Here is a 229,149-nt window from a genome sequence, read left to right as displayed (position 1 = left end):
TCTCCATACAATAAAACTATACCCCTTTGTAGTATCTCATTGTTTGTCTAAGATTGTTAAAACATCATTAGTTAAAGTTAATAAACCTTTGTTGATTATAGTAGATATAACTTATTAATTCTAGATTAAATCAATATTTATTCTAACCATGATTTTATCTCATCTCTTGCTTAAATTGGAACATATAAATAGGAATATATACCAAACCAATTTAGAGATAAACTATTTTAGTTTTATCATTTGTTTTCTCTGTATTTTGTTCAATATACTTCAATATAATCATGATGATTTCTTAAATTTACCTTAGTCTTGTACATATATATTTCTTCTCTAATTGCAAAACCACCATAAGTTATCATTTCCCATCAAATCAAAATTAAACCAAAAGAATTCTGCTAACATTACTGTTTGATCTTCATATGTCCAGTGCTATGATCTGATTCCCACATTCTTTTTACTGTATACTAGCATTGTCCACCCTTTCCATACCTAAAGTCAAAATTATTAAGGATTTATCATAGCTTTTGGAATTTTATATTTGATTTGTTCAAGTTCTATGTTATAGAATATTCCCTTTAAATATCCCTCATCTTTAGTTTCATCAGGTTTACTGTAGCATTCATAATCTTTAGTATTTTTTTTTCCTATTCTGCCTTTTTCCTATTTTAATGCTTTTATTAACTTTCCAAGATTGAGACTATTTACCAAAATATGCCCTATAAAATGGATATTTAAACCAGAATTTGTCAATTTGTTAAATTGAACACCCCTATAATATCATGTTGACTTTTGATTATTATTACCTTTCGTAATTCAGAGCATAATAAGCAATTGTTCATACCAATTTCTCTTAGCTTTGAAAATTACCCATTTGTACTATTCATTATATTTTTTGTTGTTTCCCATAAAATGTCCAAAATATATTTTTTTCCTTCCGTTGACGTCCTTTTCTTCTTTTGATGTCCTTGTCTACTTGTTGTTTTGGTTTCTTTAGTATTCAATCTAGATTTTGTTCCTCCTGAGATTATTGTAGAATAAATTCTCACTGGTGTCCTCGCTGAAGTGTTACTGATCCTTGCTGATAGGTGAAAAGTTTATTGAAGAAAAGTTTGATTATTGACTACAGTTGTGTGAATTTACCATATGTTGCTGATAATTGTCAAACTGGTTATTAGCTTTATTTTTCAATTTCCATGGCTAATTTCTTAAAGTTTTCCTTGTGTGTCCTTTACACATTACCAGCAACTTTGTCCCTGTGTATTGCTTGTAAACTCTACTGCTTTGCACTCATTGCTTGTTGCTCCTGAAAGTCTCTCCTCCTTTACATCTTTTTCTTAACTTTGTTGTTGTTGCTTGATATGCCCTGAGTGGTCATTGCTTAGTTCTTTATCTGTTTGTAGAGTTGAATTGCTTGTCATTTTTCTGTTGTTGTCTTCTGTCTCGTGTCTTTTATTATTTTCTTTTCCTCAGCTCTCCTCTTCATTTTTGTGTTTAAGTTCTCCTCTGCTCCTCAGCTCTCCTCTTCTGTATCGTGTTTTTTGGTTCTCCTTTTCTCCTCAGCTCTCTTCTTCAGTATCGTGTTTTTGTTGTCATCCTCTCCGACTGGTATATTAGGAATGCTGTGCAATGGCTCAGATGACATCAGATGTGCTCCTTCCCCCTGGCCTGCTGTTAGGGCTGCTCTCCTTGGTCCTTGTTTTATGTCACTCTCTCCTTAAGACCCTCAGATCCACTATATCCCATGGCACAATATAGCATTTTATCTCCATCTCCTCATCAGGCTCCTTTTCTTTTTCCTGCACACAAATAGCTTATGCATACAGTTAGTTTTATCACATAAGATCTCATTTTTATTTGCAATTGTTCCAAAAGCTCCATCTGCAGTCGTTCCAGAGGCTGTCCTTTTTTGGGGATGAATTTTTGTTATATAGTATTGCGCAGACATTGGTATTGGCATTGGTCGACCAATAAGCATTCCATGCAGTGTTAGTTTGCATTCTGTCCCTCATTATTGCAAGAGACAAAGCATCCAGTCAGTTCAGTTTCATGCTTTCACATATTTTGCTGAGTTTGACGTTGAAGGGATGGTTTACTCTTTATGATTAAGGATGGTAAACACTATGGTAATTTTAGTTTTTCCTTTATTCATTACTGTTGCAGTATTTGCTTTATAGTTTTTAATGAATGCTGATCCATTATCTAAAATGATTCCTAATAGTGTTTCAAATTTGGGGATTATTTCTATCATTTTTATCCTTATTTTTTGGCACTAGCTTTACCTGTTGAACAGAAATGTAACCAGTATTGCACTTAAATGAGACAATTTCTCAAATATAGAGAATAATACAATTTTTTCCTTTTTTTTTTTTTAATCTTTAATTTTAATTTGTTATTTTATATCTCTGTTTTTAATTTGAAATTAAAACCACCCATCTGGAAAGGTAACATTTTACTGTATTATAGAATGATTTATCCCCAATGTGTACATTAGATGTCTTGAATGTCTTTCTTTGTCCCCCTTTGGGTACCACAAAATGTTCATAACATCCTGCTTGTTCTTCTTCTCTTCTATCTTCTAATTAAGGCTTTTATATTAACACTAAGCAAAACTTCTGTGTGGCTTTCTGAGGCTTCTTTAGCCTCCCAATCTGCTGTGTTGTTCCCTGTGATAAAATATCATTCATTTTTATATAAGTTTAATATTTTATGATTGCCATTTACTTTGATAATGTTCAATGCAGAAATTAAACCCCACTTATTCAGTACATTGATTATGTATACCCTCATTCTTTTGAAAGCCTTTTGTTCCCATACCGAATTGGATATTGTTTAGTTTCCCAAAAAACAAACAAATATTTCTTCTGTTTGAAAACTCAAATATATAAAGCAAATATCAATTACAGTATTTGTCATCTGGGAAAACATTTGTTAGCAATGTGGATCTGGATATCAACTGTTTAGTCTTACAATGTCATTAATTGGATACTTCAATTAGTACTTTGTTCTCTACATCTTTTAACAATTAATACATCTTCTTAATCTTGCATGTTGTTATCATCCGCATTTGTTTTTCCTATTTTTATTTCTTATTTTTCATTTATCTCTTTTTACCTCATCTTTTTTTCACCCCTGTGTGTAAACAATGCCTTTTGTCTTTTTACTCTACACTCTTTACTCTCATATTCTTCCTGATAATAATTTAAATTTCTTTAATTTAGTATCTTTCCTCATTTTTAAGCTTTACTCCCAAACCTGTTTAATTTTCCTATTCTATAACTACTGATCATTTCATTTACATTTTACCTATAATTTCCACAGTGCCCTTGAGTACTGGAAATCAACCTTCCAAAGTATGCATGATAAATATAGAGTAACATTTAACACACTTTCTTTTGTTCCATTATCAACTTCCTTTAACATTCTATCTTATATATCTCCTTTATTCATGAATAATGCCAATGCTTTTTTCTTCAAATCCATCCTTCTTTTCTTTCTTTTGATTTAATATAGGTTTATTTACAATATCCATTTCTTTACACATTGCAACATCAAATGTTCCCTTCATGACAATTTCTTAGACACATTCTTTATCAGATTTCTGCCCAATAGATATTTCCACAAGAATAACAACTATGACTTTACTCTACACCTGTTACTTCTCCATTCACTCTTTTCTATCATATTTAGCAATTTTTTTTTTTTAACTTTTTAACATTAGAAAATTAACAAATAAAAACACTTTTATACCATTTAACTTTCAAGCTAAGTAAACATCAAGCTTACCATGTTCTCTCCAATATTACTTTTTCTACACTGCAAATGTTTTTCAAGCAGTTCCTTCTTAATTAATGTTTCTCCCTTCAATTCAATTTGTTTTATTTGTCAGGTAATACTATTTTTTTCCCTTTACAATAGTCTTAAACACAAATATTTTTTCATTGGATTAAGATATAAAATATAGATGTAAAAACCTCCTTTCAACCTATATATACCATTTACCTATAATTTTAATCTCTTATTACTTTATTATATAAATAATATATTATTATTATTATTTTACTTATATTTACCGGTATTTCACTTCACTGCTAGCTCTTTCATCCACAGCACTCAGTCAGGCCTGCACTCACTATTTATAACATACACCCAGTCATTCACACTTTAAACATGACACCACTTGTTTTTCACTATTGAGGATCCTTTCCACTTTTACTCACACAAACTTTTTATCATGCATTAGGGCGGTATCTACAGAATAATATTTTATCCGTTCAGACCTTTATTATATAAATATATATATAAAGAGCTGTTTTCATAAAAATTAATTCTGCCCTTGCAGACCCCTATCCACTTTATAACACTTTTGTTTCATGCTCTGTTTATTTATTTTTTATCCATACACTCTAAAATATGCAGCATTTATGTTAAATCAACATATACATTTTTTGTTACCCTAACCTAACAAAGTAACACATTAATGGCTTGAAAAACCAAAGTACTTTTTCCTTTTGCTATCATTATTTTACAGTGTATCCGCTTATTTCATAAGCATTTTTAATAGTCTGTTCCAGTCTACCTGTATCCGTCAAGGCCCTCTTACAGAATAAACACAGATTATTTAATTTTATCCTTTTTTTCCATAAGCATTTTTAATAGTCTGTTCCAGTCTATCTGTATCCGTCAAGGCCCTCTTACAGAATAAACACAGATTATTTAATTTTATCTTATTTTTTTCCCATACACTGTAAATAAAAATGCAGTATTGGTGTCAAATCAACATCTGCTTAGATACTTAACCTAACAAATTGAAACATGGATTTGCTTCCAAAACCAAGTTACTTTTTCTTTATACAATTATTTACAGTGTATCCGCTTATTACATCTAATCAATAGCCCTCTTGCAATAAGCATTTTTTTTTAATAATCTGTTACAGTCTATTTGTATCCGTCAAGGCCCTCTTACAAATAAACACAGATTATTTTATTTTTAGCCTATTTTTTTTTCATACACTGTAAATGATATATTGTATTGATGTCGAATCAACATCTACTTAGTTACTTAAACTAACAAAGTGAAACATGTATTAGCTTCCAAAACCAAATCACTTTCATTTTTATACAATATGCATTTACAGTGTATCCGCTTATTACATCTATCAAAGCCCTCTTGCAATAAGCATTTTTATAATCTGTTACAGTTCATTTGTATCCATCAAGGCCCTTTTACAAATAAACACAGATTAATTTTATTTCTGTTTAATGCTATCTTCGAAGCCCACTTAGCTATTAAACTATTATCTGTTCCAGGTTAATGCTGTCCAATCAAAGGCCCTCTCAGCAAAACCACAGATTATCCACCTGAGCTCAGGAATTTTTTCCTCTTTATTATTTCAAACAAATCACACCATGCATCAAAATCCTTGGAAATGGAACCCTTTTTACCTTATATTAATCTTAGTTCTTATATTGGAAGAGCATTGTGAAAGTTTTTCCACCATAAACCAACCCAGATGAGCAACACAACAGTAAACCAGTAAATAAGCAAAAACTGCTTACCTGGCCCTGTGTATGCCGCTCATCCAAATTTAGCCCACAGCGGTCATCCCCCTCCATGATCTTTTCCAATCCCATCCTCGTCGCCAAATGTTGTGGATTTTTGTAGTGATTATGAAAAATAATTTTCAGCAGAGGGTTCCATTGCCAAAAGATGACTTTATTGCATACAACAATAAGGCCGAGTTGGTGGCCAAGCAACTAAAGAGTCTTTTTCAGAATGCAACCTAATATACAGTTCTCTAAAAGTTGAAACCCCTCCCATGTAGTTGTTTTTAGCATGTTTTTATGTTTGACAGGTGTGGTGACTTCATTCCTTCCAAATGTCAGCCTATGCATTTTTAGCTCTGCTCTCAGTTACCATATTTTAAACCCTGCATACATTGCAGTCTTTACGACTGCTAGTCTTCAGCTTACAAGCTTGAGACATACATACTTGCAAAACACATTTGAATCTGAATACCATGTTCACCAAAGATACAGATCTGAATTAAAAAATCTTCTTCAGCTTCTTCACAGGAATTAAACTTTATCGCGAACGTACAAAACGGTATTAAACGAGCCAGTTCTGAAACGAAAGTTGTACATACCAAACACTTTGATGAAGATCGCCTTGCAAACGGGTACCTTCTCCGGATGATGTATTAACATGACATTAATCCTCATTTTGAGTAATGAATGAACATAAACAAACATCTGTTCAGACTCGCAGTGCCGCCATTGGATTGCGTCGAACGCTCATCGAGTTTTGATTGGTCGAGAGGATAAATCGCGTTTAGGCTAAAAATAGACTCGGTTTTGGGATGAATTTATTATATACGCTTTTTAAACCAGGTAAACAATCATCTAACTTAATTTCAGGTACTTTTAGACATAATGAGGATTTTTTGTTAAATGTTCATCAAAAGACCCATATAAACCATAAAACTTATAAAAACCAATTATTGTTTTTATATTATAAATCTTCTGCAATTTATCCTTTATATAATACAAGTTTATAATACAAGGGTTATGGTCAATCAGTTCTTTATTGTTTTTAGCTAAGCATGGGGAATTTGTAGAATAAATCCAAAGCTCTGTATATTCTGTATGTTTTGGGAATGTAGGGCTTGAATCATCAAAGTTGTTAAATTTTATTAACAAGCATTCAACAATAAAATCTTCACTATGTTTCATATAACTCCCCTTAAATGATGTTTTATTAACGTAGTTCGGGAGGAGCACGTCAAATAAACCACTTAAGTACTTCCAGCTGTCTATAATCAGTAATCAACAGATACTCTAGTACCACCAGATGTCCTCAATCAGTAATCATCATATCTACCCAATCAGGACAAAGGCAAGCCATATATAAGTCACAGTTTGACTCTGCAAAGATCCTCTGCAGTTTTCAGAAGCTCTAGACCATGGGTCTCCAAATTTTTTGTTAGCAAGGGCTACCACAATGGATAAAATAATCTGGAGGGCAACTTTTTGATATAGTCTACTCAAAAATGTTTGTTTTACTTGTTAATATGTTTTAGTATTGTTTCAAATGTTAACATGCATAAACCAATCCAAGCTAATATAGAAAATATGTAATAAATAAATATTACAATTGTCTATTAATAGAATATGCTTAGACCCTTGCTCTAGAGTAGATGTTACAGTCTCCAGCACGGCTAGATCATGCTATGGATCATCAGCAACAGCCATTGGCAACGCATGGCAACCTCGCAGCGTGAGCATGGCTCCGCTAGCGGCTCAGACCCAGGATCCTTCTCATTCTAATCATGTTCCGACTGGAAACTGTAGAGCGAGGCTGCCTTCGCTACCGGCACAGGCCCGGACACCCTATTTGCTTCCTCAGCTTCCTTCTTCCATTATTCGCCATTCCAAAGCGTGAGCATGTCTCCGCTAGTGGAACAGGCTTCTCCTTCTAATCCTGTCCTCCAACCGTGACCTGACCGAAAACTGTAGCGTGAGGCTGCCTCCGCTACCGGTACAGGCCCGGACCCCCTATATTCTTCTCTTCCTCAGCTTCCTCCTTCCATTATTCGCCATTCCTAAGCGTGAGCATGTCTCCGCTAGTGGAACAGGCTTCTCCTTCTAATCCTGTCCTCTGGCTGTGGCCTAACCGAACACTGTAGCGTGAGGCTGCCTCCGCTACCGGTACAGGCCCAGACGCCCTATATTCTTCCCTTCCTCAGCTTCCTTCCATTATTCGCCATTCCTAAGCGTGAGCATGTCTCCGCTAGTGGAACAGGTTTCTCCTTCTAATCCTGTCCTCTGGCTGTGGCCTGACCGAACACTGTAGCGTGAGGTTGCCTCCGCTACCGGTACAGGCCCGAATGCCATATATTCTTCTCTTCCTCAGCTCCCTTCTTCTATTCTCCTGCCCCCCAAGCGAGAGCCTACCTCTGCTTGGTGGAATTTGTATAAAGTGTGTAGTACGTTTTCACCAGCAGGTGGTGCCATATCGAGGCTTTTCTAGTGCTTAGAAACAGTGAATCATTGTTGAAGAAATTAGATTCGAAGCTTCGCTTTACCATCAGTATTCATTGCCCGGCCTCGAGCACAGTTTAAACCCGGCTACGTTGAAAGCCTCCCGTCCCAAAATACTATTTGTGACGACTAATGATGTCTGTTTAGTTTGTGAACGAATCATTATCTTGAACTGGTTCTTTAAGGCAAACAAGTTAAAACCGTTCCCCAATTCGGACTGAATCATTTTAAACATTTGTGTCTCCAAACAGCAACGATCCAGAAGTTACTCACTTTCAGACCTGCTCAACAGCCACCCCGACTCGAAATAAGACAATATTCCCGTGCATAATCTGTATTCACCATACATCTTGGGCATGCATGTAACGAATAGTAAGTGTTCAACATCAGTACGCTTCCATGCTGATACCATTTTACATAAACTGAGGAGATGACTGACGGGCAAAATGTAAGTTTATTTAACATTAACATAAAATGTATAAAAAATCACACAATATCAGCCAGTGGTCTGTTATATTAAACAGGGTTTTCATTAAAACATGTAACAAGGTGTTAACCCTAATGGCACAGGTACACCTCGAAGACGTCTATTTGATGTCTGCGTTTACATCTGCAAGACGTATTTAGATTTTTTGCTCATTTGCAACGCGTCTCTGAGACGTTTCCTAAAAGATGTCATATCGACATGTTGAAGATGCCTGCAAGACGTTTTTTAATTTAGAATGCATATAAAGCAGCTCATTCTTAAACCTTTGTAAGATGTTTTACACACCAGATGTGTTCCAGATCTCCAGATCTTTAACAGACATCTTGCAAACGTACCTATCTGGGAAACGTCATACGTACACGCATTCAACTTACTGTCGTATAAAGATTATATTTTAGTTACTTAAACACGGCTTTTGATAAACGCTATCCAAGATTTTCTCTTCACTATTATAACATTGATCAAGTTGTAACCCTGATCAAAAACATCAGTCGTGGTGCTCGGCTGGCAAAGTAGGTATCACCTGTGCATTTAAAAGTGATGCTCAGTCATCTGGATTTATGGGATAGAGAATTTTTACTTGCCTGCAAAGATACCAGAGATTTTTTTATATGCTTCTAGAAGCATTTGATGGGTTCTCCTTAACAACTTTGCAATTCCTACGTCGTTCACCTTTTAGATGATTTATTAAACATCTCGATCCCAGACTGCATTGGCTTGATGCTTAACCTGCAGCCACAACTTCATCCATCCATGATTTGCAGCAGAACCGGACATGATAGCTTTTAAAAACAATATACAATTATCAACCTTGCGTGTGTGTATATATTGAGGTCGCGCACTTGCTCGTCCATGCATGCTTTGAATCTGTCATTCAGCGCCTGGAAGATCGTTTTCAAGTTTCATCTATCTTAATAACTTTTTAACACCAATCAAGTTCCAAACTTTATCTCTTAATAACCCCTTTTAACATTAAGCAAGTCCTGCATTTTATTTTCAAAACAAAAATTACGCAGTGGAGTCGCCGGTGTTGGATGTATGCTGCTGGTGTTTATAAGAGTGCCACCAGACCTAGTAGTGGTGCCCGTGTGTGCGCTGGCGGAGTGGATTTGACGCTGGTGATTTTGCTGTGTTCAGATTCAAACAATTTTGAGATCGTTACGAATACAAATACAAACTCCGCTGCTCACCCCTAGTCCACATGCACTGACCATAAAACATAATACAATATACCACACAATACAAACTATACAAGTACACAAAACATTTATTTATAAATATCATTATTATCATTATTATTAACCAACATCAATTCAAAAGTCTGATCGACGTAGGTACGAGGATTTCTTAAAGCAACTAAATTTACACACAGCCAGCTATATTGTATACTCAATAAATTTCCTGCTGCAACAATTATGTTTTCCCTGCTCCCGCAGAAGTTTAGTTTTTCAACCGCCGCAGTGATGTTTCCTATGCTCTAACGGAGGGTCAGTTTTTTTCCACTGCTGCGGTAGTGATGCTTGCTCTAACCGCTTCCACATCAAAAAAGCGCACCAAACTCTTATCAGCAAACCAACTCTAACCCGTTCGATTGTCGGAGGGGCTTAGCCATACGATCGCAGGGAGTATTGAACTCTCTTAGGATGGTGCTAGAGCCCTCCCAATTGGTAATAACTTAACGTATTCAAGTCTACATCCACAGGGGGTTACCCGTCCAATCCCAGCGAGTATTGAACTCCCGTCAGACGGCGCAAAAGCCCTCCCAATCTAAAATAACCAAACATTCACCTTGTTGTCAGCAAGGAATTACCATCTAATCGCAGCATGTATCGAACTCCCGTCGGACGCCGCAAATCCCTCCAAATCTAAAATAACCAAATGTACATCTCATCGACAGCGGGGGCTTACCCATCCGATCACAGTGAGTACTGAAGTCCCGTCAAATGCCATAAAAGTCCTCCAAATCTAAAATAACCAAACATCCATCTTGTCATCAGCGAGGGCTTACCCGTCCGATCGCAGTGAGTATTGAACTCCCGTCGGACGCCGCAAAGCCCTCCAAATCTAAAATAACCAAATGTATCAAAAAATAACAAAAGGACACCAAGGCACTCTTCTTAATTATAAAACCGCTTTAATAAAGGTGCTAGTTCATAATGGAACCTAAAAATACCACCAACATGTTTCGGCCTACATCTAGGCCTTCAAATGTACTAAATGTACACCTTATAGTCAGCAGGGGCTTAACCGCCTGATCACATTGAGTACTGAAGTCCTGCCAGACGCCGCAAAGTCCACCAAATCAAAAATAATCAAACATCCACCTCGTCATCAGCGATGGCTTACCCGTCCGATCGCAGCGAGTATTGAACTCCCGTCAGACGGGTTCCGATCGCAGCGAGTATTGAACTCCCGTCGGATGCCGCAAAGCCCTCCCAAATAAATTGTCCACCTCATCGCCAATGGAGGGCTTACCCATCCGATCGCAGTGAGTATTGAACTCCCGTCAGATGGGTTCCGATCACAGTGAGTATTGAACTCCCGTCGGATGCCGCAAAGCCTTTCTAATACAAATTGTCCACGTCATCGACAAACGGGGTCTCACCCGTCCGATCGCAGCGAGTATTGAACTCCCGTCGGACGGGTTCTGATCGCAGCGAGTATTGAACTCCCGTCGGATGCCGCAAAGCCCTCCTGATATAAATTGCCTACCTTATCATCAGTGAGGGCTTACTCGTCCGATTGCAGCGAGTATTAAACTACCGTCGGACGGGTTCCGATCACAGTGAGTATTGAACTCCCGTCGGATGCTGCAAGACCCTCCCAATATAATTCATTCACCCCATCATCAGTGAGGGCTTACTCGTCCGATCGCAGTGAGTATTGAACTCCCGTCGGACGAGTTCTGATCGCAGCGAGTATTGAACTCCCGTCGGATGCCGCAAAGCCCTCCTGATGTAAATTGCCTACCTTATCATCAGTGAGGGCTTACTCGTCCGATCGCAGCGAGTATTGAACTCCCGTCGGACGGGTTCCGCTCACAGTGAGTATTGAACTCCCGTCGGATGCTGCAAGACCCTCCCAATATAATTCATTCACCCCATCATCAGTGAGGGCTTACTCGTCCGATCGCAGCGAGTATTGAACTCCCGTCGGATGTCTCTGATTTCAGCGAGTATTGAACTCCCATCGGAGGCCGTAAAAAGCCCTCCAAATATAAACCGTCCACATAATTTTCAACCGAGGCTTTCCTGTACAATCACAGTGAGTATTGAACTTCCGTCAGACGGTTCCAATCGCATCGAGTATTGAACTCCCATCGGATGCATAGCAAACACAGCCAACATCAGCCTCATCATTTCTATTTTTGGGGGGTACAGTTCCCGGCTGCTGTCCGAATAAGTTAATTTTGCTTTTTGGGGGGATACTCTGCGTTCGGGCCCATTTCCGAGCTCAGAGCCCTCTCCCCGGACAGCACGCCAAATACGTTTACTAATTTAATCTAACCAACTTATTTGTAAGTGTGAACTCGTGAAATGATGTTTTATTAACGTAGTTCGGGAGGAGCACGTCAAATAAACCACTTAAGTACTTCCAGCTGTCTATAATCAGTAATCAACAGATACTCTAGTACCACCAGATGTCCTCAATCAGTAATCATCATATCTACCCAATCAGGACAAAGGCAAGCCATATATAAGTCACAGTTTGACTCTGCAAAGATCCTCTGCAGTTTTCAGAATCCCTCCACCACCCCATCACCTCTCACTCACCAGGTTAATTCCTAAACTGGGGGGGGGATACTCTGCGTTCGGGCCCATTTCCGAGCTCAGAGCCCTCTCCCCGGACAGCACGCCAAATACGTTTACTAATTTAATCTAACCAACTTATTTGTAAGTGTGAACTCGTGAAATGGTCCTTGTGACTCATATTTCCCATCTTTACGTTTTAACCACATGTACCCACGTTGCTCTAAAGTATTTTCTTTTTCTGTGATTTTTAAAAGTTCTAAAATAACCTTATTTTCTTTGTAAGGAAGATAATAATAATAATCAGGTTTGTCATTTTTTACATTATGTAATATATCAATAATGGCCTGTTCTCCATTATGTATGACTCTGTAGTAAAGTTTTTCTCCCACGTGTTTAAGAATCCATGCGCCATTTATCTTCACATCTGACTGACGTTTTGAAAGAGAGCTATAAAAAATGAAAACAAATAATGTTAAAAGTGTGTTGCTTAGAGTGTTTTTTAAAATATTCATTTGTAAATTAAAATTAAGAATATGGCATTGTTTTTTTAATGTTCATGTACTTTCAAAGTGTATCATGAACTCACCCATTTCGTTGAACTATTTCAAAGGTCTGACCATCAGGTCTGTTTGAAGAGTGCACTTCTTGTAAAGAACTGGTCTCATTCTGGTTCTGTTGTAAATGTTCAGATCTGTAATAAAAATAAATGATTATTTTTAGTTTTTTATTACACTCTCAGAAAAAGTTATAAAAGCTGTCACTGGTACATCTGCCAACTTCCTCAGTCAAGATCCTAATTGTGATGTGTTCAACAGAAATCTGTGTTTAGTCATATCTGCAAAGCCACACATAATTCTTAGAAATCTCTCAAAAATACACAATTTGCTGTCTGCATCAGATGCAAAGAATCTTATCCACACTTTATGAATGCAAGAATAATCTATGGTTCCCTTTCAGTCGGTCACTACGACGTCACGTCGTGACCGACGAATTGGGAACCGCTCCGCGGTGGAAAATCTACTTCGAGAAGCTATTAAAAAGGCCAATGAAATTGGCATGCAGATTATTTGCACCTGCTGCGCTGCCCAGCCGCGCGGGTATATAATGAGAGGCAGGTGCAGTAATCAAATCAGCTTTTCGCTTCGAAGCCGGCAGCATTCTGCTCTTGAGAAGCAATCCTTTCTGGGACCTCTGTGTGTGTCGAAGTTGGTAGGACAGACAGCACCTCAGCGGAGACTCGCATTTGTTCCACCTCTTTAATTTCTATTTTTTGATTTTATTTGAGTGTGTCGTTGCCTCTCCCCTGCGTGCTTCATCAACTCACGCATTACATCTAAAGAGTGAATTCCCTAAAAGAGCAACACGAGCTTGAACTTGTGCCTTTGTAAAGGCAGCCGTTCTCTCGTGTCACAGGTCGGGTGGCGTCCTTTTCAGGATGACATTCCGACCGTGTGCTTCGTCCGGATGCGGGCTGTACATGAATCCTCGTGACGGCCACGATCGTTGCCTCTCATGCTTGGGGCTTGAGCATGCGGAGGCAGCGTTTCGCGACAGTACATGTCAGGTTTGTCTGAACATGACTGTGGTGGATCTGCGCAGTCGGGTGGCGTACCTCCGGGACCGCCGCCCCCCTTCCAAGCCATCCGGCGCTAAGAAGGCGGCCGTGATGCTCGCGAAGGACGACTTGCGCATCACGGTGCTGAATAAGTCCACCGACAGTGGCAGTGAAGTTCAGCACCCTGATCCACAGCCGGAGGTGCCAATGGAAACCGGGAGCGCGTGTGCTACGTTGCCCTCGGGGACCGCTGGCACCACACGGGATTCTGTTTCGTCCGCAGCATCGGAGAGGGGGCCGTCTCTCTCGGACGTTGAGTCTGACCCTCTGCCTCCTTCGGGACGGTTAGGGGGCGCTGCGCTCGACCCCGAGATGACGGCCATGCTCGCTCGGGCGGCGGGTACGGTCGGAGTGGAGTGGCGTCAACCATCTCCACCCGAGCCATCCCGCCTAGATGATTGGTACTTCGGGTCTGCTAGAACAGAGCAGACCCAGCCACCAGTGCCTTTCTTCCCCGAGGTTCATGAGGAACTGACACGGTCGTGGAAAAATCCTTTTTCCTCCCGGAAGCGGCCGTATCAGCCCTCACCCCTCACCACCCTCGACGGCGGGGCCGCTAGAGGGTACACCGATCTCCCCCCGGTTGAGCGTCCCGTCGCGATGCAACTGTGTCCGGCCGGGTCCTCTTCCCATTGGCGAGATCGGCCGACCCTCCCCTCGCGGGCATGTAGGTACTCCTCTGCACTAACAGGATGTGCCTACCGTGCTTGTGGGGAAGCGGCCTCTGCCATCCATGCCATGGCATTACTTCAGGTACACCAGGCTAAGGCACTGCGTGACCTGGACGAGGGTGGTCACGATTCGGCCGCATTTAAAGAGCTCCGTGCAGCTACTGGCTTGGCGCTCAGAGCCACTAAGGTCACCGCACGGGCGGTTGGACGTGCAATGTCCACTTTGGTGGTCCAGGACCGCCATCTCTGGCTGTGCCTGGCCGAGATGCGGGAGCAGGACCGTATTAAGCTCCTAGATGCTCCGGTGTCCCAGGCCGGCCTGTTCGGCGAGAGGGTGGAAAACTTTGCACAGGCGGTTTCCACCGCTCAGAAACAGACTGAGGCCATTGCGAAGATCCTGCCGCGTCGGAAACGTCCATCTGCCCCTTCGACGTCGGCACCTCAGTCTGCCTCTCGCCGAGGGCGTCCTGCGGCGGCCGCCCCCGTTCCTCATCGGGGCACTTCTTCTAGGAAGCGAGGAACCGGCCGCCAGCAGCCCGCCCCGCCCGCTCAGCAGCCTGCCAAGAGAGGTGGAAAACGTAAGGCTAAACGACCCTGAGACGGGCGACCTGGAGATGGGGGGATCGCTCTACGGGAGATGGTGAAGGCACCACTCCCCCCACCGGAGGAGGGCCGGGTGGGGAATCCTTGGTTTCAGTTTTTTTCTGTTCCGCCGGCTTTTCAGCCGGCACCCACAAAACCACAAAAAGAGCGAATTCCTCTTCCTTCTCCAGGTCTTCAGAGGAGCGTGAGAGCTACGGACGGGCACAAAGCCCTATGTCCTCCTCCTCCTCTTTCGCCACCGGGTGTGTCACGACGGGTGAGTCTTCTACATCGAGATCTCCCCAGCTCTGCCCCCCATCAGGGGAAAAAGGTGAGTGGCACACCTCACAACACCTCCGTTGCTGTTATCACAGAGAGCGCAGCAACCGTTACATCCGCTCCCCTCGCCGCGGGTACTCCGATCGTGCCGTTAATTCCCCTCGCTCGGTATCTGGGGGCGTGGGAAGCGCTTCCCAGCCCGTCGAGATGGCTTTTACGCACGATTCGTCTCGGCTACGCGATTCAATTCGCCCGGCGCCCTCCCAAATTTGCGGGCATTCGGTTTACTACGGTGAAAAACGCCGACGCGCATGTTCTCCATGCCGAGATCGCTGTTCTTTTGGCGAAAGATGCGATCGAACCGATCCCTCCAGCCGAGATGAAATCTGGGTATTACAGCCCTTATTTCATTGTACCCAAGAAAAGCGGCGGGTTGCGACCGATCCTGGACCTGCGTTTACTGAATCGAGCGCTTCACAAATTGCCATTCAAAATGCTGACGCACAAGAGCATATTTCAATGCATTCGTCCAAACGATTGGTTCGCAGCCATCGATCTGAAGGACGCGTACTTTCATGTCTCGATACTTCCTCGACACAGGCCGTTTCTCCGCTTCGCGTTCGAGGGGCGGGCATATCAGTACAAAGTCTTACCGTTCGGGCTTTCTCTCTCTCCCCGTGTATTCACGAAAGTAGTCGAGGGGGCATTAAAACCCCTGAGAGAGAACGGTGTGCGCATTCTAGCGTATCTCGACGATTGGTTAATAATAGCCCAGTCCCGTCAGATGCTTTGCGATCACACGGACCGTGTGTTAAAACACCTCGCCAGTCTCGGTCTTCAGGTCAACTGGGAAAAGAGCAAACTTTGCCCCACGCAGAGGATCTCTTTTCTCGGTATGGAACTGGATTCGGTCAATTTAACCGCACGTCTAACAGAAGCGCGTGTGCAATCCATTCTGACTTGTCTAAATTCATTCAATGGCAAGAGCGCGGTCCCTCTGAAACAATTTCAGAAGCTCCTGGGTCATATGGCGGCAGCAGCGGCCGTGACACCGCTCGGGCTGCTCCATATGAGACCGCTTCAGCGTTGGCTTCACGACCGAATCCCGAGGAAAGCGTGGCTCACCGGCGCGCACCGCGTAACGATCACACCGACGTGCCGTCTCCATTTCACTCCGTGGTTAGACCCGTCATTCCTCAGAGCAGGGGTATCATTAAAACAGGTCTCCAGGCATGCCATTGTGTACACGGATGCCTCCAACACGGGGTGGGGAGCCACGTACGACGGGCATGCAGTTTCGGGTGTCTGGACGACATTCCAGAGACGCTGGCATATAAATTGCCTCGAGTTGTTGGCTGTGCATCTCGCTCTCATTCGTTTCAGCAACGAGCTCCGAGACAAGGATGTATTAATTCGCACCGACAACATTGCGACTGTTGCGTATATCAATCGCCAAGGCGGTTTGCGCTCTCGTCACCTGTCGCATCTCGCCCGTCATCTCCTCCTTTGGAGTCAGAAGAATCTGAGGTCTCTTCGTGCCATTCACATCCCAGGGTCGCTCAATACAGCGGCAGATGCGCTCTCACGAGCGGCGCGTCCTGGTGAATGGCGGCTCCACCCCCAGACGGTTCAGCTAATTTGGAAACGTTTCGGCAAAGCACAGGTAGATCTGTTTGCCTCCCCAGAAACGACACATTGTCGCCTGTTCTATTCACTGAACGAGGGAACTCTCGGGGTGGATGCACTGGCACACAGCTGGCCGCGGGGTTTACGCAAATACGCCTTTCCCCCCAGTGAGCTTCATTGCGCAAACACTGTGCAAAGTCAGGGAGGATGAGGAGCGCATTCTCTTAGTCGCGCCGTATTGGGCAACCAGGAATTGGTTTCCAGAACTCGCGCTCCTCGCGACAGCCCCTCCCTGGAAGATTCCCCTGAAGAAGGACCTTCTTTCTCAAGAAGGGGGCACATTATGGCACCCGCGTCCCAATCTATGGAACCTTCATGTGTGGTCGTTGGACGGGACGCGGAGGTTCTAAATGATTTACCGCAAGCGGTATCTAACACTATTTTTGCGGCGCGAGCGCAGTCTACTAGACAGGCTTATAAGCTTAAATGGAACCTGTTCGTTGTTTGGTGTGCTTCACAGTCAGAGGACCCCCGAGAATGCTCTATTAGAGTCGTGCTTTCGTATCTTCAGCATCGTCTGGAGAAGAGGCTGTCACCTTCTACCATTAAAGTAGATATCGCGGCAATATCCGCGCACCACTCACCGATAAACGGTAAATCTGTGGGTCAGCACGATCTAGTTATTAAATTCTTAAGAGGTGCACGAAGGCTGAATCCTTCTCGTCCGCCCTCTATTCCTCCGTGGGACTTGTCCATGGTGCTGAAAACACTCCAGCTTGCCCCATTCAAGCCTCTGCATTCTGTGAGTATCAAATTTCTCACAATGAAAACTTTAACTCTTCTTGCACTGGCTTCGGTTAAACGGATAGGGGATCTTCATGCATTCTTGGTCAACGATTCGTGCCTTCAGTTCGGGCCCGCTAATATCAGTGTAACATTGAGACCCAGGCCCGGCTACGTGCCCAAATTTCCCACCACTCCTTTTAAGGATCAAGTGGTGAACTTACAAGCTCTGCCCCAGGAGGAAGCAGACCCAGCCATGGCTTTGTTATGCCCTGTGCGCGCTTTGCGTGTATATGTGGACCGAACTCAAAGCTTTAGAACCTCAGAGCAGCTCTTTGTCTGTTACGGTGGTCAGCAGAAAGGGAAGGCTGTCACTAAGCAGAGCATGTCTCATTGGATTGTAGACACTATCGCCCTCGCGTATGAAAAGCAGGGTGTCCCTTGCCCCTTTAATTTGAGAGCCCACTCTACTAGAAGTGTGGCATCATCTTGGGCATTTGCTCGTGGTTCCTCGCTAGCAGACATTTGTAGAGCGGCTGGCTAGGCGACACCTAACACGTTCACCAGATTTTACAGTGTTCGTATTGAGCCGGTATCCTCTCGTGTTCTCTCCTCAAACCGGTAGAAACACTCAGAGTCGGCTCCTGTGTCGGCTTGCAGCCTCCGTTTTGGTGCTGAACGACTGCGCCAATATGGAAGGCCATAAGGTCAAAACGTCACAAAATAAGGTTTTGCCTTTCCTCCATCGCCTTTTCAGTCGATGTTGCGGAGCATCGGCTGTCAGCCTCTCATTAGCTGTATTCCTGAAAACCTGTGTTTGGCTAGGCCCCCGTATAGCGCCCCCGTGAGGTGTCCTATGCGCGTATTTCCGTGGAGCTAATCTGCCACGTTGTCCCTTGCAGAGCCCGCTCTGCTCTCTCTCTAGTATAAATATAGTTATGAGAGTCACGTCATAGACCTATGGGCTATTTTTCGCCACCCATTAGTACAATCTCCTCTGGGTTGGCTCCGCAGCGTCTCCTAGTTCCGCCCAGGCTGGATTCGCTTCCCAGTTTGCCTAGTTCACTATGGTGGGTTTAGGAACAAGTAGTGACCGGCCTTCTGCTGTAAGCCCAGGTTCCGCCTCTCGTAAAGTGAAGACGGAAGGTTTTACGCAGGCACTGGAAGGGTCAGCTCCAGTGGCGCTTTGGTAGGGATTCCCAATTCGTCGGTCACGACGTGACGTCGTAGTGACCGACTGAAAGGGAACGTCTCGGTTACGTATGTAACCCTCGTTCCCTGAAGGAAGGGAACGGAGACGTCACATCCCGTCGCCACAGTTGCTGTTCCACTGCTGAGTCGGCCGGCCCCTTTATTTTGCCGGCTTCTCAGCGAAAAAAGCTGATTTGATTACTGCACCTGCCTCTCATTATATACGCGCGCGGCTGGGCAGCGCAGCAGGTGCAAATAATCTGCATGCCAATTTCATTGGCCTTTTTAATAGCTTCTCGAAGTAGATTTGCCACCGCGGAGCGGTTCCCAATTCGTCGGTCACGACGTGACGTCTCCGTTCCCTTCCTTCAGGGAACGAGGGTTACATACGTAACCGAGACGTTACTCGTTACTCGAGGGATGTCATGCAAGTCAGGTTAACAAACTTTCAGCTGGTTCAAAATGCTGCTACGCAAGAGTATGTTCATGGTAAACTATGCACTTTAAAAAAAGGATGTGTTTTTTTACACATTGTTTTGTGTTATGCTATTTAATACTTTTTGAGCAGTTTATTTGGCAGTTACCTGTACAGGATTTATCCTAGTCCCTGACTAAAATGCAGGTTTGACCTGCTTTCATTTAAACAAACAAAAAAACATTTTGCACTGACACATCTTAACATATTACAATGTCATTGTTTTGTCTGAAGAAGCACACCAGTAATGTTTTTTGTAAGGTAGGTTTGTAAAAACGACAAATGTCCTAATATATCTTAGGCCTAGTCCTGGATTAACCTAATTATTATTAACAGATATAAAAAACACTGATTTCAATAAACATAATTCTTTTTTAAAATTCTGACCTCAAAATATATTGCTATTCCTATCTTTGTTGGGACATTTGGTCCTCACAATGTGATTACCAGGTACACACACACACACACACACACACACACACACACACACACACACACACACACACAAAATACATTTTCTCTGTCATGTAGCTCAGGGTATAACTTGATGTGATGTTTATTTGCCGTTTAGCCATTATGCTAACAATCATTTTCATGACAATGTCTTCTTTGTTCTCTAACTGATCATAACACTCAATCTAAGCAATACATTGATTACATAACCCACATATAATCACAACACTTCATAACATGTGCCTTTGTCATCTTTTATGATACTATTTGCCTTTTTAGAATGTTTTTACTTGTGTAGTATCACCAACGTTTACATTGGTTGAGCGGGAAAAGATCTCAGGGGTTGCCAGATTTAGCTAAAAATGGCCATTCAAAGCGAGCCAAGAAAACCGTGAGAACAACGGAAATACTTGCCAACACTGAAAGTCCCTGGCAGATCAGAAGCCAGGATACATGCACACCATGCTACATAAAAAACAACTTGCTACTTTAGGACCTTTTTTATAAATGTAGCGAAGTTAAAAATATGATATTTGTTTTTCAAATGTAGTGAAGTAAAAGTCACAAGTACTCAAAAAAAATAATAATAATCAAGTAAAGTATATACTCAAAAGTGTACTTAAGTACAGTACTCAAGTAAATTTACTTTGTTACTGTCCACCTTCGATGTACAGATTAGACTGTGATATATGTCAAATAAATTAGTGTAAATACAGTAGTATAATATAGATATTAAAAAGGCCACAGTGTAAATCAATCATCTACTTACGGTGGTGAATATTTGTGAGTTGAAGATGGCGGACCTTTCTCCATTTCAGACTAAAATAGAAAATTTAGAACCAATCATTAATCTGACTTAAAACCTCAATTAAAAAATTCAAAATCAAACTAAATTGACAAAAATAACTCATCATGTCTGGGCATTTGGTTATATGGCCACCACAGATAAATCTTAAGAGAGCTGTAAGGTGGTAGCAGATGAATTCTTCTACGCAACAATTCCGCTTTGGACATGAGCAATGGCAGAGACGGAAAAGAGTGCAAAAAAGTGTCCTGTCGTTTATATACAGTAGTATACGTCACAGTGTTCCTGAAGTTTCTGAGAGGTTCACATCACGTGAGATTAGACCAATAAGAATGCTTGAATAAGGCGTGTTTAGTTACGTGGACGTCATGGATGACGTATACATTGAAGTACATCACGACGATATATCTATAATTTTTGTCTTTCAGTCTTTTTGTTGTGGTGTTAGATGTAACCCATGACGATTTACAATGCAAATGTGTTTCAACAGACACGGACATTGAACAAAGACGTGAATGAAAGGATAATACGACAAAGGATAATACATTCACAAAACATACTGTACTGCAGTAATATGGATTTATAATGACATGAAGGTAAGTAGATGATTGTGAGTACAATTCATTTTTCAGTTGAACTGTTCTTTTAAGAGTCCAGTTCATATTCTTGTGTGTTTTACTGTAGGTGCCTGCTTGAATGTGTATTGAGTAACCAATCAACAGACACAGCCCAGTCTCACGAAATTTCGTTATATAGTCACGTATTTTTTTGATTCTTTTTTCGTGCTATTATCACGAAATTTCGTGTTTTTTCGTAGTCGTATAACGAATTCCTGTTTTCGTGTGATTATCACGTATTGGTTACTCGACTGTTTTGTCCTATTTTCTTACCATTGTCGCTTCGGTTTAGGGTTAGATTTACATAAAATGACATCCCTAACCAAACCCAACTCTAACCCTAACGCCAGGCGACATATAAAAAAATAAATCAGGAAAAATAGTATAGATCAATATATTAAGTGACATTCTAATGCAAGCACCAAATCTAACCCTAAACCGAAGCGACAATGGTTTAAAAATAGGAAAAAACAGTCGAGTAACCAATACGTGATAATCACACGAAAACAGGAATTCGTTATACGACTACGAAAAAACACGAAATTTCGTGATAATAGCACGAAAAAAGAATCAAAAAAATACGTGACTATATCACGAAACTTTGTGAGACTGGGTAGACAGACAACAGTAGTTTAAAAGTTGGTATCTTGTTGGGTTCTTATTCATTCTAGACCAATAAAATAGATTCAGACTGTGAATTCTAAGAATGCTGCTCATTTCATATATTTTATATGCAAGAGGCTTACATGCTTTAATTTTTATTTTTCAAAAACTATATTAAAGTCGTAATCCTGTAAGTTTTTTTGCCTTGACATTGTGCAGTAAGATAAAATACATTTTCTCAACAGACACGCACACTTTTAAACTGATGACAATATGATGATAGACATATTTTAATTAAACAAATTATCAGGTTGTGAAACTTTCACCATCCTGTCTTTGTGTTCCCCGGTCTGAGTCTCTTATTTTGAAGTTCTGCATTGTCACACATGTTTGTAGTTCTTTGTAGTTTATTTGTCCTTATCTGATTGTTCCCCATGTGTTTCTTGTTACATCGTTTGTGCCTGTGTATAAATAATGTTTCAGTTGTCCTTTGTCAGTCATTTTTGGTTTAATGTGTTAATTCTTGTATTCTGTGCTGTGGCTCCACCCGAGGATTTGATGTTTGTTTTGACTGCCATGTTTTGTGGTGCCTCTGCCTGCCTTCCTTTCATCCCACGTTACAGAAACTTTGTGTAAGAAGGTAATTTTCTCTGTAGTTGATGCACCTCTGGTCTCATTTAGTCAAAGAAAACAGTAGTAAAAAATACACTATATTAACGTGTGAAAAAAATTCATAACGTCCCTTTGAATATCTCTATGAGCTGCTATAGATGCAATGGCAGAAGTAGAATAATAATAAGAAAACCTGGGGCCGGATTCACGAAAACGTTCTTAAGACAAAAATGGGGAAAGTTCTTAAGATAAATTATAAGAAGTTTGTAAGAATGTTCCTAAGTGCAATTCTCGAACATTTCTTAAGAAGTTCTCACATTTTTTCTTAAGAATATCTTAAATTTGTGTCTTAAGTATAAAATGACAAGCTTTGGAATTAATGATTCCCTGCTAATGATGTAATAAACCTTTTGACTAACGTTACCTTGCGATCATTAACGCGATACAACTAGTGATACATTAAGACTATAGATGATGTTATTCGGTGTTGTAACAGAGGCCAGCTGGTATTAAGGCGGTGTGGTGAGTAAATATCATTTCCTAACGTCGCAATCGGTCCATCATGCGGGTCGAGCGCCCTGGGCGTGCGTGCTTCACTCTCCGTGCTCACCGCTTCGTCTCCCGCGCTCACACGTCAAGCGACGGACGCGGAGGGTGCAGCGAGCCCGGTTTCAGATCCCTCGACTCACATGACAAAGCGATTACCGGTTCGCCTCCGCTTAGAGCGACTTTTAGCTGTTAAGTAATTTCACAACGAATGTAGGCTATAACTGAGGAAGTTAAATGTTTGCTAATATTATCACTAATACTTATTTGTGTTTCATGACATATTAAGCCATTAAACTTCATTATTGTAACATGGGTTCCCTGTGTTCATTTGTGTTTTGGTTTATGTCTCTGTGCAACCTGTGTTTAACTTGTGTTCATTTGTGATTTGGGTTTATATTATGTCTCTGTGTACCTGTGTTTTACCTGTGTTCATGTATACCCTTGTTCCTAGTTGTATCTCCCTGTGTTAATTAGTGTCTCCGCCCCCTTGTTTGTAACCATGGTTATTCATTATGTTCATGCCTCTCCCCTTGTGTGTTGTCCTGGTTACTCATTGTTCCTGCTTTGTCATTGGTTATTGTCATGCATATATACTCTGCCTGTTCAGTCCTTGTTTGTGGTTTGTCGTAAGATGTCGCTAGTCTCTTGTGTTCCCTGGTTTTGTTTTTGCCTTGTTTTCACCTTTTATTTACAATAAACTGCACTTGGATCCGCACCTTTTGCCTCATCTTGTCGCAACCGTGACAGAACAAACCACCAACTAGGATCCAGCAGCAATTCATCATTCCCCGTGTTTTTTCAAGTCCCCTGGATTATTCATAGTATTAGCATGCAGCGTGTTGGCAGCATTTACATTCAGGCTTGTCCTCCCTCCACGGAGCAGGAGTTATGGGACAAAGCAGTGGAGTTAGACGCCCTCTGTCAGCGGGGGCAACCTGTGAATAGTCTCGCCCATGTATTTTTAACTTTGGCGACTGGTTTGGGCTACACTGAAGCGGAGCTGAACTACGCGTTTAACAACTGTCTGGATGACCCTTTGCCGCTTTGGCAAATGGCTGGGCTCGAACAGATGGAGTTTGTCGAGTTCGTCCATTACGTGGACAAGTGTAGCGGGAGATATGCTCGAGGCACACCAGAGACACTTGAATGCAGGACCGCTGCTCCCGTGCATAGGACTACTGAGACTTCCGTGCCGGTGAACACTACCCCTTCACGTTGCTCACGACACCGGCGACGGAGGAAGAAATCCCTGCCCGAGCAAGCCACTGTAAGTACGGACGCTAATTCCCCGAGTTTTGTTTCCCCTGGGTCAGCGCCCGTGCTTAAAATGGCCGCCACTTCATCCTACTCCATACCTCAGTTCGCTACTGTTAATCCATCCCCAGTTTTCGAGTTTGCCACATCCATACCAGCTCCGATTTATCAGAAAGCCACCATCATCACCGTTCCAGTTGTTAAGGGTGCAGTAATAACACCTACATACATTCTCAGAATGGCTCCCATACCCGAATCCATCGAGTCCTCCGAGATGAGTGAATCTCCTGAGCCGAGTGAATCTCCTGAGCCGAGTGAATCTCCTGAGCCGAGTGAATCTCCTGAGCCGAGTGAATCTCCTGAGCCGAGTGAATCTCCTGAGCCGAGTGAATCTCCTGAGCCGAGTGAATCTCCTGAGTCCTCCGAGCCGAGTGAATCTCCTGAGTCCTCCGAGCCGAGTGAATCTCCTGAGTCCTCCGAGCCGAGTGAATCTCCTGAGTCCTCCGAGCCGAGTGAATCTCCTGAGTCCTCCGAGCCGAGTGAATCTCCTGAGTCCTCCGAGCCGAGTGAATCTCCTGAGTCCTCCGAGCCGAGTGAATCTCCTGAGTCCTCCGAGCCGAGTGAATCTCCTGAGTCCTCCGAGCCGAGTGAATCTCCTGAGTCCTCCGAGCCGAGTGAATCTCCTGAGTCCTCCGAGCCGAGTGAATCTCCTGAGTCCTCCGAGCCGAGTGAATCTCCTGAGTCCTCCGAGCCGAGTGAATCTCCTGAGTCCTCCGAGCCGAGTGAATCTCCTGAGTCCTCCGAGCCGAGTGAATCTCCTGAGTCCTCCGAGCCGAGTGAATCTCCTGAGTCCTCCGAGCCGAGTGAATCTCCTGAGTCCTCCGAGTCTTCTGATTCCCCTGAGCCGACTGAGTCTTCTGATTCCCCTGAGCCGACTGAGTCTTCTGATTCCCCTGAGCCGACTGAGTCTTCTGATTCCCCTGAGCCGACTGAGTCTTCTGATTCCCCTGAGCCGACTGAGTCTTCTGATTCCCCTGAGCCGACTGAGTCTTCTGATTCCCCTGAGCCGACTGAGTCTTCTGATTCCCCTGAGCCGACTGAGTCATCTGTGCCCACTGAGTCATCTGTGCCCACTGAGTCATCTGTGCCACATTGGTCAGCTAGTGTGGCCACCCCAAAGCTCCAGAGACTTTCTATTGTCACCAGTACTATGGCCAGTACAGAACTCTCTGCCTGTTTCACGATGGCTGTCCCCAAACTCATTGCCCTGTCTAACCAGGCCCAGAGGGTCTCTCTCTGTTGTTTTCTTCTACCCAGGATCCTGAGACCACCAGCACCACCCTGGTATCCAGTTCCTCTCTGGCCTCTGGCTCCGCCCTGGGTTCCTGCTCTGCCGGCTCCGCCCTGGGTTCCTGCTCTGCCGGCTCCGCCCTGGGTTCCTGCTCTGCCGGCTCCGCCCTGGGTTCCTGCTCTGCCGGCTCCGCCCTGGGTTCCTGCTCTGCCGGCTCCGCCCTGGGTTCCTGCTCTGCCGGCTCCGCCCTGGGTTCCTGCTCTGCCGGCTCCGCCCTGGGTTCTTGCTCCGCCCGCGGCTCCACCCTGGCCCCAGTCTCCGCCCTGGCCGCCTGCTCCGCCTGCGGCTCCTCCTTGGTCCCTGTCTCCGCCTGCGGCTCCTCCTTGGTCCCTGTCTCCGCCTGCGGCTCCTCCTTGGTCCCTGTCTCCGCCTGCGGCTCCTCCTTGGTCCCTGTCTCCGCCTGCGGCTCCGCCTTGGTCCCTGTCTCCGCCTGCGGCTCCGCCTTGGTCCCTGTCTCCGCCTGCGGCTCCGCCTTGGTCCCTGTCTCCGCCTGCGGCTCCGCCTTGGTCCCTGTCTCCGCCTGCGGCTCCGCCTTGGTCCCTGTCTCCGCCTGCGGCTCCGCCTTGGTCCCTGTCTCCGCCTGCTGCGCCGCCTTGGTCCCGGTCCCCGCCTGCGGCGCCGTCTTGGTTCCTGTCTCCGCCTGCGGCTCCGCCCTGGCCCTTGGACTTTTGTGGCCTTGGCCCACCATCCCTCCCCCGGGTCCACCTCCATGCCACCGCCCTCCTAGACTGTTGTACTTTGGGGTTTTCTGGGGGGCGTCTGGAAGCCGCCCCTTTGAGGGGGGGCTATGTAACATGGGTTCCCTGTGTTCATTTGTGTTTTGGTTTATGTCTCTGTGCAACCTGTGTTTAACTTGTGTTCATTTGTGTTTTGGGTTTATATTATGTCTCTGTGTACCTGTGTTTTACCTGTGTTCATGTATACCCTTGTTCCTAGTTGTATCTCCCTGTGTTAATTAGTGTCTCCGCCCCCTTGTTTGTAACCATGGTTATTCATTATGTTCATGCCTCTCCCCTTGTGTGTTGTCCTGGTTACTCATTGTTCCTGCTTTGTCATTGGTTATTGTCATGCATATATACTCTGCCTGTTCAGTCCTTGTTTGTGGTTTGTCGTAAGATGTCGCTAGTCTCTTGTGTTCCCTGGTTTTGTTTTTGCCTTGTTTTCACCTTTTATTTACAATAAACTGCACTTGGATCCGCACCTTTTGCCTCATCTTGTCTCAACCGTGACAATTATATGAGTGTGGAATTCCTCTTTAAACTAATCTATGTGAAGTAAACTGATTAAATTGCCATTTCAGACTACAAAATACAACTTGTCACATTTAAAACAATCACATTAACTCATAAAACATCTTACATTTTGAGATTTAAGACTACTGTAAGGTTATCCTAACTTTAAGATGTTATTTAAGACAGTTTATTTTTCGAGAATTGGAAATCTTCTTAAGTTTATTCTTAAGAACATACTTAAGGAAAAAAATAAGAACTTTCTTAAGAAGCTTTTTTGAGAATACAAAATATTCTTAACTTTTTTCTTAAGCTTGAATTTAAGATAAAAATGGCAGTTAAGAAAATTTTTCTTCTTAAGAATGTTTCGTGAATCCGGCCCCAGGGCTTCACTCCTTATAATAAATCAAATGAAAACGAGAAAACATATGTGAACTAAATACTGTAATTTATTTACCAAAAAATATTAAGTTAATGAAAAAGCTTTTTTAATCAACATTTGTTTGCATTAATAGAAATATTACATGTTCAAACATTTTCAGCAAGGTGTCAACATCGGTGCGTGTGGGATTTGGTCAAGGTTAGAAGAGGTGCAGAGACTTGTCTTGGTTTTTGTAAGGTGGCTCATCCACTCCAAAGAGTCTAATCTCAACCGGACCAGTCTAGGGAAAGTGGCATCACTACAGTATACATACTCCAACCCGGAGCTCTGGATGACTGTGAAAGTGTGTTCACTGCTGAGGACCTAATACTCTTCCTTTAGAACAAGCAACAAGGAGACCTAAACAATAGAGCCAAAACTGTACTGTTACAGACCACAAAGTAAGCAAAACCTGCACTCACCTAGAGAATAAACAGCCAATTTAGAAAAGGTGGCAACACCAACGGATGTTGAAGGGCATCCAGACCATCAACTACCAACCAAAACAATCTCCTTATGACACTGATGTTTCCCTTCCAGATGTGCTGCTGAACAACTTGCAGGCACATTTTGAAGCAAAGAATGATGCATCAATGTGAAAGATCATCCCTCATCCCAACAACCAGGTATTTGGTTTTACCATGTCTCAGGGCCATAACCACAATAGACATTAAGGGCTGCATATCCCCCCAATAATCAGAAACTGCCAAATTGTCCTTACCATATTTAATTTTTTAATATACATAGATGTATCTCTGAATATGTTGGTTCCCCTCAATGTTCACGGTATGGTTACGGCCTTGCCATGGCTGATTTAAGGAAGACTCTTAAGTACACCCTTTCCTGGCAAAGTGCTCGGATGATGTAAACACTAGCAGTTAGATGTTCTCAATGACACCTTTAAAGGAATAGTTTAGCCCCTATTTTACTCACCCTCAAGCTATTCACGGTGTAAAATACTTTTTACTTTTTCAACTAAACACAAAATTACATTTGTTCGGGATAAATTTGTCATTTAACAAGATTACACATCTTAAATTTCTTTGCATGTGTGGATTGCATGTGTTGTTATTGTTTCAAAACTGCATTCCAGAAAATGCATCATTCTATTATAAAATGACATTTAGGGCTATGATTTTATAAATCTTATTAAAGCCACTACGTTTTTTTTTTAGTTCGTTTTTTATGTTTTTTTTATTGATAGAAATGTTGTAGTATGTTTCATTTGTTCCCGTTCTTCGGACAAAAATAGTTTTTATTTCGTACAGTATATCCAAAAACAGTGTATCCATAAAGAGACCTGTGTTTCATTCTCACATTGGGAACATCTGTTTACACCTTTAGTTACCTGGCTTTTCTGGTAGCTTTCTGTAAATTTATTTGTTCTTGATAATGATTTATAAAACTTAAAATGAGAGATATTTACCCTCAGATCTGACAAAAAATCAGAGAGTCAAAGCCTCAAGTTTAACCTTGATTTATGTCATGGTTAGTAAGATGTTATTGGCAGGTACATAAATGTATTTTATAATGAATTAGATTTCCTAAAAAGTATAAGTAGGATTTATATTGGGCCACTTTGCTGTGGTGTGTTGCGAGTAGGGTGTGGTGGGCCATTTTGTTTGAAAAAGTCCAAGGACACTATTTAGACACAGTTCCCCCTAATTAAAATTGTTAAAGGCGGGGTGCATGATTTTTAAAAAACACTTTGGAAAAGGGAGTCTAGCCGAGTACCAAAACACACTTGTAGCCAATCAGCAGTCAGAGATCATGCAACCTGCCTTTAAACAAATATAAAAACTCAAGCTAACAGTTCTTTAAAAAATAATACAAGTGTTTCAAGCTCACAGTTGCTGCAAATAGGGCTACACTGTGCCAGTTTTGTAAAAGATAAACAACACCATAAGTTGATGAATCAGTCAATTCTTGATATTTACCAAAACAATTCAGACCAACCTGTAGTTATTATGTTGGCTTTGAAAAAGCCAACATACTGTTATTGCTTTTAAACTTATTATGTTGGCTTTGAAAAAGCCAACATACTGTTATTGCTTTTAAACTTATTAGTGGTGCTTGCATTTATGCAAGGCATCACTATTACTATTGCTCATACTTATTATTATTCTTATGTCTGGACACTTTTTCGGCGCGTAACTCGTCCCGCACGGTTTGTTGTAGTCCCACGAAAGAGGGCTCAAATCGACCGGATTATTGAGGAGAGGTGTGCTATGACTTTTATAAGCGATCGGGTGCAGGATTTTCGAAAGGGGGGCGAAAAACCACCCGAAAAATCCCATTGACTTAACATTGCGCCCAACTTTGACGGGTCATAGCTCCGCTTAAGGATGTTGTTGAAACATGTGGGTTACATTATCTGAAGAGGGTGGTAGGCTCTGTAAGCACATACATCACAATGGGGTGTAAGTTGTACCCCTGGGGTGTAAGAGGCACCCGAAAATTCCCATTGACTTATAATGGGGCAGGAAACATGTCCATATAAGGGAATACAAACATTTCCAGATGGGATATCTTTGCTTTACAGTGTCGTAGAGATTAGTGGGTGGGCTCATTTTACTCGGGCATCCAATCAGTCTCTCAGGATCATCCCAGAGCTATTAAGCCACGCCCCTAGCAACAATTTTGGGCACCCTAGCAACATCTCCCATAGACTGCCATTATAAAATACCCAGATGGATATCTTTGCAGCACAGTGTCATAGAGACATGGGGGTGGGCTCATTTTACCCAGACATCCAATCAGTGTCTCAGGATCCTTATTAAGGTATTAAGCCACGCCCCTAGCAACCACTTTTGAGCACCCTAGCAACATAACATTTAAACAGTTATATCTCGGCATTAAAACATCGTAGAGACACGGGGGTTGGACCGTTTTACTTGTGACTCGGAGTGTAATCACTGGCCACATCATTGGCCACTCCCAAGCCACGCCCCTAGCAACCAAATATGAGCACCCTAGCAACCAAATAAACAAAGCCTTATATCTCCGCATCAGAACATTGTAGAGACACGGGGGTTGGACCATTTTACTTGTGACTCAGAGTGTAATAACTGGCTACATTATTGGCCACTCCCAAGCCACGCCCCTAACAACCAAATATGAGCACCCTAGCAACATAATAAACAAAGCCTTTTATCTCTGGAAATGAACATCATAGAGACATGGGGGTTGGGTCTTTGGGTCATGTTAGCTTAATGCTAGCTTAATGCTAAGTCATAGTAGTTTCATGCTAGCTTAATGCTAATTTCATAATAAATCTTGCTAACTTCACGTTAAATCATGCTAGCTTCATGCTATCTTCATGCTAACTTCATGTTAACTTCTTGCTAATCATGCTAACATCATGCTAGCTTCATGCTAATCATGCTAACATCATGCTAATCATGTTAACATCATGCTAGCATCATGCTAATCATGCTAGCATCATGCTAATCATGCTAACATCATGCTAACTTCATGTTAACATCATGCTAACTTCATGCTAGCTTCATGCTAATCATGCTAGCTTCATGCTAACTTCATGCTAATCATGCTAACATCATGCTAGTCATGCTAGCTTCTTGCTAACTTCATGCTAATCATGTAAGCTTCATGCTAGCTTCATGCTAGCTTCATGCTAACATCATGTTAATCATGCTACCATCATGCTAACATCATGCTAGCTTCATTCTAATCATGCTAGCATCATGCTAATCATGTTAACATCATGCTAGCTTCATGCTAATCATGCTAACTTCATGTTAACTTCATGCTAATCATGCTAGCTTCGTGTTAGCTTCATGCTAATCATGCTAGCTTCATGCTAGCTTCATGCTAACTTCATGCAAATCATGCTAACATCATGCTAGCTTCATGTTAACATCATGCTATCTTCATGCTAACTTCATGCTAATCATGTTAGCTTCATGCTAGCTTTATGCTAATCATGCTAACATCATGCTAACTTCATGCTAATCATATTAACATCATGTTAGCTTTATGCTAATTATGTTAGCTTTAATGCTAGCTTCATGCTAATGATGTTAGCTTTATGCTAGCTTCATGCTAATCATGCTATCTTCATGTTAATCATGTTAACATCATACTACCTTCACGTTAATTATGTTAACATCATGCTAGCTTCATGTTAATCATGCTACCTTCAATAAACAAAGCCTTATATCTCCACATCAGAACATCGTAGAGACACGGGGGTTGGACCGTTTGACTCGTGACTCGGATTGTAATCACAAGTGGATGCCAATTTTCTCCCTAGCAACCAAATACAGTACCCTAGCAACCGAATAAACAAAGCCTAATATCTCCGCATCAGAACATCGTAGAGACACAGGGGTTGGATTGTTTTACTTTTGGCTCGGAGTATAATCATACATTGCCCCCAGAATTTTGCCACGGCAAGCACCACTTCACATTTTCTTCAGGAAATGTACCTATCTAGTTATTATGTTGGCTTTGAAAAAGCCAATATATTGTTATTGCTATTAAACTTATTATGTTGGCTTTGAAAAAGCCAATATATTGTTATTGCTTTTAAACTTATATTTATGTTGGCTTTGAAAAAGCCAATATATTGTTATTGCTTTTAAACTTATATTTTATTATTATTCTTCTTAGCACCCCAAAATTTCTGACACTAACTCGTCCTAGAGCTTTCAAGCTACATGCACCAAATTTTCCATGGACCTTAAGACTGGTCTGACTTAGTGTGCTATATCTTTTCTAACTGATGGGACCTTCCGAATTCCTAAACGGGGCGCTCAAACACCCCAAAACTCCCATTTACTTAACATGGAGACAAACTTTGACGGGTCCTAGCTGCGAGTGAGAAACTTGTAGAAACTTGTGGCTTACCACATTTAAGGAGGATGACAGCCTCTGTAAGAACATACATCAAAATGGGGTGTATGCTGTACCCCTGGGGTGTAAGAGGCCCCCAAAATTTCCCATTGACTTATAATGGGGCAGGAAACATGCCCATATAAGGGAATAAAAGCGTCCCAGATGGAATATCTTCACTTTAGAGTGTCGTAGAGACATGGGGGTGGGTTCATTTTACTCAGTCATCCAATTAGACTCTTAGGATCGCCCCAGACCTATTAAGCCACGCCCCTAGCAACAATTTTGGGTACCCTAGCAACATCTCCCATAGACTACCATTATAAAAAGCCCAGATGGATATCTTTACACCAGAGTGTCATAGAGACATAGGGGTGGGCTCATTTTACTCAGGCATCCAATCAGTCTTAATAGGATTCTTATTGAGGTATTAAGCCACGCCCCTAGCAACCAAATATGAGCACCCTAGCAACATAATAAACAAAGCCTTATATCTCTGGGTCTGAACATCATAGAGACATGGGGGTTGGGTCTTTGGGCCATGTTAGCTTCATGCTAGCTTCATGCTAAGTCATACTAGCTTCATGCTAGTTTCATGCTAGCTTTATGCTAATTTCATAATATATCTTGCTAACTTCATGCTAAATCATGCTAGCTTCATGTTAAATCTTGTTAGCTTCACGCTAAATAGTGCTAGCTTCATGCTAATCATGCTAGCATCATGCTAGCTTCATGTTAAATCATGCTAGCTTCATGCTAATCATGCTAGCATCATGCTAGCTTCATGTTAAATCATGCTAGCTTCATGCTAATCATGCTAACCTCATGCTTACTTCATGCTAATCTTGCTAGTTTCATGCTAGCTTCATGCTAATCTTGCTAACATCATGCTAGCTTCATGCTAATCATGCTAACATCATGCTAGCTTCATGCTAATCATGCTAACATCATGCTAATCATGCTAGCATCATGCTAGCTTCATGGTAATCATGCTAACATCATGTTAGCTTCATGCTAATCATGCTAGCATCATGCTAGCTTCATGTTAATCATGTTAACATCATGCTAGCTTCATGCTTATCATGTTAGCACCATGCTAGTTTCATGCTAATCATGCTAGCATCATGTTAGCCTCATGCTAATCATGCTAGCTTCATGCTAATCATGCTAGCATCATGTTAGCTTCATGCTAATCATGCTAGCATCATGCTAGCTTCATGCTAATCATGCTAGCTTCATGTTAATCATGCTAGCATTATGCTAGCTTCATGCTAATCATGCTAGCATCATGCTAGCTTGATGTTAATCATGTTACCATCATGCTAGCTTGATGCTAATCATCATGCTAGCTTCATGCTAATCATGCTAGCATCATGCTAACTTCATGCTAATTATGCTAGCATCATGCTAGCTTCATGCTAATCATGCTAGCATCATGCTAGCTTCATGCTAATCATGCTAGTATCATGATAGCTTCATGCTAATCATGCTAGCATCATGTTAGCTTCATGCTAATCATGCTAGCATCATGCCAGCTTCATGTTTATCATGTTAGCATCATGCTAAATCATGCTACCTTCATACTTAAACATACTAACAGCCAGATAGCCTACTAAACTAAACTTCTGTCAAACCGTTTTAAACGTTCAAGCTACGCTTTTTCAAGCCAACATAAAGTTTGTCTTCAAACTTTAATATCTAGTTTATTATTATTCTTCTTAGCACCCCAAAATTTCTGACACTAACTCGTCCTAGAGCTTTCAAGCTACATGCACCAAATTTTCCATGGACCTTAAGACTGGTCTGACTTAGTGTGCTATATCTTTTCTAACTGATGGGACCTTCCGAATTCCTAAACGGGGCGCTCAAACACCCCAAAACTCCCATTTACTTAACATGGAGACAAACTTTGACGGGTCCTAGCTGCGAGTGAGAAACTTGTAGAAACTTGTGGCTTACCACATTTAAGGAGGATGACAGCCTCTGTAAGAACATACATCAAAATGGGGTGTATGCTGTACCCCTGGGGTGTAAGAGGCCCCCAAAATTTCCCATTGACTTATAATGGGGCAGGAAACATGCCCATATAAGGGAATAAAAGCGTCCCAGATGGAATATCTTCACTTTAGAGTGTCGTAGAGACATGGGGGTGGGTTCATTTTACTCAGTCATCCAATTAGACTCTTAGGATCGCCCCAGACCTATTAAGCCACGCCCCTAGCAACAATTTTGGGTACCCTAGCAACATCTCCCATAGACTACCATTATAAAAAGCCCAGATGGATATCTTTACACCAGAGTGTCATAGAGACATAGGGGTGGGCTCATTTTACTCAGGCATCCAATCAGTCTTAATAGGATTCTTATTGAGGTATTAAGCCACGCCCCTAGCAACCAAATATGAGCACCCTAGCAACATAATAAACAAAGCCTTATATCTCTGGGTCTGAACATCATAGAGACATGGGGGTTGGGTCTTTGGGCCATGTTAGCTTCATGCTAGCTTCATGCTAAGTCATACTAGCTTCATGCTAGTTTCATGCTAGCTTTATGCTAATTTCATAATATATCTTGCTAACTTCATGCTAAATCATGCTAGCTTCATGTTAAATCTTGTTAGCTTCACGCTAAATAGTGCTAGCTTCATGCTAATCATGCTAGCATCATGCTAGCTTCATGTTAAATCATGCTAGCTTCATGCTAATCATGCTAGCATCATGCTAGCTTCATGTTAAATCATGCTAGCTTCATGCTAATTATGCTAACCTCATGCTTACTTCATGCTAATCTTGCTAGTTTCATGCTAGCTTCATGCTAATCTTGCTAACATCATGCTAGCTTCATGCTAATCATGCTAACATCATGCTAGCTTCATGCTAATCATGCTAACATCATGCTAATCATGCTAGCATCATGCTAGCTTCATGGTAATCATGCTAACATCATGTTAGCTTCATGCTAATCATGCTAGCATCATGCTAGCTTCATGTTAATCATGTTAACATCATGCTAGCTTCATGCTTATCATGTTAGCACCATGCTAGTTTCATGCTAATCATGCTAGCATCATGTTAGCCTCATGCTAATCATGCTAGCTTCATGCTAATCATGCTAGCATCATGTTAGCTTCATGCTAATCATGCTAGCATCATGCTAGCTTCATGCTAATCATGCTAGCTTCATGTTAATCATGCTAGCATTATGCTAGCTTCATGCTAATCATGCTAGCATCATGCTAGCTTGATGTTAATCATGTTACCATCATGCTAGCTTGATGCTAATCATCATGCTAGCTTCATGATAATCATGCTAGCATCATGCTAACTTCATGCTAATTATGCTAGCATCATGCTAGCTTCATGCTAATCATGCTAGCATCATGCTAGCTTCATGCTAATAATGCTAGCATCATGCTAGCTTCATGCTAATCATGCTAGCATCATGCTAGCTTCATGCTAATCATGCTAGTATCATGATAGCTTCATGCTAATCATGCTAGCATCATGTTAGCTTCATGCTAATCATGCTAGCATCATGTTAGCTTCATGCTAGTCATGCTAGCATCATGCTAGCTTCATGCTAATCATGCTAGCATCATGCCAGCTTCATGTTTATCATGTTAGCATCATGCTAAATCATGCTACCTTCATACTTAAACATACTAACAGCCAGATAGCCTACTAAACTAAACTTCTGTCAAACCGTTTTAAACGTTCAAGCTACGCTTTTTCAAGCCAACATAAAGTTTGTCTTCAAACTTTAATATCTAGTTATTATTATTCTTTCTTATCCCCCCAAAATTATAAACACTAACTCGTCCTAGGGCTTTCAAGCTACATGCACCAAATTTTCCACAGACCTTCAGACTGGTCTGACTTAGTGTGCTATATCTTTTCTAACTGATGGGACCTTCCGAATTCCTAAACGGGGGGCTCAAACACCCCAAAATTCCCATTGACTTAACATGGAGACAAACTTTGACGGGTCATAGCTGCGAGTGAGAAACTTGTAGAAACTTGTGGCTTACCACATTTAAGGAGGCTGACAGGCTGTGTAAAAACATACCTCACAATGGGGTGTAAGCTGTACCCCTGGGGTGTAAGAGGCCCCCAAAATTTCCCATTGACTTATAATGGGGCAGGAAACATGCCCATAAAAGGGAATAAAAACGTCCCAGATGGAATATCTTCACTTTAGAGTGTCGTAGAGACATGGGGGTGGGTTCATTTTACTCAGTCATCCAATTAGTCTCTTAGGATCGCCCCAGAGCTATTAAGCCACACCCCTAGCAACAATTTTGGGTACCCTAGCAACATCTCCCATAGACTACCATTATAAAAAGCCCAGATGGATATCTTTACACCAGAGTGTCATAGAGACATAGGGGTGGGCTCATTTTACTCAGGCATCCAATCAGTCTTAATAGGATTCTTATTGAGGCATTAAGCCACGCCCCTAGCAACCAAATATGAGCACCCTAGCAACATAATAAACAAAGCCTTATATCTCTGGATCTGAACATCATAGAGGCATGGGGGTTGGGTCTTTGGGTCATGTTAGCTTCATGCTAGCTTCATGCTAAGTCATACTAGCTTCATGCTAGTTTCATGCTAGCTTTATGCTAATTTCATAATAAATCTTGCTAACTTCATGTTAAATCATGCTAACTTCATGTTAAATCTTGTTAGCTGCACGCTAAATAGTGCTAGCGTTATGCTAATCATGTTAGCATCATGCTAATCATGCTAGCTTCACGTTAAATCATGCTAGCTTCATGCTAATCATGCTAACCTCATGCTTACTTCATGCTAATCATGCTAGCCTCATGCTACCTTCATGCTAATCATGCTAACATCATGCTAGCTTCATGTTAATCATGCTAGAATAATGCTAGCTTCATGCTAATCATGCTAGAATCATGCTAGCTTCATGCTAATCATGCTAGAATCATGCTAGTTTCATGCTAGCTTCATGCTAATCATGCTAACATCATGCTAGCTTCATGCTAATCATGCTAGCAACATGCTAGCTTTATGCTAATCATGCTAGCTTTATGCTAATCGTGTTAGCATCATGCTAATCATGCTAGCAACATGCTAGCTTCATGCTAATCATGCTACCATCATGCTAGCTTCATGTTAGCTTCATGCTAATCATGCTAGCTTCATGCTAGCTTCATGCTAATCATGCTAACATCATGCTAACTTCATGCTAGCTTCATGCTTATCATGTTAGCATCATGCTAGCTTCATGCTAATCATGCTAGCATCATGTTAGCTTCATGCTAATCATGCTACCTTCATGCTAATCATGCTAACATCATGTCAGCTTCATGCTAATCATGCTAGCATCATGCTAGCTTCATGCTAATCATGCTAGCATCATGCTAGCTTCATGCTAATCATGCTAGCAACATGCTAGCTTTATGCTAGCATTATGCTAGCTTCATGCTAATCATGCTAGCATCATGCTAGCTTCATGTTAATCATGCCAGCATCATGCTAGCTTCATGCTAATCATGTTAACATCATGCTAGCTTCATGCTAATCATGTTAACATCATGCTAGCTTCATGCTAATCATGCGAACAACATGCTAGCTTTATGCTAATCATGTTAGCATCATGCTAATCATGCTAGCAGCATGCTAGCTTCGTGCTAATCATGCTACCATCATGCTAACTTCATGCTAGCTTCATGGTAATCATGCTAGCATCATGCTAGCTTCATGTTTATCATGCTAGCTTCATGCTAATCATGCTAGCATCATGTTAGCTTCATGCTAATCATGCTAGCATCATGTTAGCTTCATGCTTTTCATGCTAGCATCATGCTAATCATGCTAGCATCATGCTAGCTTCATGCTAATCATGCTAGCATCATGTTAGCTTCATGTTAGCATCATGCTAACTTCGTGCTAATCATGCTAGCATCATGTTAGCTTCATGCTAATCATGCTAACATCATGTTAGCTTCATGTTAATCATGCTAGCATCATGCTAGCTTCATGCTAATCATGCTAGCATCATGCTAATCATGCTAGCTTCATGCTAATCATGCTAGCTTCATGCTAATCATGCAAGCATCATGCTAGCTTCATGCTAATCATGCAAGCATCATGCTAGCTTCATGCTAATCATGCAAGCATCATGCTAGCTTCATGCTAATCATGCTAACATCATGCTAGCTTCATGCTAATCATGTTAGCATCATGCTAGCTTCATGCTAATCATGCTAGAATCATGCTAACTTCATGCTAATCATGCTAGCATCATGCTAGCTTCATGCTAATCATGCTAACTTCATGCTAATCATGCTAGCATCATGCTAGCTTCATGTTAATCATGCTAGCATCATGCTAATCATCCTAGCTTCATGTTTATCATGTTGGCATTATGATAAATCATGCTAAATCATCCTACCTTCATACCTAAACATACCAACAGCCAGATAGCCTACTAAACTAAACTTCTGTCAAACCGTTTTAAACGTTCAGGCTACGCTTTTTCAAGCCAACATAAAGTTTGTCTTCAAACTTTAATATCTAGTTATGTTGGCTTTGAAAAAGCCAATATATTGTTATTGCTATTAAACTTATTATTATTATGTTGGCTTTGAAAAAGCCAATATATTGTTATAGCTTTTAAACTTATATCTTATTATTCTACCCCCTCAAAATTTCTGACACTAACTCGTCCTAGAGCTTTCAAGCTACATGTACCAAATTTTCCCCAGACCTTCAGACTGGTCTGACTTAGTGTGCTATATCTTTTCTAACTGATGGGACCTTCCGAATTCCTAAACGGGGGTCTCGAACACCCCAAAATTTCCATTGACTTAACATTGAGACAAACTTTGACGGGTCATAGCTGTGAGTGAGAAACTTGTAGAAACTTGTGGCTTACCACATTTAAGGTGGCTGACAGGCTCTGTAAGAACATACATCACAATGGGGTGTAAGCTATACCCCTGGGGTGTAAGAGGCCCCCAAAATTTCCCATTGACTTATAATGGGGCAGGAAACATGCCCATATAAGGGAATAAAAGCGTCCCAGATGGAATATCTTTACTTTGGAGTGTCGTAGAGACATGGGGGTGGGCTCATTTTACTCAGTCATCCAATCAGTCTCTTAGGACTGCCCCAAAGCTATTTAGCCACGCCCCTAGCAACAATTTTGGGTACCCTAGCAACATCTCCCATAGACTACCATTATAAAAATCCCAGATGGATATCTTTACACCAGAGTGTCATAGAGACATAGGGGTGGGCTCATTTTACTCAGGCATCCAATCAGTCTTAATAGGATTCTTATTGAGGAATTAAGCCACGCCCCTAGCAACCAAATAGGAGCACCCTAGCAACATAATAAACAAAGCCTTATATCTCTTGGTCTGAACATCATAGAGACATGGGGGTTGGGTCTTTGGGTCATGTTAGCTTCATGCTAGCTCCATGCTAAGTCATACTAGCTTCATGCTAGTTTCATGCTAGCTTTATGCTAATTTCATAATAAATCTTGCTAACTTCATGCTAAATCATGTTAGCTTCATGTTAAATCTTGTTAGCTGCACGCCAAATAGTGCTAGTGTCATGCTAATCATGTTAGCATCATGCTAATCATGCTAGCTTCACGTTAAATCATGCTAGCTTCATGCTAATCATGCTAACCTTATGCTTACTTCATGCTAATCATGGTAGCCTCATGCTAGCTTCATGCTAATCATGCTAGCATCATGCTAGCTTCATGCTAATCATGCTAGAATCATGCTAGCTCCATGCTAATCATGCTAGAATCATGCTAGTTTCATGCTAACATCATGCTAGCTTCATGCTAATCATATTAACATCATGTTAGCTTCATGCTAATCATGCTAGCATTATGCTAGCTTCATGCTAATCATGCTAGCATCATGCTAGCTTCATGCTAATCATGCTAGCATCATGCTAGCTTCATGCTAATCATGCTAGCATCATGCTAGCTTCATGCTAATCATGCTAATATCATGCTAGCTTCATGCTAATCATGCTAACCTTATGCTTACTTCATGCTAATCATGGTAGCCTCATGCTAGCTTCATGCTAATCATGCTAGCATCATGCTAGCTTCATGCTAATCATGCTAAAATCATGCTAGTTTCATGTTAATCATGCTAGAATCATGCTAGCTCCATGCTAATCAAGCTAGAATCATGCTAGTTTCATGTTAACATCATGCTAGCTTCATGCTAATCATATTAACATCATGCTAGCTTCATGCTAATCATGCTAGCATTATGCTAGCTTCATGCTAATCATGCTTGCATCATGCTAGCTTCATGCTAATCATGCTAGCATCATGCTAGCTTCATGCTAATCATGCTAGCATCATGCTAGCTTCATGCTAACATCATGCTAGCTTCATGCTAATCATGCTAACATCATGCTTGCTTCATGCTAATCATGCTAGCATCATGCTAGCTTCATGCTAATCATGCTAGCATCATGCTAGCTTCATGCTAACATAATGCTAGCTTCATGCTAATCATGCTAGCATCATGCTAGCTTCATGCTAACATCATGCTAATCATGCTAACATCATGCTAGCTTCATGCTAATCATGCTAACATCATGCTAGCTTCATGCTAATCATGCTAACATCATCCTAGCTTCATGCTAATCATGCTAGCATCATGCTAGCTTCATGCTAATCATGTTAGCATCATGCTAGCTTCATGCCAATAATGCTAGCATCATGTTAGCTTCATGCTAATCATGCTAGCATCATGCTAGCTTCATGCTAATCATGCTAGCATCATGCTAGCTTCATGCTAATCATGCTAGCATCATGCTAGCTTCATGCTAATCATGCTAACATCAGGCTAACTTCATGCTAATCATGCTACTTTCATACTTAAACATTCTAACAGCCAGATAGCCTACTAAACTAAACTTCTGTCAAACCGTTTTAAACGTTCAAGCTACGCTTTTTCAAGCCAACATAAAGTTTGTCTTCAAACTTTAATATCTAGTTAGTGGTGCTTGCATTTATGCAAGGCATCACTATTACTATTCCAAAAATTATTATTATTATTAGTGGTGCTTGCATTTATGCAAGGCATCACTATTACTATTCCTCAGGGATATTATTATGTTGGCTTGACAAAGCCAACATACTGATATTGTATTTAAACTTATTAGTGGTGCTTGCATTTATGCAAAGCATCACTATTACTATTGCTCAGGGATATTATTATTATATCTTTATTCTTATGTCTGCACAAAATTTCGGCGCGTAACTCGTCCCGCACGGTTTGCCGTAGAGCCATAAAAGAGGGATCAACTTGACCGGATTATTGAGGGGACGCGGGCTATATCTTTTTTAAGCAATCGGGTGCAGGGTTTTCGAAATGGGGGCGAAAAACGACCCGAAAAATCCCATTGACTTAACATTGCGCCAAACTTTGACGGGTCATAGCTCCGCTCGAGGATTTTGTAGAAACGTGTGGGTTACATTATTTGAAGAGGCTGGTAGACTTTGTAAGAACATACATGACATTGAGGTATACCTTGTACCCCTGGGGTGTAAGAGGAGCCCGAAATTTCCCATTGACTTATAACGGGGCAGGAAACACGCCCATATAAGGGAATAAAACCGTTCCAGATGGGATATCTTTGCTTTACAGCGTCGTAGAGATAAGTGGGTGGGCTCATTTTACTTGGGCATCCAATCAGTCTCTCAGGATCATCCCAGAGCTATTAAGCCACGCCCCTAGCAACAATTTTGGGCACCCTAGCAACATCTCCCATAGACTGCCATTATAAAATACCCAGATGGATATCTTTGCAGCACAGTGACATAGAGACATGGGGGTGGGCTCATTTTACTCAGGCATCCAATCAGTCTCTCAGGATCCTTACATAGGTATTAAGCCACGCCCCTAGCAACCCATTTTGAGCACCCTAGCAACATAAAATTCAAACAGTTATATCTCGGCATCAGAACATCGTAAAGACACGGGGGTTGGACCGTTTGACTCGTGACTCGGAGTGTAATCATTATGGGATGCCAATTTTTCCCCTAGCAACCAAATACAGTACCCTAGCAACAGAGTAAACAAAGCCTTATATCTCCGCATCAGAACATCGTAGAGACGCGGGGGTTGGACCGTTTGACTCGTGACTCAGAGTGTAATCATTATGGGATGCCAATTTTTTCCCTAGCAACCAAATACAGTACCCTAGCAACAGAGTAAACAAAGCCTTATATCTCCGCTTCAGAACGTCGTAGAGACACAGGGGTTGGGCCGTATGACTAATGACTCGGAGTGTAATCATTATGGGATGCCAATTTTTTCCCTAGCAACCAAATACAGTACCCTAGCAACAGAGTAAACAAAGCCTTATATCTCCGCATCAGAACGTCGTAGAGACACAGGGGTTGGACCGTTTGACTCGTGACTCAGAGTGTAATCATTATGGGATGCCAATTTTTTCCCTAGCAACCAAATACAGTACCCTAGCAACAGAGTAAACAAAGCCTTATATCTCCGCATCAGAACATCGTAGAGACACGGGGGTTGGACCGTTTGACTCGTGACTCAGAGTGTAATCATTATGGGATGCCAATTTTTTCCCTAGCAACCAAATACAGTACCCTAGCAACAGAGTAAACAAAGCCTTATATCTCCGCTTCAGAACGTCGTAGAGACACAGGGGTTGGGCCGTATGACTAATGACTCGGAGTGTAATCATTATGGGATGCCAATTTTTTCCCTAGCAACCAAATACAGTACCCTAGCAACAGAGTAAACAAAGCCTTATATCTCCGCATCAGAACGTTGTAGAGACACGGGGGTTGGACCGTATGACTAATGACTCGGAGTGTAATCATTATGGGATGCCAATTTTTTCCCTAGCAACCAAATACAGTACCCTAGCAACAGAGTAAACAAAGCCTTATATCTCCGCATCAGAACGTCGTAGAGACACGGGGGTTGGACCGTATGACTAATGACTCGGCGTGTAATCATTATGGGATGCCAATTTTTTCCCTAGCAACCAAATACAGTACCCTAGCAACAGAGTATACAAAGCCTTATATCTCCGCATCAGAACATCGTAGAGACACGGGGGTTGGACCGTTTGACTCGTGACTCGGAGTGTAATCATTATGGGATGCCAATTTTTTCCCTAGCAACCAAATACAGTACCCTAGCAACAGAGTATACAAAGCCTTATATCTCCGCATCCGAACATCGTAAAGACACGGGGGTTGGACCGTTTGACTCGTGACTCGGCGTGTAATCATTATGGGATGCCAATTTTTCCCCTAGCAACCAAATACAATACCCTAGCAACAGAGAAAACAAAGCCTTATATCTTTGCATCAGAACATCATAGAGACACGGGGGTTGGACTGTTTGACTCGTGACTCGGAGTGTAATCACTAGTGGATGCCATTTTTTTCCCTAGCAACCAAATACAGTACCCTAGCAACAGAGTAAACAAAGCCTTATATCTCCGCATCAGAACATCGTAGAGACACGGGGGTTGGACCGTTTGACTCGTGACTCAAAGGGTAATCACTAGTGGATGCCATTTTTTTCCCTAGCAACCAAATACAGTACCCTAGCAACAGAGTAAACAAAGCCTTATATCTCCGCATCAGAACATCGTAGAGACACGGGGGTTGGACCGTTTGCCTCGTGACTCGGAGGGTAATCACTAGTGGATGGCAATTTTTTCCCTAGCAACCAAATACAGTACCCTAGCAACCGGATAAACACAGCCTTATATCTCCGCATCAGAACATCGTAGAGACACGGGGGTTTGATTGTTTTACTTGTGGTATGGAGTATAAACATATACTGTACCCCAAAATTTGCCACGGCAAGCACCACTTCACATTTTCTTCAGGAAATGTACCTATCTAGTTATTATTATTCTTCTTCTTCTTCTTCTGAGACTAAAATTTCTGCGGCTAACTCGTCCGACAGCTTTCAAGCTACATCCACGAAATTTTCCACGGACATTCTGACTGGTCTAAAGAAGTGTGCTATATCTTTTTGACGGGATCCGACTTACAGAATTCCTAAAACGGGACATAAAACTTCCGAAAAGTCCCATTTACTTAACATTGCGACAAACTTTGACAGGTCATAGCTCCGAGTGAGAAATTTGTAGAAACTTGTGGTTTACCATATTTAAGGAGGCTGACAGGCACTGTGAGAACATACCTCACATTGGGGTGTAAGTTTCACCCCTGGGGTGTAGGAGGCCCCCAAAATTCCCCATTGACTTATAACGGGGCAGGAAGCACGCCCATATAAGGGAATAAAAACGTTCCAGATGGAATATCTTCGCTTTACAGTGTTATAGAGACATGGGGGTGGGCTCATTTTACTCAGGCATCCAATCAGTCTCTCTGGATCATCCCATAGCAATTAAGCCACGCCCCTAGCAACCATTTTTGGGCACCCTAGCAACATCTCCCATAGACTGCCATTATAAAATGCCCAGATGGATATCTTTGCAGCACAGTGTCACAGAGACATGGGGGTGGGCTCATTTTACTCAGGCATCCAATCAGTCTCTAAGGATTCTTATTGAGCAATAAGCCACGCCCCTAGCAACCAAATATGAGCACCCTAGCAACATAATAAACAAAGCCTTATATCTCTGGATCCGAACATCATAGAGACATGGGGGTTGGGTCTTTTGGTCATGTTAGCTTCATGCTAGCTTCAAGCTAAGTCATACTAGCTTCATGCTAGTTTCATGCTAGCTCTATGCTAATTTCATAATAAATCTTGCTAACTTCATGCTTATTCATGTTAGCATCATGCTAACTTCATGCTAATTCATGTTAGCTTCATGCTAGCTTCATGCTAATTCATGTTAGCATTATGCTAGCTTCATGCTAATTCATGTTAGCATCATGCTAGCTTCATGCTAATTCATGTTAGCATCATGCTAGCTTCATGCTAACTTCACGCTAATTCATGTTAGCATCATGCTAGCTTCATGCTAATTCATGTTAGCATCATGCTAGCTTCATGCTAATTCATGTTAGCATCATGCTAGCTTTATGTTAATTCATGTTAGCATCATGCTAGCTTCATGCTAATTCATGTTAGCATCATGCTAGCTTCATGCTAATTCATGTTAGCATCATGCTAGCTTCATGTTAATTCATGTAAGCATCATGCTAGCTTCATGCTAATTCATGTTAGCATCATGCTAGCTTCATGCTAATTCATGTTAGCATCATGCTAGCTTCATGCTTATTCATGTTAGCATCATGCTAACTTCATGTTAATTCATGTTATCATCATGCTAGCTTCATGCTAATTCATGTTAGCATCATGCTAGCTTCATGCTAATTCATGTTAGCTTCATGCTAATTCATGTTAGCATCATGCTAACTTCATGTTAATTCATGTTAGCATCATGCTAGCTTCATGCTAATTCATGTTAGCATCATGCTAGCTTCATGCTAATTCATGTTAGCTTCATGCTAATTCATGTTAGCATCATGCTAGCTTCATGCTAATTCATGTTAGCATCATGCTAGCTTCATGTTAATTCATGTTATCATCATGCTAGCTTCATGCTAATTCATGTTAGCATCATGCTAGCTTCATGCTAATTCATGTTAGCATCATGCTAGCTTCATGTTAATTCATGTTAGCATCATGCTAGCTTCATGCTAATTCATGTTAGCATCATGCTAGCTTCATGCTAATTCATGTTAGCATCATGCTAGCTTCATGCTTATTCATGTTAGCATCATGCTAACTTCATGCTAATCATGCTAACTTGATGCTAGCTTCATGCTAATCATGTTAGCTTCATGCTAGCTTCATGCTAATTCATGTTAGCATCATGCTAGCTTCGTGTTATTTCATGTTAGCATCATGCTACCTTCATGCTAATTCATGTTAGCATCATGCTAGCTTCATGCTAATTCATGTTAGCATCATGCTAGCTTCATGCTAATTCATGTTAGCATCATGCTACCTTCATGCTAATTCATGTTAGCATCATGCTAGCTTCATGCTAATTCATGTTAGCATCATGCTAGCTTCATGCTAATTCATGTTAGCATCATGCTAGCTTCATGCTAATTCATGTTAGCATCATGCTAGCTTCATGCTAATTCATGTTAGCATCATGCTAGCTTCATGCTAATTCATGTTAGCTTAATGCTAGCTTCATGCTAATTCATGTTAGCATCATGTTAGCTTCATGCTAATTCATGTTAGCATCATGCTAGCTTCATGCTAATTCATGTTAGCATCATGCTAGCTTCATGCTAATTCATGTTAGCATCATGCTAGCTTCATGCTAATTCATGTTAGTATCATGCTAGCTTCATGCTAACTTCATGCTAATTCATGTTATCATCATGCTAGCTACATGCTAATTCATGTTAGCATCATGTTAGCTTCATGCTAATCATGCTAACTTGATGCTAGCTTCATGCTAATCATGTTAGCATCATGCTAGCTTCATGCTAATTCATGTTAGCATCATGTTAGCTTCATGCTAATCATGCTAACTTGATGTTAGCTTCATGCTAATCATGTTAGCTTCATGCTAGCTTCATGCTAATTCATGTTAGCATCATGCTAGCTTCATGCTAATTCATGTTAGCATCATGCTAGCTTCATGCTAACTTCATGCTAATTCATGTTAGCATCATGCTAGCTTCATGCTAATCATGCTAGCTTGATGCTAGCTTCATGCTAATCATGCTAGCTTCAGGCTAATCATGCTAACTTTATGTTAAATCAGGCTAGCTTCATACTTAAACATACTAACAGCCAGATAGCCTACTAAACTAAACTTCTGTCAAACCGTTTTTAACGTTCAGGCCAGGCTTTGTCAAGCCAACATAAAGTTTGTCAACAAACTTTTCTATCTAGTTCTTATTATTATTATATTTTATTCTTATGTCTGCACGTTTTTTTGGCACGTAACTCGTCCCGCACGGTTTGCCGTAGTCCCATGAAAGATGGCTCAAATCGACCGGTTTATTGAGGAGAGGTGTGCTATGACTTTTATAAGGGATCGGGTGCAGGATTTCCGAAAAGGGGGCGAAAAACCACCCGAAAAATCCCATTGACTTAACATTGCGCCCAACTTTGTTGGGTCATAGCTCCGCTCGAGAATTTTGTAGAACCATGTGGGTTACAACATTTGAAGAGGGTGGTAGGCTCTGTAAGAACATACATCACATTGGGGTGTAAGTTGTACCCCTGGGGTGTAAGAGGTGCCCAAAAGTGCCCCATTGACTTATAATGGGCCAGGAAACACGCCCATATAAGGGAATAAAACCGTTCCAGATGGGATATCTTTGCTTTACAGTGTCGTAGAGATACGTGGGTGGGCTCATTTTACTTGGGCATCCAATCAGTCTCTCAGGATCCTCCCAGAGTTATTAAGCCACGCCCCTAGCAACAATTTTGGGCACCCTAGCAACATCTCCCATAGACTGCCATTATAAAATGCCAGGATGGATATCTTTGCAGCACAGTGTCATAGAGACTTGGGGGTGGGCTCATTTTACCCAGACATCCAATCAGTCTCTCAGGATCCTTATTGAGGTATTAAGCCACGCCCCTAGCAACCACTTTTGAGCACCCTAGCAACATAACATTGAAACAGTTATATCTCGGCATCAGAACATCGTAGAGACACGGGGGTTGGACCGTTTTACTTGTGACTCGGAATGTAATCACTGGCCACATCATTGGCCACTCCCAAGCCACGCCCCTAGCAACCAAATATGAGCACCCTAGCAACCCAATAAACAAAGCCTTATATCTTCGCATCAGAACATCGTAGAGACACGGGGGTTGGACCATTTTACTTGTGACTCAGAGTGTAATAACTGGCCACATTATTGGCCACTCCCAAGCCACGCCCCTAACAACCAAATAAGAGCACCCTAGCAACATAATTAACAAAGCCTTATATCTCTGGATCCGAACATCATAGAGACATGGGGGTTGGGTCTTTGGGTCATGTTAGCTTCATGCTAGCTTAATGCGAAGTCATACTAGCTTCATGCTAGTTTCATGCTAGCTTAATGCTAATTTCATAATAAATCTTGCTAACTTCACGTTAAATCATGCTAGCTTCATGCTAACTTCATGTTAACTTCTTGCTAATCATGCTAACATCATGCTAGCTTCATGCTAATCATGCTAACATCATGCTATCTTTATGCTAATCATTCTAACATCATGCTAACTTCATGCTAATCATGCTAACATCATGCTAGCTTGATGCTAATCATGCTAGCCTCATGCTAATCATGTTAGATTCATGCTAGCTTCATGCTAATCATGCTAGCTTCATGCTAGCTTCATGTTAGCTTAATGCTAACATCATGTTAATCATGCTAACATCATGCTAACATCATGCTAGCTTCATGCTAATCATGCTAACTTCATGCTAATCATGTTAGCTTCATGCTTATCATGCTAGCTTCATGCTAGCTTCATGCTAACTTCATGCTAATCATGCTAACATCATGCTAACCATGCTAACATCATGCTAATCATGCTAGCTTCGTGCTAATCATGCTAACTTCCTGCTAGCTTCATGCTAATCATGCTAGCTTAATGCTAGCTTCATGCTAACTTCATGGTAATCATGCTAGCTTCATGCTAATCATGTTAACATCATGCTAGCTTCATGCTAACTTCATGCTAATCATGCTAACATCATGCCAACTTCCTGATAATCATGCTAACATCATGCTAACTTCATGCTAATCAAGTTAGCTTCATGCTAGCTTCATGCTAATCATGCTAGCCTCATGCTAGCTTCATGCTAACTTCATGCTAATCATGCTAACATCATGCTAACATCATGCTAGCTTCATGCTAATCATGCTAACTTTATGCTAATCATGTTAGCTTCATGCTAGCTTCATTCTAATCATGTTAACATCATGCTAGCTTCATGCTAACTTCATGCTAATCATGCTAACATCATGCTAATCATGCTAGCTTCATGCTAATCATGCTAGCTTCATGCTAATCATGCTAGCTTAATGCTAGCTTCATGCTAACTTCATGCTAATCATGTTAGCTTCATGCTAGCTTCATGCTACTCATGTTAACATCATGCTAGCTTCATGCTAACTTCATGCTAACTTCATGCTAATCATGCTATCATCATGCCAACTTCCTGATAATCATGTTAACATCATGCTAACTTCATGCTAATCATATTAACATCATGTTAGCTTCATGCTAATGATGTTCGCTTTATGCTAGCTTCATGCTAATCATGTTAACATCATACTACCTTCACGTTAATTATGCTAACATCATGCTAATCATACTACCTTCAATAAACAAAGCCTTATATCTCCACATCAGAACATCGTAGAGACACGGGGGTTGGACCGTTTGACTCGTGACTCGGAGTATAATCATACATTGCCCCCAGAATTTTGCCACGGCAAGCACCACTTCACATTTTCTTCAGGAAATGTACCTATCTAGTTATATTTTATTCTTACATCTGCACGTTTTTTCGGCACCTAACTCGTCCCGCACGGTTTGTCGTAGACCCATGAAAGAGGGCTCAAATCGACCGGCTTAGTGAGGAGAGGTGTGCTATGACTTTTATAAGCGATCGTGTGCAGGATTTCCGAAAGGGGGGCGAAAAACCACCCGAAAAATCCCATTGACTTAACATTGCGCCAAACTTTGACGAGTCATAGCTCCGCTCGAGGATTTTGTAGAAACATGTGTGTTACAACATTTGGAGAGGGTGGTAGACTCTGTAAGAACATACATCACATTGGGGTGTAAGTTGTACCCCTGGGGTGTAAGAGGTGCCCAAAAGTGCCCCAATGAAAAGTCAATGGGGGGAAATCCCATAGACTTAACATTGCAAAAACTTTGACGGGTCATAGGTACGAGTGAGGATTCCTTAGAAACATGTGGGTTACATTATTTGAAGAGGGTGCTAGACTCTGTAAGAACATGGATCACAGTGGGGTGTAAGTTGTACCCCTGGGGTGTAAGAGGCACCCGAAATTTGGGGCAGGAAACATGCCCATATAAGGGAATAAAAAAGTTCCAGATGGGATATCTTTGCTTTACAATGTCGTAGAGACAAGGGGGTGGGCTCATTTTACTCAGACATCCAATCAGTCTATCAGGATATTCCCAAAGCTTTTAAGCCACGCCCCTAGCAACCACTTTTGAGCACCCTAGCAACATAAAATTCAAACAGTTATATCTCTGCATCAGAACATCATAGAGACACGGGGGTTGGACCGTTTGACTAGTGACTCAGAGTGTAATCATTATGGGATGCCATTTTTTTCCCTAGCAACCAAATACAGTACCCTAGCAACAGAGTAAACAAAGCCTTATATCTCCGCATCAGAACATCGTAGAGGCACAGGGGTTGGACCGTTTGACTAGTGACTCGGCGTGTAATCATTATGGGATGCCAATTTTTTCCCTAGCAACCAAATACAGTACCCTAGCAACAGAGTAAACAAAGCCTTATATCTCCGCATCAGAACATCGTAGAGACACGGGGGTTTGACCGTTTGACTCGTGACTCGGAGTGTAATCATTATGGGATGCCAATTTTTTCCCTAGCAACCAAATACAGTACCCTAGCAACAGAGTAAACACAGCCTTATATCTCCACATCAGAACATCGTAGAGACACGGGGGTTTGACCGTTTGACTCGTGACTCGGAGTGTAATCATTATGGGATGCCAAATTTTTCCCTAGCAACCAAATACAGTACCCTAGCAACAGAGTAAACAAAGCCTTATATCTCCGCATCAGAACATCGTAGAGACACGGGGGTTGGACCGTTTGACTCGTGACTCAGAGTGTAATCATTATGGGATGTCATTTTTTTCCCTAGCAACCAAATACAGTACCCTAGCAACAGAGTAAACAAAGCCTTATATCTCCGCATCAGAACATCGTAGAGACACAGGGTTTGGACCGTTTGACTCCTGACTCGGCGGGTAATCACTAGTGGATGCCAATTTTTTCCCTAGCAACCAAATACAGTACCCTAGCAACAGAGTAAACAAAGCCTTATATCTCCGCATCAGAACATCGTAGAGACACGGGGGTTGGACCGTTTGACTCATGACTCAGAGTGTAATCACTATGGGATGCCAATTTTTTCCCTAGCAACCAAATACAGTACCCTAGCAACAGAGTAAACAAAGCCTTATATCTCCGCATCAGAACATCGTAGAGACACGGGGGTTGGACCGTTTGACTCGTGACTCAGAGCGTAATCACTATGGGATGCCAATTTTTTCCCTAGCAACCAAATACAGTACCCTAGCAACAGAGTAAACAAAGCCTTATATCTCCGCATCAGAACATCGTAGAGACACGGGGGTTGGACCGTTTGACTCGTGACTCAGAGTGTAATCACTATGGGATGCCAATTTTTTCCCTAGCAACCAAATACAGTACCCTAGCAACAGAGTAAACAAAGCCTTATATCTCCACATCAGAACATCGTAGAGACACGGGGGTTGGACCGTTTGACTCGTGACTCAGAGCGTAATCACTATGGGATGCCAATTTTTTCCCTAGCAACCAAATACAGTACCCTAGCAACAGAGTAAACAAAGCCTTATATCTCCGCATCAGAACATCGTAGAGACACGGGGGTTGGACCGTTTGACTCGTGACTCAGAGTGTAATCACTATGGGATGCCAATTTTTTCCCTAGCAACCAAATACAGTACCCTAGCAACAGAGTAAACAAAGCCTTATATCTCAGCATCAGAACATCGTAGAGACACGAGGGTTGGACCGTTTGACTCGTGACTCAGAGTGTAATCACTATGGGATGCCATTTTTTCCCTAGCAACCAAATACAGTACCCTAGCAACAGAGTAAACAAAGCCTAATATCTTCGCATCAGAACATCGTAGAGACACGGGAGTTGGATCGTTTTACTTTTGGCTTGGAGTATAATCATATATGTTCCCCAGAATTTTGCCACGGCAAGCACCACTCACATTTTCTTCAGGAAATGTACCTATCTAGTTAGTGGTGCTTGCATTTATGCAAGGCATCACTATTACTATTGCTCATACTTATTATTATTCTTATGTCTGGACACTTTTTCGGCGCGTAACTCGTCCCGCACGGTTTGTTGTAGTCCCACGAAAGAGGGCTCAAATCGACCGGATTATTGAGGAGAGGTGTGCTATGACTTTTATAAGCGATCGGGTGCAGGATTTTCGAAAGGGGGGCGAAAAACCACCCGAAAAATCCCATTGACTTAACATTGCGCCCAACTTTGACGGGTCATAGCTCCGCTTAAGGATGTTGTTGAAACATGTGGGTTACATTATCTGAAGAGGGTGGTAGGCTCTGTAAGCACATACATCACAATGGGGTGTAAGTTGTACCCCTGGGGTGTAAGAGGCACCCGAAAATTCCCATTGACTTATAATGGGGCAGGAAACATGTCCATATAAGGGAATACAAACATTTCCAGATGGGATATCTTTGCTTTACAGTGTCGTAGAGATTAGTGGGTGGGCTCATTTTACTCGGGCATCCAATCAGTCTCTCAGGATCATCCCAGAGCTATTAAGCCACGCCCCTAGCAACAATTTTGGGCACCCTAGCAACATCTCCCATAGACTGCCATTATAAAATACCCAGATGGATATCTTTGCAGCACAGTGTCATAGAGACATGGGGGTGGGCTCATTTTACCCAGACATCCAATCAGTGTCTCAGGATCCTTATTAAGGTATTAAGCCACGCCCCTAGCAACCACTTTTGAGCACCCTAGCAACATAACATTTAAACAGTTATATCTCGGCATTAAAACATCGTAGAGACACGGGGGTTGGACCGTTTTACTTGTGACTCGGAGTGTAATCACTGGCCACATCATTGGCCACTCCCAAGCCACGCCCCTAGCAACCAAATATGAGCACCCTAGCAACCAAATAAACAAAGCCTTATATCTCCGCATCAGAACATTGTAGAGACACGGGGGTTGGACCATTTTACTTGTGACTCAGAGTGTAATAACTGGCTACATTATTGGCCACTCCCAAGCCACGCCCCTAACAACCAAATATGAGCACCCTAGCAACATAATAAACAAAGCCTTTTATCTCTGGAAATGAACATCATAGAGACATGGGGGTTGGGTCTTTGGGTCATGTTAGCTTAATGCTAGCTTAATGCTAAGTCATAGTAGTTTCATGCTAGCTTAATGCTAATTTCATAATAAATCTTGCTAACTTCACGTTAAATCATGCTAGCTTCATGCTATCTTCATGCTAACTTCATGTTAACTTCTTGCTAATCATGCTAACATCATGCTAGCTTCATGCTAATCATGCTAACATCATGCTAATCATGTTAACATCATGCTAACATCATGCTAATCATGCTAGCATCATGCTAATCATGCTAACATCATGCTAACTTCATGTTAACATCATGCTAACTTCATGCTAGCTTCATGCTAATCATGCTAGCTTCATGCTAACTTCATGCTAATCATGCTAACATCATGCTAGTCATGCTAGCTTCTTGCTAACTTCATGCTAATCATGTAAGCTTCATGCTAGCTTCATGCTAGCTTCATGCTAACATCATGTTAATCATGCTACCATCATGCTAACATCATGCTAGCTTCATTCTAATCATGCTAGCATCATGCTAATCATGTTAACATCATGCTAGCTTCATGCTAATCATGCTAACTTCATGTTAACTTCATGCTAATCATGCTAGCTTCGTGTTAGCTTCATGCTAATCATGCTAGCTTCATGCTAGCTTCATGCTAACTTCATGCAAATCATGCTAACATCATGCTAGCTTCATGTTAACATCATGCTATCTTCATGCTAACTTCATGCTAATCATGTTAGCTTCATGCTAGCTTTATGCTAATCATGCTAACATCATGCTAACTTCATGCTAATCATATTAACATCATGTTAGCTTTATGCTAATTATGTTAGCTTTAATGCTAGCTTCATGCTAATGATGTTAGCTTTATGCTAGCTTCATGCTAATCATGCTATCTTCATGTTAATCATGTTAACATCATACTACCTTCACGTTAATTATGTTAACATCATGCTAGCTTCATGTTAATCATGCTACCTTCAATAAACAAAGCCTTATATCTCCACATCAGAACATCGTAGAGACACGGGGGTTGGACCGTTTGACTCGTGACTCGGATTGTAATCACAAGTGGATGCCAATTTTCTCCCTAGCAACCAAATACAGTACCCTAGCAACCGAATAAACAAAGCCTAATATCTCCGCATCAGAACATCGTAGAGACACAGGGGTTGGATTGTTTTACTTTTGGCTCGGAGTATAATCATACATTGCCCCCAGAATTTTGCCACGGCAAGCACCACTTCACATTTTCTTCAGGAAATGTACCTATCTAGTTATGTTGGCTTTGAAAAAGCCAACATACTGTTATTGTATTTAAGCTTATTATTATTATTCTTCTGGTCCACACTTTTTCTGACTGTAACTCCTCCTAGAGCTTTCAAGCTACACCCACCAAACTTTACAAAACTTTTAAGACTGGTCCGTAGATTTATGCTATGACTTTTCTAACTGATGGGACCTACCGAATTCCTACACGGGGCGCTCAAACACCCCAAAATTTCCATTGACTTAACATTACGACCAACTTTGACGGGTCATAGCTGCGAACGAGAAATTTGTAGAAACTTGTGGGTTATCACAGTTGAAGAGGCTGGTAGGCTGTGTAAGAACATACATCACATTGGGGTGTAAGCTGTACCCCTGGGGTGTAAGAGGCACCCAAATTTCCCCATTGACTTATAATGGGGCAGGAAACATGCCCATATAAGGGAATAAAAGCGTCCCAGATGAAATATCTTCATTTTAGAATGTCGTAGAGACATGGGGGTGGGCTCATTTTACTCAGGCACCCAATCAGTCTCTCAAGATCGTCCCATAGCTATTAAGCCACGCCCCTAGCAACCATTTTTGGGCACCCTAGCAACATATCCCATAGACTGCCATTATAAATTGCCCAGATGGATATCTTTGCAGCACAGTGTCACAGAGACTTGGGGGTGGGCTCATTTTACTCGGACATCCAATCAGTCTCTGAGGATTCTTATTGGGGTATTAAGCCACGCCCCTAGCAACCAAATATGAGCACCCTAGCAACATAATAAACAAAGCCTTATATCTCTGGATCCGAACATCATAGAGACATGGGGGTTGGGTCTTTTGGTCATGTTAGCCTTATGCTAGCTTCATGCTAAGTCATACTAGCTTCATGCTAGTTTCATGCTAGCTTTATGCTAATTTAATAATAAAACATGCTAGCTTCATGCTTATTCATGTTAACATCATGCTAGCTTCATGTTAATTCATGTTAGCATCATGCTAGCTTCATGCTAATTCATGTTAGCATCATGCTAGCTTCATGCTAATTCATGTTAGCATCATGCTAGCTTCATGCTAATTCATGTTAGCATCATGCTAGCTTCATGCTAATTCATGTTAGCATCATGCTAGCTTCATGCTAATTCATGTTAGCATCATGCTAGCTTCATGCTAATTCATGTTAGCATCATTCTAGCTTCATGCTAACTCATGTTAGCATCATGCTAGCTTCATGCTAATTCATGTTAGCATCATGCTAGCTTCGTGCTAATTCATGTTAGCATCATGCTAATTCATGTTAGCATCATGCTAATTCATGTTAACATCATGATAGCTTCATGCTTATTCATGTTAACATCATGCTAGCTTCATGCTTATTCATGTTAGCATCATGCTAACTTCATGCTAATTCATGTTAGCATCATGCTAGCTTCATGGTAATTCATGTTAGCATCATGCTAGCTTCATGCTAATTCATGTTAGCATCATGCTAGCTTCATGCTAATTCATGTTAGCATCATGCTAGCTTCATGCTAATTCATATTAGCATCATGCTAGCTTCATGCTAATTCATATTAGCATCATGCTAGCTTCATGCTAATTCATGTTAGCATCATGCTAGCTTCATGTTAATTCATGTTATCGTCATGCTAGCTTCATGCTAATTCATGTTAGCATCATGCTAGCTTCATGCTAATTCATGTTAGCATCATGCTAGCTTTATGCTAATTCATGTTAGCATCATGCTAGCTTAATGCTAATTCATGTTAGCATCTTGCTAGCTTCATGCTAATTCATGTTAGCATCTTGCTAGCTTCATGTTAATTCAGGTTAGCATTATGCTAGCTTAATGCTAATTCATGCCAGCTTCATGCTAAATCGTGTTAACATGCTAACTTTTTGTTAAATCATGTTTACGGAAAGTTAGACTACTAAACTAAACTTGTTTTAAGTTTCTCTTAAACTGTTTTAAACGTTTAGGCCAGGCTTTTTCAAGCCAACATAAAGTTTGTCTTCAAACTTTTCTATCTAGTTATTATTATTATTCCGCTTTCTTCTGAGACTAAATTTCTGACACTAACTGGTCCTAGAGCTTTCATGCTACATGCACCAAATTTTCCACGGACCTTCAGACTGGTCTGACTTAGTGTGCTATATCTTTTCTAACTGATGGGACCTTCCGAATTCCTAAACGGGGGGCTCGAACACCCCAAAATTTCCATTGACTTAACATTGACACAAACTTTGACGGGTCATAGCTGTGAGTGAGAAACTTGTAGAAACTTGTGGCTTACCACATTTAAGGTGGCTGACAGGCTCTGTAAGAACATACATCACAATGGGGTGTAAGCTATACCCCTGGGGTGTAAGAGGCCCCCAAAATTTCCCATTGACTTATAATGGGGAAGGAAACATGCCCATATAAGGGAATAAAAGCGTCCCAGATGGAATATCTTTACTTTGGAGTGTCGTAGAGACATGGGGGTGGGCTCATTTTACTCAGTCATCCAATCAGTCTCTTAGGATTGCCCCAAAGCTATTTAGCCACGCCCCTAGCAACAATTTTGGGTACCCTAGCAACATCTCCCATAGACTACCATTATAAAAAGCCCAGATGGATATCTTTACACCAGAGTGTCATAGAGACATAGGGGTGGGCTCATTTTACTCAGGCATCCAATCAGTCTTAATAGGATTCTTATTGAGGAATTAAGCCACGCCCCTAGCAACCAAATATGAGCACCCTAGCAACATAATAAACAAAGCCTTATATCTCTTGGTCTGAACATCATAGAGACATGGGGGTTGGGTCTTTGGGTCATGTTAGCTTCATGCTAGCTCCATGCTAAGTCATACAAGCTTCATGCTAGTTTCATGCTAGCTTTATGCTAATTTCATAATAAATCTTGCTAACTTCATGCTAAATCATGTTAGCTTCATGTTAAATCTTGTTAGCTGCACGCCAAATAGGGGTAGCGTCATGCTAATCATGTTAGCATCATGCTAATCATGCTAGCTTCACGTTAAATCATGCTAGCTTCATGTTAATCATGCTAGCATCATGCTAGCTTCATGCTAATCATGCTAACATCATGCTAGCTTCATGCTAATCATGCTAACATCATGTTAGCTTCATGTTAATCATGCTAGCATCATGCTAGCTTCATGCTAACATCATGCTAGCTTCATGCTAATCATGCTAGCATCATGCTAGCTTCATGCTAATCATGCTAATCATGCTAATCATGCTAGCTTCATGTTAATCATGCTAGCATCATGCTAGCATCATGCTAGCTTCATGCTAATCATGCTAGCATCATGGTAGCTTCATGCTAATCATGTTAGCATCATGCTAGCTTCATGCTAATCATGCTAGCATCATGCTAGCTTCATGCTAACATCATGCTAATCATGTTACCATCATGCTAGCTTCATGCTAATCATGTTAGCATCATGCTAGCTTCATGCTAATCATGCTAGCATCATGCTAGCTTCATGCTAATCATGCTAGCATCATGCTAGCTTCATGCTAATCATGCTAGCATCATGTTAGCTTCATGCTAATCATGCTAGCATCATGCTAGCTTCATGCTAATCTTGTTAGCATCATGTTAGCTTCATGCTAATCATGCTAGCACCATGCTAGCTTCATGCTAATCATGCTAGCACCATGCTAGCTTCATGCTAATCATGCTAATCATGCTAGCTTCATGCTAATCATGCTAGCATCATGCTAGCTTTATGCTAATCATGCTAACATCATGCTAGCTTCATGTTAATCATGCTAACATCATGTTAGCTTCATGTTAATCATGCTAGCATCATGCTAGCTTCATGCTAACATCATGCTAGCTTCATGCTAATCATGCTAGCATCATGCTAGCTTCATGCTAATCATGCTAACATCATGCTAATCATGCTAACATCATGTTAGCTTCATGCTAATCATGCTAGCATCATGCTAGCTTCATGCTAATCATGCTAGCATCATGGTAGCTTCATGCTAATCATGTTAGCATCATGCTAGCTTCATGCTAATCATGCTAGCATCATGCTAGCTTCATGCTAACATCATGCTAATCATGTTACCATCATGCTAGCTTCATGCTAATCATGCTAACATCATGCTAGCTTCATGCTAATCATGCTAGCATCATGCTAGCTTCATGCTAATCATGCTAGCATCATGCTAGCTTCATGCTAATCATGCTATCATCATGCTAGCTTCATGCTAATCATGCTATCATCATGCTAGCTTCATGCTAATCATGCTACCTTCATACTTAAACATTCTAACAGTCAGATAGCCTACTAAACTAAACTTCTGTCAAACCGTTTTAAACGTTCAAGCTACGCTTTTTCAAGCCAACATAAAGTTTGTCTTCAAACTTTAATATCTAGTTATATCTAGTAATAAATCTTGCTAACTTCATGCTAAATCATGTTAGCTTCATGTTAAATCTTGTTAGCTGCACGCCAAATAGTGGTAGCGTCATGCTAATCATGTTAGCATCATGCTAATCATGCTAGCTTCACGTTAAATCATGCTAGCTTCATGCTAATCATGCTAACCTTATGCTTACTTCATGCTAATCATGGTAGCCTCATGCTAGCTTCAGGCTAATCATGCTAGCATCATGCTAGCTTCATGCTAATCATGTTAGCTTCATGCTAATCATGCTAGAATCATGCTAGCTTCATGCTAATCATGCTAGAATCATGCTAGTTTCATGCTAACATCATGCTAGCTTCATGCTAATCATATTAACATCATGCTAGCTTCATGCTAATCATGCTAGCATCATGCTAGCTTCATGCTAATCATGCTAGCATCATGCTAGCTTCATGCTAATCATGCTAGCATCATGCTAGCTTCATGCTAATCATGCTAGCATCATGCTAGCTTCATGCTAATCATGCTAGCATCATGCTAATCATGCTAGCACCATGCTAGCTTCATGCTAATCATGCTAATCATGCTAGCTTCATGTTAATCATGCTAGCATCATGCTAGCTTCATGCTAATCATGCTAACATCATGCTAGCTTCATGCTAATCATGCTAACATCATGTTAGCTTCATGTTAATCATGCTAGCATCATGCTAGCTTCATGCTAACATCATGCTAGCTTCATGCTAATCATGCTAGCATCATGCTAGCTTCATGCTAATCATGCTAATCATGCTAATCATGCTAGCTTCATGTTAATCATGCTAGCATCATGCTAGCATCATGCTAGCTTCATGCTAATCATGCTAGCATCATGGTAGCTTCATGCTAATCATGTTAGCATCATGCTAGCTTCATGCTAATCATGCTAGCATCATGCTAGCTTCATGCTAACATCATGCTAATCATGTTACCATCATGCTAGCTTCATGCTAATCATGTTAGCATCATGCTAGCTTCATGCTAATCATGCTAGCATCATGCTAGCTTCATGCTAATCATGCTAGCATCATGTTAGCTTCATGCTAATCATGCTAGCATCATGCTAGCTTCATGCTAATCTTGTTAGCATCATGTTAGCTTCATGCTAATCATGCTAGCACCATGCTAGCTTCATGCTAATCATGCTAGCACCATGCTAGCTTCATGCTAATCATGCTAATCATGCTAGCTTCATGCTAATCATGCTAGCATCATGCTAGCTTTATGCTAATCATGCTAACATCATGCTAGCTTCATGTTAATCATGCTAACATCATGTTAGCTTCATGTTAATCATGCTAGCATCATGCTAGCTTCATGCTAACATCATGCTAGCTTCATGCTAATCATGCTAGCATCATGCTAGCTTCATGCTAATCATGCTAACATCATGCTAATCATGCTAACATCATGTTAGCTTCATGCTAATCATGCTAGCATCATGCTAGCTTCATGCTAATCATGCTAGCATCATGGTAGCTTCATGCTAATCATGTTAGCATCATGCTAGCTTCATGCTAATCATGCTAGCATCATGCTAGCTTCATGCTAACATCATGCTAATCATGTTACCATCATGCTAGCTTCATGCTAATCATGCTAACATCATGCTAGCTTCATGCTAATCATGCTAGCATCATGCTAGCTTCATGCTTATCATGCTAGCATCATGCTAGCATCATGCTAGCTTCATGCTAATCATGCTATCATCATGCTAGCTTCATGCTAATCATGCTATCATCATGCTAGCTTCATGCTAATCATGCTACCTTCATACTTAAACATTCTAACAGTCAGATAGCCTACTAAACTAAACTTCTGTCAAACCGTTTTAAACGTTCAAGCTACGCTTTTTCAAGCCAACATAAAGTTTGTCTTCAAACTTTAATATCTAGTTATGTTGGCTTTGAAAAAGCCAATATATTGTTATTGCTATTAAACTTATATCTTATTCTTTTTCTGTTCCAAAATTTCTGACACTAACTCGTCCTAGAGCTTTCAAGCAATATGCACCAAATTTTCCACGGACCTTCAGACTGGTCTGACTTAGTGTGCTATATCTTTTCTAACTGATGGGACCTTCCGAATTCCTAAACGGGGCGCTCAAAGACCCCAAAATTCCCATTGACTTAACATGGAGACAAACTTTGACGGGTCATAGCTGTGAGTGAGAAACTTTTAGAACCTTGTGGCTTACCATATTTAAGGAGGCTGACAGGCTGTGTAAGAACATACATCACAATGGGGTGTAAGCTGTACCCCTGGGGTGTAAGAGGCCCCCAAAATTTCCCATTGACTTATAATGGGGCAGGAAACATGCCCATATAAGGGAATAAAAACGTCCCAGATGGAATATCTTCACTTTAGAGTGTCGTAGAGACATGGGGGTGGGCTCATTTTACTCAGTCATCCAATTAGTCTCTTAGGATCGCCCCAGAGCTATTAAGCCACACCCCTAGCAACAATTTTGGGTACCCTAGCAACATCTCCCATAGACTACCATTATAAAAAGCCCAGATGGATATCTTTGCAGCACAGTGTCACAGAGACATAGGGGTGGGCTCATTTTACTCAGGCATCCAATCAGTCTTAATAGGATTCTTATTGAGGTGTTAAGCCACGCCCCTAGCAACCAAATATGAGCACCCTAGCAACATAATAAACAAAGCCTTATATCTTTGGATCTGAATATCATAGAGACATGGGGGTTGGGTCTTTGGGTCATGTTAGCTTCATGCTAGCTCCATGCTAAGTCATACTAGCTTCATGCTAGTTTCATGCTAGCTTTATGCTAATTTCATAATGTAGCTTGGTAACTTCATGCTAAATCATGCTAGCTTCATGTTAAATCTTGTTAGCTTCACGCTAAATAGTGCTAGCTTCATGCTAATCATGCTAGCACCAATCTAATCATGCTAACTTCACGTTAAATCATGTTAGCTTCATGCTAATCATGTTAACATCATGTTAGCTTCATGCTAATCATGCTAGCCTCATGCTAGCTTCATGCTAATCATGCTAACATCATGCTAGCTTCATGCTAATCATGCTAACATCATGCTAGCTTCATGCTAATCATGCTAACATCATGCTAGCTTCATGTTAATCATGTTGGCTTCATGCTAATCATGTTAACATCATGCTAGCTTCATGCTAATCATGCTGACATCATGCTAGCTTCATGCTAATCATGCTAGCATCATGCTAGCTTCATGCTAATCATGCTAGCATCATGCTAATCATGCTAGCATCATGCTAATCATGCTAGCATCATGCTAGCATCATGCTAATCATGCTAGTATCATGCTAATCATGCTAGCTTCATGCTAGCTTCATGCTAGCTTCATGCTAGCTTCATGCTAATCATGCTAGTATCATGCTAGCTTCATGCTAGCTTCATGCTAATCATGCTAACATCATGCTAGCTTCATGCTAATCATGCTAGCTTCATGCTAATCATGCTAGCATCATGCTAGCTTCATGCTAATCATGCTAGCATCATGCTATCTTCATGCTAATCATGCTAGCTTCATGCTAGTTTCATGCTAATCATGCTAGCATCATGCTAATCATGCTAGCTTCATGCTAGCTTCAAGCTAATCATGCTAGTATCATGCTAGCTTCATGCTAATCATGCTAGCTTAATGGTAATCATGCTAGCATCATGCTAGCTTAATGCTAATTATGTAAGCATCATGCTAGCTTCATGCTAATCATGCTAGCTTCATGGTAATCATGCTAACATCATGCTAGCTTCATGCTAATCTTGCTAGCATCATGCTAGCTTCATGCTAATCATGTAAGCATCATGCTAACTTCATGCTAATCATGCTAGCATCATGCTAGCTTCATGCTAATCATGCTAGCATCATGTTAGCTTCATGCTAATCATGCTATCATCATGCTAGCTTCATGCTAATCATGCTAACTTCATGCTAATCATGCTAACTTCATGCTAGCTTCATACTAATCATGCTAACAACATGCTAATCATGCTAGCATCATGCTAGCATCATGCTAATCATGCTAACATCATGCTAGCTTCATGCTAATCATGCTAACATCATGCTAGCTTCATGCTAATCATGCTATCATCATGCTAGCTTCATGCTAATCATGCTAACTTCATGCTAGCTTCATGCTAATCATGCTAACTTCATGCTAGCTTCATACTAATCATGCTAGCTTTATGCTAATCATGTTAGCATCATGCTAGCTTCTTGCTAATCATGCTAACATCATGCTAGCTTCATGTTAATCATGCTAGCTTCATGCTAATCATGCTAACTTCATGCTAGCTTCATTAATCATGTTAGCTTTATGCTAATCATGCTAGCTTCATGCTAATCATGCTAGCTTCATGCTAATCATGTTAGCATCATGCTAGCATCATGCTAATCATGTTAGCATCATGTTAGCTTCATGCTAATCATGTTAGCTTCATGCTAATCATGCTAGCATCATGCTAGCTTCATGCTAATCATGCTAGCATCATGCTAGCTTCATGCTAATCATGCTAGCTCGATGCTAATCATGCTAGCATCATGTTAATCATGCTATAATCATGCTAGCTTTATGTTAATCATGTTAGCATCATGCTAATCATGCTAGCTTCATGCTAATCATGCTAACATCATGTTAACTGCATGCTAATCATGATAGCTTCAGGTTAGCTTCATGTTAATAATGTTATCTTCAAACTTGTTATCTTAATGCTAATCATGCTAGCATCATGCTAGCTTCATGCTAATGATGCTAGCTTCATGCTAATCATGCTATCTTTATGCTAATCATGCTAGCATCATGCTAGTTTCATGTTAATCATGCTAGCATCATACTAAAACATGCAAACAGCTAGACTAAACTAAACTTCTCAAGTAAACGTTTATCCTGTGAAATTGTTAAAAATGTTCAGACTCGCTTTTTCAAACCAACATAAAGTTTGTCTTCAAACTTTAATATCTAGTTATTATTATTCTTCTTAGCACCCCAAAATTTCTGACACTAACTCGTCCTAGAGCTTTCAAGCTACATGCACCAAATTTTCCACGGACCTTAAGACTGGTCTGACTTAGTGTGCTATATCTTTTCTAACTGATGGGACCTTCCGAATTCCTAAACGGGGGGCTCAAACACCCCAAAACTCCCATTTACTTAACATGGAGACAAACTTTGACGGGTCATAGCTGCGAGTGAGAAACTTGTAGAAACTTGTGGCTTACCACATTTAAGGAGGCTGACAGGCTCTGTAAGAACATACATCAAAATGGGGTGTAAGCTGTACCCCTGGGGTGTAAGAGGCCCCCAAAATTTCCCATTGACTTATAATGGGACAGGAAACATGCCCATATAAGGGAATAAAAGCGTCCCAGATGGAATATCTTCACTTTTGAGTGTCGTAGAGACATGGGGGTGGGTTTATTTTACTCAGTCATCCAATTAGTCTCTTAGGCTCGCCCCAGAGCTATTAAGCCACGCCCCTAGCAACAATTTTGGGTACCCTAGCAACATCTCCCATAGACTACCATTATAAAAAGCCCAGATGGATATCTTTACACCAGAGTGTCATAGAGACATAGGGGTGGGCTCATTTTACTCAGGCATCCAATCAGTTCTTATTGAGGTATTAAGCCACGCCCCTAGCAACCAAATATGAGCACCCTAGCAACATAATAAACAAAGCCTTATATCTCTGGATCTGAACATCATAGAGACATGGGGGTTGGGTCTTTGGGTCATGTTAGCTTCATGCTAGCTTCATGCTAAGTCATACTAGCTTCATGCTAGCTTCATGCTAGCTTTATGCTAATTTCATAATGTATCTTGCTAACTTTATGCTAAATCATGCTAGCTTCATGTTAATTCTTATTAGCTTCACGCTAAATAGTGCTAGCATCATGCTAATCATGTTAGCGTCATGCTAATCATGCTAGCTTCACGTTAAATCATGCTAGCTTTATGCTAATCATGCTAACCTCATGTTTACTTCATGTTAATCATGCTAGCCTTATGCTAGCTTCATGCTAATCATGCTAGCATCATGCTAGCTTCATGCTAATCATGTTAACATCATGGTAGCTTCATGCTAATCATGCTAGAATCATGCTAGCTTCATGCTAATCATGCTAGAATCATGCTAGCTTCATGCTAGAATCATGCTAGCTTCATGCTAATCATGTTAGCATCATGCTAGCTTCATGCTAATCATGCTAGCATCATGCTAGCTTCATGCTAATCATGTTAACATCATGCTAGCTTCATGCTAATCATGCTAACATCATGCTAGCTTCATGCTAATCATGCTAGCATCATGCTAACGTCATGCTAATCATGCTATCATCATGCTAGCTTCATGCTAATCATGCTATCATCATGCTAGCTTCATGCTAATCATGCTAGCATCATGCTAGCTTCATGCTAATCATGCTAACATTATGTTAGCTTCATGCTAATCATGCTAGCATCATGCTAGCTTCATGCTAATCATGTTAGCATCATGGTAGCTTCATGCTAATCATGTTAGCATCATGCTAGCTTCATGCTAATCATGCTAGCATCATGGTAGCTTCATGCTAATCATGCTAGCATCATGCTAGCTTCATGCTAATCATGCTAGCATCATGGTAGCTTCATGCTAATCATGTTAGCATCATGCTAGCTTCATGCTAATCATGCTAGCATCATGCTAGCTTCATGCTAACATCATGCTAATCATGCTACCATCATGCTAGCTTCATGCTAATCATGCTAACATCATGCTAGCTTCATGCTAATCATGCTAGCATCAGGCTAGCTTCATGCTAATCATGCTAGCATCATGCTAGCTTCATGCTAATCATGCTATCATCATGCTAGCTTCATGCTAATCATGCTATCATCATGCTAGCTTCATGCTAACATCAGGCTAACTTCATGCTAATCATGCTACCTTCATACTTAAACATTCTAACAGTCAGATAGCCTACTAAACTAAACTTCTGTCAAACCATTTTAAACGTTCAAGCTACGCTTTTTCAAGCCAACATAAAGTTTGTCTTCAAACTTTAATATCTAGTTATTATGTTGGCTTTGAAAAAGCCAATATATTGTTATTGCTTTTAAACTTATTATTATTCTTCTTAGCACCCCAAAATTTCTGACACTAACTCGTCCTAGAGCTTTCAAGCTACATGCACCAAATTTTCCATGGACCTTAAGACTGGTCTGACTTAGTGTGCTATATCTTTTCTAACTGATGGGACCTTCCGAATTCCTAAACGGGGCGCTCAAACACCCCAAAACTCCCATTTACTTAACATGGAGACAAACTTTGACGGGTCCTAGCTGCGAGTGAGAAACTTGTAGAAACTTGTGGCTTACCACATTTAAGGAGGATGACAGCCTCTGTAAGAACATACATCAAAATGGGGTGTATGCTGTACCCCTGGGGTGTAAGAGGCCCCCAAAATTTCCCATTGACTTATAATGGGGCAGGAAACATGCCCATATAAGGGAATAAAAGCGTCCCAGATGGAATATCTTCACTTTAGAGTGTCGTAGAGACATGGGGGTGGGTTCATTTTACTCAGTCATCCAATTAGACTCTTAGGATCGCCCCAGACCTATTAAGCCACGCCCCTAGCAACAATTTTGGGTACCCTAGCAACATCTCCCATAGACTACCATTATAAAAAGCCCAGATGGATATCTTTACACCAGAGTGTCATAGAGACATAGGGGTGGGCTCATTTTACTCAGGCATCCAATCAGTCTTAATAGGATTCTTATTGAGGTATTAAGCCACGCCCCTAGCAACCAAATATGAGCACCCTAGCAACATAATAAACAAAGCCTTATATCTCTGGGTCTGAACATCATAGAGACATGGGGGTTGGGTCTTTGGGCCATGTTAGCTTCATGCTAGCTTCATGCTAAGTCATACTAGCTTCATGCTAGTTTCATGCTAGCTTTATGCTAATTTCATAATATATCTTGCTAACTTCATGCTAAATCATGCTAGCTTCATGTTAAATCTTGTTAGCTTCACGCTAAATAGTGCTAGCTTCATGCTAATCATGCTAGCATCATGCTAGCTTCATGTTAAATCATGCTAGCTTCATGCTAATCATGCTAGCATCATGCTAGCTTCATGTTAAATCATGCTAGCTTCATGCTAATCATGCTAACCTCATGCTTACTTCATGCTAATCTTGCTAGTTTCATGCTAGCTTCATGCTAATCTTGCTAACATCATGCTAGCTTCATGCTAATCATGCTAACATCATGCTAGCTTCATGCTAATCATGCTAACATCATGCTAATCATGCTAGCATCATGCTAGCTTCATGGTAATCATGCTAACATCATGTTAGCTTCATGCTAATCATGCTAGCATCATGCTAGCTTCATGTTAATCATGTTAACATCATGCTAGCTTCATGCTTATCATGTTAGCACCATGCTAGTTTCATGCTAATCATGCTAGCATCATGTTAGCCTCATGCTAATCATGCTAGCTTCATGCTAATCATGCTAGCATCATATTAGCTTCATGCTAATCATGCTAGCATCATGCTAGCTTCATGCTAATCATGCTAGTTTCATGTTAATCATGCTAGCATTATGCTAGCTTCATGCTAATCATGCTAGCATCATGCTAGCTTGATGTTAATCATGTTACCATCATGCTAGCTTGATGCTAATCATCATGCTAGCTTCATGCTAATCATGCTAGCATCATGCTAACTTCATGCTAATTATGCTAGCATCATGCTAGCTTCATGCTAATCATGCTAGCATCATGCTAGCTTCATGCTAATAATGCTAGCATCATGCTAGCTTCATGCTAATCATGCTAGCATCATGCTAGCTTCATGCTAATCATGCTAGTATCATGATAGCTTCATGCTAATCATGCTAGCATCATGTTAGCTTCATGCTAATCATGCTAGCATCATGTTAGCTTCATGCTAGTCATGCTAGCATCATGTTAGCTTCATGCTAGTCATGCTAGCATCATGTTAGCTTCATGCTAGTCATGCTAGCATCATGCTAAATCATGCTACCTTCATACTTAAACATACTAACAGCCAGATAGCCTACTAAACTAAACTTCTGTCAAACCGTTTTAAACGTTCAAGCTACGCTTTTTCAAGCCAACATAAAGTTTGTCTTCAAACTTTAATATCTAGTTATGTTGGCTTTGAAAAAGCCAATATATTGTTATTGCTATTAAACTTATATTTTATTATTATTATTCTACCCCAAATTTCTGACACTAACTCGTCCTAGGGCTTTCAAGCTACATGCACCAAATTTTCCACAGACCTTCAGACTGGTCTGACTTAGTGTGCTATATCTTTTCTAACTGATGGGACCTTCCGAATTCCTAAACGGGGGGCTCGAACACCCCAAAATTTCCATTGACTTAACATTGAGACAAACTTTGACGGGTCATAGCTGTGAGTGAGAAACTTGTAGAAACTTGTGGCTTACCACATTTAAGGTGGCTGACAGGCTCTGTAAGAACATACATCACAATGGGGTGTAAGCTGTACCCCTGGGGTGTAAGAGGCCCCCAAAATTTCCCATTGACTTATAATGGGGCAGGAAACATGCCCATATAAGGGAATAAAAGCGTCCCAGATGGAATATCTTCACTTTAGAGTGTCATAGAGACATGGAGGTGGGTTTATTTTACTCAGTCATCCAATTAGTCTCTTAGGCTCGCCCCAGAGCTATTAAGCCACGCCCCTAGCAACAATTTTGGGTACCCTAGCAACATCTCCCATAGACTACCATTATAAAAAGCCCAGATGGATATCTTTACACCAGAGTGTCATAGAGACATAGGGGTGGGCTCATTTTAATCAGGCATCCAATCAGTCTTAATAGGATTCTTATTAAGGTATTAAGCCACGCCCCTAGCAACCAAATATGAGCACCCTAGCAACATAATAAACAAAGCCTTATATCTCTGGATCTGAACATCATAGAGACATGGGGGTTGGGTCTTTGGGTCATGTTAGCTTCATGCTAGCTTCATGCTAAGTCATACTAGCTTCATGCTAGTTTCATGCTAGCTTTATGCTAATTTCATAATATATCTTGCTAACTTTATGCTAAATCATGCTAGCTTCATGTTAATTCTTATTAGCTTCACGCTAAATAGTGCTAGCTTCATGCTAATCATGTTAGCATCATGCTAATCATGCTAGCTTCACGCTAAATCATGCCAGCTTCATGCTAATCATGCTAACCTCATGTTTACTTCATGTTAATCATGCTAGCCTTATGCTAGCTTCATGCTAATCATGCTAGCATCATGCTAGCTTCATGCTAATCATGCTAGAATCATGCTAACTTCATGCTGATCATGCTAGAATCATGCTAGCTTCATGCTAATCATGTTAGCATCATGCTAGCTTCATGCTAATCATGCTATCATCATGCTAGCTTAATGCTAATCATGCTAGCATCATGCTAGCTTCATGCTAATCATGCTAACATCATGCTAGCTTCATGCTAATCATGCTAACATCATGCTAGCTTCATGCTAATCATGTTAGCATCATGCTAGCTTCATGCTAATCATGCTAGCTTCATGCTAATCATGTTAGCATCATGCTAGCTTCATGCTAATCATGCTAACATCATGCTAGCTTCATGGTAATCATGCTAACATCATGCTAACTTCATGCTAATCATGTTAGCATCATACTAGCTTCATGCTAATCATGTTAACATCATGTTAGCTTCATGCTAATCACGCTAGCATCATGCTAGTTTCATGATAATCATGTTAGCTTCATGCTAATCATGCTAGCATCATGCTAATCATGCTAACATCATGTTAGCTTCATGCTAATCATGCTAGCATCATGTTAGCTTTATGCTAGCTTCATGCTAGTCATGTTAGCTTCATGTTTACTTCATGCTAATCATGCTAGCATCATGCTAGCTTCATGCTAATCATGCTAACATCATGCTAGCTTCATGCTAATCATGCTAACATCATGCTAGCTTCATGCTAATCATGTTAGCATCATGCTAGCTTCATGCTAATCATGCTAGCTTCATGCTAATCATGCTAGCTTCATGCTAGCTTCATGCTAACATCATGCTAGCTTCATGGTAATCATGCTAACATCATGCTAGCTTCATGCTAATCATGTTAGCATCATACTAGCTTCATGCTAATCATGTTAATATCATGTTAGCTTCATGCTAATCACGCTAGCATCATGCTAGTTTCATGATAATCATGCTAGCTTCATGCTAATCATGCTAGCATCATGCTAATCATGCTAACATCATGTTAGCTTCATGCTAATCATGCTAGCATCATGTTAGCTTTATGCTAATCATGCTAGCTTCATGCTAAATCATGCTAGCTTCATGCTAGTCATGTTAGCATCATGTTTACTTCATGCTAATCATGCTAGCATCATGCTAGCTTCATGCTAATCAAGATAGCATCATGCTAACGTCATGGTAATCATGCTAGCATCATGCTACAGTCATGCTAATCATGCTAGCTTCATGCTAATCATACTAGCATCATGCTAGCTTCATGCTAATCATGCTAGCATCATGCTAGCTTCATGCTAATCATGTTAGCTTCATGCTAATCATGCTACCATCGTACTAGCTTCATGCTAATCATGCTAGCTTCATCCTAATCATGCTAACCTCATTCCAATCGTGTTGTCTTCATGATAAATCAAGCTGTATTCATTCTTATTCATGTAAACAACCAGCTAGACTAAATTGAACATCTTAACGTTACGTTTATCCTGTGAAACTAATCAGGCCACGCTTTTTCAAGCCAACATAAAGTTTGTCTTCAAACTTTAATATCTAGTTATTATTATTCTTTTTCTGTTCCAAAATTTCTGACACTAACTCGTCCTAGAGCTTTCAAGCTACATGCACCAAATTTTCCACAGACCTTCAGACTGGTCTGACTTAGTGTGCTATATCTTTTCTAACTGATGGGACCTTCCGAATTCCTAAACGGGGGGCTCGAACACCCCAAAATTCCCATTGACTTAACATGGAGACAAACTTTGATGGGTCATAGCTGTGAGTAAGAAACTTTTAGAAACTTGTGGCCTACTACATTTAAGGAGGCTGACAGGCTCTGTAAGAACATACATCACAATGGGGTGTAAGCTGTACCCCTGGGGTGTAAGAGGCCCCCAAAATTTCCCATTGACTTATAATGGGGCAGGAAACATGCCCATATAAGGGAATAAAAACTTCCCAGATGGAATATCTTCACTTTAGAGTGTCGTAGAGACATGGGGGTGGGCTCATTTTACTCAGTCATCCAATTAGTCTCTTAGGATCACCCCAGAGCTATTAAGCCACGCCCCTAGCAACAATTTTGGGTACCCTAGCAACATGTCCCATAGACTACCATTATAAAAAGCCCAAATGGATATCTTTACACCAGAGTGTCATAGAGACATAGGGGTGGGCTCATTTTACTCAGGCATCCAATCAGTCTTAATAGAATTCTTATTGAGGTATTAAGCCACGCCCCTAGCAACCAAATATGAGCACCCTAGCAACATAACAAACAAAGCCTTATATCTCTGGATCTGAACATCATAGAGACATGGGGGTTGGGTCTTTGGGTCATGTTAGCTTCATGCTAGCTTCATGCTAAGTCATACTAGCTTCATGCTAGTTTCAAGCTAGCTTTATGCTAATTTCATAATATATCTTGCTAACTTCATGCTAAATCATGTTACCTTCATGTTAAATCTTGTTAGCTTCACGTTAAATGGTGCTAGCTTCATGCTAATCATGTTAGCATCATGCTAATCATGCTAGCTTTACGTTAAATCATGCTAATCATTTTAACATCATGCTAGCTTCATGCTAATCATGCTAGCATTATGCTAGCTTCATGCTAATCATGCTAGCATCATGCTAGCTTCATGCTAATCATGTTAGCATCATGCTAGCTTCATGCTAATCATGTTAGCATCATATTAGCTTCATGCTAATCATGCTAGCATCATGCTAGCTTCATGCTAATCATTCTAGCATCATGCTAGCTTCATGCTAATCATGCTAGTTTCATGCTAATCATGCTAACGTCATGCTAGCTTCATGCTAGTCATGCTAGCATCATGCTAGCTTCATGCTAATCATGTTAGCATCATGCTAGCTTCATGCTAATCATGCTAGCTTCATGCTAATCATGCTAGCTTCATGCTAATCATGCTAACATCATGCTAATCATGTTAGCATCATGCTAGCTTCATGCTAATCATGCTAGCTTCATGCTAGCTTCATGCTAATCATGCTAACATCATGCTAGTTTCATGCTAATCATGCTAGCATCATGTTAGCTTCATGCTAATCATGTTAGCATCATGCTAACATAATGCTAGCTTCATGCTAATCATGTTAGCATCATGCTAGCTTCATGCTAATCATGTTAGCATCATGCTAGCTTCATGCTAATCATGCTAGCTTCATGCTAATCATGCTAGCTTCATGCTAATCATGCTAACATCATGCTAATCATGTTAGCATCATGCTAGCTTCATGCTAATCATGCTAGCTTCATGCTAGCTTCATGCTAATCATGCTAACATCATGCTAGTTTCATGCTAATCATGCTAGCATCATGCTAGCTTCATGCTAATCATGTTAGCATCATGCTAACATAATGCTAGCTTCATGCTAATCATGTTAGCATCATGCTAGCTTCATGCTAATCATGTTAGCATCATGTTAGCTTCATGCTAATCATGTTAGCATCATGCTAGCTTCATGCTAATCATGTTAGCATCATGTTAGCTTCATGCTAATCATGTTAGCATCATGCTAGCTTCATGCTAATCATGTTAGCATCATGTTAGCTTCATGCTAATCATGCTAGCATCATGCTAGCTTCATGGTAATCATTCTAGCATCATGCTAGCTTCATGTTAATCATGCTAGTTTCATGCTAACGTCATGCTAGCTACATGCTAGTCATGCTAACTTCATGTTAGCTTCATGCTAGTCATGCTAGCATCATGCTAGCTTCATGCTAATCATGTTACCATCATGCTAGCTTCATGTTAATCATGCTAGCTTCATGCTAATCATGCTAATCATGTTAACATCATGCTAGCTTCGTGGTAATCATGCTAGCTTCATGCTAATCATGCTAGCTTCATGCTAGCTTCATGCTAATCATGCTAGCTTCATGCTAGCATCATGCTAGCTTCATGCTAATCATGCTAGCTTCATGCTAATCATGCTAGCATCATGCTAGCTTCATGCTAATCATGCTAGCATCATGCTAGCTTCATGCTAATCATGCTAGCATCATGCTAGCTTCATGCTAATCATGCTAGCATCATGTTAGCTTCATGCTAGCATCATGCTAATCATGCTAGCATCATGCCAGCTTCATGCTTATCATGTTAGCATCATGCTAAATCATGCTACCTTCATACTTAAACATTCTAACAGCCAGATAGCCTACTAAACTAAACTTCTGTCAAACCGTTTTAAACGTTCAAGCTACGCTTTTTCAAGCCAACATAAAGTTTGTCTTCAAACTTTAATATCTAGTTATTATTCTTTCTTCTCCTCCCAAAATTTCTGACACTAACTCGTCCTAGAGCTTTCAAGCTACATGCACCAAATTTTCCACAGACCTTCAGACTGGTCTGACTTAGTGTGCTATATCTTTTCTAACTGATGGGACCTTCCGAATTCCTAAACGGGGCGCTCGAACACCCCAAAATTCCCATTGACTTAACATGGAGACAAACTTTGACGGGTCATAGCTGCGAGTGAGAAACTGGTAGAAACTTGTGGCTTACCACATTTAAGGAGGCTGACAGGCTCTGTAAGAACATACATTAAAATGGGGTGTAAGCTGTACCCCTGGGGTGTAAGAGGCCCCCAAAATTTCCCATTGACTTATAATGGGGCAGGAAACATGCCCATATAAGGGAATAAAAGCGTCCCAGATGGAATATCTTCACTTTAGAGTGTCGTAGAGATATGGGGGTGGGCTCATTTTACTCAGTCATCCAATTAGTCTTTTAGGCTCGCCCCAGAGCCTTATATCTTTGGATCTGAACATCATAGAGACATGGGGGTTGGGTCTTTGGGTCATGTTAGCTTCATGCTAGCTCCATGCTAAGTCATACTAGCTTCATGCTAGTTTCATGCTAGCTTTATGCTAATTTCATATTGTAGCTTGCTAAGTTCATGCTAAATCATGCTAGCTTCATGTTAAATCTTGTTAGCTTCACGTTAAATAGTGCTAGCTTCATGCTAGCATCATGCTAATCATGCTAACTTCACGTTAAATCATGTTAGCTTCATGCTAATCATGCTAACTTCATGTTTACTTCATGCTAATCATGCTAGCCTCATGCTAGCTTCATGGTAATCATGCTAGCATCATGCTAGCTTCATGCTAATCATGCTAACAACATGGTAGCTTCATGCTAATCATGATAGAATCATGCTAGCTTCATGCTAATCATGTTAAAATCATGCTAGCTTCATGCTAATCATGCTAGAATCATGCTAGCTTCATGTTAATCATGCTAAAATCATGCTAGCTTCATGCTAATCATGCTAGCTTCATGCTAATCATGCTAGCATCATGCTAGCTTCATGCTAATCATGCTAGCATCGTGCTTGCTTCATGCTAATCATGCTAGCATCATGCTAGCTTCATGCTAATCATCATGCTAGCTTCATGCTAATTATGCTAGCATCATCCTAACTTCATGCTAATCATGCTAGCATCATGCTAGCTTCATGCTAATCATGCTAGCATCATGCTAGCTTCATGCTAATCATGCTAGCATCATGCTAGCTTCCTGCTAATCATGCTAGCATCATGCTAGCTTCATGCTAATCATGCTATCATCATGCTAGCTTCATGCTAATTATGCTAGCATCATGTTTGCTTCATGCTAATCATGTTAACATCATGCTAGCTTCATGCTAATCATGCTAGCTTCATGCTAATCATGCTAGCATCATGCTAGCCTCCTGCTAATCATGGTAGCATCATGCTAGCTTCATGCTAGCTTCATGCTAATCATGCTAGCATCATGCTATCTTCATGCTAATCATGCTAACATCATGCTATCTTCATGCTAATCATGCTAGCTTCATGCTAGCATCATGCTAATCATGCTATCATTATGCTAGCTTCATGCTAATCATGCTAGCATCATGCTAGCTTTATGCTAATCATGCTAACATCATGCTAGCTTCATGCTAATCATGCTAACATCATGTTAGCTTCATGCTAATCATGCTAGTTTCATGCTAGCTTCATGCTAATCATGCTAACATCATGCTAGCTTCATGCTAATCATGCTAGAATAATGCTAGTTTCATGCTAGCTTCATGCTAATCTTGTTAACATCATGCTAGCTACATGCTAATCATGCTAGCATCATGCTAATCATGCTAGAATCATGTTAGCTTCATGTTAATCATGTTAGAATCATGCTAGCTTCATGCTAATCATGCTAGAATCATGCTAGTGTTATGCTAGCTTCATGCTAATCATGCTAACATCATGCTAGCTTCATGCTAATCATGTTAACATCATGCTAGCTTCATGCTAATCATGCTAACATCATGTTAGCTTCATGCTAATCATGCTATCATCATGCTAGCTTCATGCTAATCATGCTTTCATCATGCTAGCTTCATGGTAATCATGCTATCATCATGCTAACTTCATGCTAATCATGCTATCATCATGCTAGCTTCATTCTAATCATGCTAACATCATGCTAGCTTTATGCTAATCATGCTAACATCATGCTAGCTTCATGCTAATCATGCTAACATCATGTTAGCTTCATGCTAATCATGCTAGTTTCATGCTAGCTTCATGCTAATCATGCTAACATCATGCTAGCTTCATGCTAATCATGCTAGAATAATGCTAGTTTCATGCTAGCTACATGCTTATCATGCTAGCTTCATGTTAATCATGCTAGCATCATGCTAGCTTCATGCTAACCATGCTAGCATCATATTAGCTTCATGCTAATCATGCTAGCATCATGCAAATCATGTTAGCATCATGCTAGCTTCATGCTAATCATGCTAGCTTCATGTTAATCATGCTAGCATCATGCTAACTTCATGCTAATCATGCTAGCATCATGCTAACTTCATGTTAACCATGCTAGCATCATGCTAGCTTCATGCTAATCATGCTAGCTTCATGTTAATCATGCTAGCATCATGCTAGCTCATGCTAATCATGCTAGCATCATGCTAGCTTCATGCTAATCATGCTAGCTTCATGCTATCATCATGCTAATCATGCTAGCATCATGCTAGCTTCATGCTAATCATGCTAGCATCATGCTAGCATCATGTTAATCATGCTAACATCATTCTAGCTTCATGCTAATCATGCTAGCATCATGCCAGCTTCATGCTTATCATGTTAGCATCAAGCTAAATCATGCTACCTTCATACTTAAACATTCTAACAGCCAGATAGCCTACTAAACTAAACTTCTGTCAAACCGTTTTAAACGTTCAAGCTACGCTTTTTCAAGCCAACATAAAGTTTGTCTTCAAACTTTAATATCTAGTTTTTTATTATTATTCCTCAAGATTAGCTACTATCTTTGAAGATGCCTGTATAACTGGACTCCTAGTGCCGCCTGAGGATGATGAGAAAAGTACATTACATTCACTTTACACTGAAAAAGCGTGCAGGATCATATGTTGATGAATTTCTTGTTGAAGTTGGTTATCTTACCAACAGGAGTATTTTGAATGCCCAACAAAGTAATTGTCCTGACTTTGTTTGTGTTCTTAGGAGAACACAAAAGATATTCAGCAGACTGAACTTATTTCACACAGCAAAAGTCAGTAGATACTGCAGTTGTCAATCTACAAATAGGACAAAAAGTCTCTGCTAAATGCCATCTTAAGTCAGTTGCTTGTTAATGTTAAAAATTATGAACCTACATAGTAGGCAAAAATCAGTATGGAAGTCAAGTAGCAGTGTTCGAATTGAAGGGGGTCTGGGGGGTCCCGGACCTGTTATAAGCCTCGAAGGACCCCCCCAAAAACCACAAAAATATAAAATAGGGGGATCCCCTGGTTTTTATTAAAATTAAAATGCAACATGAATTTAAAATTCCCATGTTGCGCTGTCACAAAGCGATATGCTACTGTCCTTTATTTGTCCCAATTTCGCAATAAACTAATTCAAATGATTTCTGTTTGAAATAAATATAAACTTGCAAGTGCGCCTCCTGCTGTTTTCTGGAGGAATTGACAGACAAGTTAATGTTTCTCTCTGCGTGTGGATTATTTTCACCTCAGTGACGGTAAGAATATTTAGTAATCTTTTGGGTTAGGTTTTTTTAATTCTTCTCAAACTATTATTTCATAACAGTCGTGAGGCTACACACTCAAATTGACAGCTGGTCCACCAAGTCAAAAGAAACACAAAATATTTTATTGGGAGAGCAGAAGAAATCACGCATAAATGATAATAAATTAGCCTAATTAGCCTAAAAATGCATTGTCTGGTTCTCAGTACTCAATGCAACTCTAACATTATTAGTCAATATTTATGCTTTCAGTTTTATCCAGATCGATTCAGATGCTGAGTCACATATAAAAGCTTTTAGATTAGAGTGGAGTGGTCAGGATGAACCAATCACAGTCAAGTTTGATGAATATTAAAGATATCATTTAGCAGAAGGTTTTGGCTTGAATTTTCATTTGTAAAATGAAAAATCTTTGTCAATCTGTCTGTAATTCTTTGTAAAATGAAAATACAGGAAAAACGGATGATTAGTGTATGGAATGAAATGTATACTGTAGTTTCAGTTTCTCCAATCGGATGGCATTGGTCAGTCCACTTCTGCAGACTGCAGTCGACCCAGCCCAGAAGATCTTGTTTCTACAACAACAGAGATCACTTCAGAGGAGACTTACAGGACACAAAAGAATATATGAAAATCGGAAAAAGACAAAAGATTTTTTAATGAAAACTGAATTGAATGGATTACTGGATTATTGCACATTAATTATTAATATTGAGGCTTATGAGATTTAAAATGACAAAGATGAAGATTCTTCTGTGTTTCTTCATGTCGGTACATGTGATCGTCTCTAACTCAAATGGTATGTATATTACAAATAAACACATAATGGATTCATTACTTGTTGTCCCTCAAATTGAAGATTTTTGTGTATTTAAAATTTTGCACCTGAAAAACATTGTTTGTTTCTTGCCACTTAACTTTACATGCTGCTAAATGCTGTAAAACTATGACTGGCTAGTGTTTTGTATTATTTTGATTAAAATATATTGATATATTGTATATTTCAATTTTTTTATTAATACAATTACAAGATTAATAGGGCATTAATTTGCGTTATAGTGTTATCTGCTAAAATACAAAAAAAAAAACATAATTTAATTATGCTGCCATCAGTCCTAATATTATTGCATGACATCACGTGTGGGCGAACCCTATTATGCTACAATGAAGATTATATGATGACACTGGGAATGGTTGTAGCTAGGAAATCTCTTGGTAAATTAGTTATTCACATAAATGTTACAAGGAATAGAAATATTACATTTGTGCAGCTTGTTAACAGCTTTCAAAAGCAGTTTTTATAAACAATTGATTTGTGGGGCCTCTAATAACATTTATATCAGCAAAAACTCCCCATTGGAGGTTTGTCTGACATTCCTAAAGTGTTAAACTTTTTTTATTGTTGTACTGGGATCGCCCATGAAAAATTTGTATCTGTTAATGCTGTGAGGAAAACAAACGAATGAATGCATGTACAAATCTATGAATGTATATTTGGGTCAGGAGAAATCAACGCATTTATCCATTTTGGTTAATTTTGGAAACTGGTTAATAATCATTTATTTGCATATATATTGTTGCATGTATTGGATGTGATTATCCTGACATCAAGTCATTGTGCACATCTACTTTAGTCGCTGTTGAAAGTCATCAGAGCACTAAAGGCTCTGACAAATAGTTTGCGTTCTGTCAAATGACAGGATCAGTTGTATTGTGGTTGTTGTATTGTGTGCAAACACCTAGTCGCATCCTTTATTGACCCAGAACTGCAGCTAAACAGCTCTATGATGCATGCACATTTGGTGATAAATCCTTAGCCTATGAAATCTGAAGCAATTCAATGTGTAAACTCATTGCTCCATTAGTAAATTAAATTCCCTTCAGTCTGACTAGCAGTAGCGGAGCGGGAGAGTCGGGACAATTCCCGTTGAGCCGGTAGTGTTTTGAGGCTGCGAGGGCCGGTCTGATAATAAAACATTGCGAGTTATATAGCAACCCCCTCTGGTGGCCTGATGTGCGACCGCTTTCCACTGGTCAAACTGTAAAGTCTCTTTGCTCAACACAGTATATAAAAGTGCTCAACCTGTTCAGCAAGTCCAGCCATGTTTAGGATCATTGAACAGACCCTCCCCAAAAGGCAAAGCCTGTCGGCCTTTGATGTAAAAAGCTGCGCCGCCGAATGCCTGTTTATTGCAGTAAATATGCGGTCGGATTGATCCATCAAGATGATAGACTATTTGATAGTTAAGGGGGTTTAAAATCTCTAGCCTGGTGGTCAGTAATGGATCAAATCAGCACATTTGCAAAGGTTTATCTCCATATGGCTATATCATAATATAAATAAAAATTAGAAGGGTAACTTTGCAGTATCACATTATCCTCACAACATTATTATTTCTCAAAACTTAAACAAAAATTGTTTTCAAAGGAACTTTATTCTTACAGTTATTCAAAGATTCACACATTATTCCACATATGATTTGAATATTAGACAAGAGTATATAGCGGCAATAACCATCTCATATGGCAAAAAATATCTAGATATAACTTAACATAACAGCATAATGAAATGAATAAACAGACAAGGAAGCAGGATTGACATGTAAATTGTATTATTATTACTAGAAAAACAGCAATATTACTGAAATAAACTTTGAGGTAAATGCGCCAAACACATTAAAATAAATAAGCAATAACAGTGGAAAAAAACATTATTATCTCTCAAAACTCTCAAAAGGAAAAATTCTTACAGTTATTCATAGATGCACACATTATTCCATATTACTCCCATTTATGAGCACGTTTATCTCTGGCCTGGCTCTGTTAGTTGGCATTTTTTACCAATGAGGGCCGGTGGTATACGAAATTTCCCGGTAGATTTTTTGGTCCCACTCCGCCCCTGCTGACTAGTAAAGAAAAGTGTTCTAAATTCCTTAAAAAATCAAAGTCAATCGCTTACTCTTTCTGTATTAACTATGCACAAATGGGTCAAAACATAACATTTTAGCCATTGAATGCCCTGTGTTTTGTATGCCCTTGTTTATCTCAATTTATACCAGGTCAGCTCCAAAAGCTCTACCATTTATTAAGAAGAAATGGAAGATGTAAGTCTGAAAACGTTTTTTAGATCAGTTGTAACATATCCTTATCATCTGCCCTCACTCACCAGACATCATCACCCATAATCCTTTGCACCCCGTCATCTACCATCTTTGATTATTGTCTTCACTTGTTCACCATTACCCGGACACTATAGGCTTGTTCGACTCCATGGCTGCGTCTGACAACTAAGGCAGCTGACTTGTTGCCTCGCTGCCTCATGAGGCAATGACTTTGGAGGCATGATGGCAGCTACAGGAAAGGCATTCGGACACACTTCATAGGCAGCAAAATGGAATCCTGTTTTAAATTAAAACAGAGAGCACCATTGTGACAACTAATCCAATATTTGAACACTACAATACAATTTCTCACTAGAAATGCAATTGAAATGTGTAAAAAGTGAAAATGTAACTTTATTTACACTAAATTTGTGTTCCAGGCGCTTCCTTGGCTCCCATTTAATTTAAGCTTAGGCAGCTGACTTGTTGCCACGCTGCCTTATGAGGCTAGGTGTATGTCGTCATGTGACGCTGTGCAGACTGATCGGCAGCTGGCTTGAAGCAGTGTTTGCCGGTTAGAAATTTTGTCCGAATTGAGCATGTGATTGTGACATATGGCATTAAAGTATAGTGAGAGCATTCGAGAACAACCTGCTGGTCCAGTCGGTGAATCCTTTTCTGAACAGCTGCACGGAGTTCTGATGACGACACAGCTCTTCGTGATTGGCCGCCTCACTAATGACAACAATCACGTGCGTCTCATGTTTAATCCAACCTTCAGTTCCACTAATAAACATTATAAATTCATGTTTTTCCTTAATATAGTTTTTAACCCTTCATAGGCAGCGTAATGGAATTCAGTTTGAAATATAAACAGAGAGTGCCTTTGTGATAACTCATCTGTATTTGAAAACTACAATACTTCTTTTTCACTTTATTATGAATAAAATATTACTTTATTTACAATACATTTATTTCTTGGCCGGCATTTTATTTTTTCGAACTCAACCAGGCTCGACCAATCACATTCCCAGTGCACGCCCATGCATACTGTAGAAATGTGGGACAGAACAATGATGGTATCTCAGGAGACAGGAAGTAACAAACATTGGATTTGGATGTGCCATGATGCCTTCATGCCTTGGAATGCTGCCTCAGAAGGCAGGATTTTAGAGCTTTTGGATGCAACCTAGACTGTATATACTAACCATTGTCTTCATTCATTTACTTATCATCTGTGGAATAAAGTTATATGTTTAGTGCTACCTGTCATCCTCCTTGTTCATCCTACACATACTGCGACATCAATGATATACACAACCAGTTTACAAAGTGACTATGTACAGAGAACATAATATAATCTAAAATTTAATATATCTGTTTTATGAATATTTTTTGTTTAGGATTAACACTAAAAGGTTCCTCGGGTCCTCTGGTTGTTCCTCTGGGAGGTTCAGTGGTTCTGCCCTGTTCTGTTGATTCACTCTTACCACTGAAAGATCTGGAGGTGGATTGGAAAAGAACGGACACACAGACTCTCATTCATCTGTATGAAGGTGGAGATATTAGACCAGAGGCTCAACATCCAGATTATCATGATAGAGCTCATTTCTTCACTGAAGACATTAAACATGGAAACTTCTCACTCCTGTTGAACAATCTGAAAGCTGAAGATGAGGGACAATACACATGTAAAGTTTACTCTGGACAAGAGTCTGGAGAAACTGTGGTGGAAATTAAACATGTTGGTGAGTTTGATAACATACATTTCTGGTTCTTGTTTAATAGATTTTAGAAATAGAATGTAATATTGAATTTATTTGCTCGGAAATTTTTAATTTCAGAGCGTTTTATAGTGTCAGGATCAAGTCCCTCCATATCTGCATATGTGGGTGAGGACGTAACACTGAGCTGCTCTGTGAACTCTCATATCAAAGAGATTGAAGAGGTTTCATGGAAGAAAATAAATAAAGATGAATACATCCCAGTTCTTCTCTATCAAAACAATGAAACTTTATCAGAATCATCAGATGAACAATACAGAGACAGAGTTGAGTTCTTTACTGATGAAATCCACAGAGGAAACTTCTCTCTCAGACTGAAGAGAGTCAGAACTGAAGATAAAGGAGTTTACATCTGTCAAGTGTTTGCTGGACAACTTTCAGCAAACAAAACTGTTATACTGGAGAGACTGGGTGAGTCAATGGATATATAATTAACAATACAATACAATATCATGCAAGTATTAGCCATGGCAGACACTACGGGAGCTCTCAAGCACTTAGAGAAAGAAGGAAAGCAGCATGGTCACATTTCCTGCACAGTTTTAGACACGAAATCTGAAGCGCCCCTTGTTTGGCTTATTTATCAACTAATTGTATTACAACTCTTAATATCCATCAATCAGCGAGGCCCTCGAATTTCAAGAGCGGTGTTAAAGCGGTGTTAAAAACTCTGACAAAATTCTCATACAGAAGAAATAAGCATGTAAATACGCTTTCCATTGGGGTGAAATCAAGTCTGATATCCCCTCAGTGTCACATGTGCCACTATACAATGCGCACACATACAGGGTTCTCCGGCCCAGCACGTTAGTACAGAGAGGACTGTATGAACGAATCTGTGCCAAAAACAGTGAGGAGATCAAACATCACAAAGGGTTAGACAGCCTCAACATTAAACCGCATCGACAAGTACAAACACTGCTGCATACACACACATAAATTACACATCACTGTTATTATTGTTTCTATTCTGTAATAACACTTTCATATTATATCTCTATTAGACTTTATTTTTAATTCAACTGTGGCACTCACAAGTTGTCAAATGCTTTGCTGGATTGTGCCATAAATGAAACGCTATTGGTTAAATAAACAGCATCAATGTAATCTCAAAAAAAGGTCATACATGTTTAAAAGAAAATGCTAATGAGGAAAGGATGATAGAAGTTTATTAATTCACAAAGGTGTTTCTCATATAGTGCACTACAATATGTGTCAGTCTCATGGCCGAAGCCATGAGGGGGCCATTCATGTTGAATAGGATTTTAATGATAAAATGTGCTATTTAAAAATCACATTTGCTTTGTGTATTGTCTTTCTAAAGTGCATTTTATAGGCTAATTACAGTTTTTGCCTATTGCTTACACACTTTTTGCAAAATTTGGCTCATTATGTCAAAACTCTACACACAAGCCACACAGACATAGCACTTGGAGATTAACAACTCACATCCATGCCAAAATGAAACACTGCAATCAAAACTTAGTACTCCTTTCTAAAGATGAAATTCTTGTAACAAAACCATACACACAAGCACCATTTGAATTTCTCTTTCATATCACCAGCAACACACTGATCCGCTTTATATATAACACTGCAGTCTTTGTGGTTTTATTTTTATCGTAATTTTCTTAGACTCAGTCTTTAGTAAAACTCAAAAGTAGATTTATTTAAAGATATATTTATTTGTTTAAATTTATTCAGTAATCAAACAAGAGTTTAAAAAAAAAACATTCTTAGAGGAATAAAGAAAAATAGAACCACAAGTCATCACATTTAGCCACAAAACCAAAGTAAAAAACAAAACAAATACTGGATAAACTGCTATTGTGGGGAAAAACACACTTGTTATGTGTTTGTGTGCGCATGTATGTGTGTGGTGGGGGCCTGAGGGGTCTTATGGATCCCTCCTTCTGTTCGGATCTGGCCACAAGACCTCGTCGACATCACAGGCGATGTCCTCGCGGGCTAGGCATCGGGGAAAATATCGTCTTGTGTGCCTAATCCACCCTTGGATGGATCCCACCTCAATGTCACCACATGCTTCTTCCATTGCTTGCAGAAGAGGCATGCGGGCGTGTGGTTGCCGATCCTAGACTTTCCACTGCCATGCTGAAAAGAATTCCTCGATTGCATTTAGAAAGGGGCTGTAAGGAGGCAGGTATAAAAGTGTGAAATTGTTATGGTTGGTGAACCAATCTTGGACCAGAGCAGCCCGGTGGAAACTAACATTATCCCAGATAACAACAAACCTGGGCTGCTGTGGTCTGTCCTGCACAACTGCATGTAGTGCATCTAGAAATGCAATGATCTGTCCTGTATTGTAGGGACCTAGAGTGGCATGATGATGCAGGACTCCTTGGACACTAATTGCAGCACACAAGGTGATATTTCCCCAGAACTGTCTGTAACAGAAAATATTTACAGTTTTTTCCAATTGCTAACACACAATTTTGCAAACTAGTCTGGTTTTATCAAAAAACTTAACACAATTTACAAAACCACACACCCAAATAGCAAAATACCACATATATCCTGCAAAATGAAGCACTCCAACCTAAACTACATATAACATTATCAAAATCAAACTTTGACACAAATTGGAACACACTATATTCATATTACCAGATTTTTGTCTAACCAACTACACACAGTTGGGCATAATGAAAAGTGCACGTTTCTTTAGTATGCTTTGCCATAATACTAAAATATGTATTAGATTGTTCACATGCACAGAAATATTTGCAGATACACACACATGCTGTTGAATTTTTTTTATTTTTCACCAAACAAGTCACAACGCCTCGTCCACATCACAGGCAATATATTCCCTTGACAGACATCGAGGGAAGAAGCACCTTGAGCGCCTTATTCATCCCTAAATTGCACCAACATCAATCTCATCATATGTCTCTTCCATAGCCTGCAAAAGAGGCATGCGCACAAAGGGCTGCTGGACATATACCTTCCATATAACTCTTCTATGGGGTTCAAAAATGGCAAGTATGGTGGGAGGTATTGCACGATAAATGTTTGGTAGTCAGCAAACCAGTTTTGGACTGGAGCTACACGATGAAAGCTCACGTTGTGCCATACTACAACATACCGGTTTCTTTGGTCTACATCATTCATACACTCTGATGGTATGAGAATGTTGTGGAGTCTTTCTAGAAATGTGAGAGAATATGGGCTGTGTTGTATCAAGGTTGGCATGACGGGGGAGGACATCATCCATATTGGAGATGGCAGCACACATTGTGATGTTCCCACCACGTTAGCCAGGAACATCTATAATGGCTCTGTGGCCAATGACGTACCTGTGGTCTTTTCTAGTGCTTACATCCTGATTGAAGTGTTAACAATTAACCATTCAGGTGTTTGGGAAGATGGCACATATATTGGCCATTTAGCTTGTGTAGTGTCATTTTGAATGGTAGTGTTTTGAAAAGGCAAACATGTGACTTTATGTCAGATTGTTGTGTCTTGTGCAGAGAACCGTGTTCAGTGCATTTAAAAAGTGCCATTGTGAATTGCAAAATGTGTGTAAAGCAGAAAATGTGTTTAGACTTTTGGAGACTTGAGAAGAGGTGTTGCTCTCTGTGTGTCAGTTTAAATAGTTGTGCTGTTCATGTCATTTTAGTGTGTTAGCAATTGGAAAAAACTGTAATACTGTAATATGATACAGAATCATGTGACACATACAGTAGGTACAGGAGTAGAAACTTGAAGATATACCTGTTCTCCAGTCGGAATGTTCTTAGTATTGACGCTACTGTGTAGCGACTGAGGTTAGGGTAGACTCTTTTCCCAGCCTCCCTCATAGATAGGCCATGATTTATGACATGGTCCACCAGAGTAGCCCTGATGTCATCCGGTACACGTTTCTGCACTGGTCCTCGTCTTTGTCCTCTTCCATGTCCACGTCCACGTCCAACTCCTCTCTCTCTTTGTCCTCCTCTTACTCTTACTCGCATTGCCTCCATGCTTGCAAAGTTCTCAGAATGTCTTACCTGAGGTCTATTTGTAGTGCTAAGACTCAGACCGATTGGTGTTCTGTTTTCTGTACAAGTGTATTCAGGTGTGTATGTAAGTGCCTATAATTGCCAGATGACTTTTGTATTTTGAACAGAGTGTTTTCCCAATGATAACAGGTGATTTAGTTTTTGAAAAATGTGTCTAATGTAAGAAAACGTGTGTAGTGTTTCGCAATAAGTGTGCTACAGAATTGCAAACAAAGTGCAAAGTTGACAATGTGTTTAAGCTATGGTTACACTGTGTTTAAGCATATGCTACAAGAAGTTTAGGTATTGAGGCTTTGGTCTAAGCATTCGGATTTAGTGTGTAAGCAATAGGCAAAAACTGTATTTAACAACAAAAAAACAAGTGTGCATGCATTCCATCATCACGTTACTAAGCACACGCCCACTGTGTTTGTGTTGACGCATGCCGATGATGAGCCCGCGTTTAGCCAATCACAAGTGATAGCAACTGCAGCCAGCCAGCTCTCAGTCTCAGCGGGAAATCAAGATGTCGAAGTGGGAAAGTATATAAAAGTTACAGAAAGGAGTGGGAGAGTGACCCGGGTCTGCCCTGTAGCAGTGGATATGTGGAAAATAGTACCATGGACATTCGAAAATGGATTAAAAAGAAACTACAGCAACTGTCACTACTACCTCATGGGCGGAAATCCCGGGGGGGTCGGGGGGGACAGGACCCCCCCCCTATCTGAGGGTTGTCCCCCCTAAAATATCATTAGAATATGTGTATTGAAAATAATTTAATGATTTATAATACTTAAAATAGTTGTGTAAGAAGTGAAACAATACAAATGCAAACGGAGCAACAACAAAAAAACTTTTTAAACATTTTGATTCCCCCTCCCTTGCCTCACAGTGGTTTGGTCCACTGCCCACGCCCCATTTACCTCACCACCACACATTCCGGTGGTAGAGAAGTGTACCGAGCCGACGCGTTAATCAGCTATACAACGTTTCCCATCACTTATCAGTTTATCCTCATATGTTTTAAAACTGGACTATTTTGACATATAAACATAAACATATTTCGTTTTCTGAGAACAGAAGCAGATAAACGATCAAGAAAACATTTTTATGCATTCATGCAGAAGTGAGGCAGAGCTGAAAGTAACAAATTACATTTACTCACCTTGCTGTAACTGAGTTTTTTGTGTACTTTTACTTTGAGTAGTTTTTAAAATCTGTACTTTACTTTTACTTAAGTATGTTTAAAGTATTGTAGGTTACTTCGCTACATGTTAAATCATATCCGTTACTGAGTAAAAATAAATAAAAAAGTAGGGTGATAAAGACGCGCCACGGTCGGATGATTGATTGATGGGCGGGGGAACGCGCAAAAAGAACCATGGAGAGGGACGAGACAGGCGCGGGCTAATGCAGACCCTCAATTCAATTCTTACGAAAGAAACCCCTGGCCATTGACGCAAAGCGATTGTTTCATTCAGGTAGGGTTCGTGCTCTTGAGTACGGAGTTTGAGAATTGCCGACCGGGTTTTAACGGCTAATTTGCACGATGCGTTTTTAATACATGCGCATTATCTTCCGAGGTCTAGCAGCTTCGCGTCAAGTCAAACATGAATGCGCAGATCATTAGACATTGCAGAGAGAGAGAGAGAGAGAGAGCGCGAGAGAGATAGATTGAAAGACATCAGGTACACAGGTCTGGGAGCTAATAAACGTGTAAAGGATGTATAGTGTATAGCCATGGCACTCATCTCATTATATGCTCATTTATGTATATAGTTTAATAACAATGTATGTTACCAGCAATACATCAATTACAACCTTCATATAATGATTGTATTTACTAGCTGCTGACCTCATATTATTTTTGCTTCAAAAGTGCATAACTCACCTGTAAAAATCATTAAATAATTCCATAAATGTTTCTTAGTTATAAAAAAAGCTTTTTATTTTATTAACATTTGTTATTGCACTTTAATTGTAGAGATGTTTACAATTAAAAACATAGTTTGAGATGTATATATCCTTCCTTTGTGAACTATACTAGAAACCTCTCCCCGCTGTAAAAAAGTAACTCTTAAAATTAAAATGACTTTTTACGTGAGTAGATTTTTAGACCAGTAACTTTACTTTTACTTAAGTAAAATATTATTAAAGTAACTTTACTTTTACTTAAGTAACATATTATTAAAGTAACTTTACTATTACTTAAGTAGAAAATTTTATTAGCCTACTCTTTTCACCTCTGCATTCATATGTATTAAAATTAAATTTGCGTCCGTTCATAGAGAAAGAGAAACGTTTTCTATCTGTACCCATTTCCTTGCAAGTACAATTTTGCCTGTATTATTGGTGTCCCCTTCAAAAATTGTTCTTGAAAAATTTTATGTTTATTGTCCCCCCCAACATTTAGATGAGATTTTCGCCCCTGTCTGGGTCTTAACTTCAAATGAGCAGTGTTGTGCTAATTTGTAACTTTAGGTATGCGTTTTTTTTGTTGTTGTATATAGTAAGAGTGTTCAGAGCTCTGTACATTGCTCACTATAGCTGTAGTTTTTGTGGTTGTATTACAGAGATGTTTGTTTATAACACGTTAAAACTTAAGGGACGTACCAAAGCTATTTTCTAGCTGGGGGAATTATATGCATTCATGTGATCGCACCCTCTGGTATTTCAGACGCCCCCTCATAAGCGCTCGGCCGGCGCCTGCACTGCTCAGTATTACACAACTGAATCTAATGATGCTACAGCAGATTTCATGTTTTGCACTATTGAGTTCACTGTGTGAATACTGATATATTGACATTCAGTGTGTGTGTGCGTGCGTGCGTGCGTGTGTGTGTTTGTATATAAATTAATATATTCTTGTGATACTTGTTGTAAGGAAATAATCATAACATCCTGTGTCTAGTAATTGTGTCCTGAACTGTGTGTATGTCACAGGTTTCTCTGGTTTACACATATTGGTGTTGATTCTGTGCATTGCTGCATGTGGATCTGCTCTTCTGTTCTGGACTCTCATCTACTGTATATCAAACAACACAGGTATGTTTACAAGAAATCTATTCCTCAGTTCAGAGAGTTATGAGTCTTTTTTTTGCACATGACACAGAGACAATAAATAAAGTTAAAATAGAAGAAATCTGCACTTCTGATAAACAATAAATGTTTGTTAATAATTACATACAAAACAGATTTAATTTAAATTAAATTTAAAGTCTTTTTCAGGGTTTTTTGTGGAAAGTTCTTATAATTCTTTTCTGGGAAGTTCAGTGGTTCTGCCCTGTATCATTGATTCACATTTGTTCCCAAACAATCTGAAGGTGAAATGGAGCAAAAAAAAAAAACCTTAATCAATACCTTATTATCATTTAGTCATTCATAATATGTAATATAAAATTTGTGGTCCTAGACAGTAAAGTCAGTTTTTAACAGCCATGTAAGGGATAATGTATAGGCAGCAGGTTGTTATTGCAGAAATAAGCTCCAACAGTATCTCCAACAGTATCTCCGGCATGCGGCATTTGAATGCTATTTTCTTTTTACTTTTTTTAAAGCGTGTTGATATCAGTTCAAGTCACGAGTTCGCCTACAAATAGTATGAGAGGAGCACAGGTTTCACTCTCAACCAAACTAACAAACTAGCCAATCAGAAGTAGAATGAGGCGGGTCTTGGAGTGTGGTTGAGATCCAGCTGCAACCCATCAAAGATGCCAAGCGGAGAGCAAGTAAACGTAGCCTGCAGGATGAAGAGTAAGGTGCCATTCACACCAAACGCATTTAAACAATTGGAAATGCAAGGCGCACCACACTGCCTTTTCTTTTTGGTCACTTTAAAAAAAGAGCAGTGCGGCGTGGCTTTCTATATTGCTAGGCAACCAATGAGGCAGCTGTCCTGTCAATCAAATATTGAAGCATGAGCGCTCTTTTTCATCCGTAGAAACATTAATCTTTATTGAAAATGGGTCATATTCGTAGTCGAAATGTAACATAAATTTAGAAGTTGGTGCCTGTTTGACAGTGTTGGGGTAGTTACTCAAAAAATGTAATTAGTTACTAGTTACTAGTTACTTCTGTAAATTGTAATGAGATTACTTTACTAGTTACTGCACTTGAAAAGTAACTTCACTACTTATTACTTTACTTTACTTTTTCTTAACCGTGTACACATACATGGACAAACATCATAGCCTTATTATCTTTTAACCTTTCTGCATAGTTTATTGTATTAATATGGTACCATATAAAATAATAATATCCCCATCTGCACAAAGAAATATGCCTCACCGTAAAATCCAGAAACAACAGGATAAAGGTGGCTACGGGGTCATTTTAAAATGGTGTCAACACAAAAGTTTCAAAACACAGGCTTTGGGAAACATGAGATCAAAACTCTTCTCCTGAGAACCAAATCAGCTTGACAAAAACTGGCAAAAACATAAAACAAGTGATCAATGAAAAATATAAAAATAAAGGTCACTTTATCCTGTAAAAATAAATTTTAATGTAAAATGCACTTAAGCCCATAAAAAGGAAACAGAAAATGAAATTAATTAATTAAACAGAAAATTCACTTCATCCCAAAAACCCTCACCCCATTTTCCCCTTAGCTTGCTCTCCTTTAACTCCTGGAGATGTGGCTTCCAGAGGCGGTAACATACCAAGTCACAAACTCTTGAACCTATTAAAGAATTATTGTTTGTTGCAATCATCACAATGCACAAAACAGAAAGTACAACAAAAGTGCAACAGTGAAAACAGAAAGTGCAACAAAAAGTTTATCTAATAAACTTTATCCCATTTAGTTCATTTTTCTTTCTATTCTTCGAAATAACGATTGTATCGCATAAGTAAAAGTCTTTCAAATTTTTTATCCGACAGCCTGTTCCTCCTTGGGGTCAGAACAATACTGCCCAGGCTGAAAAGCCTTTCGACCGGTGCACTTGACGGTATTGGAGTGTTGTACTGCTTTGCAATTTCCTTAATCCTGGGGAACCTGGAGAGAACCTCCCAGTCAGATCCAGGCATTTTTAAGTATTCCATTACTTCAGTCTCTGCAGTGTAGGAAAACTCCTCTTCGAATTCAAAAAAGTCATTGTGACTGGAGGTGGCAGGGCTCTGAACTGCTGGTCTTATCAGTGGCTCTTCAGGAATCCGGGCACGACACTCAGATATTAGCATGGTTTTAACAGCATCTCTTCTCTTCTCATCTTTGAGCCAGCGGACCTTAAATTTGGGCATTGTGGCAGCAGCCATCAGAGCATCCTTGCTGTCCAAGACAGATGCAAATCTGTCTTTGATTGCCTGTGATATGAAATAGTAGGCTACATTAGACAAACATATATAGTTCAATTAACAGCTTTTACAACCTCATAAATTTGGGCTACAGTACATCAGCTATATTAAACTGCAGGCCTATAGCCTACAATCCAATCTATTATTTAAAGGGATAGTTCACCCAAAAATGAAAATTCTGTCATTACTTACCCTCATGTTGTTACAAATCTGAATACATTTCTTTGTTCTGATGAACACAAAGGAAGATATTTTAAGAAATGTTTGTAACCAAACCGTTTGTGGACCCCAGTTACTTCTATATTTTTTTCCTACTATGGAAGTGAATGGGGTCCATGAACGGTTTGGTTACAAACATTTCTTGAAATATCTTCATTTGTGTTCAACAAAACAAAGAAGTTTATGCAGGTTTGTATCAACATGAGGGTGAGTAAGTGATGACAGAATTTTCATTTTTGGGTGAACTATCCCTTAATAAGTTGGCACAGATAAAAATTATTTTGTGATAAAGTAAATACTATAGAAAAAACAATGTAATTTATGAATGAAAAAGTTAGTTCAGGCAAGAATAAAAATATTCTTCATTCAATGTTATATTGTTTGAGTGAAATGTATTGAAAAGGAAACCTCAACTAAATAAATATTTAACCTTTTCCTAGCCAAGTTAAAAACTTAGTTAAGCAGAGTTTACTTAATTCCATATGTGAAATTTAAAACATGTGTGCAAAAACCTGCCAAAGAAAAATTAAGTGAATTTTTTATTTTATTTATGTAGGACCTATTCATTTTATTATTCAACATGTGTTTACCTGTACAATAGCACCAGGCATGCAAGCAGTCATCTGGGAAAGGCCATCTTTCAACGCAAGCAACTTTGACATGAGAATCTCTAAGGTTGGCAGGAGGGTGCCGTAGTAGCAATCATCTTCTCCTTGTAGTATATCTAATGCAGCAGCAAGAGGACTCAAAACTGCACAATATTCCTTCAGGAACTGATACTCTCGCTCATTGATGCTCTTTACACTCAGTCTAGAAAAAATTGTGTTTAAATCTCTGATTGGGATTTCTGTGATGAGAGACAAGGCGTCATGAGTTGAGTTCCAGCGTGTAGCAGTGGGTATGATGAGCTTTCTTTTTAGGACATCCTCGACCTGGTCTGAAGCCACAGTAGAGCGACTAGTTTTTGTCCAGAGAGCTGCACATTTGGCAAGGGCACTTCTGTAAACTGTTTTACAGTCATTACTGGTCAGCCATTTCTCCAGGTCATTTGTTGCGATCAAGTTTAGTGTATGTGATGCACAGCGCAGATGAGGCGGGAGTGAAAATGTCTCATGTGATTCTGTGGAGAGTGCTTCGGCAACATCAGTGAAAGTGACCTCCTCCTCCCCCTCCTTATCAGATGGCTCGTCGGAGTCAGACGCATCATCGGGATGGGATTCAAACATTCTAAAGGCTTTTACAAAATTGCTGCCATTATCAGTAACACATGCTGTTACTTTATGTGATAGTCCAAAGCATGAATGAACCTGTTCTATTTCGCTAGCTATGACATCGTAAGTGTGTCTTCCTCTCACTCTCTTGCAGGCAAGAGCAGCCTTACCGCGTTTAAAACTAACGCTGTCTATCCAGTGCACCGTCATTCCTAAATAACTTTTGTTGTTGGCGGACCAAATGTCCGCGGTGGTACACACATGATCCAGGGACTCGAACGTTCTTTTAAGCTTCGATTCCATGTCGGAATAACACTTATCAATGTACTGTGAAAATGTTTTCCTGTCGGACGTTGGCTTGCGAGTCGCGGGTATTTTATCTAGTATTTTTCTAAACCTGGGCGATTCAATGGTCGACAGGGGAAGCATGTCTTCTACAATGAACCCTGCAACTAGCCTGTTCATTTCGTTTTGTGTTACCTGCTGCCGCTGCGCTCCAATACTTGAGAAAAGCTTAGCTTGTTTAGGCGGGGTCGGCTGATGAGTGACTTCTTCAACTGACCGATGAGCAGGATCTTTCGCAACAAGTTTTGTATTTCCATGCTGGGCTGACAAATGCTTAGACAGGTTGCTCATCGAGTTGGCAGCAGTTGAAAGACACTTGTCGCCTGGGCATAGTGTGCACTTTACACGAATATTTTTGTCCTTTCGAGCAATAAACTTAAAGTAATGTGAATATCGCCAGGAGCCGAAACCCCCTGTCTCCGTCTCCGTCTCCATTTTCCCGCTCTCCTTTCACACCAGCAGCTACGTCAAATGGATCTCTATGGCAACGGCGCACATACAGGCACACGCATTCACGCACCACTTAAACAGACAGAGCTTTACACACAGACGAACATGGCTTGGGTAACGCAGGAACGCGCGTTTCTATAGTCTAGTAAAGTAGTGTAGTTACTAATATTATTAGTTTAATGCGTTACTTTACTTCGTTACCCAAAAAAGTAATGTAGTTACTGTAATCCGTTACTTTGTAACTCGTTACCCCCAACACTGCTGTTTGACCAAGAAAAGACAGAACATGACATTAGGGCGCATTTGTATGAAAAACAACAACTCCCACAATGTACCACAACGCACAGCTCGGCAAGCCACTCCCATTAATCAGAGCACCTCTCAGCTGTATGCTATTGTATACATAAATGCCACGTTAGTATAAGAAAGAAAATAGAAACACTCACTTTATAGTCAGACGTCCGTTTATCCCTGCAGGCTTTGGCTGTCGCTTCCAGTTTAGGTTTCTAAAATATGTAAGCCGAAACACGCGAAATAAACACGCGCAAAGTACCTCTCTTGCCCGGGACCATTCACCAAACAAACGTCCCAATCTACCAGTGCACAATAGGTATTCTCGGGTGGCTCCGCCTCATGGTTTAATGCCTGCTGTATGTGGTTGCCTGCATTATTTTTTAAGAGCTGCAATAAAACTTCCTGGTTTCTCTTTAGTGTCTAAATTAATTCATTTAACAAATTTTATAATGGGGGCATCCAAGTTATTTGAAATATTTGAACTTTTTTAAAGTAACGCAATAGTTACTTTGCCTGGTAATTAGTTACTTTTATAATGATGTAGCGCAGTTACTAACTCAGTTACTTTTTTTGAGAAGTAACTAGTAACTATAACTAATTACTTTTTTAAAGTAACGTTGCCAACACTGTTGGTAAGCGATCTAATGTTAAGAAGGCCGAATTTTAACATTTGAGTTTCATCTGTTAATGTATTGTTTTCTAATTTTATATTAATAAGATTTGTACGAGACGAGGTAAACGGTGCTCTGTATTTGTTTGTTCGAGGAACAGACACAGTCAAAATGTGTTGATAGTCTGGAAAAAAATAAACTCTATGTGCTGGGATATATGTGATCTTGACATGTCATGGCAGCTTACAGATGGACGGTTAAGCCGATCTGTCTGTTTCCTGACCTGGGCCCTGGATAGTCAGACAATATCACAAGTAAAACTATTGGTCAGATTTCGAGAGAATATAGCACTTCCTTTCCAGGACGGATGGAGGCCATCTCTCTTTAGCAGGTCAGGTCTCCCCCAGAAATGCTTCCAATTGTCTATAAACCCTACGTTATGCTGTGGGCACACCTCTTTAATAGTATCTTTAATGATCTCCGACTGGCGGACTCTGGTGTCATTCGTGCTGGCGTGAATAACAATCTTAGAAAACTTACGCTTAGCATTAGCCAGCACTTTAAGTTTAGATCTAATGTCAGACACTCTGGCTCCCGGTATACATTCGACTATGGTGGCTAGTGCCTCAATGTCCACGTTCCTTAGTATAGAATCATCAATAACCAGGGCACTTTTAACAGACTTCTCAGCTGGTATGCTGCTGAGGGGGGAGAATCTGTTAGATAGAATCACAGGAGCATGGGGGGGGCCGGATACGACTATGCCGCCTGACAGTCACCCAGTTAGTCAGCCGCCTTGACTCTGATGTAGGAACTCAGAGTCAAAGCTTGGACTATCGACGGCGAGGTACTCATGTGGAATACCTCGTGGACTGGGAGGACTATGGCCCCAAAGAACACTCGTGGGTTTCCTGTGAGGACATCTTAGATCCCACTAGTTTCACTCCAACCACTCCGATTGTCCTGCTCCCAGACCCAGAGGGAGACCTCGCCGCCGTGCACCTCCTTCCCAACCGGCGTCAAGAGTCGCCTCGGGAGGAGGGGGTACTGTCAGGATCCCATTACCAGAACCATCCACATCTTCATTCACTCCTCCCACTCGTTCTCAATCCCCCGAATACTAATCACCATCACCTGTGTCCCATCACCATTTCCCTTTAAATAACTCACCTTCACTCTCAGTCCTCGTCTGGTCTCATCACATGAACACTAGACTCACCCACTTCCCTTACCTGGCAATCTGCATACTCTTCATCCAAGACCCGTCAATCCGATCGTCCTTATATCCTGCAACAGAGACATTATTATCACTCAGCTAAGTGCTCATAGAAACTGCCTATATCTATACTTACCTGTTTGCTCTCCATCTCTGTGTGTGTGTGTGTGTGTGTGTGTGTGTGTGTGTGTGTGTGTGTGTGTGTGTGTGTGTGTTTCAATAAAGATCATTTCTACTTACCTTCAGTCTCCTTCTCGATTCCTAGTGTGACAATTCTCGTTAAAAAATGAGTTTATTGTTGTTAAATAACAACTATATTCTCGTTAAATAACGACTTTATTCTCGTTAAATAACGACTTTATTCTCGTTAAATAACAACTTTATTTTCGAAATTATATTTATTCTGAATTTATTCTTGTTAAATAATGGCTTTATTCTCGCATTTTAATGACTTTAATCTTGAGATGGTTTAATTTTTTATTTTATCTTGGCCCTAATCCTCCTTCGTAGATTATAGTTTGCTAAAATTGCAATTTTTTTCATACTAAAAAAGACAGCCTAAAGTATAGGTTAACTAGGTGATCCAACTCCGACATGTGATCTCAGCATACAGAACGTAACTTGATTAAAAGTGTAATTTTTTCCGATTTAATGTTTCTCTTGTTAAATTTATTTTATTATTTTAATTTAAATTACTTTATTCTTAAAATTTTACGACTTTACTCTCGTTAAATAATGACTTTATGCTTAAAATGTTACGACTTTATTCTCGTTAAATAATGACTTTATGCTCAAAATTTTACGACTTTATTCTCTTTAAATAATGACTTTATTTTCAAAATTTTACGACTTTATTCTCTTTAAATAATGACTTTATTCTCAAAATTTACTGAATGATAGTCTTTTTATTGTTTTTTTATGATAATCGTAAGTTTCTGCATGATTAACTTCATATGAATTTTTACGAATTAGCCAACTCGTAAAATATGTACGAATTCTAGTGAGATCAGGCTAGTATATACTGTACATAAAGCATTGTTTATATGTAGAGTCACAGAATAGAAAATATAATTAAAACAATTACACTAACACATTAAAATGGTAGAAGTCAATCAACATAGAGTACACTCATAAAAATAAAGGTGCTTCATGAAACCATTTTGTGGCTGAATGGTTCCCTAAAACACCTTTAACATCTGAAGAACCTTTCTGTTTCACAAAATGTTTTTTTTTTTGTAGTGAAATTGTTTCTTCAGATTATAAAAATCTATGAGAGAAACAGTTCTTTAAATAACCAAAAATGGTTCTTCTATGGCATCCATTTGAAGAACCAAGCACCTTTATTTTGAAGAGTGTATTTAACAACCATGCACATACCATTTAAGGTTTCTTTGAGATATACAGTAGGTATAATTGGCTTAGTAATGTATACAGTACCTGCAAAAACTGATTCTGCGTTTTGCTTTTGCTGTCGTAAATGTAATGTTGGTACGAGCCGTGGTGATGCGTTTGTGAACACTGGCTATCGTAACTGGAAGAATGCCAGTGAAACAGACCGAGGATTTCACAAACACGAAACGTCTAAAGAACACCTTTCTTCATACACAATGTGGAAGGAGAGAGAGAGACGTGTAAGCAGTGGAAAAGAGATCTCGACTCTTCTAAACGCAGACCAGCTGCAAAAGAACATGTACTATGTGTCATCCATAATAGACGTTATTGGCTTTCTCGTGGAAAATCAGCTACCTTTACGGGGGAAATTGGATGCCTTTGACAACATGTCTGATGGAGGCAGCGGCCTTTTTCTTTCATTGCTGGACTACACAATTAAAAAGGATCCCCTTTTGGCTGACGCAGTGAAAACACTTCCTCGAAATGCTACATATACGTGTCATGATGTTCAAAATGAGATCATCAGTTTACTAAGCGATGTAGTAACTGAAGCTATCGTGAAAGAAGTGGGTGACTCATATTACACAGTAAAAGTAGATGGTACCCGCGACCCCACTGGCTGCGAAAATATATCAATTGTCATTCGGTTTGTAAATGAGAACGAGTCTTTCGAAGTATCGGAGCGCCTGTTAACCTTAGCCACTGCTGAAATGGGTGATGCCCGGACACTGACAGACACCATTTTAGCAGAGCTAAACAAAGCTGGTCTTAACCCATCAAAGATCCTTAGCCAAGTATATGATGGTGCATCACTAATGTCAGGAAAGTTTGGCGGGGTACAGAAGCTGTTACAAGAAAAGCTTAATAAGAATATCCCTTATGTTCACTGCCTTAATCATCAGCTACATTTTGTAGTCCATGCGATGTCAGCCGAGGAAGCTGTGATGGATTTTTTTAAAGTTTGTAACGCCTTGTACAAATATTGTAAGAAGCCCACAATAGCTGTGCATTACAAGGGTGAGCGCCTGAAACGGCTTCTTGAAAAAAGGTGGACAGGCCATTTTGCTACCGTGTCCGTCCTTCTCAACAATTTCAAAGATATCACATCTCTTCTGACTGAAATTGACTCTGTAAGAGCCCATGGTACGGAGCTGCGAATGGAAGCTGTTGGCCTGCTAAGAGAGATAACTGCACCAAGCTTTTTGTTCATCGCAAATCTTGTGCACGAAGTCCTCGCATTGTTGGATCCACCAAATAAGCTTCTGCAGAGGGAGGAAACTGATCTTTGGACAGGTCTGGACATTGTGGCAAGTGCAAAAGCATGTGTGCAGAAACTTCGTTGTGATGAGGGATTTACAAAAGTGTGGGAGAAAGCCACGGCTGATGAACTGCCGAAATCCACAACCCCAAAGCGAAGACGCACCGGAAAAAAAGAATATGGACGATTATTTTGTAGAAGAAACGACGGGTCAAAGAGAAAATGACATGGAAACAGAACTCAAGAGACTGTACTACAGCACTGTAGATTCAGTGGTTGGAGAGATGGATCAGAGATTTGGTGAACGGAAGTCACACTTGTACCGCGCACATAATGCGCTTGACCCAAAGAGCGATTTATTTCTGGATCCAAAGACCGTGAAACACATAATGGACCTGACACAATCACCAATTGTTGATGCAGAGTTTGAAGTGGCAAAACACTTTTTGAGGTCGCAAAAAGAATCGAAAACAGAGGGGGACAACTGGACCACAAAATTCGTTCTCTCGAAGTACCACACAGTTCTGCAAACTATGCCTAGTGTACTGACTGCGTTTAAACATGCTCTGACTTTCGGCGCTTCTACAGCAACCTGTGAGAATTCTTTCTCCTCTCTGCGCAATGTTTTTTCGGACCACAGACGCTCAATGCTTCACAAACGGAAGGCCCAGTTAGTTCAGCTGGCCTTCGAGATGGATCTTACTCGAAAATGCACCACCGAATGGAAGGACACCGTTTTAAGAAGGTTTAATAATCACACGCGCCGCCTTCAGCTTTTTTAAAAAGTAAGTTATGCGGTTATTTTTTATTTTAGATTACATAAGCTTTGTTTTAGTGTAACAACATACGCTTTGGTTTGAATATAACAACGAGATGATTTTAAAAGCTTGCCATGTTTCTATAGAATAGAAAAAGGTTTTGGCTCACCTGTACCACTTTTCATTTAAAAATGGACCTTGATTGAAACTTTTTATAATCATAAGCTGTGTAGTGTTGGCTAATAAAACGTTAACTGCATATAGGTTATTTTTTATTTTAGATTACATATACGCTTTGTTTCAGTGTAACAACATAAGCATTGGTTTGAGTATAACAACGAGTTGATTTTAAAAGCTTGCCATGTTTCTATAGAATAGAAAAAGGTTTTGGCTCACCTGTACCACTTTTCATTTAAAAATGGACCTTGATTGAAACTTTCATAATCATAAGCTGTGTAGTGTTGGCTAATAAAACGTTAACTGCATATACTTGTCAATCTGTGTTTTTTGCGACGTGATTGTGGTAACACTGATTAGTTTGTGATCTTATTCACCTTATACGCGAAATGAGCTGACAGTCTGTATCAATTGTATGAGTGTGCGTTTGGACTGTATTTGTTGTTTTATGCCTTATTTTTTTAAGTTATTGTTGTTGATTGCATGCCCCCTTGTTGAAAGCCGCATGCCCCCCTGTTAGTTATGGTCTGGCGCCGGCCCTGCCGACATGTCAAACAACCAATCACAGTTTGTTTCATCTAGCGTCACGTTTCGGACTCCCCACAATAACGAGCCGGCTGGCAACAAGTCAGTTATTGAAATAACCAGCCGCAACCAAATAGTATCTAAATAAACAACATTACTCACCATAGGACAACGTTGAGCACTTCATCAACAGCCACACCAATGAGACGATCCTGTTAAACGTCTGTTTGAAGCGTATCTCTCCACTTTTTAACACATACAAGCAATTCAGGAGAACCAAACTTTTAAACTCCACTAACTGCCTTAAAGAAAACGGAGGGGTTACTTGACTGTAACCTTGTTCCCTGAAAAAGCGGAACGAGATGCTGCGCTGCTAAGCGCTATGGGGAAACGTCTTTATCGTTGACCAGCTGAATATAGTGTGCAAACACGTCAATGAAATTGACCCGGAGGTATATAGCCTCGGTTGATGACGACATCACAGCGCACCCAATGCGAGGCTATAAAATAGATGAGTAACAGCTGTGTCATCAGATCTTTTGTTTGAAGACCAGTCCTGGTACATCTACTGTACGGCAAGACAGCGCAGCATCTCGTTCCGCTTTTTCAGGGAACAAGGTTACAGTCAAGTAACCCCTCCGTTCCCTATCAAAAGCTTTACTCGATGCTGCGCTGCTAAGCGCTATGGGGAACGACAATACCCACGCTGCCGTGCTTGGAGATGTCTGGACCCCTTACGGATGTGTAAGTGTGTGCACAAGGACCGCAAAGAAATCTCAGACATAAACAACCAAGCTAAAAATAGTGGATGTGTGCGGAAAGGATGCTCCTGCCGCCTCACAAACATCTATAAGAAGGCACCCCTTCCTAATAAATAGCAGTGGGGAATACCCCTTTATGGAAAAATGGTTTAGACAGCAGCTTGAGATGTTGACTCGAGGATATGAGACCCTGGAGTGACATGAGCATCCAAGCTATAAAATCTTATGAATGTATGCGGAGAGGACCAGCCCGCCGCATCACAAACGCTCTGTAAGGAGGCACCCCTTACTAAAAGTAGCAGTGGGGGATACCCCTTTTATGGACAAATGGCATAGACATCAGCTTGAGATGTTGACTCGAGGACAGGAGATCCTGGAGTGACATGAGCATCCAAGCTATAAAATCTTATGAATGTATGCGGAGAGGACCAGCCCGCCGCATCACAAACGCTCTGTAAGGAGGCACCCCTTACTAAAAGTAGCAGTGGGGGATACCCCTTTTATGGACAAATGGCATAGACATCAGCTTGAGATGTTGACTCGAGGACAGGAGATCCTGGAGTGACATGAGCATCCAAGCTATAAAATCTTATGAATGTATGCGGAGAGGACCAGCCTGCCGCATCACAAACACTCTGCAAGGAGGCCCCTTTTACTAAAGCAGTAGAAGAGGCTACTCCCCTGGTGGAGTGAGCTCTCAGACCTGCTGGCGAGACTTGACAGCGCGCCTCAAAGGCAAGAGCAATGGCATCCCTAACCCAATGTGATATGGACTGCCTGGTGGCTGCAGCACCTCTGTTGCGGCCCCAAAACAGACAAACAACTGCTCTGACTTAAGCCACTGGCTAGTGCGGTGGACATAAGTCTGAAGAGCACGGACTGGACACAATCTGTGGTTATAACTCCTGCTCCGGCGTGGTGAACGGCGGAGGGCAGAAAGTCTCAAGAATGACCGGATGTGCAGTCGAAAAGGGAACCTTACGCAGGTAATCAAGATAAGGATGTAAAATCAACTTCACCATTCCTGGGGCAAAATCTAGACAGGATGGCGAGATCGCCAGAGCCTGCATATCCCCAATTCTTTTTAAAGAAGTTAACGCCATTAGAACAACCATCTTTAGTGTCAGAAGTCTACCAGACGCTGACTCTAGAGGTTCAAAAGGATGTCTGAACCAGACCCTCAAGGACTATAGCTAGGTCCCACGAAGGAATCTTAGTTCTTGCTGTAGGCCTCAATCGTTGGATGCCTCCCGAGCGGCGCCCCGTCCACCAAAGCGTGGCAAGCCGAAAAAGCGGCCACATAAAACCTGAGAGTGGATGGGCATAAGCTGCTGACAGCTTTTCCTGCAGAAAACTCAGAACTGTAGCAAACTGGCAGTTAACAGGATCTGCATTATGTGTCATGCACCATGCTTCAAAGACACCCTATTTAAAGGCATAATTCTTTCTAGTGGAAGGAGCCCTAGCACTCAAAATAGTGTCAGTAACATCAGGCGACAAACCTGTGTCCCTCAGTTGGTACCCTTAGGAGCCAAACATGGAGATTCCACAGGTCGGGCCTGAGATGCATTATCATGAGACAGAACGCCCCTCCTCTCCGGACTTGCCCATGGCGAGCCGTTGAGGAGAGATATTATCCCTATAAAAACCATACTCTGTTCAGCCAACGCGGTGCTATCAGAAAGAGGCAAGAGCCTTGCTGGCGAACTCTGGCTAGAACCTGCGGGAGCAGCTCCACTGGAGGAAACGCATAAAGGCGTTTGTCCGGCCATGTGTGCGCCATTGCGTCCAGACCCAGGGGGGCTGGGGAACTCAGAGAGAAGTAAAGGCGACATTGCGCTATCTGAAAAGAGGCCAAGAGGTCCACTTTCTCTCTGTAAAATCAGGTCCATATCTGAGACACTATGTCTGGGTGGGGTTTCCAATCCCCAGTCGATAATGTCTGCCTGGACAGTAAATCTGCTCCTACATATAGGTTTTCTGGAATGTACACTGTTCTGAGTGACAGGAACTTGTCCTGAGCCCAGAGAAAAATCTGCCTCGCTATCTTGTTCAGATTGCGCGAGCGCCGACCTCCCTGGTGACTTAAGTATGAGACTGTCGCTGTGTTGTCCATCCGCACTAGGACATGACAGCTTCTCATTTGGCGGAGAAAATATTTCAGGGCCAGAAATACAGCCGTCAGCTCTAGGCAAGTGATGTGCCAACCGAGCTGATGACCCTCCCATTCCCCTTGAGCTGGACGACCATCTAAGGTCGCACCCCAGCCCGTCAGGGAGGCGTCTGTCATTAGCAGTTTGCGATGACAAGTCGCTCATAGCGTGGGACCCAAGGCAACAAACCGGGGTCTTATCCACATAGTTAGTGTATGAAGCCCGTGGCGCATCACTTTAATCAGCCTTTGAGGGTTGGCCCTTGGATGAAACCCTCCGGCTCTGAAACGGCGTCATATGCAACAGCCCCAAAGGAATCACCGTGGATGCTGATGCCATAAACCCTAATATCCTCTGATATTATTTCACAGTAAGATCCTGGCCTAGCCTGACTCTGCTCAGGGTATGCTGAATGGCCTCGATTCGTGCGGGAGACAAATGTGCCCGCATCGTAATCGAATCCCAGACTATCCCTAAATAAGTCATTCTCTGGGCATGAGAAAGAACGCTTTTCTTGGCGTTGAGTCTCAACCCTAGAAAAAGTAGATGTGCAATGTTTTTGTGTTGGAGCGCCACCTATCGCGATTTTGCTAGTATTAGCCAATCATCCATGTAATTTAAAATGCGGATGCCCCGGAGTCTCAATGGAGCCAGTGCTGCATCCATACATTTTGTGTGTGTGCGGGGTGATAAAGCTAGGCAGACTGTAAGAACCAAGAAGTATCTGCTGTAAAAGCCTGACCTTCTCTCTGGAAGGGGAACATGTTCTATGGCCCCTTTCATCAGTAGAGTTTGTATTTCTTGCAACAGTACATGCGTTCGTTCCGGTCTCACGGAAGTGAATATCACGCCATCGAAGTGCGGAGGACGACGAATAAATTGGATTATGTATCCTAAGTGTACTGTGCTTATTACCCAAGCAGAAACGGCTGGCAGTAGTTTCCACGCTGCCAGACTCTCTGATAATGGTATTAATTTTATTATTTCCTCTTAGGGGAATGCTAAAAACCCTGCACGGGGGGCCTTTAACATTGAAGACAGAGGGCCTTTAACATTATGCTGGAAACCTCCCCCCCCCCCCCCCGCAAGCCCAGAGGCGGCGGAGGTGGAGAGGCTTCGTAAAGGCAACGGGACGGAGCGATCTGATGTAACATGATATGCCCCGCCCGCCGGCGAGCCCTACTGTAAAGAGTGGAATATTCCCTCATGCTTTTAACTTCAGTGAATTTCGTGACAACGGAGTCAACCGTGTCACCAAATAAACCCAATGGGGAAACAGGGGCATTTAAAAGAAAAGTTTTATCCTTCTCATTTATGCCTGACAGATTTAGCCATAAATGCCTCTCTGTGTTAACCAGAGCAGACATAGTACGGCCGATAGCGCGAGCCGTTTATTTAATGACACGAAGAGACAGATCTGTAGTCATACGCAACTCGTCAAATGTCTCGTCTATCGTCTCGCCTGCACTCAAATCCTTTAACAGATCAGCCTGGTATGCCTGTAATATTGCCATAGTATGCAGCGCAGCACCAGCCTGACCTGCGGCTTGATAAGCTTTGCCCACGAGAGCTGAAGTTATTTACACGGTTTCGTGGGCAGGGTAGGCTTCTTTAATGAGGATGCCGAGCAGGCGAGAGATAATTCGCGTGCGTCTCTTCCACCTGTGGCATTTCGGTATATCCGCGCGTCTTCGTACCCACAATAGTCATAAATTGACGCTGTGGGCATGAAGCACGCAATGAGTATGGTCTTTCCTATGATTTATTTAATTCACCATGGAGATCCTCAAAGAAAGAGAGAGGCTCATGTTTCGTCCTCTCCCTTTGTCACTATAGAAACCTATCCGCTAGTTTGCTTTGTTTGGGGTTCTCTGGCTCGCGAGGCCAAACAATTTGCAACCTGGCGCGTGTTACCACCTCGAGAAGCTCCTCGACCGACTTTCATCGCGCGAGAAACGCTCGGAGGCTGGTTTATGAAACTCCGCAGAACCGAGAGAGATATCATCAACGTCATTATTATAATTACCCCCACATAACCCGAAGAAACACCGGAGTGCGCTTCGGAATCACGCGAAGAAATATAACTTAATTTAAGGTTGCGGTCAGAAATAATCACGGCGAGCACGAATCATTTATATTGTGAATGATTCACAATGCTCGCACTCATCAGACTGTACAAAGCCATGACCGCATGCTCCTCCCCCAAACACACAAAACAGTTAAGTGTGTGTGTCGTCCTTCGCCATAAAGCGAAAACAAACACGACTTAGACTGCTCGTGACTCTTCTTACTCATATTTTCCTTTAACTTAAACTCCTTTAAAATCGGAAAGAGAGAAAGTCTGCACTCTATCTTGTTGGAATCTAACTCCTAACAAAGATCTCAAGTGAAGTTCAAAAGGTAAGAGAGAGATTTGCATTCCAGTGTAGCACACACTCATTCAGAGTTGGTCTGAAAATAAAAAGACCTGATGACACAGCTGTTACTCATCTATTTTATAGCCTCGCATTGGGTGCGCTGTGATGTCGTCATCAACCGAGGCTATATACCTCCGGGTCAATTTCATTGACGTGTTTGCACACTATATTCAGCTGGTCAACGATAAAGACGTTTCCCCATAGCGCTTAGCAGCGCAGCATCGAGTAAAGCTTTTGATAGGGAACTCTTGGACGTCTTTTAGAGAGTCGATGCCGCGAACTTTGCATATTTTTGAGAATCCAATGTTTAGCTGATCATGATAACTGGTCATTATTATCCACGTGCCCTTACAAAAGGAAAATATATTTACCAATATATTACTTGAAATATATTGTAATATATTGCAATATATTATTTTACTTTCCATTTTCCAATATATTATACATTGGCAATACATGGAATAATATATTGATGGTACATATATTCTATATATGTGTAATATATTGCAGTATATTGCAAAATATACAAATTATTGCCACTTTCAATATATTGTACATTGATAAAATATATGTGTTTATATATTTAAAAATATATGCAATATTATATTTATAAATATCTGCAATATTGTATTTTGATTTATATGCGAAAATGTATTAACAATATATGTAGAGATATAGTTTCACGTATATGTTTACTATATGGTAGAATATATTTCAAATATATGTAAAATTATATGGAAATATACATTAAATATATGTAGATATGTGTTCGATATATTGTGGAATACATTTTAAATATATGTAAAATAAGATGGGAAATATATGTGCATATATGGGAATATGTATTAAAAATATATGTACAGATATAGTGTCACATGTATGTTTACTATATGGTAGAATATATTTCAAATATATGTACAACTATATGGAAATATATATGTAGATATGTGTTCGATATCTTGTGGAATACATTTTACATATATGTAAAATTAGATGGAAATATATGTACATATTTATTGTAAATGTATGCACAATATGTGTACATATATGAGAACATGCACATACAATGTATGAATATATTTGGGATATATACAGTATATGTACATGAAACATCTAAAATATATAAATACTTAAATATGCAACCTGCAATATACAAACATTTACACCACATATTAACACAGACTGATGGGTAATCTATCAAAAGCCACCTTTATTTTCTTTTAATCAGGCACAGATACTAAACCCAATTTGAGGTACAGAGCTCTATAGGCCCATTAAAACCACAAGAGGTTTTGCATATGGTCAGTCAAAGGAAATGTGATTGGCTTTACATTACATTACATAAATGTGTTGCATTGCATTTACATAAATTACATTTTAAAAGAGTGCCATTAAACAAAAAAATATACAAAATATAAATTAAAGCAACTTAAATTACCAATGTACATTTCAAAATTTCAGCAGTGCCATTATACAATATAAAGACAATATCAATAAAGACAATATCAATAAACAAAATGCACAGACAATAATGAACAAATAAATAATAAACAAACTTTCAAGAAGTTTTGGGAACCGTGAAAAAGCAAAAAAAAAAAAAAAAAAAATTGCCAAAAGAACAGTCCATTATCCTGGTTAGGAGACCACCTTGGATCTTCACTGATGTAAACCACTTAAATACCAGTGCTTTTGCTCTTCACCTGGTGTCTTAATGCCATTAGCTCGCAGATTCTACTGTTGATAGATTTTCTGACATCAGCTTCCTTGGCCTTATAGGAAACTGTTTTAAAACAGCATCTGTGGAGCAGAACAACAAGTTATTCACAAAAATCTCTCAGAGATGCAATAAAAACTGAAAAGCACCAGCTCTGAAAACTTATATAGCTTTTAAAACTTGAAGTTTCCTTGGAGCCTGCTGACATCAGCCTTCTTTTTCTTCTTCTTGAGTTTTACTGGCAGTTGGCAAACAACTTTTAGTGGCATTACCGCCACCTACTGATTAGGAGTGTGGGTCAGGATCATAGGTCAGGACCTATCTATCAGCCTCCTTGTTGCTGGTGTCTGTTACGCATCCTATATATATATATATATATATATATATATATATATATATATATATATATAGTGCCCTTTTTGTTCTTGATTGCAATATATTTTGTATCATATATAAATTTATGTTTCATGCATATATTGCTATATATTAAAGCATATAAAGACAAACTATTACATGTAAAAAATACAGTGCCCTTTCTGTTCTTGATTGCAATATATTTTGTCTCATAAATACATGTATGGTTTATGCATATATTGCAATATATCAAAGCATATAAAGACAAACTATTACATGTAAAACATATAGTGCCCTTTTTGTTCTTGAATGCAATATATTTTGTCTCATACATGTATGGTCTATGCATATATTGCAATATATCAAAGCATATAAAGACAAACTATTACATGTAAAAAATATAGTGCCTTTTTGTTCTTGAATGCAATATATTTTGTCTCATATATACATGTATGGTCTATGCATATATTGCAATATATCAAAGCATATAAAGACAAACTATTACATGTAAAAAATATAGTGCCCTTTTTGTTTTTGATTGCAATATATTTTGTATCATATATACATCTATGTTTCATGCATATATTTCAATATATTGGAAAATATAAATATTAAATCCCATATATGGGAATATGTTGCCTAATATATTACATGATATTTTCCAATATACTGCAATATATTTTTGTTTCGTAAGGGTGAACACGACTGATTCTCTTCCTCAATGGAACGTCAGAGCTTTGTTTTCCAGGGACCGAAACTAATCGCGACACTCGCGTCTCCTGGAAATCCGTTTTTTTCCAACCAATCAAAGACGACTTTAACATTCTCACAGGGTTTCCAGAAAAGTGTACGAAAAACATCAGACGTTCAGCCAACAGTTTGTGGGCGTGACGTCTGAGGCTGAGACTATAGTCTTCCTAACAATGATGCATCCAGATTTGCTGTTCTGTTGTTGTGCTAGCTAGTCCAAAACTGAATCAATTGAAATTGTTATTTATTTATATAAAAATATAAAAAATGAAATACAACATTAATAATAAATTATTTTGTGTTTTCTTGTTAGCCACAGTTTTTCGCCTTCAAATGTTTCTGGTCTTCTGTCCAAATCTCATCATGTTCTTTGCTTTTATCTTCTGGGGTCTTTCTGAAGGTCAGTGTTTGTAATCATTATATCACTCAATTTATTTATTTAACATTTAACATTGCTAAAATGTATCATGGAGATGGGGCCAGTTAAAATGTAAAATGTCCACACTAAACCTAAAGCTACAAATTTAATAGAATCAACTCATCATAACATTGGATTATTTCTAATTAAGTCTGAATCTTTATTTCCAATGTGTTTGTCTCATTTGGCATTTATGATTATTTTTTGTCCTGCATCCACCAAGGTTATTATAGTTTGCATTTTTCATAGTTTTTATTTTTATTTCGTTTTGACTTTTTGTTTTCAAATTCAGTTTAGTTTTAATGAGTTTTTGAAGTGGGTTTGCTAGTTTAGTTTAGTTTAGTTTTTATTTTTTGAAAATGCTTAGTTTTAGTTTAGTTTTTATTAGTTTTAGTTAGTTTTAGTCTTTTTCATAATTTGGGTTATTTGTCAAGGGCAAGATTCAAAAAGGTCAGAAAAATAATTGTGTAATAATAACTCAACAAAAGATCATACCTTTTTAGAAAATATTAATTCAAAAATAAAACCAGTACATAAAATGTACATATGGGCACAAATATGTAAACAGTCTCAACACTCCGCAGGAAGTGCAAAATGTGCTGTGTGCCAGTAAAAAATCTAAAGAGCCAACAGACATACATGAAGACATACATGAACCGCATGTATTCAACCCATTTTTGAGCCACAACAAGACATTTCTGTCAGATTGTCAGAGAGCGCAGTCTGAGACCAGACCATGACAAATAACCAGAGGTGAAAAGAAGTAACTAAATAAATAAATACTCAAGTAGCGAGTTAGTTACTCTTGAGAAAAAAAATACACACATACATGCACACACAGTATACAGTGCACAATATAAGTATCAGGACAGTAAAGACAAAAGTTTGCTGTGGAGACCAGAAATGGGTAAGATGAATATCAGTGTGTCAGAAGTACAGAAGTCACATTTGATCAACCTTTGATTATGTTTCAACATATACATGCTTTAACAACAAAGAAAAACAGCCTTTAATGCTGACTTGTATGTTTTATCCAAACGCAAAACTCAAAAGAAATGGATCAAACTGATACTACACACGTGTGAACAATTAATGCATTAGGACACAGTTCACTTGAACACTTCTGAGTTAATGGTCTCAACGTGGCCACATTAGATAGTATTAAAATACAAACGTGTTGCATCATTGAGTTGGAATATTGTGCATGTTAAAACAGGTGACATGTCTGTACTTTTGTCTATTCATCTTTTAATGTTTAGACATTTCTTGACTCCACAGCAAACTGAGGATTTTTGCCTGTATTGTCTGAAAACTTAATGTTGATGTATACAGCTTATAGGGAATGTTAATGTACGTCACCGCAGTGTTGCATTATGGGACGTGGGCGCCATGTTTAGAGGCACCGCCGACCGCTATGCCATTTAATTGTGCGTGTGTTAATCTAAAACTAGGTAAAATTGAAGAAAAACGGAAGAAATCGAGAAGTTGAAAGAAAAAGAGAAGGGACCTTATCGGGAGAAACTAAATGCTACTGCCAAAAAAACTTTATTTGGACAAATAAACAACATAGATCCATATGATTTAGCAGCCCAAGACTGGATTACGGATCCAGACGCACTACCTCTGCTTACAAATCTGATCAATTACCTTGTTTTGCAGGATTTATTTACACTTTGAAGAGATTTATAGCTGCAATCTTATAGTAAGATGACACTTCTTCTTTTGAAGTCTTATGACGGTTGGCAAACCAGCTATTTACTGACAATGTCTTAATGATTCTATAAAACAATTCTCCGTTGTATTCTGTGCGATGAATCCACACGTTCATAAGATGGCACTTCTGTTTTGGCCAAGTTATTAAAACAAACAAAATGTTAAATATTTAGCTAACGTTATGTTATTAGTAGTTATATAGTCACAAGCAGTGGGTTTGAGCAGTTGCATTTAATAAAAAATATTTGTTACAATCGTCAAAATTGTCTAAGTATTTATTTTTATAACTCATGTGTTTAGGGTGATCAGAAATGAATGAATAAATCTATCAATAACTTGCATTTACAAGTTAGTTTGACAGTGTTAGCATAAAAACAAGACAATTTAAGTGGTTCTGCTTTTATTATTCACAAATTACTGAATGACTGAAAATGCAGCGAACACACTCTCGCTGATGCAGTGATTTTTTTGAAAAGTAGACGTTTTTCTCCTGATTGCAGCAGGCAAACCACGCGATCCGGCGTCTTTTCGTCAGCTCCTGCACCGGCTTCCCTTGTTTTTTCCACGAATAAAAGCTGAAAAAACGTATTCCGTTGTCCAGTTTCCTCCCTGAACGATCGCGTGACCTGCTTGATCGAGCAGTACTGACCAAACATATCGAAGTTTATTAAAATCTCGACAGAAAATACAAAAACAACCTCCAACACATGAAATCTAATACAGCGGGATAGGACGCGATCCTGCAAATATGGCGGATTACCCATAATGCAACACCGCGTGACGTCAACTCCACATTCCCTATAGCTGAACTATCAGACAAGTAAACCGACAGAGTTTTGCATTCAGTTATGCATATTAAAGTTCACTCAGAGAATCTCCTAAGGTGGTCTGAGGACATACTTACATGAAATACAAACTGATTTTAGAAAATAACTCATGTTTTCTTATGTTGTGAATCTCATGTCACGTGTGTGTGTTGTGAGAAGCACTTACAGTTTAGTAGACAGCGAATCAGACATCAATCAGATGGGCTTTCTTCATTCAGTCACGCGCGTTTAAATGTTTCTGACGACGAACAGGTCGCGCGTATATAATGGCGGGTACACGTGTGAAGTTTTGCTTTTAGTTAAAAGATTAGTAAATTCATATTCATGTAATCCAAAACTCTTTATGTTCTGCATGTTTCTAGACACAAGCAAAACCGCATCAGACGATTCAGTTTTTGCAGCGATCTAAACAATTCATTTAAACTGATTCGCGAACCAATTCAAAACGTTTGGCCCGTTTGCTTTGTAAAGAATCGACTCAAAAGACTCATTTATTTGCAACACCTTGTAAGGAATTAACCTAAATGAGTCATTAATTCGCGAATGTGTGTGTGTGTGTGACACCGCGTGAGTGAGAGACGCATGGATAGGAATTTGAAGCTGAACGTTATTTGCTCTATAAAAGACAAATACGAAAACTAAGGACATTTAATCTATATTTTTATTTTATTTTAGTTAGTTTTGCCAGACACACATTACAGTTTTAGTTAGTTATTGTTTTTTGTAATGCCTCGTTTTTATTTTTATTTCAGTTAACGACAATGTTTTTTCCCACCTAGTTTTCGTTTTTACGTTCGTTTTCGTTAACAATTATAACCTTGGCATCCACATGGTATTTGATGTGTACACCTACTTCCAGGGTGCGATTTGTGAAAAAAACAGAGGGGGGGATGTTTTCATAGGCGTCAATTTCGGTGACATATTTCGTCATGAGTCACTTTGTACCCACCACTTTTGACTTCCTTCCATAACTTTGGTTCGACTGTTTTCAGTGGTTATTAGGAGCAATACGAGAGAGAAATTTGGTATTCATTGTCCGACCTAACAAAAATCCATTATATTATTATTATTATAATTTTTATCTTTCTAATTAAAATATTTCTAATAGGCTGTTCAGAAATGCGCTCTCCGCTCACGAGCTCGATCTGATCGGAACAAACCCGAACCTCACTAGCTACGTTTACATGGACACATTTTGCCTCCATCGGATTAAAATCCTTCCAATTAATAAATCCTATCATAGCGTTTACATGAACACTTAATAATGTGATCGGATTGATGTGAGTGTTTATATGACACAAGATTTACATCAGTTTTGATAATTTGACATGCGTACATTGCACAAATACAGTTTCACGCTGTTTCAAGATTTGCTTTGTGCCTCACTGATTATAAAGCAGCAGCAAAAACACCCATTCACGTGTGCCCAAAAAGCGTATTTTACTTCACGCGGTGCTGCAGGGGCCGTTCGCAAGAGCGAGTCCAAACACACGCGTTTGTGGATCAGAGAATAAATCATGGACTGACCGGACAACGCTGTCTTGTATCACTTTATGGAGAATTGGACGGATAATAGGAACAAGATTAACAAGACAATCACTTCTTGTGACTTCCTTCAACAAAACAAACTCAAATATTTGCGTCACATGTCATTACGGTAATTCTACGTCATTGCACGTGTGCATATGCTCCACACTCCCGTCCTGTAGGTGGCGGAAATGCACCTTTCAGTGGGTTTGCCAACCGCCATTAAAAAAAGAAAACATGGCACATGCGCAGAGCATCCCAGTTTCAGTTATCCATCCGATCAAGTGTATACATGTCATTTTGAGCGGATTACAAACGGTATAAACCACCCCTAACAAGCGGATTAGATTTTTAATCAGATTGGCACTTTTTAGTCCGATTGAGGTGTTTACATGGAGCATTTTTATTCAGATTGATCATTTAAACGGATTACAAATGTCCATGTAAACGCAGCTACTGTCTGCTGAACTTGCGCAGAAACATCAAAATATAACCAGCTTTTTAAAATGGTTTTAAAACTAAACAGCAGAAATTATGAGCTTATTTATAAATCTTGACAAAATTAGAATATAGTAAAAGTAGTTTTTTTCAGGACATCGTCTTTCAAAACATAACCTGCGCGAAAGAGAAAAAAAAAGAATGTGTCTCTGTCCACAGCACATTTCAAAACATTTTAATTCATAAAAATAAATCATAAGAACATGAACTTCATCACTGCATTTGCAGGAAGTGTTAAAAAATTTTTTTCTTTTTAACTCATGAAGCAACCTCACGAGTCACGCAATATTTTTACTCTAATAGCTTATCTTTCCGCACACATATGAACTGTGATCATGCACAACGACTAAACACGCAAGAATTAAATCCCCCTCCCAGTACCATGGATAATGCCTTTGCCACTCTTGCCATTCATAAATAAGTGTTTTGACATAAATATTTGTATCAGAAGGCTAGCGATGACAGTGGGTGGTCCATTTCGGATTTTATTGTTCTATCGCACTGAGGGGCTGGACACACCAAAACTTTTAAACGCAGCTTAAAACGCCTTGAGGACGCCAAATGCCAGCTGTTTTTCAGTCGAGTGCTTTGTTAGCTGTGCTACTTCAGCTGTGAGCTTTTTTTTACTGTCTATGGCTGTGAGCCGGTTTGTTGCTGAGGTAATGTCCTGCCCCTCTTCCGCTGTAATTGGACGGAACTGACATTAACGAGTGGAGCTTTTTCCTCAAAGTTGAATATTTTTGAACTCTCGGCGTTCATCGCTGGATGCGAAAAAACCCTGTGTTGATAGGTTATTACTCGTGAGGTGTAATCGGGTATTTAACCAATCAGATAGCACCGTGGGCGGGACATTGAGCAAGTCTGCAGAGTGGTGAATACAGAGATGCTGGGCGGCTGCTATATCAGAGACATCCAAAGTAGCGCATTTTAAAATAAAATTGACTTTAATCAAACCACGGATCCGTGATAAGTTTTGTGATCCGTCTCGCCACTAGTGTAGTAGCACTGATCACTTTGAGGGGGGGATAAATTTATCCCACCGGGGATAAAAATCATTAAGCAGAGGCAGGGATACCTTGACCAGAAAGGGGGAAATCCCACGCATAATCCCCCCCCCCCCCCCCGGCAAATCGCACACTGCCTACTTCATAAGATGCTTGTCAGATGATTCTTCTGTTTATACATGAGTAAATGATCATAACTAATGTGTTTGTTGTTTCAGGATCTGTGAATGAGACAATCTTTTGCTGTGGTCTTTATATTCTCAGACCTCTCATGTTGCTCTTTGCTGCTCCATATATAAATGACTTTACAGGTATGATTCACTTTTAATGATTGACAGTTCAATACAAAAGAGCACAATATTAATCATAACCTTTAGATTTTTTGATCTCATATAAATTCTGTGACATTGGTTATTTCATGAAATTTCCATCACAAAGTTTTGAGTGATTAAGTGACACTTGTGCTTCTGTGCTTTATTCTGTGCATATATGTATGATGTCATAATCTTTTGTTTTTTTATAGGCAACAATAATTGGTGGTTAAAGTATATGAGTTATAGAGCAGAATATATTGTTTTTTCAACTGTTCTTTATTCAGGTAAATAAATGTCACTCACCATACATTATAATTAACTGTGAAACATAGGGGGCGGTTTCCCGGACAGGGATTAGACTAGTCCTAGACTAAAATAAATATAAGAGCTGTCCAAACTGAAAACAACTTGCACTGACATATCTTAAAATACATCAGTGCCCTTTGATTGGCCTCAAAATGCAAACAGGTAATGTTTTTAGTAAGGCATGTTTGTTAAAACTAGTTATATTTCCTAATTAAACTAAGGTCTAGTCCTGGTTTAAGATAATCCCTTTCTGGGAAACCTCCCCATAAACTGATAAGTAAAACATAATTTAAATGATATTCTGTTTGTTCTGCAGCATCTAAAACAACATCTTAAATAAATAAATGTCATGATTTATGTTTGTTTGTCAGAATAGACATACTACACAGCAAAATCAGCAGTGTTAAATCAACACTGTTGGTGTTTATATGAGTAACACCAGACCTGGTCCCCATATATACACCAGCAGTGTTGATTTAACACTGGTGATTTTGCTGTGTATATACATTACAGGACAGATCACATTTTGCAATCACTCTTACAAAATCAGAGCCGGCGCCAGACCATAACTAACAGGGGGGCACTCGGCTTCCAACGGGGGGCACGCAATAGCAACAATAACTTGCAAAAACAAGACATTAAAACAACAAATACAGCAAGCACACACTCATACAACTAGTACAGACTGTCAGCTCATTTCCCGTAGGCTATAAACTGCAAAAGACCACAAACTATGCGCAAAACTATTGAACTTCGACCGTGGCGTGAACGCAAGCTGAGCTCCGCTGCGCTCGCGCTTGGCTCGACGCAACAACAAACCGCCCTCGCGCGGCGCAAGTCATTGAAATGAATGGGTTTCATAGCGCAGCGCACACCGCGTTCTAGCTTTAAAAAAGCCGCTTTACCATAATCACGTCGTAATGCTGTTAACGGTCTATAGCCACACTTCACATTTAAGCTTACGTAATTTAAAACAACGCTAACTTACCTTTAGCTGAAGACGGCGTGTGAGAACATTAAACTTCCTTAAAACAGTGTCCTGTAGATTTGTAAATTCCACCTCGACCTCTAATCTCTGAGTTTGAGCCAGTCTGTGTTTGCATGAAGATGAAGCAGGCGGTCCTGGTTCATTCTAAATGTTCTAATATCCATATTTTACACGATCCATAAAATGCCGCGAAAAAACACGTTGCTAGTATCAAGTCACAAATATGCTAAAGACGTAAGACGGGTGAGACGCGGCAATACATCCAATCAGAGAAACTGGTCTATTTTAATTAAAGAAAACATATCAACTATATTTTCCTCATTTGAGTCATGAAACATTCAATGTTTAATTTATTTTATTATTCTTGATATAAAAAACTTTGTAGGGGGGCACAACAACCTGTTCGGGGGGCACTGCCCGCGAATGCCCCCCCTTGACGCCGGCCCTGTACAAAATTCACCATGATTTACTGTAACTGATAATAAAAAAAAACTTCAGTAATGTTAAATGAACATTTTTAAAAATTAAATGAACACCTGAATGACTTCTCTGTGGTCATGAAAGATATCACATAAACAACACAAAGGTCACAGCAGGATCAGAATCAGACAGAAACAATCCTGCCACTGTCACTGTAATTACTGGACTATAATGCTGTAAATAAAACACACTGTATCTTATTATTGTAAATGAAAAATGTGCAGTAATTCACGTGATATGTATTAATGTTTTGTCTATACTTTATGTTTGGTAGATAATGTTGTTTTATCTCTTTCACAGTTCTTTTTTATTCATCCTGGGGAAAAGGTTTGAGTTTTGCTGGATTTAAAGGTGTTTTGATGATAATCCTTTTTGGAATAGTTCTTCTGTTTTGCATCTCCTTTATTATTTACTGTGAGTGTTTCTCTTTAAATCTCTTTAATCTCTTTCAATCTCTACATGAACATGCTGTAAAATAGTGTTTTAATCAGATTATCAGATTTTTGTTTCAGACAAATAATGTGCAAAAAGAATTCAGTCAATTAACATTTTCCAAAAGTTTCCATTAGGCAAGGCAAGCTTATTATGAAAACATATACAGTATTTATTGATTTATGCCATGGATCTTCAACCATGGGTCTGCCGCCCACAGGGGGTCTGTGGCAGAACTGCAGGGGGTCTGCCAAATGATATTTAATCACAAAAATGTTTTGATAAAAAAGTAAAACATAGGTACAAAACATTACAACCAATGTTCTCTTAAAGTTGCGCATGTGTGTGGCCGCCTAGGCTTACTGAAGTACAATTTTAGCCTATAGACAAAATGAAATATCTTAAGATGAGGCAAGCGCCCACTCAGAAAGCAGCTGTAGCGACAGATAAAACGAATGTAATTTTAGAATCGGTGCGATCTGTGTTCTCATCTATATTTCTAAACTCGGGCTGCTGTTTAAAGCTGTTCAGATTTGTTAATGCTGTAATGTGTCTGCATTATAAACGTTGACAAAACTATCGCTTTCATTTAAAATCAATGAAATGCGTGCCCTGGTACTGATGGTACAAGATTCGTAGTCAGATTTAAATCCGAACTAATAGCGCTTGTCAAACATGTTGCCCTAAAGATACTGCAGACTTATTGCATGTTGTTCTCCTGCAGAAAATAAACGTAAAATAAACTTGTGACAGTAATGATCCACGACCACGTGAAAAGCCAAGAACCTAAGAATTATAAAGTAGCAGTGTGTGTTCTTCACCCACAACAACACACAGAGGAGAAAAAAGGTGCATTTGCAAAGCACTCTACTTAATAAAATGACCTGCTTTAAATCTGTTACGTCTGCCCTGATGTCTTCTGCACAACCTTTATCTCCACCAGAATAGAGAGTCTTTGTGCCATTTACCATGATCAGTCATCTTTATATACTGAAAGCTCAGGTTCATTTAAATGTGTTATTGTCCATCTTACAGTAAAAGGAAAAATGTATTACACTGCAAATACCTTAAAATAATAATAAATCTACTTTAACAATAAAATAATACACAGACAATTATGCATGTACAACAACAGCATGCATAATAGTGGTAATGTACTGTCTTAATATAATATTGCTGTGTGACAATAGTTTTATTTCCAGTCCTTGATTCTGATTGTTCAATAGTTGTGCTTTACTCCGCTTTGCGTTTTGCCAAATTCGATAAAGCAGCTTATCGTACATTACTGCTTACTTAAATATCTCTGTTTTACACATTTAGCATTAGGGGGTCCCTGCTCCATGCCTCTCTCTTCTAAGGGGTCCTTCCCCTTTAAAAACATTGAAGTGAAATCACTTTGCAGTGAAATCATAGCTCATTAATTTAAATTCATTTGATTACCTTTATTCCCTTCCTTTGACCATTAATATTAGTTACCAGTAGTTAATTCATTCATATAGAAAAGAATCACTCAGTTTGTATTAAAGATTTGTGGAGTGTCATCTTTGTTTAGACATTGTTTTAAAAAGCTTCAATGTCTATTTATAACAGGGCTCTCAAGTCTCACGCATTCACCGTGAGACTCACGCATTTCAGTAAGTTCACACGCTCACACGCCACACCTTGTATTTCTCACGCTGAAAAAATAAGAAAACTTTTCCCACTCTATACAATTAATGAACGAGGCACAGGAGAGAAGTTCTCTGCCGAGTTCATATCTGTCGAGCCGCGGACACGGTCACACTAGACATCCTGATATAATTGTCACCTACCAGCCAATCAGAAATCAGAATTTGTTGTTTCTGGGTAAATTTCGTGATCCTGCTGCAAGCACATTCGTTACTAGGCAACATAGATTCTCACGTCACACAGACGAAGTGGCAGTTGGAAGAGAAGAATCCGATGAAAGCGGTAGGTAACGCATTCTTTTTTATAGCAATTTGATTTTACGATTCTTGGATGACATCACAAAAATGTGATCAAAGATAATAAAAACTGTTGTTGGGAAATATAGCCGAGGTAAATTATTATTGATTAAAAAAATCGAACTGCTTTGCAATCAGAATTAGCTTTAACTTTAGGAAAGTACTAAACACTAGAGGCTACATGAAACAATCCCAGGTGAAAAATATTATAGGAAATACTATAGTGTTTTTGAACCATACTAATAGTATAGTAAATTTTAGTATATTATAGTATTTACAACACTTTGTTAATGATTGCTACAGCATACTCTGTATTAACTATAGTAGTGAACTGATAAACTGTAATAAATACTCTAACGTTAGTATTCTTTAGTTTATACTACAGTAATCTGTAGTGTATATTCTAGTATATTATACCCTATAGTTGTAGACAATGTAGTACAGTATTGGATAAAGTAATACGTTTATATTACTATAGTTGTTATGTTATCACAGCAACTATAGAATTACCACAACAAATTAATTCAAGTACATTACTATAGTATGGGTCAAAAACACTATATTATTTACTATAAATTACTATAGTATTTTTTTCACCTGGGAATGGAAAGGACAAGATATTTCATTTTCATTTATTTCATTATTTTCAAATTATACTTTATTCATACTCTTTTTAGCTATTCAGCTATACTCTGGCTTTTATTTTAGTAATGTTTATATCCTGCCAATGTATACATTAATCATTGCATTTATCTGTTTAAAAGATGTCACACAAACACACCTTGTATTGTAAGTATGCTCAGGGCAAGTTCTGCAATGTTGCTGTTCAGTTGGCTCATTTGGGGCAATTTTTTATATATTTGTATTTTTGAAATAAAACAATGTATTTAATTTCTATGACTTTGTCTTTAATTAGATTTCCCAACTGTTATAATTTCTATTTGTGCTAATCAATTATAAACAATATATTAAATTTAACTGCTACCAAAAACCTGAGAGAATTGGTTGGGGCCGAGGGGTCGCTGCTGCAAATATTTAAGTGGCTCCTCCCCTAACAGATGAAATCTCACTCCAAACTTTTGATAAAACTTGAGAGCCCTGATTTATAAAGTGATTGTTTCCCTGATTATCTGATATTTAACAAATGTCATGATCATTTTAATCATATTCATATTTCATTGAGTCATTTTGTATTACACTTACTAGGAAATAATAAAATTTTAGGGGTCTAGTAAGACATTTTATTAATGTCTCTAACTGATGATTTTATAATAATCATGTCTGTATTAATTACCTTCAAAAACATCAATTTGGGGAATTAGTTGAATGCTGTTTTGAAGAGGTTTGATGCATACTTTGTCACATGAGTCAATCAGTTTTTAACACTTTCATCTTTAAGTCTGCCATGAATCACTTTAAAGACATTACTTAAAAACTGATTTAAACTCTTTATGTTTTTATTGATTGTTGTGTTTTCTGATACAGCGTTGGCTGAGATCTCTGGGAAAGTAAGTGAAAGGATAACTTACATATTCCGTGTTCTGTCTGCTGTAATCCGTGATGTTCTGCCTTCATTACAATTCATCCTCCTGTTCTACATGTTTAGATCAGCCGAAGGAGGTGAGATCAACTTTATAAACTATATGGATTCATTAATGGTGTGTGATTGCAGCATTTATGTTTAAAATCAAATCAAATAAAACCAGAAAACTTGTTACGTGGATACAGCTGTTTATTATTATGTATGTTAATTGCTTCTGATGAAACTCCTCAGGTATAACTTGATATAAATATAAAGTTTTATACAGCTTTATAACACGTCTCTCTGGAATGCTTGATTCTGATTAGTCAGTTGAGACATTTGCAGGTTCGTTCTTTTCAAATAATAACCGCTCCAAAGTAATAACGCATAGCCGGTACTACTTGTGTGTTTTAAATCCCTCTGCGCCAACAAAGATTACTGTTTGGCGCCATCTTGTGACAAACACTGGACAACCACAATTAAGAATGGACAATTTTGACATTAATTTTAACATGTACGGAAAAAAACAAAACATTTAAACAGTGGATAGAAGAATGAACAATAAGACACAGAGAGCTTACTGAGACTGAACTTGACAAAATAGAGCATGACAGCTATGAAGCCAACACACAAAAAAAAAACAGAATGGGCATTAAAACTTCTCAAAGACTGGCTAAAAGAGAAAAAAATGGAGACAAACCTATTGAGTCTGATACAAGACTGTCGGGGCTTATTTCCCGATAACTACCGGCTGCCTCTACATTATCCCTTACATAATGACTGATGATAAATATACCTGATGTCTTGAGGTCTTTCATAAGAAAAACAGCATACACTATGCAGTGACACTGATGTATTGTTTCATCTGATGCATTGTCCATGCATCTCTTAATAAAGTCTTCTGTTTTTAGGTTTCATCTTTGTTTCAGTTTTACCTGTGATAACAGCAGTGACCAGATACAACTGGAATGTTACATGTGGGCAAAATATGGGATGTAAGTTTTGAATTATCATCTGATCCCTGTACAAATGCTGAAATAAATTATTACTAAATGTAATCCATTAATCTTTATGCTTCTGTCACTATTGGTCATTTTCATCACTTTCTTATCTTAATGGTTTTGAGTGTTGCGTTCAATTAGAGTTGAAATATTTCCAGTTCTTTAGTAATTTTAGTATGATCATCTGTGTTCAGTTGTGGAAATTTATTTCACTAACACTTTATTGAGCTCTTGCAGTTGACGTCACGCAGCCTAAACTCTGCCCTTTTGGCAGGCAATCGTAGAGCACTTGAGCACTGTAACATTGGTGTTGATAGTGGTTAAACTATAATTTTAAACCAGACTGTTTATACCTTACAAACCTTACTATTTTAACATGTTGTATAAGGGTTTTATGTTTAATAGTAACCCTGAAATGACATGTAAGAGTTTAAAATGTGGAAAGTAACTGGGCTGATACACGTTTAAAGACATTATAGGGATCTGTGTTTCATCTATTAAGTTTTGGATGTACATACGGTATGTGTATCTTTTGAATTAAAGTGCGCAGTGAACTCTGTTGCCATGATACTCCTGCTGGCGCCATTCATTTCATATTCACTTCTGGCTGTCCCTGCCTGCCAGTATGGTGGCGCAAACAGAATGGGTCACGGGATGTCCGTACCTTTATAACATGGTCCTACATGATCACACTTAGAAAGAGACAAGTTAATGCTCATACAGTTGTTTGTGTTAGTTCATTATGCATTAACTAATGTTAACAGTTACAACTTGATTTTAAAAATGTATTCGTAAATGTTAAAATTAAGATTTTAAATGGTTTATTCTTCATTGTTAGTTAATGTAGTTAACCAATGTTTTCAAATGGACCTATGTTGTAAATTGTCTGCAATGTTTTTTGGTAAATGATGATCTTGATTTTAAAGAGTATTTTGTCTTTGTAAGTCAAACTATTTCTGTTAAAAATCTTCTTCAGGTTCACCTTTGGTCAGGAGATCAGTATGGTCTACAATGATGTTATTGCTGACTGCAGTAATGATGTATTTCTACATCATGGCACTGGAAAATGAAAAAGGTATATTCAGAAAATCTTTTGGAATAATTTTAAAACACACCAAATATAAAAAAGAAATGTCCCTTTTTACTTTAAAGATAACTTTTGCCGAATCCATAAACTTTAAAGATCCTTATTTGAAAGGTTTAAACGTTTTTCATGCTTGTTTAATGACACATAAAGCCTCTGGAACGGTCCTTAAGACACCAAAAGCGCATAGATAGTGAGGAACTGACTCTGAAAAGATGCTTGGGGTTTTTGCTTACCTGTGTCAACATGTCATAGTCCTTCTGAAGGGAGACATGAGGAAACCAGATGTAACCAGAGCAAAAAACTGGAATCTCATCTGGTGCCATCAATGAATGGAAATTCACTGCAAAACTTAACATGAGATAACGGTTACTTTCCTCCCTCACATTTTGTTCAGGGATTTAACATTCTATCTCTGTTCTCTTTGTGTCTCTTGTGAATCGTGTCCAGTTGATGTCTTTAATTATTAAATATTTAAATGGTTATACAAATATTTATACTTCGTTTGCTGAAAATGAAAGCAGCAGTTTCTTTACTGCTAAGTTAAGTTGATAATGTATGTTTACATCTGCATCAAGGCTTTGAACCGGTTCACGGAACGAAAACGAAAACCAGAAACTTTTGATGTTTTGCAAGGAACAGAAACGAAATCAAAAACTTTCAAAAAAATATGTTCCGGAACAGAAACGTTTATTTAAAATAATGGTAACCGGTTAATACCGTTATTTTTTCGTTCTTTGACAAGATTTCTGTGCAATTTAACCACTAAAAGACGCTAAAGTGAGCAATTTTCTGTACGCACATGCACTTGAATGTGTCTGATCCAACTCCGCCCTTCAAAGATCACAACTCTTGATGTATAAACTTTAGAGAGAGTTGCGCTACTGTGACTCATACTGTGGTCCATTAAAATACATTTGGCAAATAAAGCACTGAAAAACAACGTAATTTTCACTTTATGTGGAGCGACTGTTTATGCTTCATCTTCTTCTCGAAGTGCCGTTTAGCATTTGTACTCCGTCTATGTGTATGCGCGTGTTTAAGTGCACTCAACAAATGTAGGCATGTAAGAATTACAGTTATGCCACTTACATAATGTAGTCTTTTTTTAATGTTTGATGACAAGATAGAGACTTAAGGAAAATTATGTAGACTAATAATTTAAGTTTAATGTCCTAATGATCAGCCTTATTTGTATGTCCCACAGCTGACATGGAATGTTATTAACAGGTTCGGGAACTTTATTTTTTTGGTCTAACCGGTTCAGGATTGTCAATTTTCGGGTTGAACCGAAAATGCTTAGGTTACTCACGTAACCCCGGTTCCCTGAAATAACGGGAATGAAGCATTGCGTCAGTTAGCTGACGCTATGGGGGAAACTCCTGTTTACTCCGTGACTGAAGCCTATTGGTTAACGTCTGTACAAAGTACAGACCAATGAAGTTTGAACCCGCGCGCGGGATGCACACGTCCTTATATAAGCGCGGTTCAAGCGTCAGAAGCTTATTATTATTCGACTGAAGCGCGCAGCCGAATAACACTCGATGCGTAGACGTTTGTAGCACGGCAAGAGACGCAATGCTTCGTTCCCGTTATTAGAGGGGACCGGGGTTACGTGAGTAACCTAAGCGTTCCCTTTCAATACGGTTCACTTCGCATTGCGTCAGTTAGCTGACGCTATGGGGGAACGTAATCCCATCACGCCGTGCATACACAACGTACAGAAGTGCCTTACCGGAGAGACAGTGCGTGTGGCCCTATACCCGGCATATTCACAGCTTTAAAGCAAATGTGTAAGCACCATATAAAATGTTGACGCACACACGGTGGGGTTTTAAACGCACCGGGGGCACATAACATAGCACAAGACGGCGAGGTACCGAGCGCGCCGCGGGTGTGCGAGATAAGTAAATTCAGAGTCACGTTGGTGAGCTCGCTGAGCGCACCGTGGTGTACACATAAAACGCATGAGCGTGCATGATTGAGCCGAGAGAACCTGCGCTCGTAGGGCAGGGACGTCTAAGCTGTACAATCTGAAAACGTAGACGGCGAAGACCAGCCGGCCGCATAGCAGATATCAAATATAGATACCCCTGTAGACCAAGTCCATGAAAAAGCCAAACTCTCACAGAGTGGGCTCTATATAGGACATAGCTCATAGAGGGGCGTGAGCCAGTGCGATGGTTTCAACGATCCATCTAAATAACCACTGTTAGCAACAGAAATACGTAGTGAGTGATCTGCGAAGCTCACGAACGGCCGATCTGACTATAATATGTGGCAGAACGGTTCGTAACGTGGGATTATACAGATACCACAATAGTGTGAACCCAGGTGCGCCCTCGAGCGCATCGGGATGCATATAGGTAGTATAATAGTGCACAGATCGGTGAGCTTTCCAAGCGCGCCGTAAATGTGTATTGACTATAAATTGCACGGGCACAGGTGAACACTTGAATACATCGTGAATCAGGGCCGGGTCTACAGGGGGGCTGGGAGGGGCATTGCCCCCTCAGATTTTTCTTCTGCCCCCCCAAAAATGTCCAGCCAACCATAAAATAACGGAGTCTCTTTAAACATAAAACATCTTCTAACAGCAAACACTAGTGATTACAACTTCCGCCCACTATTGTCTGATTAGCTTATAGAAGCCATGGTAGTCTTTTCAGCAGTATTTAACTCACAGAAAAAGTACTACTGTTCTCTATGACGGTAACTAAAAAAAACGCATCTTTAAAAAATATATCAGAAACAATGCAATTTAGTATTACATAAACGTAATAACACAACACATATTAAATTAAAACTTTTTTATAGTAAAACATGCCCAAAACAGCCCCTTATCCTTTCTTAGACTCACCTCATTATGTATTCATTCAAATACAACAGCCAATGGCAAGTCTCCAGCAGCATTTAATGTTTTTGTTTTAGACGTAGTTCTGTTTATTAAAATTAGACTATGCAGTTTGGTTGTGGCATACTATATAGTAGATATAAATTATATAAGATGGTTATACAGTAAATATACAGTATTGTAACAGCTGAGCATCGCGTGCAGTTTTAAAATCAAATTTTAGCGGTTTTGTCATTTTCATTCATCAGTTCATTCAGCTCGCGTTTGAGAAAAACTTTTGAGGTTGCTGCAGCAGCATGTATGATAGGGTCAGGAATTAATGAACATATAGCTTATCACATATCACATTGAAAATGCATTATTTTAAATGAAGAAAATGTTTGAGAAGTGGAAATAAAGTGCCTAACAAGTGTTTATTTAGGATAAAGGCATATGTTGGGTAGGTATAAGAATGGCTTTAATTTATCTATAAGTGAAATAATAGATTAAATGCAGTGTACACATTAATAAAATATAGCTATATGTACAGCTTTGCATTCATATCACCTGCTTGCCTGATTTCATTAACTGTGACTAAATGTGTCAAACTAGTGTAATCATTATAACATTATAAATCATTATAAATCTAATCAGATCTACTTTTAAAGAGTAACTAAACCCTAAACCAACTTTTTTTAGTTAAAGATCTGTAAGAATGATGACTTAATTAGTGCTGTTTATTCATTTTAGTAAGTTTTTTGACATTTGTATATAAAATGTTTCAATACTACAATATATGGTGTAAAAACGTCTGAGTGCTGCCCTCTTCAGGTTGAACGGTGGCCACTGCAGTTGAATTTTCCTATTGGATGTTGGGTCCAAAAAGTAACTCGTGACGTAAGCAGATTCAAGCTCACCACGCCTTTGTTACGATCTCACTACACACTTAAGTTCGTCCCCTCTATCTCAGTTGGGATCTGCCCACTTTTCTTGCATTTTTCAAATATTGCCAGTGGGTGGAGTCAGGCTCTTACCAGGGGCTTAGTTACTCTTTAAAATTTGAACGTGCAAAGGACATATAAATGGCCCTTTATTATAAGACATATGCAAAATAATATTGGATTGAAACATCCATAATTTAGTGTATGATTCATTTTAGTCGAGAAATGGCTGCCCACCCAAAAATCTTGACTGCCCCCCCAGTCCAGCAAGCCTAGTACCAGGCCTGTTGTGAATGCATATAGATGAATCAGAGTGTTATAATGCACAGGCCGGCAAGATTCTCGAGCGCGCCGTCATGTGTTCTGATAATAAGTTGTGCGCACACCGGTGAACCCTTCAGTGCACCGTGAATGCGTATAGATAAATCAGTGCACATAACGCGCCGTGAATGTGTACAGATATGATTGATCAACGTAACGGTGGGCACCCAACGCACCGTGAACGTACACAGATGAACAACAATGTATGTGTCACAAAACATAACACAGCCGTGTATACAGGTGAGCTTTTCCAAGCGCATCTTAGTGTATACCAAAATGTTATAGCATGCATATGTGAGCTTCTCTAAACGCACGGTGGATGCATATAATTAAAAACCATATCGTGCATACAGGTGAGGTAATGGGCGCACCTTTAATGCAACAAACCTCAGTAGTGCGCGAAGCAGGGATGTCGAAGCTGTAAACTGACAACGTGGACGGTGGGGACCAGCCGGCCGTGTCACAAATGTCAAATGAGAAACCTCTAAGACCTAGCCTGACGTTGTCATACTCCATTCTAGTAAGAATTTGAGTCTGATACCGCTCCATTAAGCTATAATTATGAGGCATGTCTCAACCGAAAAATGCCTCTGCACTCAATTGGATAGACCTACGACCAATCAGAGCAACGGAGTGTGTGACGTATGTTGAAATTACGTCTTTGCAGCCTGACCGAACTGCTAGTTATTTCGCTACAATGACACTAACATTGTGATTATACTGAGTTAGCGAATGTACATCAACACCTACTATGTTTACAACATTTAGTTTATATCACAACATGAAGTATTTACTAAGTCATAGAGTAAGACTATCTCTTACCATTTGTACGTTAGGTGAACTTCATCCACGACGATACCCATTACGTTGGCTTGAAAATATTGGAGCCTAGCATGTCCCTCCACTTATTCAGCAACCACGATTCCTGGCTTCCGAAAAGAAGCTGGCAACGACCGCTAATTATATCCATCTCGTCGTGCACGCTGAGTTGCATCGCCGTGATAACGTTAGCCATTTCAGTTGCGACCAACTTTTGCCGAATAGGAAGGACGGCAAAAACATCAACAAATGCCCTGCTCGCGTTTCTCTGTTCCTCTTTTAAAATCAATGCTCTGTCGATATCTTTTAGAACAGACTCAATGTCAGAATCCACACATCTGAACTCTACAGCGGCAGCCATTCAACACACGCGCTCTTTGGTGACGTGGTTCATTACGTTACTGTTGATTATCTGTCCATCATCGTATAAAGCCCGCCCTGACAATTTGATTGGTTCGACCAGCATTTGTCCAAGCATAGTAGCTCCTCAACGCAGAAACCCCAGACCGATATTCCCGTTTTCAAAATCTTGTGGGCGGGGCTAAGATCGGCTGGCACCCAGGCTATCTAAGACCATGCCCAAGGAGCTAATCCATACATGGAGTAGACTAACCACGAGGGAACATAATTGTCACGGGAGGTGATAACGTCAACGATCCATAAACAACCTGTATTGACAGGTGCTCTAGTGAGTGATCTGTGACGCAGATGAACAGCTGATCGTCTGATATACGTCAGACGTATCTGTCATACAGGACCTTGGACAGTTCCAGAGCGCTGTGCCTCGGGCACCGTCCGCATCTGAGAAATGACAGGCTTATGAATAAAGTGAATGGCCAGCCATAAAAGCATGGTTTGCAGTTACCGCAGCCGTCTGCATCTGATAGATGACAGGCTTGTGAATTAAACGCGGCCACATAGATACAGGTAGGGGAGAGAGCCGCCGTGCACGAGCCTCTGTAGTGAGGAGAAAAGTGTTCCACCCACGATTCGCGGGGGGGGGTAGACTTTTCAATGTCACTAGACAGAATAGATCAGACTTTGCATAAGGACACCTCGCGAAAGGGGTCCTAGCAGCTCGTGTCAACGTGTCATAAGGAACGTAATGTAGGTCGTGTCCCATGGATGCAATCTCCACACGCCCATCGTAATGGGTTAATATTTCCGCATCTTGGTAGTTTAAGCACGAGATGCGTATCACTTTGATTGAACATAGCTTATAAAGCGATGCAATGAGTTTATAAAGGAGATGACTTGTCAGCTTGTACAGGGGGCGAGATCTCAGTCTGGTTCGGTAAATAATGAAACCACCGTAGTTTGCCCGACCGCATTATCACAATAACACGGTTGACAGTGCTGCAGTGCTAAATCATCCCCTTAATGGACCGTATGTACAGTACAAGGTGAACTTAAGCATAAGCTTCCCGGCCGTTAGCTCGGGGCGGGACCTTTGCTTAGTCAAACTGAAGTGGACTTATGAACAGAATGCCACGATATTCAGCTTTCTGAGGCTCGTTAGAGGGGTACGTGAGCCCGTCTTAAACGAGATGCCGCGCGTCTGACTGTGCGCGCGCTTTGAGCTTTGAAACTTATTGTGGCGGGTAGCAAGCTCACTTGAGGTTGATATTACCCTTAATATTTTTGAGTATTGGAGCGGAGGTGTGAGCGTCTTCGGATCCGCTAATATAAATCAGCAATATGGCCGAAAAACGTAATAAACCGCTTGGCTGTAAGCCTTTGAGTGGCCGGCCGTAGAGGGCGCGATTCAAACGCTTGGAGCCATGCAAAAGTCTGAGGCACTAGGAAGAGAGAATAACAGCCGTAAGACCGTGCTCGTTTGCGCCGTCAGCATCGTAGCGGAGAAACTGAGGTGGGCTGCGAGCGAATTTGGCAGAAAGGTGTTATAGACACCGTACAGTCGTGGGGTGTCAATACACAGTATATGGCCAAACCAGGGTTTTTTCGGCAAGAGTCGCTAGAATTATGGACAGCGGGCCGTGTGTGCGTATTACTGATTGCTTGTCAGTAAGGCGAAAAAGTGATTAGAGACACTGTGGGTGTCAATACACAGTATAGTAAGCACGGAAATTACTCTTTTAGAGGAATTCAATACTGTTCGCCACTATAGTGAGGTCGCATAACCGACAGTATTACACAGGGGCATGAAGCTCTGTAATCGTTTAACGCTAGACAGCTGCATTTAGAGGCAGCGAGCCGTAAGACAGTGTGCTAACTAAGCCGTTAAGAGACCTCACCAATGCGGGGAAAGGAGCGAGGGACTCCGCGAGCGTGGAGCACGAGTGGCTGTGCTATGACAGGGAACAGGGGCAGACCGCTCGTGTTTGCTTGTCGTATGCATCTATCTAGTTCTACGGTTCCCCGCTTGTTCATCTCAACAAGAGAGGAACGGCAGAGGGGAGCAGCAACACAGACAAAACAGCCATGCGTCGTATGAACGGTATCACCCGATGCACTCGGGGGATTAATATATTTGCCAGAGATCTCGCCACTGAATGTGAGAGGAGCGAAGGGACTTTGTGAGTGTAAGCATGAACGGTTGCGATGTGACAGAACACAGGGGGGGTTAGTCCGTGTGTGCTTGTCTATGCATCCATCTAGTCTCATGGCTCGCCGTGTGTTCATCCCGACGAGAGAGGAACAGCAGGGGGAGCACGAAACATGGATAAGACAACCGAAGCATATAAGCGCGGTCCCGACGTGGGAGGTGCCAGACCGGTGACGCGCTCGGGAAATTTATAGCAGGGAGGCTTACTCAAGCCGCTGTGCTGGACGCTATTACAACAGCGCCTGCTCTTTCAGCTTATAGCTTTATATTAAAAATATTGATCTTACCGGGCGGCCGCAGGGGTGACCTCGTCAGGCATGTGTCCGCTGCACTGGGCTCGTACCACGGCAAGCGAAGGCTATCTTCGGTTCTCGGCCGGAAAGCGGCAGGGGAAGACGGTAGACCTGGACTCTGCTATCTTCGGTTCTCAGCCGGAAAACGGCAGGGGAAGACGCTAGGCCTGGACTCCGCTGCAGGGCTTTTGTCGACGGCGAGGTAAGGCTTCTTCTTCTTCGGAGCAGCGAGAGGTTCGCGCTGAAGGAGAAAATAATAAGCTCCTGGCGCTTGAACCGCGCTTATATAAGGACGTGTGCATCCCGCGCGCGGGTTCAAATGTCATTGGTCTGTACTTTGTACAGACGTTAACCAATAGGCTTCAGTCTGACGCAATGCGAAGTGAAACGTATTGAAAGGGAACTGGAAACATTAAAATACTGTTTCTGTTCGGAACGAACCAATTGTGAAAAAAATCTGGTTCAAAGCCCTGATCTGCATATCTTGTGAAGAATGAATTTATACAAAGTTGATAATAAGGATGATACGTTGTTGTTTTCTTTATACAGATTGTGTTGGATGGGTCTGCATGATTGGATTTCTTCAAGTATTATGGATAGTTTGGAATTGTTTGGGGTCACATGGAGATTATAGTACAGTATTATTCATCTGCTCCAGTTTATTGTTTTCAAACCCTTTTGTTTATTTCTCCTGTGATTCTGATCTCTAGTTTCTGTGTGTGTTTGAATAAGTTATGTTGATGTTTGAGAGATATTTACTGAATTAACTTTATGATGCTCAGTTTAAAAGTATTCATCTTCTCTTTCTTTCTTTTTTGTCTTAACTGTATTTCTATACTATAATGCAATTAAATTAAATACATGAACATAAGACAAATAATTACAACAAAACTTATTTAACTAAACATAAATTAATTCTACCTACAATCAACATTCTGAAGAATAAAATAAATATCAAATCATAAAGATTTTTATTTTAAATTTGGAGATATTGTGTACACTGTAAAAAAATGCTAATTTTTTTGTTTAATCAAATCAGATTTACTAGTTATTTCAATTTACAAGTATTTATCTTGACTAGATATGAGTTGTTATGACTTAAAAAAATAGTTAAAACAAGTCAACTTTATTTATAAAGTTATAACAACTTAACTCTAGTCAAGATAAATAAAAGTGGAAATTACTTGTAAATCTGAGTTGATTAAACAAATCAATTTAAGGCAGCAAAGATTTTTTTACAGTGTGTTTCGACCAATATTGACTTTGTATAGGTTTGTCTGTATATTGACATGTCTCATTTATTCTAAAAATAATAAATGTATTCATTTTCAGATTTCATTCGTATCACTGCTGTGTATGTGTTTGGATCAGTTGTTGTTGTTTTAATCAGCGCTCTTTCATTGATGACTGAACTGATACTGAAAACAGGTGAGTAAACAACCCTTGAACATCATGCAGCTTTGATTTATTTAAATTAGTGAAAATATTTAGCTGGTAAATATAAATATAAATATGAACTGCAAAATCAATTTACTCTTTACTGTGTGACTGGCTACTAGTACTGTTATAGAAATCACCTGATGTCTTGATCTTAGTCATTCTGGTCAGATTATTCTTAATTTCACTATTTTTAAAACTTTTTAGAGCAGTTATAATACACAAAACATGAATTCATAATCAGTTCCTAATTCATTAATAACTTATAATATCATACACATCTGTTTATGCTGTTATTTTTTAACAAATAACTGTTAAGTCATTAAAGAAACCAGTAATAATGTTTAAATAAAACTGTCTCCAGTCTAATGTTGTGACTTTTATTTTAAGTTAATAGTGAAGGTTTAATGGGAGATATGAGAATCGTTGTGTTTTCCTCTGAAATCATCTTAAAGGCATCTGTGCTGATGTTAATAATATTGGCACCATGTAAGTACAAACTGAACTTTAATAAACATTGTGTGTGTGTGTGTGTGCGTGCGTGCGTGCGTGCGTGCGTGCGTGTGCGTGCTATTTATTTATTGTAGCCTTTGGGCCTTTAGAAATACATCTGGACATCCTTTAAACTATAATAATACATATTTCTTATTTCTGAAATTTGAATGATTCCACGTTTATGAATATAAATACATAAATAAATATTTTAATAAATCCAAGAATGAGCAATACAGACTGATTTGATATTTGGTTTGTCTGTTGAAATCAGGTTTGTCTATTAATAATCCTCTGATGATCTTTTCCTCCACAGGGATCAAAAAGGATCTGCAGTATTGTCAGGTGGGTGAACTATATCATTTTAATCTCATTAATTTGTTATGTGCAGCTGACCTGAAATATCAAAAGACTTCTCACTTGATATTAAAGGTGCACTAAGGATTTATTATTTATGTTGGACAATATATCAGTGTCGTTAGGTTTCACGCTGACACTTATTATAAATTCAGCATCATGCTAAAGTAAATGCTTTTGGTTACTGATATCAGTGTAGAAACAGGTTTACTTTATTAACAGGTGAATAAATAATTTGACAACCCAAAGTCTTCATTAAGTGGGTGTTACTGAGATAAAGTGAATACAGTTTAGTTGGTCATGTGATCTAAAAATGGCAGCCATCATGAAGGTGAAACACACTTACTATATGTAAAAAAACAGGTTTTATTAGGTCCATTGATATGACTAAAGTCTGTCATGTGTGAGTTCGTGATTAAAACATTACTGTCAAAATACTGTTCATTTATTAAAGTTTTACACATTTAAGGAGAATGAAAAATATGGATAAGTGCGCCTTTAAATAACTGTCCAAAGTTATTAAGATGTTGTGTAAACATTGTTTAAAATTCATGGTTTGCATTAATGCAGATTGGAGCAAGATGTAAACAAAAGCAAGACAACAGATCAGACCAACATTCTGCAGTGAGTATATAAAGATTTATAAATTACCAGCATTATAAATGTTTCGCTTATTTGACAGAAGCAGTTCAGTAATAAGGTCTTCAGGTATTAAATATCTTTATACCTGTTAGCATTGATATTCATCTGAATGATAATGTAACTTCTCAGCTGTGACCTGTCTTTAATGGTGCTCAGTTATATGCATAAATGCCACGTGACTATTTTCTATAAACTGAAGAAAAATTAAGTAATGACTGATTGGCAAACAGCATCGCAAGAACACATCTTCACTTAAACATGTGATGTTAAAAACAGCAGAAAGATAATTATAACTTCATAGAGCAATCCATTCAAAAAGTCACTGGAATTAATTTTAAAGTCAAAGTTAGTTTTACTGTCAGCAAATTGCATGTTACTTATTAAAAAATAAGATGACAAAGAACTTTATCAAAAAACTTTGTCATGGCCCGCTAGCAATTTTGGGCCCTATGGAAGAATATGAGGTTGGCACCCCCTGCTGCTCCCATTCCATACCAAACATGTAAGCCAACCTAGCTATCAAAAATATTTTATCTGCAATTCGATAATACTGACCTATTACTTTTGCTATTGCTTTTGACCACTATAGGTATTAGTAACTGTACCATAGCTGTAGTTAGCAAATGATTTATTGTGCGAATGTAAATGTATTCGAAAAATACAGTCTACAGTATCAAATATTCAGAGAAAACGTGACATTTCTAAACAAAGATTAAACATACAGTATATTAAACACAAACATGTGTGCAATATGCAAACACTGTTACACTGACTTTTAACAAACAATTAGCCACAACTCAAATTAGAAAAAATTGTCTTTTGTTTAACCTGCAAGTGATTTAAATGCTAAAACCCAAACGTTTTTGCTGACTAAGTCCTCAAACAAATCCTTAAAATCTAGTCTCAAAGCCAACTGCCTTTCAATGGACAGTATGGTGAGGTTGTTCAGTCTTTCATAAAACATGGTTGATCTTGGGTAACTTTATAAATTTAAGCTGGCTGACAGTAAATAAGATTCTCTTCACCAGCAACAGTAGCTGGGTTTCCATTGAAACGTGAAGTGAATCTTTTCAAAATCTGCAAAAAAAAAAAAAAAAAAACGCGAATTAGGTGCATTTCTATCAAGTTGTTCGAGGGAATGAAGGTGGTATTGGTAAACTAGTAAACAAGGAAAATATGGAGACAGAACTGCATTCAGGTACAATTTGGCAAATTTACTAGCAGTGCAGTGACGATAATTCACGTAGGTTTAATGTTTGCTGCATCAGAATGTATTCAACAAATGCATTTCCAAAATTGTTGTGAATTAAGGGATTTTTATTTGAAATTTGTCGTTTACATCACTTATTAGGGGTCAAGCCTGAATTTGACGTAGAACGCGAAAAAACGGATTTGAGGCTGTATCTTCGCCAAAGTTAAACGTATTCACATGGCACTTGGTAGTTTTGATGGCAGTCATGACCTGAGGATTCCGGCCCAGTTTCATCACAGCGCCACCTAGTGTTCACGAGATTTGAAAAATGGCTATTTTTGCTTATAACTACTGCAAACTTGAGTCTAAAATTAAAATTAAAAGCACTATTGTTAGATTCCTTGAGGCATGCCGAGTCAAACGATACCAAAAGGTTTTCGGTTGGCCATTTTGGGGGTCGGCCATTTTGAATTTTAACTTTTTTTGTAGGAAAGTTATGAAATTTGGCACACTCAAAGAGGACATTCCAAATAGTCCCCACACCAAATTTAGAGTGTCTATGTCAAACCCGATAGCGCCACCAACAGTCCAAATTTTCACTTACATTTTTGGTTATAACTGCTGACCTGTACGTCATAGAAACGCAATTCTTGTTTCTTCTGATTCCTTGGCTCATGCCGATTCGATTGCACCATATGACGTCATTTCCGTTATGTTAATTATTTCGATATTTTGAATTGTTTGTAAAACCTACTTTTTCGAACTCGTCCTAGAGCTTTTGTCCAATTTGCGTAAAGAATGGGTGTGTAGCATCTAGAGACACTCATGGCAAAAAGTTATGGAATTTGTTTCGATTGTTAATCCGTTTCCGTATACCGCGTCATAAAATTTTACGTAGAGCGCGAACAAACGGATTTGAGGCTGTATCTTCGCCAAAGTAGTTTTGATGGCAGTCATGACATGAGGGTGCATGCACAGTTTCGTCAAAGCGCCACCTAGTGTTCACGAGATTTGAAAAAATTGCTATTTTTGCTTATATCTAATGCTAACTTGATTTTAAAATTATGGATTTGAGGCTATATCTTCGCAAAAGTTTTGCACATTAATGTGCGTATTGCCAGTGGTTCAGTGGTTAGTATAGGTTGTCTACAAATCAGAAGGTTGGTGGTTCAAACCCCAGCTCCACCTGACCAAGTGTTGAGGTGTCCATGAGTGAGACATCTAACCCCAACTTTTATATGTTATAAAAGTCATGAACTGAGGGTGCATGGAACGGGTAGTCACGAGATTTGAAAAGTAACTATTTTTGCTTATAACTACTGCAAAATTTAGTCTAAAATCATGAAATTGCTATTGTTAGATTCTTTGAGGCATGCATTGAGGCAAACTCCTCCTACAGCGTTCGGTTCATTGGCTTGGATTTGGTACACACAATCTAGCCTCTAGACAATAAAACTGCTCCCGATGAGCTGCATGGCTGACACTGTATGAATAGGTGAATGTATCACAACTTGTAAATGTCATTAACTGAGGGTGTATGGAATGTTTTGTTAGAGCGCCACCTATTTCATCAGCAACATTTTTTGACTGCCCTTGTAAACTTTTCAGTGCCCCCTAGTGGTTAAGACTTTTGAGGTTTTATCTCAAGATCACTTTATTGTGTGTACACCATATTTGGTGGGTGTCATCACAATCATGACACGAGGCACCATCTATTGTTTCGATGCAGTGCCCCCTAGTGGTCAAGTCATTTGAGGCTATATCTCAACATTGCTTAATCATATGTATATCAAATTTGGTGGGTGTCATCACAATCATGACCCGAGGCACCATCTATTGTTTCGGTGCAGCGCCACCTAGTGGTCTCAAGATTTAAAAAATTGCTATTAATGCCTTAATCTACTGAAAACTTAGATCTAAAATCATGGCAGTCATTACTGATACTTCATTCTGTGCCCTTTTTGGCTTGACCCCGGCATCGCTGCTTTGCAGCTATATTTTCTTATGTGATACTTCAAAAGGCACATGAAATCATAGTGATGAAACCCAGCTAATATAGAGTGCAAAAAATCCTCAGGACTGTGCACACCTCTTTAAAAAATACCCTGTTGCATTTTAAAAATTGCATTTAGGAGAGCAAGAGCAAACAATGTGAGGGGAAAGAGGCTGAAAATATTGTATTGAGATCCTTGATTTCCCTCTCAAACTGAGGTGTGAGGTCCAGTATACTACCTTATGAGTAGGGCCAGATGGAATAAGTGGACTTCTTTAATATTTCTTTGGGAAATTTCTAGCAAAACCTGCCGAATCTTGCAGAGACATTTTAACTTGTGGGAGCTGCAAAAATTCAAAATTAAATTAAAATATTTATTTAAGGTTTACAAAACAAATCCAGTTAGTCTCTGAATACACCAAACCAATCAGTAATCTGAATTAAACTAAATCAGCATGAAACAACAGATAATGTGCATGTCAAGTGTTACATTTTAAAGAAAAATGGAAAGACTTGGAAAGCGCTAATAAATTCTCATGATTCATTTAGTGTGTATTGAGATAATTTCATCATTCATACAAAACATCATTCATACAAAACTAAAAATAGCTCACAAAGACTAAGTAATACATGATTCCCAGTAACAAGGGAACAAAATAAAACAACAACGATAATGCAACAGCAATCTCAAGTTCACAGAATAGAGACAGTAATACAAGTACACAGAATCAAATAAAGTCATGTTATATGAAATATAAATATATAATGAAGCATCAGTGAACAATGATCAACGCTAGAGAATTGTAGGCCATTTGCATTTATAATGGTAGATGCACAGGGTCAAAATAGGACCATTTAAACCAAACTATGATCCTTTTTATGATGTCTTTGCTGATGAGCTGAATGTGTGTTAGATAAAGGGGAACATCAAAAATATGCTAAAATATAACTAAGATACAGTGTGGATATATTGAATATATTGTGGACAGGGACGTGCACAGACATTTTGAGGGGCAGGGGCTCAAGTGAAATAAAGGGCACTTCTCATAATTATGTATTTTTTTCCTTTTTAAACAAAAAAGTATATATATTAACGCAATTCTGACTTCCTTAAAATTTATTTAAAAAGTTAATTAATTTTATCTTCCTCAAACTCACGCAATTGTTTCATTTTGAAAACATTAAATTACAGATTCATTACAAATTTGTTAAAATGCTAAAAACAAAATTGTGACTGCCGAGTAGTGCTACATGCCAATAAATGCTATATGCTAGCATTGAAGTTCTATTAGTTTGCAATTAGTTGTTAATCAAAATCTGTATTTTTGTCTGATAAGGGCTCAAAATATAAGGTCTGTTTACTAATGTGAGCTTCTGGCATGAGCCTCAGAGCAGAGCTCAGCATTATTATTCATCATGAGCCTTTCAAATAGGGCAAAAATAGACCATTTCATTCAAATGACAAATTCTAGGCTTGTAAATAAACATGTAAAAACGTTTCTGTATAATTTTTGCACTTAATAAAGTGCCTTCTTTGTCAAAGAACAATTTAACATATTATGGCAACACCTCCTATGGCACCTTTAATCTTAGGTTTCATATTTATTAGGGTTACACATGTCAGAAACAACAAATATAGATTAGGCCTATTTTATATTTTACTTGTTGGTGATATTTTATTTGTTGGTCAGTAAAAATTCAGAAGTAAAGTACTGAAACATCAGATTTCTCCCCAATCTACTACATCACTCCAGTTAAACACATTATAGGCTACTTATTTAACAGCCATTACAAAAAACGCAAACAAAAAAGCTTACTACTGTAGTTAGCAATTATTTTATTGTTTGTCCTTTCTTATTTTATGAGCAGTCTGTTTAAACTACATACACTACACTGTTGCAAGTTTGCAACTCTTCAGGTTAATATGGGATTGTCGTGGAAAACAATGCCCCTGAATCGTTATGTGTAACAACGTGTCCCATATTTTGTGCATAAAACTGTAAATATAAGAATGCTTTCTTCCTCACACACTTACCGGTAGCTGCCTGCAATCATGCACATCGCGTCTCGTTCAGGCTGAGATTTGGCGCTTCTTACAAGCGCGAATGCAGCATACACAAGTAAAGACAAGACCAATCATAAAGCGAAGTACGTTAGAGAGGCGGGACTTAGGAAAGGTAAAGCCAATCATATTAGCGATGTGAGTTTTGGAGGCGGGACTCATCGTTAACCGTTTGTGTACCACAAATAGCGCTATTTTTCTTTTTATAAGAGTTTAAATCTCATTTAAATGATTCCTGAATAAATTCATGGTAAATTAAATAAGTAACAAGTAAAAAACACAAGAAACAGACAGACATCAGTTGTTATATGAATAAAGATCATATTATTTAAAAAAAAAAAAAAAAAGCACCCCAGAAAAAAGGGCACTTTTTCTCCAGGAATAAAAAGGGCAGGTGCTCAAGCCCCCTTTGATGTCTATGTGTGCACGTGCCTGATTGTGGATATATTGTTGAAAACATATAAAACATATCTTGTTTCAAACTCAGACTGCAGCAGCAGGTTCAGATGAAACTCAAGCTAGTGGATCAAACCAGAACACAGCAGAATCTCATAAAACGCAATCTCTACTAAAGACTGAAGGTCAAGATGCTGGAGGAGCTGGAAGTACAGCAAAAACTCAGCTTGATTGAGTGAAATCACAAACATGAGAGAAGATCATTGAGATTCATCATGAAGACTGTCAACATCAAACATTGCTTGTCAAGTGCTTTTCAGCGGTCTTAATGGATGTACAGAATGACTTTTGCATTCAAGTCAGAGATGTGGATTCGGACTGCAATTAATTACCACACGACTTTGGTGTTTGTAAAAAAAAACAATTGGTACTTGTAATTAGGCCAGGAATTTTTACGTGGGTGGTCAGAGAAAGACAAGGACATTCTGGATTCGGATACCTTACGTCCCCATGAGAAACACTGACCATCCTAAGAGGAAGTGATTACCATCTTTCATCTGAAAGATGATGGATATGTATTGCGGATTGCTTAAGGTTGAGTAAATCATGGGGTAATATTGATGTATCAAAGATTGTATGTAATGCAAATGGCTTTATCTTTTTGTTTACTGATTTTTTTTTTTCTTTTTGTGAATTGAAAATGTGTAAATATGATTAAGAGTTCTTTCATTCATTTTGTAGTAACACATTTGCTTTGTAAAAATAAGTTTGATTTTTAAGATTCAGCCTAGTTGTAACTAAAATATAAACAAAATAAATCTGCAGAAATTATTCATGCTCTAGTAGAGTAGTATGTCAGTAAAGGATTGTAACTTCAGTGGCCGGTTGCATAAACATAGCCGTGACGTTAAGACTGCGTCTTAAGAATGATTCTGACCAATTAGCAATTAGTTAGGGCTAATCGATCTTATTATTTAGATTTAAATTAGACCAATCTACATACTTAAAACAATTATGATCAGTCTTGAAGAACAAAATTCACGACTAACTTTTAAGACTAGTCTTAAAGTTTTATGCAACCGGCCACAGTAATTCTGCAATTGCTGGTCTGAAACTTTATAACAGAATATTTTAGGTCATTAATTTGTGCATCTGAAACAAATATTCTGCAATCCTCTTGTCTGCATCTTAATACAGCTTATCGTGTACCATGATAGTGTGCAAATAGTATTAAAAATATATGTGACCTTGCCTGTGAAAACCTAGCTAAAGTAATTTTTGTGGTTTACTGTTTTCTTCATAAAACCTACATAATATAAAGAACATTTTGAAAATGTAATGAAAAATAACCTTGATATGTTTAATATTGACTGAGTAAGATCATGACGAATATTGAAATAAAAGTAAAACTGCCAGAATCATATTGTACTGTTGGTATGATGTTCTTTTTCTGAAATATATATATTTGTAGTTGGTCAATGAGTCCCAATGATAAATGCAAAAGTAAAATGTACTGTATTACCCACTGGATAGGAAATGATTTAACTTGTTTGACTCTGTGGACCCTTTAATTTTGAATGGTCTGTCATGGACCCAGTGCACATATGAGATACTGTTTGAAAGCTTAGACTCTCTACTTTCTGCAGATATGCATCACTTTCTTACTATTTTACTGTATGTTATTTACACTTAATTTACACTATCACCCCCCCACACAATTTTTTTATGTTATTTAATATTAACATATTTCATATTTTTCAAGTATGACAAACATTGGGCAAGTCTTATATCAAATGAAAGCAAATGAAAGGATTGACAACACATACAACCATGTTTAGCACTTTCAACAGTGTTTTATGTAATTTCAAAGGTTTCCTGTAAAATGATACCAAACTTTTGTATGTACACCTCTGCATGTGGGTATGGGAAGCTTTTGAAATTGGGTTGGCCAAATCCAGGCAAAAATCCCCAAAATAGCCTCAAATGAATCATTTAATGCTTAATATTTAAAAAAAAAAAAATATTTTACATCAACTCAAATAGTTTGAAATATGTAAGGAGTAATTGTTGACAGGCTGTTGAATTATTAAAATATAATGTACACCCAAAGGGGTAATGCGTCATTTTCAAATAATACAACACTTTAAAAATGTCTGGGTTATTTTTGACCCATAATGGGTAAATATTGGACAGAACTCACCTCTAAGTTACAGTAACATTGACCCAATGCTGGGATTTTTCTAACTCAGCTGTTGGGTTATTATTATACCCCATGGTTGCATAACAACAACCCAACATTGGGACTTTTTTAACCCAGCGGTGTGTTCTGTCCAATATTTACCCATTATGGGTCAAAAATAACCCAGACATTTTTTAGAGTGAAAGGAAGAGAGACAATTATTCTGCTTATATTTTTATTGTCTTCTACATAAATATGGATCTACATAATGAAATGAAATGATCCTTTGCTAATCAATTATAAATTAAAAAATGTTGCACAATTGCTTAACAATAACAACTTTGAAGATTATTTAACACATCTCAATTCAGAGGTCTGCTCTGTTAGGTCTGATCTGATGATGGCTCACTGTACAGATCTCCCCCTACTGGACAAATGAGGAACAACAGGGGAGTAAAATTGCCTTGGCCGTTATCTGCCTGGGCCCCTCGTCGTATATCTGCCTCCTCCAGGTCTGTTAAAACTTGAAAAGATAACAGTCTGACCCAACCCAGCCCTTACAACAAATCGAAAGTCAACGTAATTTAGCTAAATGTTCACCGTCCATCAACATTTTATGAACATGATCGTCCGTCAACACAAAAATACTAGTAGACCTGATCATTTAGTTTAATTATAATTTAATTATATACAGTATAAAGATGCATCTGCTTTATCTTCTTTCAATGTCAGTATTGTTGAGGATCGCTGATGGTGAGTGAACTCATCTGTTTACTAAGAAAAAATTTATATGACACACGCACACCAGTATGGTTGGATGAATCCTGGTTTTCGGGATTTTCTCAAAAAAGATCTGTAGTTCAATGGTGTTCCTCTGTTCTGTTTGTGTGCAGACTTCAGACTTATATGATGTATACGCTAAAGTTAAGATGTGCAATCTTACTAAATTTATAAAACAAGTTAAAACTCACCTACCACCTCCTGAATTAAGTAATATTACGAATCTCCATAATACAATATGCTTGCATTAAAAATGTAAATGAGTGACTATTTTACTATATTCCCACAATTAAGAATGTGGCAGACTAAAGATATGTTTTTTATATATATATATATATAACTTAAACTAACACTTTATTTTGATGTTCCACTTTGAAATTCTGTTTAAATAAAAAGATTTGACAAATGCAAAAATGCATAAATGCTCACCTAAAAACTGCCTTTACAATCAAAGTAGAAACCAATTTTCATTCAGATAATTGATGAATGTGACTTTTATTTAAAGTGAAACATAAACAGAAAGTAAACTTTCTGTAAAAACCTAGCTTGAGCATTCTGTGATATCTTTATTTAATAAATAGTTTGATGTTTAGGGTTTACACTGAAGGGTTCTTCAGGTCCTCTGGTTGTTCCTCTGGGAGGTTCAGTGGTTCTGCCCTGTTCTGTTGATTCACTCTTACCACTGGAGGATCTGGAGGTGGAATGGAGAAGATCAGACTCACAGACTCTCATTCATCTGTATCAAGATGAGGATATCAGACCAGAGTCTCAACATCAGGATTATCATGACAGAGCTCATTTCTTCACTGAAGACATTAAACATGGAAACTTCTCCCTCCTGTTGAACAATCTGACAGCTGAAGATGAGGGACAATACACATGTAAAGTTTACATTGGACACGAGTCTGGAGAAACTGTGGTGGAAATTAAACATGTTGGTGAGTAAAAATCATGCAAATTCAGATTAAACATTAAACACTGTTTTATGTTGTGTAATTATTCTTTTCTGTTCAATTCTTTCAGAGCGTTTGATAGTATCAGGTTCAAGCCGCTCTATATCTGCATCTGTGGGTGATGACGTCACTCTGAGCTGCTCTGTGAACTCTCACATCAAACCTGAAGAGATTGAAGAGGTTTCATGGAAGAAAACAGATAAAGGCGAACCCATCACAGTTCTTCTTTATCAATACAATGAAACTTTATCAGACGCATCAGATGAGCGATACAGAGACAGAGTTGAGTTCTTCACTGATGAAATCCACAGAGGAAACTTTTCTCTCAGACTGAAGAGAGTCAGAACTGAAGATAAAGGAGTTTACATCTGTCAAGTGTTTACTGGACGACTTTCAGCAAACATAACTGTAGTACTTGAGAGACTGGGTGAGTCAATGAAGAAATTATAAAAACACACTGTGCAACATTTTGAATTTTTCCTACGATATCTAGAGGTTGCTCAAAGCCTTTAAATATTTCCAAAATCACATATTTTTGCAAAAACGCACAACACACATAAAACTTGCTTTTTGGAGGGTAACTTTGTTCCAGTTATTTCAGTCTCTTCTGATCTGAGTAACCATATAGCGGTTACAGACTTGCTTCGTGTTGCTTCAGCCATTGTCTAGTGTATGTTGTGTTATTGTGCTTCATTCACATTAAAGCTTTCTTGAAGACATATCACAACTAAAACAGGAGTTTTAATTGCATGGAGCATGGTCAAATAAGTCCATTGCTGCCATAAGTATATATTATTAAAGCAATAAGCCCCAAGAAGCAGTGGGTTACCACTTCGCGTCGTGCCTAACAACGCCCCTTAGTTGTTATAAAATGCACTGTAACCCCACTGCTTCGCGGGGCTTATTGCTTTTATAAAATGGTTACTTCATATGCCGTTCAAAACACGCTGTTTTAGTGTTGAGTGAATGCGTCAGTGTTTAAGTTGGGTAAGATCGCCACCTAGTGGTTAGTGGAAATATGAATTTGAGGTAGAAACTACTCAGGGAGCGTTTTCTCTTTATTGATTAGATGACTCAATAATATTTATTGACATTTATCTGGATATCGCCATAATTGTGCAATTGTAGACAAATTAAAAATATGATTAAGACTGTGGTGTTTATTTTCATAAATCAGTACGCAGCAACAGTGGCGCAGTGATACTTATGTAATGCGGTCTGAACCGTGGGTTTACCGGGGTATTTTATCACGGCTTATACCACGGGTCTGTTGAATGCTGTATTCTGGCTGAGAAATGTTTCGTGGGTATGCATTAATTTCTGATAACCGCACACCTAACTTGTCAAATGTCTTAAAAATAGGCACCAGAGCAATGTTTGTGGTAACCGTGGTATAAGAGGAATAATTGACTCTGGTCCTTTTAATTATTTAAAAATAATGCACACCCGCGGTGTAACGGCACTCCGCTTCGCGTCATGCCGCATTGCACCTTGGGTGTGCATTATTTTCTTATAATTCAATGGCCTGTCGTCAATTATTCCTTACTTAGAATGCGTTTCAACCAATCAGAATGAAGAACCAGAACTGCCCGTTTTATAATAATCAATTATACATGCTAGCACAAAGTTTCACATAATACACAAATGTGTTAAACTTCAAAGGTCTTGAGCAACCTCTAAATATTAATTAATATTGAAAAAAATGTTTTTTTATTCAAACATATTGGTGGGGTGAGAGCATGAACTTTTAATATGTGAAAAATAAGGACCACCCTAATGTTGATTGTGTTCCTTTAAGGTTTTAAACAGATCTTTCTCATAAACAACAGTACAGTAGGTGTCAGCATTACTCAACTGAATCTAAAGGTGCTACAGTACAGCAGATTGAATGTGTTTCACAGCTTTATGTGTTTACATGCACAAAATTTTGTCAATCCGACTGATTTTTTTATCCGATTTCAGGTCACGACAATACAGTTTACATGCACCCTAAACATTGCAATCTGATTCAAATGTTAGTTTACATGTACATTCTCTATAATCTGAACCGAACGTCTGCCCAAGCGCACAGCCAGGGTTGCCAGATTCACTTATCGAAACCAGTCCAGTGGACATTTAAAACTAGTCCAAAAGCATCCCAAATGACTATATATATAGCCCAAATACCAATAACAAATAAACAAAAAAATTCTTAGTATGAAGCCCAAATCTGAACGCCCAAAAAATTGAGGACTTGGCAACGCAGTGCACATTATCTCTCGTCGAGTTCCCGCTTGGATAAATGTATAAAAAGTTGAAGAAAGTTGTTCTTAAGAAGTGATTCAGATATAGGCAAAGAAAACAAATTTTTCTAAAGGCACAGTGCTATTTTACTGCTTTATATGTAATGTTATGAAAGTACACATGAACGCTGCAAAATGTACAGCGCGTGACCCCATTACCTTTATTAATTATTAATAATGTGTGTTGCTATTGCCGTGCTGTTGCATGTTTCTGTGATGATAATCATGTGATAAGAGGTAAATATAAGGCGTAAACTTAAGTCACCATGAAACCAAAGTAGCGATTGGCTTCTGAAATTGAACAAGATTTAGGGCTGGACTTGAATTCGCCCATCAAGAACTGATTGAATCGTGTAAAATTGAGTCATGTTGCTAACTGCTAATCGCTGCGACCGCCCACCTGCCATACTATTTGACTGGAAGCAAAGAGAAATTGTTTTGAGGAGGGGAGGAGATTTGCGGTTTTTATTAAAGATTATGAGGGCACATTAATTTTCACAAAATTATGAAGCTTACAGATCACGTAATTTGTAAAAAATTAAACAGAATTCTACCAAAAATAACAGTTTTTCATTTAAATTTCATTTCGACTTTAAGCAGAATTGTTCTGCATTTGTGCACAATGTATTTTTGCATCCAAATATGAAAATACTATGATTCACTACGATTGATGATTCCGATTTTGTATTCACTTTGTAAGCAGCAATGTACTGACTTTGTTTCTGCGATTTATCGCTGCTAATATCTCGCCAATAATCATTACATATCGTGTGTTTGTGTGTTACAGGTTTATCAGATTTACACATATTGGTGTTGATTCTGTGTATTACTGCATGTGGATCTGCTCTTCTGTTCTGCTCTCTCATATACTGCAGACCGAACACGGGTAAGTTTACAGAAATAAATTCTTTAATTCAGAGAGTAATGAATCATTTGTTCTTCACATAAATAAAAACTAATTGAAATTATCTCCTGATTTTAAATCTGCACTCCTGATAAAGAGTATACCGTATTTGCTCAATGATTATGTACAAGTAAGCTTTATTTTAAATTCATTTTATTTTTAACTAAATGTCAATTTTTTTTAGGGTTCATTGTAGAAGGTTATAACTGTGTTCATTTTGGAGATGCAGTGGTTCTGCCCTGTTTCATTGATCCATGTTTAATAAAAGAAGATCTGAAGGTGAAATGGAGTAAATCAGGCTTGGAGAGTCCAGTGTGTGTGTATGAAGATGGAGATATCAGACCAGAGGCTCAACATCAGAATTATCATGATAGAGCTAATTTCTTGACTGAGAAAATGAAACATGGAGACTTCTCCCTCCTGTTGAAAAATCTGACAGCTGAAGATGAGGGACAATACACATGTAAAGTTTACTCTGGACAGAGATCTGTTTTTTTAGTCAGTGTGAGATTGAAACACAAAGGTATGTAAAATAAATTGGGTATATAATTGAGTACTTTAGTGTTATATAATAATATTAAATCTGTGTCCAGACACTAAAGTGAGGTTGATTTCATATAGTTATAAATGTAACAGTCATTTATGGATGTGCGGCAATGGGTGGGGTTTTATTAACAATTTAAATCCTCCCTAACCTAAAAAATGCACTTTTAAATGTGTTTCTATCAGAAAATAAATTACGAGTTGCAGTTCCCCTGACGCAGAAAAGCACCTAGACCCGACGGACTCCGTGTCCTACTCAATAGAAAATGGGCTCGTGGCCCCTCGCTGTTACGCCATGCCAAATTTCGAGGCCCTGCGAACATCAACCCCTAGGATATAGGCCTTTCCGTCTGCCGCTTAATAAGTTACAAATGGACCTTCGCGAGACAAAGGAGGCACCTGTATCCGTGGAACTCTGGGTCCCGACACGGTTTTCAGGCCCCTGTGACCTTTGACCCCCGAAATATTCATGTGATAATATGACAGATCAAGTCATTTGTAAATTTACCACAAAATTCCACCAAAAATAACAGTTTTTCATTTAAATTTCATTTCGACATTAAGCAGAATTGTTCTGCGTGCCAAACTTTGGGGGGTTTTTTGGTCAGGGGGATAAAATAGGCTGTCTGCAGGAGCGAAGAAGACTGCGGTGAGGCTAGGGGGTCAGGGGGATGAAGTGATGCTCCCTGGACGAGATGAAGAAAACTAAGCAATCAGGGGGATAAACAATGATTTTCCCATAATCTGTGCCTGCATTCACACACATACCGCAAAGATCATGGTAAGACACATGACGTATTTAAAATCCTGCACTTGGTAGGTTTTTTTCCACAGCGTCTGAAGTTTGCTAATTATCTGTGATTTCTCTCTCAAGAAACCACACACGTGCATGTTTGTTTATGCCAAGATCATAGGAGCGCGTGATGCGCTGTTCTGTCACGCTGGTGAATGATCTCAGCTTCAGCACTGATAGTGACGAACTCCCTGATCTCTGCTTTAGTCCAGTTTACAGACATTTCTCATCGTGAATGATGATCTGTGTTCAAATCTTTGTGTCAAAGAAATGAACATAACTTCTGTTTGCGATGACATGTGTCTCCTTACACCATTGTTTCTGTGTCTTGTTCACACCGAATTTTATGGAAATCTTCAATGACCAAAGTGTTGTGTGAATGGGGTTCATGTTGAAGAGACACTGTTTATTTCACTCTAAACCCTTTTAGTTTTGCCCTCCTAACACGGATAAATGTTGATGTAGTTTTTAGCTGCTTTGTCACTGTAGTTTTGTTGATAAACATTTAGCTACACTGTACATTTCATTCTGGATCTGTCGCCACTACAAACTTTTCAAAAACATCTGCTGTGGACATAATTAAGTATTAAACAACTTTACTTTGATTTTGTTTTTACAGTCTTTTTTGGTTCGTGGTTCAGTGTGGAACATTCTAGTGATCTGGTTGTTCCTCTGGGAGGTTCAGTGGTTCTGCCCTGTTCTGTTGATTTACTCTTACCACTGGAGGATCTGGAGGTGGAATGGAGAAGATCAGATTTAAAGAATCCATTGTGTGTGTATCAAGATGAAGATATTAGACCAGAGGCTCAACATCAGGATTATCATGATAGAGCTCATTTCTTCACTGAAAACATTAAACATGGAAACTTCTCCCTACTGTTGAACAATCTGACAGCTGAAGATGAGGGACAATACACATGTAAAGTTTACATACAGAAATATGAGTTTTCACTAGGCAGAAAGTTGGTACCGAGACTTCTAGGTAAGCAACGGATACATTTTGAAAACTACTTTTGCTACAATTTTCTTTTTTTTGCTTTTCCAAACATCTTACTTTTGTCTATGTAGTGTTTTTATCTCTGAAAAACTTTTACAGTCATGTATAAAACATAAATTATAAACGTAAAAGCGTAAATTAAACAAAAACGAACTCTTCACGTGGCTATAGCATAAACATTCATAAACGTGCGGAATTATTTTCAAAATTAAACCAGTTCAGCGAAAGTCCCACCCTAGAGCTAATCTCATTGGTTAAACCCATACGGCCAAAATACATATTTTCAAATATAATTTTAAATATATTCAACTTTTCAAAAATTGCCAAATATATTTAACATTATACATTCACATGGCACAAAAGTGTTAACGCTTGATGGAAGTCTTGTCTGAAGCATGGCGAACAGCCAATCACAGTGGCTGCAACATATGCTCAGATCTTTCATGAACATAATTGGCTGGCTCTGCCTAGGTTATTTGCAGAAGGCGATCTGATTGGCTGACGCACGCTTTGCCACTTGAAAAGTTAAGAAATGTTCAACTTGCCGCGAGCAACGACAGTGATGTGGCGCCGACAGATCGACAATTTAATTCGGCAATGCATGACGTCACCCATTAAAAGTGAATTTGATCCACTTCGAATGTTGATTAGTGTATATTTTAACTTGATAACCTGCGCGAGGACGTGGATGTACTGAAGAGCTATTTATTTACATAATTTAAATTACTGTTAGTTTAAATGTACTTACATTAAACAACTATACATCATTAAAAAGTGTTTTGATTTAAGATTTAGTTTTTGACCTTTATTTTAATCTGAGAATCCTAGTAACAGTAATTTCTTCATTTTTGTCAGACGTTATGAAAATGAAAAACGGTACATACCTTTAATTTGAAATATAACCCTCAGCCGCACTCATTGATAAAAATACTCCTCCGTGATCGTCATGAAAGCACTCGATAAAACAACATCCATCGGGGCTTTTAATTCAAAGTATGCATATTTGGAGAAATATTACTTCAATTTTATATGTTTACTTCAAATTTCTGCAGGGGGGGTAATATTTCACCCATTTTTATTCCAAAAATGGCGATATGAGCAAGTTTGAGTCTGCAGTCATTCCCACTCAGTTTGTTTCATTCATACGTGAAGCCGGAGGGCGCTAAAGTCTCAATATGAAACTTTCTGAGAAATAATCAGACGTCAGAGCTCAGCAGCAGCTGTCAGTCAGACGTGAACTTGAACAGTGACCTGCAACGAGCGATCGCTGTTTTTATAATAACATGCAAATAAAGATGTTTTGATGTTTTAAAACCATGAAGACAATAAACACGATTAAGATTATATATGGTTTGTCTGTATTTTTAACGCTATGTCTATTATTTTTATAACAGTACTGTATATTATAATGCTATGCTAAGCTAACAGCATAAATAACATAAAATTGTTTATTTTCGGTCTTATTTTATGATCCAAAGCCACATCAGATCACGCATGATTGTTTAAGCACTCGACTTTTGATGTTATAAAGTGAGTTTTATTATAAATGCTTTTATTTGTCGTGTTTTGATGGTATGCTAAGCTAACGTACTAGCTGTTCTGTAAACATCTGCTGTCTGGAGATATGAGATATATGTTTCTAGGAATAATTTCGACTGGTAAAGCTTCTTTAAGGTAAGTTTCTTTTTGTAATAAAGGAATTTAATAAAAAGAAAGTGAATTGAGACAAAAGGAGGAAATAAAACACTAAATAGAATGTATGAGTAATTATTAATAATAATAATAAAATAAACATTAAGACAGCCATATCCAGGATTAAAAGTTGTTAATGACTCATTCGGATGCTTATTTAATGAGTCTGTTTAAAACCCGGAGCAATAGGACAATAAACTGAAAGGATGTTTTGAGATATAAATAAACAAACATTAGCTTAGCATTTTTGCTGTTTTCTCTAAATAAATTTACATGACATGGGTCTAAAAAACATTTCATAAAATACAGAGTTTTAGAGGTATCATCTTCAGATTTCAAACAGAACATGGTCAGACCTGTGGCTTTATCTGCAGAGCATTTCTAGATTGCTCCAAGGCCATTTTTATTTAGTTTTTCATAACAATATTTCATAAATGTTTGGTGGAGTTAATAAACAAGTATAATTTAAGCTCTCTATAACAACTTTTTTCATTATGACAGTAACTAATGTTCACCTCTTAATAAACTTCCAAGTGTTTGCTTTCAAATGAGACCAAACTTATGCTTTTAGTGCAAAGACTTCATAAACTGTATCTATTTTAGTTTAGCTATGACATTTTTTGTGGGGGGGGTTCAGAAAACAAAAAAAGGTTAACAGGTTAAATTATGTGTACAAAAACGTTTGATTAACCAATATATTTTTAGCCATTTTTTTTGTATGTTTCCTCTTTCTACAAAATGTATTTAGTATATATTTATATCATATTTTTGGCCAGACAAATTAATTTTTTGTCGTATAGGAATTAGGGGTTAAACACAGGTGTTTATGGGTCGCGTGCGAGAAGGGAGCTTTGATGTAATCTTGTAAACTACATGGCAAAGCGTGAAGCCTCGTTTCTATAGGAATGAACGGAAAACACTTTGCTCGCATCACGTCAGTGCACACGACGGGTCGTTGCACACCAGAGAGAGACGAGGCTTAATGCCACGGACGGCCCAATTTAATCTCTACCACTATGGCACCCTCAGATATATCATTTACTACCTGTCTTTCATGATAAGTGTCATCTACACAAACAGTTGAACCGAATAACAAATATTATGTTGTTTGCATTCCTTAAAAGGGTCTAAAAGGTCATTCGCTGTGTCGCTGCATAAATAGTTAATGGGAAACACTTATAAGGATTTTTTGCACCAGTGGTAATTGGATTCAGAAATGAAATTAGAGACTTGAAATGAAACTGAAATAGAGATTTATTTGAAATTTTGATGACTACATAATGTTTTTAGATTGTTTACGACTCTTCAGTTTCAGGTTTCTGTCTTCAGATGCTTTTGGTCTTCTGTCCAAATCTCATCATGTTCTTTGCTTTTATCTTCTGGGGTGTTTCTGAAGGTCAGTGTTTATCATCATTGTATCACTCAATATATTTACTACACATCCCTCTGCAATGAGTCAAACAATGACTTAAAATCTCAATCCCAAAATGTCCACAAGTAGCAAAGCAGTTATTGAAAGATTGTCATTATTACAGGTCGTGTAGTGGTTATACCCCTAATTTATGCCCCCATTTTTTTAAAGTAGAAGTGTGTATACTTCATGCTATCAAATAAAGAATGAGTATACTCCGTATACCTGTGTATGCCCTTCTCTACACCACTGATTATTTCTCTGTGTTTGTGTTTTAGGTTCTGTGAATGAGATGATCAGCTGCTGTGCTCTTTATTTTCTCAGACCTTTCACTTTACTATGGGCGGCTCCATATATAAATGATTTTAAAGGTATGAAGTGACGCTATGGTAGCGCCTCTGCGGGATAGCATCACAGAGATGCTTACTTATGTTTCAATTCTCTCGCAGCACAAGAAGATCCTGAGGTTTGCTTTTTGGGGAAAGCATACAAAATATCGTGTCCTAGTCTTTTACTCCCCACATTCAATAAATGTATTAGATGCAGTATTGGCTCTGGGTTCCCACGAGTCCTTGAAATCCTTGAAAGAAAAAATTCAAGGCCCTGGGAAGTTTTTGAAAATATACATACATAGATAGAGGTCATTGAAAATGCTTGAATCTACTTTATGCAATAAGTTTTTTTGGGGGAAAAAATCCATATTATTTCCTGTGTAGTGTAGGATAATATCATAAAAATTCTAGACTTTTTAATCACACATGCTAAACTGTTCGCTTTAAATGCTTATATCTTCTGTATGCGAATGCTGATTCATACCAAAATGCTTTTTTGCATAGTTGTGTTTGACGCATGAAAACGTCTCGGGTTACGTATGTAACTGTTGTTCCCTGAAAAGGGAACGAGATGCTGCGTCTCCCTTGCCATACTTTCTGCGTCCCTGTAAAGCAGTTTTGGCAATATTTCAGATAGCGATATACTTCCTGGCTCCGGCATCACCCTGTCTTTGTCGTTAAGTCTCACCATTGGTTGAATTTGATATACACATTCAGACGCACTTACCCCTGGAGGCGTCCCCAAAGTGTCACCGCAGTGACGCAGCGCGAGTTCCCTCGAAAGGGAACTGTAACAATGTATCTTAAAAGGTAACACAATGTAATCTTGCTCTCACTTGAACTGTGTCCCCACATTAAGTCCTTGAATTTGAGGGTATTGGACCTGAAAGTCCTTGAAAGGTCCTTGAATTTGAAGTTAACTAAGGTGTGGGAAAAAAATACACGTTTACAAAATACACGCAAGACACTCCCTTAACATGAGATTATGCGATGATCTGGCAAATGTGAGCGTCTTTTGTCATAAACCCTTTAGGCGCATCTGCAGCAGGCACTTTTTTTTGACAAGACACGTGATGCACATAGGTCACTTGACGTGCAGAACACATATTTTGAAATTACGAACCACACACATGACGGGCTACATACATGTTGTGACAAACTTCGCATCGAGCGCCTTCGAAAAAAAAATTAGTCACCGGCCACCACTGCTTACAACACAAGCAGCGGACTCAGACATAATATTAGTTTGCGTTCATTTAAACCCGCTATTTCTTCCTCTCATATTTAATTATATCATTTTTGTTTTACAGACAAAATTAAAACGCTGATTTTGAAGTGCAGTTATGTTGCTGAATATTGTCTTTTGGCAGCTGTTTCTTATTCAGGTAAACAAATGCGACACAATCATTATTCTGTACATTATCATTATTATGAGTTTTTACAAATCATGCTTGTCAAAATTATAGTGAAATATTTTGAAAATTATAATGGATTATTAAACTGTATTCATTTTTAGCTGTGGTTGTGTGTTGGTTTGAAGTTGCTGATTTTGTTTTCTCTTTCCTTCAGTTCTTCTGACAAGTACTTGGGAGAGAATTCTGAATTATGCAGATTTTGACAAAGTTGTGATAATAATCCTGTATGTAATATTGTTTCTGTCCTGCTCCTGCAAATTTAGTAATAGTAAGTATTTCTGTATGATTATCTTTCCATACGTCTTCATATATCACTGAGTTAAAAATATTCAATAATGTCAATATCTGTATTTGTCTTATAGTTTCAGCATCACAGATTGGAAATGGAAAAGGACGAATAAATGATATATTGGAGATTGTGGCTGATCTGACTTTTGAAATACTACCTACATTAAAATGCGTCATTCTGTTTTATACATTTGCATCGAGTGGAGGAGGTGAGTTTACATTTATCACTGATCTGAAGTTGTTTTTAATCTAAAGTGTGTGCTTTATAAATAAACTTTGACTTTGACAGAGAGCAAAACTCAAAACATGAGAACACAGACAGGTGTTACAACAACTTATTGCAGTGCATATTTAGATATTTTAAATCATTTAAAATGTTTATGATAATGTCAAAGGCATATGAGATGAAATATTAGAAAGAGCTGACAGAAGTGAGCAGAAACAGAAAGTGCCCAGTTTGGGAGTGGTCCTATTTTTTTTTTTGCTAATAAATAAATACACGTCTGTGTGGAATGAATGTGTTGATATATTGCATTACTATTCAACATTATTATTAAAATAATTTCTTCTGTTTTTAGGACTCGTCGCTATTGCTGTTTTACTAGTTTTACTACTGATGGCAAACGAAAGAACGTTTTATAAATGCGGCAGGATGGGCTGTAAGTATACAGTACACAGTAAAGTGAAACCTCAGTTTCGAAACGCAAAGAGAAACTACGGTAGTTTCCACAGGACAAACATGTCGTCATCTGACACAACGTAGGGACAAAATGTGCTCTGTGTAGAGCAGTTTGTCCACTTAGAGCTACTGTACAAACATGACAACAACTTCCATGTAGGGAGACACGCGGTGTACGGAGAAAAAAGCAGTTCGTGATAATGTAATAAACACAATATGTTTCATTATGTAAGGTCTTTATACACCACTGATCATATAGTTATGTATATTATATTACATTTCTGTCAAGAGATCCTTCTTAAAGTTAAACAATGCACCTTTAATATGAAAAGTTTTATTAATGAAAACATTCTCACACTTTTTCAGGGTCATGGCCCGTTATAAGAACAGTTTGGCTCCTGGTCATAATCATTTTGAATATAGTGATGATCGGTCTTTACATCTTTACACTGGAAAATGAAACAGGTATTTAAATGTTTTTAATATCATTAAAGAGATACTCCAGCCAAATATCATATATACGCTATGATTTACTCACTCTTAAGCTTTTTGCTTGTTGTTTTGCACTCTGCCTCCGCATTTGTCACTACGTCCCTACGCATTGTACCGATGATGGCAATTAACGCTCACTACAATGAAACACAGTCCTGAAAGCAGAAGAGGTCAAGATGACGGTGTTACTGGAAACTAAATAAATAAATAAGATATTTGGCTGTAGTGTCCCTTTAAGTAGGCGTATATTACAGACTGAGTTACGCTAAAGTTCATGAACTTAACATTTATGTACAGGAATATACAGTACTATGCAGAAGTTTTAGACACTTGTGAAAAAATACCATTAAATAAAATTGTCTAAATGAATGCAAAGTGATGTAATACGAAGTGATATAAACATGATACTCAGACTTATAATATAAATATCTGTTGTTTTCTCTCTCTCTCTCTCTCTCTCTCTCTCTCTCTCTCTCTCTCTCTCTCCCTCTCCTCCTTCTCCTGTCTGCTGTATAAATGTCATTTCATAAAAGCATAAATATTTTCTTTTTTTAATTCATAGATCCTATTGGATGGGTTTGTGTTATGCTGTTTCTGCAGATACTCTGGACAGTTGTGAGATTTACAGATCAGTCTTATTACACTTTTAAATTGGGTACATTATTGATACATTTTCTTTAAATATTTGTGCCCCATTCTGGCAAATCGTTTCACAAAGAGTACATTTTCATAATTGAGTTCAAATTCTCTTTCAAAAAACCTTCAAAACGATAGATGGTGGTTGGAATCAATAAAATAACAGTGCTGCACTTGTTTGAAGTTGATAGAGTAAACAAAGTCAATTTTTAGAGAAATGAAGTTAAACATATTTTAAGGATTCAAAACAAAATCACGGCCAACATACCTTAAATAGACTGAGGAAGAAGTAGTGGATGATGAGGAAGAGTATAAGGAAAAAGGAGTGGATGAGGAAGAAGAGTATAAGGAAGAGGTGGTAGATGAGGAGGAAGAGTATGAAGAAGAAGGAGTGGATGAGGAGGAAGAGTATGAGTAAGAAGTAGTGGATGAGGAGGAAGAGTATGAGGAAGAGGTGGTAGATGAGGAGGAAGAGTATGAGGAAGAAGGAGTGGATGAGGAGGAAGAGTATGAGGAAGAAGGAGTGAATGAGGAGGAAGAGTATGAGGAAGAAGGAGTGGATGAGGAGGAAAAGTATGAGGAAGAAGTAGTGGATGAGGAGGAAGAGTATGAGGAAGAAGTAGTGGATGAGGAGGAAGAGTATGAGGAAGAGGTGGTAGATGAGGAGGAAGAGTATGAGGAAGAAGGAGTGGATGAGGAGGAAGAGTATGAGGAAGAAGGAGTGAATGAGGAGGAAGAGTATGAGGAAGAAGGAGTGGATGAGGAGGAAAAGTATGAGGAAGAAGTAGTGGATGAGGAGGAAGAGTATGAGGAAGAAGGAGTAGTTGAAGAGGAAGAGTATGAGGAAGAGGAGTTGATTAGGAGGAAGAGTATAAGGAAAAGGAGTGGATAATGAGGAAGAATATGAGGAAGAAGAGTGGAGGAGGAGGAAGAGTATAAGGGAAAAGGAGTGGATGAGGAGGAAGAGTAAGAGGAAGAAGGAGTGGATGATAAGGAAGACTATGAGCAAGAAGGAGGGGATGATGAGGAAGAGTATGAGGAAGAAGGAGTGGATGATGAGGAAGAGTATGAGGAAGGAGTGGATGAGGAGGAAGAGTATGAGGAAGAGGTGGTGGATGAGGAGGAAGAGTATGAGGAAGAGGTGGTAGATGAGGAACAGTATGAGGAAGAAGTAGTGGATGAGGAGGAAGAGTATGAGGAAGAAGTAGTGGATGAGGAGGAAGAGTTTGAGGAAGAAGGAGTGGATGATAAGGAAAACTATCAGGAAGAAGTGGTGAATGAGGAGGAAAAGTATGAGGAAGAATTAGTGGATGAGGAGGAACAGAATAAGGAAGAAGTATTGGATGATGAGGAAGAGTATGAGGAAGAGGTTGTGGATGAGTAGGAAGAGTATGAGGAAGAGGAGTGGATCAGGAGGAAGAGTATAAGGAAAAGGAGTGGATAATGAGGAAGAGTATGAGGAAGAAGGAGTGGATGAGGAGGAAGATTATAAGGGAAAAGGAGTGGATGAGGAGGAAGAGTAAGAGGAAGAAGGAGTGGATGATAAGGAAGACTATGAGGAAGAAGGAGGGGATGATGAGGAAGAGTATGAGGAAGAAGGAGTGGATGATGAGGAAGAGTATGAGGAAGAAGGAGTGGATGAGGAGGAAGAGTATAAGGAAGAAGGAGTGGATCAGGAGGAAAAGTATAAGGAAGAGGTGGTAGATGAGGAGGAAGAGTATGAGGAAGAAGGAGTAGATGAAGAGGAAGAGTATGAGGAAGAAGTAGTGGATGAGGAGGAAGAGTTTGAGGAAGAAGGAGTGGATAAGGAGGAAGAGTATGAGGAAGAGGTGGTAGATGAGGAGGAAGAGTATGAGGAAGAAGGAGTGGATGAGGAGGAAGAGTATGAGGAAGAGGTGGTGGATGAGGAGGAAGAGTATGAGGAAGAGGTGGTAGATGAGGAACAGTATGAGGAAGAAGATGTGGATGAGGAGGAAGAGTATGAGGAAGAATTAGTGGATGAGGAGGAACAGAATAAGGAAGAAGTATTGGATGATGAGGAAGAGTATGAGGAAGAGGAGTGGATCAGGAGGAAGAGTATAAGGAAAAGGAGTGGATAATGAGGAAGAGTATGAGGAAGAAGGAGTGGATGAGGAGGAAGATTATAAGGGAAAAGGAGTGAATAAGGAGGAAGAGTATGAGGAAGAGGTGGTGGATGAGGAGGAAGGGTATGAGGAAGAAGGAGTGGATGAGGAGGAAAAGTATAAGGAAGGAGTGAATGAGGAGGAAGAGTATGAGGAAGAAGGAGTGGATGAGGAGGAAGAGTATAAGGAAGAGGTGGTAGGTGAGGAGGAAGAGTATGAGGAAGAAGGAGTGAATGAGGGGGAAGAGTATAAGGAAGGAGTGAATGAGGAGGAAGAGTATAAGGAAGAAGGAGTTGATGAGGAGGAAGAGTATAAGGAAGAGGTGGTAGGTGAGGAGGAAGAGTATTAGGAAGAAGGAGTGAATGAGGGGGAAGAGTATGAGGAAGAAGGAGTTGATGAGGAGGAAGAGTATAAGGAAGAGGTGGTAGGTGAGGAGGAAGAGTATGAGGAAGAAGGAGTAGATAGATGATGAGGAAGAGTATGCAAAAGATGTGGTGAATGAGAAGGAAGAGTAAGACCCCCAAATCCTTAAAGAAATGATATGGCTTCACACCTTGGGCCCTAAAATGTATTTTTATGCCTCCAATGTCAATTTGTGCAGTAATTGATGCAGTAATCTTAATATATTTGTTTGTTTACACGTTGTCTTTTATTCCAGATTTTCATCGTTTTGTCGCTCTGTATGTGTTTGGATCAGTTGGTGTCGTTTTAATCAGCGCTGCTGCTCTGATGACTGAACTAATACTGAAAACAGGTGAGAAAACACACTCTTTATTAATATCGTCCTCATCTTCAATAATGAAAGCGTGTTTGTAATTATTCTCTGATAAAACCCAAATGCAAAATGGCTGGATAAATGACGTCACTGGGTAGGCCAAATGAAAATTAATCTACCCAGATCAAGATAACTTCACCTACTGTTACATCATCGCATCATTTGCTCCACCCACTGGTGTGCAGTCTGAGGAGCGAGTGCATCTGGAGCCCGTTTCTGAAAAGAGGTTTAGTAAATACTGTGTATATTTATAATCCTAAAATGAGTTTTTCATCTGTTTTCTGTTTCTTATCAGTGAGTGGTGAGCATGTACTGATGGATATGAGATTCATTGTCTTTTCCTTTGAATGTGTCTTCATCTTGTCTGTCATGATTTTAGGACAGCTTGCATCTGGTAAGTAAAAACTAAATGTGTTATTCGAATCATACATTTTCATATTATAACCTGATCTCTGGTTTTCCGTCTCTCACTAAATACATTCTGTATTATCTATCAAAACAGTACAGAAGTGTATGAATTTTGACACAAATCTGGCCACTCGTGTGTCTCTTTTAACTCAAAAACAATTCATCATTAAGTGTTGACTTTTTACAGAGTCTCACTCTTCTAAAGATCTTTTTAGTAAATATCTTTTCTCTCACGTTTCTGACCTTACAGAGATTAAAACCTGCCTGCAGTCTTGTAAGGTTTGTATCATTTATAAATGTGCATTAATCCAAAACATTTAGCTTCATATTACAAGATTCTTCAAAATTTATACAAATATAAAAACATGTTTTGCTCTTAACACAGAATACACTGAGATCTAAAGTAAATTCATCCAGAAAATCACAGCAGAACAAGAACCAAGATTCACAGGTGAGGATTTTATAAGATTACATCGATGTTTTAGTTAATCGACAATATAAGACGTCATTTATATCCAATCTATCCTCCAAAACATATGATTGTTTTGGTCATTTGTCCATCCTCCCAAATACGATCAACATGTGTGTTTACTAAATTAGTGCCTCTACCGGCAGCAGATGAAACTTAATATATTAGGGAATGAAATTTGGGGGTATAATTTTGCTGTGAACTGCTGGCCACTAGAGGGCAGTAATTCCTTACACGTATACGTTGACTTTGTATTATATCCTATATATCTTTATGTTTGGAGGACAATTTATTAATATCATGTTGAATTATTGTACAAAAGCAGACAAATTTAGTACTATTGTTTAAAACATCCTGATAATAGGAGGATCGGGTGACACTCGAGCTACTGCATCAAACCAGAACACAGCAGAATTCAATAAACAGAATCCTCAACTGAAGACTGATGATCACGAGACTCAGATTCATGTCTGATTCACTGATTCCATGAACAATGAGAGAAGATCATTCATCCAGATTCATCACAAACACTCTGATCATTAGATCAAATTCTCATTTTTAGTGTTTAATTTTTTTCTACTCATTTGTACTGCCTTTTAATGTGCATATACGTATGTATGTTTGATGGAGTAAATGCTAAATATATATGTGTAACTGAACTCAAATGTATTTCTTCACTATACTGTACATTGCTGATATTGTTCAGCTGTATTATATTTGATATTTTTTATATATTTTTTTTCATTTATATATTGATGTTAAGGTTCTTTGGAGTTTAGTTTTCAGTTGTACAGTTTTCAGTGTGATCTCAGCTCTGTGTTCATTCATGTTGTAACAAATAAACAAATTAAATTGAATGGAAACATTGATTCTTTCTCACAGTAGTGAACAACAGGACAAAAATATAAATAAAGATTTTTATCTCTCTGAATGTCTACACTAATAAGCTGGTGTGTGTGATTGGCGTTCTGGAGCAATATGGCTACTGTCACATCATCCAGGTGGTGCACATTGGTGGTGGTTGAGAAGATCCCCGTTTCATATGTAAAGTACTTTGAGTGCTTCTGGAGAAAAGTGTTATATAAATGTAACAGATTATTATTATCATTAAACAATAACAGCCAGAAAACTGTAGGATGAATCAGACTAAGGTTTTGTATATTTAAATTATGTGTATTTAAAGTGAATGCCAACTGGGAAAAGCAAAACATGTATTATAATTTATTGTGAGGGTTAAAAGGGACATTTCGCAAGACTTTTTTAAGATGTAAAATAAATCTTTGGTGTCCCCACTACAAATGTGAAGTTCTAGCTTAAAACACTATACAGATAATTTATTACAGTATGTTAAAATTGCCACTTAGTACGTGTGAGTAAAAAATTTGCCGTTTTGGGTGTGTCCCTTTAAAAAGCAAATGAGTTGATCTCTGCACTAAATGGCAGTGCTGTGGTTGGATAGTGCAGATTAAGGGGCGGTATTATCCCCTTCTGACATCACAAGGGGTGCCAAATTATAACGATTTTTTCACATGCTTGCAGAGAATGGTTTACCAAAACTAAGTTACTGGGTTGATCTTTTTCACACTTTCTAGGTTAATAGGTGCACTGGGGACCCAATTATAGCACTTAAACATGGAAAAGATCAAATTTTCGTGATATGTCCCCTTAAGTGGAATGTGTTTCTATTGCACTCCACTAGATGGCACTGTCGTGTTAAATTTAACTGCTATTATTCATTCACATTGTTTTGTTGCTAATAAATAAAAATCAAATAAAACAATTAGACCACAAAAATGTTTAACAGCTTATGCTATAAGTTAAACGCCTTACAATATGAATATCAGATTGTTTTTTTAAACCAGAAAGGAGCTACGTGGTTTACAACACAATTGTATTATATCAAACAAAGTTGTTTGAAGGCTTATCAATAACAACCTTTACTCTGTTTAAATAATCATTATAATAATATAAACACACTGATCTTTACAATGGTTTTGTTTTCTGGTGGATTAAAGCATTATGGGGAAAAATGATGTTTACAGCATAAATAAATCATAATGTAAAATAAATGCAAAGAAAAACAAATAAATACATCTGTAAATGACAAAACATCTGCTTTGTCCTATAACACATACTTGGTTTATCTTTTAGAAAAGATTTGTCATTCTTGTGTGGAACTAATACATTTATAAAGAGCAAACTAATGTGACAAACAGCTTACATCAGATCATGAGATCCTTTATCTAAGTCATACACTCACTGAAAAAAATCACTTTCTCAGTATTTGTGTCTTGTTTTCAGTTAAAATATCACCACAATATTCAATTTAAGTGAATTAAAACAAGCACAAAAACAAATTTGACAATGAGATAAGAAGGTTTTTCTTGAATTGTTCTCGAATTAATATAATATAATGATCATAAATCTGTCTTTTTTTCTATTTAAGTGTTATAATTGGGTCCCGGTGTGATAAATGTATTACATATCAACCCAGTTACTTATTTTTGGTATACCATAGTCTACAAGCATGTGAAAAATAGATCATTGAAATTTGGCTCCCCTTGTGATGTCAGAAGGGGATAATACCACCCCTTATCTGCACTATCCAACCACGCCACTGCCAAAACGGCACATTTTGAACATGTTATAATAAATTATGATATTTTGAGCTAAAACTTCACAATCATACTCTGGGACACCAAATATTTATTTGACACCTTAAAAAAGTCTTGTGAAATCTCCCCTTTAAGTGCTTAAGAAAAAGTTTACTTATTTCAAAATGTTTTTTTCTTACCCATTGGCAGATTTTTGGCTTGTTGTTTCACTTAAATTTCATATTTTATGTCTAAAATCTAGACTTATTTTCTTAGCTAATATTGCTTATCAAGAAAATACATTTTGATTTAAGAATGTTAAGATATTTGTACAAAAACAAACAAACATGCTTGAGTTTTATTTATTAGTTTTAAAAATATTTACACTCACAAACACTTACACTTTGTTTTATAATGTATTTTTCTACTTTATTAAATATTCACATTTGTATAATTTGTTTACATTTTATTTCTTAGGACTATGTACCATTTTTATATTAATTTAGACGGCGAATTATTTTATTTAGCACATTTTTATGCTATTTTTTCTTTATTTGTTACTTCATCTGTACCTTTCAACAGAGAGAGAGAGAGAGAGAGAGAGAGAGAGAGAGAGAGAGAGAGAGAGAGAGAGAGAGAGAGAGAGATTGCTTGCTCGCTCGCTCTAGTTTCTCACTGCATTGCAGCCCGCGCTGGCTGCTGGAACTCAAACCCAAATGGCGACTTCCAGCTCCAGCAGTAATCCACTATCAAACTCCAGCACCAACACGCCACAGCACCATCAGAACCAGAGCCAGAGCCAACACTTCAGCACCATGAGCAGCATGCAGGGTAAGACAACACAACCCGACACTCTTATATCCATCTGATGTGATTTCTGGATCAGTGTTTATCAGTCTGATAATGAATCTCTATGTGATGTTTAATGACTGTACTCGCGCATTTGTGTTGAAAAGACAGCATAATTTATATATTTAAAGGCTTTTTATGTCTTACATATAACGTTAGTTTTAGTGTTTCATGTATTCAACGCTAAATGTCAGCTATCATGTTTACTATCACCAAATAAACCTGTTTCGTCTTATATTTACGTGATACGAGTTTAAATAAACATCCGTTTCATATCTTCAGTTATAATTTCAGTCAGTGTCATGTTAGCCGCACCGCTAACACAGCTCGTGACAAACACTGACAGGCCTGTAAAAATGTCATTTTCTCACACTAAATGCGTTGTTTACTAAATATACTACATTGAAATTAATATTTAGTATGTTTGTGATGTTGTTAGTGTTGTGTTGATATATTTATCATCGCTGTTAGTTTTCTGTCACTGGCGTTTGTTGACATTATTGTAACTAGCTGACAGGCTAACATGCTAACGGCACGTCATTGCTAATGTAAACTAGAAATAAATATGAGTGTTTTAGGGATTTAAAGCTTTAGATTTAAAATGTATGTTGTTTAAATAATTGTGTTGATCACGTATCTGTTCGTATAATACAAAATGACACTTTTAAATGGAATATAACCTTTATAAGGACATAATGTACCAGAGTAAATCAATGTATGAATGAGTTTGTGTTAAAATATGCTAATGGTTGAGTTCTGTTTGGTGTTTGGGATAGTAACCGTAATAGATTGTGTTTTTGATTTAATGCTGGTTAATTTAGTTACAATGATTAACCACACAGTAATAATATGTGTATGTGAGTCCTGATGAAATTATATTTTAAATATCTGTATGGAGATCTGTGTACATCACAAACAGTTTAATAAGTTGGGAGGATCTATTAACTGCTACCCTCTTTCAGTGATTTTAGGGTTTATTTTGGTGATTTGTAGATTAAGAACTGAGCTGATAACTAGTCTAGATGGCTGTGGGTTCGAACCCCTCAAGAGTTAATTCTGGATCAAAACATTTACCTAATTTTTCTCAAGAAAGATCTTGTTATAGGTTTACTGTAAGACGATGATTCTGCAAGACCCCATAAATAAACAGTGCAGTATAGACAGTTCAAATATGAATATTATTATTGTTTTGTGTGGTTTGATGTTAATTAAAGGTCTTGATCATTTGTACATCAGTTTCATGGATCTGTTGCATGTATTAGATATTCACTGATCCAGTCTCAGTTCATTGATATACTGTACCTGTGAGTGTACAAACAGGTGTGTTTGTTTTTGTTTGCAGGTGTTAGAGTGATTCATGTAGTGATTGACATTACATTTAATGAATTGGATTATTTGTAGTCATCACATCCTATATTTCAGGAATGCTGTATTACGTTACTATAATACGCTAAAGAGGACCTAATCTCTAATAAGGATTAAACATTATTGAGAATAAACTTGAGGTAAAGCATCCATATTACAGTGTTAAAGGGGTCATATGATCTTGCATACTAGGGGTGGGCGATAAATGGGTAGGTATGATAAACCAGTAGAAATTTTTCAACCGGTGGAGATTTTGGACTATCGTCTCCATTTAGGTTATTCGCCCACGTTACATTACTGTGTGTCGCATGGTCACGAAAACATAATGTTTGTGCTCATTGAGCTTTTTCCGCTTTATTGGCCTTAAATACAAATGCATCAAAACCCTTGTCTTTACAAGTATCCTCATAAACATGACAAGTAAACAGCCGAAAAAGGAAATGTATCCGGACTTTGGTGTCAAAGAGGAAGTTACTTAAGGGCGTATTCGAAGGCCAATCGTCACAACGTCGCGACGAAGGCTGTCCCAATTCGGAGGCTCATACAAAGCATTCAGATGTGGCCTCCAAATGTGTCCTTCGTTTCCAGTAAAATAACGAATCCATCAGATGGTCTGAAACGTCTCTGCTGTTGTGTCGAAACAGCAGGTGACGCAACTCCCTCCGTAGGTTAGCTAGATCGTCTTATTTCTGTTTGCTTTGTGGGCTTCAGAGGCTTCATCCTTCGAAGACTGAATCCCGCATTCAAAGTCTGCATCCTTTGCGGGCTCAAGCACTTAATTAAATCAGCTGTTGCACTCGCATTGCACGTGGATTCATAAGCGATTTAACGCAGCGTACGAAAGCGCTGCATTAAAACAACTGCCTCTAATTCAAAAGTGAAGATAAAATGCGCACATCTGCATAAGCCCCTCCCACTTGTCATGCACTGATTAACCAGTGGGAAAATTCTGTGACCGCAACAACCCTACTTGAGACTTCAATTATTGCGAATTTGCAGATTTTGTAAATGCAGCTTTTAACACACCAAAGACATGAAGTAACATCATATGACCCCTTTAAAAATTGTGCACAGGAATTCTAAAACAGGCTTTATTTTTCCTACAAAATCCTGAAATATGACTCAGACGTGTGTTTGTGAGATTCATCCATTAGCTCATTTACAGTACATCATATATTTTTCTGTGGAGTTAGTGCATTGTGCTTTGTTTTGTACAGAGGAACTGCAGTCAGTTTCATTCATTCAGTTTCAGACCTGAGTTTACTGTAAAGGGAGCTGAATCTCATTGTAAAGCCTTTCATTCTTGAATTGTCATTGTTAGTCAGTTTTTTCTCCAAAATGTCTAACATCACTCAGTAGTTATCTGAGGTGTCTGTAGGGATTCAGATTGGGAAGGTTATCAATTGGTTTGATGATTGAACTTTGTATTAAAGCTGAGAAATTTACATAGTCACCTTTTATTTTTAGAAACCTGTTGCTTAAGGAATGTCAGTCATTTTTAGTTGCACATGCTCTCTGTATTTGAAATGTATTTTGACATTGTTGTCTGTTATAAAATAACCTAACATTAAACTTTTTCCCAAACTATTTGTTTTTAGGGTCCGAAGTATACAAGTTCCCAATCGGATGTGTTTTTTATGATAACCCTATCTTTTTTTTATTGAACTAACGAAAGAAAATATTTTCCCTCATGATGTTTCTCTCCCTTTATCTCCTGCCTCTTACCCACAATCCTCTCTGACGCTGGACCACGGTGAGACCCTACAAAACTATTTCCATCAGAAGTGCAGTTTGTTTCCCCTCCAACTGCAAGTGTCCTTCATAGTTTCATCTTTATTTGCAGTAGATTTCTTCATATTCTGTTGGTTTACTTCTGGTTTTAGTTTGATGTTTGTTGTCGTGTGTGATGTCTCTCTGCATGTCGATATACTTCCCATGTTTACCAGTTTACTGATGCACATCCTGGCACAAAGGTTTGGTTTATGTGAGATCATGTCAGCTTTATTAGACTCTATATGGGGTTTGATTTGAAGCTGTATTGTTTTCAAGAGCAGGTTAAGATGAACTTGGTTGTTGTTTGTTACAGAGAGGTTGATAACATTGTTTTGATGTCTCTCGCTCACCACCGGCACATCTTTTAAGAATTCATAAATGACGTAGCTGTAACATTCTGTTGTTTGGGTGTAAAACGTTGTTCCAGTTAATAAAAGATCTTATTTGCGATTGTGTTTTTTGGATTAACATGAAATCAAAATGTACCGTCTTTATTTTTCCTATAAAATAAATGTGTTTTTTTTTACTGAAATGGTTTTTGATGTCTGATGTCACTTAAGCTTAAATTGCTGTAAACAATATCAGACACATAACTGCTAAGTTCGGTTTCACATAATGTATACGTAAAATTACACGTTGGTAGCATAATTTTTTTAGCGCCGATGTTAACGGGACATTCACACGGGGAGAAAGCATTAATGCCTCGCATTTACTTTTAATGGGTGATGTCATGCATTGCCAAACCGAATTGTTGGTCCGCCGCCGTTGCGTTAAGCCCAATTTATAGTTGTGCGTAAGCTCTACGTCGTAGGTTATCCGTAGCCTGTGCATTCCTCTGCGTAGCCTGATCTGCACCTAGCGAAATGTTTAACAGCGTGTCAGTTCTACGCGGACCACAAGCGCTGTGATTGGTCCATCAGAACCCCTCCCGTCAGGTAAAAACTGCGTCATAGATATTTCAGTTTGCGACGGTGCAAATAAAGATGGGCTAAGCTGAGGAGTGATTTAACTCAAACTGCAACAAAAGTCCCTGTTTATTTACATCCATCTTTGCTGGTCTTCTCAAATCATGCACAACATGTTGCTGTTTCTTTTTCGTTTTTGGGTTAACTTGCCAAGCTTCTTCTTCATTGACGGTCGCGATGCTAATGTGGTTACACGCGTGGATACTGCCTACCAGCGGTCTGTGCGTGTGTTTGCATGTCAACGAAAACCGACGCATAACCTACCCCGTTGCGGATAAGCCGTAGGACCCAAGTACAACTATAATGAGCCCTTTACTGTCATTGCTCGCGGCAGAAGTTTAACATTTCTCAACTTTTCAAGCCCCAACGCGTGCGTTAGTCAATCAGATTGCATTATGCAAATAACCTAGTGCGAGCCAGCTTATTACATTTAAGCAAGACCGGAGTATGTTTGGCATATGCCACTGTGATTGGCTCTTGGCCACGCTTCAGACAAGCCTTCCCCTGCACTCACCCCTGTGTGAGCAGCAAGAAGGAGAGTCTAAGCAGTATCCATACATAATATCTATGACTCGAACTACTAAGCCACTTGTTCAGTTATGATTGGTTACGTGTTTGTGACTTAAAAAGATGTTAAGAGACTGTCTTTGGAAATCTCCAGTTTTATGGAGAAAAGACCCAGCAGTGGTGTCAAATGATCAATTCGCTCATGGTTTGTTCTAAAGCATATTAAAAGCACCACATAGACATCCAAACAACAATAAAACTTGATTTTCTCCACAAGGGTATTTTAATTATATGTATATTACCTTATTACATAAATAAAATGGGTTACCACAAATTTTACATTAATATGGATGATGCAGGCAACAAAGTTAACATTTGTTCAGAGGTTGTGACCGAGTGTTGTGAAGTGTTAATTGTTCTTCTCATCACCAGGGTTTCAGATAAACCTTTCTGGAGCTCCTCAAAGTAAGCCAGACTTTCTGACCAGTATTTTGATCCCTATGCTGTCCTCTGATCCACACACACAAACTAATCTCTTCACACGTGGATCTGCTCGACTTGTGTCGCTCTGGGACTGACCGCTCTGCATGCTAGAGGTGGCGGGTGTTTGCTGCTCTGTCCACAGACATCAAACAATATTACATACTGTTATGAAATATGATCTTTGATTGACCTGGCCACTGGATATAGGAATAATGCAGTTTTTAATGTGCCAAGAGGTGTAGAGTAAATATATAATACCGCCTTAAAATAATTTATCGTTTTGAACTAAATTATCTTTTTAAGTTGTTCATGCACTGTACAAATTCTTTGTTGCACTTCAAATTTTACGTTCAATCAACTTGAATGTAAAATGTATTTTTAACTTTCTTGACTACACTGTAAAAAACAAATTTGGATCAAGTAAAAAAATTACTTCAATTGCTAAAGCGTAAAAATGTAAAAAAAAATATATTGGTAACCTAAAATATTTAAATATTTTTAACTTAAAATTTTCACTTAAAGTGATAAAATTAAAGTTAAAAATATTTAAATATTTTAGATCACCAATTTTTTTCACCTTACATTTTTTACTTAGTGACGAAGTGTACGGTTCTAAACCTTTTTTTTCTAGGTGTTACCAATTGAAGTTGATCCAACTTTTTACAGTGTAGTCGGGAGGTGCTATAAATTAAAGTCGCCATGTAACGGAAGTAGCGATTGCCTTATTTTCCAAGTGGTGATGTATATCCGAGTGAATCCGGCTCCTGAAATGAAATAAGGCACGACTGGATTTGAATGTGTCCATTGAGATCTGATTGGATCGTTTGAAGTTGGATTGTGTTGCTAATTGCAGCGATGGTCTCCTAGGCCCCGCCCACCTGCCATACCATATGACCGTAAGTAAAGAGAGATCGTTTTGAGGAGATTTGCGTTTTTGATTAAAGATTATGAGGGCACATGAATTTTTTATTTAAATAATGAAGCTCACAGATAAGTAATTTGTAAAAAAAAATACATTACAAAACAAATTACAGTTTTTCATTTTATTTTCATGGCGACTTTAAAATAAAGTTGAATTAACTTATTCAACTTTATTTTTATTATAGCAACTCATCACTAGTAAAAAAAAGTTTAAATAAATTGTATATTGAAGTTGATCAAACCTAAAAATGTAAGTGCAACAATGAATTGTTTACAGTGTGATAAATGTATACGTTTGGGGGTTCACCCAAAAATCATTTATAAAGTTATTCACTGCATTGAATTTAAGCCACTTTATTACAAGAGCGAAAATCATTTAGGTTTGGAAAGACAAAATTAAGGAAAAAATGTATATGTTTTTGGGTGAACTGCTCTTTTCAGTATTAATAGTGGCTCATGCATTGTAAATATTGAATGATTAATTGTGTCGTTTTTTGGGCAATATTACTTGTCACTGAACGGAAGCATTAGTTCCTGTTTTATTTTTGTAGTCTACCCACAATCTTGTCGGAAGATATTACGTGTTTCTCTTTCCAGTCTTAGTAGAGGTTTCTTATGAATTGTGTAAAATAAGACTTTGTTTTATTGCATAAGTTAGTCCGCCTCAGTTCACATGCCACGTTATCGACCAAGTAGTCATTAAAATCCACATTTTTGCAACACTAGTCAGTATTACAATACAATTAGATTATCAATTTGTTTTAATTATCTGAACCAAACAAATGCATAGCATGAAGTTTATGAAAAATCAGCACAAGTCTAAAGCTCAGAGCTTCAGTTGACTTTACACAGTTTCAGAAACTCCCATGGGTTTTGATTCAGGAATTGCTACTAACCAGTGAAGTCAAGATTATTTTGGGGTTATCTGAGTTTTTCCCTGTCTCTACAATCTGCATTTTGTTTTGGAGAACTGAGAGAGATGTTTTTGGCATGTGAAGCTCTCAGACAAACACAAACTTGTTGGGACATGGACACACATGCCGTGAATTCAGAAATGAATGTTGTTCCTCCGGTATTCAGATCCAAACCTTTATGTGGTACTTTTTGCAGTAATTTAAGTTTGCATCTAATAAGAATCTTTAATTTAAAGTCATGGTATCAACAGATTAGTTTGATTTATGTTTTTTTTTCATGTTGTTTGCATTGGATTGGTTATTGTGGTTTAAATACACACTGCACTGCTTTCACACAACATCTGCACTCCGGCTGTCTCGCACACCTCTCGCTAAATTACAGAATCAGTGCATTGGCGTTCATGTGATTGATTTTAAATTCAAGTTTGTGATCTTTATTTTCGTGTCGGGATGTGATCAGATCTATTCTAAAGTTCTGTTCTCTGCTCTGATTGGATGCCGAAGGGGGAGATATGATTGGTTGGTTGTGATAAACGCAGGGTTCAAGCATGTTGGACCACAATCGCTGCCTCCTGCTGCCAGATTTGCTAAAGCTATGAATCACATTGTGTAAAAACTGCAACATGTCCAAAATCTGATGGCTTTAGGAAATCTGGTCCCTGGTTTTCCTCTTTTGGTGCTCAGATGTGCATGACTTTAGTGATTATCTGTACACTCATGACCCTCCTTCATCTTCTGTGGCTTAGTTAGAGATCTCATTTATTGGTGTCTGTGTTTGTTTATGCTGTTTTCCCTCACTGTACACTGAGTCTCAACTAAAGGTCTCTTGCTCCTCTATTAGGTAAACGTAAAGCCCTGAAATTGAATTTTGCCAATCCTCCGATCAAAACTACTTCAAGAATCACCCTGAACACGGCCGGACTTCCTTTCCAGAACCCACACATGTGAGTACAACCTTGTGTCTGATCAAGTCTTTAGTTTTGTGTCCTCATATTTAGCTGTGATCGTCGTCTTCTGTGTGTTTTTTTTTTTAGAGAGAGGCTGCGAACCCACAGCATCGAGTCATCTGGGAAGCTAAAGCTCTCACCAGAGCAACACTGGGACTTCACCGCAGAAGATCTGAAGGATCTCGGAGAGATCGGACGAGGAGCGTATGGCTCGGTCAACAAGATGGTGCACAAACCTAGCGGAAAAATCATGGCGGTCAAAGTAAGAGTGATGTCATCTCATATAGCAGACGCTTTCATATCTATATATATATATATATATAGCACAAAAAGTTTTTATGCTCGGTAGGGTGGTTTTTCATGCAATTTGAAAAAGAAATATATCTCAAAACTAATATGGCATGGTATGTTTGGACAAGACAGAAGAAGTGTGTTCAACTTCATGTTGCGTCACAAGAACAGGCATACAGCTGACATCAAATACAGCAAGAGCAATTCATGAGTTTCATCTATGTAGCCGTTTCCATTAACCTTTAAATTGGGCATATTGAGCAAATTGAAATGGCGAATTGAAAATGCACCAAATGGAAACGTGGCAAATTTTGCATTAATTTGCAGTAAAGGTTTTTATGCTCGAGTGAGGGGGTTTTTCAGGTAGTTTGAAAAAGGAGCATGTCGCAAAACTGCAATGGAACCATTTTTTTTAATGCATTGGTGCGTAAAAGTCACATGATCATTCTAAAAATATGGCATGACATGTTCGGTTGAAGAACAGAACAGAAGAGGTGCACTGCAAAATATGACTTTCTTACTTAGTATTTTTGTCTTGTTTTCAGTAAAAATATAAAAAAAATCTTAAATTAAGATGCATTTTCTTGATGAACAAAATGAACTAGGAAAATAAGTCTAGTTTTTAGACCAAAAATATAAAATTTAAGTGAATTTGTACTAGGGATGCACGATATATCGGCCAACATATCGTTATCGGCCGATAACTGCTTATTTTCAATATTATCGGTTATCGGTCTGATAGCAAAAATAGGCCGATAAATGAAAGCCGATAAATGATGGATTATTTTGGTTTGTTGAACCACTTCACTTGCTCATTGCTGGTCATGTGGAGTTTTGATTGGTGCTTTCTGTGACATAGCATGAAGATGACACGTGTTGCGGTCTTAAGAAGAGTATGCTAGTCTAGCGCAAAGACAAGATGTCCGCGGTCTGCGAGTTTTTCATTGTGAAAATAATATGAATATTTATCGGCCTATAGATATCGGTTATCGGCCCCCAAATTTAAAGAGTTATCGGTTATCGGTATCAGCCAAAATTTCCATATCGGTGCATCCCTATTTTGTACTTAAAACAAGCAAAAAAAAATCTGCCAATGGAATAAGAAAAATAATAAGTGTTTATGAAAAAAGTAAACGTCAAATTTCAAGAAAATTTTTCATATTCCATTGGCAGATTTTTTTGCAGTGTGTGTTCGACTTCATGTGGCGTCTCAAAAAAACGTCATGAAGCTGACATCAAACACATGAAGAGTGATTGGTGAGTCAGCTGCTCTGTCCGCTTTCGAGTCGCTCTTGCGGTATTTTGATGTCATGCGCTTGTTGATCTGCACGGTACTGTATAAAGCCGAATACACACAAGATTATGCTTGTCGCATGACATCGGTTAATGGAAATGGCGTAATTTCGCAATCGTTTTTGTCAACATTTAGAATATAGCGATAAAGTTTTTCGCGAATCTATGTAGATGTTTTCATTACCCTTCAAACTGGGCATATTGAGCAAATTGAAATGGCGAATTGAAAATGCACATTAAAAGTTTTTATGCTCGGATGAGGTGGTTTTTCAGGCAATTTAAAAAAGGAGTATGTCACAAAAATGCAATGGAACTGTTTTTATTTATTTCTTTGCATTGCTGCGTAAAGGTCACATTCATTTTTAAAATATGCCACGATATGAAGGACAGGACAGAAGAGGTGGGATCGACTGTGATCACAAAAATAAAACCGTAAATACAGCGAGAGCGATTCATGAGTCGGCTGCTCTGTATGCTTTCGAGTTGCTCTTGTGTTATTTTGATGTCATGCGTTTGTTGGTCTGCGCGGTACTGTTCAAAGCTAAATACACTCATTGCCAACAAAATTACGTTTTAGTAACATGACATCAGCTAATGGAAATGGCGTGATTTTGCAAAATAGTTTTTTTTAGAAAATATCGCTAAAGTCTTAAGCAAATCTATGCAGCTGTTTTTCATTACCTTTCAAATTGGCCAAATTGAAAATGCACCCAATGAAACACAATCGAGTGAGGTGGTTTTTAGGCAATTTGAAAAAAGAAAAGATCGCAAAACCTGCAGTGGAAACTTTTCACATTAACAGGTCACCTGCCACGTGTTAACGTCACATGATCATTCTTTAAGTATGATTGGTTGGAGGACAAGACGGAAGAGATGTGTTTGACTTCATGTGGCATCACGAACCGACATGCGCATGACATCAAAATACAGCGAGAGCGTCGGAGCTGATGGTGTAGTGCGCAACGCTCTGACGTGTTGTGCTTTCGGTGACCCGAATTCGATTCCCGGCTCGTGGCCATTTGCCGATCCCATACGCCTCTTTCATCGTACTTTCCTGTCCTCTCTGTAATTACTGTTTAATAAAGGCAAAAATGGCCAAAAAATATTAATTTAAAATACAGCGAGAGCGATTTGTGAGTCGACTGCTCTGTATACGTTACTTTCGAGTCACTCTTGCGGTATTTTGATGTAATGTGCTTGTCTTGCATGATACTGTATGAAGTCGAATACACCTGTCGCTGTGTTTTTTTATGACTTATAGCGATAAAACAAAATTGCATACATTGGTTATTAGAAACGCAGTCATTCCGCAATATTTTTTTGTCGACATTTAGAAAATAGCGCTAAAGTTTTGCGCAAATCTTCAATGGAAGGTGTAGCGATCAAGAAAGTTTAAGAATGTGATCTCGTCTGTTTTAGGTACAACAAGGTTCTGATCACTCATGGACCTCAGAGATCTTTGATAGATTTTCAAGAAGCTGGTTTTAGTGACAAAATACGCAATGCATTTTCAAGTTTTATCTGTGAAATAATTGGTTTCCATCTCATGTAAAGTTTATCTGTGTGTGTTTGTCTGACAGAGGATCAGGTCGACGGTGGATGAGCGAGAACAGAAACAGCTGTTGATGGATCTAGATGTGGTCATGAGGAGCAGTGACTGTCCATACATCGTCCAGTTTTACGGCGCTCTGTTCAGAGAGGTTTGTTCACCCGCCTATGCTTCAGTATCTCACACGTCTGTTTTGAGAGACGTGAGTCAATGAGTTTCTGTTTGCCTTTCAGGGGGACTGCTGGATATGCATGGAGCTCATGTCTATCTCCTTCGACAAATTCTACAAATACGTTTATTCCTCTTTAGATGAAGTGATTCCAGAGGAGATTTTAGGAAAAATTACATTAGCTGTGAGTCATTATTTCTTTCCATCTGACATTATAGTAAGTGAAGCATTTATTGTTGTGATCACTGATGTTCTCTGTTCTTCTGGGTCACGGCAGACTGTGAAAGCACTTAACCACTTAAAAGAAAGCTTGAAGATAATTCACAGAGGTAAGATGACCTTTCAGATGTGAGCTGGTAAGGGTTCAGTCCTGTTTGAAGTGTGTTCAGTTTACTGAAGCTCTCTTCTGGTCTCTCTGCAGATATAAAGCCATCAAATATCCTCCTGGACAGGACAGGTAACATTAAGCTGTGTGATTTTGGCATCAGCGGACAGTTAGTGGACTCCATCGCCAAAACCAGAGACGCAGGCTGCAGACCATATATGGCAGTAAGACCTATTCACAATATCATTTATCTAATCTGTCAACCATTTATTCACTTTATCGTTCATTCACTCATTGAGTTGATCGTTCGTTCATTTGGTCGTATGTTAACTCAATCGTTTGTTCACTCGTTGACTCTATTGTTGATTTACTCTTTGACTCGATCCTTCATTCACTTGATCGTTCGTTCGCTTGTTCAGTCACTCAGGTTGTTTCTCAAACGGAAGGCTGCATCCTCTGAAGGTCGCATATGCAGACTGCATACATCATTAAGCCTGGTTTATTTCAATTAACTGAGCATTACATTCATAATGTCATAACCAAATAACAACAATTTACGTTTACGGTAATAAGAATAACAGACTTTATAATTTTTAATATTCTGAAATAAGACAGAATTAAAGACTTCATGACAAATGCAAACTTCAAAGGATGCAGCCTTCCATTTAAGAAATGGACCCTATCATTTGTTCACTCATTTACCCGATTGTTCATTCGCTTGTTCATTCACTCGATTGTTTGTTCATTGTTCAGTTACTCAATTGTTTTTTTGATCGTTCAGTTACTCGATCATTCGTTCACTCACTCATTCGTTTACTTGATTGTTGTTCGCTCGTTCATTCACTCAATTGTCCAGTCACTCATTCATTCACTTGATTGTTCGTTTGATCGTTCAGTCACTTGATTGGTTGTTTGATCATTCAGTTACTCAATTGGTTGTTTGATCGTTTAGTTACTCGATCATTTGTTCGCTTGTTCAGTCACTCTATTGTTCGTTCACTCATTCATTCACTTGCTTGTTCGTTTGTTCGTTCAGTCACTTGATCGTTTGTTTGATAGTTCAGTTACTCTATTGGTTGTTTAATCGTTCAGTTACTTGATCATTAGTTTGCTTGTTCAGGAACTCTATCGTTCGTTCGTTCACTCATTCATTTACTTAATTGTTCGTTCGCTTGTTCATTCACTTGATTGTTCATTCACTCATTCATTCACTCGATTGTTTGTTTGATTGTTTAGTCACTTGATTGTTCGTTCCCTCATTCTTTTACTTGATTGTTCGTTTGGTCATTCAGTTACTTTATCATTCATTTATTTACTTGCTTGTTCTTTTGCTCGTTAATTCACTTGTTTGTTTGTTTTTTTTTGTTCAATCATTTATTTACTTGATTGTTTGTTTGATTGTTTAGTCACTCAATTGTTCATTACGTCATTCATTTTGGTAGTTATTTCGTTCATTCACTCGATTGTTTGTTTGGTCATTCAGTTACTTTATCATTCGTTCACTCATTCATTTACTCGATTGTTCGTTTGATTGTTTAGTCACTCGATTGTTCATTTCATCGTTCAGTTACTCAATTTTTTGTTTGATCGTTCAGTCACTCTATTGTTCGTTCGCTAGTTTAGTCACTCGATTGTTCGTTTACTTGTTCAGTCACTCGATCATTTGCTCACTTGTTCAGTCACTTGATTGTTTGTTGGCTTGCTTGTTCATTCACTCGATCATTCGTTTCATTGTTCAGTCACTCTTTTGTTTGTTTCATTGTTCAGTTACTTGATCGTTCTTTTCATAGTTCAGTTACTCTATCGTTAGTTCGCTCGTTCATTCACTCAATCGTTAGCACTCGTTCATTCACTCGATTGATTGTTTGTTTACCTGATTGTTCATTCGCTTGATTGTTCGTTTTTTTCGTTCAGTCACTCGATCATTCATTTCATTGTTCAGTTACTCAATATTTTGTATAATCGTTCAGTTACTTGATTGTTCATTCACTTGATTGTTTGTTTACTCATTCATTCACTCGATCGTTCGCTTCATCATTCAGTTACTAAATCGTTTGTTTGATTGCTTAATTACTTATTCGTTTGTTCGCTCGTTCAGTTACTTGATTGTTTGTTTACTCATTAATAACTTGATTGTTTGTTCGCTCATTCATTCAGTTGATTGTTCGTTTGATTGTTCAGTTACTCAAACATTCATTCACTTGTTCAGTCACTTGATTGTTTGTTTATTTATTAATTTACTTGATCATTTGTTCACTCATTCATCTACTTATTTGTTTGTTACTCAATTATTCATTAATTTGATCATTTACTCATTCATTCAATTGTTCATTAACTTATTCACTCGATCATCCATTCATAGATAATTACATTGTGTGTGCTAGAGTGTCTTTGTCTCTGTGTCTGTGAATGAGTCTCGGCACTGCTGTACAGTTGTCTGCAGTAGTAGATGATGTCATCCTCTAATCCAAGCAGCATGATCTCATTCAGAGAATCTTCCCATGAGGACAGACTGCATGATGATGTCATAAATGAGTAGACATCAATAATGTGTGTGGGTGTTGCTTATGAATGAGATCATATATGTACAGTTATTATGTAACACACACACTCTTGTGTCTGGAAGGAAGGAAGCACATCTGTTTTTCACGTTGTAAAGCGTCTGGACTCACACTCACAGTCTGATATCTTTGACACAGATGGGCTGCTGTGATATCATAATGCAGGAGATGACAAATGTCAGCACACAGATGACTCACTGGCATATGAGCCAGAATTGTTACAGACATTAATATGATGTGTTGACATATAAACACTCCAACCTTTCTGTAGTATTGATAGTATTAATAGAGCGTTAAAAATGTGTCTGTGACACTTTAGTATGTTTTGTGCATTATTATTTGCCATATAAATGCCGACCTGTCGCTGTCTGTAATGTAGTTAATATTAAATAACACAAATGACTTTAACATTGACCGCATATTTAATTTCTGTCTGTCTGTTAGCCGGAAAGGATAGACCCCAGTGCTTCCAGACAGGGTTATGATGTCCGATCTGATGTGTGGAGTTTGGGAATCACGCTGGTGAGGATTATACATCTTTTAATGCGATTAACAGTCTGTGTATGACTGCAGATGAGAAGTTTGTGTATGTGTGATATTGAAAGTCACTTATTTGTGCTTTTGTGTTTCAGTACGAGTTGGCCACAGGACGGTTTCCTTACCCGAAGTGGAACAGTGTGTTTGATCAGCTGACACAGGTGGTGAAAGGCGACCCACCTCAGCTCAGCAGTTCAGAGGAGAGACAGTTTTCTCCCAAATTCATCAACTTTGTCAACCTGTGGTGAGACATCTCTTGTTGTTAGTTTTAGTTTTGTTAGTTTTGTTTAATTGTGCAAGAAATTTCATGTATTTTGATATGAAAATTAATATTTTGTTTTAATAAACACCATATAGTTTCATTCCTTTTGCCACAAAAACGTAAGATTTTTTATGATGTGATTTCCGTGTGTACCTATGATGAAACACACAAAACTACATCTTACTCAAAATAAAACCCTTCAAGTTTACTGTTATTTGTCATTCGCCACATCCCACATGTCGTCTTTCTGAGCCATCTGTGGCCTTTAAATCAGCAGAAGTTGATATTTGACGGATGTTGACGGTTATGGAGTTTTTCATGATGCATTTTGTATAAATGAAGCAAGACTTTAACTCTTTCCCTGCCATTGACAAGTAATCTGATCAATTAAGAGACGAGAATGCTAAAGACGAGTTTTTAAGGCAATCCATATTTTAGCTATTATGCAGTAGGTGGCGCTGTTACCTATCCAGCATCCACGGATCAAACAACAGTAAATACTCTTTTTATGTTTGGATCATCGTTCTGAATCTTGATTTTTAACAAATTGTGACCCGTGCTGGAAAAATGAGTCGCAATGTGCACCGTCTAATTTTGAGATAGATGCAAAAGAAAGTATAAATGGGTCAATGACGTGACGTTAATTCTTTTGTAACCATATGGATAAATTATATTTTTTAAAAGTTAAAATTTCTGGTTTTATTTCATTTTGAAAGAATATTTGGGGGATAATTGGAAAAATGTCAATGTGATGTAACCAGTCTGTGTCAATTGGTGTAACTAGTATTTTTTTATTAAAATATAAATATATTCATAAAAAATGTGGAATAACAGGGCTCCAGACTAACTTTTTTCACTAGGAGCACAGTGGCCCCCGACTGAAAATTTTAGTGGCGCAACCAGAAAATTTAGGGGCACATACCGTAAATCAACATCAAATATTCACATTTATACTAAGTAATACCCCGTATTACTAATAAATACTTTGATGATAGATGCAGAAAGTCTGTTTTAAATTCCGTATCACATCACAAAAAAAGGTCAAATTTACTGGTCGCACATTTGCGACGATGTAAAATTCAGTGGCACACTCTCAAATTTTGGTGGCAAAATGCCACCATTTGGTGACAGTCTGGAGCCCTGAATAAAATATAATCATCGAGTTTAGTGTAATATGATTTTTTTTTACATAATTTGTCAAAGATTATTTCGAAAACAGAGCTGTTTTCAGCATATGTCAGGACAATATTACAAAAGCGCATTAAAATTTACATATAGAAATGACTAATAAAATTATATTTAAAAGTATTATTTTTTTTACGCTTACATGCCATCAAGGTGGATAAAATATTTAATATTTCTCATTTTTGGCGCAATTGGAGGTTACACCATTTGACCTTTTTTAGGTCCATTCAGTCTTAACTTTCATAAAAATAATGCAAATGTATATTTTATTACATAAAATTAACATAAATACACTGTGCATTGAAATAAACCTGATGCATGCTTTAAAAACAATTTATTTATTTATTTATTTAATTTATCATCTTGCAAACCGTTTTTGTCCTGACCCAAATGTCGATTTTGGTCAAAATTGAGGTTTTCATAAAAATAAGTAGATTAAGCCCTCATCTAGCGATCTCAATGATCTTAAACATCTGGTCATTTAGTCATTAAACATCTAAAATGATCTTTATTTGTACATTTTCTAAAAAGTGTACCATCCTAAATCTAATTCAAGAGATGCGTGCATCCACATGTGCTTGACATTTTGGTTTCGGTTTTAAAACATGCAGGAATTAGAAAATAGAACGCAGGACTTGCTTGATGTTAAAATAGATATTAAGAGCGACAAGACATGAAAACAACCTTCCTGCCAGGTGAATAATAACATAAAGATAGCATTAAATGTTTTTTTTAAGCACAAGGTCTGTTATTTCATTATTTTATAAACATTGTATGTTTATATATTTAAAGAAGAAACATTTTCTTGAAGGCATTAACATTTTGTGACAATCATAAAAAATGCTGGCGCTGGCTGACAACTTTAAAAAAAAATGCTGGTGGGGAAAGAGTTAATTGATGTCATTTGTACTACTATTTCCTGGAAATGTTTTGCATGATTTAAAATTCACCTGCTCTTAAGTGTCCTACATACACAAAGTCGCACCTTTTCCAGTTAGTGGTTTTATTTTGGTCATTTGTGGCTGGTAAGAAATTGCAAACTTGGCAAACAGGATGTTATGGCCCAGATTTGTTTTGTCTGGTCACATACAGACGCCCCCTGCTGTTCATACAGAGGAACTTTCTGATTAAGTTTCATAGGAAATTGCATTTGTAATAAACATTGTGATAAATCCCTCTTTAATCTTGTTTTATTGTTCTTGTTTAACAGCCTTACAAAAGACGAATCTAAAAGGCCAAAGTACAAAGAGCTTTTGGTGAGTTCCTGATAAAGTGACACTTACTTTTTTTCTTATGCATTTAACAGATGCTTTTATCCAAAGCGTCCTAGTTTCGCCATGTATTTCCTAACATTTCTCTCGTTTTACTGCAGAAACATCCCTTCATTCAGATGTACGAGGAACGTATGGTAGATGTGGCCAGCTACGTCTGCAGGATTTTAGATCAGATCCCTGCGTCTCCCAGCTCACCGATGTACGTTGACTGATGAAGACGCCGCTGGATATCAACACGGGCAAGAAATGTTGTAAAGATTTGCTCCATCACAGAACTGCAGTATTAAACCATGATAAAAACCCATCCAGAAACACCGTCTGCAGAAGAACGGTGTTCGACTCGAGCTCAACTGTAAGATACCTCCAACCCATCTCACAAACACACACACGCACACACACATCCGTTAAGAGTAAATATAATAGTGTCTGAATAAACGTGACGGTCTTGTGGTCGGAACGCCTCTGATCTTAAATATGGATGCAGAATAATGATTTTAAACGATTATAAAATGAAATATTAAGCCTGGAATTGTATTTATACTTCTGAAATCACTTGTGGAATATATGATTTGGAAAAGCTTTGACATACTGGAATATTATTTGTGTCTGGTCCCCTCCTCATCATGTATGTGCTATTAAACATGTTTTGTATGTTAAAGAGGTTTGTGTAAGGATGCAGGTTTGCCCTGGGTTTATATCCTCATCCAGTATGTGTGAGTATGTGCTGTTATATCAATAAAACTGAGGACGATTCAAACCACTCCGTTCGTGTTCTTTTACTTCTTATCTAACTCTATAACGCAATTTTGCACATTTCGGGGGAACTAGTACATAATGCATTTTAATTCGGGTTTCACTTCACCTTTTAGTGCTTAATCTTGTTCTGTACACACACACACACACACACACACACACACACACACACACACACACACACACACGCTTCAGTAATTTACGGGACTCATAACTACAGCATTCTACTACCCAATTTACTCCAGTAAAATGCAAGTGGGCTGTAACAAAATAACCAACCAGTGATATAAAAACAACCATGATTGCAGCAATCGTGTTGGTACTAAATGATATGTGACCCTGGACCACAAAATCAGTCATAACTTGCACAGGTATATTTGAAAAGTTTGGTTCAAAAAAGCGATAAACGCCATTTGAAAAAAAATGAGTTACTGCCACAATCAGTATTATATCAGGCCAGTATTTAAAAGTAAATTCCTAATTTTAAGCAAAAAACAATATCCACTGTGTTATTCTGTCATCTTTTCTCCCTTTTTTCCCAAAACGCAATAAACGCCACTCCTCCTTTTCTGCAGAATGCATTAAATCTGCTCCACAAATTACAGCGCACCGTTCCACGCAATGTAAACAACAATGGCAGCGCGTTGAGTACACAAAGTCCTAGTTTTCCTTATCTACTTTGTACTTTGTGATCAACAAACAAACAAAAACAAAATAAAACTTTAATAGCATTGATAAACCTGTGATGGGAAAGAAACGTAAGCCATCAAAATCTAATAATTTACGTGAGAAGCACTCGAGACGGTTGCTTGCATCAAGCTTCCCATGCACATTGACCCCAGGGGATCTTATGAAAAACTTTACATTATTTTACATTAAGTCAACGAAAATCAAGCAGGACCAAAACATTTTACAGCTGATTGCTGTCAAAAAAGTTCAGCGACGACGTCTTAAGTATAACCGCAGCAATGACAGTCTTCTTAATATGACAAAGTGTTTTGATTAATGTCATTGTTTATTTTTATCCGTGTACCACTAGTCAACTAAATGAATATAAAATGGCAAAGATGAATGTACATTATATATATATATATATAGATATATATAGATTTAACAGATTTATAGCATTTTGAAGAAAAAAAACTTGTCATGGATTTATTGCATTTTGTGAAAAAATAATCCGTTTTTATAATAAATCTTTGAAAATCATGAAAATTATGGATTATAATTTTTTATGTTATTATAACCTAAAGATGCTATGTGAAAGTTTGTAACAGAAAATAGTTTTCATCTTGTCACTTACTTTGTATAGAAAACAAGTCTTTACTGAAATTAGTCAAAATGGATTTATTGTGTTTTGGAACCAAATTCTTCATTGTATTATTAGCTATCACTACAACTGAAATGTTTTTAATTCCAAAAAAGAAGATATTTGTACATTTCCTAATCTCCATACATGTTTTCTAAGTATAATTAATTGGCTAAAACAGGTTAAAAGAAACAATACTAAACATGAATACGACCGATACCATTATTTATTTATAATAAAAACATAACATTTAAACGGATATCGCAACAATATTGTTTGTGAGTTCTTCTGGGTGTGATAACCGTGTATTGCAAGTCTAATACCGTGACAGCCCTACTTAAAAGCAATTTTATAAAATAAAACTGTCTTTAAAAACATGAAGACTACAATATGTGTGTGATTATATAATGGCAGATACATTAGGTGTCTAAAGTCATATTTTTTTTAAATTGTTATATTTTTTATTATTTTAATTTGGAAGGGGTGACCGGGGCACAAACTTACACAGGGTTATTAGTAACACGGCTACTAAACACATTTATACAGGGCCAAGGAAGTGCTTTTGTTTTTTTTCTTTTACTGTCTCCTGTGAATTTGTGAAAATGTGTTGTGTTAGATATTGAATGAAGAGTGTTTTGGAGGCATAGAAAAAAAATCTGAGTTGGGTGTGTAAGTCACCAAATTCAACCTTATATTATTTTAATCACTGTCTTGTTATCTAAAACAGAACACCATTTTAAAACATGCCAGCAACTCCTAGTAACTGATAGCTGGGATTAAAAACATTTATACACAGCGGGGTTAGTTGTCACACCTCAGGTATACAATAATGACATGAAATGTAAATGCTATTCATCAAAATGATAACTCTTAATGCAATATCAGGGGAAATAACTCACAATTATGATTTTTTTTGTCTTAATTTATATACATTGATGCATAATTCAAGGATGGTTAGATGAAGGATGATGGATGGATGAATGTGTGGATATCTATCTATTATAGGCAGATATATAAACAATATCCACCTTTAGTATATAGACAGAATTGTATTGAATTATTTATGTTTAAACAACATTTTCTAGCAGATGTTACAACCCTCTGTTTGTTACAATGAACCTCACCTATGGGGTAACATTTGCACTCCTGTCGCTTTCGGGGTAATTGTACGATAACTGTAGGTCCCACACACAAACTTTAAGTGTTCATTTGTAGCAGACATGGTGTATGTTGATTGTGTAAAAAAATGATTAATCTAACTTAAATACTTTTTGAATAATAGACAAAAAGCAATACTTTGTGTCCCACTCTCCCTACTCATTGTCATGGACCAGGAATCGTTGGAGGTCATAACAATATATTTTTTTTCCTGTAAAATATGTTTTCATAATTTTTTGCTGTCTGAATTAGTGTCAAAAAAGTAGAGTAACAGTGTTGACCTTTTGTTACATACTGTCCACACTACATTAATGACTGACAACAGGAAATTGTGATTTTCAGCTATATAAGACACTTTACGTAACGTATAACATAAGAGCAAACGTATAAACAATATAAAATGAACTGCAACTGAAAGAAGTCTTAATATTTTGAGGCGAACACTGCTTTATTAAAATGGCACAGGTTATATAAACAGGTTTCATGATGGCAGTCTTATGGGCACGAACACTAAAACAAACAGAAATAACAATCTGAACGTGAATCAAAATAAAAGTGTAGCAGCAGAGCAAAGCTAAAACATCTACATCATGTAAACGTGACAAAGACACCAAAGTCACCGTTAAGCACGTTAGTTGCATACTATGCAGTTATTTCGACTAACATTTTGTAAGATAACACTCTTTATGGTTTGTCTACTAAGCTTTATCCTTATATATACTTTGCTATATAAAATCTACTTTTTGACAAAACGAAATGCACAAAAATAACACATTACAACAAGCAGCTCTCTGGTAAAATGACAAGTTTAAAACAACTGCTACTTGTGAATGCACTTTTGTAAAAAAAGACACTTGGGTGTGCAAATATAAAAAAAAAACATGAAACATCCAGTGGTCAGGTGACTTAAGAAATGTTTAAACCTTGGACAAACATAAAATGGTAAAAAGCATGTGTGTTATGACATATTGCTATCTATGCTCTCATTGTTTTTATCCAGAGATGGAGAATCCTCTCCGGATTTCTCGGCCACAGCATCCTTCTCAGGATTGGAGTTGTTGTCGCTTTGCTCTTTGGACTCTTCTGTTTTTCTCATCGTTCCCTTTTTGGCGTCTTCGAATTGTCTCTGTTCAGCCAGACTTTTATTCAACACGTGGCTGAGGGCCGCTTCGCCTTCTCCCATCAGAAACATGCTCTTGAACTTATTATACAGCATTGCAGCTTTGTCCATCACGTCCTGGCTGGCCTTGAACCTCCGGATCTTCTTCAGCGTGGCTATAAGCTCGCAGTGTTTCTGAAGATGTTGTGTGGTGACCTGCAGCGAGCTCAGCTCATCCAGCACAGACAGACATTTCTTTACATCGGGGTTATTCAGTTTTAAAGATATCTTGATCTCGGCGTGTAACTTAAGAATTCTGGACTCTGTAGATACTTCCTTTCTTTTGTCTGCTTTCTTTACATCTTTTCCTAAATCTTTCTGCTGGTCTGGTTTGTCTGTTTCTACAGGTGGCTCCAATGCAACTTGCTTGGTTTCTTTGTCGGACTCTGAAGAGCTGTCGTGCTTCTTCTTCTTTCCTTCTGCATCCTTTTTATCATCCTTAGTGTCATCCTTCTTCTTCCTCCTCTCTGTCTTCTTGCTCTCTTCTTCATCTAAGGTCTGAATATTGGTCACGCCCCCTTGTGGCTCCTTTGATGTTTGTTGTTGTTGGAGCAGCAGCATGCTTTTGGGTTTTCTTCCTCTGCGTTTCTGGGATGGGATTTGTCCAGCAGTAGGGCTTGAAACAGGGCTCGTGTTTTCAGTGTCTGAAACATGATCATCTCCAACCTTTTTCTTTTTCCCTCTCGTGTCATCTGTGGTGTCTTCTGGTTGCTTTCTCTTCTTCTCTTGAGTTTTCTCCACATCACCGCCGCTCTGCTCGTTATCTGAAGCAACTTCGGCGTGCATGACTTTAGGTCCGTCCAGTTCCGCTTTAGGGTTGTTTTCAATCTCCCACAGACCTTCGTTGAAGCCCTTTCTCTTGTTGGGTTTGCCATATTTGTCTTTGTTTGGTAAATAAGGAAAGATGTCTTTAGGGCCCAGAAATGCAGTCTCGTGTGTGCCGAAGAAGAAGATTGGAAACTTTGCGTTGGATGGTTTGACAGCTCCATCCGGAAGCTCGTCGATCCTCGCGGGCCAGTGTGGATATCCCTTCATCTTGGCGAATATAAGATCTCCAGGTTTGAAATCTCGAGCCATGTCAACACGGTTTGATCAAGTTTTACACGCCTTCGTTTTCTCTGCGCGCGAGTTGCGATTCTGCTTCTTCGCGGGGCTTGACGTCATTATCCCGCGCCGGAAGCGCGCCTGTCGTCGTTGTTGTTATTATTATTATTATTTAACATTACATTTTTATTTATTCAAAACAACATGTTATTTTCTTCATAATATAATAAATTCCTGTTTACAAAGCGTGACATTTCTTTTTAGGACTTCAGCGTTAAATAAGAGTCTGGACATGCGCACTGTCGTTGCTCAATCCAAAGGCAGCAGCCTGCGGAGGTCGCATATGTATGCTGCATACGTCACCCCGCCTGGTTTATTTAAGTTAACTGAGCATTACATTCGCAAGCCATAAGCATATTACAACAATTTACGTTAACTCAGAATAATAGTCAACTTTATAAATTGTTGATATTTTCAAATAAGACAGTATTGATGACGTATGCAGCCTAGATATGCGACCTCCTGAGGCTGCAACCGTCGGATTGAGAAACGGCCCGAGTCTTCATTTCCACATAAGACTTTCAAATAAAAAGCGTAGAAATGAGGAACCTAAAAATTAAAAAATATATATTTGCAGTACACAATATCAAGTTTATGAGCAAGATTAGGACACAAATAAGAGGACAATGTAGAGGAGAAATGCAGTTGTTTGATTGTGTGTTGATTCATGATGCTTTTTATTGCATATAAATATATATAACAACAAGATAGACTTATAAAAATGCATTGTACATAAATGCCAGCAGTATACACATGTAAATGATTTACAATAACATAAAAATAGCCTGGGAAAGAAGTCCCCCCAGATGTGGTTGAGTTTATTTGTCTATTTCAAATTTGCAGATAATATCATAAGCTTTTTAATTTTTTCATGTATACATCACATGAACAGTATTGCTTAAATTTGTTAATAAAATGGAAAAAATTGGCTTACCACTAGACCATTTAATTGTTTGTGTCTTTATTTTTATTGACGAAAATCATAAAAATTACAAGAAAGTGGCATTCAATTTACATTTTACTTGCTCCACAAAACAGTGACTTAAACACAAAATATAAAAAAATGAATCATAATAAACAAATGAAATCTGCACATGCTCAAAAGAATAAACAATATTAAGAATGAAGAATAAAGAATTGACTAAATTATGAGTACACTTTTTAAACAAAACACGCAGTTTAATACAATATTATCACGTGTTAAGGTTAACCAAAGATTAAAATAATTATAAATCAAAAAAAAAAAATCCCAGCATATGTTTTTACACGGATTTTAGAATTTGTACCAAATTATTTTTAAAGAATATAAATAAGTTTATACAAAAATTATTGCTATGTATGCAATACATGTATTTCTAGAAAACCCAAGATGTTGTAGTCAATAATATTTGTGGTTCTTGAAAATCAACTCATGTTTCCTAAAATGAACTGTTAATGTTCTTAAAAAATGAATGCATAACACAGACCCTCAGTGTAAGTCAAATCAGAGTTCAAGTTTAAACTCAGAGTTGGTTGAACCTCCTTATTGAAATGGGCCCCAGATATTTTTGGCTTTTTATTTGGTTTTATTAATAAGACCTCAGCTGATTTCTAAGCTTTGTTGCCATATTCACACTGTTGACACATGAATGGTTTCTATCGAGTGTGGATTCTCATGTGTGAGTTAAGGTTAGATTTTGTTATAAAACTCTTTTTACACTCATGGCATGTGTAAGGTCTCTCTCCAGTGTGAATCCTTGTGTGTATCTTAAGGTTTCTTTTAACAGAGAAACTCTTTCCACACAGATGACATGTGAATGGTTTCTCTCCAGTGTGAGACCTCATGTGTTTCTTAATTTCAGCTGCAGATATAAAACTCCTTCCACACTGATGGCACACATGTGGTTTCTTTACTGTGTGAGACATCACATGTCTCTTAAGTTGACTTCTATCTGGGAAACTCTTGCCACAATGATGGCACGCGTGTGGGTTTTCCTCACTGTGAGTTTTCATGTGCCGGATAAGGCTCGTTTGATGTGTGAAACTTTGTCCACATAGTCGACAAGTGTAAGGTTTCTCTCCAGTGTGAATTCTCAAATGTATCTTAAGGGCACTTACAGTCGCAAAACTGTTTCCACACTGATGGCACACATGTGGTTTCTCTCCAGTGTGAGATCTCATGTGTATCTTAAGTTCACTTGTAAATGAGAAACTCTTGTCACAATGCTGGCACGCGTGTGGCTTTTCTCCCTTGTGAGCTTTCATGTGCCGGTAAAGGCCTGATTGAAAGGTGAAACTCTTTCCACACTGGTGGCACTTGAATGCTTTCTTGCCAGTGTGAATCCTTACATGTATGTTAAGATGAGCTTTTGTTTTGAAACTCTTTCCACACTGTTGACATGTGTAAGGTTTCTCTCCGGTGTGAACCCTCACATGTATGTTAAGGTAATCTTTTGTTCTGAAACTCTTCCCACACTGTTGACATGTGAAAGGTTTCTCCTCACTGTGAGTCCTCTTGTGATCTGCAGGGCGTTCATCTTCACTGGAACTATTTTCACACTTTATGTCTTCTTTCTGTGAAACATTATGGTTTATTTTTACAATCTGATGTTTTTCATCCACTTCAGCTTGACTCTCCTTTTTCATTTCCATATTATCTAAAATTAAGACAGTAAATAGTTTATATTAATAAACTTAAGTGACAAAACACATTTAAGATTGTCATGTATCCATGTTATTTTTAATGTGAAGTACGTTATGTCATTCCAATTGTAAATTTCTGCTCTTGTAGTTTAACTGCGCTGTTCAAAACCCTATAACATTTGTGGTATTTCCAATATCTGGCCATGGGTAAAAAAAGTGACTACAAAAGTGATTACAGAACGCTTACAGTGGAGAGAAGAATGTGCTTTTGCTCCACTCCAGGCTTTGATCACATCCCACTTAGCGTATAGTGACAACACACTTCAAGATGCGTTGTGTTCGCGTCTGCGAGTTATATGTACAATAGTAAAGTCAGTGGTTTGGCCACGGTACAGGCAAAAGGAGCCCCAACTAAGTATTAAGTGCTGTACATGCTAATACTTTTCAGGTGGCCAAGATTTCTAAAAATCTTTTCCTTGTATTGGTCTTATATAATATTCTAATTTTTTGAAATGCTGAATTTGGGATTTTTTAGTTGTCAGTTATAATCATCAAAATTAAAAGAAATAAACATTTGAAATTTATCAGTCTGTGTGTAATGAATTAATATAATCTACAAGTTTCACTTTTTGAATGGAATTAGTTAAATAAATCACCTGTACACACACACACACACACATTATTTTAAAGTTTAAATTCACATAAAATTTGTCTTTGATATATATCATCTATGTCTGGCTCTCTCTGTCAATGTTTTTTTTCTTCCTAGCAGATTTTTTCCTCCTAGGAGTTTTTTCTCAAGCCCTAGGGAGTCAGCTGACATTGGTTTAAATTAGATCTCTCTTCTATACATTACATTATTACTAGTATGGTTTAATCTTACTGTACTTTGCTGTTTATGTTGTCCAACGATTTTTCTGTGTTTTCTTTTTTTTGTTTTACATACAAATAAACACGTCTCAAAATAGCTGTCTTTGTGAGTATCGTAGTACATAAATGATTCACCAAATAACATGTTTACTGGAGTGAAACCATGTTTAGCTAATAGTAATCAATACACCAAAAAAAAAAAACATGGTTACTACACTTTTACCATAAAAACATGGTTTATTTTCATAAGGGTTTCCTTTTGAAGTCTCTGTCAAGTAATCAGTAATTATGAGAATCATTCATGCTTTTTGATACAGGTTGCACATTGTTTTCTTTCAATGACTATGTAAAGTAGCCTTGGCCACCCCATTTAAATCCACGGTACATATATAGACCTAACCTTACACTGTATACATTTTTTTATTTAATTATATAAGATTTTTTATTATAGACTTATTGGGGGGCTGAACCTCCCTAAAATGAAAATCTTAGAATCACAACACCCTGCAGAAAAAAACAATAAAACCATTACAGAAAATTCTAATGGTTTCCATTATTATAACAATAGGAACCATTAGCTTTAACCATTAAAACCACTACACTGTAGTGTGTTTTGGGCAATATTCCATAACCAATACATATTCCATTAGAGACTAACAAAAACAAATACACTGTAGTGTGTTTTGGGGAATATTCTATTAGAACCAATAAAATTCCCAATAATGGTTTTATTCAGCAGGGTAGTCTACTTTAATGTTTAACTAGGAAGTTTGCTTTTATTCTGTACACTATTGCACAGAGTCATTATCAAATCTGAGTCATTAAACCAAAATGTCAGCAACTTTGTGTGAGCTCATGTAAATGAATCGTTTGTCTGTATGTACTCTTACGCAATGTTATCATTGAGACGCATTTTAAGCAGCGCGAACGTAAACTTCTTAGCAATATCATAAAGTTTCTCTTACCTTATTGGTTGTTGTGGTGACTGTTGCGTATTTTGCGTGATACTCAGCTGGTAGTAGTAAGTTAGAGCAAAGATACTGATACGTTAAGATGGCGGAGGCGCCGGCGCCATCCAATTATAAGGCCAAACGTTAACTTTTTTAGCATCTTGGAAGCATACATTTACTTAGATAAAACACGAAGAAAGAAAGGATGCGATGTATCGACCAGTTTTCCGTCAATTTCCAGGTTTAGCAGACAAGTCGGGATCCTTTTTCGTTAGGACCAGCAACTACCGCAAACAAAACGTCGAACCCCATGAGAAAAGTCTGATAACGCTTCATCTGGTCCACTGAACTTAATGGCGAGACGTATGAATGAAGAGAATTTCCAGCGCATCGAGAGACATATCAACACAGCATTTCACCTCATCAAGAATGAACAGCCAATAGTCCCTTTCACACATACAGTCTTTACTGGTAATTTACTGGTAAATTGCCGTTAACATGTCATGTGTGAACAGAACCTTTCCGGTAAATCAGTGCTCCCAATTTACCAGTAAGACAGGTTGTAAGATTACCAGTAATTTACCAGTAAGCGCTGTGTGTGAACGAAAATTATAGGATTACCGGCATTTAGAACGGACAACGTCAGACCGTGCTGACAGCTTTGGGCCAATCATAGCGTTGTAATACAGATGACGCGTTTACCCCCGCAGTGTTTTCTGACGTTTTCACACACACACATGCTGCTTGAAAGTTGAGCACACCTGAAGTTTACGTCCACATTTCTTCACCAAAGTTGTTTAAAACAGCTTACCGCCGAATTGCCGACATCCTTAGCACGCCCTCTGTGAAGCCTAAAGTGCAAACTGTTGTTAAAAACGCATTTTCGGTTTGACGTCGTCTCATTCAATGTTATTTGGTCATGAGCAACTTCGCGACTGTTGACCACAGACGTGAAAACAACAAAATATGGACCGTGGTATGAACGATGTGGATTGTTTACAAATACAACACTGAGCTCGCCGCTTGCTACAGGTACTGCCGCTTTCACAACGAATTTACCGGCATTTTGATACTGATTTGTGAATGATGTCTTACTGGTAAAATAACGGAACGCCACTGCGTGTGTGAACAGCACATTTTTGTATTTACTGGTAAATTCATTCTGGTAAATTCATGGTAATTTACCAGAATTACTGTGTGAAAGAGGCTATTATGTCATTCAAACGGTGTATTGACTTGCTCAAAAAAAAGAGTTCATGTGGGATCTCAGTACCACACAGATATTACATGTCAGAGGTAAGAAATATTTGGTTTAACGTCTTTACTAATAGTTAACTTTTTCCCCACCAACGATGAGTTTAAGGCAATCTATATTTCCGCTATTACCCACTAGGTGGCGCGCTTACCCAACTTATAAAACACTGGAGCATTCACTGATATTATCTGATCTCTAACAAACATCCTAAAAACTCACCCATATTTGAGAGGTGATGAATAAAAATGAAGATGGGATGAAACTGTATTTTGTTTGAAAGCAGAGGAATCAGCATTAAACTTTTGTGAAATTCATAAAAAATGGTGGCGCTGGCGTTAAAGAAATAAGTCCACTAAATGCTCCACTATTTATTAAAATAGATAGAACTGCATGGAAATATATGCAGTATATATTTTCCCTACTTCTGGTTTGTTTCCATCACACGTGACAATGATTTTGACCTATTATAACATTTTCTAAATATTTATTTACCGGGCCAGTAGAATTTTTTTTTTTGCGTTGAGCCCTGCTGTTATAAACTACTTTCTGTAGGGCGAAATTTTGACTGAGAACACCACAAGTGCAATGTTTACCCTTGTTTTTTTTAATTCGCCGTCACGTTTCCTTTTTAATTCCCTTTTTTGGCAACAATGATTCCTTCTCCTGTGGCTCGGCATAAGTATGATCCTCCATTATGAACTAAAGTGCAGGCTTTCAAATTTGCAGTGGCAGGGACAGGCGCCTCTCACTTATTATAGCTGGTTTCAGTCACATGACTTTGGCTCTGAACGAAAACGCGTTGAGGATTAGTTAGACAGGTAGAGGCTAGTGTTTTATGTCCCTTTTTGCGACCTATAGTTTCAATGGCATGAAAACCGCCATGGACTTACCCATCCTATGTATATACAAATAAGAAATTCTTCGTTTACGAGGAGAAGTCAGATCCTTTTACACCAATGAGGAAACATTTATGAATGAATAAATTGATTTTAGCTAATAAAATACTTAAACTATTACACAATGTCCCTTTAATTTCTATTTTTTTTGGTAAAAGAAAATTCTCTCTATAATGACGTGAACACTTCATGAGGTTTAACTGTAGTAGAGCATTGCATGGAGATCACAGTGATTCAATCCACTGAAGGTTGCTTTGGATGATGTTTCAATCTAATTCTTCTGAGTCTATTATAGATGCAGAAAGTTATCATCTCATGGATTTTAGTTTATTTCCCTCATGTTTCTCAATGTTTTTATGATTATTTCTCAACCATCAATGATGAAGATTGAAAAATAGCCACCAACCTATTTGTTCCTCAGTATCTTCATCCTTTATTCTGCATGGTTTTGGATCTGTCATCTTCTCAAGCTCCTCTTTCACCAGCATCAACATTATGTCATGAAGATTTCAGTTGTCACACATGGAGTGATTTCTCTGTGTGTTTGACTCCAGCATTTATTGATGGATTGTTGTAGGAGGAGCTTCACTGAAGATCTCAATCACTTTCACTCTATGGGTGTGAACTAGAGATGAAAGAAGAGACATTAAAACATTTCATGTCAGTAAAACATTCTCTGTTTCAGACTTTTTAATGTTTCACTTCAGATTTTTTTATCCAAGTTTTAACCACGGTCTTGTTAAACATGTAAGCAACTCCTAATAACTGATAGCTGGGATTGAAAACATTTTTACACAGCGGGGTTAGTTCCCACAATGTTACAACAATATTTTTATTTTGAATAAGCCCTTTAGATTACCGATGTATGTAGGTGTAGTGATTTGTGATACAAAAAATTCATAACATTTGCCTGCATGCACTGTTGATTTGATTTTTGAATGTCAACGTCAACATTGTTGCTCTTTAATTATACCGGCAAATTCATCATGGCGGACAAAATAAATCGAGAGTTTTAATCTAAGATTTGTTAATCAGTATTTACATTTAAGTGGTGAAACACAACTCAAATTAAAATTAAAGGGGACATTCCAGAAGACGTTTTTAAGATATTAAATAAATATTTGATGTCCCCAGAGTACATTTGTGAAGTTTTAGCTTAAAATACCATATAGGTAATTTATTGTGGCATGTTAAAATAGGCACTTTATGGGGCTGAGCAAAAATGCACCGTTTTTGTGTGTATCCCTTTAAATCCAAACGAGCTGCTCAGGTGGGCGGAGTCTCAAGCGCTCGCGCTGTAGAGTGTAGACAAGACAGAGCATCGAGGGAGATTCTCTCACGAAAGAAGTTAGTGAGTGATGTTAAGCATTATATATTTGAACATGTTTAAAAAGTCAATCATCTGTTTTATGCATAGTAGTACATGTTTATCAGCAGATGTGGAACATTGTGGAATAAAAATAAAGACTTTAAGGTCTCAGTGTTTTAAACGGGCACAATGATTTTCAGCATGTTACAATAAATTACACTTCCACAAACACTCAGTAGTTTACTTTTTGACCAAACCACACGAGCACATTTAAATGATCTGTAATAAAACAACACGTTTAATGCTTAAACTTTAGAGAAACAGATCAAATGACATGTTTAAGTTTATTGTGCACACATATTGAACACATTCGCGTTTCTGTCAGTCTTGTAACTCCTCATTCCTTTGAAACTTCAGAGAAACATTAAACAACATATTTACTTATTGTGTATGATAGTGAATACGCGTTGTTCACTCACTCTGTCTAGTGCAGTGCATTAATGTTCATTCATATACAGTAAACTTCAGAGAAACATATTAAACAACATAACTTACTTGAAAGCGAACCGTCGCGTTGCTCTCTCTCTCTGTTGCACTAAGGTAACGTTAATCCTTTAGAACGTTAAATCAATCTTTAGAAAGATTATTAAAACTACAAGTTATAAGATTGTAGGCTACTGTTTGTGTTTGATGGAATACAAACGCGTCATGCTGTCAGTCACTTTCTCTCGGTTGCTCGCACTCAAGGTAGCGTCATGGTTGGATAGCGCAGTTGAAGGGGCGGTATCACTATAATAAGAGCCCTTACCTACGTCACGCAGGGAGCGAAATCCGCATGACCTATTTATTCACATGCTTGCAGAGAGAGCCTGACCAAAACAAAGTTACAGGTAGTGCTGCCTCACGATTAGTCGCGACTAATCATTTGCAGAATAAAAGTTTTTGTTTACATAATATATGTGGGAGTACTGTGTTTAATTATAATGCATAAATGCACACCGACACACGCATGTATGTAAATAAGAAACATTTGCATGTGTATATACATGTTAACATTTATATATAATTTAAATTATATATAAATAAAAATATTTATTATATAAATTTATATTTTTCTTAAAATTATACATGTATGTGTTTGTATTTATATATACATAATTATTATACACAGTAAACACACATATATTATGTAAACAAAAACTTTTATTCTGCAAACGATTAGTCGTGACTAATCGTGAGGCAGCACTAGTTACAGGGTTGCTATTTTTCATGTTTTCTGGGTCGGTAGAAGCACTGGGGACCCGATTATAGCACTTAAACATGGAAAAGTCTGATTTTCATGGAATGTCCCCTTTAAACTGGGATCAACAAACCCTAGATTATTTTAAAACTCTACTTAATTTAATCCTTGTGGGTCTAGTCTAATCCCTGTACTGGAAACAGCAATTTAATAATTAATACTGGTATTATACGTACTGGACGAGCACTGGATCCCTGCTGAGCCAACAGTGAGTCCTGGTCAACTTCATCTTACTGCTAACGGTTAGCGTATTAAGAAATCCTGTCTTCTGTTGACAAACCAATAAAATAATCGAAGATGGCTTAATTATTTCGGTGCACACCGAAGCATTTACACGTCGCTAAAGACACCAGGCTAGATGGACGCCTGAAACACTGATTCGGCCGGTGTCGTGAGCAATTCGGTCCCCCCGGGCAATTCGGTCTCCCCTAGGACCCCGCGCGACTCCATTGGCTGAAAAAACTCCTCATGGGTAGTTTTCTTAGCGCCCTATTACAATTCCTACAAAATCGCGTTATGATTTATGTAGTTAGAACGTTGTTAAAATTACATACATACAGAGAGGCTTCGAAACCTTTACAAATGTTTCAAATCTTCTTCTTTAGTGGGTTTACTGGCGGGTTGCAAACCAACTGTAAAGGTGCATACTGCCACCTACTGTACTGGAGTGTGATAAGGATAATCTGCATGATGCGGGTTAAATTATATTAATTAACGCGGTAAGAACCTAATTTTTGCTATTATTTACATACCCGCTTTTGTCCCTTCATTTAAAATATTACCCATTGTGAATTTTGTAATACCTTTGTCTTTTACTTCTCTAATATAAGGTATTATTTCCCGCTCACCCATGTCATTATAATGCTCCACTGTCTCCATTGAGATAGACTCGGAGCCTGCAGCTACAGACCCCCGCCCAGAGACCCGCATTCTCAGACCCCTCATTTTTCGAGACAGCGTCCCCTGCTGTTTGGAAGATCGTATAACACCCTTATCCAAATGGCATTAAAAACAATAGGATGCAATATTACGGTCTCGTTTTATTTAAAGTTATCCAAATAAATATTTGCGTTCCCTGCTTAATGCATGTGCCAAAAAACTCACTGTGTTCTTTGACTAACAAATTACTGAGTAGTCTGCAGTATTTTTTGAGCATGTGTGTAATTACAAGAAAATTACTGATGGAAGGGATACAATTACAGATTGAACTCTTTTATGTAAAATATTATGTGATATAATATTGCTGCAATGTTTTTTATGCAAATTCCAATTTTTCTTTCAGTTCAACCCATAATGGTGTTATTAACATTATATCACGCTAACATTACAAAACCTGTTTTTTGATATTTTGAATGCGAAGCAATATTTTAATATTTTATTACTAAAATAAGAAACACCAATAATAAACAATTCTGTACTTTATTGAACAATTACCTAAAAAAAGGAAGAAAGAATTGTGTTAGTGACTTTACTTTTCATCATTCACATTGCATTAAAAAGAACTCCTCATTTATAAGTCACTTTGGATAAAAGCGTCTGCTAAATCATGAATAAATGTAAAATAATGTAAATGCATAAGTAGGTAATTCCTGCAGGTGATATTTCCTTCTTTTTCAGTCTTTTGGAAAATGCTCTGTCAAATTCCTCGACTTCACTACAATAAAAGATGAATGCCATTGTGAAAAATATTGTGTAATAACAAATACCATTTTTTTTTTTTGCAAATGCAAATTACAAGCATACCTAGAGTGACAAGAAGGGCCACGGAGGAACACCTCCTCAGCTTCCTGCCAGGATAATGCCTGCATTTCACATAGGCCATGAATGATGGCCTGTCCATATAAATTAATACATCAATTAATTAATATAAAAACATTGCATATATGACAATAATAGAAACAATCCAATTGACAAACATGTTTGGGCCTACTTCAGGAAAAAGAAAACTACAATTAAACCCCACTTCATTCTTGAAGTTCAGTTGAGTTTTAGATTTATAAAATAGAGCTTTGAGGTATTGAAAAAGAATAGCACACTGCTGCTCACTGTCCATGTAGACAGGCACACATGGCTTTAGGGGGAACCACTTTGATGGTAATCAAAATCACTGCAGCATTTGTGACATTTTGGAATTTCTGGAAGTGAATTCTCCGTTTTAATTGTTATATCCATCTTTAAAAGAGAGAGAGAGAGAGTCAAACTCAAATTCAAATTTTAAGACCACCCCACAGAGTACATACAAGGAACCCAAACAAAAGGCCAAATGACATTCTAGCTGACATGTTAATACCATAGGCTGGTTAATAAATAGTGTAGGCATAGTGTAGGCAAAGAATAATGCCATTTCCAATTGCTCCGTTTGATTATTTCGAAAGTCTTAGTTTCTGAAGATGCCAACGTACAGTCTGCAGCATCCTCTCAACATTGACTAATCCTAATAAATTAATAAAAAGCAAAAATGAAAAGAATAAAGTAAGAATGAATTAGGTCAGTTAAATGTCCAATGATCTTGCAAAAAGCAATTCTGCATTGAATGGTCGATTAATGAAACAGCGGGCGTGAGAATATGTGTAATTTAAATGATATAGTTCTTTTATTTCTATTGAATACAAAAAATAAAGATACAACAAAGGCAAATGTGTTTATTCTACATGAGAAGATTGAAATGAAAGGCTCAACACAGTATAACCAATACATTATTTAGAAAAGACAAAGAAAATAAATACAAATTTGAAATCATAACTTACATGAACTTAAATGGAGAGTAACAAGAAAGGAAAAAGAAAACAAAATAAGGTCAATATCACAATCAATCAAATTATATCAAAAGATCAAACAGGGTCATTTTATCAAGGCCTTTGGAAAAACACTTTAAATAATTTTTAATATAATGAGTAGTGGAAGAGATTTTAAGAATCTACATTTATGAATAAAATATTTTGCAAATATAACAATGTTATTAAGCAATTAAAAATGAACACAGCAGTCTTTGGGAATTTCAATAAAATATGCTTTATAAAAGCAAAACCATCAACAACCACCACCCCTTTTTCCATTAACCAGTCCTGAACTGATATCCAGAAGATTTTGGAAAAAAATGCATAAAAGAAAAGTCCTTGTTTATCTGTGTCAACTTAAACATTTTCCTCCCTTATAATTAAAACCTTGCACTTATTTTCTTGTCATGTGTTTATTGTTGCTGCTAATTCTTTATTATTATTATTATTATTATTATTATTATTATTATTATTATTATGGGTTGTAACGTAAACTGTGTAAGACTTATAGGTAAAGTTACTGTTTGTAAATAAAAACATTCAAGTAAAAAAAATAAAAATATACGGTAGTCTCGACGTCATCATCCCACGCCGGAAGCGCGTCTGGTCTGTCATCAACACACATGTGTCAGTTCTTCAACTTCTCTCTCTCTCCAAAGACACAAACTGCACATTTCTCGTGACATTTCTTACTTAGGGGCTTTATGGCTTGTATAGACCGCGCATCATAGCCGCCTGTATTATGCGTTTATTCCGCTGGACATTATTTACATGTAGAGCAATTAGATGCATTGAAAAGTATCAGTGTGTGAGACTCATGGCCACACAGACCTCCAGAAAGCCCAGACCTCCTAAAGATACCCTGCGACATGTGAAGATGAAGGAGAACCGCAGGCAGGGAGACCTGCACGGACCCTCCACCGTCTACGTGCAGGTGCTCGGGTCTGGAAGTCGAGATAATGGACCTTCTCTCTATGTCTTCTCGGAGTATAACAGGTGAATATATAGCGAATACTCATCTGATTCAACAAATAAACCACTGGCATTTCAATATTATGTTTGATAAATATCAAAATAAATACGGTAACGTCACGTGACGTAACAGGTATAGTGCTTATGTCACTGTGTGAGTATTTACAATGACGTCATGTAATATTATAGAAGTGCTGCTAAACTATTACTAATAAATGATCATGTATATTGCAGGTATCTGTTTAACTGTGGTGAAGGAACACAGAGACTCATGCAGGAGCACAAGTAAGATTAAAACTTACATACAGAATCCAATCCAATAAATTACCTAATATTAACACCTGTTTGCATGTTTTCTTTGTGATTTGTTTTGTATCCAGAGTCAAAATTGCACGCTTGGACAACGTTTTCCTCACCAGAATGAGATGGGAGACAGTAGGGGGTTTATCAGGTCAGAATCTGACTTAAGTCATAGGTAGCTCATATATTTACTTTATTCTTAGTTTGACCGAATCTGTATTTTTTTTTAAAGGAATGATATTGACTCTTAAAGACACAGGAGTTCCTCAGTGTGTTCTCTCTGGACCGCCACAACTGGTACGTGTGTGAAAGAGAGATTATATCTGTATGCAAAAGTCAGGTGCTGTTTTATGGGTAGGGGTGTCCCTGACTAAGGATTTACATATTCAAATCAAAAATGTAAAATCTTTCTATAGTCGACTGATAGTCATCTATGGGTGTGCGTGGGTTGGGAAGTGGACCAGACCAGGGGTCTCAGTTTTCATTTATAAAACTGCGTAGTATCTTTACTAAAAGTTACAAGATAACCACACTGTTTTCCATACATTTTAAAACGTTTATACCTGTAGAAAAAATCAATCAACACCTAAATATGATCTTAAATATGACACGCAGAACACCTAGCTTATTAGGCTAAATTGCATGTGCCAGCACGCAACAGCGCAACATCAATACAACAAAAACAAAATGAAGTCAGAGTCAAGTAACAACGTGCAGAACAGGTGTGCAAAATGCATAAAGTGCAGGGGAACAAAACATAAGCCACAAATAGTTAAAAATAAGTATATGACACATTAGCATGTTTATCACTAAGAGGATTTCTAAGTGGGCTACTGACACAAAATTTCCACCAGATGTAGCCATCAAGCCAAATATTGAATTCATACAAAGAAATCAGAACATTTAAGTATACAAGTTGAGTCATAATAAATAAAGTGAAATGACACAGGTAATAAGCATTGAACCATGAAGAGAACAAGGTGCAAAAGGGCATATAAAGCTAGGAGATCATCTGAAATCTGTCAGTATTGAGAGAGAAACCCTGCCCCCTATCAGTACTAATTGATATCGGGTGCTCCAAGAGCCAAGAACCACTCGGGCAAATGCTGATGTGTCAGATGCTTATTTTCCCCACTGTAAATCAGACCTGAGTGACCTATAAATTGAATAAAATAAAGAAATGAAAATGTGACAGAAGTATAGCCAGAACTGCCAACTTTGTCTTTTTAACTGCAGAAACAAAGAGACAACTGCTATATGGGTGATTCTCACGAAAACTTGGTTTTAAAAATGTCAAGCATGAAAATGTAAAAATTGCTTAAATTTACATTTTTCCCCACCAGACATTGAAAAACAAAGTCTGGAGTAAATGGGAACATTAATTTAAAAACTTTTACTTATCATTTAACACTTTTTGTAACATAATTTTAAAAATTAGTCCTAAAAAATCTCATTACCGCAATTTCAAAATGACATGACAAACCTAAAAGAACATAATTTGGAGATTCTGCACATGCATTTAAAATCAAAGTATTATGCTTCTTTTAATTAACTTATCATTTAATAAGCATCTGTTGCGGTAATGATAATCAAAATGTCGTGTAAGCATTCTGACAAGACAATATTTCAAATTAACTGTAAAAAAATGATCTTACCTGGTAGCCATCTTGAAGTAACTGCTCCATGTGCTAGGTCACTCAAAATCAAACTTTATTAAAATTCTGTATGTGTGCTTAAACTGTTCTCAAAAAGTGTTGCGGAGGATGAGAACATCAGGCATGGACACATCATTTTCCACATTTTTCTTCATTATTATTATACATGAATATTCAGTAAAAAAAAATTTCTGTCATCTAAAGTAGTCTAGCAAAGCATCCATTTATTTTTTTTTCTTAATATTTTTGTGTTAATTTGATTAAATTACAACATAACGCATGTTCAAACACAGCCGGACACATTGCGGTAATGAGAATTTCAGCAGAAAATGAGATAAAATTTACAATTATAAATTCTTATGTTGAAATCACACATTGTGCAAGGTAGAACACAGTATTGTGTTAATTCTGATGCTTTTTAATGTTACTATATTACACATTTTAAAGCTAAAATCATTAGTGCCGTGGTGTTTCAATGGTTTCGTGAGAATCACCCATATAATGGTTTATTGACCTGGAAACCTCTTACTATATGGACGTGTAGCCCGGTCACGGGAGTTGTTGGATTTATTAACGCACTTTAAAAATATTTATTGAAAGCAACTTTGTCACATATTATTTGCATAGCATTATTATAGTATAGGCTGTATATTATTATATTGGGAGAAAGCTGTTATATGTGAAATCAGATAATGTGCACCCTTATACAGCCAAAACTAAATTATCTTCATTTTATAACGCATCTGGGACGATTCGACTGTGAAATTGTTAGTCCAATCAGGCTTCTCATATTAAAGCATCAAATCTTCGCCTATTTGGGGTCACCCCTAATTATGGGTGTGCCTTTTTTCCATTATTGGTCTTATAGCCATTAATACTGGCAATCATTGAATGTAACTGACATCATTGGTGGTCAGCATAACTGACCATAGACTAAAATGTCATTACTAATGATGAGATGTATTGTTATTAAAATAATATGTCATTCTGTATTGACAAGAACTCACTTTTAATGCATCAGAAACCTTATTTATTCATGCATTCAAGATTTTGGTGGGAAAAAGTGTAAATCGAGGTGCATGATTTATTATAAAAAAGAATGATTAATAATGCATAAATTAAATTTAGTTCCTGATGTGCTTTTGCATAAAACGCTCGTATTTTAAATGATGTCAGAGATGAGCTGTGTATGTAAAATCGTGCTACAGTATCTAACAGATTTAATGCTGATGTTTCTGCTGTTATTTCAGGAGAAATATTTACAAGCTATAAAAGTGTTTTCAGGACCGCTGGATCACATTAAACTTGGTAAGAGTTCTTATATTTCTACTTTTTTGCTTAATATTGTTTTTTAAAATGATTTCTTCAGAAAATGTATCAATCTAGTTATTTTTTCTGCCCATAGCTGTCAGACCTTACACAGAACCTCCATATAAAGACGACACAATGACGGTCACACAAGTTCCTCTTTTCTGTGAGTGTTAAACTTTAATTTATGTTAGATATTTATAAAGCTCGATCTGATCTGTTACTGTAAGAATAAATATTTTGTGTGTGTTATGTAAGCCGAGCGTAAGGTAGATGGTGGCAGGCGGTCCCCAAGCTTTGGTCGCAGCAGTAGTCCTAACAGCAGCACCGGAGGGGGCCAGCGGGGGGCGCTCAGGAGACTGGAGGATTCAGAAGAAGATCAGACTGAAACATCTAACAGAAGATCAGTGAGTCCAGGTGAGAAGTTAAATCATTTATTTAACAGACCTTTTCATGTCTCACATATTATTATTTTGTTTATAAGACTGTATCGGAATGAATGTGTTTAAGCAGAAATGTGATTTATTTTACAGATGGCAGAGGAAACGTTACTAGAGATTCGTCGGTCGTTGTGGCTTATGTGTGTAAGGTCAGCAGAAATATTATATTAATCATACTTATTTACAAATTAAATGCAGGAATCTCATTTGCTTAAAAATTTTTTAAAGTCCAGGTAATATTTAATACTTTTTAATCAAGCATGTTATGTGTCAACCTTATTATTTTTTTCAGTTGCATGCAAAGAAAGGAAACTTCCTGGCACTGAAGGCTAAAGAGATGGGTCTGCCAGTGTAAGTCTGTGATATCTGTGTGTTTCGAACTCTTTGTTTGTAATAAAACACAACATATTGATGTTAATTCAGTCTCTTGGTTTCTTTATAGAGGTACAGCCGCCATTGGACCCATAATAGAAGCTCTGAAAGGAGGAAAAACTATAACACATGATGGGAAAGAGGTGACGCTGCTACACTGACATATGTCATTTTTTTAGCCGCTGTACTTTGCCACTTTTTGTTTTATCCTGTTTTTGTTATGTAAAGCTGCTTTGAAACAATTAAACAATTGTGAGAAGCGCTATATCAATAAAATTGAATTTAATATTTGAAATCCAGGCTCTCATAATCTATTCATGACTCGCATCAGTACACATCACCATGCTGCAGCCATTTTTGTTGTTTAGCGACCTCTAGTGGCTAAAGTGATATATTGCGCTTTAAACACAATACATTTGGTAACCTTTGATATTAGTGTAGTTTTTTCTCTTCCTTCATCGTTCATTAAGTGAACAGCTTTTTTATAAATTATCCAGATTCAAGTGCAGATTATTTCATTTTGGTGTCAAATATTCCTTTGCTTTAATATTTTTAAGCATGCATCATCTATACAATATGTTGTGTGTGTTTCAGATTCGACCTGAGGAGCTGTGTACTCCATCTGATCCTGGACCTGTGTTTGTAGTGGTCGACTGTCCATCAGATGAGTTCATACAGCCCCTCTGCACCAATCAGATACTCCAGAGGTGAGGAGATACTGTTTTTATGAATATGCAATAGTAACGCAATTTAATAGACATATTTACATAATATATAAATCAGTGATATTACAAAGTAGATGGAGATCCCAGCTTAACTCTACAGAGGCAAAATAAAACCAAGCGACTGACAAAATGTCATGAACAGATTGTCATGGTCTGTTTAAAAATCTTCGGAGCTAGACTAAATGTATTTATAACTAGACAACATATTACGTCATAGGCGGTCCTAGGTCCATGTATATAAACATTTTATTGAAGACAACAAAATTTTTTAGAAAGCAAGAGTCTTTTATTTTTATGACCCAGCTACAATTTTAAAACTTTCTATCTTACATTGGAAATAAATAAATAATTAAAATCCTTCATAACGTTATTAACCTTCGCCTTTGTTATTGTGAAATAGCGGCCTCTAGTGGTGTAAATCCTACATATTGTGGCTTTAATTGACTAAACATCCTAAAGTCTCAGGAAAACTTTATACAATTTTGGTAGATTACAGTCTTTCTAAGAGGATAATTTTTTTTGCAATAACACTGTATATTGTATTCTTTACTTATGTTATGTATTTAATAATATTCCAAATAATTTCTTTTCATGCATAGTTATTTTGAAACAATGCAACAAAAGTGCTACATACAGTAAATACATTAGAATTGATTTTATTTTGGTTGTTGATATCTTGTTCAGTTTAAAAGTAAAATTTCAAATAATCTTTTTTGATTGAATACTTTGTTTTTCATTGTGTGTACAGATATCAGACGGGTGGATCTGAGGACGCGGCCGCTCTTGTGGTTCACATGACACCAGAATCAGTTTTAAACACAGATCAGTACAAAAGATGGATGGAGAGGTACATCTACCGATTAACATGTTATGATCTGAGCTGCAGGTTGTGATCATGATGTGATGGTTTTTGTCTCTCAGGTTTCCCAGCAGTACTGAACATCTGATGATGAACGAGCAGAGCTTCACGTCACACAACACTCGCAGTCATAAACTACAGACACAACTCAACCTCATTCATCCTGACATCTTTCCTCAACTTAAACTCTACAAATCAAAAGTACAAAAAACACTCCTCAATGTCGCACTATTACACTACTAACTGTAGTAGTATTTTTACCTCATGTCCAGTTATTCTTAAATATTTAGTGAGCTTTCCTGATTAAATATATTTTAAGTTTGATATTTATTGTTGTTTTATTAATGTAGTATTTATTTATTTATGTAATATTTATTTTATTTCCAGTGCAGAATGTAAGATGTGTTAGTCATGTCATGTGTGTAATATTTCTATGTGTTGCAGGAGTCTCCGGCGTCTCTTCATGTTTCAAATGTCAGAGCCGAATGTCTGCTAAAGTTTCAACTTCGGCCCAAACTGGAGTGGCAAAGGTTTGTTCAGCTTATTGGCGCTTTCATAAAGGGTTTTTATTTATTTATTTATTTATTAGATTTTTTGGTCAACAAAAAAATTCCATTTGCATCATTTTGCACATGAAAACATAAAAACGTATAAGTACATACATACAGTTATGCATATACACATAGAAAATCATTCAAAAAGAAAAAACAAATATTCATAAAAATAAAAAATAAAAATAAATTCCATTACACTTTTATTGACCAAAAGGTGTAGGCTAAAGCAAAAGCTTATTAAGCCCACCCTTAACTCCATACAAGCAGCAGTAATTTTAATTATTTAATATGGCGAAATAAAATATTTTCATTATATATTTAGAAGTACATGCATTATTATTATTATTGTTATTATTTTCACTATTAATTTTAGCATCGCTATTCAATATATCTTTTCAATACCAATCCTTTATAAAGTATTTTAAATTGTATTATTTCTGGTTGTAATCTGAGTTAAGATCTATAAATGTGTAATATGCAATTATTACCATTAATAATTTAAAGTTGTCCCACAGTTAAAGTAAAAGCAAAAATAAATCATGTTTATGACAAAAGTTGGTATTGCATGGAAATTTTTACTGTGCATTCACACCAGACGCGGAAGAGGCGGCAAAAACGCGCTATTCGTGCGTTGTTGGACGCTTGAACATTTTGAGTTTACTCGCTTCATTCGTGCGTGAAATTCTAGTCATTTGAGACATTCACGTGGAAATGTGCGTCATGGAAGTGTCTGTTTCTGCCTCCGCTTGCTTCCTGTAATGGTGACGCCAATATTCGCCAACGTTCAGATTTTTCAACTTGCGCCAATCATGCGGCAGCGCTCAATTCGCACGGACTGTGCCATTCGCACTTACCGCGCCTCAGGATGTCTATTCGCGTCTTTGCATTAACTTAACATTGAAATCACTCACGCTTGCCGTCTCTTTCGCGGCTGGTGTGAACACTACATTAGCTAGCAAGCATTTTTCCTTGTGTGATCCTTTAAAGAGAATAAAATTAAATCCATAAAAAAATTTGAAAGAGAAAACAAATTTGAAAGATAAAACTAATTTTTTAAGAGAGAAAAATTATGTATATTGAAAGAGAAAAAAATCTTGGGGCTTCCAAACTTTACTGCTTTACTGTAAGCAATCATAGTTTATTAGGTTGCTTCAGTCCATGTTAAATTGTTTATAAATAAGACAACATTGTTTATTGAGAGGCATTTCCATAAAAATTGTTTTATATTCAGGAAAATACAGTACATGAGAAACATTCATTCACTCTTTTTGTGTGTGTAGAGATGCCATCCCATCCTGTGACACTGAAGAGTTTTTAAAGGAGGCCACTGAAGTGCCAAATTTCTTACAGGAGGTTGAGGAGTGCAGGAGGTTTCAGTCGTCTGCGTCTGTCTCTGTGTCTGGTGAGATTTTGACTGCAGCGGGGGTGAAAGTTTTTGGATTAGAAGAACAGAAACACTTACAGATGACTTGTCATTTTCTCAAAGTTAAACTATGTGTAGTTTTTATTTTATGTGAGAATATGTCATATTAACTCATTCACCGCCAGCCTTTTTGAGAAAAGTTGCCCACCCGCATTTTTTTGATTTTAACAAAAGTTTCACAAAATTCCTTGCAGGAAAAATAATCTTCTATAAATATATAAACATACAAATATATCAAATGAGAGAACACACCATCTGCTTTCAAACAAACAATAAACAAACAAACAAAATGGGGAAAAACGTTTCATTATATATTTACTTTTTCCACTTAATTTAACCACTGAAATATGGATATTTCTTTTCAAAAATACAACATTTTGAGCAAAAAGCTTAAAAAAATTGCGTTTTTGTAAAGGAATTTATATTAGAGATCAGACTCAGAATGACTATCAAACATAAAGGCAGTTAAAATAAATCATTAAATCTTTTTAACTTCCTTTTTGATAAATTCGGTTCGCCATCTAGTGGATAAAAACGGTATTACACTTTCACTTTGAAATTCGTCCAGAAAGGCATATTTATCAGCTAAATATTAACTCATAATTGACGAGATAACTCGTCAATGGCGGGGAAAGAGTTAAAGAAAAGTAACGTTACAGCGAATTGTGAGACAATACATTACTCATCATCAGAGTAATTGGTAAAGCACTAAACCAGCTTTTATAGCTGTTTATGGTTAATATTATTGTGATAAAGTTGTGTTTTTGAAAAGCATGTTTGGTAATGTCGTGTGCACTGGATACAAATCAACACAGTCATATTTTGACCTCAAGGCATTATTATGAAATCTAGACACTTTCTGTATGTGATCATTTTGCTGATTTGATCTGATTTCAAGATGTTTATTGTATTATTGTGTTTCTTTCCTGTTAAAGCCGAACGGTTTCCTGAGATCTTGTTTTTGGGCACCGGCTCGTCCCTGCCGATGAAGATCAGAAACGTCAGTGGAACTTTAGTGAATATCAGGTATTATTAAATAAATCATTGCCTCTCTTACATTTTGTTTGGATGAGCCAAATCTAAAGCTTTTAAGGGTAGAGACACACCAAACCAACAAAATATTGCACCTATGAAAGCAGACTGTGAGGTCGGCTCACGTTGACTTCATGTTGGCTACGTCTGGGTTTAAAGTTGCCCTGGCACCAAGCAGACACTGGCCAAGTATCACGTGCGATAACTTTCTGTACCAGCAGGTGGCAGTAGTTGTTTAATTATTATATACAAAAATATAAAAATATAAACAAAGCAGCGCTCGCTTACCAGTTTCACACAGATCCTGCTCGCCACAGATATATTTCTGATTAATCTTTAATGTCTTATGAGCGGTATTTAAATATTCACATATAAGAATAAGATTAACGTTCTGTGCGTTCGCTCTTCATCTTTGTTGTTTGCTTGCTTGCTTAGTCTCTTCTGTTTTTCTTCATGTGCACCGGTGACTATGACAAACAGCCAATCAATGATCCGACTCAAAGAATAGTGCCACCGCCAATGTGACATTGGCCAAAAAGAATCGGCGACGGTGTTGAACACATCGAAAAACTAAGGAGGGCGTGAACACCAAGGGGTTAATGCCAGCGTATGTTTTTAATTGTTTGCTTCTCTCTGCGCTTAGAAAGGGAGGGTTGAGCTGTGAACTGAACCGTTGGTTGCAATTCACAATCTCACCACTAGATGCCGCTAAATATCTACACAGTGGACCTTTAAATCATTTGTGCAATATTGCAGTGTTCTTATGCCATTTGTTACAATTACACCAACACCCCTCAAACACGGTAAAATCACCACACACTGTTTGTGTTATATAACCCTGCAGATGTAGTTGTGTTTATTGTGCGTCTGTGCATGACTGATCCTCTCTCTGCTCTTCAGCTCATCTCAGTCTCTTCTGTTGGATTGTGGTGAGGGGACGTTCGGTCAGTTGTGTCGTCATTATGGTGATGATGTGGATGAGATCCTCTCAAAACTCTCCACCATCTTTATCTCTCACCTGCATGCGGATCATCACACGGTGAGGTCATCACAAACACCTGCCTGTTTATCATTAACCATTACACGGCTCTCTGGTATACCGCATCGTGATTGGATAATCTCAGCATTTAGATATTTTTGTATAACAATCCACATTTTTGTTACAATTATTTGCTAGATTTAATATTACCATTTTATTAATAATAATAAAAAAATTGAAATTTAAAATTGTGTTTATTTGTGATTGTCATGACTTATTAATATTTCTTTATTTTTTTTGTCCACTCAGGGTTTGATTCATTTATTACTGGAGCGAGAACGAGCATTGGTTTGTACTTTGTATTCTTTTTTAGATAAATTTTGTTGTTTAATATACAGTTGTATATGAAATAATCACATTGTGTTGTCTGTAGAAAAATTTAGGTAAAGCGTTCAGTCCCGTGTACCTGATCGCACCTGTCCAGGTTATGACGTGGTTAAACCAATACCATGACTATTGCCAGGAGATACTCAGCCACATAAAGTACAACTTGATTTTATCTTCATCTTTGTTTTTCCTGTTTATGGTTGTGATGTTTTCTGAGCATGTTTGTTTGTTTTTGATGCTTTCAGTATTATCCCATCAAAGTTCTTGTGTGACGGCGCCGAGACGCCCAAAGTCAAAACCAAATCCTTCATTCAGGCCGTGCTGAAGAAGAACGATCTACTCAAGGTCTGTGTGAATCGAAACCATTGACTTCCATTTATCTGCATGTGAACGCGTCAGACCGGAAATTAGAACTGCGCGATAAATCGCATACGATTGTCACACGCATCTCTTCAGTAAAGCCCGTTCATTGACTAGTAGTAAATCGCGAAGACCCGACCCCCTTAGTTACTGTCACTATGTCCAACAAGATACGCCGCTCTCACGCCCCACCATGTTCTCACGCAGTGAAAAATACATCGCGGAGCAGAGAGGACACTGACAACGCTCTGACACACAGGACAGACCAGGTTACTTTTTGGTTACATGTGATATTAAACATATTAAACAAAGTCTCACCTTTCAAATCATCTCTTCCTTCTAGTTAATTTATAGCATCAAATAAACATGAATGATCATAAGAAGCAATGTTGTTTTAATTTAGCTCTCCTTGTGATGTCATAAGGAACTCTTATTATAATAATACCACCCCTTAAAGGCGGAGTCCACGATGTTTTAAAAACGCGTTGGAAAAGGAGACGGGCCGACTACCAAAACACACTTATAGCAAATCAAATCAAATGCCGGGTTGCGTATGTGTGGGGCGGGTCTATCAACAGAAGGTCCAGATTCTATTGGGGTAGGGGCGTGTTTGTTTAGGTGATTTCAAATATCAACATTGGCTTTCAAACATCATGGACTCCGCCTTTAATATGCACTATCCAATCACAGCACTGCCATTTAGTGCAGAGAAAAGCACAATTGAGTTTTAATTTCAACAAACCACCATCATTGTGATCAGTGTTTGCACTTCATCCGCTCATTTGCATTTTAAAGGACACACCCAAAACGGCACATTTTTTCACACACTTACAAAGTGGCAATTTTAACATGCTATAATAAATTATATATATGGCATTTTGAGCTAAAACTTTACATATGTGCTCTGGGGACACCAAAGATTTATTTGACATCTTAAAAAATTCTTGTGCCATGGCCCCTTTAATGTGTAATTTGATGTTGAGGGTGTACATCTCGACTGTGACATCACAGTTGGTGTTATGTTGAGATTGGTCTGTTTTTCATCAGTCTTTTGCATGTACGAGGTTTACATAAGGAAGAAACAATGGTGTTTGAGGTTCATGATATGTCATTACCATGTACAGAACCCATTTAGTAAAGCACTTGTGTTGTTTGTGTGTGTTTGTGCAGTTTCGGACGTGTTTAGTTCGTCATTGTAAGAACGCGTTTGCCTGCAGTTTGACGCATCAGTCGGGTTGGCAGCTTGTGTTTTCTGGAGATACGATGCCCTGCGAGGCTCTCGTTAATATAGGTATGTAACACACACACACGCGCACATCTCTGATCAATCACATATCAAACTATATAGACTATATGATTTTGACCATATCTTAATAATATGTGACTCTGAAATTCAGTATTTTTTAATTATGATATTAGAGAGACTTTTACTGATAATGAAATATAAATATGCTGTGCTTTTTCACAATAAGATGGCCAAATTAAAGCATTTTCTTAATAAAACCCAAGAGTTGGTCTTTAAAAAGCAAACCTCCATTAGTTCATCAGTAAAGAGTTTGTGTAAATGTGTATGAATCAGTGTTGTGTACTGCTCACAGATCAATATGAATGAATGCTGTATTTAAATGCTGCTTCCTGTCTTTATCAGTGATGTCATCGATCACTTAGACTCACTGAATACGGTTTAATGATTCTTAAGGGAGGATGTTTAGTATGAATCCCCTTTCAGAAAGAAAGCTGGACTTGATTTCTTCTGATCTTTAGGACAAAGCTTTTGTTGTCTCAGCAGTTGTTGGGCCGCAGGAGTTCTTGTGATTGATTTCTAGAGGAAAAATAAAGTGTGTGTGGATGAGGTTTTTACAGTATCAATCTCATTTATCTGTGTTTGGTGTTTGTGATTCATCTCATGGTGTGATGGTTTCTTCTCAGGAAAAAATGCAACACTTCTGATTCATGAAGCAACACTGGAAGATGGGATGGAGGAGGAGGCGTTAGAGAAAAGACACAGGTACATCAACACAAACACACACACACTTTAGCACACATACACGTGCATTTTCAAACTTTTTGTCGGCTGAACCTAGCCTGACGTTGTCATACTCAATTCTAGTCAGAATTTGAGTCTGATACCGCTCCATTGAGCTATAATTATGAGGCGTGTCTCAACCGAAAAATGCCTCTGCACTCAATTGGATAGACCTACGACCAATCAGAGCAACGGAGTGTGTGTGTGAGTGTATGTTGAAATTACGTCTTTGCAGCCTAACCGAAGTATTTCGCTACAATGACACTAACATTGTGATTATACCGAGTTAGCGAATGTACATCAACACCTATTATGTTTACAACATTTCGTTTATATCACAACATGAAGTATTTACTAAGTCATAGAGTAAGACTATCTCTTACCGTTTGTACGTTAGGTGAACTTCATCCACGACGATACCCATTACGTTTGCTTGAAAATATTGGAGCCTAGCATGTCCCTCCACTTATTCAGCAACCACGATTACGGGCTTCCGATAAGAAGCTGGCAACGACCGCTAATTATATTCATCTCGTCGTGCACGCTGAGTTGCATCGCCGTGATAACGTTAGCCATTTCAGTTGCGACCAACTTTTGCCGAATAGGAAGGACGGCAAAAACATCAACAAATGCCTTGCTCGCGTTTCTCTGTTCCTCTTTTAAAATCAATGCTCTGTCGATATCTTTTAGAACAGACTCAATGTCAGAATCCACACATCTGAACTGTACAGCGGCAGCCATTCAACACACGCGCTCTTTGGTGACGTGGTTCATTACGTTACTGTTGATTATCTGTCCATCATCGTATAAAGCCCGCCCTGACAATTTGATTGGTTCGCCCAGCTCTAGTCCTAGCATAGCAGCTCCTCAACGGAAAAACTCCAGACCGATCTTCCCGTTCTCAAATTCTTGTGGGCGGGGCTAAGATCGGCTGGCACCCAGGCTAGGCTGAACCCCCTTTGACCTACATTATTTATTTGAAGTACCCCCTGAGATTTTTAAGTAAATATTTCCACATTTATTTTTCACTGATTTTAAAGTTTGTATCAGAATATTTAACATAGTTATTGTTATTATTACCTGTTATTGGATCTTCATCAATTTTTTTTTTTTATTGGTACATTAAATGTATTTGTCCATTATAGGGCTGTCACTTTTGTGAAAAAATCATTTTCGATTTTTAATATATAAGTGTTCATTGAATCGATTGTAAAATCGATTTTCCATATCTAAAAAGACGTTTCCATTTTCAACGCCAAATAACGGACAAACGTGAAGAGAGCGCTGGAAACGCACAAGTCAGCAATATTTCTTATTTTTTGTCATTAAGCTTCGTGCAGAATAACAAACAGCAACAGTAGTGCAACATTCTCGAAAAAAATATGCAGAGTGGACTGATGCCATAACATAAATAAAAAACATTACTGCAGGCTTCAAACCGGCTGCATTTATGATTTAGGCAATTCAAAAATTATTTTAAATAATGATTCAATCCATTTCAAACAATTGTTCAAAAACGAAACTTTAAATAGACTTACTTGAAGTTGAGAACAGGCTGTGTGTTTTTTTATTAAACGTAACAGACACTTAGGCGGCACTAGGCAGGCATAATGAAATGCGCAAAAAGGCTAGGGCCATTACAAATTATTGGTCAGGAAAACAAGTTGATCATGAACATTTTCGGGGTCCAGAGCGTTTTTTATTCATGTCCATCTGTTGAGAAGACGCGCTCCGACCGCACTGATGTCCCAGGGAAACTCGGGTACTTCGTTGCCAGCTGCGAAAGGTGGGGATATGTCGTACTGTCAATCTTCCACCACAAAAGCGGTTCGCTGTCACCTGGCAATGGTGGCTCATGTAAGGTCTGTTTCGTTGCTCTCTCGTGTTGCGCAGGTTCATTGACGTTGTCCTCCATTTTCTTTGAAAAACACTAGATGCAGGGATTGAAAGCGTGAAACTATAGGTGCGTAAAATTGCTGGGTATTTTCTGTCTAGCTTTCGCAACGCCTACTGCACTTTTGGAATTCTTCATTTTATTTTTCTGCTTGTTTGTGAGTTTCATTACGTCTATATTTTTAATTGTTTAATTCTTTAAAAATTAATAGTGTACATATTTGGTAAAATCGATTACCTATTTTCGTTTTCGAAACTTTTTTTCGTTGGTCCGATCGATTGTGCAATCGATTTTCGAACGAAAAGTGACAGCCCTAGTCCATTACCAACGAGTTCTAGTTCTGTGCTTCCTGATATATTGCAGAGTTGCCTTATGGTCACATGACATGCAGGTTAAACAAGTAAAATATATATTTTCTTTTTATTTATTTATTTTTTATTTTTACATTATTTATTTAATTGTAATTAATTATTTTTCATAAACTCACAAATCACCTGCAATTCCCCCACGAACCACCAGGGTCCGCGAATCCCAATTTGGTTTTGCATTAAATGATAAACTCATCCCAAAATGAAAAATTTCCCCTTATGTACTCGTCTTTTCTTTTTACCTTAACCTTGTGTTGTTCAACCACTGGCTTTAATAACAGTTTAATTTCATCCTTTAATATAAGTGAGTTTGTATTTGAAAAGTTTAGTTGCAAAACTTGTTCAGAAATCTCGTTTTTTGGTTGTGCATTCCAATTAATATCAATTGAACTGCAGTTGGTTTGTTTTGATTTAAACCTTCATAACTTAAAGAATACAGCCAAGTAGCACCATAAAACAAAATAATAACATGATAACATAATAATAAACATGTTTTGACAAAAATGTAAAAAAAAATGGATTTATCTCGTTTTGCAACGAAACTCTTCATTTGTTTAATTGTTGTTAGGTTTTTATAAAAATAGTACTGAACATCTGTTTTAAAGTAAGGGGGAAATCCAGGTTTTTATTACTCTTAACAGTGCAACCATGTAGGCTGTATTATTTTTATATCATAATGGCTTATTTATTTTGTTAAAGTTTAGCGGAGGATTTTCTTAAATTTTAGAAAAGAAACGCCTTCTCCACTTTTTAAAAAAATGCAATTGCGCAACACTCCTGATTGACAACTAGGAGGACCAATAGTCTTGATGATCCACCCGGAAAAAGAAAATCCTCCGCAATACCTTTAATAATGAATAATGTTAATTATCATCAAGGTCTAAACTTAAAGATTAAAGTGATTTTATTAATCTGTGCCAAAAATGTATTCACCAGAACATACCTGTAGACTCAATATGTTTTGTTTATATAATTTTTTGAAAATTTTAATATTTATTTAGTCCGATTAGTCAATTAAGTATAATTGTATAATCTCAATGCAAAACATACAGCAGCTAGCGTGGACATTAGCCCGACTCCGGGTACAACGACTTGGCCTCTAATTAATTAGATTATTTTTTTTAATCGAGTCCCGGCCCTAGTTTATATATAAAATCTGGACTTCTAAAATTTAAAGATCTGGTTGATTTGAAGATTTTGACTTTTATGTGGAAAGCTAAGCAAGAGTTTTGCCTATGGGTATACAAAATTTATTTTTTTTGGTATCAGAAGATTATGGCCAAAGAAGGCAGTATTATTTTAAAATTCATTTTGCACGTACCACGCAAAAGCAGAGGTGTTTGTCCATTTATGGAGTTAAATTGTGGAATACCTTGGACTATGAACTGAAATGCTGCAAAAGTTTTTTTGTTTTTTTGTTTGACTGTGCATACATAAGTGACAGGTATTATAAGATTTACTTCTTCTTCCTGTTTCTTTTCTTTTCGTTCATGTATGATATGAATGAATGAGATGAAATAAATGACTTTAAAGTAGATAATAATATGTTTACAGGCTGGTACAAAAAGTGTTTTTGGTCTGTATAGCTAATTTTGCCCTTCATGACAACTGTGAGGGGGGTGTTTTTTTTAACTCATCCGTTTAAATGATATTAAGCCTTAAAGGTGTAGCGGAGGATTTTAGAAAAGAACCACCTTCTCCACTTTTTTAAAAAAATGCAATTGCGCAACACTCCTAATTGGCAACTAGGGGGACCAATAGTCTTGATGATCCACCCGGAAAAAGAAAATCCTTTGCAATACCTTTAAACTTCTGCATAATTAAGGGCGTGGCGCTTGAGTGACGGTTGAACAGCCACTGCTGTCACTAGAATCGAGCTAGGCGGGCGTGGCCTCAGCAACCAGCCACCTCAGCTTCACCCATTTCCCGCCTCTTTACCCATTTTTGGATATCTGCAAGTGATGCGTGGTGACGCTCGGGCAAGATGCCGACGGCAGGCAACGCCTACTTTAAGCTTCAAAAATGATCTTCAGAAACCTATGGATGACGTCACGGACACTACGTCCATATTTGTTACAGTCTATGGTGGGAACGCACATGAAGAGGGATAACGGCACTCTTTATTATTTCTCCCACAGCGTACACATAACAAAAGTGCATAAAATAATAAAGCCTAATTGGTTTTGGATTTCCGAAATTTTCATTTTCATTGCAGGAAAACCCTGCTGTGTAATCAGATGATGTCTGCACCGTTTCATTTTGACTGTAATGAACTTCCATTAAGAATCTCAATTCCCTGATTTAAATAGAATTAAAATCGCGTCAAAACATAAATTCGACTTAATTGGAAAAAATCTGGAAAATCGCCCAACCCTAGTTGTAGCCCTAATATACGCCATTAGTTATTTCATTACACTTTAACACTATAATGTCCTTTTGAAGCTCTTCATATCCAGACCACAACAGTTGTTCAAAGGAACAAAGAAAGTCATTGGGGGTAACTATGGACCTTTTTATCATCATCAGTGATATAGTTAACATGATACAGGGACTGTACATGTAGCCAGATAACAAAAACACTGAGCTAAATATACTAAAACCTGTATAGTCTTGTGAGATGAAAGTGGTGTGTTGTGGCTAATATGTTTCCTGATGGGAGGACTCGACTGAAGCAGGTTTCTTTTGAAGTTTGGAGATTCTCCTCTTATATTGAGCATTGATTGAGTTCTGTGTGGTCTCCACAATCCCCTGATCTCCGGCTTAACTCGATCGTGTCCCACTTTCACACCCTTTTCCATTTAAGAGCTAAATAACCTTCTGAGTTTCTGTGAGGATCGATTTAAGGTTTGGTGTGCGATTCATTTGTGTTTTAGTGAAGAATTGATCGTCTGAATGAGACTGAAGGGTGTGTGAGGAACTCAGATTCAACTGCTGAGTTTCAGGGTCATTATTTAAAATTAGGAATAAAACAAACTAAAACAGCATTTTAATGAGAACTTGTTTGATTTATATAGGAAGTTGTTAGTGAAATATTAATTTGCACTGTTGAATATGATTTATCAACCAATCATTGTTCTTCACCCTAAAAAAATTCTGGGTTGGGTTGTTTTTAACGCATTCTGGGTAAATATTGGACAAAACAGACCACTGGGTTAAAAATGACCCAATGCTAGATTGTTGTCACCCAATCATGGGTTGTAATAAACCAGCAGTTAGGTTGAAACAACCGAGCATTGGGTCGTTTTAACCCTGCGGTGTGTTTTGTCCAATATTAACCTAGCAAGGGTTAAAAGTAACCCAGCAATTTGTATTGTGTTTTATTTTTTTTGGTTAGTGTCAGGCCTGTGATTGGTTGATACTTAGCATGCAACAAAGGGTTTTGGTTTTTGGATTTTGTTTTTTTTAGAGTAATGCTGCATTTTTTTTTAGGAATCTGGTGATTTAATGTTTTTTTTTTTGTTCATGTTAATCAGGATGCATGAAAAAGCTGCAGAATCAAATTTTTTTACATGCATATTATTTATTATTAACATTATTCGTTATTAACAAAACAAAAAAAGATTTATGACGCAATATACTCACTTTGTAACACAAATAAACGAAAGACCTCTGAATTTCCCCTTACTTGAAAGCAAATACTTAGTATGTGGTTAATTATTGATTTTTTTTAAGAAACAACAACAATTAAATACTACAATGACAGACTCACTTATATTAAACAAACAAACAAAAAATGATTAACTTTTATGTAACTTACCCTTGTGCTGTTGTCTCTGCCATTGTCCTGTCAATCGTTGCACTGTTTCACAGCAACTTTATGGAGCAGACATGCATGACATCTGCATTGCTTAAAAAGTCTTGTATATACCTGATTGGTGTGCGCGGCAAAAATGATGTAATTGTGAAATAGATGGTCCCCGTTTTGTATGCTGGTGTGCACAGCAATTTTTGTAACTGCACGCGTGGCTCCGCATCCGAAAATGACCGACCTCAAGGCGGTTCTGTCCAAACAATAACAATGTTATAAAATAAAATTATAATTTATATAAAGCAGATTATTCATGTTCTCATATTTACATATTTAGCTCTAACATTACAAGTGCCAGTGTTGTTTCTTCTACTTTGTGTTGGTTTTGGATTCAACTTGTGAGTATAAACGCCTCGTTTGCGCATCTCCTGTCAGCGGAGCGCTTTGGAGCGTGTTTTTTTCCCGATTTACTGTTTGAAATAATATATCACCCGGCACTGTTTTACCTATTTTTTTAAAGGTTTTGAGATTGGATCAGACCCACAGTCGGCTGATGCTCATTGTGTTATTGGTTTATATGCAGATTTCAGGATTTAGGTTGTGCATTAATGATCAGTAATAATGTTTCTGTCAGTGACGATGTTTGTAATTGTCCTTAACCCCAGCACTACATCACAGGCCATTGATATCGGTATGAAGATGAACGCTGAGTTCATTGTGTTGAATCACTTCAGTCAACGCTATGCTAAGATTCCTCTCTTCAGCGATGACTTCAACAGCAAAGTCGGGATCTCCTTCGATCATATGAGGGTAAGAAATGCCAACGTATAAAATATTTTGTTGGTCTTAATTAGGGCTAGATAACGATTAATCGCGACTAATCGTTTGCAGAATACAAGTTTTTGTTTATATCATATATGTGTGTACTGTGTTTAATAACTATGTATATATAAATGCGCACACATTTATTTATATTTGTATATATTCTAAATTATATATAAATAAAAAATATATTATTTTATATTTATATATATATTTATATTATATATAAATATATTTAAATAAAACATTTCTTAAATGTATATATATGTATGTGTGTGTGTGTTTAAATATACATAATATATACACACATCACAAACTCATATTATGCAAAATATTACTTTTATTTTGTATGAGATTAATCTAGATTAATCTATGTCCAGCCCTAATTTATATATTTTTTATTATATAATTATACATTTCAAATATATAAATAGATTTTTTTCCTTAAAATTATACAGGACTGTGTGTGTATTTATATATACATAATTATTATACTCAATACACACACACACACACACACACACACACATATATATATATGATGTGAACAAAAGCTTTTATTCTACAAACAATTAGTCGCGATTAATCATTTTGCAACCCAAGACTGAATTTAAATGAGTTGAATCAATTAAATTCAGTCCTCGATCTTTACCGAGAAATGTTGAGTTTAATTCAACTGGAAATGTAAATGTGTTGATTGATTTTTCCATCACAGATCAGATTTGGAGATTTTCATATTCTCCCGCGTCTCATTCGGCCTCTGAAGGTTTTGTTTGCGGAGGAGATCGAAGAGATGGAGGAGAGGAGAGAAAGGAGGGAAATGAAGAAAAACGCTGAGCTTCCATGCGATGGAGATTCGTCAGTGAACCACAGACTCGAGGAGACGAGCAGAGGAGACAAGAGAGAGCAGGATGATGTAAACCAGGAGACGACTAACAAACGACTTAAGATAAACTGATGGGTAACCAGTGCGAGTTAAATCAATCATAACCAAAAACTGAAAATGCTCAAAAATTAAGTGTGTTGGTTTCTGGAACTGAAACTCATCCCAAACCATCGATGCAGATTTAACAAAATATACACAGGAAGGCACAATACCTTAATTGAAAGTTTGACTTTTTATTTTTGTTTCCATCCTTGTTTCAGGATTGATAATGTGTTTACAAAATATAACTTTGGTTTGAAACAGGTGGGTTTTGTTTTGGATTGATGTGATGAGTATATAAGGCACATGTATATTTGTGTATGTAGGATTTCATTAGTTTATGTATATGAAATGGCCAATTAACTTAAGATTATTTTAGGCAAATAAACTTTGACCTGGAGAAATGCTTGTCATTATATGATTCATATTCATTTAAACATTTATTCGAATGTTATTAAAGAGATTGCAGAAGAACATGAAATCATGTGTTTATGATTATTTCAGCTGTTTTGTGTATATGGTGGTTCATTGCACTTTCAATGACAATTGGTTACGCATCCAAGCTTGTGTTTCAACAACATTAAATCACTAATTGAATAAGTTTCGATTGAAATTGACTTGTGGTCCAGCTAATGCACACTTGTACTTTAGAGTAAAAATGATGAAGTGAGACCTCGTGCAGTACTTACAGATCTAAATCTTGGATCTGTAGCAGGACTTTTGCACATTATATTGTAACCCTGGGCCACAAAACCCGTCGTAATCACACGGGTTTATTTATAGCAATAGCAAACAATACATTGTATGGCTCAAAATTAACTAACTTAAAAGGTTCTTTTTATGGCAAAAATCATTAGGATTTTAAGTAAAGGTCATGTTTAATAAAGATGATTTCCTACTCTTAACCCATTTACGGACATTGTCTTTATTTATTGTTTACTTTAATATTCTGCATGTAAATTTTAATCTATCACAATAAACTACATATCGTTGGAAAGGTTTATATTTCAAAACCTTTTAGGAGTAATAATAATAATAATGCAGTGACAGTAATTTATTAATTTGTCACAAGAGTATGCAGCAAACCATTGACACCTAGTGGCCATTGTTGGTAAAACAACTAAAAGTGTAATGCTGCGTTCACACCAGCCACGGTACAGGCGTCAAGCGCCAGTGATTTCATTGTTAAGTCAATGTGAATACGCGTTGATGCGTGTCTGGAGGTCTATCTGCATGAATGAGGCATTTAGTGCGGCGCGGTAGACGCGATTCCGCCGCATTTGCGCGTCTAGTTTGCGAATGGCGCCATTGAAGCGTTGCTGTGGCAAACGCGCAAGTTAAAAAAAATTAACTTTGGTGGAAAAACGTCTTGTGTTAACCAATCAGGAGCTTGTTCTTAAAGGATGCTAGCGGAGTCACAGAAGCCCTTCCCATGAGGCGAATTTCCGTGTGAATGTCTCGATGACTAGAATTTCATGCCTCAAACGCGGCTGGTGTGAACCCACGGTAACACACCCATTTTTTTGTGATTCACTTCCTGTTGATGTTTGAACTGTTTTCAAACAAACGGAGCGTAGCTAACGCCTCCCCCTCCCTCTCCCGTCCGTGCTTTCATGAACGCGCCCAACCCCCACCCCCAAATCCTTCTTTTCCTTTATTGGCTGGAACACTTTGTTATGTTTTGTTGTGTTAGGTTTGGCCACTATGTTGATATTGCCGTTTGTCGAGCCTGAGCTGTCTACAGAGATCTCGTTTTTTTACAGTTTGATTAGCGGACAGGCAGCAAGCAGATAGTGAGGAGATGTTTGCTGTATGTAACAAAAAATTTTTTATGGTCTAAAACGCGTCAATTCGCTTAGAGTGCCTTTAATTTGATATTTTCACCTCCAGACACTTCCGTGTAAAACTTTTAAGTGTCGTCTTTAAAACAAGACCAAAATTATGCTTCTAGACCAAATAAATGCCAGTTATATTCACTTTTCACCACCCCTTCCTCACTCAAAAAGGGTTGCCCCAGTTAAGGGGTTAATATATTAAAACTTTATTTTTGTGAGTGGATTCAGTTGCTAAGGACTTCATTTGGCCAACTTTAAAGGTGATTTTCTTAATATTTAGATTACTTTGCACCCTCATTTCAAGTAGTTGTATTGTATCAACCAAATATTGTCCTATCCTATAAGCAAGCTTATTTACTTAACTTTCAGATAATAAATCTACAATTTTAATTGACCCTCATGGTTTTGTGGTCCAGAGTCACCAACAGGCAAAGAGGTTTTGTTATCGATTTTCTCTTAATGAAAAGTACTGAATCTGTTGCTACGGTTGATTGTTGATTTAATATCACAAATGTATTTGTTATTTGGTCATTAAATGATTTCCCAGTGTAACACAGAAGATAACTAACTTGTCCTTGAGTTAACAGGATTATATAATTTTATAGGATATTGGTAATCTACCACACTAGACTCATATTAAAGTGTAAGATGTAAGTCGAGCAGATTTGCTTGACGCTTTTTCTTGACCATCACTTGAGGGCGCTCTTACCTCACAGTTACTCTGTGACATTAGATTGCCTGTACAGAAGTAAACTTACAGTATGGTTACGTGGTTAATGTACATCTCTCAATGCAGATTCACATCAAACACTGAGAAGTGATGAAGGCAGGTGATCGATCAGAAGGAAATTATCAGGGGTCTCATTTATAAAACTGTGTGTAGGATCCTTAATAAAAGTCTATGTACGCACAAAAGACAAAAATTATAAAACATATAAAATAAAGCATTGTTCCCTTTATAAATTAAAGATTCCTGGCAAGTGTGCATACACGAATCATCCTCAGATCCCACCCTGCAAGCCCATTCTCCCATTAAGTCAGTTTAGGGTTCCCACGGGTCCTTGAAATCCTTGAAAGTTTGTGAATCTGGGGGAAAAATTCAAGGTCCTGGGAAGTTTTTGAAAATGTACATACATACTGTAGATACAGGTCATTGAAAGTGCTTGAATCTATTTTATGCAAGTAGTTTTCTGAGGAAAAAAAATCCATATTATTCCTTGTGTAGTGTAGGATAATATCATAAAAGTTCTAGACTTTTTAAGCACACGTGCTGAATGTTGATTTATACCAAAATGCTTTTTTGCATAGTTGTGTTTGACACATGAAAACGTCTCGGGTTACGTATGTAACTGTTGTTCCCTGAGAAGGGAACAAGACGCTGCGTCACCCTTGCCATACTTCATGCATCCCTGTAACGCCGTCTTTAGCAATATTCAGATAGCGATTCCTGGCTCCTGCGTCACCCTGTCTTTGTCATTAAGCCTCACCATTGGTTGAATTTGATATACACATTCAGACACACTTACCCCTGGAGGCGTCCCCAAAGTGTCACCGCAGTGACGCAGCGCGAGTTCCCTCGAAACGTAACTGTAACAATGTATCTTAAAAGGTAACTCGATGTAACCTTCCTCTCACTTGAAATGTGTCCCCACATTTAATCCTTGAATTTGAGAGTGGACCTGGAAAGTCCTTGAAAGGTCCTTGAATTTGAAGTTTACTAAGGTGTGGGAACCCTGTCAGTTTTTTATACGTCACAACCTTTGCGTAGGAACTGGCATACGCATGTTTTCAGCCCTGTTTTGTTTGTACGCACGCTTTATAAATGAGACCCCTGGACTTCTATGGTTTCTTTCTAGCCTTAAGGTTAAGTCTGTGTCTAAGAATGAGTCTGATCAACTAGCAATTATTTAGGGTTTAATCAAATATTTTGGATTTAAATTAGGCTGATATACCTTTTTATAGAACTTTTAAAACTAGTCTATGAAGTTAATGCCACCCGGCCTTGCCTGCTATTGCAGACATCACAAAAAGTCCCCTGTGTGATTCTCATAATTGTGTTTTTTACAGTATTTGTCAGTATGATGTTTTGGCTTCATGTTTGTTCTTTTACACCTGCCTGGTCCAACTGTCCTGCTAGGTTTTATTTGCCTGTGTTTTGCTCTCTATGGACAGAAAGTGTTATGATGTGCTGTGATTTGTACACGGGGTTATGACTTTAATGACCTGATATCTCTCTTCACAGTCTCTGGTGTAAACTCGGCTCTGTCATATAAAAGCAAATGCATGTTTTGCTCACTCTGTTCGCTTTTGTTATAAGCAGGTGTGTTTTCTCAGTATTTTTTCATACAGGAGATATTTGTGGATGTAGGTTGGACCCATAAAGGATTTTTTTAGTTACATAAAGCCACGTTTCTCATCCGCTCAAATGTTGCTCATTCATATACTGTAGCTCGGGATTTGCAATGATGGTGTCAGTTTCATTATAAATGTAAATAATAGTATCAACTTTGTTTTTGATGTTTTTCCTTAAATTCCCATAATAAGTGTGTAGTGCAGGGTATAAGGATACCCACTTCTTTGTTAGATGGCATGCGGTAAACCCACTTTTAAATTCTAAATATTAACCTCCTACGACCCAAGCTTTGGTTTGTCTTTTTTTCAGATTTCTTCCAGCTATTTGGGGTTATGAAGAACCAATAAATATAACACCCAAATATTTTTCTTTGAACATGAAGCAGTGTAATTGTCCACGTTGTGTACAACAGGTCCCATTTAAGAATTGAGTATTATGGTGCAAACAACCTTATTGTGATATCAACATAAGTGGACACACCAGGTCTTAGGAGGTTAACAGCTTAAAATTTGAAAGAAAACTTCATGACATACAACAACTTAAAGGAAAACATCACAGTTTTTCAATATTTTACTATATTCTTACCTCAACTCAGCTGAATTAATACATCCCTATCTTTTTTCAATGTGTGCACTTAATCTTTGTATAGCACCTCATGAATTTGTATTATTAAACCTTGATGACGTATGCGGTCGTCCAACGCGACTTCTGGAGAACGAACCCGAAAACATGTTCGGGACGTGTCTGGCGGAACTGGCACGAATGGCCACCCTATTCGTTCCTCAGGATCCAAGGATGAATTTAGAAGCCACCAAACACTTCCATGTTTTTCCTATTTAAAGACTGTTACATGAGTATTTACACCAGTAAATATGGTGGGACAAAATAAAACTTTTTTTTTGAGCCATACGAATGAATGGGGCTAGGCTAAATGCTAACACATTCACAACGCGCTGTACAAAGATTAAAAGTGCACGCATTGAAAAAAGAAAGGTATGTATTAATTCATCTAAGTTGAGGTGAGAACATAGTAAAATATTGAAAAACAAAAAGCTAAACATGTCAAATCTCTTCGGAAAGCTGAGATTCTTGTGATTTGAATTGTGTAAACCCTTTTCAGATACAATCAACTTTTTGGGCTTTTTTTAGCCCTTTTCAGAAATGCTAGGCAGGTTAACACTGTTTAAGAGTTGGATTCCTCATGCAATTGAACGTGTGATGGAGTATTTCTGTGCTGAAAAGTTTGTACAAATTTCGAAAAGTTTTTTTTCGAACATTAGAGGTTCATACGTAACAATCTTGCTTCATTTCTTTTATGTGCAATTTCAGTGCAGGAAGTACAGTGGAAGTAGTACTTATATGGGCGGTTAACCAAAATAGCACACGTGCACACCAACCAATGTCACCGAAGAAGTGTGTTGTTATTTGTGATGAAAATTTAAGCTTGTTCAGCTTCCCAATGAACCCAGCCTTATGGGAACAATGGATATTGTTTGTTTATCCGGGGTAGCAGAGGAGTTGTGCATTTGTGTTTCTTTAAAGCTAGATTCTGTTGAAATGGGGCAGTCCCAACTGGGTCATGAGTCACAGGCGGTAAGTAAAACTGCATCAAATGTCTGTTTTTTTTTTGCAATCGGTGTGTATTTGCATATAATGTAAGTGACTTGAACATGTAGTGAATCATAAGTTATCTAGAGATAGAGTTTTTTTGTGTGTGTTGCTTGCTTGTGACTCGCTCGGAAAGAATCGGTAAAGCTGATCTGTCTTTTATAAATATGAAATAACTAAAGACTCTTTGGAAATATGAAGGACATAATACACACACACACACACACACACACACACACATATAGCAAAAGATGTCAGTGACCGAGAAAACCAACTCTACTGTGCAAAATTTGTTGCTGTCTCTCTCTCTCTCTCTCTCTCTCTCTCTCTCTCTCTTTCTCTCTCTCTCTCTCTCTCTCTCTCTCTCTCTCTCTCTCTCTTTCTCTCTCTCTCTCTCTCTCTCTCTCTCTCTCTCTCTCTCTCTTTCTCTCTCTCTCTCTCTCTGTGCAGGTGAGCAGGTGGTAATACGGACAGACTCGTGTGTGTGTTATCACACCAGAGATCATGGTCAAAATCCGCAGCACTTCAGCTCACCCGGACAGGCCGGTAATTACTGGTAGACTCCAAAAACGCCCGACCTGTCCATCAAATTAGAGACGCAGGCGCTCGTACTTCATCTTCTGTTCTCAAAGAATATGAAGAGTCGTCAATGAAGAGAGACAAACTGGTTAGTGAATGTGAAGCAGTTAGATCTTTGATAGCTGAGCAATGAGGTGAAAATAATCTCTGTGCATCAATCATATGGAGCGTTAAGACACGGCACTTCCATTGCTATCTCATGGCAAATTGTACGTATTTACAAAGGTGGCTAATTTGTACGACCACATGCATACATTTTTGTACTTTTTGCTTGCCCCCCTTGACATTGAGATTATGGGCGAGGTTGGAGTGGGGTGTCATTCATTTTTGTACTTTGTACGTATTAGCTAATTTACTTTAACATTCATGTTCCTCTATGGGATCATCGTCAGTGTAGTTTGTTCCTCTAATGCTTTTAAAGACACTAAGATGTGTAAAGTACAGCATGTATGTGAATAGCAGGCGGGTGGACATCAGTATTCAGGGTGGTCGTGCGTTTCCGTCTCTTGTTTTCACAGCAGGCAGGTTTGTATTAGCAGACTGCTGAGGATCGTGGCGAGTCTCTGGGGAGCGAGTGGAGAGCAGACGCCCCGCTGGTGCTGAATGTAAAATCAGCTCTGCGACTGAATCTCATCTCTGCTTCAGACAGACAACTGAGAGAGAGACAGTTTAGGGTTTGAGTATATGATGCATATGAATTTTCTGACCGATGTGCTCAGGAGTTAATGCACAAATGCGAATGCTTGTAGCTACGCAAGTTCGGTAACGCTGCTTTCTAAAACAAAATTATAATGGGAATCAATTTCAATTTGTGCCAATATTTTGTCTCAAGACGGCGATCCTCACAAACAGAAAATCTGAAAAGGTTAAAGTTACTCGAACTATCGACACGCTTATAGCTGTAGCTACAGATATTTGAGGGAAACAGTGTTGTTTAGTTGAGTATTGAGTTTTGTAACCAATACACCAATGCACCGACGTTTATGTTTATGTATTTCAGCGTTTCTGCCCTTCGACGTCAGCTGTGCCATTGATCTCTTATTTAAACGTCAGATAGGGTAAAATGTTAAAAACGATCGAGACCAAATGTTAGTGTTGGACTATTTTTAATATCCCCGACCGCCTGAAGAGAAACGTCAATAGATGCCGAGAGAACATGTTTTCCTAAAGAGCACCCGGCCGAGAGAGTCTTGTTTGCTGAATACATTAGCTAATGGACACATATTGATGACGTATAGTAGGCTTTTGTCCAAGTGACTAATACATCCACATCTACATAAACTGTGCTAGAAAACATATTTTAAAGCCTGTTTTTGTTTTGGGGTCTTATGGTAGTTGGACTGGTTGAAATTGGGAAAATTTCGGGCCCTGGAATGCCTACAAATTACTGTGCGTTCACACCAGATGCGAATAAAGCGAATAAATTGCAGTATTTGCGTGTAGTTGGATGCTTAAAATTTTTTAGTTAACTCGCTTAATTTGCGCGTGAAATTCAGACGCGAATACGACTTTAGCTAGCTTGTAGTCTCACTATGTATATATAGCTCAAATTGGGTAAAGTGTTTACTCACTTTCTTCCAAGCAAGATCTTTTTTAGTACAAAGTACAAAGATGTGTCATACAGCTCCGGGTGTCCACATACAGCGACAATGATTTTGTCCTCCATTGTTGTTTCGTATTTTTGCCTCGGTTCACTACGTTGTAATCATGCATTACTATTGCAAGCTTCTGATTGGTTAATGTGGTGCGAATGTCAACCAAACTTTTGCGTAATTTGCGCAAAGCACTACAAACACACAAAACGCTCAATTCGCACCGCAGGATGTCTATCGCGTCTTTGCTTTGACATAAGATGTAAATCACTCGCGCTTAGCGCTTTATTTGCGTCTAGTGTGAAAGCACAATTAGGAATGTACTGATGTATCGGTCTATAATTGGTAATTTTGCCCAATATCAAACATCAGCCGATTGTTAAAAAACAGCTGATGATTGGGGGAGATTATATCCTGGCAAACAAGGAGTAAAACATATCGGTAGATGATGAAAGTATCGTTATTGTGGGTAATTGAATATCGTTATCGGTGCAATTTTTGTTTTTATTGGTGCGTTTCTTTCAGAAATGAGCTGTGTGTAGCACAAAGGATTATGGGTAATGTTAACCAAAACTACATCATGGGGAGATGGGTACAATAAAAATTTGCTAAATTGTTTTTATCGTACAAATATTTTAGGATTTATATGATTGATGAATGATTTGCCAGTGATCTGAAAGTTGTATTGATTGTATGCAGATCGTATGGAGGTGTTCAGCAGACTGACATGAAAGTGTCTTAAGCTGTATTTGACTAAATTAAAGAGTCTGCAGGCTCAGAAACTTGAACTAATCCTCGGCTCATTACAGAGAAAGCCGTGTGTTATATTGGTTCTCTGTGAATGGTTTGCTTCATCAGCGTTTCGGCTCCACAGAGACTCTGTTCCTCTTGGTCTCTCAGAAATAATTGCCTTCAAGCAAGCGTTTTTGCTAAACGGAGTGTTGAAGAAGTCCAAACTTAAACTCCTCGTTTTTCATGATGGTAAATATACAGGTCCTCCTCAAACCTTAAAGTGTTGACTTTTATCTGTTTTGTCTTCTGATTGAAGTAACTCTTAGCAGATCTTCTGTCCAGTCCTTTGTGTGTGAAATCATTTATGCCTCATATATGAAACTCAAACTGAACTGCGATGGGGAGAAAGCTAGAAAACTTTGGGAAGAACAACTATGTGGAATTATGGGAAGTGATGTGTCGCCTACTTAGGAGAGAAGGTAAGGTTATGTCCAATTACAATATGTTTAGAAAAGCACACTACTAATTATTTGTGCAGTATATAGTATACACTAGTGTTGTAGTACTCAATCTCAAGACCAGTTTTTGATGGTCTTGGACTTGAACGGTCTTGACTCTCTTTGGTCTTGGTGTCGTCTTTGTATTATGATTTTATTTCAAGACCGATCAAGACAACAATTGCGACAACTACACTTAAAAGAATAGTTCACCCATAAATGTACATTTTGTCACCATTTACTTACTCTCATGTTGTTAAAAACCTGTATACATTTCTCTGTCCTGGTGAACAACAAGGAAGATATTTTGAGGAATGTTTGTAACTAAATCGATCAGAGACCCCATTAGTATTCTTCTTTCCTACTATGGAAGTCAATTGAGCTTCTGATGGGTTAACATCATTAATGTGATTGGATGTAAAACTTCTGGCTTTAAAAAAAATCATGGAGTCTTTCCTTATTTGATTTCTTTTGTTACTGTTGTGCCGGTATAAGATGATATTGTCCAAAAATAAATCTTTTAACAATGTGAATACAAAAGCCCACAAGATCCAAGATGTAATTTCATCCACTTTTTGATAGTGTTGGTCTTGTCTCTGTCGCAGCTGTTTTTGGTCTTGGTTTGTCTTGGTCTCCACACCCTCTGGCCTGGGTCTTGTCTTAGTCTTGATTTTAGGGGGTCTCGACTTCAACACCGGTATGCATAGTATTCAATATATAGATCTCTTAAATGAACTACTGCGTCATTTGTGGCATATAAGCAAGCAGACTGTATCCCAAAATGTGTGATAGCATGTTTTTAGTGCGACAAATGAACTGTAAGTGAAATCAACCACAATTTTTAATATCTTACATTTACATCTTTTGGATTAGCAGACACGTTTTTCCAAAGTGATGCTGTGTGCACACCACCAGCGATTTCGTCACTGTATGTCGCCTGTCCCTTTTTTAATGAGATGGTTAGGAGGCGTTTAGCCTCAGCCTCAGACGTCACGCCCACAGAATGTTAGCTAAACGTCTGATGTGTATTATACACTTAAATGGAAACCCTGTGGGGATGTTGACGTCATCTGCTGATTTGTTGAAATAAACCGGAATTCCGGGGGATTATTCCCGGTCCCCAGGGGAAACACGAGGATGAGAATCAGTTGTGTTTACATGGCTAATACTTCAATCCCATTGGTAGTCGCTCCCGAAATTCGTTAAAATGAACTTTTCTCAACTTGTCACATCACTGGACACGGACACTTCTTGTCACCAACAGTCACTATCGCTCGTGTTCAGGGTTGCCAAGTCTGCGGTTTTACCACAGAATGGGGCTTCTTTAATATTGTTGCAATGGGCTGTTTTTCATCTCTGCAGGTTGAAATGAACCCAATAATGTGATATTTAGCCCCGGGAATGCATATTTTTACGCAGTTGGGCTTTGAATAGGAATCGGGTGGATTTGGCTGTGAAAACCTGGCAAACCTGATTGTGTTGCCGGAAGTCCCCAAGCTTTCATTGAAATTAATGAGATCATGTCGCTGGCAGTGTGAACACAGCTTTATTTACAAATGAGGAATCAATCAACATTTTGTCTTAAAATATCATATTTCTGACTCATAATTTGATCAAACTAAAAAAAAAATCTGAAATAATAACCAAATTATAGCTGTTGGTTATATACAACCACTTGTTTTATAAATTTGGTTATAAACTAAAAGTAACAACTAAATCCCAATTTATATTTGGACCAACGACAATAATGAAGCATAGCTGTGCGAGTCTTATATTTTT

The 229,149-nt window shown here is 38.3% G+C and overlaps 6 protein-coding genes, 1 long non-coding RNA gene and 1 pseudogene across 9 annotated transcripts; 5 read left to right on the top strand and 3 right to left on the bottom strand.

Annotated features, from left to right (window-relative positions):
• The first annotated feature begins 22,483 nt into the window (after positions 1-22,483).
• On the top strand, positions 22,484-78,339 carry LOC141362770 (uncharacterized). The gene is made up of 4 exons (XR_012368347.1): positions 22,484-22,616; positions 27,514-27,793; positions 27,933-28,018; positions 77,937-78,339. It is a non-coding gene; the product is annotated as an uncharacterized lncRNA (long non-coding RNA).
• A 3,278-nt stretch (positions 78,340-81,617) lies between these two features.
• LOC129426150 (uncharacterized) lies at positions 81,618-159,616 on the top strand. Its single transcript, XM_073864951.1, has 19 exons — positions 81,618-81,639; positions 81,945-82,289; positions 82,386-82,736; positions 145,630-145,728; positions 145,931-146,269; positions 147,702-148,064; positions 151,081-151,167; positions 151,461-151,553; positions 152,825-152,899; positions 153,084-153,197; positions 153,292-153,426; positions 153,796-153,876; positions 154,263-154,361; positions 154,951-155,043; positions 157,806-157,901; positions 158,302-158,316; positions 158,581-158,609; positions 158,716-158,781; positions 159,164-159,616. The coding sequence occupies exons 1-19, from the start codon at positions 81,618-81,620 to the stop codon at positions 159,236-159,238; spliced, it is 2,577 nt and encodes an 858-aa protein (XP_073721052.1). The 3' UTR covers positions 159,239-159,616.
• On the bottom strand, positions 90,879-93,223 carry LOC129445440 (uncharacterized). Its single transcript, XM_073865186.1, has 2 exons — positions 92,431-93,223; positions 90,879-91,630 (listed from the first exon to the last, which is right to left on the bottom strand). The coding sequence occupies exons 1-2, from the start codon at positions 93,064-93,066 to the stop codon at positions 91,145-91,147; spliced, it is 1,122 nt and encodes a 373-aa protein (XP_073721287.1). The 5' UTR covers positions 93,067-93,223; the 3' UTR covers positions 90,879-91,144.
• LOC141362769 (uncharacterized) lies at positions 121,154-139,521 on the top strand. Its single transcript, XM_073864993.1, has 8 exons — positions 121,154-121,214; positions 122,197-122,295; positions 130,627-130,710; positions 131,410-131,505; positions 131,905-132,003; positions 132,323-132,351; positions 132,934-132,987; positions 138,740-139,521. Exons 1-8 carry the CDS (start codon positions 121,208-121,210, stop codon positions 138,881-138,883), a joined length of 612 nt encoding a protein of 203 aa, XP_073721094.1. The 5' UTR covers positions 121,154-121,207; the 3' UTR covers positions 138,884-139,521.
• Positions 159,617-162,045: 2,429 nt separating the features above from the next.
• LOC129436724 (dual specificity mitogen-activated protein kinase kinase 4) lies at positions 162,046-180,323 on the top strand. Of its 3 annotated transcripts, XM_055194957.2 has the most exons (12): positions 162,046-162,224; positions 167,285-167,317; positions 170,012-170,114; positions 170,205-170,379; positions 173,282-173,401; positions 173,484-173,603; positions 173,697-173,748; positions 173,841-173,968; positions 176,750-176,827; positions 176,938-177,086; positions 179,500-179,545; positions 179,662-180,323. In XM_055194957.2, the coding sequence occupies exons 1-12, from the start codon at positions 162,110-162,112 to the stop codon at positions 179,773-179,775; spliced, it is 1,233 nt and encodes a 410-aa protein (XP_055050932.2). In that variant the 5' UTR covers positions 162,046-162,109; the 3' UTR covers positions 179,776-180,323. The 3 variants fall into 3 exon arrangements, with proteins under 3 accessions (XP_055050932.2, XP_055050934.2, XP_055050933.2); XM_055194959.2 differs by lacking the exon at positions 167,285-167,317 and having other exon boundaries at positions 170,024-170,114; XM_055194958.2 differs by lacking the exon at positions 167,285-167,317.
• A 2,889-nt stretch (positions 180,324-183,212) lies between these two features.
• LOC141362879 (PC4 and SFRS1-interacting protein-like) lies at positions 183,213-185,127 on the bottom strand. Its single transcript, XM_073865141.1, has one exon. The coding sequence runs from the start codon at positions 185,017-185,019 to the stop codon at positions 183,742-183,744; it is 1,278 nt and encodes a 425-aa protein (XP_073721242.1). The 5' UTR covers positions 185,020-185,127; the 3' UTR covers positions 183,213-183,741.
• A 1,509-nt stretch (positions 185,128-186,636) lies between these two features.
• On the bottom strand, positions 186,637-194,629 carry LOC129424090 (uncharacterized; annotated as a pseudogene).
• A 2,980-nt stretch (positions 194,630-197,609) lies between these two features.
• On the top strand, positions 197,610-218,655 carry LOC141362877 (zinc phosphodiesterase ELAC protein 2-like). Its single transcript, XM_073865138.1, has 24 exons — positions 197,610-198,021; positions 198,232-198,282; positions 198,378-198,448; positions 198,530-198,594; positions 201,203-201,260; positions 201,358-201,426; positions 201,519-201,677; positions 201,794-201,849; positions 201,993-202,051; positions 202,143-202,215; positions 202,667-202,779; positions 203,546-203,644; positions 203,719-203,857; positions 204,101-204,186; positions 205,491-205,612; positions 206,569-206,659; positions 207,566-207,704; positions 207,954-207,992; positions 208,078-208,187; positions 208,277-208,376; positions 209,562-209,682; positions 210,321-210,399; positions 217,093-217,237; positions 217,965-218,655. The coding sequence occupies exons 1-24, from the start codon at positions 197,768-197,770 to the stop codon at positions 218,205-218,207; spliced, it is 2,541 nt and encodes an 846-aa protein (XP_073721239.1). The 5' UTR covers positions 197,610-197,767; the 3' UTR covers positions 218,208-218,655.
• Positions 218,656-229,149: the final 10,494 nt, after the last annotated feature.

Source organism: Misgurnus anguillicaudatus, unplaced genomic scaffold, assembly GCF_027580225.2.
Source record: "Misgurnus anguillicaudatus unplaced genomic scaffold, ASM2758022v2 HiC_scaffold_29, whole genome shotgun sequence".
NCBI classification, from domain to species: domain Eukaryota; kingdom Metazoa; phylum Chordata; class Actinopteri; order Cypriniformes; family Cobitidae; genus Misgurnus; species Misgurnus anguillicaudatus.
The sequence above is the reverse complement of the archived record's forward strand: the minus strand, read 5'-3'. Positions and strand labels throughout refer to the sequence as shown.

Excerpts from the sequence above, each read along its gene's own strand:
- LOC129426150 (XM_073864951.1), top strand. The coding sequence starts at position 81,618 with ATGGTATCTCAGGAGACAGGAA. Across the intron at positions 82,737-145,629 it reads TGTTATACTGGAGAGACTGG|GTTTATCAGATTTACACATA; the intron begins GTGAGTCAATGG and ends TGTGTGTTACAG. Across the intron at positions 155,044-157,805 it reads TTATTACACTTTTAAATTGG|ATTTTCATCGTTTTGTCGCT; the intron begins GTACATTATTGA and ends CTTTTATTCCAG.
- LOC129445440 (XM_073865186.1), bottom strand. The coding sequence starts at position 93,066 with ATGTTTGAATCCCATCCCGATGATGCGTCTGACTCCGACGAGCCATCT. Across the intron at positions 91,631-92,430 it reads TGCCTGGTGCTATTGTACAG|GCAATCAAAGACAGATTTGC; the intron begins GTAAACACATGT and ends TTCATATCACAG.
- LOC141362769 (XM_073864993.1), top strand. Across the intron at positions 131,506-131,904 it reads TGAACTGATACTGAAAACAG|TTAATAGTGAAGGTTTAATG; the intron begins GTGAGTAAACAA and ends TTTTATTTTAAG. Across the intron at positions 132,004-132,322 it reads GTTAATAATATTGGCACCAT|GGATCAAAAAGGATCTGCAG; the intron begins GTAAGTACAAAC and ends TTTCCTCCACAG.
- LOC129436724 (XM_055194957.2), top strand. The coding sequence starts at position 162,110 with ATGGCGACTTCCAGCTCCAGCAGTAATCCACTATCAAACTCCAGCACC. Across the intron at positions 170,115-170,204 it reads CCTTTCCAGAACCCACACAT|AGAGAGGCTGCGAACCCACA; the intron begins GTGAGTACAACC and ends TTTTTTTTTTAG. Across the intron at positions 173,604-173,696 it reads TAGGAAAAATTACATTAGCT|ACTGTGAAAGCACTTAACCA; the intron begins GTGAGTCATTAT and ends GGGTCACGGCAG.
- LOC141362879 (XM_073865141.1), bottom strand. The coding sequence starts at position 185,019 with ATGGCTCGAGATTTCAAACCTGGAGATCTTATATTCGCCAAGATGAAG.
- LOC141362877 (XM_073865138.1), top strand. The coding sequence starts at position 197,768 with ATGCGTTTATTCCGCTGGACATTATTTACATGTAGAGCAATTAGATGC. Across the intron at positions 207,705-207,953 it reads TGCATGCGGATCATCACACG|GGTTTGATTCATTTATTACT; the intron begins GTGAGGTCATCA and ends TTGTCCACTCAG. Across the intron at positions 208,188-208,276 it reads GAGATACTCAGCCACATAAA|TATTATCCCATCAAAGTTCT; the intron begins GTACAACTTGAT and ends TGATGCTTTCAG.